This window comes from Ylistrum balloti, unplaced genomic scaffold, assembly GCF_031769215.1.
Source record: "Ylistrum balloti isolate Yb309-2 unplaced genomic scaffold, AGI_CSIRO_Ybal_v1 Utg370026, whole genome shotgun sequence".
In the NCBI taxonomy this organism is placed as follows: Eukaryota; Metazoa; Mollusca; class Bivalvia; order Pectinida; family Pectinidae; genus Ylistrum; species Ylistrum balloti.
The window spans coordinates 30,827-304,988 of NW_026782091.1; the positions used below are offsets into that span (position 1 = coordinate 30,827).

Consider the following 274,162-nt stretch of genomic DNA (forward strand, 5'->3'; position numbering starts at 1 on the left):
TACATCAAACCCTCATTTGCCACAGCAGAACTCATTGGAACCACAGGCTACTTCAGGACTTCATAATACATCAAACCCTCATTTGCCACAGCAGAACTCATTGGAACCACAGGCTACTTCAGGACTTCATAATACATCAAACCCTCATATCCCACAGCAGAACTCATTGGGACCAAGCAATACTTCAGGACTACAAAATACATCAAAGTCTCATATCCCACAGCAGAATAAATCAAACAGTGCTTGTAGACAGCAAGGATCCTCCACAACCATTGGATCTAATGCTAATAACAGTTCGGTGAACTCTGACAAATTCTCGCCCAGTGTACAAGAGAGTTTCTGGAATTCCCTTGGTGACAAGATACAAAATGAAGGAGGTAAGACTGGATCTTTCAAAAGTTTCTGTTTCATATATTTGATTTATGAAACAATTCTGAAGAACTTTTCACTTCATTGAAGCTGAAATGAGAAAAAATCATAATCATGAAGCATTGATTTTGTCAGTATAACAGAACATTTGACTCTTGAATCTATCTTCACTTTATGTTGGTGGTTTCCATGGTACATCATAATGTAATCTATAAGTCATATTTCACAAGTGTGATAAGCAAAAATGTTACACATGTACATTTACTGAATATTAGTCATGATTAATACTACATGCATGAATGACAAATGGTCTCTTTAGACAGTGGCATTGTTTAAACAGTGGCTATGTTTAAACAGTGGCTATGTTTAAACAGTGGCAATGTTTAGACAGTGGCAATGTTTAAACAGTGGCAATGTTTAAACAGTGGCTATGTTTAGACAGTGGCTATGTTTAAACAGTGGCAATGTTTAGACAGTGGCAATGTTTAAACAGTGGCATTGTTTAGACTGGCAATGTTAAAACAGTGGCAATGTTTAAACAGTGGCATTGTTTAGACAGTGGCTGCGTTTAGACAGTGGCCACATTTAGACAGTGGCATTGTTTAGACAGTGGCTATGTTTAGACAGTGGCTATGTTTAGACAGTGGCTATGTTTAGACAGTGGCTATGTTTAGACAGTGGCAATGTTTAAACAGTAGCTATGTTTAGACAGTGGCAATATTTAAACAGTGGCCGTGTTTAAACTGTGGCAATGTTTAGACAGTGGCTATGTTTAGACAGTGACAATGTTTAAACAGTGGCAATGTTTTGATGGTTATGAAATTTTTCTATCTGTATAATCCTTAGAGCAGTTTGACCTTTATTTGTGATTGTGTCAATACATGAAATACTGTTCTTCCTACACTTGATGTGCTAAGTTACCCAAAACAAATCTTAGTGGAGATTCACTTTCTGATAACACAGTAAATTTTATTAAATTAAATAAATTATGTTTTCAGTATTGAGTTTTAATATTTAATTAGACATTAATATAAGCCTATTGCTGGATATCTCTTGGATTGTGTGGTCAGAATATTATAAATTTGACTAAATAATTTACTAAGTGATTGCAAATAGGGTTACTAGACTTTATATACTCTTTACAGAAAGAGAGGCATTGAAAACTTTTAGAAAAGTCCTGTTAAGGCTGATGGCTTAATTGTGTGGTTTGTTGTTTACAGATGCCTATCAGATGTTCATTATGGGACAGATGATGCAGAGGAAGTCTGTGGAATGGCTTCGTGACACCCACCATCAACTCAAACGTAAGTATAAGGTTAGGTTTAGATCAAGAGATGCTCTTGGGCTTACTTTTATGTCAGGTTAAGATAATAGATAATCCCACTCTACACTTATAGTTTGAAAGACCTGATTTTTAGCTAGGGGTCTTCAGGTGATGCACTGTTCAAATTGATTATTTATTTAGTGTCCATCTATAACTTAGTCATTCTTTTTGTAAACATTTGTCTCCTTACTATCCTAGAATTGATGAGACTATGTCATTCTTTTGTGTCTGTTTCAAAAAGGGTTAACGTAAAAAAGAAAATTATTCTGATGTTCTGTCAACTTTTTAATATTGGTACTCCATACTAACACTGATATAAAAAGAGAAGTTGACAGAAAGTCAGGATGATTATGATTAGGCTACCAAATTATTTTGGTTGTTCAAGTCTTAAAAATTAGTGAAGTATAATGAAGTTTAGCATGGTTGATCTCTTTTGTACCTTGTTAAGTCCTCTGTATTGTAGATAAAGTGGAATATAACTCAAAGTCTACATATACAACAAACATTTAAGTGAACATGTAGGAATAGGGTAAGCATTTCCACTGTGACATAAGTATATATATGTTATATTCAATGAGAAGGATAGAGAATAATAACAATACAATTGATTTATCGTTTAAACAGTTGCCATGGAGAAAATGGACAAAGAACATAAAGAGGAGGTACGCAAAAGAAAAGAAAATGAAGAAAATCTCTTTAAAAAATTCAACAATTTGACATCTCTTATTGGTAAGTTCTGTCACCAGCTTTTTTTGTAGTATATCTAAAAGGGGTTGGAACAAACCATCGATTGAAAGAGGGTTGAGTAAAATGCAGCTCAGGTCATTATTTATTTCAATGGCTCCACTAAGATTCAAACCCAGGACTTTTGGCTTACTACTCTTAACCGACCAAGCTCGAGAGAAGTTCTTTTTAAGCCGAACAGTATACTGCAGCTATTATTTTACCAGGGTTACAAAAATGTTATTTAACTGCTTTCTTAGGTGACAATAGAAACATGTGAATGGTAATTGGTGAAACGTAGAATGGGAATGCATTGTCTTATTTTCTCACAAAAGTTTGTACCGACCCTTCCTTAACAATAATAATTATCTAATGAAAGTGATTGTGTTCTCATTATAGTTTGTAAATGCTTGTAGAGGTGGAAAGGTAATTTTGGTGGACCCAGGTATTTCAATTTTCTGTTTAAATTTTTTTTCTTTTTTTTCAGAAACTTATACCAAAAGACGTCATGACAACAGTTGAATCAGATCTGTTGATACTGTCATCCCTCATTTGACTGTGATGTAAACAGATTTTATGGATGGCCATTTATCAGATTTTGTTTCGCAAAGAAAAATAAGAACTCGACAAGAATTGGAAAAGGGATGACATCATTGAGGTATTGGAGGGGATACAAGTGACACTACTGTCATCCCTTACTGCAGCATTAAGCTGTGATGTAAACAGATTTTGGGATGACTGTTTACCTGGTTTTGTTTGTGTAGTTACACAAACAAGAACTTTACAAGAACCTGAGAAGAGATAATATCAATAAAGGTATCATCATGGACACAAGTACAAAATTTACCCGATGTAATGTGGACACACGTTAGTGCTGTATATCTACTTATGTAGTCTGCATTTCCTGTAGTCATATATCAGAACAAACTTTCATTTGTGTTATGCAGACAATTGTTTTCTGTGATTGGATGTGTATGAAGACCAACTTTATTTGGTATGGCATTCATACTTCGGTCTGAAGATGGATACCTGGTGTTGTGTGGAGACGTTGATCAAGGGATGGATATCTGGTGTTGTGTGGAAGCATTCATCTTAGGACAGATGTTTGTTTTGTATTGTATGGAGACATCAAACGGAGGAAATATATTTATTTGTGTTTTGTGGAGACATTGATCAGAGGCTGGATATCTGGTGTTGTGTGGGGTTATTGATCAGGGGATGGATATCTGGTGTTGTGTGGGGTTATTAATCAGAAGATGGATATCTGGTGTTGTGTGGGGACATTGATCAGGGGATAGATATCTGATGTTGTGTGGGGACATTGGTCAGAGGATGGATATCTGGTGGAGACATTGATCAGAGGATGGATATCTGGTGGAGACATTGATCAGAGGATGGATATCTGGTGTTGTGTGGAGACATTGATCAGAGGATGGATATCTGGTGTTGTGTGGAGACATTGATCAGAGGATGGATATCTGGTGTTGTGTGGAGACATTGATCAGTGGATGGATATCTGGTGTTGTGTGGGGACATTGACAGGGGATAGATATCTGGTGTTGTGTGGAGACATTGATCAGAGGATGGATATCTGGTGTTGTGTAGAGACATTGATCAGGGGATGGATATCTGGTGTTGTGTAGAGACATTGATCAGTGGATGGATATCTGGTGTTGTGTGGAGACATTGATCAGGGGATGGATATCTGGTGTTGTGTGGGGACATTTATCAGGGGATGGATATCTGATGTTGTGTTGGGACATTGATCAGTGGATGAATATCTGGTGTTGTGTGGTGACATTGATCAGTGGATGGATATCTGGTGTTGTGTGGTGACATTGATCAGAGGATGGATATCTGGTGGAGATATTGATCAGAGGATGGATATCTGGTGTTCAGACAGCAATCTGAGGACAGATTTTTACCACATTTTTGGGAATTAGATATGAGGATGAATATGGAAAAAAAATAGAGAGAAAGTGAACAGAAAGCGGAATTTTGATCTCAAAAACCTAGTATCATCAGTGCTAGATAATTGTCAGTATATGCCCCTTTGATTTAGAGGAATATCAGCTGATTTTCCTTCTTCAGGCTAATTCTGTGTGGAGTAGAATATTGAAATACAATATAGTGCCATTCATACATTATACTCAATGAATTTGTGCCAAAAGATTTGTTAAAGTGTCACTTATCTCTTTAATATATATCTGTTATAATGTTAAAGTCTGTTCCACTTTATTTTTCAGATTTTGAATTAAACATTCATTTCATCCAAGTATTCTTTACATGATAAAAAAATCATGATATTGATGAATGTGAAATGTGAACAATTATCTATCTAGGTTCCACATGCATTTTCTAGTGAAATCAGCAGTAACGTGGGTGTTGTAAATACAGATTTTTGGATAAAAGTTTTAGTTTTTCAGTTGGGAAATATCAGAATCATATTGCGATCATGCCTATTTAATTTGTCAGTATGCTGCCTCTGAAAAAGAAAGGAAAAAATGATTGATACAAATCTGGTTGGGTATTTTACCTGGAATCTCAAGATATGTGGACAGAATTAATGTCTTTGGATTTTTTTGGATAAATCACCCACTGTGTTAACAATATGTTAGTCCCAAGTCGCTACATGTAGTTAACACCTAAAACAGAATGTGTAGCTTCTCATTGCTAAACAGAATGTGTAGCTTCTCATTGCTATAGCACTTTACCATGCAATTTTTTATATTCTAGTTAATCCAGTCAATTTAATTTGTATTCCAGTCAATTAACTTTGTATTCCAGTCAATTTAATTTGTATTCCAGTCAAAACTTTTAAATGAGATGTGAAATTTGCCCTACCTGTCACTTTTCATTACAAATTGGACACAAACTATTGACATGCAACCCCACTAACAATGTTGATTTACATGTATAAGTGATACATATTGTACTGTTGTATTGTATATCCTTTTTATACACTATTTGGTTGTATATTTTTTTTGTCAATGTTTTACAATGAAAAATACTCTTGAAATGTTACCTCGTCCTATTCAATATAGATACATCTTTTGTTTATTTAAAACTTTGTAGATTTGTGGCTAATCAATTCACTCACCATTTGTTTGGTTTTCCACTGTTTCAGCCATGTTAGAGAAAATTGATCATCTGCCGATATGCACCTGCTTGAATTGTCATTTGTGTTCTATTGAACTAAACTTTTTTGTTAAAAAATATTATGTCCCTGTCAAGAGATAACATATTCTTCAAATTACATTCCATTATTTTTTTAGGCCGGAATTATAACATTGTAATTCACATTATAACATCGTCTTCACCATTTCCTATTTAAAGAATCATTTGGATGCCATTGGTGCTATGTCAGGAAATGTAAATTCAGCATGTTTTCATCCACTGCCAGCGTTCTGATAACAGATAATTTCTGTATTCTAGGTTATATATATTGTTGTACAATGAATAAAGACGATGACACAATTTGGCCGTTATTTTTCCTCGGAATTTTAAGCATTGAGAATTTGACAGAATTTCATCTGTCAGTGACATGATTCAAATATCATGTCATTATGTGTTCATACCAGATCACCTCGCCTTTGGAAATGTGGAATGGTCATCACAGTCAATTCGTACTTCGCAATGTTTGCTTTTGAAGAGAAAGGTCTGGTGAAGCAATTTTTTACTTTAGTCTTTAATGAAACTTACAATTAAAAACTTCTTTATTGTTCCTCAATTCAAAAATCCAGTTATTATATACGAGAACGCACCAACTGCTTTAAATTTTTATTATCTACATTCTCTGTGATAGAAATTACAATTTTACAGTTTTAGTGTGTGATTATAGGATTTCTGAGATGCTGTCCATACATGGATTGTATATGATGATGTAAGACTGGTGATAAGGTCTTATAGCCTTCAAGTATTGTTCAGTTTATTGGTTTTATATATCTTATACAGGGTTTTCCATAAGAGCCAGTCGCCGGCCAATTTGACCGGCTACTTTGATCATTTGGCCGCCTACACCAATCCAGTTTTGTAATAATGTTCCATACATGACTACACGTACACGGCAGGCCAGCCTCCTACTTTCATTACAGAGCCTACTACTAACAAAATTATGGAAAACCCTGCTTATATTCCAAACCAAAAGGTTATATAAAAAAAACAGGTATTTGTTTCTGGTAAAATTATTTGACAAAGTATAAATCTCAAAATTCTGAAGTCTACATAGGCACATTTTAAAAAGTGATATACCAGTTGTATACAAGAACAGTTGTAAATCATTCCATTTGAATCGGTTTGTGAACAAAATGAAAACTTTATCTTAGCTTATCTATGAAATACAGTGAAAGTGTGAAAATAATGGTTTCATCATTTAGATATTTAGAATTTTCTCATGTGAAGCATCGTTATCAAGTTTTTAGTTATCATAGTAATAAATACATAATGACTTTTAAAAAGGATTGTATTTTGTACTTTTATACAAAAAATTAATTTTTGTATATGAAGTGCTTTCATGTGATCAGAGATGAATAAATATTAGTTCTCATTTCAGGAATAAATCCAACCTTAATTGGGAATATATATATATATATATATATATATATATTTTCCAATTAAAATTAAACTATTTCATTGTATTTTTCTCATATATTTTGTTAACTACATACAATAAATCCAAAATAATTGAAATGAAAACAATGTCTCTTGAATTTTTGCTTAATTTTAAACAAATTTAAAGTTCTCTTCAATTTACATTTTGAATTCACTCTGAAGGGGTTGGGGAATCTTGCAGGGGTAATATCTTAGGGTCCAGTATATTTGTTCATCAGGCAGCACCATGTTATTAATATGTACAAGTTATTTTGATGAAAAGTTTTTTGTTTTTTTTTAAAGAATATTGTATTGACTTGTGAAAATATAAGGTGGATTTGATCTGTAATGTAAATGTGTACTTAGTTTATGTGTAAACACACCTTGACATATTGGTTAAAATGTTCAATAAATTTGTAATGATTGACTTATAATGAATGGTTTTTGTGTGAGAACTTGTTCCTGAATTGCAGTGGTTGGACGTCAGATCAAGAATGTTTCTCTTGCAACATTTAGATATTTAAATTTCCAAACACGAAAGTAGTGCCTGTTTGATTGTTCGAAGAGACCAGTAATTCAGCAGAAGAAAACAATTACAGTAACTGCGACCTTTACAGTTAACTTTTTTCAGCAATCCAGCAAGCAATGTGGGTAGAGAAGCACTGTGTAAAGTTTGAGTTTATTTGGTCTAAATAAACTTTATTCGATATAAACCAATTTCTGTTTATAGTAACAGTGACCTTGACCTTTGGCCCAAAAAACAATCCCAAGCAAGCACTCTCGGTTTGATCTGTTCAAAGGAATTAAATCACTTGTGGACGGATAAAATAACTAACATACTGTGACATTACAATACAGTATTCCCTTCTGGTTGGGGGTCTCAAGTAACAGAAGACTCGAGGTACTGATAAGTTGCCAATAGGTACCTGGGACGAAATGCTCCAGAGCCTCTTCAAATAAATGACCTTGAGACTGATGATGGACAGTATGCCAAACCAAAAATAGAAGTGTGGGATTCTTCATAAAAACAATAAAGAATTTTTTTTAATATTGATTGTTTTTATTGTAAAACTATTGATGCGTGACGTGGATGTAAATTAAAATAAACAGACATGTATTTTCATTCATTTTCGATATTTCATCACTCAAAATCACAGTCTTGTCATGTGTATAAAAACTGTTAAAGGAAAATGTATGTTAAAAGATCATAAATATATTGTTTAAAAATTACAAAATGTTCAATTTGAGTATTATGATTGAAGTTAACATAAACATCATACAAATAGATGTAAATATGTAAACTTATGATAAAACTTCATAAATAATGACACTTTACTTAAGATAAATTTGGACTAATTATAACTTATTTTCCAGAGTTATGTTATAGAAATGTCATTATCTTTTCAGTGTTATAACTGAGGGCGTAAAAACTTCCAGAAAACAAGTTTCTGGACAATTGATGTACCTGTAATGAGATTTCAAACAGAAAAAAAGTTGTAACAACACCTTTCATGAAAATAAATTTGAAACAACACATATCTATGAATATGAGGTAAATATCAATCTTGTGAATCTACATAAAGTTAAACATTGAAACAGAATAAATATTATACAAGAGGAAAAATTCATCACAATAATTAACAAATACAGTAATTAAATAAAAAGCAACTGAAATGTCATTCTATCTTTTTCAAGAACAACAATTTTATAAGTACAGTAAAGTTAAAACACTAAGAATATTATATTACACTTATGGTGGATGAATTGGGCAAAAAATTTCCCATAAACAATACATTTGATATGGATCCCTGTCCTTTATTTCATATCAAATGTACACATAAATGGTTATCTATTCATATCTATAAATTTAATTCTATTGAAATATATCACATGTACTTTCGTTCCATAATTCATAACAAATTATCTACCAGTATAAGCGAATCTATTTTGGATTTGACCTTGACATTTGATTTAGAAATTTTGACCTTTAGTCAGGCAATTCTCATTTGAATTCAATATCTGTTTTATAAAGTCTTTTAAAATATTTACCAGAAATAATTTAAGACAATATTATTCCATGTCTGATGTGACAAAAGATTTTAATTATGGTGAATATGTCGCTTTATATGATAACAATATACTTAACTTCAATTCCAACTTGATTAATATGTCTCTCTCAGGTTCATACACCTTCATGTTCACCTCAACAAAAGTTCATAACTAATATATCAGGGATTAATCTAGACAAATTTTACTACCAGAAAAGGTTGTATTCTCCAAGAATGATTTCCTCTCTAAATACAAAATTAACGATTAACAAAATATATCAAAAATATCGGAAAAATTCCCCCCAAACAGAGCTAATTACTATATTTTACGTAAATAGTTTCAAATCATACCATCATAAAAAGAAATATCAATTCAAGCAAACATTTTCATATCTAATGAATGTCATGTATCTTTAACCTATTTCTCTTTTTAATTCTTGCCAAAAGGGCTGTCAGAGATTCTCTATTTCTCAACATAGGCCAAAAACTTCAAAGACAGTATCTCCCATATTCTAGATTAACCCAAGTATATATCTCACATACACACGCTTTCTTAAAAGGAAAGACAACTCATATCCTGACTTGTGATGTACTGTAATTAATGATATCGTTAATATGCTGTGCAGGAAGTTTCATGAAACTCAAAGTATTTACCACCTCTGCTATATTCCTGCTCATATAGGTTAAACATGCATATTCCAATTCTCCTGCAATGAAAAGGAAAAACATATGGTTATTTGTGTGTTGAGTTGTGAACCTTACATAGCTAGCTATTTAGAGAATATATGGTCAGTGTCTTAAGATATAAGCTGTATTTTGACCAAAATTGCAGCCTATATTGTATGTAACACACTGAATAAATTAAGTGCAGAAACATCAGTTGAAAACAAAATATAAAGTAACTTCACTTTACCATGTAGGAGGGTGGGGAGGGAGAGGGGTGGGGGGGGGGGGTGTGTGTGGGGGTTCATTTCAACATTGCTTCACAATACCATGCTACACTGGGACCAAAAAATCTCTCACCTAAAGTAAAGGGGTAGTCGCATTACAGATGAACTAAATAGTACTTGTGGTAATTCTGCTAGATTGTAATAGATATGGGTGGGCTTATTACCAGTCATGGGGTTCTTAATGAGTAAATATGTTAGTAAGATTTCAAGATACTATTTATCATGAAAATGAAATCAGACTTTGATGTTGATCAAAACATTCTTGTATGATATTAGACTCCAGATCAGTCAAGATAGCCTCCAAGTGTTTCGTGGTATTTTAGTCTGTCAGCTCTTTAGAATTCAGAAATGTCAGAAATCAGAAACAATATACATTTGGATTTAATATCATTTGCGATATAAAATACCTGTACCGTATGTGAATTTTACAAAACAGGTTGTCCTTTCATTTTCACATCTTTCAATTTTGACAAAAATAATTTGTATATAATTCTGACAAATCATTTATATATTATTTACTATTATTTCTCTCTGTTTGTAGGTAGCAGCTTACATAAGTGTTAAGAACACTGTCTCTGCTTTGTGTGATGTACATTTTATTAACACAGAAACCTATAGAACAGATTGAAATACTACAAGGAAAGGATCCATTCATAAGAAAATATAAACGAGTCATTAGTTTGACCAGAATGATCTGTCATGTTTAAATTTCATCATCATTGATTGTAGAAGAGTTGACAATCTTATGGGGAGCAAAAGCAGGTCAGTCATTACAACAGAATAGTTACCAGTTATGACAGGTTAAGTAAGATACAGGTGGGCATACGTAGGAAAAATTTATATCACTCAAATAGTCCAGATTTTGTTCAACATAACAGATCATTATGCATGGACTGAAGTACCAGGGGATTGTTATATCGGGGTTAGCAGGTGATCACATGCTCTACACTGAAGTAGAATTTTCCTTTTTCTGTGCACAGAAATTCTAATGCCCTAATCTATCTAGTACAAGGGAGCAAGAGTGATAAGTACAAATATACATGAATTTAAGTAAAGAGTAAATCTTTGCAAATCTCAGTCATATAGAGAAGTGAAGCCCATGTAAAACACAAAGGGCAATAACTCAGTATATGATAAGACACACAATCTACGGTAACTTAAAGACATGACACTGCCATTTATGAGTTCCTCCAAAAAACATTTGGTAGTTGTAGATGGCATTAAATACCAGATTTATCCAGAAAAAGATGTACATGTAAATAAAGGACCACAACTCTGTAAAGCAATTGAAAACAAGATCAAAAAGAGCACAATTCTGCATAACACTAAAATAAGAAACAAAGGGCCACAACTCTGAATAGGAAACAAGACTAAAAGAAGCACAATTTTGCATAACATTAAAAAAAACAAACAAAGGGCCACACCTCTGTGTGAAGCAGAGAAAAACAACATATTGTAATATGGCACACAACAGCAACATGCAAAATTAAGCAGATGTGGATCAAAGAATGCATGTGACAATGAATAGGACTCAATGAAAACTAGATAGTCAATCTCCCAGAAAGAAATGTTTGGGAACTAATTAGCATAAATATATAAATAGATTTAAAAGAAATAATGGTTTCACCTGATTTCATAACAAGAATGTGTTGAGGTCGCCATGTTTGTTTAGATATTCAGTTTTGTGGTCATCATCTGAATAAGTTCAATGACATTCTCCTGATGAAGCGTCATAAAACTTTCTGTTCTTACCACCTCGGTCATATTTCGTCGCATGAAATCTGTACAAACCGTCCTTAAATCATCTAAAAACAAACAGTCTTGTAGTTAAAACACAATCACAGACAGTCGAAATCTGACATCAAAGTAGACTAAAGATTCAAAATAGCCGAAGTTTAAACTGTACATACACCTCAAGAAGTAGAACCGAAGGTATAGATGGCTTGTGACTTCCAACCTCCTAAAGGAAATTACTGATTATCAACTGGAAATTCCATCCAACATGATGCCAAAGTGATGTTATTTTACCATCTTAACATAGTTATGTGTAAAAGAGAGATTTCTGTTTACTACTATCTATTAATCTATTATCTCTAGCTCAAAAAGGAAGATGAAAAAATAAGTGTAATTTCATAATGAGAGAAAACAAATTTTAAAACATCGAAGAGAAAGAATCCATGAAAATGAAATGAATCAAAAATATATTATTAGATATTTTATCATGATCAATTAAATTTTTAATTCTAATTGAATTTCCTGTCTTGAAATGTTATCTGATATGGTACCTATTAAAATCTAAAATCTGACAATGGCTATAATTTTCTAATTAACTAATTAATGTCTCATATAAGAATCATATTTGTAAATATCAGGTTAACCAAACATAACTAGGTAGATTTAAAACTAGTGCAATTTAGTTTGAAGGGAAATATGTTAGTATTGTTACTAAGAACATCTAAAATCTGTTTCTATTGTAGTCAACACAGAGATATTACAAATGTTCTCAGTATATCCTTAACATACAGCTTGAGATGAGGTTGATATAAGGATTCTTAATGCTGTGAAGGTTTCTTTCTTGATGGTTTGCATTTTCATAATATAAAATTTTCATGAAATTTTATATTTATAAATTTTAATGTTTATTGTATATAATCGAGTGATTTCATTAAGTCGAAACAACTTTTTCAGGACTATAAATTATTAAACTCTAAATTTCCCCTTTTACCCCCTGGCAATTAGCCATGCAAAATTGTAAACCTACTACCTCCCCCCTTCCCTCCAACCCCTCTCAACCTCCCCTACCACACACACACACGCACAACCCCCAACCCAACCCCCCAACCCCCTAACACAAAAAAATATTGATAAGGTTTGATGATCTACAGTATATCAACCAAAATTGAATCAGGTCACCAAGTCTTGTTAAATGCACGAAATTTCCCTGATTAACTTACCAATGACAGGCAGTTTGTATATTGCGGCCATGTATATGTCCACTACATTGTTTATGTCTAATTTTGAGGCGATCGCTCGCACTGCTAAGGCTTGTAAACCATCCAACTTAAATCTGTCACCCACTGCAAATGAAAAACAAATTATTCAAATGATATGCCCTTAGAGCACAAGTTTAAAGTTCAACATCTTTTTCCCGCTTTGAAACACCTACCAGGTATATGTTTTATATTTTTGAAATCATGTTCCATACAGATAAGACTGACCAGCAAAAATATAGTAACTTATCACACTATCATAAAATCCTAAAAATTTATTTGTTAAAATTATGCTCTTGAACATATTTTCTGCAAATCAAAATGTAGTGATTTGATTAAAAACAAGGGCCATCAGAGAGGAGGGTTATGATACATCTTATAGTTTTAGTGTAACACTCTGGACAAAATTAAGTATGAAATATAACAAAGGGAAATAACTCCTAAATTTTGCAAAAGAGAGTGATCGTTTTTGTGCACTTCACTTCTCCTTGTTGGGATCAATCTACCTATGAAGTTTTATGTTGATAGGTTTGTGTAATGCTCTGGACAAAATAACGATGGACAGACAAATGGATGGACGGACGAACAAAGAGGCAACTATAAGCTCTCCCTTCTGGGTGCATAAAAAACCCAACTAGGCATAATAGAACTTTTTAGATCCTATGCCACTGTACATAACAAGAGGTCAGTACCGAATCCAAGAATCTTACCTCTCCAAACATCTGTAAGTAAGATACAGGAACAGTTGGCTGGAATTTTGTTTGTGTAGATAAAATATAACATGACTCTGAAGGACTCTGGGCTGACGTCTTGAAAAACAATGGGTTCCTGAAACACGTTAAATCTTCCTCATTTGTTTAAGCTTTGATAGGAATATTTTTAGCTTGACGCTGGTATGAAAGAAAAACTTTTTTCAAACTGAATTAATGAGCGAAGTGCATTCGTGATAAGTTTGCAGAAAGGTTTTTCTTTCATACTAGCACGAAACTTGAAAATATTCCTACAAAAGTTTATAATTAATTTTTTAAACAGGTTTCAAAAACAAAAATAATACATAAATTTGTTAACTTAAAGACAGAGTATTTGATAACAAATCAGGCCCAATATCAGCACTTTTGCTTGTTGGACTTTTGCTTACGGACGGCGCACGGCGGACGACGACGGACGAAGTTGAGATACATAAAGCTGGTGTGCTATTTTTCAGTAATTCAAAATTCAATCATGAGTGAGCCCATTGCATTCCAAACAAAAATGTATAAAAGTACAAAACAACATATTTTTCCATGACAAAACTGTTATTTTTTTGTTGTTTTTTATTTGTGTACATTGTAAGATATCTGAATATTTCATGATGTATTCTGTTTTTTGTTCACATCACTGAATGACAGTGATCCACACACCAGGTGAATTCCCCTTACTTTGGACTGACATATATTCCTCCTGCTCTTAACAAAACGTCTGAGATCTTAAGAGGCCACCAGTGAAAGTCCCATCTGTCAGGCTGTACGTCAGTGTGTAGTGATAAAAGTAGGTACTGTTTTAAGGAATGTTTCATTGGCCTTCTTCCAATTCTTTGTAATTGTTTACCAAATTCAAACTGTTTTCTGTAAACCCTTCTGTTCAAATTACATACATCTGTCAACTGTGTTCTAAATGATAGGAGCTATTTACAAAATATACATGGAAGTCTGATACAGGCATTTGTTCATCATCACACATCCTCATTCATCATCACACATCCTCATTTATCCTCACACATCCTCATTCATCCTCACACATCCTCATTCATCCTCACACATCCTCATTCATCCTCACACATCCTCATTCATCCTGAAACATCCTCATTCATCCTCACACATCCTCATTTATCCTGAAACATCCTCATTTATCCTGAAACATCCTCATTTATCCTGAAACATCCTCATTCATCCTCACACATCCTCATTTATCCTGAAACATCCTCATTTATCCTCACACATCCTCACACATCCTCATTCATCCTGAAACATCCTCATTCATCCTCACACATCCTCATTTATCCTGAAACATCCTCATTCATCCTCACACATCCTCATTTATCCTGAAACATCCTCATTCATCCTCACACATCCTCATTCATCCTGAAACATCCTCATTCATCCTGAAACATCCTCATTTATCCTCTCACATCCTCATTTATCCTGAAACATCCTCATTTATCCTGAAACATCCTCATTTATCCTCACACATCCTCACACATCCTCATTCATCCTGAAACATCCTCATTTATCCTGAAACATCCTCATTTATCCTCACACATCCTCACACATCCTCATTCATCCTGAAACATCCTCATTCATCCTCACACATCCTCATTTATCCTCACACATCCTCATTTATCCTGATCAACACACATCCTCATTTATCCTCACACATCCTCACACATCCTCATTCATCCTCACACATCTCTCATTCATCCTGATTCTCAACATCCTCATTCATCCACACATCCTCATCATTCATCAACACACATCTCTGATCAACAACATCCTCATTCATCCTCACACATCCTCATTCATCCTCACACATCCTCATTCATCCTCACACATCCTCATTTATCCTCAACATCTCATTCTCACAACATCCTCATTTATCCTCACACATCCATTCATCACACATCCTCATTCATCCTCACACATCCTCATTCATCCTCACACATCCTCATTCATCCTCACACATCCTCAACACACATTTATCCAACACACATCCTCATTCATCCTCACACATCCTCATTTATCCTGATCATCCTCACACACATCCTCATTTCATCCTCACACATTCATCCAACACACATCCTCATTCATCCTCACACATCCTCATTCATCACACACATCATTCATCATCACACACATCCTCATTCATATCACACATCTCATCAACACACATCCTCACACATCCTCATTCATCCTCACACATCCTCATTCATCAACACACATCCTCATTCATCCTCAACACAAATTCATCATCACACATCCTCATTCATCATCACACATCCTCATTTATCCTCACACATCCTCATTCATCCTCACAATCTCATTCATCCTCACACATTCTCATTCATCAACACACATCCTCATTCACCAACACACATTCTCATTCATCCTCACACATCCTCATTCACCAACACACATTCTCATTCACCAACACACAATCTCATTCATCCTCACACATTCTCATTCATCAACACACATCCTCATTCACCAACACACATCCTCATTCATTCTTACAATCTCATTCATCAACACACATCCTCATTCATCCTTACACATCCTCATTCATCCTTACACATTCTCATTCATCATCACACAATCTCATTCATCATCACACAATCTCATTCATCATCACACAATCTCATTCATCCTGACACATTCTCATTCACCAACACACATCCTCATTCATTCTCACACATCCTCATTCATCCTCACACATTCTCATTCATCATCACACAATCTCATTCATCGTCACACAATCTCATTCATCCTCACACATTCTCATTCATTCTCACAATCTCATTCATCGTCATGCAATCTCATTCATCCTCACACATTCTCATTCATCATCACACATTCTCATTCAACAACACACATCCTCATTCATTCTCACAATCTCATTCATCATCACACAATCTCATTCATCCTCACACATTCTCATTCAACAACACACATCCTCATTTATCCTGAAACATCCTCATTCATCCTCACACATCCTCATTTATCCTGAAACATCCTCATTTATCCTCACACATTCTCATTCATCAACACACATTCTCATTTATCCTCACAATCTCATTCATCAACACACATTCTCATTCATCATCACACATCCTCATTCATCATCACACATCCTCATTCATCAACATACATTCTCATTTATCCTCACAATCTCATTCATCAACACACATTCTCATTCATCATCACACATCCTCATTCATCAACATACATTCTCATTCATTCTCATTCATCATAACACAATCTCATTCATCAACATACCTTCTGTTTCGTCTACACATATCCTCTCATATCCTTGGTCATCAACACACACCCCTATTTATCAACATACGGTGACATCTATAAACACACATCTTCATTTACTGTTTACTATTTTACCTTTGACCTTTTTTCCTTGAATTCCCTGGTGAGGATAGCATCAAAGAAATCAGAACGCACCACCAAAATAGCCCTGTGAGCATAGAATGTTTCTTTTTCCACTTGAAATTGAACATCACTAAATTTTGAGTTGTTGACCAGGTTCCCTAGAGCATCTGACAGGCCTGTTTCAGGAAGTGGTTTTACTGAAATGTAATTCTTTTTGTTACAATGTATATTCTGTACATTATTCTGATTATTACATATACTTACATTTAATTTTCATCCTTACCACACAGTTGTATATTTTGTTTGTGTGAGAGAGAGGGAGCCAGGGATGCCAGTTTAACAGTGTGTCTTGTTTTTGGGACTGAGTGGGAGGAGAGTGTGTGACACTGTGTGTCTTCCCTGGGTTGAGTGGGAGGGAGAGTGTGTGACAATGTGTGTCTTTCCTCTGTTGAGCGAGAGAGAGAAAGTGTAACAATGTGTGCCTTCCCTGGGGTGAGTAGGAGGGAGACAGTGTGACAATGTGTGTCTTTCCTCGGTTGAGCGAGAGAGAGAAAGTGTAACAATGTGTGCCTTCCCTGGGGTGAGTAGGAGGGAGACAGTGTGACAATGTGTGTCTTTCCTGGGTTGAGTGAGAGAGAGAAAGTGTGACAATGTGTGTCTTCCCTGGGTTGAGTAGGAGGGAGACAGTGTGACAAAGTGTGTCTTTCCTGGGTTGAGTGGGAGGAAGACAGTGTGACAATGTGTGTCTTCCCTGTGTTGACTGGGAGGAGTGTGTGTGACAATGTGTGACTTCCCTGGATTGAGTGGGAGGGATACATTGTGACACTCTGTGCCTTCCCAGGTTTGAATGGAAGGGAGACAGTGTGACACTGTATGTCTTCCCTGGGTTGAGTGGGAGGAAGACAGTGTGACACTATGTATCTTTCCTGGGTTGAGTGAGAGGGAGACAGTGTGACACTCTGTGTCTTCCCTTGGTTGAGTGAGAGGGAGACAGTGTGACACTGTATGTCTTCCCAGGATTGAGTGGGAGGGAGACAGTGTGACACTCTGTGCGTTCCCAGGACTGAGTGGGAGGGAGACAGTGTGACACTGTGTGTCTTTCCTGGGTCAAGTGGGAGGGAGAGAGTGTGACACTATGTGTCTTCCCTGGGTTGAGTGGGAGGGAGACAGTGTGACACTGTGTGTCTTTCCTGGGTCAAGTGGGAGGGAGAGAGTGTGACACTATGTGTCTTCCCTGGGTTGAGTGGGAGGGAGACAGTGTGACACTGTGTGTCTTCCTTGGGTTGAGTGAGAGGGAGACAGTGTGACACTCTGTGTCTTCCCTTGGTTGAGTGAGAGGGAGACAGTGTGACACTGTATGTCTTCCCAGGATTGAGTGGGAGGGAGACAGTGTGACACTCTGTGTGTTCCCAGGACTGAGTGGGAGGGAGACAGTGTGACACTGTGTGTATTTCCTGGGTTGAGTGAGAGGGAGACAGTGTGACACTGTGTGTCTTCCCTGCGTTGAGTGGGAGGGAGACATTGTGACACTGTGTGTATTTCCAGGGTTGAGTGAGAGGGAGACAGTGTGACACTGTGTGTATTTCCTGGGTTGAGTGGGAGGAGACAGTGTGACAATGTGTGACTTCTCTGGGTTGAGTGAGAGGGAGACAGTGTGACACTGTGTGTATTTCCTGGGTTAAGTGGGAGGGAGTTTATGTGTCACCACAGCCGGTCTTTTTCAAAGGGTTTAAAGGAAAAAGGCAATTGAAGGTGATCATCCTGTAAATAACAGGGGTTACAATCACTGATGATGTCTGTAGAGATCGTAAATGATTGTAACTCCTTGAATTTTGAGGAATGAGGGTGACATTTAAAAAGGTAATACGTTACTCACAGAAGTCATATCTTCTTCCCACAATCATTACAGCGTCAATTTCTGCCCAAGATGAACTCGTAGAACAATCTGTTTCTATCCGTAGTTCATCTGTTAGGAATGGTTTTTTCTAAAAAATAAAGACCATTGACTTCATCCATGTGTCATGATACGGTAAGTGTCCCTGTGGGTTTTATCAGGATGAACAATCAAAATCTTTAGTTAACAGCAATCTTTATTTCATATTCATAGATATGAAGATTTTTCAGAATGTTATTGATTAATTTGCAAACACATTCAAGAATGCATATATGAGACAAGACTATGTATTTTTTGATAAAGAAAATTTTGTCAGTCTGTTTTTAAGTTGAACACATAATTCTAAAGCATTTTCATTAAAAACATTTTCATGCATCCTTCATAGTACAAGATTTTATGAGTAAGGATTTAAGCATACTTACAACAATATCTGGTTTAAATATGCGACTTTTTCTAATATTTTGCGTTTGTCCAGTCCAAATGACCACCCATGTATTATCAGGGTTTTTTGCTTTAATACAATGTACAGACCCAGCGTGGTAAGTTTCATAAATGTGGACCTCATCTAAGTACAATTTCTCAGCAAATCCAACCTGTGTGAAAGCAAATTACAAAATTCATAATGTTTATGTCTTAAGTATTGCTGTCATTTCTGTCTTTTATTTGCTAGCCATTTCTCATTGCATACTGTAAATTCATATTCACAAAATGCTTTCTTAACAACTTAAATCAACATAAATTTTATTACTGGTGAATTTTGTGATAATACTAAACAGTCTGTTTTTTTCATTTAAACTTTAATCGCAATGAAAATATCTGACTTTTTCCAATGGGAATCTCATACAATTGTATACTCAAAATTTCAAAATTTTAGACCTTTGAAAAATTATATTTATAAAACTCCTACAGACATATACTTAATCGTGTTCTTTCTAACTGATGAATTGGTTTTTCTATTCATAAATTTGATGTATAAAAGTGTTAAAAGTAAACCATTATTCTTCAAAAGTTCACAAGTAGCTACCCAGTAATTGTGTTAGTTACCATTTTGATAACATCACTTATCTTTAATTTTATGATTTCTAGTCCTCACGAAGAGGTCATAACAGTTTTAAATAGTAAGTTTATCAATATCTACATTTCAGTTTGTAAATAGATGAATCGTCAAAACTCTCAACACAGGTATAATCTTATACAAAAGGCCATTAACAGATATTGAAAAACAAGTTTTTTGGTTTTTTTTTTAATTTCCTGGTGGTACATGCGTTGTTGACAAATTTAAGGTATATTGCCTGCCAATTTGTTACAACAATCTTTCTTTAACGAACTGGGATGTACTTGACAGAATATTGTGTGTCAATTTGTTAAAAATAACATTTGTAAAAAACTGGAATGCTAGAGAGCATGCTCTGGCTATATCTACCTCTAAAAATTGTTGGCTGTCACAAACACCTTGGGCCCATGCTCCGTGGATATCTCCGTATCGTGGGTATACTTTCGGCGTTCCAATCACACAGTTTGCAGCCCAGCTAAAATACCAATTACATATAAAGATCTTGTGACACAGGTAAAATTCCATATACCATATTCATACCAAAAGTGATTTATAGAAAAGAAAAGGCAGGATTTCTACTGATATACAGCAGTAACCAAGCAAACAGTTCCCCAGGTAATAGCCAAATACACCATATTGTTTAAAATACAATTACAATTCGATACTTACAAAATTCAATTTTGATGGGTTTGCAAAAAAAATGTATTTTGTGGATAAATTTATCTACTTGTACTAATTTATAACAGTTAGGGACATATGAATTCATGGATTAAAAGTACAAATAAAATTAATGAAAATAAAGTCCCCCCAAAAATAATGATTTAACAACATATGTATAAAGTTGTCTTCTGAGACTGTTACAAGGGGATGGAGGTATATTTTTCAAGAAAATCCAACACAGTATGTGTACTTTATATACAAACTTACTTAACTGGGTCATACTCGGAGGAGTAATCACATACACGTGAAACCCACAATTCTGTTGTGTTTGCATCTTTGGGATTCTTTTCAGCCATCTTTTTTTTATAATCTGAAGGGAAAAAAAAATCACCATATGGGGTAATTACAGCATCTAAAAGCACAGCAATTCAGAAAATTAACATTTTAGACTGAAGGTATCTCACAAACCAATTAATAAGCAAACTCCTGATTTGGCAGAAAAGCCTGATTTAGAAAAAGAGTTCCTGTATACATTTTTATGTAGATGGTCTGGAGGGGACACATCAAAGTGTAGACAACAGCAAAGCTATGTACTTGATTTCCATATAGTTATATGTTGATTCGGCGACTTTTCGTGTTTTTTTACTGACAGCATAAGCCGTAATTGACAGCAGCACTTAAAAATAAGTAGACTGCAAAGTGAATTAATATTCATTTGAAACAGAAATTTGTCTGAAATCATTAATGAAGCAGTGACTTTGTGCTAATATTGAATACAGAAAGAAAACTAACAGTCTGTCAATATTTTGAGTTCCTGTAGGAAGTCCCCTCTTTTGAAAAAGCTTTCATTTTTGAATAGATGTATACTGTGAAAGGTATAAATGTTTGATATTGTCAGGATACAACCGTCCATATACACAATATATAATCAAGAAAAACTGGCAGTATACTGAAAAATCCTCACTTACTGCCTACTTCAAATTCTCTGTTATGACCAATACCAAATTTATATTGATATTGTAGAATAGGCAAACATTAACGAATGCAGGCTATCGCAAGGTCTACAACACGGCAGTGAACGGAGCTGTGAAAACCTGTGTGCTCACTGACGCGACAAGCTGTAGACTGACCAACAAAGGTTAGTCGGTGGCCGAGTCGCCCAGGGCATTCTGATTTGACAAGACAACTCGCCCTAGCGAATTACTGCATACTACAGGCACACGACAAGGAGATCCACTTCCACCACACTCCCTCCCGTTTACTTTCTTGAAGAGGAACATATCCGTCGTTCCCTCATGGATCCCATCCGGCATCCAGGTGGTAGTCTTCCAGGTACTTAGGTTGTCTCCTCTGCCTACCTGGGGGCTTGATACCTGTTGAACTCTGGGCTTCTTCTTCCTGGAGGCAAGTTTTTGGGGACTGTTCTTGTTGAGAGAACTGCCCATCCTGAGAATACCCAACTGCGAGATTCTTCTCGGGATGAGATTGCCCGGCATTGGATGCGAGTTCGGGGTCAACAGTAAACAGATCAGAGATCTGCACGTTTTCGTTTTCCGAGGAATGTGGCGGCTCATCTTCAACTTTGCTAAGGATTTGGTTCCTGCATCTCTTGAGCCACAGCGGAAACTCGCGATCCTCACACAGCTTGAGGCGGTCATGATGGATAACCTTCTCGGTTTTCCTGTCCTTGATGCGATAAAGGACGGGGGACAATACCTGTGAGATAACATATGGACCTCGCCAGGGACGCCTTAACTTCGGACTATGTCCAACTTTCGATGCTGACTCTATCTTAAGCACGACATCCCCAACATTGAACCGATATTGGTTAAGACGCAGGTCATAGTCCTTCTTTTGATGAAGTTGGGATGCCTGCAAATTACTTCTGGCAATTCGATGGGCCTCTTGGAACGTCTCCTCTAGTTGTCGGACATACTCGGAAGCCCCATCATACTTACGGACTCTGCCGTAAGTTCCGAGCATCAAATCGAGTGGCTGTGTAACTTCCCTTCCCAGCATCATCCGATTTGCAGTGAAGCCAGTCTGACGATGTTGAGTAGAGCGAATGGCCCCGGCAAGTTGTTGTAAGTATTGATCCCACAAATCCTGCTTGGCCTTGAGGAAACAACGTATACACTGTAGGAGGACTCTGTTGTACCTTTCAATTTGGCCATTAGAAGAAGGATGGTAAGGGGTAGTACGTGTTTTTGTTATCTGTAACAGATCACATATAGCACGAACAACTGATCCATCCATGTTTTTACCCTGGTCTGTGTGGAGCTCCAAAGGGCATCCGAAACGGCTGATAAATCCGTCCACCATCATTTTTGCTACAGTCTCAGAATTTTGGTTGGGAATCGGAAAGCACTCAAGCCATTTGGTGAATTGATCAATTAACATCAAGACATACTTATTGCCCTGGTTAGAAATCGGTAGAGGACCAAGTATGTCCATGTGAAGTCGTTCTAGAGGCAACCCTGCATGGTATTGTCCGAGCTCCGCTTTGGCTTTACAGTTGGCTTTTTTGCTCAAGTTGCACGTATTACAGGAAGCCACGTAGTCTTTACATGCCTTGGACAAACCGTACCAAATAGCAATTTTCCTGACCTTCTCCAGGGTTTTCACTTGTCCTAGATGTCCACTGCATGGCAAATCATGGGCTTTTTCCAAAACTTCCTGCTGCATCGTGCGGGGCACCATCACCAAACGTCTCGGGCAGATTGGATCCTCCCAACGATAATGGAGCACTCGCACTCCACTGTGCTGCTCAAGCTGGGATCTACACATCCACCAATGGCGAACAGCCGGACCCACTAGCTGCAACTCGAATGGTGTTGGGTCATGCTCTGTCTCTCTCCAGCTCATAAGTGTTTGTAGATCTTTGTCTTCTAGCTGGCGCTGCCTCAACTCCTCTTGGCTCAGAGCAATAGCCCAGTCACATTTCGGGAACGTTGCCTCAACTTTCCGAACCGCCAGTGGTACGACATAATCCACATCGTCTTCAAAAGTCTGCCATTGCTGTCGCGCCCTCGTGCAGTATTTGCACCCACCACAAGGCAAATTCTCCAGGGCTGTACTCTGTCGATAGTTCTTGCACTCACTAAGGAAATCTGGGACGCGGGATAGGCCATCAGCATTTTGATGTTCTTTCCCCGGGCGGTGTTGTATGATCATGGCATAGGAAGAGAGTTCCTCGATCCACCTAGCTAACTGCCCTTCTACGTTCTTGAAATTGAGGAGCCATGTCAAGCTACTATGATCAGTTCTCACCACAAAAGGCTTGGCTAGCAGGTAATGGCGGAACTGCCTGGTGAAAACTACTATTGCAAGAAGCTCCTTTCTGGTAGTGCAGTACTTCCTTTGGCAGGGAGTGAGGACCTTGCTTGCGAAGCTGATAGTTTGTTCCCTACCGTTCTGTAGCTGGTTAAGTTCTGCCCCGATGGCCCTATCTGAAGCATCTGTGTCCAATATGTATGTATCCTCAGGATTTGGAAAGGCCAGGGTAACCGCCTCTTGCATGGCCGATTTCAATGTTTCAAATGCCTCCTGATGGACATTCACAAAACAGAATTCCTTCTTGCCAGTAAGATCGTGGAGGGGTGCAGCTTTCTTCGCAAAGTCCTTTATGTGCTCCCGATGGTAATTGATAAATCCGAGGAAAGATTCCAATTCTCTCTTATTTGCCGGTAGTGGCCACGCTGCAATGACCTTTACACTGTCTGGATTCACGGAAACACCTTGCGCACTGACTACCTTCCCAAGAAAGACCACTTGTGTCTGTAACAAGTGACACTTCTTAGGTTTCTTCGGGAACGGTTGGCCAAAGTTATCTTGGTGGGCGGAGGATCGGCCTATTTCCTCTGCCCTTGGAAGTTTAAAGGTGAAGATGAACGCTGTTGGGGCGACGGTGACCTATTCCGTCTGACCGAGGTGGAAGCTGACTTGGTCGGGCAGTCCTTGAGGAAGTGGCCTTCTACTCCACAACCGAAACATGCAGAAGACCTCTCCTGAGGTGACGGCGAATGGTTCGACCGAACCCTGGCATTAGGGGACCCAGGCTTATCAATATTCTCAAGTTTCGCAAAGATTCGGCCGAGTGCCTTCTGAACCTCTGCCATATCTTCTTCTGTCTTTTTTATCTTGTCCATTAGGATGTTAGATGGGGGTAGCTCAAATTTTGTTTCCCTAACGCCATATTCCTCGCAATCCAACCCACGAAACGAAACCCGTTTAACATCTGGGCTAAGCCCTTTTGACCCGAGAATGACCCTTTGGTTGGTTATGGAGCTCTTCACAAATTTCACCGCCTCATCAAGTGAACAGGGGTTCATGTCCATGGCTGTTAGAGCAGCATTTTTATTCTTCAGACCTTTCAATAACCCGTCAACGGCTAACATCTCCCTTCCCTTTTCATCAAGGTCTGGGAACCCATCTGCAGCAAGTTCCATGGCCCTTTCTGCGTACTCCTCTATGGACTCCTCGGGAAGTTGTTTTAAATCCTGGAGTTGTCGCCGAACAATGTGTGGAAGGTCCTTCTTCCCAAACCGTTCATTCATTTTCTGACAGAGTGCTATGAAGTTCCCCCGTACTGAGACAGGCTGGGTACTGAAAAATTTCAGAGCTTTCTCCCGCAGGCACTCCACAAACTTGTCAAGCCTTTCATCGTCATCCCAATTATATCGATTGGCTATATGAGAAAACTGTAGATGGTAGGGTCTCCATTCGGACTTGCCATCATAGGTGGGCATCTTAATTTTCTGACCCCGATCATCGTGCTGCAAGAATCTCGGTTTTCTTCTCCCATCTTCCCAATTCCCAGGCGGAACAGTTGACCTTTCTTTCCTCTCAGTTGACACTGGCCGGGATTGGCGCTCTCTTGCACCACCATACACCCCACCAGGGGCCACATCAGCCATTTTACTCATTAAGGTAGCTGCGGGGCTGAATAACGAGGTTTGCTCTTCTTTAACAGTCAACGGAGTTGGCCCAATTTTCAGTTTTTCCTCCAGCATCTGTTCCCTCTTTTCAAAATATTCTCTCTGTTCATCCAATTCCTCTCTATGAGCCTCCCTCATTTCCTCAAGCGTTTGCTTAAAATGCTTGTCTCTCTCAGCCAGTTCCTCCTGCTGAGTACGGATAACTGTCTCAAATTTCCTCAGTTTCTCCGTCAATACAACCAGCTCATATTGGACATTACTGACAGGATTTTCCATAGAATTACCTCCCGGGTTATCGAGAGGCTCAAATGAAACATTGCCCTTTTTCACAAGGGGGTCCCATATTGTGGAAGGAATCTCAGTTAGCATCTTGACATCCTCCAGCGTGAGAGATCCTAATTCAGCACGTTTTGCTATAAGGACTTTAGCTCTCTTCTCCCCTATACCGGGAATATCTCTTAATTCCTCAGCCGAGGCAACATTGATGTTTAATGGGCCCGACATGTCTTATCACCAATACTTATTTATAAAGTTTTGATGTGGTGTTTAGGATTATGTATGCAGGGATAGGAGAGTGAGTGGTGTGCTCTTGGGTAATTGTGTGAAAGTAATGAAGAAATATAACAGTAATGCGGGAAGGGTAATAGAAGGAATAAATTGGGGGTATACAAGAATTGGGAAAGGGGAAGGAAAAAATGGACAAATGTCCTGAAAGGCCGGGATATTCGGAAATATATACGGTGAATTCCCGACTACCAAACAAATACTTCTGACACCGATGTAGAATAGGCAAACATTAACGAATGTAGGCTATCGCAAGGTCTACAACACGGCAGTGAACGGAGCTGTGAAAACCTGTGTGCTCACTGACGCGACAAGCTGTAGACTGACCAACAAAGGTTAGTCGGTGGCCGAGTCGCCCAGGGCATTCTGATTTGACAAGACAACTCGCCCTAGCGAATTACTGCATACTACAGGCACACGACAAGGAGATCCACTTCCACCACAATATAACAGAAATTTTGAGGCACAGTTGTGTATAAATTTTGAAGCTTGAATGTTTCTATAATGCATTGATGGTGTTGAACTATACCATCATAGGACCTCAACTGCAGAGAAATATCCAATCATTGATAGGTATTTTTAGGATCTGGCTAATACTTTTTATGTTACTGTACCCTCATATTGGTCACATATTGTTGTATGTTTGAAGCAACCCCCCCCCCCCCCCCCAACCACGCCCACTCCCTCTCAATGAACAAGTGTATCATGCACATCCATATCTGTCGACCTGTCAGTTCGGCAATTCATAATTGATCTGGATTGGGAAGTGAAAACGACATACGTAATGTTATTAACAAGGAACAAAAGCCACACCAAAATTATATATCAGTCTTTTGAATTATCAAAATGTCGGAAATCAAGGTAGATACAGATGTGTAGTCCACACTCCATCAAATGATACTTACGGCCGTTACTGGACGAGTTTCCCATTCAGTAATGACTGTCAGTATTTGTTGATAAGTGTAACTACAGGTCATTTCTATAAATAGCACACTTGTATGCGTGTACAGTACCTGTGTGGCTACCCGGCGACCTTATATTACACATATGTGTATCGTTGTTTGTTTTGCAAATACCAATAAAAAACACAGATATCTCTGAACTCTTCTACGTTTTCACGCGATAGGCCAATAAAAGCAGTCCAATATTTATATCTATCTATTTCCATGTTGTTGTGAGATTATTTTCAGTATCGGCAATACACAACTGGCTTTGGTAATGTTATATGAAAGCAGAGACATATATACGTCTCTGCTGAAAGCGAATGTGCATCGTCCGTTACTTATTTATTCCGTTCGTCCGTCCATCATTCTTTGACACAGGTGGAACGACTTTAGAATTTGAATTGAGCTCTAAGCTTTATCAATAATACTTATAATATGAATATTAATATTATATTATAAGTATATATAAGTATAAGTCTTAACGGCCCGTCAACACATAAAAGGTCATTAGGGCCATCAACCGGTAAAACACACAGCGATCCAAGAACGGAATAATATAAACAAGCTAAAAGGTAAAAGACAAATGCAAAAAAGTTTTAAATTTTGATATTATCACAAAAGAGTTCAATTGTAAGCCATAGACTATATTATGAATGCAGTGCAAATATTCGTTGCCTTCCAAAGAGACAAAATATTTTAATCGAAGGGTTTGTATATGTAAACCAAAATTGAACCCTTGGTTCCGAATACGGGCAACAAAGAACTTCATACGAACGAACACCTGCTTAATCTTCTCTAGGTCATAAGTCTGTATTTTGACCGAGAAGTCTGCCCTAGGACAACTAACGACAATCTGATTATTCAATAGTTTATGCATAGGCTACTATGCAGAGCACAGCGTGACTTTCTGTACATTGTATAAGTCTTCTCAAATGTATTACGTTTTTATATCATTTGTTATACATTGTATGTGATGGGAATTGGTTAAACGGAATTGCGAAAATACACTTAATTTATTTTTTGCGAAAACTGGAGTATCGTGGTCGAGCAGCTGACCATTTTCCCGCCCGGGGAATTGAATCGGACGTCTAGGTGAAAGTCGGGCGTAATAGAAGTAATATGTTTTATATATCTGTGTTAAATTTTGTCTGGCGTGTTTAAACGGAGAAAGCGTTATGTAAATAAACAAACGTCAGCCAAGATCTGCACAGTTTATTACATTTACAATACTATGTAACAAAACAAAATCCGGTAGAGCGATACCCTCCCACGTAACTTCCTATTCAAAGAGACCTTTATGTAACATTTCGCTGGAAACCTGTGAAGTGCATTAACAAGAATTTGTTGTGTGATATTGCTGTCATGGTTACTTAAAGTAGAAATAAATATGAAAGCACAAAATTCACATACGTTTGCAAATATTGATTAATGCGTCAATAGTGGTGTGCGCTTCGTGCCAAAAAGTGTCCGGACTTGTGTGAAATAAGACGGGACCTTAGCCTGAATTGTCGGGTATTCCGCAGTGTTTTTATCATATTACATCGCCATGTAATAAAAAAATATATCAAAACTTGCTAGCACATTCTGCAACCTTCTCTGGAAAGAGACTCCGTGCCCTGCCAACCGACCACAGATGCTTGTGGACAAGAATGGGACTTTTAAAAGTAAATAAATATGGTAAGCTTGTGGAGAAGAATGGATTATTCAACGTCCAGGTGCTTAATTTCAAAAGCACATAAAATAAAAACACACGTAGTTTCCTTAAAATATAAACATGTGGACGTTACAAAATAGTGTATTCTCCGTTTATTTACCTGGTAAAGTACTAAAGCTTCTACGTTATATAACGTCGTATCGGGTTTCCATGCAATTTATTGGGTCAAGCAGGTGTCTTTACTTTTGTGTTCTCGTGGTCTGTTTGCTAACTCTCATGTTGGATGTAGGTAAAGTCGGGCACTGTGTCAAGGTCGAAAGCCAAGGTAAGTCAGGACCAAATTAGGCCAAGCTGGAGATAAAAAAACAACCTTGTTTACTAGATACACGAATCACGATAAGGATATTTCAGGACCGCTACGTATTGTCCACGGTTTTGTGAACGTTAGTTGCAAGTAGCTTGACAGTTAACATTTGCTGAAAAGAAACAATCGTGACTTCATGGCCTGTTGAAACAATACATTAAAGAAAAACAAGAGGCGTTTATTAAACACCATGCCTCCGGTTGCAACAAAATTAAAATCCCATTACCAAAAAATTGGTATCACCAGAAAGGTCTTGTCACAAGGAACGCGCATGCCAAATATGAAAGCCAGCGCCATACCACGACCCTCTTCTCTAACTGGTATATTTTTTCCCTGCATTTAAAGCCACCTTGCTGTGGTGTTAACATTCTCAATATACCAACAGTGAGTCAAATTTCTGTTACTGTGTCGCCATGTGATCAAGGAAAATTGATGTTACAAAAATTAACTTTTTTCATTTTATCGGTCTCAGTAGTATACACAATATTTTGAAGTATATATACATGTAGACTGATGTATGTATTAACATGACATATCTATACAAACTTGTTGCATATATCAATGTCACACTAGTGTGTTCACATTGCCTGCCTGTTATTTCCAATAAAAAGAATATTCCTGGTGTGACTTAGGAAATTGAAAGTACCACCCAGAATGGATCTTTGTGTCCAACCTTATCTTGTGAGGGTTGGCCACAAATTTCTGATTTTTCTAGTCTAGCTCTACTTTCCTTGAAGATATTTAACCAGTTACCATTCAATGGTAGTTTATTAAGTTACTATTAAGAAAGCTAATTTTCAGTCACTCAAATTCATGTTCATATATGTCTCTGATAAGAAATGGACCAAAGGCTTATTTCAAGTGCAAATTAGTAATTTTCACAATATATATATATAATTTGTGATTTCTGGATTTTCCTTTTCATGTGTCAAAATGCTTATATAAATCAAATTCTGACATTTGATTCTTTCACTGCTTGCATGCATCTTTAAATGTGCCAAGATCCTGTGCTAGGTTAAAGTTGACTGAAGTTCACACTAGCAAAGACACAAAGTCCTGTGGTTCGGAATTGGAACTTCACACTAGCACTGATACTAAGTCTTATGGTTCTGAAGAAGAATTTTAAATGATGACACCAAAAAACCAACGAAAAACAAATATGGACGTGAAGGTGAATTGGCAGAACCAAATACTGAAAATAATATAAAAACTCTTCCCTCTAATTACAAAATTATTAAGTGTCTTTCAAAATTTTAATTTAATACCAAATCATCAACACCACTTTGTAAATAACATTTTTTATTTATCATATAAAACCCTGACAATATAAAACAATCAAAATCAACGCTGTACAATCAATTGATCAACAAAACAATATATACATGTATCAAAAAAATCCTGTCATATCCTGTCAATATTGTCATACAAATGCATACAACCAGTTTTCTCCGATTACATACAATCCAACCTATGCATTTACACCTGAAACAGAATTACATTAACACCAGATTGTAGTATTTAATTCACAGGCAAATTTTCTACAACTTCGTACATCCCCATACAAATAAACTCACAAATTCTGGACAGATATTCCATCACACTTCTGCTTTAGCAATCGTCTCAAAATACATGTATTTATAAACTTCACAGAAGCATACACTACAACTCAGTTATTTTCCTACTCAATTGACTATTGCAAAATCAAAATTCACAAAACAACGGTTGTTAAAAAAAAAAAAAAAATTGTTTTAAATTGAAATAAATTAATGCTGTAATATGATCAAAATTAAATGTTTGGCAAACAGATAATTAATGTGTATTGCTTTGCAATGTCTACAAAGACCTCAAAATGATAGCTTCAGGGTTCCTGACCAATCTCATTCATTTCCCAACCAAAAAAGAACTGCTCCAAGTTTCTTATTCAAGCACATATTTTTTTATTTCTGTCAGTAGCCTCAAAATTTGCTCACTCTTGGATTGAAAAGAACTTCACCTTTCATATTGCGAAATGTCAACGTCACCTGAGAGCATTTAAGATTTATCAACCACTTCCAACAGTTGAAATAGGAGGTTGATAAAAGAATTTGTTTGTGTAAGGACACCTGAAACACACATTTTAAGGTCAGCATTGCCAGTCCCTTTAAATATTGATGATTAATGCTGATTGAAAACTTTCATATGAAGTACCCGTACATATTGAAACTAATTCCCTTCATTATCAATAACTATGTAGTCTTCTTTATACATAATATTGGAATGCCTTACTTATACATTGACTAGTATGTTTAAATTATTTTTCTTTAATTTCCTAAATTAAATACATGATTTGTTTTCAAGATCTGATTATTTTTCATGCACAATTTCATGACAGCAATTTGTCCCCAAAAATTCAAAATTCACGTATTTCTGTCAGAGCAATAGAAAAAAACCAAACCAACATGCTTAACTGCACAAAAAATTGCTATCTTACCACATTGAATTAAAATATTGATTAAGCATACCATAATGTTCCATGAAATTTCACAAAATATCTAAATCCAATCATTTTTCTCACTGAAACATGAAAATCGGAAACACTACAGGCAGAATCCTTTTACATCAAGATTCCACATTATAAAATTAATAGTTATCATAATATCATTAACTTTTATTATATAAGTGTATACCGAAACCTGGTTAGTCTGAAACTCATAGTAACTACCGGTATCTACTGTGATCAGAAAAAAAAAAAATTAATTCATACACATTCATTTAATCAAATAATATATATATATATACTGTAGCACTGAGGTTTGGTATGAATTCTTAACTCTACAATTTATATATTTGTAACGTCAGTATAATACAACACTGACCATAGAGTTAGGAACGTCTGCCAAGTCCCTTTGTTCAAATGCATAATATAATAATGTTATGTAATAGACTTTTCTAGATCAAACAGATTTCTGTTATATAGACAGTTGCCACAAAAAACTAATCACAGAATAAACTCCACCTGAATATTTTTAAGTAACAGGTTCCATTAGATGGAATATTGGTCAATACAGAAAACCTGAAAGACCAATTCCTGATCAAAGAAATAAGATTTGCATTGATCAACCAGTATTTGAAAAGAAACTACAAAAATAGAAAAAAAAAAAAATGCAGCCGTCACAAATTTGAGTAACAAATTTCTATAATGACGTGAAAAATTGTGAATCCTGATAAAGTATCAGCAGCACCCCTGATCTCAATGTAAATTTAATGTGAACATGACATGATTTTAGAATTCCTTGATGAAAGTTTTCATGGAATTTGGTAAAGGTAAGTTGTCTACTTCATCCTCAGAGCTGCACCGAAGACTGTTTTTGATGGCCTGGAAGCACTTCTCCTGCAGAGAGAGGTATCGACATGTTCGTGTACCAAGTCCAAGTTCAGTCTCAGTTGCAGTAGAGCTTACCATTGGGTACAATGGCATGCTTAGATTGTTGAGACCAGTGAAAGCCACACCAAGTTCTCGCCCATCTTGATAATAGGTTAAGGTCCCTTTGTATAGATTTAAGAGGCAGCCGATCACAGCCTGGTGGAATACTGGTGCACAGAATTCATGACACATTCCATCATGCCACAAATCCCCACGATATGAAAGACCCCAGCTTTCCCCATCAATACCTGAAGATATTTACAAGCAATATGCAATCAAATGTGATCTAAACCAATACACCAACTAAAAATTTGTGACAATCAAATAAAATATCTGTTTATACAATACAAATATTCTCATACTTTCCAACATTACTTTTCTTCATGTATAAAGCATGAGGAAATGATACATTTTTTAAACATAAAAAAAAGACAAAAATTCAGAAAGTGGTAATTAAACTTTTAAATCAATTATACAGAATTAATCTGCTATTTCATCGAGATTTCTGAGACCTACTTGAAATAAGATTGACACAATTATGTTTAAAGCAACTATCATACAACATTTAACTGTTTTCACCTTTTTTCAAGTGTTTCGGGTTATATTATCATTAGGACAGACTCAAATTTGCTATGTTACGATCTTGGGGAGACAACCATATCACAGAAAACCTGTCGCCAAACTTAATCCAATAGTTGTAAACCGGTATCAAAATAATCCATGTATTGTTACAACTAAAGAAAACAACTGCAAGAGATATTTATCAGGCAATAATCTCCTACCCATCAGACAATCCATTTCTACTGTTGGTCAGAAGAGATTTATTTGTGTCAATATGTGTTTGTTGGCTCCTTGTGTATATTGCAGGAAAAAGATTGGTATGTTATTATTTCAATAAGTCAAGAGAGGTCAGATAACATTACACCACCATATATTACTTTTGTAAATAAATCTTCATTGAATTGCTATGTTGTAACAATATGAAAGGGGGGTGGGGGGTATTCTCTCAGGTAAAGATTCTTAAATTGAAAAAAACACTAGTTGAGTTTCATGTTTTTCTCATTTGGTTTGCGATCCCCATATCCTTACCGCAAGAGGATGGAAGATTCTTTTTTATTTCTGCAGACTTACCAATTAGATCAACAAATCTGTAGTCATCTGTATGTAGTCCAGCTTTTTCTGTCCCTACACCCACCATAACTGAGGTCCCATTCGGGGGCTCAAGGAATGTCACCTCCCAATAGTGTATACCATCTATAAACCCTTTGGTGCCCCGTACACCTGAAAGTTAGAAGATCAACATTAAATTTTCTGCACAAACCCACTTTTCTCTAAGATTAGAATATCTTCCATTCAAAAATCAAGCTATGGGTTTTTTGTAATACAATCTTCTTGCCGTCACATGGGATGAACTGTTTCATACAGTATTTTGTCCCTATTGGATAAAATGTCATATTAAGACTTGTGATTATATTCTCTTGAAAGTTTCCCAAACACTGTACTCTTTTTTCTCTTTTTAACAGCTCACGAAGTTGTGAAGATACCTTTGCTTCAAACAGATGAAGAAACAAAAAGTTTATTTATGAAAAATATTGTATATAGACAAGAGAAGCATCAAATCAAATCCATAAGTCTAGTTAATTTTTCAAATCGTAACTTCTAAAATATGCAAAAAAAAAAATTTATTTATTTTACAGGGATTTTTTTCTTCAAATTTTCCCAATTAGAACAGCTTTAATCATCACAACTAATTAACATATTTTTCACACTGCAAAAACATTGTAAAAATCACATATGTGTCTGTGTGCAACAGTAATATTCATTTCTGCATTCCATTTCATGTGCACTATAATGGAAAGAAAAATGGTTGTTAAATTAATAAACATTGGTAAAAAAAACATCACCACATACTCATCCTTTTTAATAAACATTACCTCCAAACTACACAATCTATTTATTGTATAATATGTTCCAAAGTATGTGATCAGAACCAGGATTTCGAAGCCTCTCATGGTTGCCTTTCTTTTTGATCAATCACCTGTAATACAAACCATTGCAAGTACAGAGGAAACAGTGCTTCCGGCCACAAGTCATGCCGGTAGTGAAAAAAATCATGAAATGAGCAGTGCTCTATACCTTATGCTATTTATAAGCGTTTATAAAAGTTAAATGAGATTTTAATAAGGCAATGCAAAGCTTTCGAAACATGACATTACATAAAAATTTTGACTGTTCCCTAAATGTGCAAAAAGGACGAAAGTTTTATTTTAAAATGCCATTCATTGTCTACTGATATTTAGCACTGTGATGCCACGAAAGCAAGCTAGGTGTTTAAAATATGAGCTTAAAGAAAAATGTAGCTTTTTAACACAGTTAGCGTTTTAGATTTATGTATGAATTCAAACCAATATATTTTGCTTATTAGGTCTGTTAATGTAAATATAAAAGAACAAAACACAGATGCCACCTTACTCTTAATCATGATTTTTTTGCTTCAAATTCTAAATTAAAAGTCATTTTATCTCAATTATGATTAGGGACAACGATGTAATTTAGCCACACACAGACTTGATGATATTTACAATGTATATTCTCTATATAAGAAGTTGATCCTTCCTAACTTCCCTATTTATTGTTTATCTTTTGAATATTGTTGATCTTCAACATTATCCTAATTAATTTTTCTCACCAAAAATCTGTTTAAAACTTAGATTTGTTATTGATTGCTACACTTTTATTGTATTCTGTCTCTTCCACATTTATTCTCCTTATTTTTTATTTGTATTTTGAAAATTTTTCATATAATTTGAGCAGGTTACAACAAATAACAAAGAAATAGTTTTTGATTATAGACATATTTATCTAAACCTGTTATTTAACTTATCTAAACCCGTTATTTAACAAACGGAAAACGATAAAAAAAAACCCCAACATTTCACAGTTTTACTTTCATAGGACTTTTTTTAATACAATAACTACTGCAACAATGTTATTTTCATTCATATTAGTATTTCATAAGTGGTTTTATTAATAAGAAACAAAATGTAAAATTGAATATATATATATAAAAGTAGTAAAGTGTTAACCTGACATATTCCATTACCTGCTGTGCCGGTACTGTGGTATACCGGATCAATATGGAAGTATGCACTTTCCTGGTCGGGGGAAAGTGTCACTTCGGGTGACTTATGGAACTGATCCCATACCCAGTTCTCTCTATTATGGTTGTCAAAGATTCCTCCTATCTGCTGGCTGAAGAAGTTATCATTCATTCGGTCTGAAATGAAGAGAAGTTAAATGAATATCAACAATAAATTTTTCTTTCTTTCTCTTGCAACTACATGTACGAGTAAAAGAGAAAGAAAATAACACATGCAAATATATGAAGTTACATTTATTTTCAAACATTGACATACATTTTTTTTCAAACGATGACAATTTTCTTACCCATTTATCTAAAACGATAATCGTTGATCAATTTTTCGTGTGATGTATTGGTTTCCAACTGTGGTTTCTTCTTCCTATAATGAATAAATCATCACATTGTATACTGTATACTTAAGAGGGTGCTTGTCATTGCCGTCAATTTTCTGAAATTACATATGTAAATTTGTTATTTAATCAACTATCATATATAAACTGTTTTAAGGTCGAACTAATCACTATAAAATGTGTTTACAAAAATAGATCCTTGTTTCGATTCCTCCTGAGGAAAAATTGAAACTGACCTAATTGCACCCAGATTTAGCGACTTTTTTAACGAGGCCATAGTAGATTAGCGTGCAAAATATCTTTTATCACTCAAGTACTACCGAATGCGGTGTCAATATTTTCTCGGTCATTCACACGAACCGATAGTGATCATTTGTCGGTCATTCACTCTTGGACAAAATAGCTTGGTTGGTCTAAACCAGTTCGAGTCGGTTTGCGATCCAACCTACTGGGAATAAGGCTAACGTTGTTTTTAAATTTTGATACAAAATTCTGCGTGTAAGATCTTCAAAAATAAATGAATTCTAACAGATAGCTCGAAAGAATTGATTGCTAGCATCTAATATTATACTCTTTATATCTAATAAAACACCAACAACATTTGTTTACGATCGATATAAACATTGGAAGCGAGCCAAAATTAATTCTCGTCCATGTTTTGCAGGATTTTTAACATTTCATAAGTTCTGAAGACGATCAAATATTAACAATCTTTGCCAAAACAAATGTTTGATCTTGTTATATGCGTTTTAATAAGAAAACGACAGAATATACTGACCTTAACGATTCAATCTCTCTCCTTCGTTCTGACGACACCGTGATTGCCCCGTGTTTACGTCTAAGGCCTGTGCGTGTTTACGTTATCGTGCAACGTGACTTTGTGCGTGGTGGCTATTCCTTCTATATCGTCAATATTAATAAGAATGTTGTTTTAAATTAATTTCACACGGATGATGATTGAATTAGTTATAATATTGTACTTATCATTCTTATATATAATTGTCATGAGATTGTTTTCTGCATATATGATATTGTTCTATAACTGGTGAAGGAAATTACGCTACAAGAACGGGGAGTAAGTATACTTACGAGGAGTTAAATAAAGATTGCGATTGGTCGAAAAAAGACACACCTCTCAAACCTGACACCCCTATTTGAAGTAAACATGGGGTTGCCCGCTACAGATATTGAATTCCTCAAAACATACAATATGCGCATGCCCTAGATTCTATCTCGTTGTTTCCGGTAATAATAGGGAAACAGGTTCGGGAAAAGGCTGAAAAGTCTGTTATATGCTAATTGAAAGAAAATATGTATTATGACCAGGGCGGAATGGAGTACGAAATGGAAGAAGACAAACTGTATGTTCATAGTTCAGTTATGTAACTCTTAAATTGATCGGCACTGAATTTCGATTGACAGATGCTATTTGTCAGACGGATGCTTTTGGATAAATTGAGACCGTTTATGTCTCGTAATTTTTCTATCTTCCTATCATAATAACCATTTGCACTTTTAAAAGACGTATACCAAAGTTCCTATATATTTACTGGGGTATCGAACGGATGGACCCCTCCACACACACCCCAAAAAATCCCGACCTAAATCTACTTGGTTAAAATGTATAACACTGAAAACACTCGTCATCGATGCATGACAAATTTGCCGGACCCACGTGATTTGTAAATGTAAACATGTTTTTCCCAGTCCTATAGGAATGACGTGGCAAGGGTCACATCTGCACAAAGTCGATACACTGCACATCCTGTGTACGAATACTAGCCTATTTGTTTGCTTCCAAACAATGACATGGTTAGCTTGTAATAATTTCTCAAGTTCACGAACCATGACATGTACAGCTGTTGCACAAACAGTTTATTTCTAGTTATTGTCAGAAAAGAACATTGCCTGTTGTCGGAGTGGTGAAGCCAGTTTCAGAAGTATAATGTGTGATTCTACAAATTATGAATATGATTTAATCCCTACATTTGATCCGGATGAATATGACTCTGATGAAGGTCAATTTCAAATGTTTTATGAAGAAGATCGCATGTGAGTTTCTGTTATATAACCAGGAACTGATATGATAGAAAGGTGTTTTGAAAGTTAATGTTGACCTTATCTTGAATATTTCCATTTAATCACACAGTATCGTGTAAACTACACCTAACTATGCTTTAGTCTCTTTAAAATATTTATTATTACATTACATGGAAGTTTGCCATATAGATCAATTTAGTAATTAATCTAATTTTGTCACTGAGAATGATTCACCTTTCTTTTGCAAACAACATAGATATTTTGTGTTCTACTATTTCTGTTCCTATGATTATAGAGGCATTGAGGCGTCTGTCCCACTTTCATTTAAAACTTAATGTTAAAGATTCTTAGATTTTTTTGCACTGTCACAAAAAATAATAGTCTGTGGCAGCAAATGATTAGTTCTTGTCCCAAAATAATCTGGAAAGAATGCATTTGGACGATTTCCAGAAGTTACGAAATATGAAATGGCAAAATTCCATGAAAAGTATTCAGGTATATCAAGGCAATAGTGGTGTTAAATTACAACAGTGGAATGGTATTTTTGTATGGTCATCTGAGAGAAAGTCTCATGGTGACCTTTTGCGATCACCTTTGTCCAGGGTTGTGTATCTGTAAACTTTATTAACATTTTCAACTTCTACTCAAAAACCCCTGAACCACTTTCAATGAATTTTTTTTAGAATCCTTCCTTGGTTTAAGATGAACCAAAAGGGTACGGTCCTTAGCCGATAGGGGCCTGAGGGGCAGAGCCAAAAGGGTCAAGGGGGGTAAAGTTTACAATAATTTACGTAGGAAAAATAGATTTTTTAATTAATTTCCATTGGAAATATTTCAAACTTCATTAGAATTATGAGCAAAGGATAATGGCCTGATGGTATGCCCATATTGATCCTGGCTGACCCCTAGGGGCCGGTGGGTGGGGCCAAAAGGGGTCAGATTGACCTAGTTTTCAAAAATCATTTTCTCAACACCCAAATATGGTAGTATCAAATGCTTGTCATGGATGGAAGCATCTGAAGGTATTTTACAAAGATTAGTCTCAAATTTCTCCCTGGGAACAAGGTTAACTTTGCTATAATTTTGATATAAATTTCCATTTCCGAGCAAAATGTTTATTTTTCATTAGATGGTATGCATTTATTGATACTGGCTTACTATCATCAATATCACAATTTCTTTTTCATGACACTTGAAAGCTACTTAACCTTTAACCTTTATATTCAATATTGCTTATGTCATGTGACCGTCAAGGCCACTAGACCTCTTGTTTAGCACAGCTATAGTATTCTACAGTCATTGATTTGCCTGGTGAATGAAATACAATTTTTGACCTTTGCTATTCTTCAAGCACAGTGCCATGATAGCTCAGTCAGGTAGAAAATTGGCCTCGGTTGAAGAATCGAGGTGCTTAGTTTGACATTCCCTATTCATGGTCTTTTTTTCTTGCTTAAAAATTACCTGGCTATTCATGGGCTGATAAAACCTATCAAACTAAAAAATACCTGGATTCCAAGATTTCCAGGATGCAAATTGAAAAGAACATATCAGTGTTTGGAAAAATGACCAGAGTATTCATGTACTGAGATTAAGAGAATACATGTATGCTTTGAGATCATTCATATCAGTCAAGAGTTGACATTTTGGAACAAAATTTTATTTAAGACCAGGGACGTCCCTGTTAAGACAAAGAATGCATGACAACAAGTGACTGAGATGATCAGTAATTTTTCTGGTATTAACTGTGTAAAATTACATAAAACATTAATATCAACCTTTTTCATTCTTCAATTCATCTACCAGGTAGCCTTCTTGGTTTGTGTAAAGAATGCAGTTGAACGTGATATTTTGATAACAGTATGCAAGAAATCTAGTTCTTTGTTATCTGAATGATTTTGTTCTTGTGACCTGTACACAAAAAAGAAAATTTTGGTAGAAAACTTTAAAAAGTCTTTACTGAAATTTAGTCTTGTTCTCTATCTTGATTTTAAAGGGGTATGAAAGTGACATCTGGCAGTATAGTGCTGAAAAAGGATGCCCAGAATCTAATCGGAATCAGTATAGGGGGTGGAGCCCCACTTTGTCCTTGCCTCTACGTCGTCCAGATATTCGATAACACTCCTGCTGCCAAGGATGGCACTTTGGCCTCAGGGGATGAGATTACTGGAGTGAATGGACAGTCAGCCAAGGGCAAGAGTAAAGTGGAAGTTGCGAAAATGATACAGTCAATATCAGTAAGTTGAAGATAAATTTGTAGTGAAAGATATATAGTATCCATTTGTCCACATTGTATCATAGCAAACCTGTTTTTCTAAGATGAATTTGATTTCAACTTTATTGTTCATGAAAATAATTTGTGGATATCTAGCTTGAGAATTTCGCTGCAGATTTTCTGTAACATGGGTTAGACTTTGTTTGGTAGTACATTTTTTGTATTTCACAGTACTTCAAGTTTAACTGATTTGTAACATTGGAATATATCTAGAGGAGGATCCCTGGAATTACTGCAGTATACAGTTGTTCTGGGTAATTCTGACCTAATTCTCCTGCTTTACTGACTGCATTTTTGCAGTATTCTGTGTTTAGGTTACAAATTTCTTTCTGTAGATTTTGAATTTAAGTAAAGCTCATGTTTCACAATTATTACAGAAATCATACTCATCAATTTCTCTGGATGTTTAGATGTTTTATTTATGTGGAAAACGTACTTTATATCTACGAGTCTTTTACATTTTCAGGAAGAAGTAACGATTAACTATAATAAATTACATGCCGATCCAAAGCAAGGAAAATCTCTTGATATAGGTATGTGTGGAAAACTCCTACTAGAATAAGTATTCAAGTGTTGTTTTTATTATAACCCCCACTTCCAGTAAATGGAGGTTTATAATAATCACTTATCTCTGATTCCATTGGTGTTTGCTTGCATTTGTGTTCATAATACATAGCTTGTGTACAATATATGTCATGGACCCCGCAAATGATTACCGCAGAATCACATCAAAGTCTACATCTGATAAATATTTTGGCGGTGAAGGTTAAACAGGGTAATGTCACAATTGGTCACATTTGAAATAAACAAATTGTATACCTGATATCTCATGATCCCCTCAACAGATTTACTAGGTAATAAGGTATGTACAAAATATTAAAACTTAAAGTTTGACATTTCATTAATAATTTACCCCTTAAACTGTTTTAAATTTGTTTTTCTTATTCTCTTGCAGTTTTAAAAAAGGTGAAACATCGTGTGGTGGAGACCATGAATACAAATACGGCTGACGCCTTAGGTCTGAGTAGAGCAATCTTATGTAATGGTGAGTACTTGAACCATCTTGTGAAACTATCCAAGTCTTCATTCATTCAGTGTGTTTCCCATGCATTAATCATCAACTTTTCCTAACATAAGTTTTATAATGTCATAATGATGGGAGACAAAGTAATTAGGGCCTTGCATTGAGATGTGGGTACCCTATAGTAATCAGCTTGTCTGTCTGTCCTTGCATTCGTCCATCCATTTTGTTAGTTACTGGACAGTATCTCAAATTCTTTTAGGCCAATTGCACACATACTTAATGCCAAGCCTCCATGAAGGAAGCGCCTACGAGGGATTACTTTTCAGACCCAGAAGTCACAGGTTGGGGTTATTGTTGCTATAATGGAAAATCCATTTTGTGGAATACCTCGAGTTTGCTAAAGCCAATCTAACTCAAACTTGATGCAATGCTTCTTAACCAAAAGCGCTCATTTGGATAGATTGGCATTTAGGTCCAAAGGTGAAAGGTCACTGCAACTATAAGTTAAAATCAGTTTCATTGTGATGAATTGAGTTTTGCTTTGCCCAATCTAAATCAAACTTCATACATTGCTTCCTTACAACACATGCTTGCTGGAGATATCGCTTTTTATATCCCAAGTTCTAAGGTCAAGGTCACTGTTATTATTGATAAAAAAATCACATTGTTGAATGTATTTTTTTGTAACAGTCTTTCTTGACTTTTGTGGCAGAGTGTAAGGTCTTGCTAGTAATCTGCCAGTCTGGGGTGTGTGTGTTTAAGGGTGGGGTGATGAAGAAGGAGGGGAGGAATTTCCAGTCACATAGCGGGACCCTTGCTGACCTGTCAGTATTCTAGTTTCCCTGGACTTTTCAATATCAGATGACAATGTAACGTGTGGTTTGATTTGTACCCAGGGTAATATGTGTTTCTCAGGAAGCTGAGATTAGAGATCATCTTGTTCTGTCATGGTAATGCCCTTGGGCATGACACTTCACTCCATGAAGAAATTTGTCAATGTTTAGTTGGGAAACCATTAGATACTAGAAGGAGATACCACAACAAAATGATTCCTGCTCTTCACAGAGTGATGAGCCCAGCAAATAATCAGTTTTAAGGTACTGCTTTACTTGGCAGAGCTAGGGCTATGACAATGTTTAAATCAATACCTTGACCCACATTCAATATCCAACATGTCCAAAGCTTAAACTGAATTCTGAAGAAACCAGATAATGTCTGTAATGGTAACAGACCATGAAATAAACAATCAATATTTTGAACATTAACAGTAACTTGAACATTATTATCGTTTTTAATATTATCAGTATATTGAAATTTAACAATGTTCATTTTTCAAGTTTATTGTGTTTTTAACTTCTACTTATAGATGGATTAGTTAAGAAGCTTGAAGAACTGGAGAAGACAGCTGACATGTATAAAGGTTTAATTGAACAGACAAAGAAGTTACTCAAGTCCACATTTGAACTGTCGCAGTCCCATAAGTGTAAGTATATCATACAGTGTATTTTACTGTTATGTTTCTTGATCAATATATCACATTTTCTGGTCTCGAGATCAGTAAATGCTTTGAGGTGACTTCCACTTTGGATGTATTTAAAAAGGACACCATATTACTGAAGAAAAAATACCGATTAAATTTCACTTTCATGCTCATAATAAGCAAACAAAAACAACTTTTTTTTCAATTTTTCAGTGTTTGGGGAGGTGTTTTCCAGCATTGGAGTGCGCGAGCCTCAACCTGCAGCGAGTGAAGCCTTCAGCATGTTTGGGGAAGCACATCGTAACATGGAGAAGTTTGCCATCAAGATGTTAAAAACCGCAAAACCAGTAAGATCCTCCCATCAATAAATACACTGCAATCCTTTATTTAAATATTTTGTTTGTGAATATTGTTTTAGTTCTTAAATCCTTTGTAAGTTTTTTAAAGCTTGGTTGTAATCAGATACCTGTCTTTTGTTTCAGATGATAAGTGATCTCAACACATACCTACATAAAGCAGTTCCAGACACAAGACTTACCATAAAGAAATATCTGGATGTTAAGTTTGAGTATCTGGTAAGTGTCAGGATTAACTAAAGCTAAAACTAAAGTAACACTGAAATGCTGTTTTTTGTAGAATGATATAGAAATTGTCATAATGTCACCTTTTTATCACAGACAAGGTACCACATACTAAACATGTACAAGTAAAACATTCAAAATATAAGCAGTAAAGATTTACAGAATATATCTTCCTTGATTTTAATTATCTTTTAAATTCCAATATAAAACAAATTATCTTGCAAGAGTAGCAAATAGAGTAGTGTGGGTGGAGTATAATTTCAAATGACAATAAAAGTGATATAAGGCACAGGCCAAACTGACAGCATGTAACACGTAGGCAAGGATCAGACAGAAATTTAGTTTATACTTAAACAGCTATATTGTATACAGTGTGCTGTATCTACAAAATGGATAATGGGCAAATACTGATGTTTGATAGTCGTACCTTTTCTTTATAAAAAATCAGAGAATGGAGACAGGTTTTTATAGTAATATACAAAATTACATATTGCAGTTACCATTGTAAAGTTTGAGTCATTGTCTTAGAACACAACACGTAGTGGTTAAAATATAAGTTTGGACTGGAGGACGTTATACATTAAGAGCTACATATAGGTGTACATTTTGTTTACTGAGGATGTCCATTGAAATATAACAATTTTGTTTGACAGGCTTATTGTCTTAAGGTGAAGGAAATGGATGATGAGGAATATAGCTATGCAGCATTACAGGAACCACTGTACCGAGTGGAAACGGGGAACTATGAATACAGGTTAGTACTGTGATCTACTGTACCGAGTGGAAACAGGGAACTATGAATACAGGTTAGTACTGTGATCTACTGTACCGAGTGGAAACAGGGAACTATGTATACAGGTTAGTACTGTGATCTACTGTACCGAGTGGAAACAGGGAACTCTGAATACAGGTTAGTACTGTGATCTACTGTACCGAGTGGAAACAGGGAACTATGTATACAGGTTAGTACTGTGATTCACTGTACCGAGTGGAAACAGGGAACTCTGAATACAGGTTAGTACTGTGATCTACTGTACCGAATGGAAACAGGGAACTCTGAATACAGGTTAGTACTGTGATCTACTGTAAGGAGTGAAAACAAGGAGCTGTAAGAACAAATAGTGCACTCAATAAATGCATAATTATGAAGGTATGTGATTGAAACAGTATGTCCCATATATCATGTTGTATTGTCTTAGATGAGACGACCTTTTATCTAAAGCAAAAAATGTTTCAAAATTTCAGGTTAGTGTTGCGCTGTCGACAAGATGCCCGTCAGAGATTCGCCAAAATGAGAGCCGACGTCCTTGTCAAAATGGAACTTCTAGACCAAAAACATGGTAAGTTGTCTAATGTCAATTCTATTCAGGTTTTCATTTTTTAAAGTAAGATATCTTCAAAAACTCTTTTCTTTGATTTTGAGTACTATCAGCATGTTTCGAATTATAAATCTTTCATTTGGTACCACATTCAAAAAGCTCATAGAACACAAAAAAGCAAAGAGTACAAAGAGTTGATTGTATCATATGTTTTACTTTTCCATTTGTAGTGAGTAGTGATTAAAAAATAAAATGAGCTTGAAAAATGTAGAATATGCTTTACTGGTCCCTTCTAGTATTTTAAAAAAACTTGTATCAAAGTTTGATGTTTGTCTTTCGTTCTGTTCCAGTCCAAGACATTGTGTTCCAGCTACAACGGTTTGTGTCAGCAATGGCTAAGTATCACAATGACTGCCATTCAGTCATGAAGAAGGCTGTTGTGTTCCCCATAGAGGTGGATCTGTCTCGCGGCACATTCACATACGACACCACAAACCAGTTCAACGACGAAGAAGAAGAGGAAGAGGAGGATGGGATCGAGGGTACTGTGGAAACAGGGACAGAGGTTGGAGTCACAGAGACAAATGACCTTATCAGTACTGATTAGGGGCCAGTGAAGGGTTGAAGGAAGGTAAAAAGTGAAAAAGGGGAAGTAGGAGAGGGGGAGAGCAAGTGCATGTCCTTATTTCTTACTTAATATGAATGAGTAAGGACTACTTCAAAGTTTTTAAAACCAATATACCAAAAAGAAATTCAGACTTTAACAGTGATTGTTGATCAGGAGTTCTGTTATACTTAAAATGCTTAAGGTTTATAGGAATTCAGCAAAAATAAACAGAAATGAGGAAAGATTTCTCTCGACAACAGGGCAACAACTGGATTGAATGTCTGTTAGTGTCACAAAAAGATGTTAAATTTTATGTATTTTTTTGTGGTTTAACAAACACAGATGACAAATGTGTATTAAATACTTTTTTATTATTAAGATGGGCAAAAGAAAATTGTGTGGTTTTCTGTTTTTTTTTAAAAGTTAATTATCTAAAGATTTTTCTAATTAACTGTTAGTGTTCAAATCATCAATGAAAAATCATATTGTGAATATTGTTCCCAATTAATACCATTATATCCAAATCCTGACTTCTTGAATTTTGTGGATATCCAATTTTATTTGATATATATGGCTCCAATATATAAGGTTTCTGTGTATTTAACCCTGCCACATCTGATAAAATGTGATATCCCACCATCATGTCAGGTTCTTGCGAACCGTATTTCACTTTAGAAAAGATTTTTTCTTATTATTTATTTGAAGTCATCCATTCTATATGTGTAATGTATTTATCTGAAATTTCTACGCATATATGATTGAATAATGATGTGAATGGATTGTGAGAACGACCGTAGACTTACAGTTGATGCGAAGTAAATGAAATGTGATTTCTAATCAGACGCTCTTTTCAGTCTCTGCAATTATGTTCAGCGAGAGAGATGATTTTTGCATCAATTCATTTATGATGAATTTATAACTTTCAGAGAGGTTCAGCATTGAAAAGTGTCATCTTTCAGAACTTTCCTTTGGAAGAAAAAAAATTGACATCGTGTTCATCAATGATAATCTTACTACTCGTACCAAACCATATCTGTACTTGAAGCAATAATCATGAATCAAATGATAGGAATGTTAGTGGGTTTTTTTTAATCACACTTGTGTGTGTACAGTTGTTTTATTATCAGAAATCTAGACAAACGTGTACAATTCCAGCAGCCATTCATCTGTGACAGTTTATGGATATCAGTATTTTCTCTTCCTAGAGCATCATCTTCTTAGTGTGACTATACATGTATCAAAGTCATCAACATTGAGCATGGTTGATTAGTTGGATTAGTGACCTGATTATGTTTGCAAGAAAAAAGGACCTGGTATCCTGAAGTGTGTTTTAATCCAGCATTTGGAGGCCTATTTTTGCCACGAAACAATGTTGGAGACTAGGCATTCTAGTTCTGAAGTAAACCTAAACTACAAAATAAACGTTATGTATGCTAATGGTGCCAGATATAACCAATGTTAGCTTCAGGACAAATCTTAATGAAGTACAAAGGTAATGTGACAATTCATAGGTATGACAATGTGTAGTCTGTTAACTACCTTTTGCTGCTGCACGGTTGAATGTCCATGTACCAAAGTGAATCCACATCAAATATTGTCAGTAGTTGGGCAAGTTACCACTGCCTATGTTCTAGTGACAGCTTACCCTGTGGTAAACATTATATAATGAGGATGATTTCATAAAATATCTGACTACAACTAGTTCTCTATTTGAGTAACAAAGATAAATTCAGTTGATACATTGCATACCGTTATCATTAATAAATCTGTTTCAATGTAATAGTTTCATGCTGACCTTCCATGTTCATCAGTGGTTGTGTTCAATTACATGGACATTTTTAAAACATTTTTTGTACATGTATGTGAAAATTAGAAATCCAAAATATATTGTTTTGTAAATGTCTCCCTATAAAGAATCCAGCATTATGCAGTTTTATATGTATAAAATCTCAATCGTGAGTTTATAACAAATTTTGTTATAAATTTTAACATCGTAAGTCTGTATATCTATTAATGACTTGAAGAATCTCGGTAAAAACTTTTATTTGATAATGCTAACTTAATAGAAATTAAATATTTGGTGTATACCTGTAACAGTCAAAACATTCCATTTACATTCCATCAACATCAATTTTAACTTATAATGCAAGAGCTATGTGCTTTTCTGAAGTAGAAAATATATTTCAATTTTTCTGACTTACATTGATAAACTGTTTATTGCATTCACACAAATACAAGAATGGTTTTAACAGTTAAAGTGAGACAAAGATTTATTTCTAGATATGTTATGACAAGGTTTATAGTGCAATAATACCGATTTAATTATGGAAATCTTGAAGAAATCGTTTGATACGTATGTTGAAACCATTTTCTTTGAACACTACAAAAGGAGAGATTTCATAGTTAGGGAAAGATATGCCTGTAGCAACAGTAGATTTTAGCTGATTGGGACTTGTTAGAAATCCATGAAAGAGTCATTCCAAATAAATTCATACATTATCAATATTTATAAACATTATAAAACGTACCTGTGAAATCTCTTTTAAAGTGCAAATTTTACATTTTGTTTTGTTATTATTTTGTAATGTGTGAATGACATTATTTTCGTTGTGGAAGTATTGACCAAATGTTGTATTGTTTTATATTCTTCACTGTATACTTACCTTATTTATGTTGTGATAGTATGTAAGGAATCTGTCTTTACAAATTGTTATTTTTGAAAGTTTTAAATGATGGCTTTCAATATTAAAAGTCACTGCAGATTATTGGATATTTAAGTCATATTTTTAGTCCACAATCATTAGATTGTAGGTACAAACACACTCTTTGCCTGTAGTCTGTCCGACCGTAAACAAAGCTTTAGAAATTGGAGCTTGGAGCAAAAATGATTGAGAGTAGAATGAACCCAATAATCAGAGAATCTTTACCTAGACCTTATCTTAGTTTCTTCGTCTTGTGGGTAATAGAGTAGCTTTGATTCTAAATCTAGTGGACCATAGATTAGAGTTTAGATAAGGAGATACAACATTGCTAAATTTGTTTTTCAGTTAGCGAGTTTCAAAGGTCATAGTGGATCTTATCCCTGTTTCTAAATCATGTGTTTCAGAAGAGTGGAGCTTATCTCAGTTTCAAGTCTTGTGGATCACAGGAGTGGACTAATCATTTTCTCAGCCTTGTGAATTAGTGTAGAACACTCATGAAAGTTTGAGTCTTGAACATCAATATTTTTACATGTAATAACTAATGTTAGCCATACATCTTCCCATCATTAGCCCTGCAATTGAATTTTGACTTCACCATAATTCTTGAAAGATACTTACTTGGTGTTACCTGTACATAGCCAGGTTTCAGAAGGGAGACAACTGATAAATTTATTATTGCGAAACTTCAAATGGGGGAGCTCAATCCATATCAATTCTTTTCTAAATCAGTAATATTGTCAAACACAAGTGTAATGATATGAAAACTGATGGTGTCGTCACATAGGCATATTAAATCAAGAGAGGTAAATAATCTAATGAGTTGTGCTTGGAACAGGATATAAATTAAAAAGATTTTTTTTTTAAACATTTTTTAGAGGTCATCTTCCTATCCACATTATTTATCACCAAACCTCAAACTGGCATTGGGAACTGGTTCCACCAAACAGAAACTATATCCCAGTAGATATTTCAACAGGATGTTTATGACCTTTGACACCAAAAAGTTCACGATCGACAAGATACAATTAAACTAATGTAGACACAAAAGTCGAAGTCCAAAATTCAACAACAACAACAACAAAAAAAAAAAAAACCCATCAGAAACACAAACCAAATATTAGGAACCTAGTACACTTACAAAGGAGTTGACTGATGCCTTTCAACAACTGCAACCAACCCCAACATCAACGTCGGGATGAAAACATAGTTTCCCCTTTCATCAATGTGCGACTAAAAATGTTTCTGGTGGCAACAGGGTATTTACATTTTTTTATGTTATGGTAAGGTAAGGTAATATGAAAAAGGAGATAAATTAGTGATACTTCATTTCAGTACCAAAACATGAGGGATAATGGGGTACAGCTGAGTAGTAGCAAATGTTTGCATTTTCTGTCTGTCCTGAAGTCAGTCCAGTTCTATGACTGAAAATTTACCATATATAATGTATTACTTTATGGACATCCAAATATGGAACTTAATACAAAACATTTTAATGGATTTGAGATATTTGCTTGCCAACTTCTCTTATATCCATGATTTCTTAAAAAAATAAAGTTACTTTATGTACATTTTAGGTAGGCCACTTTCAGAATGTATAGATATAAAGCACTCGCATATCTGGTTATCTTATTAAACCGTTTGACATCCTGTAATTTGCAGAAAATGTTACCGGTATGAAAAAAAGAAAACACAATTTGATTACAGTCTTGTAAATTTATTTTTGAACCAACAGAAGAATAGATTATGAAATAACAAAAGGATTGCTTTTATAGATAAACAACATGATGAAAATAAATATATTTATCAACATGAATACAATATTGCATAGATGTATATTTTATAGGAATAACAAAAAATTTCTGCAAAAGTGCCTTCCACCATTTTATTTGCACATTAATCACACTTTGCAAGAGAATGTGAAGAACTTGGAAGTAGGACTCACTAGGTAGTATGTTTCATATTGTTTCACATTGTCCGACGACATCCACAAAGTATGAAGCCATCCAGATCATGCAATGATTTGACCCCTGACCTATTACATGTACTTTGACCAGGTTTTGGTCTTCTCCTACATTTTTATACACAGACAAAGCTATCCATATTTCCTTAAAATGGACAAGTGTAAAAAAATAACTTTCATCCTATGATTTTGCTTCAAAGGATAGAAAAAACAAGTTGCATGTTCTATCATGATTGTTCAATGGATTGTGTCGAGAGAAGTAACTTTTTCCAGTTGACTGTCTGAAATGTAATCTTTAACATTGTTTCCTCAGTATCAAAATATTATATCTGCAGCAAATCAATATGCAAGGATAACAGGAATGAATATCATACATTCCATTAAAAAAAGTTTATCCTCCAGAAATACTATCAGATTTTTTAAGTCACCACATTTGGTGCTTAGATACAGGTATGACTACATTCTTACAGCTGCAAGTCCCCGTAACAACTCTGCCAAAATTACACAGTGATTTTCTAAGTGTTTAGGTCACCACATGTTGTGCTTGTCTACAGGTATAGCTTTACATTCTTACAGCGAAAGTCCCATGTAAGAGCTCTGCCAGAATTACACTGGCTTTCTCAGTTCTCAAATCACCACAATTTCTATTATGTTTCAATAAAATCCTCAAGCAGTTTTCAGTCACCACAAGTGGTGCTGTGCCAATTAGATGTTCTTTCTTAAATTCCGACAGCTTAAACTTGGCACAGCAGCTTGTACGAGTCCTCCACTACCTATGAACAGTTTTAAGTCACATCAAGCTGTGCTTTACAAGTTGCACAGATTTCTCACAGTTCATCTCTGTACATTTCAAGTAATACTCCAAAAACTTCCTCACAATGTGTAGTGACTGTGAGCTAATCTTATTGTACTCCAACTCCAGGTTGTAGTCTACATTACCATGGCTATGCTACTAGTATCTCCTCTAGTGCTTTCTTGAAGCTCTCTTTTGCCAGGTTCTTGTGAGTGAATTGACAGTTGACAATATTTACAGCACCATCCACATACTGCAACAACGAAAATTCAACTATTAGCCTGTAGCTTCTATGTCAGGATTTGCATCAAACTGTTTCCAAAATCTTATTATTTCTTTATTCTATCATGCCAATTTTTTATCGGCATTGTCAAATAAACTCGGAAATCCCCAAGACTGTCTTTACTTTTGGGTTTGTTATTGCTGACAGACCTGTTATTTAACAATAACTGAAGTAGTGAGAAAGCATGGTCGTGGTGATTTATACCAATCTGACATCATTATTTATTGACCAAAGAGACCACTAAATCATTAAACACTAAGGACTGACGAGCTTTCAATAATCCAGCCACTTCTTCATCCCGGGACATACAACAAGATTGTAACACAGCTAGTTTACCACAACAATTTCTTTAATGAAAGATATAGACCCCGAAAACTGAATATATAGTTGAACAACTTCACTATGTTCAAGTCAGTGGGTTGAATGGATAGGAAGTTACTGGAGTGAAGATTTCAGTTCCATGTTAATCCAACTTTATAATCTGAAAGGTGAGTACAATCAATGGAGGACTTGCATGCTTTTCAATACCAACCTCTTTTAGCCCATAATCTTGATGTTGCACACAGTAGCTTAGTGATGGTTGTAAAGGCCTCAACAAGGTCACATCACCTTTAATATTTGACCTCCACATCAAGGTCACTGCCAAAGAGGAAAGCATGTGGTAAATTCTGGTTGCCATGGCAATGTCTTCTGTATTCAGCTGAGGCTGAAGAGAGATCAGATTTGATGTCACTTCTTGTACCTTGCTGTCAAAAGAATTCTTCTCCTCAAGTGTCTGAAATTGAAATGGAAAATCATCCACAAATGTTATGATTGATGACGGACACAGTTGAGTATTTTCATGACAATGCAATCTATTCATCCATTAGTAAATAAGATAACAGTCATAGTCCACATTTTTTATCAATTAAAAGTGAAAATCATCTAATAGTTCTCATCATTGTCAGGTATTTCTACAAGGTAAAAAATGTTAGTGAAGAATAATGTGAACTTACTTTTCTGATAGTTGTCTCCCCTGTAAGAGATTCCACAAAGCTCACGAGGATGTTGTTGTCCTGTTCATGCCAGGACAGTTTTTGGAGAGCTTTCAATTCATCTCCATAAAGTTGTGGAATGACCACAGGACTACCATCTACCAACACAAGTTTCCCAATCTTCTTGCTATCCACATGGAACTTCTCAAGTTGTTGTCTCATTTCCATGGCAACAAGACAACCAAATTCCACGCCTACCAGATGATACGGCTGATCTGGTATCAGAGTATCTATCTCCTGAAGAAATAATGTAACCATCACTGATATAATGATCTCTTAACTGAATCTAATCAAAATTTAATCTCTTTAATTTGAAACTATTCAGACTCCTTTCAAATAAATTTCACTGCAGTTTTATAACAAAAACACATGCTAACTAGATTGCCAAGTAATAGTGGAGTCCTATGCCATTCATCGTCTCTACTTAACTATTTACACATCAAGATAAAAAATTGCTTCTCATATCAATCCTTAATGATCATCTGCAATAAAACATAGGACGGATTGTTTTGAGTAACCTAATGTTTGTCACCTGTAAGTAGTGGGCAGCTATTGTATGGATGGAATGCGTAGGTACATCAGTTGTCAGCTGGATTCCATACAATGGTGCAGCCACACTGGAAACCAAGTCAGCTATTTTGGAAATTGTGCCTGTGAATAACAACGCAATCCTGAATGTTTTTCCATTACATTTTAAATCTGGGACTGTGTAGAACATGTTAATTTTCCTTTTGTATCTTTCAATTTTGTTAAATTAAATTCATTGAACAATTAATACTCGTACATCTTACAATCTGAATAATGTGTACCTTTAACTCAAGTTACGATATAATGAATACAATATATCTGTGTACCTTTTCCCAGAGTCATCAGGTAAAGAATACTGTATTCTTGTGTAAGTTCGACACAAGTCATGATTTGATTGAAACAGTTAACTAATCTTGTTACAGTTTTGAATGTCTTTTGAATAAGAGATTCAATAAAAATTAAAAGCTTTGTAAAATAGCATGATAAAAAATAAACATTTTGGTGAAGAAAGTATAAAGTACTCACCTCCTAAAGAATGAACGATGAAAACAGCAGGTCTGTCATTGGCTACATCATTCAGCCTTTTGATGGTTTTCCTGGCAACAAGATCATCCTTAGTAATGGACACTTTTGAGGACAAATTCTCCACTGTCATAGAAGAACCAAATTTTCATTTAGACTTTAATAAAATGCTAAACAGATTCTTGAGCTAGCAAAATATCGAAAATTGTCCTCTTCATAATTTTTAGAAAAAATTGCACAAATTGAAAGGCTACAAAACTGTCATGTACATCATCAGTGCACTAAATGTAACAATAGAAAACCTATACATTCCTGTATCTACATTTAACAACTTATCCTTCATACATGGACATATATCATAAAATAAACAATTTGTTGTAAAAGTGCAAGCATGCCAATAAGTACCTAAATAATTCAAATAGTCTACACACAGCGTATCTCACTATCAGATGCCAATCAGCATTTGTTTAGTATTAAGGTAGACCATACAAACATCAAAACACAATGATCGTCATGTGGCAGGAAATCAGTTACAGCTTCTGGTGTAATAAATTTGCACCCAAAACAGTTAGTGATGAAATTTCCCTCTCATCAGAGTATTTGTTATAGCAAGGATGTGAAGACTGGAGGGTTGAATATGCACTTGTAACCTACTAGGTGCATAGCACTCGGACCTAAGAAGAACTTCAACCAGACAAATCAGGAAATACCTTTCCCCCATCAACACATGGCTCCATGGTGAACCTATTTCCAAATTAAGAAGTTCCAGTGACAAGTAGTGTTAGAGATAAAGTCTGAACAAACTTTTTCTTTGATGTAGGTCAAAGGTCAAAATGTTGATAAGAGTAACCTACTATTCATACATGACACATCACCTCACTAAGGTGAATTTGTACCCCAAATATAAAGTTCCAGAGACATATACAATGGGAGATAGAGTCCTGACAAGATAGCAGAAGAATGAATGGAAGAACGAATGGACACAACACAAAACTATAGTATGCCTATGATGGGGGACTGTTAACCAACCATACATTTGTTTGACCCTGTGAATAACCCACGTCAGGTCACCTTAAAACAGCTGTCAAACAGGTGCACGACTGCAGATCAGTTAGAGTTCTTCAACTTACACAGATCATGGAAGAGAATTGCTGCTTTATGACATTACCCACAAATTTAACAGCTCCTGCTATTGTCTCATGTAAAATAATGTTTTTGGAAACAAATACCACTTGAATGTCAGTTAATCCAAAAAGCCATCCAAACTTACCAGTAACATCTGGCACTGAGTTGTCCAAGTCTTCTTTCAACATCATTCTCAGCTGCCGAATTGTCAATGAACGGATTTCATCAACGGAGATACTAAGGTCAAACTCATGGTCAAGAAGTTGTTTAATTTCAGCAAGCATGAGTGAATCGAGTCCGATTTCTACCAGAGGTTTGTCCAGGCTGGGAGTGTTCCCTGGTTGAATTCCTATTGAAATATAAAATCTATGCTAAAAGTGAACACCACAATAATAATACTTTGACTTTAACTCCATGAAAATCATCACAATGAATTGCATGCCCTATAAAGCAATGGCAAGAAGTTGTTAACAGACTGACAGACTTACAATACTACAATTCTTCAAAGACAGACCAAAGGATGAACAGACAGACATACCACACCACAATTTTTCCACAGAAAAAAGGATGAACAGACATACATACTACACTATAGTTCCTCAAAGACAGACCAAAGTATGAACAGACAGACATACCACACCACAATTCTTCCACAGAAAAAAGGATGAACAGACATACATACTACACTATAGTTCCTCAAAGACAGACCAAAGGATGAACAGACAGACATACCATACTATAATATTTCAATGACTGACAGATGCTGAAAACCATAGGGGCCTGTAACAATGTTTCCGGGGAATGAGGCTTGTATGGTACACCAGAGAGAAATTCACCACCCTAAGATAAGTCGCCGATATTTGGTCAAATAGTGTTCAATTTTTACATCTTTGGTACAAAAATGATAAATAAATTTGTACTAGTTACAGCATACCATACACCCCTCATTCCCAAGAAACATTGTCACAGACCTCTGTGATTGAAAATTAAATAATAAATTGTGGCAGTTCTTCTGATCACCGCAAACTGATCATAAGGTCCATACTCTGGAAGAGATCAGATAAATCAGAATCAATATACCTGTAAATACTTTTAAGCAATGATTTTTTTTTTTATGGTTCAAACTTTCTCTGGTCTACCAAAAGTTGAAGAAAAAAGGATATATTTTTCACAGGAGTCATCAACAGATTATAAATAACTATATTTGTCATTTTCAATGTATATAATTGTTTTATTCCTTCTTCAAAAATATTGAATAATTAATTACAGTAAAAACGTTTACATGCCATCAGATATGGAAGCCGAAAGCTGAAATCTTGTAAACTATCAAGATCTGCAGAGATGCTGTTTGGGTTCCTACAACCCTTACACTTAATTATCAATGGTCTAGAGAAGAGAGTGACAGTGAAATGTCATTTCACACCAGGAACATTATTTGGGCAACCAACCATTCATCTGAAGACCCAGGACAACAACATCCTCATGAGCTTTGTTGAATCTCTTACAGGGGAGACAACTATCAGAGATTACATGTGTCAAGTTTGTTATTTCTGATAGTTCAAATTTGTCATCAAAAGCTTGAAATAAAGTAAATTATTTTTACAGAAGTCATGAAGCATCAAAGTACAGTGTTCTTTAGAAATCAAGGTATCTATTTATAGAAGTTTTATATTCCATTCTTACAAACGGAGAAAAATGTTCTTCATAATATGTTAAGGAAACACCACTGTGTACCCAGGTAGGTTTCAAGCACAGAGCCTATAAACTACCAAATGCTGATTTTTTTTTCAGGTACCAAATTAAAAGCATTTTTTCTAAATGTACCCTACACTATATTCACTGTATTAGCCTGGATGAAATTTTCACATTTATCTACACAAGGTGTCACAAGACTTGCCTTTAAAACATCTTACCAATGATCTGGAGTACAGATGTTGTAATATCTTGTTTCTGTCCCTTAGCCTGGGGACCAAGGTCTTCAGTCTGGGCAGGAACATAACTCGACACTACTGGGTGGGGTTGGTGAAGAAGTGCCTCCAGAACCTCCAAACAGGACACCAGTCTTTGGGGTAGAGTACCACCAACCACAGTCTTATCGCTGGCAACACCCACGTCACCAATAGCACCCCACTGGATTGCCAAGCCTAAATAAAAGGTAAATAGATAAAATTTGTTAAGTATTAAAATACTGTAAAAAAAGTTCATTAATCCTTATAGATGTAGATGTTTTTTTTAAAATAACAATAACAGCAACCTTCATGTTCTGAACTGAAATGCAACCCAATTGAATGCACCTGATGACCCAACACTCTCACCCTACAAGCAGGCTAACATGAAATCCCACTAGCCAGAGCTAATAAGAAACTATTGAACTAAAGTCCAGTAGTAAAAACCCAACCATTCTATCTTGATTAGTTTACATTTGAATATATAAACTCATCCTGATATTCTGTTGACTTCTTAATTTTGGCACCAGTTCAATTTTTAAAAAGTTGTTGGTAGAACATACTAATTCAGACTAACACTTTGAGTGGACTGTGATGTCAGCACCATCTCTGTTAGAGGAAAGGGTACACATGTATTTATTTAAGTCTTTGGAAGGAGTATTAAAAATATCCTTGTACTGCTTTGGTTTGAACCTCATTGTACATGTAGTAACCTTTACCTGTCAAGGCAGATGCCTTACAACGCTTTTCGAGATGGAGGAGGAAGATGGTCACAACAGGTAGGTGCTCACTTTGAGCTACAAAATCACTGGTTTATCAATACAATCTGACTTGGACAAGTACCATGCCCAACTAAGAAACACTTGGAATAATTGTGAGCCCTTCATAAAATTGAGTGAACTGTTGAATTTAGCATCAAGGCGGCAATTGCAAAGAGGTTTTGCTCATATTGAAATATTAATGCAATCTAATGCTTGTTTTAATTCGTACCCTGCTGGTGGAAGCAAAGAGGACTACAGTGTTTGTCGTCTTGTCATCTTGAACAGACCATTCCTTAACAGGTACATATCCATTAATCCCATGCAAGTAATTTTATAATAACTAAACCTGTGGTGTTCAAAGTAGTTGAACAGAAACCTCTTTCCCGATATCAATGACAACATGATACTGTTATGTCAACTTTTCAGGTGACAGATGCATTTGGTTTCCAACTACATCTTACAACTTTAATAATAAATAATATGGAACACCACATTATAATCCCACTAAAATAATCATAATGCACAAAACATGAACGACTGACTTGTAAGATGAAGTTTGCTTATTGCTTCAGATCTATTTAAATTGATTAATAACCATATTCATTCACAACGGCTGTCCGAGACAGGTTATGCTCCTTGAATGTGACAAAATTTAAGTATGAAAAATTAACAAAGTGCAATCACTCCTAAATTATGCAAAAAAAAAATGCCCTTCTTGTTGAGATCTTTTTACCTATGAAGTTTTCTGTTGATACCTCTTACAAGTTTTGTGTTATGCTCCAGACAAAAAGATGACTGAAGGACAAAATAGTGACTACATGCTCTCCTTTTTGGGAATATAATAAACCCAACAAACACATTACCTGTAAGTTAATGTCAGGGGGGCAGGATTAATAAAGGACAATGAAAAAGCACTGATTCATAAATTAACTAAACAGATGTATATAGGGTTGGTCTTATTATCAGGCATGAAATTATTGCTGGATAAATACAATTGTTACCAATTCCTACAACCAAAGCAAAAATGATATCTCACCTGGCAAACCTTGGGCTGACCTTTCTTCACAAACTCTCTCCATCACAGCATTGGCAAAGCCGTAGTTAGTCTGGCCTGCATTTCCAAAGCCACTGCTTACAGAGGAGAACACTACAAACCATTCAAGACTTTCCTTACATCTGGTTCGAGTTTCAAGGTCAAGGTTCAATACAACATCAATTTTGGCTTCACAGACAGCCTTGTAATTCTCCATAGACTGGTTCTCAAACAAGCCATCTTTCAGCACCTGTAACCAAGAACAGAAACTTTGAACGATTACTAAAATTTTCTCCTATGCAATAATGCATAAATTTATGCAATTATGACTGAAGTGTTAACTTTGGGTTTTTAATTCATTAAAAAGTGTAAAGAATCCAATGGCAAATTAAAGAATCAAAACAAGAAATCTCAAAATCATAGGATCTCAATAGGAAAACAAATGTAAAAATAATTAATTTCATCATTAACAAAACCAGATCTTCACTCTTAATTTAACATACCATGGCAAGATGGAAAACTCCAGCTACCTCCCCTAGACTCCTTGCCTTGTCAAATAAATCCTTGGTGCCTGCTGGAGTTTTGATGTCATCATTTGAGATTCTCACGGTCACGCCTTCATCCTTCCATAACAGTAGCTTACGAGCCTGGTAGCTATTTTTAACCCCTGACCTTGACACAAGAATAATATGTTTGGCTCCTTGGTCAATTAGCCACTGAGCCAACTCAATGCCAAAGCCTCCAAGACCGCCTGTGATAATGTAGGACTTGTTTGCAGGACAGAAACACTGCAGTGACACTGGGATGTCTCCTGACAGCGTTTTACTCGATGTACTGGGCACCATCTAGTTTGATATATATCATTTAACATTTAGTGAGAGACATGGTTGATGAATATATTAAGAGGCACTTTAACATGTATATTTAACACATGTAATATCAGACATATATCTAAATACATTTAATACTATACAGCCATCATTACTGATTTTGTATAAAAACATTTTTTGCAACTATGTGGAAAATCTTCCCTAAATATGTGAATTTTTTTTTTCCCAAAGTTTAATTCACAAACCAAAAGTCCATGAAGAAAAAAAATTATTGATCTCTGTAAGATTACCAACTTCCCAACAATATGATATATAATGTGTGAAAAAAGCCCCCCAAAAAACACACAAAAAAAACTTGGTAATCCTATTAATAGGTAAACTTGCAACAAACCTCCACAAGTATTTTGGAAGCAGAACCTTTCTCAGTAGTCATGGCATCAAAAGCCTCCTTGAGTTTGTGGATAGGGTAAGTGGTGAAAGGGAGAGGCTTGATGGTATTGTTACGTATGCCCTGTAGAATTATCTCGGCCACAGAGGGCATGTCCATATCCATGACTGAATCAATCCGGATACCCTGCAGTTCGTAGCTACCCTGGAAAGTTCCTACAAGGGAATCAACGCTTCTCTCACCAGCATTCATTTCTTATAGCTTTTTGATCATTGCTAATTCAGAAATAGTAACTGACCTCAAGATGAAAGGTAACTAACGGACCTCAGGATGTACCGTAGCAACTGACAATGGACTGACCTTGAAAAGTATAATAATTTTCCTTGGACTAACCTTGAGATGTACAGTATCTGACTTGACTGACATTGATATGTATAATAAAAAACCTGGAGATGCACAGTGACTGATCTTGGGCTGACATTGTGATGCATAGACATTAGACTGATCATAAGATGTGCCATAATTGTCTTTGGATCAACCTTGAGATGTACAGTACCTGACCTTGGACTGATCATGTGTTGCAGATATTGACCTTAAGTTTGCCGTACAGGTATATTAATCTTACTGACCTTGAGGTATACGATCTGATGGGAGGTAGGTGTTTAAGTCTAGAAGCTTGCCACCATGTTGTAACAAACGAACATCAGATTGGAGGTTGTCGGCCATCTGTGAGGTCAACACCATACTGACACCTGGAGACACAATAAGTAAATTGAACTTAGTGATTAAATAATAATATTAGGCTTCAATATTTATCTACAAGACAACCTAGCCATCATCCCTAGATTGAAATAGTTCTGCAGGATTTCCATGAATGCTTTAATTAGTCAGTAATGATATTTCAATACAGTAACTCATTTCCTCAAAGGTCCGTTTAGGACAGGAAGGATGTATAAGGTTGAACTAATCAAATAAATTACATCATACAAATTCAATACAGGTGTGAGGTAGGTGACAGGGATATCCTCCTGAGAATGCAGAATTGTGTTTTGGAATAGTTTCCCAAACTGGACAAATACAAGCATTTCTCACCAAATTATTGATCTATTGTTTAAATAAAATAGTCTTCTATGAATAAAATTGTTTTGAACTTCACAATTATAACCAGTGCATGCACTTAAAACCAATCACCTTTGCCTTTAGTTGCTCGGAGGATATCTGCCTCATAGTTGTTGGACTGTTGAGAAAGGTAAATGCGATCTTCAGATAGCTTTGGGAAACGTTGATTCAAAATGTCTTTGTGAGACTGCATCTTCACAGTCACATAAACGTTTGTGGTACAGCCCAAAGCGATTGCCAGGGCAGCCTGACCAATGTCACTTGCTCCATCATGTATGAGCACAGTTGAATTCTTGGTAAGGTTTCCTCTAACTTTAAGGGCATAGATGGCTAGACCATATGCCCATAATACAGAAGCAGCCTCTTTGTAAGACCACGTTTCAGGAATGTCCCAGATCTGACCTTTGTCTACCAATACTACCTTTGACAATGCCTGAAACATACAAATGCAATTATCTAATGAATACTGTCTAGTTCAGTCATTCATTAACTAACATTATCTCAGTTTGTTTCTTCCTTCCACTGAACTTGCTTACACAGGTTATAATATCTAGATATCTTGGTGTACATGTATGCAAAAATATCTAATAAGTATCCAATCACATGTCAATCTAATAAACTACCGATCACGGAATCCTTGGTGTTGATGCTCCATCCTTTATTTAGTGGTGAGTACCTATCGTCTATGGAGCTCTGCTAGAATCCTTCAGAGCCACCGAGGATTCTTCTACCGATACATCTACCAACTAGTACCACTCACAGGACGTTGGTTCTACCGATACATCTACCAACTCGTACCACTCACAGGACGCTGGTTCTACCGATACATCTACCAACTAGTACCACTCACAGGACGCTGGTTCTACCGATACATCTACCAACTAGTACCACTCACAGGACATTGGATTCCTCCACCTCTTTTTATTTCCCCACTAAGTATCCAATCAATTTGATAAATAACAATGCTTCTGATTTGAAACAGGATGAGATATGACTACAGAGGACATGTCACTACAGCAAACACTGACAACACTTTATCCTTTACCCAACTCCCTCACTTCACAATCAATTCAAATAAGATGGCAAGGGCACATAAAAGTAAAATTATCTGTAAGTCTGCAATGCAGTTTGCTTTACACACTAGTACACATTGAAAATGAATAAGAAAATTTGGTGTATGCACATCATATGTGGTTTAAGGAATTATTACCTGCTTAGGAGCCAGCCCCATTACCCGGCGCCCATCATGTGTAATGCCTGAGAACTCTGTACAAAGTGTGCCACCTGCCTCCCCAGTCACTAATTTCCCTGTGGCAATCATTCTGTCTGCAGTATTAAGAGCCACACAGACAACATCACACAAGACCTTTGATCTGTGTGTGGTCACGTCCAGCTTTGAGGGTTCTACACATGACCAACAGAAACTAGACATGTCACCATATTTCTTCATTCTGACCTCCATGTTCTTGTTTCCCTTTTCTTCAGTTTTCATCTCTGAAAGATTCAAAATATGAAATGACATATTAATTATTCATTTCAACAAGTCTACTAGGGATCTAATCACCAATCTCTGGCTTCCTAGTCATACGCTTAACTGATTGAGTTAAAGAGATGTCAATTAACAAGTGCCCTGCATTTACAATTCTGTTCTTAGTGAAAATTGTCAAATGAGCGCCTAGTGGCTAGTGCATTCCAAGTATTAAAATGGGTTTTAAACCCTTGTCACTTGGGACTTGTCATGATGCAAACCAATGCTGAACTTCATTTTTCTCAGATGGTCATGATATTAGCATGACAACATTTTAATACTTTTTCAAATCATTTGTTGCTTAAATTACCACCAGCAGCGGTAAGGTGACAGTAAAATGTTCTGAAAATAGGTTTTCCCTATGCTGTATTACACAACAACTGATTGGCGAATGAAAATAACCACTAATTTAACAGCCAATGAAACATGGCATTTCAAAAGTGAACAGTTCACACTCTGTTGGCTATTTTTGTCAGCAAGAATTAAGTTGCGATCTTCAGAACACATTTTACCGAAGTTTAATGAGATACACACTGTAAATATACCGTCTTTGTGTTGGTGCACCATTATTGAGTCTATAGGATGATGGATAAATGAATTATAAGGCAAAACATCAGCTAATGACACGGTAGTGTCACACATGAATCTGACCCCATGTAAACTGAATCTGACATGAATTGTCAGGATTGCTCACGATAATATATGATACCACTTTAGATATTTCAAAGAATTAACTAACAAAAGTCAAGGAAAATTATTATTCTTATCGGGAAAACAAATCAAATTTCAAATTTATTGTTTTCAAACAATTTCTGTTAGAAACAAGTCAATTTTGCACATCTGAAAATTAACTTATTTAACTTAATTAACTCAACTGTTAATGTCATGTTCGGCTTGTTATCACATTTCCCCTGACAAACAGAACATGAAATTAAGTGGGTTTCATGGTTTTAAAATTTCCTATTAGAGTCATTCTCATGTAAAGTGTAAATAAGTAGAGAGGTCACTTCAGTGACTTCCTGAAGAACAAAAACCAGAAAATTCCAACGATATTTTTCTTTAGATCTAGAATTACCCGACTTGGGAGGGACCTGTCTGTAGGAGCCCCATACTCCTTCCTTGTAAACATTCATCACCAAGTCTTTTTCCATCAGATCTTCCAGGTAGGCAGGCCCAAGTTTGCTGCCCATGTCAACACCATCAGCATGGAATACACACCTGATGTAAGAATCAGTAGAATGTAACCAATTTTAGTTTTCATTTTTATTTATAAGATGCCTACTGTGGGTTTCTTCTCATCAGCTGTTAGCTCCTACAAGCAAAATGGGTACTGTGACTACCATGGCGTACCAAGTTTTGACCAGGCTGAAAAATAAGATATCATCTGTTTCTTTTCCTTAACAAATTTAACTCCAAATATTTCCTCTCAATGGCATGAATGGAATTTAAAAAGCAGTAAACATTGTTAGATTTCGGACCAAACCTAAAGATATCATTTGGCCTGGACAATCTCAGGATCACTATATCATGTTTGACATCATCCCCACTCTGTTATGATACTGAAGACCAGATTTGGATGAAATCCACAAAGGAATTAAGAAGGAGTCATTCATTGAAGCAAAATATTTGCTTAACTTCCCCTTTTGTCCCTATATTTCAGATAAAGTTTGAAAGATATTCAAGCATTAAGGAAGATTAGCATTTTGAAGGAAAGTATTGTCTAACTTTCCATTTTGGGGCCTGCCCCTAAGTTTCTAGGGGGTCAAATCAAATTTATGAATAAAAGAAATGATTCCCCACACCCAATAATGTTTTAGACCAAATTTGGCTGTAATCCATTCAAGCATTCAGGAGGAGTAGCATTTTGAAGCAAATATTGACAAACCTCCCCTGTTCGGGCCCTACCTTCCACCCCAAGGACTCTAGAGCTTAAATCAACTTTCTGAATACAAGAAATGATTCCCAACACAAAAAATTGTTTCAAACCAAATTTGGTTATAATCCATTATTTATTAATGACTAAACCAGGTATTTATCATTTCTGCAAGTCAAGTTTTCTTTCATGTCTTCCTGTTATATCGTGAGTGCTCTAAATTGAGGCCCCAACTCTGCATTGTATGTGACTGATATACGGTGCAAAGAATAAAGACGTGTTTTGTCTTACAAGTAACAGCATTTCACTTAACATTTTGGTAAGATAATTCCGCCAGAACTATCTCTATTGATCATGACAAATAATTGATTACAAGACTCACAGATTTGCTTCTTAAACACCAATGAGACCAATTTTGATAAATTATAAATCTATAGCCCTAAGCCTCAATCCACATAGCACATACTAACATGTCAATGCTAACTTCCACCAAATTTAATTAAAATCCACTCAGTGGTTCATAGCAGTAGCAAATTTTAGAAAAGGTTGACGGATGGATGCTGGACAACAGATGCAAGGCCATGGCCTAAGCTCACTGGTCTTCAGACCAGATCAGCCCAAAAATCTACAAATGATGTAGGCTTTCACAGTATTCATGTTCTACACAAATTCTCAATGAAAATGGTTTGAATTCTTTACAGTTATTCAACAAACTCATTATGGTTTTCACTGGTATACCAAACTTCTTTATTTAACTTGTACTTTCCTGTTTGACTAAACCTACCGCATTCGTTCCCCTCCTGGTTCTCGACGAAGGCATCGTACCAAACCTTGAATTCCGCTTCGCTTCTCCTTGCTGGCTACAACCCAAAGGTTATCTCCCTTGGGTCTTGTCTGCACATCCTTGAACTTGGCCTTGAGATCATCCAACCAGGAGAAATTGAGATCATCGATGTGGACCACAGTTTGCCTTTTTGGATCAGCTTCTGTCTTTTTTTTCAGTAGATACAGGGTGTAAAGAAGATCATCTGTTCGCTCCACAACAATTTCAAAATCTGCCAATCTGAACAGTTCTTGCCACCTGGAGGGACTGCAATACCAACCTAAAGTTCTTTCATCTTTCACATTGAAACTTGGTTTCATCAGGCCATCCAGCATGGCCTGTATGTGAAAGTTGTGGGTGACCTCCAGCAGTATGAGGAAGCCATCTGCTGCAACCAATGCCGAAACTTTCCTGAGAGATTCCATAATGTCAGGTTGCCCATGAAGGAAGTCATCTAGGACAACAAGCTGAAATAGATCCTCTGATTTAGATGGCCCTTCAAGCTTCCAGTCAACCTGCTGAAAACTGACTGCTCCCCTCTGTGTCTGCTGCAGATGACCTCTGACCTTGTCTCCGAAAATATTGCCAAGATCTTTGACCTCTAAAACATGAAGTGTTCTGGATAGCACATTTTCGGAGACAATGTCTAGACATGGATTGAGAACCACCTTGTTTGTCATATGATTCAGTAACTGGTCCCGTTCCATGTCTGACCCAAAGGCCTCCAGTACACTGACAATGTTGTCAGCCAATCCTCTTGTAAGTCTCATAGAAGAAATTTTCATCAAAGTTCTTAACAGACTCCAGTCTACCTGATCCAATTGCTGCGATTTGATCTTCAAGTTGCTGATGTCATCTGCTTTACATGTTTTTGCTACAGCTTCGAACAATTCCTTATTTGGAATGCTGGACTCTCCCAGGTGGGATTCAAATTTGTTGAGGATGGCGGCAGCAACATGACTGCATTGTTCTGTATACTTGACCAATGAAGGGAAAGTGGACATCTTCTGACCAGCTGTATCTCGGTAGGGAACAAAGGTCATCTCACCAAGGGCAACAGTCTGGTCATGGGGTCGAAGGTTAACCTTGGTCAAGGTTACTCCCTCCATAATTGCTCCTCCTGCTGTTGTTGTATCCCCATACTTGTTAACAAATACCTTCACAGCTGCAAGCAAAGTTATACTAAACAAAAACAAGAAAAATGAGACCAGTTACATAAATCCCCTATAAAACTCCTTCAGTCGTGAATGATGCTTATTAAAGTACTTCAACATAGGGTAGAAAAGTCTGTGGAACAGGCTGGCATACACCTTCAAAAATTCTCAGTCATAAACCTGACCCTGGCAGGGAACACTGACATACGCCTACAAAATTAAACGACTAACCCCCTGGTCCAATAAAACAAGTTCAGCCAGGTGGTACATGATTATTTTGTAACAGCAAAGAGAAGGAAAGTGATGTTTAATGTGCGATCAACATAATGAGGTCATTTATAGACAGTGCCAGTCATATAATGGTCGAGGAAACCGGAGTACCACCGAGCGTCAAAGGCAATAACATTCCATGATGATCAATGAAAAATGCTAAATGTTAGTTTTCTATAATTTTACAAAAGCCATTATTCGATAAATTACAAGCAAATAATTTTGGTTACTGAACTTGTCCCACCTAATGAACCTCCCTATGTCATTTTAAGTGTATTCGTTAGAAACTTCAGGAGATATTGAGCAGGCACTATTTAAGTAATTGAAATAAGGGACAATAAATCTGTAAATTATCATTAATAACTTTCTGAACATTTTAACAAACAACTTGTGTAACTAAAATGGTAATGAACTTCCCCGTGACGTTTGAAGCTGATCCATTGAAATCTAATTCAGGAATCGAGCAGAGTGTCCAGAGTGATTAAGGTAATGAACCTTCTTCTTAATGTTAAAGTTAATATGTTGAAAGCTAATTGAGATATTGAGCAGCCACTGTTTTGGTAATTGAATAAAAGGTCATAACTCCCAAAAATTTCCGTTGAAAAATTACAGTTATTCATCTTGTCTGAGCTGTCATAGTAATGAACCTTCTTATGAAATTTGAAGTTGATCAATTGAAAACTACTTGTGATATCAAGCCAACACTGTTTCTGTAATGGAATAAAGGGCCATAACTCCATGAATTTTAGTCCAAAAATTGAAGAACTCAGAGGTAACATGGTAATGAACGTCATTGTGAAGTTTGAAGTTGATCTGTTGAGAACTACTCAAGTTATTGAGTAAACACCATGTGCACCCAACCATTCTCCCTTTCACATTATAACATAATATGAGCTGTCTTTTGACAGGCATACAAGAACCGAACCTAACCAGAAGTCAATATTAATCCATAAAAGCTTGGTGGAGATCTAACATATATATCTGGAGAAAAGTGTTAGAAACCTTTACAGTAGAAGAAGAAATAAGAGTAATGATAATAAGATTATTAAATGCAGTCCAAACAAAAAAGTATTTGTAGAACAATACATCCTGATCTGTATTAAGTTGTAGAACTGGACATGGCATGATGTCTTAAACTGAGAATTCTTTTCAGCAGAAAACAAGGTTCTGGTTTTAGAAATACTCTTCATCAAAGTTATGTGTAGTCTTTTGTACCATCCTTTGAAAAAGCAATTCTAGTCAAGAATATTTCGCAAGAACACAAAAGCATGGTCTTTCTTGAATGGAAGTTAATGTATGGGAGCCATTTGGATTATGTGAGGATCTCCCTAGGAAGACATACACTGATGTACTGAAGTCAGTTTTATATTGGAGCATCTTCTTTCACCTTAGGTATAATAAACACTAACAACCAGCCATACTTCTCTTTCCAGTAATGTGGTCCAGCTGGACTGAACTGTTGTGGAAGACAGGGTCAATGGTCAGTCTCCTTATCCCTGTAGGTAATGCTGACCTGATGTCGGGTTTCACGATCAGATGGATCTGTATCATGGCATCAAGGAGTAATACCCAGTTGTTAGTCCACAGTAAGTCACCTTGTTCACCTGAAAACAGGAGCAACATTAAAAGCGACTCCCTTCAGCTCAGTCTAGAGAAACATGCATCAGATTCTAAATAAACCAGAAAGTGTAAAGAACCAACAGAATTGTCTTTTTTTGACGATTAGTTCTGAACAGTTGAATATAAATTACTACATATTGCTTTAAAGAGGGTAAACTGAATGTAAAGCCTAACCGAAGTAAGACATAAAATACAAGAGCTTCAGTCAAAGATATAGATTAATACAGGTAACTAGGAAGAAGACAAATTGCCAGATAGAAAGGGAACGTACCCTATAATTGATTGAAAGCTCAGTAAAAATGCTAACAAGTGCTTGCTCAGTACCGTGCAAACTCATTCTAAAAGGCTAAATTTGTTTTGACCTTCAAGCTTTTTACAGAATCAATATGGTTAAGTACAAGGGTAAACTATTTTTTCTCCTATAAATAGGTATAAGAACTATGAACTTCTGATTTTGATATCCAGGAAACATAAATAATTAGTACTGTATGGTAAAACTACAATATAATCATTTTATTTGCCACTTTCTTCCCTGTGATTGTATTTCAATATTCCCCATCAATTTTCAGCCCGACATTCATTTACATGTAGGCCTCAGTACATCACTAAATCTAGTGATGATATCAAGCTAAATATTCCAACAAACCATGAAAATAAGAAGAATTCTGCAAAATTTTATGCCTTGATCAACACATTTGGTTAACATGAATTCAGAAATCATAAATAACAAATTCTGACTGAATAGGCTAAACCCATTTGTATGTCAAAATATCTTTGACAACGTTCTATAGAAGAGGTGAAGTCAAAAAAACAACAAGGGTAATTCTTCCCATCAGAAGAAGTTAACAATTTGAATACCTGACAACTTAATTTTTGTGTAATTGAATCTATTTTGCAATTACCTCTACATCTTGTTTTTACTATAGACCTAAACTTTGGTCCGAAGTCATATCCACGTAGCCTCAGTTCTTTGTAGATATCGTCTGTTGTCAGTTCCTGTTCCAAATTTGGACTCTGAGGGACTGGAACATCCTCTGAATCGTGTTTGGGCCCAATCTTTGCAGGTGAAATCACTCCACTTGCCACAAGTCCATTGTCCTGACTGATCTCAAAACAGCCCGTAACTTTTGTGAGATTTACGCGAAAGGTCAGCTTGCCTTAGTAAAACAAAGAATAAGGATAGTACCAATAGATTCATCAAAGGATTTGATCCTAGTGTTTTAAATTGTACTATCAACAGAAGCAAAGGAAAATACAATTATTTCATACATGATATGGTCTATATAAGAGATTTTTATTTTTCTACTGGGATATGTGCTTAAAGATACCGTGGAATGGAAACAATAAAAATATCCCATTTCATCCATATGACTTGATATGTAATGAAAAATTTCTTAAGTGGTCAATTTTTGAGCTAATGACAATAGTTAAAGGCAGTACCAGATTTTGGGAGGATGGTGGCACGGTGGAACACAACGTTTGAAAAAGAGACAGGCATCCTTGTGTAAAGCTGTCCCCAGACCCTTGCCAGGGCTCGCCACGCCAGAGTGAGGTAGCCTGATGCTGGGAACAAGTCTAGACCATTGACTCGATGGTCGATAATGAAGTGGTATTTTGATTCAGGTGACAAGTCAATCTCATAGAGGCATGCCAGGCCCTCTGTGATGAAGTTTTCTGGGTCAGCTACTGCCCAGGTTTGACTGTGGTCCCATCCTATGACTGGACTAATCATGGGGGTGCCCCTGGGTACAGGAAGCTGGATGGCAGGGAACAACCCCAAGGGATTCAGTCTCACACCCTCTAGATAACACCTAAATCAAAACAGACATGACTTTTTCATAAGCAGTTACACAACCACAGACGGTATAGGTGAACTGTTTCATTTAGTCTTTTATTTAAAAACTTTAACCCTTTGACATCAACAATACAATCAATACTATCTATGTTTAAATGATAATTGCCATCAAAAGTTGCATTGAAATGTTACAGGATGTACTGTATCGTTACACTCTGACCTTTGACCTAGGTCTGTCCTTGTATACCTGACCTCAGTTTGGTCAGAAAAAGGTTCATCTGCAATCTACTTACTTGCCAAGGTTGGAGTAGAAAAACTCCTGGTTATTTTCATGTTGCTTCTTCATTACACCAAATATGGAACATGTTTTGGGAAGGGAACGCTTGATCACTGCTTGAAGGAGACAGTGTGGGGCAATCTCAATCACACAGGCATTTTCAGGAATGTGTTGGAGTGCTTCCTGGAAAAGCACAGGACTAACCAAATTGTTGACAACATAATCTGCAGATGACCATTTTGCTTTCTCACTGTCCCATTCTGACTCGGGTACAGAGGAACTGACCCACTTTGAACTTCTTTGCTTTGGTTTTATTACCTGCAAAATGAATGTTTTTCATGAAACCTATTGAAACACAGGTCTACTTTCTTACTTACTTACACTTAATTCTATCCATTTTTAACATCTATATAGATAGGTAACAATTTTATGTCAGGTCAACCGTACTGCCCATATAACAAGCCTGTGAAGAGTATTACCTGGTCTTTTTGTATACTATATAGTTACCTTTGATAGGTGAGACTTGACTTGGAATCCTGCTTTGTACTGTCTTTATTAGGTGTATATATGTTTGACAGGTTAGACTTAACTACATGTCCACTTTGTTCGGTCTTATATCAGGTGTACGTACCTTTGACAGGTTAGACTTAACTAAATGTCCACTTTGTTCGGTCTTATATCAGGTGTACTTACTTCTGACAAGTGAGATTTGAGTAGGGGTGCCACTTTAAGCATGTCTTTTGAGTGAAAGGCAACTCCTGCACTGTTGACCTGTCGAGCAAACACACCACGGTCTTTGAGCTTGGTCACAAAGGTTGATACTGCATCAACTGGACCAGACACTGTGACTGTGTTTGTGGAGTTGTGACAGGCTGGAACAACATCCTCGGGGCATTGGTCAGTAGCTTCCTTCCAGGTTAGCCCTGTCAAGAAATACATAAAACATATTTGGTATGGCGACAGTAACTCACTCCTGGTTTTCAGTATTTCTCCATGCTCACATTGCCAAAGTTTCCACAAAAGACCCTGTATCACCTGGAAGGTATTCAGCTTTAATATTATGATTAAAATCTTAATCAAATATATTGAATCTTCACTTTATGAACCAGACAACCTGGACTTAATCTATTGAGTAGCCACAATACTCAGACTATTGAATATCATTAGAGTCTCATGATGGACAACTCCATATATTGTCAATAATACCCTATTTGATCTACATCAATTCAAAAAATACTCCTAGCTTACCAACTGCTGCCATGCCCCCTGGAGGAAGTTTAGCCTCCTCCACACAGCGACCTCTCCAGTATGCAGCAAGGACAGTTTCCTCAGCAGTCATTGAGCCGTCAGCATAGCCACATCCCAATTCTCCGACAGAGTGGCCAAGAATGCCATCAGGTTTTATATCCATACACAGCAACATATCCGTAAGAGCTACCTGAATCAGTATAACATTAACAGAATGCACAGCTCCTGCAGGATTTGGTGACAGAATAGACTTGTTGTATCACACTGTATGATTGCATGTGGTGAATATCACCTCATAGAAATCTGTGCCATTTTTCTTTTTAGAGCTTAAAAAGTTTCATTACTGGATAGACATACCACTGCCATTAGTTACTAATTCTTACTCGTCTTCATTTATCTTTCCTCTGTTCATTTCAGCAATGTTTCCGTTCCTGCTACTGTTTAATTATTGTGTCATGTCTAGGATGTGCAACTTTAGGAAAACTTTACCACATGAGATGTACTTTGCTGGTGTAAGTGTAATGTTTACAAGGTCAAACTTACCTAAATACCTACTTCAATAAACATTTGTTCTACTCAATGACAATTCATATCATCATCACAAGGTCATGATCAAAGGAATTAGAAAGGTCATGGTCAAGGTCATTGTAACTAAGGAAATATCAAGGTCAACGTAAAACATACTGATGCTGAAGAACTGGCCATTCCATTACTAAAGGTAAGTTAAGACTTCATGAAACAAATCCATATATTCTGTTTACCTGTATTGAGGCCAGTCCTACAAAGGAGTGAAGGACACTCTCGTAAGTATTCTCCTCGCCTTCCATGATCATCTTCTGTAGATGAAGTCCATGTTTCTGTAGGACAGTGTCACATCGTTCAATTGAGCGACGGAAAACTTCGAACCTCATCATTGCACGTCCCATACCAGGCCACTGGGAACCCATCCCAGAATACACCAGCCACAATGGTCGTTCAGGAATACTTGAACTGCAGTCCTGAAAATTATGTGCAAAAAGAAACTGATACCATGGGGTCTTTTATAATGTAAAGCGAAATATTTCACTGTAGCATGATTATTTCTATCTGTATTAGTATACAGTTAAGTCATGATCCAGAAAACATTTAAATATCTGTCAAAACTCAAACTTAACAGTATGAACCATTGCAGTGGAATAGATAGTGAAATATGAACTACGTTACATTTCTAAGGAAACTGAAGATACTATGTTTAAATTCATAACAAATAATAGTTCAGTAGGTCTTCGTTTTATAAAAGTTTTTTTCACCCTCACCTTGATTTCCTGGAGTCCATCAGCAGCATTAACCACTATGTAACCACGTATAGGATGGTATGTGGGTGCCACATGGGCTGTTTCCTGTAGTAAGCAATGGAGGTGTACATTACTGGTATTACTTTGTACCAATCTGAATGCAGATTCTACCCCTTCCTTTGTCCTACCAGAGTATGTGAACAATCGACTTAAGGTTGTTGCCTGGTGGCTATTTGATTTCTGATCTTCGTGTGCTTTAAAGATTCCATGGGCACACAGATTTCCTAGTCCATAAGAGTTTAAGGACACTATACCACTGTTGCCCGGTAGTCGTGTCTTTTCCTGGACTACTTTGATCTGGCCGTTGAATGTGGTAGCTAGGTCTTGATTAGCAGTACAGAGGTGGAGGTTTGGAGGAATGATGTCCTCTTCCATTGTCAGTATCAGTTTAGCAAGTCCCACAAGGTCTATAAAGACAATGTTGTACATAAACAGATTATCAGTTCTGGGAAGACACCTGTAGGATTCTCAAAAAAAGATATCTTCTGTAATGTGTAAAGCTTACCTGATACAGTTTCCATGTGACCAACATTTGATACTACAGAACCAATCAGAAGAGGTGATGATCTTTTACTGCTAATGACCTTGGCAAGAGCTTTCATTTCCCGTGTCTCCGCTTTGGAGACAGAACAACCACTCGTCTCAACATAAGACACTTGCTCTGGCAATACACCAGCTTCCTCATACACCATCTCTAAAAACTCTGACTGCTCTTCTACACTAGGGGGCAGCACTGCAAACACAGAACTTTGTATTATACACAAAACTTTTCAAACGTTGGAGTCCGAATGAAACCAATTTCATAAGCATTTTGTATTTCCAATATAAATACTGTGTAAGACAACATGTATATCAAAGTCTTTGAACAAAAAATGAAAAAGCAGTTTGCAATATTTTTTTATTATCTTTACTTAATTGTGTTTCTCTTAACTTTTAATTCATGATGATGTTGTCTGGCACCGATACTGGCATATCATTCTAATAAACTATTTCTTTACTTAATAATAATTCCATATTTACCTGGGGATTGGGACTTGTAGGAGGCCAGCTTTGTATGTAAAATGGTAGAATAAATTCTCTTAGCAGAAGACTGCTTCTGTAGAAACATGGCTACCACACCTTCACTTCTCACAAGGCCATCCGCTACAACCAGAAACACTTGTTCATATCAAGGATGCAAACTTGAGATCACAGTTAAAAGAATTATATGGGGTAATTTTATCGTGGCCTTAACAATTATTCTAATTTTCAGAATTTCCCAAGCATTTGTTTACCTTTTTCATCAAAGCAGTTACAGTGACCTTGAGATGATAGAAGACCATTCCTGTGCAGCTGGGTGGAAGTTGTGATCTTTAGACAAAGGTTACATCCAGCAACAACTGCTGCCTGACACTGACCAGTTCGAAGGGCCATCAGTCCACGATCCAAAGCCACAAGTCCACTTGCATGACCATTCCTCAAGGCGTAACTAGCACCTACAATATAAAAGATTAAAGTAGATGGAATTTAAGATCGAGTTGTCTAGCCACCCACAGCTATAAACTTTGGTTATGGTCATTTATTTCATCTCCTTTGGTAATGCTTTAGCTCAAAAACCTTTAAAGGTAAAATGTAATAGAACATTTCAAATGATTTAAAGGAAAGTTGATGATGGAAAATTGGCATCACTCGCACCAAACCACCTCAGATGTACATAATGTCAACATCTCTACAAACCAAGGTTTCTGTTTTCAATATATTTTTCTTCTCTGCATCCTTAGAACATGTTATGACAAAACTGAAGAATTAGTATGCAGAAAACTGCCAAGATTATCAGTTTAATAGCCAGGGAACTTTTGGAATCCTGCACACTATCATCTCTTTGATGATTATAAAAGATTTGCAAAATACCATAGCTTATTTATAATCTTAAAGACATAGTGATTGGTCAGGTCTTCCCATCAGAAGCCAATCAAATGTAAGCTTTCTTTTCTGCTGTGGTATATTCCAACTGTGCTGATAAGACATGTTCATGCCAGATGACCAAACATTTTTAGACTGTTTTCCTTACCTTTGAAATCAAACGCAAAAGAAATTCTATTGGCAAACATCGCAGAGGCATTCCCTATTGGATTGTAGGCATAAATATGATCTTGGTTGGTACTGAATGCCTCCATGTTTTCTGACAGTCCACAAGCCACATAAACCCCAGTATCTGAACCCTTCAGCTGGTGAGGATCAACACCTGTTCAAACACAAAGCCAACAGTAACTAGCTGAATATATAAAAGTGATATGGACAGCACACCTCTATAATTTTTATCTTTCTTTAGACCCACTTTTTTATTAGTCTAACATCTAACTGCAAAATTGAAAAATGTTGAGGAACTCAGTACACACCTGCATCCACAATGGCTTCATGAGTTATCTCTAGCAGCATCCGCAGTTGTGGATCCATTACGTCTGCAACTTTAGGATTTACACTGAAAAATTCTGCATCAAATTTTCCCAGGTCACTTAATATTCCCATCTTTTTTGGGGTGCCATCCGGTAATTCTGCAGTCAAAAAGACAAACAAAATTTCTTTGAAAGATTTTTTTAATCACTATCCGGAATTTTTAAACTGACCCTTAAATAATATACTGTTCGTTTCATAGAGAGCCAAAAACAATGTTTGAGAGATATTGATCTATCCTTGTGCAGATAATGCTTCATAGTAAATTAGCATAAGATTGTTTAGCTTACAATGAAAAATTGTTTTGTGTTACTCTTAGGCCTAAAATATTTATCACATATCACATTTCAGCTATTCCTGGTCTAAATATATTCTTAAAGAAAATCCCTTCAACCTATCAAGACAGTGGTATCAGTGAAACTGATGAATGCTCCCCAGAAAGAATGTTATTGGAAACAAAATTTAAACAAAGGGCATTAATTCTGTAATTCAGGGGTTTCAGGCACTGAATTTGGTACAATGCACATCCTTTTATTATGACAAATCCACCAAGTTACATTATCCTTGTTTGAATGCAAGCTCATGATACAAAATTTAAACAAAAAGGCAATGACTCTAATATCATGGGGTTGAAGGCCTTGAATTTGATATACTGTACATTTTCGTGGTATGATCAATGTATAAATCATGTATAAATCATGTTTCATTATCCAAGTTGAAATGCAGGTCAAGTTATGCTGTGAACAAGAAATTTAACCAAGGGCAATGAGTATGTTATTAAGGGGTTATGGGCCTACTGCAACATCTTCTTAGTATGATCAATGTATATATACTAATTTTCATTATTCTAGTTTTAATGCAGGCAAAATTATGCTGTGGGCAAGACACTTTAAGCAAAGAGCAATAACTGTAACTGAAGGATCAAGGGCCCTGAATTTGGCACAATGTATGTATCTTAGTATGATCGATGTATACATCAAGTTTCATTACCCTAGCTAAACTGCAAACATATAAAAGTTCTTCCAGAGGCTTGAAATTTGAACAAAAGGCAACAACCCTGTAATTAAGGAGTTGTGGTCCCTGAATTCTAAGCAGTGCATATTGTCTTAGTGTGATCAATTTATATACCTAGTTTCAATAACCTACTGTAAATACAAGAAAGTCAAAGAAAGAATGACAGACGGACAATTCCGTGGCTAAATGCTCTCCCAAAAATTTTCAGGAAGCATAATTAAAGGAATGGAGGCCTGAAATTTAGTTTTCTGCACATTCTCGTAACATGACCTGTGTATACACCAAGTTTCATTATCCTAATTTTCATGCAAGCAAACCTAATGCCGACGACAAAGCCTTTTTCAAAGGGCACTGAGGAGTCATGGGTCATGACTTTGCTACACTTCACTTTGCTTTTTTATGACAGAATTATACTTCAAGTCTCAATATCCTATTATCTTTGTTTGGTCAATGCTCTGGACATGAAAGGACGGACGAAGGGATGGACAAGGCGGCGACTATATACTCCCTTGAAAACTTTTGGGGAGCCTAACAAGAATACTTTGGAAGGAAACACTACTACTCATAGATAGAAGCACCATGGATATCGCACTTTCTTAGCAGTTTGGGCCAGATATGTTAATAATGGCAAAATTTCAGTACAAGTAACAAAGTGCTTGTGACAACATCATTACCTTTTGTCCACCTTTGGTTTTCCTGTACATTATTTTCTCCCTGCCACAGACTATTTCGAAACTCTGCCATATTGTCAGCTCCAGGAAGGCGACAAGATATGCCACTGATGACAATGGAGTCTCCATTATTCTCAGCTTCAGGACCTTCCATAATGAATTCTTTTTGTCACAGAAGCCAAAATCCAAGTTTCTGTTTCAATTCATTAATGGTTCCTGCCACTGTTAAGAAATAAAAATTTTAATCAAATCCATTTATTTCAATTAATAATAAATGAGTTTAAACAGTTTCCATTCTTCAATACTGACCGAGTTCTAGAATATAATAATTAGAAGGCAGTAAAATCTACAAACAATGTTATATTTTTTTGAAATCTTGTAAATTCTTCATTTTCTTGTTACTCTTTTTATTTCATTTCTACTTGGAAAACAGTTTTTGTTATAAAAACATAGACTATGCAAAGGACAGATAGGAACAAAGCAACTGTTCATAGCTGTTTTCTCTGGGAAAAATAAGAAGTTAAATGGAAGTCTTGAATGGTATAATGGCATACTATATTTCAGGGGTACAGAGAATATATAAGTCAGGGCTCTCGATCTGCCAGATTTATCGGCCCCATTCCCAATGCAAAATAGTATCTTTTTTTCCCAATTTAGACCCGACGTTTTCCCAATTCTAAGGAAAACACCATTATTTTTCCCAATTCTACGAGAGAGCCCTGTAAGTATTTGTCTTCCGAGCAAGACTCACCTCAATACCATGAAGTTGAAAAGTTACCATAGAAAAAGAATAACTAGCATAGATTGAATTTACTTCTAAGTATCTCCATCAGTATTCAAGCAGAGGATAACACATGGAATATAATGAAAAATGAAGTCGTCAATCTCCTCCAGAGTTTAAAAATTCTCTGCTGTTCCTGCAGAGAAGGTTACAACATGTCATATGAATTTGTGTCATCTATATGAGATTTCAAGAGAGATACTTCATGATGTAGTTATGATGCATTAGTTATTAAACAAGGGCAATAACTCTTTAATAAAGACAGAGAGAAGCAAAGTTAATTCATACTTTCACCTGATCATACCATTTACATTGACAAAGTCTTCAGTATATTGAAGGAGGTCGATATGTCATACTTTCACCTGATCTTGTCACAGCTGCCACTCTAAGAGGTTTCAAAACCGACCTCCTAACCTCTGCTTAATGTTTATTTTATTTTATTTTATTTTTCTCTTTCCCTTGTTTATTGCATACACCATTTATATTGACACAATCTTCAGTATATTGGAGGTCGATACGTTGATGAATTCAGATTGGATTCTGCTGTTCTGTTAGGAATATTTCAATAAGTGTCATATGGATTACAATGATATGTTACGACATGGAATTAAGAAATACAATTTAGACAAACTTTTCCTTCATATATCGATGCACTGCAGCTTTGCAATAGCAACGTTATCGTATTGTACTACAAGACTACACCCTCGTTCAAATGAAATGTATTGTTGCCTTTGTTTTATTTTATCTACCATCGGTACTGACCCCGTCTGTCAATACACTCTTTATCAATTCTTTGAGAACAAACCAGATATCTACAAAGTATGGAGCAGGCACACCTTTCGCCAATAGGTATATGCTTTGCTGTTCCATCTTTCACGATAACTTGTTTATCAAGTGTTAGCAAAATACTATTTCTTTGTCTCTGTTGGACACAAGAAAAATTCAGTTTTTTATTCCACATAACCGAAAGACTAACAAGACAAAAGATAAAAGAAAACATGCAAAACTACTCACCTTCTTGTCCCGATTGTTAGCTTGAGAATCCGGTGCATGGCGCACGTGCGTTTCACATCGGTTATTTTCGTTAATTTCCGTCAACGTAAAGCAACGTGTATCGATATGCAGACTGAACATTACCAAAATCCAATCAAAAGTGGACGAAAAGAAATCGGATTTAGGAAATTTAATATGCGATTTTCATAATACTTATCATATACGTTGTGATTTGGCAACTTTTATTTAGACGGGGATTTTCTACTTCGATTGTTTTTTGTAGAGTTTCTTTAACCTTAACGATAGAGTAAACGAAACATATACAAAGATGAGTAAATGCACATATGGATTATTGAGGATGGAGAGAAAACTGACTTCCTCTCCTTTCTTCCATTCTTTCCAAGCCATCCTAAAATTATTATATGCACATCTAGGGACTAAGTAACATACGATGTACATAATAACATGGTATTATTGAATTACATTGAAGTATCTTTCAAGAATTTTTTTTACAAACTTGTACTTATTTGTATATGCCATTTTGTATTCCACATTAATTGCATAATCAAAAATACATTTGAAATTGTGTAGGGTAGGCAAGTTAGCATAATCCACTGGTCTAGGGGACGTAACTCTGTTGTAGCTCCGTTTTCATTTGGAACTCTTCTAAAAAGGAGGAATAAAAAGTTGATTTTTTGGCCTGAGACAAATGATGAAAGTCGTTTCTTTGTATTCCCCAATCCCGACAGATGATTATACCCTCGCACGCAACAGTTCACAGCATCTGTCTCCGACGTGTCGTAGCTCTCAGCATCTGTCTCCGACGTGTCGTAGTTCACAACAGCTGTCTCCGACGTGTTGTACTTCACAGCAGATGTCTCCGACGTGTCGTAGATCTCAGAATGTGTCTCCGACGTGTCATAGTTCTCAGCAAATGTCTCCGACGTGTTGTAGATCTCAGCAGCTGTCTCCGACGTGTCATAGTTCACAGCAGCTGTCTCTGACGTGTCATAGTTCACAGCAGCTGTCTCCGATGTGTCATAGTTCACAGCAGTTGTCTCCGACGTGTTATAGTTCACAGCACGTGTCGACGTGTCGTAGATCTCGGCATCTGTCTCCGACGTGTTGTAGTTCACAGCATCTGCCTCCGACGTGTCGTAGATCTCAGCATCTGTCTCCTACGTGTCGTAGTTCACAGCATCTGTCTCCGACGTGTCGAAGAGATCTCGGCAAATGTCTCCGACGTGTCGTAGTTCACAGCAGCTGTCTCCGACGTGTTGTAGTTCTCAGCAGATGTCTCCGACGTGTTGTAGTTCTCATCAGCAGCCACGCTTACACCGACGCAATTAAAGTACAATTGTTAAAATAACAGAGCTTTTGATCAGAATATGGTACAAATTAGGAAGTGAGGAAGCCAGGAGTGCGGGTTTTCTTGTTTTGACGAAACAGGTCAACCGATGTTTTCTGGTATACAAATATTCGTTGTTTAAATGTAGGATTTCATTTCGATGTTTGTTGCATGTTGTTCTTGCATATCTTGCTGTTTAGCCTGGTCAAGAATAGTTTACCTCGTTTGCGATTAAATTAGTTTAAACATAAAATTAAGAAAGTCAATAAGATTAAAACACATTCAATTTTAGGGACTATAAGTCCAATTTAAAGTTCATAAATCTGTGAACTCTTCTGCGAACTTAAGTTATAAAAGGTTAAATAGTGGAATAAAATTTATCATACAAACAGCTGCTTGGACATTTAAAATGTGGATGGACATTAAATGAAAGTCTGCGTAAGTCTTAAGCCGGTGAAATGTGTTGCACAGTCGTACTTCGCACTAAATCGCAGTGTAGTGAGCCGAAACAAACTTTTATCATATTGCACGTTCTCCTTTCTCAGTGCGAACATGGCGTCAATAACTGTGTTCCTGTTTTTAATGGTTGCAATAGTGTCAACTTCTATGGCTAAACGACGTCGCTGTCAACAAGAGTGAGTATTGTTTATAAATCATCATCGTTGTCGACGTCGTCTCGTCGTTTTGAATGAATTTTTTATGATTTATAATACTTTCATTAACTAATTGATGAGTAAGATACCGACATGTTGGCAAATTAGTAATTCAAACTCAAAACTAGCATGCAAAATGAACAAAGGAAACATTAATTTACACGGAGGCCATTGGCAAGGTGCACGGAGAATAATATCGGGTGTTTCGGAAGTTAAGCGTCTTATGCATCATCGACGACACTTTTCGATTTGTGGGTTTACGCGCCACTCTTGAACTCCAGAAATTGAAGACATTGGCTGTATTGCATTCTCATGTTAGTGACCTGTATTGTGACGTCATAAAACATATATGATACGGTGACGTTTCATAAGAGACAATTTGTACAACATACAATAAGGCACTTAACTCAAACTCCACAAACAGTTGCTTTCTTAGGGCTGTGGCAAACTTACTCCAGCCTCGAACAACACGTGGACATTATCCGAAACAATACTGGCGACCTAACGCTCTTTCAGATATATAGTTTTGAAACTGTTATAGAGAAGCATAAGTTATTTTGGAATTCCATAGTTTAAAAAATTGAGAGCTGTGAATTTAGAACGTAAATATGCAATATGGATATAAAAAGATGTAACCTATAGGCGTTCACATAATGAAATGTTTAAAACAGTTCTATACATATTCCACATAGTGCTATATCGATACAAAATACCTAATTCCTCGTATGACATAAATTACATCATGGTTACCATTTCATGTACTAACATATTGATAAGTATGATTTTACTTTTAGAAATCAGATTAACAAGTGGGATACAGTGTAGTTCATTAATGTCGTCTCGTAGGTGTTTCTTATCTCCCTTTGTTATATGTGAAGACACGATAACAGATACTATCTTTATAATGTTTCTAGATCGTTGATCTATAGTTTCGATTAAACGTGATTATCGATATCATGATTGTAAATGATTAATCTATGTGATATATTTGATCAGCTGTGATTGTCGGATGTCAAAAGGACACAGATGTGTGTACAGACAGGAACGTAACGGGCTATTTCACTGCTCTCTGAAACCCGGATCTGAAAAAGATGGTTGTTTTTGCTTGAGAAGTAAGTAACGTGTAAAATATAACTAAAACTTCGATAACTCGAAGTCGTCGATGTCGTGAAAAACTTCGATTTATTCGAGTAATCAAGTTTAACGAGTTTCAACGTTTGATATAAGATTTTTATATCATATGTAGACTTCGGAAAAAAACTAATGCTATTTGGATTATTGGACTGATAATGTTGTAGGTTGTGTTATGACGGACTGATAATGTTGTAGGTTGTGTTATGACGGACTGATAATGTTGTAGGTTGTGTTATACCGGACTGATAATGTTGTAGGTTGTGTTATACCGGACTGATAATGTTGTAGGATGTGTTATACCGGACTGATAATGTTGTAGGATGTGTTATACCGGACTGATAATGTTGTAGGTTGTGTTATAACGGACTGATCATGTTGTAGGTTGTGATATGATGGACTGATAATGTTGTAGGTTGTGTTATACCGGACTGATAATGTTGTAGGTTGTGGACTGATAATGTTGTAGGTTGTGTTATGATGGACTGATAATGTTGTAGATTGTGTTATACCGGACTGATAATGTTGTAGTTTGTGTTATACCGGACTGATAATGTTGTAAGTTGTGTTATGACTGATTGTAAATGTTGTAGGTTGTGTTATGATGGACTGATAATGTTTTTGTGTTATAACGGACTGATAAGATGTTTTGTTATAAGTTGTGTTATGATAATGTTGTAGGTTGTGTTATGATGGACTGATAATTAGATTGTGTTGTAGATTGTGTTATACCGGACTGATAATGTTGTAGGTTGTGTTATACCGGACTGATAATGTTGTAGATTGTGTTATACCGGACTGATAATGTTGTAGGTTGTGTTATACCGGACTGATAATGTTGTAGGTTGTGTTATACCGGACTGATAATGTTGTAGGTTGTGTTATACCGGACTGATAATGTTGTAAGTTGTGTTATGACTGATTGTAAATGTTGTAGGTTGTGTTATGATGGACTGATAATGTTGTAGGTTGTGTTATACTGGACTGATAATGTTGTAGGTTGTGTTATACCGGACTGATAATGTTGTAGGTTGTGTTATACCGGACTGATAATGTTGTAGGATGTGTTATACCGGACTGATAATGTTTTACGTTGTGTTATACCGGACTGGTAATGTTGTAGATTGTGTTATACCGGACTGATAATGTTGTAGGTTGTGTTATACCGGACTGATAATGTTGTAAGTTGTGTTATGACTGATTGTAAATGTTGTAGGTTGTGTTATGATGGACTGATAATGTTGTAGATTGTGTTATACCGGACTGATAATGTTGTAGGATGTGTTATACCGGACTGATAATGTTGTAAGTTGTGTTATGACTGATTGTAAATGTTGTAGGTTGTGTTATGATGGACTGATAATGTTGTAGATTGTGTTATACCGGACTGGTAATGTTGTAGGTTGTGTTATACCGGACTGATAATGTTGTAAGTTGTGTTATGACTGATTGTAAATGTTGTAGGTTGTGTTATGATGGACTGATAATGTTGTAGATTGTGTTATACCGGACTGATAATGTTGTAGGATGTGTTATACCGGACTGATAATGTTGTAAGTTGTGTTATGACTGATTGTAAATGTTGTAGGTTGTGTTATGATGGACTGATAACGTTGTAGATTGTGTTATAACGGACTCATTATGATGTAGGTTGTGTTATGATGGACTGATAATGTTGTAGATTGTGTTATACCGGACTGATAATGTTGTGTTGTAAGTTGTGTTATGACTGATTGTAAATGTTGTAGGTTGTGTTATGATGGACTGATAATGTTGTAGATTGTGTTATAACGGACTGATAATGTTGTAGGATGTGTTATACCGGACTGATAATGTTGTAGGTTGTGTTATACCGGACTGATAATGTTGTAAGTTGTGTTATGACTGATTGTAAATGTTGTAGGTTGTGTTATGATGGACTGATAATGTTGTAGATTGTGTTATACCGGACTGATAATGTTGTAAGTTGTGTTATGACTGATTGTAAATGTTGTAGGTTGTGTTATGATGGACTGATAATGTTGTAGATTGTGTTATACCGGACTGGTAATGTTGTAGGTTGTGTTATACCGGACTGATAATGTTGTAAGTTGTGTTATGACTGATTGTAAATGTTGTAGGTTGTGTTATGATGGACTGATAATGTTGTAGATTGTGTTATACCGGACTGATAATGTTGTAGGATGTGTTATACCGGACTGATAATGTTGTAAGTTGTGTTATGACTGATTGTAAATGTTGTAGGTTGTGTTATGATGGACTGATAATGTTGTAGATTGTGTTATACCGGACTGATAATGTTGTAGGTTGTGTTATACCGGACTGATAATGTTGTAGATTGTGTTATAACGGACTCATTATGATGTAGGTTGTGTTATGATGGACTGATAATGTTGTAGATTGTGTTATGATGGACTGATAATGTTGTAGGTTGTGTTATACCGGACTCATTATGATGTAGGTTGTGTTATACCGGACCGATAATGTTGTAGATTGTGTTATAACGGACTATTTATGTTGTAGGTTGTGTTATGATGGACGGGACTATGATCAGAAAAGGGAAAACCGTCAGTAGGCCCTGTAATAACTGCACCTGTGTCATTCCGAAACATAACAAAGTAAGTATTGTAGGAGTAGGGAGTGTAAGTAGAATCTATTATAATTACATACACGTACCTAAAGATAGGTAGTTACTTAGAAACCTCATTAGTATGTATCTAAAAAACGTTTTGCATGCTTAATACTATATTAGCACTTATTTTTTATATTCCTTTCTCGCATATATAAATCACGGACCTAGATTTAAATATTAATTCCTTGGCAAAACCGTATTATTTTATCCTATTCGAGACATAACCAGAATTTACGTATCCAACAAACAGGTTTACATAAAATGCTTTTTTCTAGCGTATCACATGGTATTATGGTGAACTGTTTCAGACTTGTAACCATGAGCAGTATATTATTCCACGTTCTTTTCTCTTCCAGGCTACATGTTACAAAGTGTCAGAGTGCCAGACCAGCACAACTTAGTGGCGATCGGAGAAAGGTTTTTGACAAATGTATTAAAAGTGCTTGCACACAATAAATTTTGTCTCTATTTATTAATGAGGGAGGCTTGTACAAACACTATGGCGCGTATAGCAGACATTCATGTATTGTGTTGTTGTGGCATAGTATTGTTTAGAATTTACTGCTCATTATCAGTGATGAACGTCGTTTGAAAATATGAAAATAAAAAGGAATGGGTCCGACTATATCAGATGGGCTACCAACCGATGCCTATTCACGGGCGCGATCCCACTACTGCTCGACACGGGGACTTTTGCCTGCTGTGTTTCCACCCTGGGCCGATTCGCCCCTCCTCAGACAACCTGGTGACACTGGGGTCCCCCGATGTCACCATATTGATACCGAGCTTAGCGCGGACGCCCGATCGACATAGTGCACTGACAAGCAGTGACCCCACCTTCAAATCATCCACCACACCAAGCCTCCAGGTAGCTGGATTACAGGAGCACGCCACAACTCCCAGCGATGGATTGATTAACAAATTAGGTATAAGTAGACGGTTTTGCAAAAGTCTCTGAAATATAGCATACTGAAAATAATTAGTCTATTTCTAATCACAATATCTTAGTGTGACACTGTTTTTCACACAGGCCTACAGGTTGGATAACAGACATGACCCTGTTAACTTTAACTTGGTCGATGCACGACACTTCTGATACAGTTAGTAATATTCAGGTTATAAAGCTCTCATCAGCTAAAGGGGAGCAACTCTTATTCCAGATATGAGAAATCAAATTAAAACTTAAACCACACCAACTCACGAACTTGAGATCCACGTTATTGATGGTACAGTTGAATGTTAATCAATAAATTCAGCGATGTTAATTCACATCACAAGAACGTGTATCATGGCGGTGATCTGTTTGAAGGAGGCGCATTTATCCCGACAGTCTATCTGCATGCGTGGGAGATCTGTACAAGGTACATGCCAGTTTTTTTTTCCTGATTGCATAAATATCTACATTATTAAGAAAAAATATATTTCCATAAATACTTACACCATCCGTTATTAGTTCTAATAACCCTGATCGTTTTTTTACCACAGGACATTCATAATAAATTAATGTTCGTTATTAATTATCCACAAATCATTGTTAAATATTCATAACTTGATATTCGAATATCAATAATATATTTGTAAATACATATAATTAATTTAGGGATGTGTGTGGCCTTTCATAGGCTTTGCTTGTTGCCCAATCCTCTTTGTTTTGAAGGTAATTACAATAAGCTTTTCTGAAAGGAAACATATCCGTAATTGAGCTATGAATATTCAAATCCATACACGGCGACTTTTTTCACACATTGGCTTGCATTATGATGTAATATGTGAAAGCGCACCGATATTTGCTGAATATTGCTATAGTTTTCATAGATGATGCATTAACAAACTCAATTCAACGTATTACGCCGAAATATCGTATAGCAGAACGCGGAAAAGGTTTTATATTTGTGTTATTTCATATTTGACTCAAAACAATCGACATTTCGAATTTAACCATGCTAGATTGTGATTTTTACAAGTTGAAAAATTACAAACGACTTTTCATTCGTTTTCCACAAGAATACCGACAGCTCCTCTCAATGTAGATTAAAATTGATATGTTTGTTTCGCATATTTCTATTTTTCATGGCGACTGAAAGCTGTGTTACCTACAAGTTGGTATAAAAAAACTACATCGAAATTTTTGGAGAGAATTTTCTTTTAATTAAACTATATAAATGTAGAAACTTTATTGGAGCACATGCCAATAATTAACTCATAAAAGACACCCACTTCATCTATACATTTTCTGTGTTTGTATACAGTAATTCTTGAATCAATGAAGACAGCATTAAACAAGGGTGGGACACTCAACCTAACAATGCTGAACGTATCAACATCGTATATTGTACGTAAGACATGTTATAGATATGTTTCTGAAAGCTTACATTAAACACAGATAATATCCACTTCCGGTAATTAAAATAATTTAAATCTTTTCGCACACTCCAATACATTGCCCCTCTATCGTCACGTATATTGACCTTTGGTGTATTTTCGGTTTGCAGTGTAAAATCACGTGCAATGTGACGCTACAAACGAAGATCCGTAACGTGTTCCATTCATATATCGTGTACGATTTCTGCTGTAAACGGTGAGTTTTCTACAAATTTCTCTTTAGAATACGAGTATCCGAGCAGGTTATCAATTCGCTAACGAAGAAAGCTGTGGTAAATTACCGGTAGATAATACACGTACTGCTGTTTACTTCAGTATATACAAGTGAAAGTTGAAACACAAAAACCTGTAGCTGGTCACAGTATTACATACACGAGACCACAGAGAAACCATATAACGTATATATTTACATTATACGTATAAGAAATGTTTTGTTGTTGTTTTAATATTACAATGTCGGTCATGTACATTCAACTTCCTGTTTCATTATTGTTGAGCCAAAGAAGAATTCTGATTGGTTCGAAGTTACAGACAGGAACGCGAATATTTCTATTTATAAAAAAATCGTCAAATATTTTTATCATTCAAGCGATATGAAAATTGATAAACTATTAATAACACAGATAAACAATAATGATAATAAACCCTTTACATATCATCTGTGTATAATTACGGACTTGGATTTCTAACTTAGACCGTAGTATAACATTATAAAAGAAAGAAATTCGTTCTTCAGGTACTGACTGGGACGTGGGTAGGTAACCTTTTGTTGACAAAACTCTTGTAACGAAATATATCTGAATTTCTAAATATAATGTAATTAATGAATGCAAGTGATATAGTGGAATAGAGATGTAATATTGTCATCGGAATTTACAGGTTTCGCTTTTATAACTCTGTCTTATCGACCACCTTTATTTAACATACACCCATCTGTAAATGCAATGCCTATATGACACGCACTTTTCTATAAGGAACTTCTTTAAACTTGTCTATAAAGGCCTCCTATATATGACAAAACCCCGTTTTTTAAGGTCACCTGATACAGCAAAAATTGGTCTATAGAGGTCATCTTTATAACAAAGCCTGCTTATAAAGGTAATAACAAAACACCAGTCTATAAAGACCACCTCTATAGAAGAAACACCTGTCTGTAAAGACCATCTCTATAGAACAAACACCTGTCTATAAAGACCACCTCTATAGAAGAAACACCTGTCTATAAAGACCACCTCTATAGAACAAACATCTGTCTATAAAGACCATCTATAGAACAAACATCTGTCTATACAGACCACATCTATAAAGCAAACACCTGTCAATAAAGACAACATCTATAGAACAAACATCTGTCTATAAAGACCACATCTTTAGAACAAACATCTGTGTATAAAGACCACATCTACAAAGCAAACACCTGTCAATAAAGACATCTATAGAACAAACATCTGTCTATAAAGACCACATCTATAGAACAAACACCTGTCTGTAAAGACCACCTCTATAGAACAAACACCTGTCAATAAAGACCACATCTATAGAACAAACACCTATCAATAAAGACCACATCTATAGAACAAACACCTGTCTATACAGACCACCTCTATAGAACAAGCACCTGTATATAAAGACCTCATCTATAGAACAAACACCTGTCTATAAAGACCACATCTATAGAACAAACACCTGTCTATAAATGCCATCTCTACACGACATTCAGTTCTCAATGTAATGCAATTAATAGAACTTGAACCTCTATATGAAAGTCAACTGCCTATAGAGGACGCCTAAATGGGCTTTGTAGACAGGATTGACTTTTATTTTCGAAGATGCTGAAAAGTGTGGTTTGATTTCATAATGCCATTTCAAATACGGTTAATTTAAGTTAATATTCTCATTTTTGCGCACATCAAAAATTGACAACACATAGTGTGCTGATGTCCGTTCACTCGTTTGCAGTTAAAGTCCATGTATCACAGTTGGTTGATTTCCCATCACAGTATTCAACCGACCTATTTCAAACTCGGAAGGTTTAATTCCCATGGCACGGAGTTGTAGTTTCTTAAAGCATCGATACCACTCTCAGTTTTCAACGATCTCCTTCAGACTTGGAAGGACATGTTGCTCTGAAATGGAACTCTGTTTTCCTGAGCTGCATTAATTTTCAACGATTTTTGAAAAAAGTTGTTGCCCTTTATTAATATCAGCATTTTAATCTTGTCCAACGATTTATAATTGCATGTAAAATAACAATTTAACTTGACACAAGGTTTGGGAAGTTATTGTCCTTCATTCTCTTAAAACCAAGACGAAGAATACCGTAAACACCTGTCTGTTCACAGATTCTTCATCATGGGAGGAACAACTGTAGGTGCCGACTCGTCAGATACACAAGACAGTGTAGGGTTCCTTCAAACCATCAATGATTATCTCAATCTGCAAGGGAAGATGGCAACCATTCAACAATGTATTTCAGATCACCCAATCATCACTCTGTTCCTGGTGGTTACCATGGTGATGTGCAGTGTGCCGTTGTTTTGCTTCTTAGTTTTTGTATTTGCTGCTACCACGTTTGGTTTCACTGGATTCGTTATATTTGAAGGTAAAGTCAGAGGTCAAACGTTCTATAATAAACATAATATTAATTAAAAAGTATTTCCGGCCACCCATCATCTTTAACAAAACTCTTAGACTCTTTTACATAACCTACTGACTGTCATGGCAAAATTGAAGGTTCCGCGTGCGACACCTTGTGGACCAGACAAGAAGACTAGTTTGATCCTTTAATGTACATCAATCGAATCGCGAGGTCGCATAATGGTACATTTAATGGCTTTGAAGTTGGGTGTCGCTCCCTTGTAATTTTCAAAAAGAGCGTATTAGCTTGTGATTGGTCAGTTTTTTCCATGGAGCCAATCAAATTACTTCGCTTGTGCCTTTAATTTTGCCATAACATGTCCTAGGGTTGCACACAGGCACTCGAGGCCAGGATATTATTTTTTAAACATTGATTTTTGTTTTAGCACTTATGACTGACGTTATTTAAACGAAATATCAGCAGAATTCAAGTTTATGTGCCGGTTGACAAATCCGAGGTCCACGGTCATTAAAAATACACAAGGCAAGCAACTCCAGATTTTAAAAAATCGACCCCTCGCTTGGAAACTGGCTCAAAAAAAGTAGTTATGATAAGTTCCTTGTAAAACAATATGTATCCGTAGGTAGTGTGTATATTTACCTTTTATTTGGTGCATAACATTACAGGCAACGAGAAATTCACAATACGTACATGAGATTAACATCTCAATAATCGGAGATTTTATCGTCCATGTAATTATCTTTGACGGAAGTAACATGCCATTTCAAGGGCGGTCACTCCGACTTTTTGGGAGAGGAGTTCCGGATAGCACTATACCAGTGAACAGGTAAGAAAGGTTCCGATGTCATTACGCGCGTAACTTCAAAATAAAAAAAAATAGAAAAAAAATCATTTAATTTCCAATTTCTAAGTTAATATATTTCCCCCACGATATTTTTCATAAATTGCGCCTTTTTTTCATTATCTGCATGATTTTTTTTCTATTTTTTTTTTGAAAAAAAATTCTCATTACGGCCAGCTTGATTGAAAGTTGATGCATTCTGTATAATCCCTTACCATGATATTGTATCCGAGTTGGCAACTGTGGACTTTCTTTGCCCAGCCATTATTTTTCCATCCCCGCAATTGTATTTGTAGAAATAAAAATATCTATTTTGAAGTTACGCGCGAAATGACATCGGAACCTTTCTTACCTGTTCACTGGTATAGTGCTATCTGGAACTCCTCTCCCAAAAAGTCGGAGTGACCGCCCTTGAAATGGCATGTTACTTCCGTCAAAGATAATTACATGGACGATAAAATCTCCGATTATTGAGATGTTAATCTCATGTACGTATTGTGAATTTCTCGTTGCCTGTAATGTTATGCACCAAATAAAAGGTAAATATACACACTACCTACGGATATATATTGTTTTACAAGGAACTTATCATAACTACTTTTTTTGAGCCAGTTTCCAAGCGAGGGGTCGATTTTTTAAAATCTGGAGTTGCTTGCCTTGTGTATTTTTAATGACCGTGGACCTCGGATTTGTCAACCGGCACATAAACTTGAATTCTGCTGATATTTCGTTTAAATAACGTCAGTCATGAGTGCTAAAACAAAAATCAATGTTTAAAAAATAATATCCTGGCCTCGAGTGCCTGTGGGGTTGCAGAGAGCGAAAGTGATCGTTATCCCTGGAATATCGATGATGAGTTTAACTGCGTTGAATGTGATTTTGTTCTCTATTTTCAGAAATATAGATAGCTGGTGTTTTTAAAGATTTTGTGAAACATTACCGCATTGTACAATACTTCTTGGCGATGAATGATTGAAGCAGTGCCAATATTGCCGGCGTACAAAATAAACGCAATTTGTATATGTTATGATTATTATGGGCTGTGGCATTACTAGGCCTGTTTTGTATTTGAAGGAGTGGTCCTGATGCTATCCTCTCTCGTATTGGTTGGATCCCTTATCCTGGTGGGTTTCCTCTCGGTCGGACTCTCCAGCTTCATTGTTATCGGATACTACTCCATTCGGTTTTCCTGGGACATGGCTAATCACGTCTCAACGAGAGTCCCTCTTCCGGAATTCGTTTCATCCAGACTACCAGACGGGACCAGATCGGATAAAGACATGTGAAGGGCGTGTTCGGAATATTCCAACACATAGTGCGGGTCGTCATCACTTTCACAGGACACTAAAATTGGTAACAGTATTTCTATCAATGATGTACAACATATGAAATTATGAGGGATTTTAATGACCCATTTTAAATACACTTACCACAATTGTGGTTCAGAATACATAGTTATTATATAAGTGTACCCATAGGTTGTATTGCTTAAGTCCCAAACCTGATGGACTATTCATAAATTGCGAAGTCCCAGTTCCATGGGTCATACATATGATATACATAGAATGCACAAGTTCTCAAACACACGAGTCGTTTTATATATAATAAAAATACATGTATGTGCATGTATACAACCCTGTTTATCAACATTGTATGAAGCGTGGCCTCAGTTGCTTAAATGTTTATCATTTGTTGGTGAAAAATTCAAATTGCTGACTATGAACAATCTGCCAAATGCGAAATTAACACCCAAAATATATTAATCCGACCTGTCCCAACAAGCATGCAGTTGTGAGATGAAAAAAATGTGTTTCCAATTTTGTTTAATTCATTTTTGAAAATTTTCACTGATCACTAGTTATCTTTAAACAGCCTTTAAACAACAGAGAAGACCAGATAGTCACTTCCGATTTGTATTGGTCAAATATACATAAATATTTTATGTTCAAATAAGTTGCTTTTGGCAACACCTGTGTATACTTTGACAAGATCACCTGGTATGTTGTTTATCTTGCTTATGAATCTCCCATATTTATGCCAGACACATTACTTACTATATAGATGATCTTGTGAATTAGTTTTAACAATAATTCAAGGTACCACTTGTGCATGTATATTTATCAAAGAATTTTAGAATAATTGGAGATTATGAGATCAAAGGTTCATACTATAATTTCAGTTCAATGTTCATGTATTTATTGTATCATGTAATAATTTGTCTTTGTCAATATAACATAAAATGTTTTAACCGTGTTGAAGTTTGAAGAATAAATATTCCAAATGGATTTCTTGTTGCCTAATATTTAACTCATCTGGCCGACCAGTTTGTTGCGGCGTCCGTCGTTCACCAAAGAGCATAAATATAATATATTTATATAATATAAAATATAGTAAAAAATAAAAGGGTGGTCGGGTGGTGCAGTGGTAACGCACTCACCTTTCACCTAGCCGTCCAGGGTTCGATTCCCGGAATGGATGTGAAAAAGTATGGGGGTCACCTGCCCTACTACTTGGGTTTTCCCCGGGTACTCCGGTTTCCTCCCACACTAAGACCCCTCGCGCGCTTCCATTCGAGCCAACAAGAGTGATTCATATAAGTTGGAAAAAGTTGCTTCGCAATTGTTGTAAAATAAATAAAGTTTATTATTATTATAAGAAAGAGGCACGTGATCATGATATGGGGGCCAATAGCATCCTGGCATAAAGTTTGTTCAGATGAAATATCTCGACTAACTTTCAAGGTCTACAAGGTCAAATGTTTTAAAGTATTTAAATGACTTTCAATCATGGACAATAAACATTTTTCATCAAATGACATGATCAAATGATAACACTTTCTGACAGTCAAAATTGGTGCTTATTAAGTTGCTGGCACCGCCTTCAAGAACAATGGAGTTAACTCATTTGAACAAAGTGTAAAAAAAAACACAATTCGTGGAATCAGGGTGATACATTGGTTTATTGATCTGATTTAATTCTCGTCGCCGACGCTAGCGTCTATACATCTAAGCCTATATCATCATTGTGCTTTGATAGGTCTATTTATACACGAGGTATCATAACGCAGCCACACTATATACCAGGCACAAATCATTCTTACACTCACTCATTCACAAAAAAAAACTAAAAAAAAAAAAAAAAAAAAATTAGAATTTGCTTCAAAATACTTAATAAAATTTAGATTCCAGACAAAAGCAAATTGAAAACAAATATATATTTATTCCTCTTTAAATTTTTTGCCTGTATGTACAAATGAAAATAGAATTATATATTGTTTAAAATGAGTATTTGGTTTCAGTCCATATATTTAGAACTTAAAAAGAAAAATGTGTCGTACAGATGTATTATTAATGCCACTTGAACGTTCACCGTCATGATATTGAAAAAAGTGTGAAAAATGGCATATTGATGTCAGGCAGCAAAAAACATTACGTTATTTTGATATCATAATAAGATTAAACAATCGACCATTATATATAGTTTTATAACCAGGACACTCTTTTCCGTGTCTGCGGTTATAAAAATGAAAAAATAATAAAAACTGAATTAGATCCCATAATCATTAACATAACAGTGAATCAAAAAACTGATTGGTGATTTACACTTGACAACAATCATGAAATTTTTATCATGGAGATGACACTCCCAAAAAAAAAGCATCCCTTTTCCATATTGGTACAGAAGTGACCTTTGTGCATTTTTTGTAACATTAGGTTTGTGCATATTTTATGGTAAGAATCCTTTCTGTTGATCTGTGTATTATTTTGTGTCGGCTGATTTCAAAATGCTTAAAAATCTAATATTCATGCCTGCAGTCAACAATTGGCTTAAAACCCATGGAAATTTCAACGCTGCATTGAATCATTTAACCTGTTTGATCCATCAACCTTGGAGATAGGACATTAATTAGACTCACTTTAATCACACACTGATAGATTCTCACAGATGAGGTTTATAAAATAATTGCAATGAACAGATAGGTTAGTTATTATAAACAAAATCTCTTAGTATTGTTAAGATATTTAGAATGTACTTACTTTTAGTAGTATAAAACAAATGTCAACGAGTTAATAATGCTTACTTTGAGTTCCCCTCCAATCTACTTTGTACTCGTATATCATAGCTGACCAAGATTTTGATCAACACAAAAATTCCTTTTGTAGTAAAGAGTGCCACATTCAATCAGATAAAATACACATTTTTCCTAAAATGTAGTAAAAACAATAGAAGCACTGGATATAACATCCGATTTAAAAAAAATGCATTTTGAGTACAATCACATCCCTCATTATGAAAATAGAAAAAAAAAAAATATAGACTACTTTCTACCTCAAGAGGATCGACTGATTTTACACCATGATTTTGAACAGTTTTTGTATTTGAGACACAACCTTGTTACAAACATACCCAAAAATAAGTAAGTGAATTTTGTATTTTTCTCAACTTCTGATATTACACTGTTTTTCAAGTTTTATTATACCACATGCATAATACAATAATAGATAGAAACATGACATCACATCGAAGTTTATAATATGGAAGATGTATTGCACCAAAATATGATCTGAACCTCATACATATCTGTTCATAGATACATGAAGCATCCAGTATTACTGGTAATAACATAGATTGTGTAGTTATATTTTAGTGTGGTGGATATGTATATAGAATAAGTATATTACTGGCAGATGGGGAAATAAGATATTAAACAACACTATATATATATATAGTATATACATGTATTAACATACATATTTTTATTAAGCAACTCTGGTCGTGAAAAAACCAGATTGAATACAATAAGAATTCCACAATTACTTCAATTCAATATAGAGATAAATGTACATGAAAACAATGAATGCTTCATGAACATTTTTTCATCTAGCTGAAAATTTGATAATCTTCTTTTCCAGACGAAGCGCAAGGAAATTACACACCAGAAATAGAAACATCTTTCAAGCTGAACTCTGATGGTAAAAAAAATAATTAAAAAAAAAAAAAAAAGAGATTAAATTTAACAAAAATTCACCAGTTAATCCAATATAAAGACGAATGAACATTATAAGTTTCATGAACATTTAATCTAACTGAAAATTTGATTTCAGGATAATCTAATTTTCCTTTCCAGTTGAAAATCAGAAACAATTTTTTTGGGGATTAGTAAGAAATATGAAAGCAGTTCTACATAGCATGCATTTTTTTTTTTCCTTTTTGCAATCACTCCTTTTATCAACACAAAAATGTTTATCAATACCAATAAACCTCAGCATAAACCTTCTATTTACTGTAAACATACTTATTTTGGCGCAATTTCATTTATAAGCAATAAAAGCTTTGAACAAATAAGCATAATGGTGAATTGTTGCATTTGTAGGAATTGCTATATCAATGACATACAGATACTGCTATTAGTGTAATCCTATTGTAGTGCAATATCTTTAGAACAAAAAGTATTGAAATAAGATAACCTCTTAAACATATACATTTACAGTACCTGATGTTGATAGTGCTATTGCAGCAAGCTTTATTGACTAAAAAGGTTTCTCTGTACAACATTCCAGGTATGTTGACGTTAATACAGAGATAATATTGTGTCCTTGGGTTATATATATATATACAACAGCTTCCATTTCATATGCGGTGCATAAATTAAGCGATCCTAAGGCAGGCAGAAGTGAAAAAATTGTTAAAAAAATGAAAACAAAATTAACATCCATTTTATCACATGATCACTTTTTTGTTGTTGATACCATTATGTCATTCTTGAAATCGTTTTTGCGAGACTTTATATATTTATCTTTGATCTCCAGTGTGAGGTCATAATATACTTATCATTGTATGACGTCACGTTAGGTCTTCCTTCACTAGTCATACTAAAACATATGACTTAAGTATATTCACTGTGTGACGTGGCAAACGTGTGATAAAGTTTAATGCTGAAGATACATGACAAATGAAATACCAAACAATTTCTAAATTCATTATTCTGAGAAATATACCATTGCCATACAATATTTTCAAAATTTACAGGATGGGTCTTTCAAGTACAGAAGCATATTCTGATTTGTAATTACTGCAGAATTTTATAAACAGAATTTGAATCTAATCATATGACAAATATTGAAGAACTAGTTTTATATTTATCATTTTTCAACAATAAAAACCAGTATTTTTATGTTACAAACAGCAGGATAAGACATCTAGCCATTATTGAATGTATAATGCAATCATCATAAGTAAACATGTACCAGGTACATCTCCAATGTACAAGATTGAAATGGCACTCTATCATAGAAACATAGTATGATACAAACATTTAAAACCTAAGGTTTAAAAAAATAAAAACTGGTCTTATTTTATCATCACAAACAAGTTGGACAAATTTTAATGGGTAAATCACATCTATCATGTATGTTCTGTGAATAAGGAAACTTAATTTGACCACACAAAATATTTTTGTCGCCAATGAAATGATGTGTATGGGTTGAGGTTTTTTATGCTTGTAAACAACCTGCTCCTATATTCCATATAACAATCATTGAATACCCTGTAATAAGCCTCAATTCCTTCTATTGCTGTTTAGTAAAATAACAAATAGTATTCCATCAGCTTGTAATAAGCCCACCCTCTGATTTCTGTCTAAGTAATGTACTGGCCTCCTGGGCTTACTGCAGGATATCAAGGTAAATTGAAACACTAAAGCACAAAATCAAAAACCCATGCTTGGCTTTATTAAACTTACACAAATGTTGCTTTACTAGGCAGTTTTAGTATAGCACATACATCACAGTTAACAGGCTACTCCAGACAAACAGTATACATTGATAATGCATGTCAAATTAATTCATTTAATAGATATAGCAATGAAAATCTATCAACACTGATACACTTGTCACGTCCTGAAGGTGTTTCCAGATGTTCTATCTTTGAAAAATGTAAATTTATTAGATTTATAATGTAGAAATTTGAATTAAAGCACATTAAGCGAAAAGTATTATGATAGCTAAATCACATCACTTCAATATTTTGAATACCATTTAACACATATATAAAAATGATTTCTCAATTTTCTAACGAGATGGAATGTAAGCAGTTTTGATGCTAAATATAGGGAAGGACTCTACCTCACAATGAATATTATGACTGAAATTAATGTGACACAAGCTTTGTGAAGGAGTGGGGGTATTGGGGAGGAGCAGTATCAAACACATATTGCAACTTTCTAAGCACTGATCCTGGAGAACAGGTGTTGTGTGAAGCTTTGGTGGGATTTGTGGTATGGAGTGTTGACATTGGATGGATATTTGTGGTGTGCAGTGTTGACATTGGATGGATATTTGTGGTATGGAGTGTTGACATTGGATGGATATTTGTGGTATGGAGTGTTGACATTGGATGAATATTTGTGGTGTGCTGTGTTGACATTGGATGAATATTTGTGGTGTGCTGTGTTGACATTGGATGAATATTCGTGGTGTGCAGTGTTGACCTAGAATGTATGTTGATTTTGAATTGGATTTATGGTTTGGAATATTGACCTTGTTTGAATGAAATTTATTATATGGAGTGTTGACTTTCAGTTGAATATAAGGCATGTAGTGTTGACCTGAGATGGAATTTGTGAGCATTTGAAGTTGAGTGTTGACCTTGGATGGAACTTTTGAGTCTGTGGTGTGGAGTGTTGACTTTGGATGAAATCTGTGGTGTGTTAACCTGGACCGGAATAAATGGTATGGCATATTTGAGGCTTGGTGTGAAGTGTTAAAAACTAAGTGCAGGTAGGAGATTTGATTTTCATTTTCCATGGCATTGAAAACTTTACAGGCAGATACACTTGAGTGTTTGTTTTAAGACAACATACAGGAAACTTAAAACTATGATCGATCATCAGTCATCTCCAGAAACTGGGCGTAAACATCACGAGTACATTCCCCTTTGGGGTTGAAGACAAACTTGTAGTAACTGCCATCTGCACAAACCACTGGAAATGGAAGGAAAATACAATGAAGTTACAGTGACGATAAAAACTATTGAAAAAAAGACAGAGCAATGACACTGTCTATGAAAATTTGCACGAAAACACAATTCTTTTAAGTACAGGTGTAATACTACATGGACAGTTATGCTGTAGCCATGGCAACAAATTGATGCAGTTTGAGAAACATAATTAAATATATCTAGATCCTTTGTGGCCTCCAGTAAATAGGAGCCCTTAACAATAAATAATTTTGGTGGAGTTTTTAATGAATTTGAAGTTTAATATTGTCCATTTCACATTTTAGGTAAACAATTGCATCTGTCATACTGGTATTAGTTTTATTTAATGTCTGTAATCACCATGTTCACACAGACATTAAGGGATGGTGGTTACAATAATGTTGACAAGTTGGAATTGGGGTTGGGGGGTTGGGGGGGGGGGGTCGTTGTTGTAAATTTATATAGTAATTTTGGCAATATCGCAGGTTAAAAGGTAAGTTTTTGTATGGACACACAAGGGTTTTAAAACTTTTGATATGTGTATGGATTGTGATGAGACTAGAACTTTTTAGACAAGTAGCTATCTTAATCCAAAATATTACAGCTTTTCAGACACTTGAACAGTTCTGAAAATGTGTGTGTGCTATAATGTAACTTCTGGAGGCTTATGATGTTGACAGTAACACATATATTTTGTAGATTAGAAATTTGTCAATCCTATGCTGTAAAACTTGATGACAACTGTGTGTTTTTATAGGTATTCATCACCGGATTTAAATCTTCAAATCAGTCATCATCATCACATATTTATCATGAAAGGAACTCTAATTCATTCAATCACTTGCTTGAGCTGGTTTTAAATTTAAATGGTGGTTTCAATCAATCCAAAGTACAAATGTATATAAATTCCATTTAATTTCCCGTGTGCATACTTGTATTCCACTTTTTTTATCAACATAACACTTTGTAACTCTTTTTTCTGCTTTATGCTGGAAAATGTTTAGTTAACCATTTTTTAACAAAAATTATGATTTTTGCACGGATTTTCAGAAAGAAATAATTGGTTTACCATGTTTAAAATTTTAATTTGTGCGAAAATGCTAAATGTTATCAAAATGCGAACTATGGAAACTTTAATCAGAGTAAGGTAAATCGCTTCAGGAAGTTGAAGTAACAAGTCACCTGTCATAAGTTTCTCGCCATGTAAACCTCTAGAACATTGTTGGAAAAATTCTGCTAAGTTACCTGAAAGTATTTTGACATTTGACATCCGATTCTGAAAATCAGCAGGATTCATCTTGTGCATTTAAGAGTCTCGAGAAAATACCAGAAATCAGCAAAATAAAAAAACATTCAGTAAATGACATCTTATGAAATCAAGTGATGCCTATAAGAGTTCATCTTTTGAATTTGTTGTTTTTACAGTGTCAATGCAACAACCTACCGATCACAGAGTTGGAGTCTGCACCAAAGGCACACAGACATCTAGCACCACCGGGTACCTGGAACTTGGAAAAACTCCAGGTAGAGCTGAAGTATTTGGGCAAGAAACTGGCCGACCCAATGCTGTAAATGATAGAACAAGAATACAGCTATGTTACAGTACGAGAGACTGGCTCTACAAATGCTGTAATTTATAAAACATGTTTACATCCATGTTACAGTACCAGGAACAGGTCCATCCAATGTTGTAAATCATAGAACAAGAATACAGCCATGTTACAGTACCAGAAACTGGCTCTATCAATGCTGTAAATTATAAAACATGTTTACATCCATGTTACAGTACCAGAAACAGGTCCATCCAATGTTGTAAATCATAGAACAAGAATACAGCCATGTTACAGTACCAGAAACTGGCTCTATCAATGCTGTAAATTATAAAACATGTTTACATCCATGTTACAGTACCAGAAACTGGCCCGTCCAATGTTGTAAATCATAGAACAAGAATACAGCCTGTTACAGTACCAGAAACAGGTCCGTATGTTGTAAATCATAGAACAAGAATACAGCCATGTTACAGTACCAGAAACTGTACAATGATATTATTTGCTAAAGTCTCTCTCAAAAAAATGATATGGTTTTTGGAGATGAGAATACCATATAGGAGCAATACCTGTACAAGGAAGAATATTTAGCATTTCAACTTGCTGTAACGTTCTTTATTATCATTTTTGAAACATATTTATTCAGTGTGAAAAGTAATTGGGGAAAAAACACTCCAGTGTCATATGGTTGTCCTAAATTACCTTAACTGTCTGTTTTTCTTGGAATCCTCCGTTGAGAAAATGTGTACAGTTCCATGGTCACTGGCTACACACAGAAACGTTGAGTCTTGATTAAAATTAATGCTGTAAAAATACAATGGAAAGTCAATTTCTTTCTAGGTGAATATATAAGCATGTTATTAACATTATACTCTTGGCTTAACAAATAATGCACTAAGTAAAAATCAACCAAATGGTTTATTTTGTTCACAAAGAAAAATTCTTTGTAATCACTCTTTTAAGTGTGCAGCCGATCAGTATATGTCATTACATGATTAAATAAGTTGGTTATTATTATGGTTAATGAAACACCTTCCCATCCATACATGATTTGATGCACCTATCATCACAATTTTTTCCCCTTAAATTCTGATAAAAAATTTTTAAAATTGAAGATTTTCTTCTTCTTGACAATTTAATTTGAAAATTACTTCAAATGTTATTACTTTAGTGTCACTTCATAAAACAAGAAATATTTTTCTATAACTGGACAACTTGAAACCATCAGAAAATGCATTAAATTCTTGAGGTGTGTAAATCAGTACATTGTATAAAAGCACAAATATATTTTAAAGCAAATAATTTTTTATTCAAACCACAACAAATTTTAATGAGTTTATCCTAAGACATGGAATAATTGTTGGTACTGAAGACATATTAGTTACAAACCAGTAAATGTGTGCGTTGTTAGCTCCTCTTCGTAATTCATGAAGTTGTAAGCCTGATATAGTGTCAAACACTCGGATCAGAGTACCCTGAATTAAATGATAGAAAAAGTCAATAATATAGTGTCAAACACTCGGATCAGAGTACCCTGGATTAAATGATAGACACAGTCAATGATAAAGTGTCAAACACTCGGATCAGAGTACCCTGAATTAAATGATAGACGCAGTCATTGATAAAGTGTCAAACACTTGGATCAGAGTACCTTGAATTAAATGATAGACACAGTCAATGATATAGTGTCAAACACTCGGATCAGAGTACCCTGAATTACAAGATAAGTAGACAAAGTCAATGAAAATTAATTTCATCTGCTGAACTTTAATTTCAAATCTTCATTTTTCTGCAAATTTCAACATTTATAATTAGACTTGTGACACTCAATATTTAAATCAAATGAGGGTGAATATTTTCAGATGTTATGGATAATTATTTTCAAGAGTCTGGTAATTTGATGTAAGAGAAAGACAGAATGCACCTTTTCAGATGACGTAGCTAATCTGGTGCCCTGTAAATTAAGTGCTAGAGAACTGAGTGCAGCCTCGTGAGCTGCAATATCTAAAGGTGATTTTTCAGTGTTGGCCAGGTCTACTATCTGGACATGTCCAGTTTTACGTCCCGGAAAGGTGAGCAGAGAATTGTTGCTGTTCGGGCACATCACACACAAACCTTCAAATGATAAAGCAGAGTGTATTTTTAGACTCAAAAGCAAGTACCAAGGTATTTGTAAATCCTGTTTGAAAAACAATGTGTCCTTATATTACAAGAACTTTGAATTAGTGAAGACAGCATATATCAGAATATAATGATTGATTCTAGTCCAGTTTGGAATTACATTCAAATGTGTTTAGTACTTTCCATGGAAAGACAACTCAGTCTAAATTGATTATACATGTAAAAAATTAATATGCATCTGGGTTAAGGTCCATGGTTTTTCATAATCTAATTTAAAATAATTTGGAAGCTGCATATAAGTATAAAGAAGAGAATATTTACATTATCAAGAACACCATTAGACAATGAAAACCTTGTGTATTTATAATTACAAAATTTTTGTCAGAAAAATAATTTTTATTCCACATATAAGCATCATTATACCTTTAGGATTGGAGCAAGTCTCGAACACATGAAGCTGTTGTGGATTTTGTGTAAATGTGTAAACTTTGATCATAGTATCAAGCACTACCACAATCCTGTCAACAAAAGATACAGGGATATCAGCTGTAACATACATGTATCATATTTATCCTGTAAACAAAACATACATGTATCATATTTGTTGTATCATACTTATCATGTGATACCGAAAGAAAAAAGGCAAAACCTTAAAAGAGCTTTATAATTACTGAAACAGAAAAATCAGAATAAACTAGGCTTTTAGTATATTGTACCTAATCATTGATAGGGTGTAGCTATTGTAATTCCATTTGTGAATTAAATAAATAAAAAGTAAAAGTCATGCCATATTGAAAAAAAATTTATATCGACTTTCATATTGATTGGTGGAGTTCCATATTGCATTGTGTCTGCATTACTGTGTTGTAGTGTCCATGTACATCTGTTATAAAGTTATATCATAGTCAAAATATCTTATTCCAAACTAAAATATATTCCGCAATTCATATCTAGTTTTAATGTGAACTGGATACCCGGAAGTATGCAGGGTGACTGAGCAGTGGAGAAAATCTGGTAAGTATATCAATCACCACCGCATCAGAGTCGGTTCTTCAACTTAATCAATGTTGGTCAACAGAACATTGGTCTCCTAATTACCTAAGTAAAAGTGGGATACAGCAATGTTTTTGGTACAGTAACTCTAGTCTTGGTCATCCAGCAGTTTCATCTATTTACGAAATTTTTCAGAGGTGGTGCATCGTTTCTGGTTGAAGACCATGCATAATTATCATTGCTGTCACATGTGGGAAGGGAGGCAACTAAATCTGAAAATCTGGTAATTCGACTGGAGAGCAATACATATGGGCTAGCTTATCACAAAACAAATATGCATATGAGTAAATGTGTATTGTATCGGCTGAATATAATGTAGGTATTTAAAATACATACAGTGATATGTAATATACCACTAGATTTTTTTCTGTGATTTTTGAGTATCTCTTGCCTTTATACACAATAACAACATGTACAAAATCTTACCTGTCTCGTCGCAGTCTCACACTTCTCACCTCCGTGGAAAATTCCAATTCTATAACATTTTTTTTCTTCAGGTCATCCCAAACCATAACTGTCCAATAACAATAAAGTCCATCATTCTTTTCGCCACAGTTATATAATGTGTTTGACATTTTCTTTAGATGTTCATTTTTTTTTGTTCCACGTATATTTCTATCTAACTAAAACTATCTCTTGAACAAATGCATTGCTCTGTTCATTCTTTTTTGAAAACCTGACCACATACTTTTTTTAAGACATAATGTTAATTATTACTTTCAATTTTTCAAATGATTTACCTGTATAAACAAAAGGATTAGGTGGATCGATACCCTGACATTACATTGTGCATATTGGTCACCGTTACGGCTGACCGATCACACTCGTTACCGACAAGGAAATTTTACCTGAAACAACGTGGCGTCTGAATGTTCGACACAAATTTTTTGTACAATTTAGAAGGGACGGACCACAAAATATATTCGACACAACCACAGTATTTGATTCAACAGTGTTCGATTCATCTGTGTTTAATTTACTGAGATAAAGAGGAGAAAAAATCAGGACCTTACGAAACATTCGACTCATCCGATGTGTTCGACTCATGCGTGTTCGACACAAGTGAGTTTTACTGTACTGATCATTCTTATAACTTTGCTGACAGTAGATATTGGTACTTTGAACATTGACACAAAACTTTAGAAGAACAGCAGCATGTGCTGACCACAAACCTTTATTAGGAGGGTACTTTGGGTTTTTCCCTCCACCAACTAATGCTAGGTAATTACATCGGAACAGCATTTCAATGTGAGTGATTCCTCCATCAGCAAAATCTTTAAAAAAAAATAAGCAATAACACCTCTTGGTAATGTATTTATATCTTTAAGAACAGCTCACATAAATTTTTTTCATGTTCACTTACATTCTTCAAAAGACAATTTCATATTCTATTGAGGTCTGTTGACCAGCTCGCGAATTAGGTCATACATGAATTTAACCCAAATTGTTTTGTTTCTCATAATAACTAATGATGTGAAACTTGATTAATCTTGAGCTTGAATAGAAATTTACATAAAATGTAATCATCCAAAATAAATCTACATTATAACTTTATCATATCAAAATTTCAATATACAAACATGTTACTATAGATATGTATGTCTTTGGACTGATTTTGTTGTTTATTTATTTAATTTTGTTTACAATTATAATATAGAACAAATAGAAGTGTGTCATACCTTGTCTTTCTTTTTCTTTCAAAGGATCTGAATTATACACCCGAAAACCTGTTTCCATTCCACAAGCAAAACAACCTTGGGGGAAAAAAGAAAGAAACATCAGCATTTAATCAAAGATCACATGGTCTGAAAAGTAAATACTATGAGGGATAAATTTCCACACAAAAATCTTAATTAAACATATCATTTCAGTTTTCTTGAGTAACTACTTTTTAATTTTCCAAAACATGTGGGTTCTGATACCAGATATGCAGAAAGGATATGAAGTTATATTAATTATTGTATGGTCGAGGTTGAAATGTATTGTTTGATTGCTTAGTTTATTGGCCAATGAACACCATGCAGAAGGCCCACTACATGTTGTCAAAAGCAATTCTGGTACAAGCATGAAGGAGGATGGCCTATAATCCCATGCATGAATTAACTCAGTTGGTACGGAGCAAACAGTTCAGATCTTCAACTCGGTTCATCTGCAAAGTCTGATGCTGTACATGCAACTGTATTTGTGTTACTGACAAAAAAGAGTGTGGAGTGATATCAATGTGAACCAGGTCAGAAGAGACTAAATACAGCCTAATATTTCATTACTCATATAACATAGCAATACATTGTATTACTGATTGCATGTATACTCCGATGATATTGATGAATTTTAAATTTTAACTGTGAGCCGAAATTTCAGTTTATAGTTAATTTGGTTTTCATTCTGATAATTAAATATGTCAGACCTCAAAGTGACATTGTTCATCATTAAATTTGGACAATCTTTATTTTATACAAGAACTAAATGGGCTTACATGGATATATATATATCTATATACAGTAAACTATGATTATATAACTTACTAATCATACACAAAGGCTTGAATTAAATATAAAATCTTTGTTGTGAAATAACTTTACACAAGCAGGAAGTAAAATGGATGGTCACTTATTGACTATATGTGTGGAATGTCTAGATCTCTCCTATATAACTAACAACACATGAACATTAGCACACCAATGTCACAATCCACACATGTACAACATGGACAGAAATTGTTGCGCTGACTCTATGTATATATTATTACTGATTATTGATTTTGGTCACTGTGACATGTGATGCTTCCGGAAAGAAGCAAAAACTTATATTATAAACATTTTTCATAAATCATGAGTGTTCTTTTAAATGGCAAATTTGGGTACTTTTTCTTAACACACATTTTCACATGCCAAACATCCCCTAAGATATCATAAAATAGGTCAGTAATCCATCTTCGGATGCTGGTATTTTGTTGTCGTCTGTTAAGTTAATCAAAATCGGTCATGAATAATAATAATAATCGTTGTAATTTGTTTTTCGATAAACATTCAAACATGCACAACTTAAATTGGAAAAATAATGATTTTAAAATCAACAAGTGAGTTGCTGACTAGCACATGAGAAAGTAACCTTATTTGAAAAGTTTGTGGTATGAAAGAAAGTTAAGAAATGTGGCTCATTTGAAAAACGAAGATAAAAGAGTAAAAACTTTAAATTTAACCATTAGAGAAGATGTACATGTAGACAAAAACAAGACATGTAGACATCGACCATTTTCTGGAAATGTCTTTATTTGGATTTTCATTTTATTGACTTGTCATTACTGTTCTAAATAATGATGTTTTGTAAATTTTGTGCACTTTTGGGCCACTGTTAGGCTAACTCAAATGTCTCTGTGATTTAGTGATATATATGTCTGTATTCAGGTGACATTTGAGGTCGTATTTGTGGATATCTTAAAGAAAAGAAAAAAACAGTGTTTCACTGATCACTTTATTGAATAGATTTCATATTATGAACACATTTTAATACATTCATGTATTGTTTCGTTTGCAACTCATTGATGTAGCATTGCTTCTGAAATATGATTATCATGGGGTCCGAAACTAATGTGGCAAGGAGATAGAAAATGCATTTTCATGTTTGGAAACATGGGCAAGAACATAGTTATTTCATGCATAAATGTTTATAAATGGTTAAGTGACCATGATAGTTGTATGTTAGCTCCAACCCATACATATCAATGGACTGAGTCCTCCTTGTAGGCCTGGTATGTGGTTTGTATTTTTATGAATCTGTATTAATTTCTTTTTATATTTATTTTTCCATATTACCAGAGACGTACTAGATATCATCGAACTATTTAATTTCTTAAACGATAGAATGACTCGACATCTCCACGAAAACTTAGATAAAGTGTGCTCATGAAATGACAATCAAGGAATCTTTAAAACATCTAATAACCAAAATCCAATCTGTCTGGTCCCATTTTAGCAGGCCCAGATATAACCCATTGACTATATGTGGAAAATCATACAAACCTTGGTCTTGGTTCCATCCAGCATAGAGCAACCCATTGCCATACTGGTTATCTCCAACCAGATTCATTGTGAATGCTTAGAATTTACGACAACATTGATAAAAGGTTTAAGTTATGCCAAGTCCTATTTATAATTTACGGAAATGAAATTCGTCAACAAATCACACACCCCCAACGCAAGGCTTCAGAGTGCATTATCAGTCAAACGCAAAAATGACCAAGACCATTCTTGGGGTTGAAGGCCGAATCATTACTCTCTAATCAAAGCAAGATAAAATGTTAAGACATTTCTCTGTGAATGTTTCATCAATGATTCAACTAGTCACTAACACCTTTAATAATTATATACATCTTAACTAAATTAGACCAGTTCTAAAAAACAAATCACTGGACAGCGTTTTCATTTACAGATTACTGCAGCAAAGATGGCAGCTTTCAGGACGATCGCATCTCTTTCGAAGAGGGTGCTGTTTACAAATGCACTTAATACAGCACAACCTGTCGCATGGCAACCCCTAAGATGCATGTCATCAGGTATAGCAAATCTCATATTCGCGCAAATAGTTGTCATTTTTGCTCTATTGATTTCCAATTTACAATTGTCCTCACAAGGTCGATAAGATAAACGAAAGGGAGGTAAGTCTCGTGTTATGTCGAGCAGGTGCTCGTAGTTGTTGGTAGCTTTAATTTCTAATGCTTCGTGTGGAATTTCTATGTTGCATCAAGATGTTCTATTTAGAGAAGCACAGTTTTTTTTTTCATAAGTTCATGAAACAGAAACATTCCTCATTTTTTGCTGACTAATGCATATTACGTTGTGATGAGAGTACATAGAACAAATTGTCATGAATTGTAAATTTTTGCATAAACATTTTGAGAAATAATCACAGGCGTTTCAAATTCTGGCGGTATTTTATGAAATGTTTTAGATCAAATGTTTTTTTATAGTGAGACCCTTATTTTTTAAAAAGATAAACATTCGAGTCGCATATTAAAATTCAGTTACTGTGACAGTTACTTCCTGCCTTTGTTATGTGACTTGATATTGACAAACTAAAATTAATTTAAATGCATGAAAATCAAGCTGTGTATGCAAGTAGATAAGCCATCAGATTCTGAAGACTCTGAGATGTCACATGTGCCTAAAGAAACTCGGAGAAACATGTATTTTAAATAGAAGTTGAAGGACCAAAATAAAGGTTTACACAGCACAACTTGGAAACTTCCATTTTCACATACACAATCCACGACACTCTAGGTACAGCGTTGTTTTGTTAATTGAAGAGACAATGATGAACATTGATATGGTATATATTTTAAAAAAGTATGGAACTAGCCAAGTTGAAATTGGTTCCTTTCTGAAACAATGAAATGAAAGTGAGGAAGTCAATATTAAGGTAATTATTAACTTATGTCCGTTGCCAAAAGTTAGTTCTTACTTACATTGGAAATCCTGTGAAGACATTAGATATGCCAAAAAGGGGAATATTTCAGTCTTGAAAGTATGTTGTATGGTGACAACAAGTTTTATTTCAATGGTAACAACAAAGTCTCAAGAAAGACAATGTTTTATTTCCATGCAGTTTGTTGCTATGAATAGATCGAGACAGATATACCATATTTACATATAACATCATAATTAATTTGTGAATGAAAATCAACAGGTAAGCAGTAAATGATTTCATTTCTTTTATGAATTTTAACATGTAAAACAACATACCATGGCATAGCTTGCTTAAATATCCTATAATTGACATGATTGCGCCACTTACTGATACATTGCTAGGAAACTGACATTCCTTTAGACGTGATACCCCCTCCCTTAAATATAACTGGCCATGCAATGAAAAGAAGTTAATGATCAATATGAAAAATTGTGCATGTCCATCTGGTCTCAGTTTCAGTAGTTTAAAATGTAGAAAAAATGATTGTAAACAAAATATACAGCCACAAATTACATGTATTAGATTTAAATCATGGAAAGGCACTACACAATGAAAAATACCCATGTTGGGGACATCACTTCACTATTTGACCTTTGAACTTGATTACAAAATTTCAGGTGTCTGGGCTAAGATTTATGCTGTATGCATATACTTAATGATGAAGAGGAGTGTTGCATACAAAGGATAGGGTCATAGCAACCTTTATTGAGAAATTCCAGGTACAGTTATGTACTTGGATTCCTGTTAAGTTATGTTGACTAACAGCAACATCATTTAACATTTCACTAAGATCTATTCGGTGAAAAAAAGTGCGGACATTACATGGGTTTTTACGGTATATCTATTTTCAGGCCAATATCAACATATTTTGGTGGAAAAGCGTGGTGAGAATAAGAATGTTGGATTTATTCAGTTGAACCGGCCAAAAGCTCTGAATGCTTTGTGTGATGCCTTGATGATTGAAACTAATGATGCCATTGAAAACTTTGATGTAGATGACAGTGTTGGCTGCATTGTCCTTACAGGGTCGGACAGAGCATTCGCTGGTAAATACATTGATTCTGCTTTTAAATGACAGTATTTAACTTAACATAACGTTTAGATATGAATCATTTCTGGGTCAGAGGAATGTATTTTTGTTTGTTAAATTAAAGTCATTTCAAAATTATGCCTGAACTTTTGTAAATGTGTATAGCTTTAATGATATAATTTTAAGTTTGCAGAAAATGTTTTTTATGAACCAACAATGTCTTCTTTGTAAGCTGTAAGTTAAGCAGTCTTTTCAGGTCAATTTGGCCTCTTATTTATATGGTCTTTATAGTCAGATGACCGTTAAAGCCTGTGGGTCTATTGTTATATGAGAACTGATGGTTTTTTTCCTGTCCCAGCTGGAGCAGATATCAAGGAAATGTCAACTCAGGAATTCTCAAATGTTTGGAGGAAAAACTTTCTTGCTCATTGGTCAAAGCTTGAAAAGTGTTCCAAACCTATCATTGCTGCTGTGAATGGCTATGCAGTAAGTAGATTAAACTTGTTGATAAATGAAGGGTCACACTTCTCAAATATGTAAATTATTGATGCTACCTAATATAGGACTTGGTATAGGTGATTAATTCAGTTTATATTACTGGCAGTGTATATCTTAATTCATGTAGAATGGGCATAGTTTCCAATCTCTAAAATCTTTAAATACTGTAGCTTCTCTGCAACCTTAAATGGTAGTAACATGGTGGGGGAGGGGGCTCCAGAATGAAATAATGTTAATTGAGAAAACTCCTAGCTTAATCAAAAACATAAGGAGATTAAAAGTTTCCAGAAGCACAGAAAACCTTTATGGCTCTGTAACTGTTTCATATTGATTATTGCATGGCAGCTTGGTATTTAATGTTAATAATTTTCAGCTTGGAGGAGGTTGTGAGCTGGCCATGATGTGTGACATGATCTATGCTGGAGAGAAGGCACAGTTTGGACAGCCAGAGATTACACTGGGCACCATACCAGGTAAGTTGGATAGAAGATGCTGTTTGGACAGTCAGAAATTACACTGGGCACCATACCTGGTACGCTGGAGTTTGGACAGCCAGATATTAAGCTGGGCACCATATTAGGTAAGTTGGTGAAAAGACACTGTTTGGACAGCTAGAGGTTACACTCATCATGCCAAACAAGCTGAAGTTAAGGCATTCTTTGTCAGCTAAAGATTGCAAGAAATTATGAAGTCCCAAAAATTTGGATGTGTAGCACAAAACTTGTGATGATGATGATGTACAATAGAAAATAAAGGATGAATAGTTTAGGCCACCATGAAAAGTACCTTGGTTTGTTGTAACCTGACTAAGGGGTGCTCAGTGTGGGTAGGTAGCATTTACAATGAATATATAGAATTAAATGCATGAAGTATTGCTGTCAGGAGTCTAAAACACTCAGTAGAATAATTTCTGAGAGTTTTCCTTGTGTCACTTAATCATTCATAAATATACTGGTGTCACTACAGCACACTTTTGTGGAAGTTTCCATTCAGCAATGAAGGTGGAGGTTTTATTTACAAATTTGTAAAATTCTGAGAAATCAGGAAAAACTTGGGATAGGTTTTGGAATAAATTGTAAGCTGAGTGAGTTTGGTCACAGCTGGAGGAGGCTAACAAATTGACTAGCCAATACATTGGCCAGGCAAAATCTAATTTAATTTATAGTGAACCTTTTTACCTGAGAAAGTATTACCTATGGCAATTCTGATCTAACTTTTGAGTGGCTCGCCAATTTGTGAAAGGTTGGCAGTATTTCTAAATGCTCAGTCATTTCTTTATGTGTGCATGTATCAGGGAATGCTTTTGTTACCATAATTTCACAGTCCAGGGAATTGTGAAGTCGTTCTTATTTACAATCAGTTCATTGTTTTTATTTAAAGTTTAAACCAATATTCATTCTAACCACCGTACTAATTCAATTTGAATTTGAGGTTTATTTCTATCAAATTTCTGTACTTTAGAAACAAATTTGAAATAACTAATATGATTTTTTCCCATTTTATATACTTGTCAATCATGGTTCATGGACATCTCTATCCACTTTGACATAAGAATTTTAAAATAATGTTTCCGTGTTTTAACACCAAATCTTGTTCACTTCTATCAATGGACCATGTTCCAGATTGTCCAGTTTACTAATGAGTCAATAGTTGCTTAGAAAATCTGGATGAAAAATTTCCTCCTCTCAACTATGACTTAGTTTTTTTCCACAGTACATAGTATGCATCCACAAGTATTGTTCTATACTTTGGAATAAGACAAAAAAACAAAGAAAAATTAGAATGACTGTGCTAAGTTACTATTTGTTTTATCTTAGAGTTGTCATTTATGGATACAGACAGGCACAGATTCATCAGTTCAGTCATATTCCTTATGTATGTAGCTTATGAGACCAACACGTATCTGCCGTCAGAACAATATAATTCAGAAAGGCACTTGAATCTTTCACAATTAAATCTCATGTGAGAGATCGATAGATGTACTTTTCAAATCAGTTCAGCAGCTTCCAGAAAGAAATAACCTGAACAACTAATATTTTATTGTTCAAATGAATATAATTTTCATTTTCACAATTTTTCTGGTTTAGGCACGTTATGCCAAACCAACTGTATTTTGATCTTGGTCCTATGCAATATGACAGTGGCTTAGTGATTGAGATAGATATGGGTTTTCTGCTTCATTTGAATAAATAATGTGTCTTTATATCCAATGGCTGTGCAGGGGCTGGAGGAACCCAGAGGTTATGTAAAGCTGTAGGGAAATCAAAGGCCATGGAGATTATCCTCACTGGAAACTTCATGTCTGCAGCTGATGCTGAGAAGGCAGGTTGGTCACATTTTTCAATGAAGAAAACTGTCTAGTATTAATTTATTTATTTAAAGTAAAAGTAAGCTGGTCAATTAAGATAGCTCATGCTTGCTGATTTTGATCCTTCTTTAAACATATGATAAGTATAGGTAAAGTTATTTGCCATACAGGGAAAATATGTAAACAGGTAACCATATTTATAGAAATTGCTCAAAGAAAAAAATCTCCTTGATATTACAGTCTTATTGACAAGCTCATGTTTATGTAGAAAAAAAATTATTTTAAGATTACTAGTATAGCTACCATCATATGTCTGTATTACTACAAACAAAATCTAAGGAACATTTATCATATTTTTATAACGTTTATTTTTTTTCAACATGTTTTACAGTATTTTCCTACTGTAAAATTACTTTATAAATCAATAAATAAAATTTTCTGTTGTGCTGACTTGTTTATTATTGTTTATTTTTAGTCTCAAAGAGAACAAAATAGGAAGACATGTCATTTGTTTAAAAATCTTAATAGATTTAATATATAAAAATAATTTACTTGTACATTAACTTTCCCCTGATATTTTATTCAGGTTTAGTCAGTAAAGTTTTACCTGTAGACCAGTTAGTTGATGAGGCTGTGAAGACGGCAGAGAAAATAAGCAGCTTCTCCAAGATCACTGTAGGCATGTGCAAGGAAGCAGTCAATTCTGGTAAGCTGGCATAGAACGGGAATTAATGTACCGGGTACATTGTATTGCTGAACATGTGTTCTGAGAAAGTCAAGTCTGTTGACCTTTGACCTATATCAATGAAAAGGTTTTTCCAGGCTCTCTCTCCTACAATACTTATCACTAGAAGTTTATACTTGGGGTATGGGTTCTCCTTGGTGAGGCAGTGTGTCTGTAGATCACTGTAATTCGCTGAATGGTCTTTTTATTGTATATAAGAGATTTGCTTTTGAGTGTTAGAAATTGGGTTTTCTACATATGATTATATTTGAAATTCAACCTCAGCACTATTTGAAGCTTGCTTTCCTCTTTGTATTCCAGCATATGAACTTTCTTTAGCTGAGGGTCTTCATTTTGAGAAGAGACTTTTCCACGCTACATTTGCAACTGTAAGTATGATTTTACAGATGGTTTGTAATTTAAGTTTTTTACCGAAGTATTTTTCTGTGGTTAAAGAATTGTGAATTTTACACTTTTTTTACAATTTGTAGTTTTGAAAGTGGTAAAGATTCTTTCAATTTTTGGTTGTTCATTGCAATTTAATACTATGGCTTGAAAAATTGTGAATTCATGTGACAATACTTTTGATACTAGAGTTAAAACAAGAACAGAGTTATATCTATATTTATCCTAAACTGGTACTGCCATTGTCAGGATACACCTGCTACACCTGATATGATGTGGATATAATGTACAATATTTATATCTCATTACATTCAATAAAGAATAGCAGGTATATGAAACTTTCATTTTACATATTTAATATAATTAATTAGCACATGATTTCCTTATAGGTAATTAGTGCAATTATCAATAATGATTGCTGTATAAACAGTATACAGAAGTAATAATTAGTTCAATCATATTTTAGCAAAATACTTTCTGTGTGAAAAATGCAAAAATAAGATTACCATTAAATTATGTGTACATTGCATAGATTTACAAAATACATTGCCTGTTAAATGGAAAGGAAATGTAATTGCACCATAACGGTGATATCTCAAATATTCAATTATTCATTCATTACTTTTGTTAGTTGTATTTAATATTTTGAAAATATTTTTTATGTTTGATGATTATATATTATACAGAACGACAGGAAAGAAGGAATGGACGCATTTGTTGAGAAGAGGAAAGCAAAATTCACTGACAGCTGAATTGAATGAATTTGCACAATATGGGGGACTTAAGTAATTGGGAAAGATGATTAAATAAACAAGTTGCTCTTAACTTTGTCGTACAATCAAATGCTAATCAGATTCTAATTATCACCAGGAGAAAGGCCATGTGGTGAATCAAAGCTTGATACAGATTGTAAACTAACAAAATATAGCTAGGCATGGTTCTACTGTGTTACTCTGTAGATGCTCCTTCCCTTGATCTCATACACTGGAACTTTTAGAAAATACTATTGGGCAGATTACAACTAAGTGCTTTTGTAAACCACTCTTTGAGACACTGATAACTTATTAAGCTGCTCTTTCTGGTGGAATGATTTGAATTTAGAAAACTGTATTGATAGTTGAAGTCGGACATTGGGGCTGAAATTAAGGAGTCAGTTTCTCTTCTAAATATGGAGCGTTCGCAAATATGTGCCATTGAAATACAGGGTAATACTAACTGGGCTGTTATTAGTGACTTGAGTTGTCAAAGGAACTTGAGATTGAAGTAAGAGTTGTTGAAGTGTGGCTTATTGTATAACGATGAAATAACTTTTGAAGTTTAAATTGGAATAATATTTTTCATTGACACATTTAAAATGGAGATTCTAATGAACTTGTATTTAGTGAATTCAAATTGACTGTTAATTGGTTGAGACTTGTGATAATTTTCCTTGTGTTTCGGTTTTGACAGTAGAATATGTACAGATGTAATGTAAATGTGGTCATCATGTCGTGTCTCCACATAAAAAAATTCCTTCTCAGGTTTTGAGTCGGAATATTTAGTTTTCTCAGGACTTTTTTCTTTTATAATCAGATTGAAATAAATTGAATAAACCATAGTAAGCAGATATTCGAATGTAAAGTGTGATTGTGAAAATATTCATGTTGATTTAATAGATGAATACGAATGTGTCCTGTTGATTACTGAATTGGTGTTTAAAACCCAATTTTACTAAAGTCTGTGATTGTATTCATATTAATTTCATAGAATTTTATTGAATGTGGGGCTTTCTAAGGCTCAGACTGCTTCGTAGTGCTCACACATATATTATACACATTATGTGATACTGAGATGATGGTATGCCATATTACATTGAAAGAATGAGAAAAATCAATAAAAAATCATGCATTTTCATACAGTAAAAGGTCGTTTGTTTTAGCTACCCTTGTCGTAAGGGCAGGTGAGTTTATACAGTAAGTTTCTACTTTTTGTGTGCAGGTTCAATGTCTACTTATCTCAATTACCTTGAGGCCAAGAATCCTAACATTTGGACATGCACATGCCTGGATTAGCAATCATCAGGGATATATGTAACACATATGTCTCTGCTATCATACAGAATTGTTAAAACAAATGTCTTTGATACAATTTTAAAGTTGTAAGGGTTGAAAATATTAGATATGTAATGATTGTACAATAACCAATAAGTCTATTTTGATTTTTGACCAGTCGTATTGCAGGGATGAAAAATCATTAATTTTGTTGGTATAGATTTATTTTTACTATTTTTCAATGTCACAGAGATTAAACATTAAACAAGAGTCCTTAACTAACACTAAACATGTATAAGAATCTGGGTACTTTACTCATAGGCTAAATAACACTATATAAGAATCTGGGTACTTCTACACAGACACTAAACTAACACTATATAAGAATTTTGGTACTTTTACTCAAAGACTAAATAACATGTAGAAGAATCTAGGTACTATTACTCAGAGACCTTAACTAACACTATATTGGAATCTGGGTACTTAACCCAGACACTTACCTAGAGTCTCGGCTTCATTCATACCCTATACTTAAACCAGTGACAAAACCCTCAAGACTTCCCTCCCTGAGATCATGTACAAGTGTCAACATGATAAAGATAATTTAGTTTAAATGTATATGTGTAAAGAAGCAGTACAGACTAAGGTGTCCATCAATTTTAAAATTCAGTTATTGTTTAAAGATAAATGTTTTTGACCTTGACCATCAGCTTCAATATCAGTACTAAATAGCCAGAATTTCAATACTGAAGAACACCCAAACCAGGTTTCCCATCATGATGTGAACAAGAGATCCTAGAGGGTCCTTAATGTCCATCTTTGTGTAGTCTTACTCATCATGGTTTTTTCGGTTTTTTTTTTCATTTTGCTTATTTTATCTCCGGTATGTTATACTGACATGCAAACTAATCCTATAAAAAGAACAAGGGACACGTACATAACAACTGAAAAATAAAATGAATTTTGATAACAATCTATCAAAGACTGCGATAGAAAAAATAGGTCAAAGACCAATTTAAAAATGGCCACTTTGTCTTTCTGAAAATTTAAAGGCTTCAAATAAGGACCAAGGGGAATCTAACAATGAGGTCTGAATGACATCCGTTCAGTCCTGAAGAAACCTAGTTTCACAGTCCTATATAGTACCTCTAGGCCATTCATTACCCACGGTCACCCATTTGTTTCTGAAATCAGTCCCAAAACTGAAAATGTACAACAAGGGACTGAAGAGAGTCTTAATATGAGCACTGATCTAGTGCTATTAAAGAAATTTTATTTAGGAAGAACCTGTTCAAAGGGCGATTTGAATAGCCCACCAGATGAAAAAAATCAGACAAGAAATTTCGGACAATGTCTTATTTTCTTCTCATTTGTGTGAAAACATTCTACGGTTAAGTTAAAAAGACATTGGCCTTAGATTTGCCCCTGAACAAGATGTCGAACGAGCACAAATTATAAATATAATATCAGGGTTGTTTGTTTTGTGACATCACCTAAACGTACTGATATCTAATAGTATCCAATAAGTTGTAAAAACTTACAGAATAAAATTGAATTGAATATCACCTATTCAGTTTAAATGGTGATATTGCCACAGTCTTCAGCATTCATCTTATTGAGCATTCATTGAGAGTCATTGAAAAGTTGAATAAAACGCCTAAAACAATGTTATATTGTGATATCACCAATTCACCTTAAATTAATGATATCGCGTGTTTAATGATACCCCCTCCATCAAGTGGTGGTTATCACCTTGTAGTTGTAAGGTGATGAAGAGAAATGGTTCGGACAAATGTACAGACGGACAAACAAGTCATCAAATCGATGTACACTGAACTTAATTTGGTCATACGAGTTTATTGTACACTGTACTGGAGTTACCTCCCCCTGAAATCGGACTGAACTTGTACGCTTAATGGTGACACCAAGCATTGTTTGTAAATATTTTAAATGTTGACTAATATGTAATACTATTCCTATTTAAATGAGTATGTATTTGTTAGTTGAATCATGCACCTATTAAACTATGTCTTTTAACTATAACACACTTAAAAATACCATAAAACAATTTCACAAAGCCAGGAATAGGCGTACTTATACATTGCCTAACAGCAAGCAGTCGTGATGTGTGGCAGAAAACCCCGATCTAAGTTGCATGGAACTTGACCAATCATCTATTACAACCAGCAACACGTCATCAAATAGTACATGATTTTATCCAATAAAATCGATTCTATTTTGAAACTGGTTTCACCCGTATTTTAGGAGTTTCCTAAGGTAGTTTTCTAACCGGTGTAAACGGAATTAAGCGCCAACCAAATTAGACTTGCTTGAAAAAAATGAACATGCATTACTTTCATTTCATTGCATTTAATACTGATAAAATGAATACCTTTCTGGCATTTCAACAAATAAAATGAAAATAATAAATAATTAAAAAACATACATATAACAAATGAAAAATAAAAAGTAAAAAATACAGACATTTGTAAGTTAGATATAAGTAAACTGAGAACTTTTTCAAGCTCTTGCACAGACATGTTTTGTGCATATAATCTGTAATACATCTAGATTTCAAACATTTTTTTCAAAATACCTTAAGCTTTCAGAGTTATAATGCTTGAGGAAAGCAAAAGCACAAATGTGTTTCACCATTTTATAATTTCATGTAACGAGAGAAAAGGTGTCTTTTCTAAATAAATGATCGCAATATTATGTACCATATAGTGTATACTGGTAAATAATCATCTATTGGATATATAATGCTTTTTGGCACTGAACAAAAAAACAATTAAAATAAATTTGAATCACAAAACATGTAATGAAATACCATTTTGAATGGATATTTCAATTACATGTATACAACATTTAAATGTATATTAAACAATTAATGCAATTTAAATTGGATTACCTTATCGATATCTAGAAATCAATACCATTTGAATGGATATCTATATCTATGTAAAATACTATTATGAACGGAGATGCACCATGCAAATTACCCGCCTAGAACCAGATTCACAATGCAATAAAAAATTTGATCTTCTGACAACAAACGTTTTGTATAAATTCCATATTCATTTGGCATGACAGCTTTTGGAGTTATGGTCAGTGGTCATACATTCTGTTACTCTCTTTTTATGTGAGAGAATTGTGAGTCTGTTTTGCTTTTCTAATACTTGTTTAAGCAAATATGTACCTTTGTGAGAAGTGCCTCTGAAAACTGCTTTGTTACAATGTCGTTGAGCTTTTCTAAACCCTGCTGGCTGTATTAGACAATAGCACCTACATGATACCTAAGCATATCGGGGTGACATCTTTGGCTTGATAACAACTTATGTACAAGTCACACCACAACTTTGCTTTGTATTCTATGTCATCAGCATCTGGGGTGTCAGATTTAATACGCATGTTCAGCTCTCTAACCCAATCCCACAACTGCTGAATCTGAACAGCTTTATTTCGTTCATGAAAAAACTCAGCTGCATCAAAACATTCAAGCAGCAAAAGTTTCTCTGGACCAGTGAGCTCCCGATACTCTAACATTTTACTATTAACGTTTACACCAAGTTCAAAATGTATTCCCAACATTTGCAATACATTTTCAAGCTTCAAGCTTCATTCTTTAACTAATCTTTATCTTGCACCGTAGCGTTGAATTTTCTGTTATGTTTTCCATGCACCTAAGATCAGCAGCAAGAAGATTAAATAATTTGCCAGCAATGCGTAAAAGCATATGAAGGTGATCAATCACAACACAGTAGGGTGAAATTGTAGGGAATAAAGGTTAATAAATTATTGGCATTTTTTCTCGTTTTTCCCTGGGACATATTTTGCCCTGTACCTCAATGTACTTGTATTCAAGCCAAGCCCCTTGTGCAGTATCATCCATAGAACAATTTTTTGACAGATCTTATTTCTCAGTTTTGCTACATTTGCAGTAAAGGCAACAATATTGGCAAGCAATTGAAGGTATTCCACAAACTACCAAAAAAAATTTGTAATCACCCCCCAAACATTATTTCAACTTTGAAATTTCTTTCATTGACTGTCAGTGTAGTTTCCTGTAACCGGCCTACTTCTTTTCTGAGGTCATCTAGACCAATTTCAAGGTCTTGATATTTCTCTAATGTTCTAATAATAGCTAATGGGTAGTTACCCTGTGCAGAAGCACTCTTGTTCTCATTGATAATGGTAAAAGTCACATTTACAACATGAACTCTCTTTCCCACATTAGTGCCATCCCCAGAAATTTAAATTCTGATGTCTCCATCTGGTGCAAAGTTTTTGTTCATATCTAATATATTAGACAACACATTTACCAAGTGTTTTTTCAGAGATTGTTGAACACCAAGGCCATCTGGAGTAATTTCAAAATTGAACTTAGAATTTAATTCAGCCACAATCTTACTAATAGCATAATTTCTTGGAAGTGCTTTAAATATATTCATACTCAATTCATGGTATGCTTCATTACTAATACCGAAAGTATCCAAGATGTATATGAGGGTATTTATGTCATCTACATTTTGATTCAACTCTGAATTTTCTTTAGACTCATAATCAAAAAGTTTCAAAACCTCCTCTTTGTTATTTCTCATAACTGTTACTGAAATAGGAGTAACCCAATTTTCTGACAGAAAACTCTGCTGTTCTACACTTATCTGTGTCTCGTTTCATAAGTTTTGATTGATACCTAGGTGTACATTCTGTGAATGGTTTGTGCTTCAATGTTTTTTCATTTCTTGAGTTTCTGTTGCTAAACTAAACTTACATCTTACATAACTTTTTTCTTAAGTCATTGTTTTCTTTTTTTCCTTTTCTTCTAACTGCTTCTGACTGACTGCTTTTATTGTTTCAACCATTAACTGTGTATCTTACTTGTCAACCATGACATCCTAACTATATTTTGAAAACCAGAGTCCCTCCTTAAACTTCTTGATCTGATTCCCACCCTGTATATTAGCTTTCAAAGACCTTGTCTTTAATCTGAAAAGCTCCGCTCTTAAATATTTAAGACAAAGGTCATTTGGCAAAAGTTTAAGTGTACAATGCTCTTGCACAGCTAAAGAAATTTGTTCAACTGTTTTTAGATCTAAAGCTTTCTTCCAAAACTGATCTGATGATAAAATCTCATACAAAATTTCTCTAGAAATAACAACCATTTTCTATGATAGTATAACTAAGATTTCTAACCAACAAAGTCATGAAAACAGAAGTCTTTTGATTATTTAAAGCAAGGGGTCATTACTACACACGGTAGTCCCAAGTTTTCCCGAAAATTTTGGTCAACATAAATAGTATATGTAGTACCAACAGTAAGGTGTTCTTTGATAAGGACACCTAGATCCTCCAGAGCCTGAGGGTTTTTTTCAGTTTCAATGAATGGTTCCAATTTATCTTCTTCTATCAGTCGATCATATTTTTTACTCCAACCTGTAACAGAAATGGAATTTTATAGTATACAAAAATAGTTGTATGATATAGAACTATAAAAATGTCTCTGCTACCTTATGATCAGTGGATCGCTATATATAGTGATTTGCGACAGGGCACAACATGGCGGACAGATGGACATGGGTGCAATGCTTGATCCCCCTCCTTTCCTTCCCCCTTCCCCCCTATTTAATGGCGAAGGCATCATAAAATCAAAATAAAACTAGCAAAATATAAATATGTGCTTATATATTTATATTGTATATATGATTTAGGGGGAATTTCCAAGTTCTGTCTACAGATCTCAAAAGCAGTATGATTGAAAGTAGAAAGTTATAATGGTGCAGTGAAAAACACTTTTAAATATTTCATTGATATACACATCATATTTACCCAATGTTATTCTCAAGGCTTTATATAGATATTGTTAATTCTGATTTAACTCTGACTTTTTCTTTTTTTTTTCAACTGGAATTGATAAACTGAAAACAGTTAATTTGACAGTTACCTATGAAATGAATTTTCACATAGCCATCGTTAGTTTCTGTGTCGTCCGGGCAGGATATAATCCAGGAGTCCAGGTAGGCCTATCATCTGCCCCGGGACACTTTCCTCTTGCAGGACCAATATGAACAGAATTCAGTTCTCCAAAATCATAATAAATTAATGAATAGGTCTGTGAACTGCACATATGTTGGTAAGAGAGCTGAGAACATATTATTACTATCTGATATAGGACAGCCAGTCTAATATTCACTGTAAACGCGATAATACTTAATCCAAACAAACATTTTCGAAGTGCGAAGAAACATGTGGATGAAGAATAAGAAACTCAAAATATTGTGCGGAAGTCGATTGTCTGTTCAAAGTGATTTTCACCTTTGACCTCTGGCGGGACCGTAAAACAAACCTAAGTAAGCACATTTTCTGCCAATAAGCAATGGAAAATCTCTGGCGGAATCAAACAAAACTTCAGACATTGTACTAACAATGACCTTGATCTTTGACCTTAAAAACACAACCCAGACAAGCACTTGTTTTAAGGAAGCAATGTGTAACATCCGAGAGTAATCAGCCAATCGGAACTTGAGATATAAGTGTGCGAAAATAGAAGTGGGACGGAGACGGACGGACGGACGACGGCGATTAAACATACAGAGAGTTGTCCGCCAGTCTTTCTTTCACACACGTTGTTGTCGACATCCTGCAGATAATTTTCACCTGACGATTCTGTGACCCATACTTGATGTAGAGATCGAGAGTAATCGTAACCCCTTAAGTATCAAGGATGTCTGTAACCAGGATGTAACGTTCCTAGAATTGAACGCGAGCTTGTGTTTGTACACTACCGACTCTGATTTGAAACAAAAAAAAATGTTCATGACCAGTAAATTGCGAACACCCATTCTTATTATTTTGTTACTGGTCATGCACGTTTATGAATTAATTTCTTTCCTTTCCGATTTTACTTTCACGTGATAAGACACGTGACACGTCAGCATTAAACCATTTTCACGTAAAACGTGAATAGTCGTTGTTACTAAAATATTGTACAAAAACGTGTTTTACGATGTGCAGGTATGTGTTTGTATGCACTATAAGCAAATACCTGTTGTCCTTCATGAGAATATAATTGTCACCAATAGTGTTATCGTATGCAACAGGTGCACGGGTGACACGTTTACACTTTGCCAGGGAGTTAAAATTGGTCAGTGATACTACACAACTGTGCTTAAAAACAGTCATACGTATAACAAACAAAAAATAAAAGGTTAAAAATACAGACATTTGTAAGTTTGATATATGTAAATTGAGAACTTTTTCAAGCTCATATCTAACGGACATTTTTGTGCTAATAATCTATTTAATACATCTAGATTTCAAACATTATTTTCCCAAATACCTTAAGCTTTCAGAGTTATGTTGCTTGAGGAAAGCAAAAGCAAAAATGTGTTTCAGCTTTTTATAATTTCATGTAGCCTATAGTGTTACTGTATGCAACAGGTGTACGGGTGACACGTTTACACTTTGCCAGGGAGTTATAATTGGTCAGTGACACTATACAACTGTGCTTTAAAACAGTCAAAAAATGTAATAAAGTGACGGCTTCGGGTAATTATCATTGTATATACGCGTGCCTCCCACCACAGAGATAGAAAGAGATCATGTTTTTTTCCCTTCTGTTCTTGCGATGACGTGGATGATATTATACCGATAGTCACTATGTAAACGTCAGGGCTCGTTGACGAATCAGTGAGAACCACGAACATTGGTATTAAGCACCCCGAGGCTGGACTATCTAGTACTAAATACATATGATTGCTTTTAGTCATTACTTTAACATGCGAGCTATATTTAAAATTGCTGTTTTAAATACTCGACATCAGATATCACATATCCGTCAAATGTGACAAATATGCTGTTTTTATGACAACAACACCAATTGTAAATATTTTAAACTTAAGATCAACAATTCCTCTGTATATATTAAAAACTTCGGCACTCATCAGAGTGACCCACGTTTATGAAGTACATGTAAACATAATCCCCTTGGACTGTAGTTGTAAGTCTAGAGCCAGATATTTCACTTCATGTGGTTTAATCCTACAGGCTATTTTCCACCAGCTGTTAAGTTCCACATAGACTTGCACGTATTATATAGCACTAGTACAGCTTATGATTCATATCTGTATGAGTTGTCTGTTTTATTAGGTCTATAATGTACAGACAACTCATAGCTAGGGAAATATATAATATAATATGAAAAAAAAAAAAAAAATAGTGACCGATACCTGTGTTACGGATGCCGTTAGCTTCGTAAAGAATTTGGAAATAGAGATATACATTGTATATATATCTGACCTCTTTGCCCCAGTTTCCTCTGATCCCTACATCTTTGTCCTAAAGATGCTCGCTTTATGTTTTACAAAGTACACGTTTTAAGATATTTCTGATATAGGATCATTTGATTCCACACTACTCGTATAGCTCATGAGAGATATATACACGTTTGTTTTAGTTGTCCGGACATAAATTTATGCGTATGCTACAAGTCCGTAGATCTATGGTTCATATATTTTGCTTAATACCCCGAAGTTCCCGAGTATTTTTTCCCAGTCAGAATTTGACCTGAAGTTGGTCTAGTTTTAGTTCACAATGGTTTACATTTTCCTTAATCAAGAATTCTTATTTCAATAAAGTTGAACGTTTTATTCCTATATACAGAGAAAACTTTCACTAGAGAGATTTAATAACTGTTATAGCCGCTAACCACCTCATATTTACAGTTCGGTAACACGCCCTATAAGGAATTACAATATGTTGCAGGTAACAGGTGCGTTAGGTACGGTTAGGCTTGCACTGACTGGTAGCCCAGTTACATCTTGTGTACTTGCTTTCTAACTTACGTGTATAGAGAAAAGGGTAGAAAAAACAACATTCTTTATTGGATAACATGATTATATCTCGATCTTTTACAGAAAAGTGACGCATTAAAACACACTAAGAAATGTATGCTCAGTACTGACAGTGCATTTAGTGATGTATACGTGTACAAGTTTGATTCACCGTCTAAAACACAAACCGCATAAACAACACACTAATAGAATTATCTAAGTTGTAATCGGGAGATGTACATCGCCAATTAATCATGGTAATGTACATACAAGTGCTTTAAATGTGATACCACGTCACTATGAAGTGATTTCATTAAGACATCACATTGATGGCCTGTCAAATTGTCAAGTCACCCACCACGATATGTACTGTCATTGAATGAAAAGAAAATATTGGTTCACTTCATGGACATAGATATAGATATATATTTAAACTAAACAAACTATTTATAAAAAAAACAACAACAACAACAAAAATACGGCGAAAATAAGGTAGACATTTTAATGAAAAACTTAAAGATAAGTGTTACATCTAAGAGCAAGTTTAAGAGTGAAAATGAAACGAGCATTGCCTTTCGTGACGTCACCACAGCAGTTGGTTGTTTACGTCATGATGATTAACAGTATATATCATCTACATAACACTCTATATTTGAAAAAAAAAGAATTTCATTGTAACGTATACACTTAAATATACTAATGTTACTTTTCAAAGTAATATTTAAGAAAGTGATATGAGTTGTCATAGACATTTAATAATCATACGTCCATGTTGTAGTTAATATGTACCGCGTGGAAATACCTTTGTGCATGTTGTCAATTTTCAACACCTACATGTATGGCAGGTATGTGTGAGTATGATCCCAGGCTTAGACGGAAATCAGTGGTTCTGTGATTTAATAACTGTAAATTCTATTAGTAGATTATCTATATATTTTCTTATTTAACTTACATATGTGTTGTATATAATATTGTATGAATTCAGCGGTATATATATATATTTGTGATCGGATTATATATATATATATATATATGGAGATTATTACTAAAAAGATCCTATCGACAGGGACCTAAATAATGTTTTCAAAGGTAATTTCACACTTGTAAGAATTAAGATGAGATGGTCGATGAATAGATTAATAACGTACTGTTTTAATTTACATTTTTTTTATGTAGATAAATTTTGGAACAAATCTAGTAAATTACAGAAAGTAGGTCTACTGTGTCAAATATCGTTACAGAGTGTGTGACATCCTTCGATGCCATTCAAGCAATATTTCTTTTTTGAATGTTTAGCATCTTATGCCTGAGGAGATTAAATGAAAATACAAGATTAATAGGATACACTATCCATAAGGAGTATTTTTGGATCGGGGGAAAATTTGTCAAATCACGTGATCTCATTTTCAGCCAATCGCATTACAACACGCCTTAAGTCCGACTGTATACTGGCATGCGCACAGAAAACCGGTCTCTATTGCCACGTTTACCTATTGACAGAAGACGTATTGAAGGATCTCTCCCCAAAAACTGGGTGACTTTTCGTCATGTTTGTTAAAATAATATCGTTGCTTTTGTTAAGCTCTTTTATATTAGCTGAAGACATAAAAGAAGAGGAAGGAGTCCTTGTTCTAACGACAACAAACTTTGAGCAGGCCATCGCAGATAATGAACATATTCTCGTAGAATTCTGTAAGTATGAGCCGGTGTCGGCTACTTTCGACATATGCTAACCTGTTGATTTTGATGTAAGCATTTATGCCTGTGATGAATGCGTAAACAATTAATGAACTAAATATGCACGTGTGGTTGCTTATTGATGTTGACTGATGTGCGTTGATAATGATGCACTGTAGTCGTCTGCTAGTTACACCAGCTGCACGCGTCCACATTTTGATTCACTCGTGCAAATGATAGGCCTATCTAAGCTAACATTTTTTATGCAACCGTATTAAAGATATAAACTGAAAGATTGTGCTAGTGGGCTTATCCTGTGCAAGTACGAGCAAATCACATTGGTAGTTTTATCGCGATACCGTACTGTTGACTGGTAATTGGTCCCAGTAGTGTTTACACGAATGCACATTGTGTGATGTAGGATTTTTTTGACACGTGTGCACTCGCAAGTCAGTAGGTTTATGACACTAACCCATTTCCCTCACAGGTTAGCATATGTCGAAGAGTGACATTTTATATTTGTGTATTCAGAGTTAAGAATGTTGTACTATAATCATGCATATTCCACTTAATTATGAAACTGGTCACTTGCATTATGCTCAGCTTCCGGTTTTAAAATCAGGGTTACACAAGTTATTGAAAACGATGTTTACATTGCTAACATGTTTCATTTAGTAATTTGGGCATTGATCTGTTTTCTGTATTGGCAATATTAATGGAGAGAAATTGTATAAACTAGTAGCTGATGACACATAAAAATATCCATCGCCATCAAATGTTTTCAGCAGATTAGAATCAGTGTCCATAGGTTTTTGACAGTTAACTTTTATTTTCAAAGAACTATTAGCAGTAATATTAGACCTTAAGTCTTTTGACATGCTGATCTGTGATTAGTCAACAAAAATAAAAGGAAAAAAAGCAATGCTGTCAGATGAGTAGAGAGATGTGAAATTTTGTAATATTTGATTTTCACTTTAACCTCGCATTTTATGATGACATAAATTCTTAGATACTATATAATCATCTCACTTCCATAATGATGAGACTATCCATCTCTACGTTTTGAGATTTCCAGGGAACGTCTAGAATAAAACCTCCAATAATCATATCTGCAACAAGAATAATATCAAATTAGTTTTGATGGCCAATTCTTTGTTGAAATGTTTTTTACTTGTACTAAAATTTGTCTGTAAAATTGTTGAATTCTCCATTTTAGAGCAAAATGTTTCATTCAATGAACTTAAAAAAATGATCCACCAGACCTTTTAGTTGAAAGTTAAAGCAAAATGTCTAAATTATTTTATTTTAACACTTGGATTGTATTAAATGCATGCCTGTTTGTATTTACAGATGCACCTTGGTGTGGTCATTGCAAAGCTTTGGCTCCAGAATATGCCAAAGCAGCTCAACTTTTAAAGGATTCTGATTCCAGTATTAAACTAGCCAAAGTTGATGCCACTGTTGAAAGTAGCTTGGGTGAGAAATTCGGAGTAAGAGGATACCCAACACTGAAGTTTTTCATAGGTGGCAAACCCAGCGAATACCAAGGTATTGTATTTTTAGTCAGATAAGAGAATCTACATAGTAGGGATGACATAATGAATTACAACTACATTATAATAAATCAGGTTGTTTTCATATTTCTTCCAGGGTTAAAGAAAGTCTTGGTGAAACAGTTGTAAAAAATCCCTTGGTTGAGAAACAAGTTTTCATATATCTTTGGCATATACTATCACACAAGGGAATTATAATTTCCAAGTTTTCCTTTATCTATGGCTCTGCCTAAAATCAGTGGATTTTTAACAGAAAATTAACTTATTTGAAATGTAATGGAAAACATCGACAGAATTATACAAGTTTATCTTTTAAGAGTTATTTGTATGTTACATAAAATTTTATTTGGGTAGGTGGCAGACAGGCCAATGAAATTGTTAACTGGTTAAAGAAGAAGACTGGTCCCCCATGTACAAGCCTTGATGATGTTGCTGCTGGCAAGAAATTTGCTGAATCTGATGACGTGGTTGTTATTGGATTCTTCAAGGTAATACATCATGATACTAGGTAAAGAGGTGATGAATTTATAATTAATTGGTGGTGTTTTAAGTTTTCTTTGAACACATGTTCTGGAAAAAACCTGTATTTGATGATGTGATTAAAGAAATTAAATTTTCAACAAAAGTCTACTATTGTAGACAATATCTGGCAATAATATGGACAAATTTTATATGAAATTGGATAAAATTCATGTATATCATTGAACTAGTGAATCTCGGTTACAAATCAAAAACATGTTTCATACAGATATGTTTCAAGCAAATATGTTTTGCTTGTGATTTTTTAAGAAATGAGCTCACATTGAAAAACAGATAGAGATTCATGTTCAATATGCTCTTTATACATGTACTAGTATCTGACATTATCCTTTTAGGATCTTGAATCTGTTGAAGCCAAAGCCTATGAAAATGCAGCCAGAGAAATTGATGATGTTCCTCTTGGAATCACATCCAATGCTGATTTGTTTGCAGAGTACAAAGTAGAAAAAGACGGAGTTGTCTTACTTAAGAAGGTATTTTTCAGCAGTCTGTTAAGAACCACAATAGTGTATATCATATTTAGACAACTATCCTGCTGCTTTTAAACTGTAAATAATTATTCAAGTTGTAGAGAATAGTAATGAATTTATTGATGATAGTGATTGTTCATGGAATAATCATTTACAGATAAAAAAGATAAAGGAAAGTCACTCAGTTCCTTACAAAAAAATATTGGGATATGTAGCATGTATTAGTAAAGTGTTGATTGCAAAAGTTCTGCTTTTATGATTATTTTCAGTTCTTGTTTTACAAAATTTGTTTGCAATTTTATCATCAGTTTTGTCTCTTTGTATAAGATTGAACAATTATCTTTCAGTTTGATGAAGGACGAAATGATCTTGAAGGAGATGTTACTTCTGATGCTGTCAAAACATTTGTTGCTGGCAACCGTCTCCCATTGGTTGTAGAATTCACTCAGGAGGTACATTTGCATTTTGTTATGATCTTGTACTAATAATGTTCACTCTGATTTGAAAGATATTTTAGTTACTGTATGTAACTGTTTACAAATACCTGTTTCTAAAGTCATTTACTTTCCTGGGTTAGTTTATACTGTTCTCAATATATGTAGGTTGGAAAAGAAACATAAATTGTGGTGTTTTAAATCAACATTTTTGTTTGAAGGATATGATTTGAGAATTTTTCATGCAATGTTAAATTTGTATTGTAGTTAGTATGGTAATGAATATATTCATGTTTTCTTATTCTTGTTTGTTAAATACTTTTCTGTTTATTTGATCAGAGCGCCCAGAAAATATTTGGAGGAGAGATCAAGAATCACATTCTGTTGTTCATCAAAAAATCTGCAGATAACTTTGACAGTGTCATTGAAGGATTCAAAGCATCTGCAAAGGAATTCAAAGGAAAGGTGAGGTACTCTAATACCAATAGTAATACATGATACTTTGTGGGGGAATAGTTTTGATTTTCATCTTAAGAATATATTATACTTTTGAAGTAAAAAAAATTGGTTGAATCACTTGAAAATATTCTATATTTGTGTCCTTCAAATTAAAATTGCAAAAATTGTAAAAATTTTGTCTTAACTTTCCTGGTGTTTGACTGCAGGTTCTTTTCATCTATCTTGATATTGGAGATGAAGAAAACGGCAGAATCCTGGAATTCTTTGGACTGAAGATTGATGAATGCCCATCTGTTCGTCTTATCAACCTTGGAGAAGACATGAGCAAATTCAAGCCAGAAACTGATGATCTTGGCACAGAAGCAATTAGTAAATTTGTAAATTCATTTTTGGATGGTAAGATGAAACCCCATCTGATGTCTGAGGAAGTTCCAAGTGACTGGGATGCAGAAGAAGTGAAAGTCCTTGTAGGAAAGAACTTTGATGAAGTAGCCCGCGACAAATCCAAGGATGTATTTGTTGAATTTTGTAAGTGATACTTTCCAACCACATCTTAGTATGAAGAAAAGAATAAATAAAAAAATGGGTATTGTTTTTCAAGGACATTTGAATGTCATTAGAATGAGAACTTGAATCTGAATACATAGTCTCCTGATCTGGACTATCTTAATCTGTGGTAAAATTCCATCATATGATTTTTAGTTCAGTAATGGTTTGTTCGGCTTCTTATTTCAGTTTATTTTAAAAAATTCTCATTTATGTTTTGATACACTGCTCTCTTTGAACAAAATGTGTATGATATACACTGCCAAAAGGAAACATCACATTGTTTCATTGGAAAAAGGAGCACTAAACAAGACATAACAGAAATAAGTTGAATTTTAAATATTTGTGAAAAAAATAAAAATAGAATGTTAAGAACTTGGGAATAATTTGAGTACAGTCTAGGGGCTTTTTTTGAGTTAGGGTATCTAGGTTTTGGACTTGAATAATTCTACCTATAATCAAGGAGTTTATAAAATAACCACCAGATTCTCTTAAATAGAAACTGAGCACAGTAGACATTAGCTACATGTTCTCTGATGAAGTGTATAAACTTTCATAAGAGGATGATTTTTTTTTGGTACCTGACCAATTTGCATTTTCAAAATTAGCTTAGGGGCAAGTATTGCGATATGAAAAAATTGTAAAATAGAATCTTGTGTAAGCTCTTTGAAATGCTTCACTAAACCAAGATACACAATTTTAGAAATTTATCATGTGAAGCTAAACTATCATTATTTTTCCAGAAAATGTTTGAATTGTTCTAAATTGTTTACAGATGCTCCTTGGTGTGGACATTGCAAGCAGCTTGTTCCCATTTGGAATGAACTGGGAGAAAAGTTCAAGGATAATGCCGATGTTGTTATTGCGAAAATGGATGCCACAGCCAACGAAATTGCTGATGTGAAAGTTCAGAGCTTCCCCACCCTCAAATACTTTCCAAAAAATAGTGAGGAGGTAAGAATGATGTTGTGAAATGCAGTGTTCAATGCTGCACTGGTGAGTTAGTAGCCTTTCACCTAGGCCTAATAGATGTGACTATTTGATTGGATATGAACACATATCAGGAAACCTGTCTGACTAGAGAGATTTCCGTGTATTCCAGTTTCTTACTGTAGAAAACTAGACGTGCTTCTATCAAGGCACTTGAGTGATTTATTTCAGTAGTGTAAAATATGGTTGATAAGATTTAATATGTTGTAAAATGTTTGAAACTGAAGTGTTGCTTTGATTTTGTAACACTTCCAATACAACCTTCCTAATAAGTGGTTCAGCAGATGTGTTCTGGCGAGAAAATTCTTCATTATGGCCGATTTTCATCAATATTTAGCGGAATTGTATCTTGATTTTGAAACATTCTATATTATAGATTATCGACTACAACGGCGAGAGAACATTAGAAAGTCTGGTCAATTTTGTGACGAGCGGTGGAAAAGAAGGTAATGGTGAAGCTGATGACGATGACGATGAAGAGGATGAGGAAGAAGAAGAGGAGGAGGAAGAGGACGATGAAGTGCCCAGGGACGAGTTGTAGATCATCCTTTTAAATTGCATTTGTCTTCATTAAACCTCTTCTATTTTTTTTTAAAGTGAATATCCAGGTACCTTTAATTGTGATTTTTGCTGGAGGCAGCTGGATAAAAATATTTTTACTGAGCCTCAATATTGCTGATAATGGGGGTTGGATGGGAAGGAAAAGTTGTATTCTATGGGGAGGAAGTGAAATTATCATTTTATTTGAACATTTGTTACTTTTGTTTTTTTTCTTCTTTTTTTTTCTCCTTTTAAAATGGTGAAAAAAGTTATCTTCAGTAAGGGGAGAGATCACTCCAATACTCTTCAGTTTTAGTTGAAATCATGTCTTCTTTCATCTTCAATATTATGAAGTTGTAATGGGGAAAAGGTAGAATGTGTGTGAACGTGGATATGCATGTGTTTTGAAAAAAGAACAGTGAGATGTGTACATTTTCAAAATATCAAAATTCCATTTGAATTTGAATGATGAATACTAGATTTGAATGGATTGTTTGTGATGAACTGTTGGTGTATGATGGTGCAAACTTACAAATATGTGCTTTAACTAAATACTAATGTGAGATGTATGTTACCAACAAACATTTATAAACCTCAAGATACTTATTAGATATATTTATGAATTCGAGAAGGATGAGCTTTCTGTTTTTGTTGAATGTGCTAAAAGAAATTGCCATACAATTTTTATAAACAAGGTAGTCAACTAAGATTGAAAAAAATAAAATATACATCTTGAACTGGATTTGTTTTATGTTTTTAAAGGACAATCACATGGGCAGCAGACACTTAGGTACATTTGGAGCTTTTCAAAAGTTTGGGAGGTCACCTAATGATTTTTGTGTCTGGAAATGATGAATGATACCTTTACTGTCAGCATAATCAGTTGATAATTATGTAGCCTGGGTAAATACTAGCTGCAATATACCATTCGGATAGAGAGAACCTCTCTTCAGCTCGATTGGTTGAGCGGCCGACTAGTTAAGTCTGTGTCAAAGTTCTGACAGGGGCATTGAAATAAATAATGTTACATGGCTGCAATGTTGGGACTCTGAAATAATTTGTGTCTACTTTCACAAGCATTGCTGTAACCCTGGAAACTCCAGGATGGGTTCTTTCATGGAGGGGATTGAAGAACATAATAACAGCTTGCAATTAGAAGGACAAAAATTGTGAGAAACATAATATTGGATTTTTCTTACACTGGACAACATGTAAATAAAAGAATTATGTTTGATGGCTGTAATTTCATTAATTGCCAATGTAGGTACAGTATTATGATAAGAAGTAAAGTACAATAAAACAAAGTGCAAAGAAGGCGATGCACAGGAGAACAGTAACTTTCAATCCAAATGTTATATGACTAATTGCATCTTGCTGCCATTTTCTTTAAGGATTTGTTGGGTGAGTGATTAAACCAAAGAATATCAAAACTGGTCAAAAGAACTCAAAATTGAGATGGAGAAGTGCATTAGCCCCCTGATTCAATAAATTTCCTAATTTGAAAATGAAAAATATTAGACTGACAAAACAGAAGTGAATAAAACATTCTGTCTAGAAGCTGACAACAGAAGTTGTTGCCTAAAAAGGTCTGCTAAATGATGGTCAAGCTAAATGTACATGGAACATAGGATATATGCGAGTATGTCTGATGTAAAAATTTCCAGTCTTCAACTAATTTTCAAACTTTGTAGGCCATTTGCCACAACATAGACTTGTGTTTTTCGGAGAAGCAGTTTGATAACACATTGTTCTCCTTTCAGCGTTTCAATGTTGTGTGGAGACTTGATCAATATCATTGAAACTTATCAAATATTATAACCCTGACATTAATAAGTTGTGTTTTCATGAATGGCAGTATAATTCATCAATTTCAGAAAGAGTTACTGCCCTTTGTTTTTTTCAGCATTTTAACATCTTGTCACAAGACCAACTCCTTCAGATTTTAACCAATATCATTGAAATTTTGATTTTCATGGCAAGTCGTGTTTTCCTGAACGGCACTTCAATTCCACAATCTTAGTAAGATTTCCTGCTATTTGTTTTCTTCCATCATTTTATTCTGGTTCAGAGATTTCTTATCTCAGTTTTTGACCAATCTCACTGTATCATCTCTAAACACATTGTTGCGTTTTTCCTATTGGCCTTTTTACACCATCAAAGAGAGTTATTGCCCTTTGTTCTTTTTCAATTTTTTGATCTTGTCTAGAGATCAATCATCCTCTCTATCTTTAATCAGTTTCTTGCAAACATTGCTATAATGATATAGAAATGTGCTATCACTCCTGTATTTTGATAAGGCAATTATTGTTTTATTGCCTTTTATTTTTCATTGGCATGGGATGGATGTTTATTGTTCTGCCATGTGGTAGTTTTGTTCTTAAGAATTTCATAATTTCCATTGTTAACTTCATTATCTTGCCTCAGGTAAATATCAGTACAATTGTATCCTAGTTGTGCAATGTTCCCTAAATCACCAAAGATTTGGTTCACTAGATTAGATTGGTTACTGGTCTCGCATTGAGATCTCCTGAGTAATTAATTTTTATTCTTTGAAAAGTACTCTCTATGCCTTTTCCACAACTAAGGACTTAAGGGTACTTACATATGAAAGTTGAAATTCAACCATACAGTATTTCTTTGAATGTAGCAACAAAAAACTTTAAATGCCATAATCCAAGATGGCCACCTGTCTGCCATTTTTTTTGCTGATCTATCCAAATTGGAAACCTAAATATGAGATTTGAGAATGATCCTTCCAGCACTTCTTATGAAGTATAGATAAAGTTTTTCAATCAGTCCTTATGTAGACTATTCTGAATGAGGAACCAATGGAGACTTAGATTGATTAGACGGTAATTCTCGAGAAATAGTGTAAACAAGTATTGATTGTCAAAATGTAGGTCACAATGACATGATGACAAGATTGTGGAAAGACAGACAGAAGGACTTCTCAGACACAAAACAAAACTAAAATCTCTGGTTCTTGGTTGGGGACCAATAGGGTACCAATAAAATCAACACAGGTACCATCTGATGGAAGGTCAAAGACAACCTGCAAGTACTCTGGAAACCTTCACCTTTAAATATGTGAATTGTTGACAGCCATTTGCAATTGTCTTCCTTGAATAAAAAAATTATTCACCAACTGGTACAGGTTTCATCGCAAGAACTTCCAACCATATATCAGGATTAAAATTTCTAGGCTTATCAAAACAAGTTCTTTGAATTTTCTTTGGTAAATTTGACCTTTATGACTTTGAAAAAAGGTCTGTCTTTGCTTTTCACAAACTTTTTCAGACTTCATCCCAGGGAACTTTCAGTCACATATGATTCTTGGCCTTTCGGTTCATAAAATGTCATTTGGAAGTTTTTGAAAACAAATCTGACCTCAGTGACTTTGAATATGGCCCAACTGTCTGATTTGCCAAAATGGTTGGACTGGAAAGAACCAGTCAAACATCATGACTCTTGGCATCTTGGTTAATGGGAAGTTGTTTAAAGGGAAAAAATAATGCAAAAATGATGGGTGCTGCACCATGACATCAGCCTTTGAGCCAGGTGTGCTATGTGACATTGGAAAGAAATTAATGTCAATTTTGACAATGATGTTTCCTTTGAAATAACTATTCACTCTCTATCACACATAACTGATCATTAGTACACCTTCATATTGATTCAACAACTGAAAAAGACATTTTTTGTGTTTATTTTTATGTCATATCGACAGTAATATTCAACAGTCTTTACAAAATTAAACTTAACACAAAAAAATACATATTGCACAGAGACAATTTTTGTTTGGGTAAACATAGTTTTAGTACAATTGGACCAACATATTTGATGACTGGACAACACCCTGATAAACCTGTGATCTGCTCTGTATACAAGGAAGCTGAGGACACTGAATTACAAATTTACTTGTATACAGAATGAATTAGATAATAGTTGACCAGAACAACACATTGAACTTTAAAACATGATATCTCCATATTATACCGTCTTATTCATAATAAAAATGGCCTATTGCAATATTTAAGATTTCTGTTTGTAGTATATTTAAATTCACAAATCCATAAAGAAAACTTCAAGCATATAAGTACAAAAATTGAATATTTTTTGATGTTAAAATGAATTTTCCATCTATCAACTGGCACTATATTAACATTAATATAGTGTTAGCCACAAACATTAATTGCAAACATAAGATTATGGTATCCATTCAACTACAATCATATTTGATAAAATAAGAAAGCAATTTCCTGAACAATTCCTCAGAATAAGGATCTCCTGATGTCCACAGATAACTTGTGAGGCTTGACTATACTTTTTTTTCAAAACTAGGATCTCACGATATCACCAGCCAACATGTGATCCTTGACTACAGTTTATCATAACTAGGATCTCACGATATCACCAGCCAACATGTGATGCTTGACTACAGTTCATCATAACTAGGATCTCATGATATCACCAACCAACATGTGATGCTTGACTACAGTTCATCATAACTAGGAGCTCATGATATCACCAACCAACATGTGATGCTTGACTACAGTTCATCATAACTAGGAGCTCATGATATCACCAACCAACATGTGATGCTTGACTACAGTTCATCATAACTAGGATCTCACAATATCACCAACCAACATGTGATGCTTGACTACAGTTCATCATAACTAGGATCTCACGATATCACCAACCAACATGTGATCCTTGACTACAGTTCATCATAACTAGGATCTCACGATATCACCAGCCAACATGTGATCCTTGACTACAGTTCATCATAACTAGGATCTCACGATATCACCAGCCAACATGTGATCCTTGACTACAGTTCATCATAACTAGGATCTCACGATATCACCAGCCAACATGTGATCCTTGACTACAGTTCATCATAACTAGGATCTCACGATATCACCAACCAACATGTGATCCTTGACTACAGTTCATCATAACTAGGATCTCACGATATCACCAGCCAACATGTGATGCTTGACTACAGTTCATCATAACTAGGATCTCATGATATCACCAACCAACATGTGATCCTTGACTACAGTTCATCATAACTAGGATCTCACGATATCACCAGCCAACATGTGATCTTTGACTACAGTTCATCATAACTAGGATCTCACGATATCACCAGCCAACATCTGATCCTTGACTACAGTTCATCATGTCTAGGATATCACGATATCACCAGCCAACATGTGATGCTTGACTACAGTTCATCATAACTAGGATCTCATGATATCACCAACCAACATGTGATCCTTGACTACAGTTCATCATAACTAGGATCTCACGATATCACCAGCCAACATGTGATCTTTGACTACAGTTCATCATGTCTAGGATATCACGATATCACCAGCCAACATGTGATCCTTGACTACAGTTCATCATAACTAGGATCTCACGATATCACCAGCCAACATGTGATCCTTGACTACAGTTCATCATCTAGGATCTCACGATATCACCAGGATATGACGATATCACCAGCCAACATGTGATCCTTGACTACAGTTCATCATAACTAGGATCTCACGATATCACCAGCCAACATGTGATCCTTGACTACAGTTCATCATAACTAGGATCTCACGATATCACCAGCCAACATGTGATGCTTGACTACAGTTCATCATAACTAGGATCTCACGATATCACCAGCCAACATGTGATGCTTGACTACAGTTCATCATAACTAGGATCTCACGATATCACCAGCCAACATGTGATGCTTGACTACAGTTCATCATAACTAGGATCTCATGATATCATCAGCCAACATGTGATGCTTGACTACAGTTCATCATGTCTAGGATATCACGATATCACCAGCCAACATGTGATGCTTGACTACAGTTCATCATAACTAGGATCTCACGATATCACCAGCCAACATGTGATGCTTGACTACAGTTCATCATAACTAGGATCTCACGATATCACCAGACTTGATGCTTGACTGCAACAACAAAATGAAGATCTCTTGATGTCAGCGGTTAACATGTGATCTGTGACTACAGCTCATCATTACTTGGATCTTTCAATATCATCGGCCTACATGTGATCCTTGACTAGACTTGACAACTACTGGATTAGACAATCTAAAGATGGTAGTAAGAAGATTACTAATGCTGGCAAACATTTCCTCAGACAATCCCTGAAAAGAAAAATGCACAAGTATAAGTGTAGACAAAATGGAAGGGAGATAACCTATCCCATTTACTGAACAATAAGCTTTACATGAAACATTTGGAATGAAAATTGTTGGAATTTAATAAATGTACGTTAATTGAAATAATATTTTGATCAATGAAGTAATAGTGAAGTAAATTGATTGTCAACTTCTCAAAGCCATATGTCATTTTATGGAGAAAAAAATGATATACAAGTTACATTATAAACACAGAAAATGAAAGGAAGGAGATAAAATCACAATCTATAGCTGAAAATCACATACAATGTTCTAAACAAGAAGTTTTATGGAAATACATACACGAGGAACAAGGAACTGGATGGTGCGAGAATTCTGACCACCATATGTAACCATTTCCATCATGAATCCCTTGACACATTTGAACATCAGTTCGGCTCGTCTCTGACACCACTGTATAGTCATTTCCTGCAACAGTCATTCATCCTAATTTAATTACTTCTAATAATCCTTGAGAATTTTGATACCATTTCTGTCAACTCCCAACAATCTTGATAAAGTAAAATGCAGCATACTTTTAATTTTAAATTTCAGACAAATTGATACTGATGAACAAACCTACACTCAAGAGTTTTTATTGTTCATAAAAATATAATATTTTTGACTTGCACTAGCCAATAATGCATTTTGATTTTCAGAAAAATTGTCAGAACAATAATTAAAACAGGATATTCATTCACTCTCAAATTTGATGAAGTTAAGATAAAATATGAATACATAGACACCAAAAATAGTACAAGTAACAGATGTTCCAAAAGGATAAGCATCTTGTGTTTCATAGATGACGCATGCAAGGTAAATCTTGGTCAATCCACATTGATCATGTAGAATATATAACAATTACATACTGGTACATGTAAAATATTACTTTCTTTTATAATCGCTGACCTTCATATGTCAAATAATACAATTATTCAAATTACTGATAAGTTGGTACAATATTTTCTCACCTCTGACATCTCGTGACTTAGCAGAAGTGGGATAGTAAGAGTGGTGATATCAGAACGGAAACAAAGCTTGATGATGTTACGGATGCTGAGGATGACTGGGTGTCGCGATGAGATGTCAATGGACCGAATACTGTCATCAATGACAAGATGAAACACTGTATGTACTTCTGATAAATTGGAATGTTTCGTGATGTAAAAATCTCCGACCTGGATGCGATTCCCTTTGTCCTGCTGCCAAGAAAAAACCGAGTCAAATATTGATATGGATATGATGATTGAGCCAGGGTCATTTTGAGTCAGGGTATCCTTTTAGTAGCTGATGGCTACCTCAATGAACAACATGGAAGAGGCCAGTAGCATCCTGTCACATATACAACTTGTTAATAACTTTTACTTAACTATTGTTCATAGGGAAAGTAACCTTAATAGTTGGTACTGATATACGCCACTAGTATGAACTGTATAAGATGGACATTTGTTTTGATACAGATGTACAGATATACTATTGTCATGGTTTAACATCATGTGAGTCAGGCACAAATAACAAACTGTGGCAAGTTTTGTTTCTTTCTCTCTTTTCTTTATGTTTTGCTGGTATTTTTTAATTGGTGCCAGTTAATTTTTCACGCTGATCAATCAAATTTTCGGTGCTTTCTAATCGTGTGTGACTATTGTTAATCGTATGTTAGATCTATATCATGTTTTTGGTATTATATCATTATATTTCCATTCTACAACCAGTCTCCTGTTTAGTTCCAAGTAAACCAGATGGGAGTATATCAGGCTATGAACTCCCATTTGGTCAAGTTTATAAATACACATTCGCTGGTCAAGGTGAGAGGACCACCAAAAAGTAATCCTGGTAGATATAAATGTAATATTTACATTCTGTGTTGCATTTCCATATCTACCATCACTACACCAAAAATTGTAGTGTATGAGACAGTATACTATAATTCACAGTGATTTAGTCACTGAGGAAATTAATAAATCTAGATGTCTCTTAAGTACACAAAACTGGCCGCTGGTCACTTTCACTTTGCTATCAATATACATTGTACTGACATATCCAAAGTTGTTGAACTTCAGTAAGGCCTTCACAAAAAAAGTAACTTTATAAAGCTATCAAGTTATAACAGAACAAATTTATTGTAAAACATAATTTCATTCTAATAATCTTTCACCCAGATTGGCTTCATATCAACTATATACCATAACTGATAACAATTCATTGTTTGAATAATCTCATATTTCCTAGTCATGATTTTGTATTTAGATTCTATGAACAAACGTATTGTTGTTTGTAGATTTATTTTAGTTTTTATATTCTATGGAAGCCCTTAGCTAATGCTATGGTGTTGGCTGTAGGGTGTTCGTGCACAGAGCAAAAAAAAGTATGGAAACCATTAGATGCCGGTTATAAGAAGTTGTGCTAGTCATGTTTCTAGTAGCTATTTGGAGTTGCACACTAGGTTGTCTATATATATGATATTTTAATTACCTATAATGTATAATTTACAGTATAATTAACAAATATTTGTCAATTTGATGAGTAATCATTATTTTGATAGAGTGTTAGTTAAGAGTGGATGTCAGTGACTGAAGCACATATTTTTGATTACATACTATTGTAGCTTCGCATGACAGAACAGTAAAGTAATCTACATCTAGACTGTCAGGACTGGTATCAACTCTACCCCCTTGAGCATCAGGACAGATTCGTCCGATATGAGGAATGCAAGGTCTAGGTCAGCTACGGAAGAGGCACAGACTAAGGTCAATGTCTGAGGTGGAGGGAGATCTATGTCTAGTGATTTGTGACCTCCGAGGCTGATGTTTGCCTAGTGTTAGCTTGTGTGATAACACCAACAATGAGTCATTTAAGCATGGAACTGCTTGTTATTCAGGATTGAGTATGGTTGTAAGTTAGTGACTTCATATGCTTTAAGAACACTTCATCTATGTTCCAGGATGTGTTAACTATTCTTCGCCTGACATCCTTTGATGCTCCCAGTAATACCATATCTGTTGTGTACAAGTTTGGTATGTGTATGTTGTACAATATCTGTTAACCAGTGTGGTATCTACAAGTTGTACAATATTTGTTTACCAGTTTGGTATCTGTGTGTTGTACAATATCTATTAACCAGTGTGGTATCTATAAGTTGTTCAATATCTGTTTACCAGTTTGGTATCTGTATGTTGTACAAAATCTGTTTAACAGTTTGGTATCTGTATGTTGTACAATATCTGTTTACCAGTTTGGTATCTGTATGTTGCACCAAATCTGTTTACCAGTTTGGTATCTGTATGTTGTACAATATCTGTTTACCAGTTTGGTATCTGTATGTTGTACAATATCTGTTTACCAGTTTGGTATCTGTATGTTGTACAATATCTGTGTACCAGTTTGGTATCTATAAGTTGTACAATATATATTTACCAGTATGACATCTGTATGTTGTACAATATATATTTACCAGTTTGGTATCTGTATGTTGTACAATATCTGTGACCAGTTTGGTATCTGTATGTTGTACAATATCTGTTTACCAGTTTGGTATCTGTATGTTGTACAATATCTGTTTACCAGTTTGGTATCTGTGTGTTGTACAATATCTGTTTACCAGTGTGGTATCTGTATGTTGTACAAAATCTGTTTACCAGTTTGGTATCTGTATGTTGTACAATATCTGTTTACCAGTTTGGTATCTGTATGTTGTACAATATCTGTTTACCAGTTTGGTATCTGTATGTTGTACAATATCTGTTTACCAGTTTGGTATCTATAAGTTGTACAATATCTGTTTACCAGTTTGGTATCTGTATGTTGTACAATATCTGTTTACCAGTGTGGTATCTGTATGTTGTACAATATCTGTTTACCAGTTTGGTATCTGTATGTTGTACAATATCTGTTTACCAGTTTGGTATCTGTATGTTACAATATCTGTTTACCAGTTTGGTATCTGTATGTTGTATATTTACCAGTTTGGTATCTGTATGTTGTACAATATCTGTTTACCAGTTTGGTATCTGTATGTTGTACAATATCTGTTTACCAGTTTGGTATCTGTATGTTGTACAATATCTATTTACCAGTTTGGTATCTGTATGTTGTACAATATGTGTTTACCAGTTTGGTATCTGTATGTTGTACAATATCTGTTTACCAGTTTGGTATCTGTATGTTGTACAATATCTGTTTACCAGTTTGGTATCTGTATGTTGTACAATATCTGTTTACCAGTTTGGTATCTGTATGTTGTACAATATCTGTTTACCAGTGTGGTATCTGTATGTTGTACAATATCTGTTTACCAGTGTGGTATCTGTGTGTTGTACAATATCTGTTTACCAGTGTGGTATCTGTATGTTGTACAATATCTGTATGTTGTACAATATCTGTTTATCAGTTTGATGTTTGATATATATACGTACCAGCTGATTATCTCCACTAGAACTGCTACTACTACTTTTAATGCTGATTTTATCACTGTCTTCCGATACTTTCTTCTGGGCTTTAAGTTCGTTGAATTTTGCTATCTCTTTATCAACATTACTAAACTGTTGGTCCAGACTAGGAAAATGGAAATCTGTTGACTGCTCACAGACTTTGGCAAAATCTGAAAAGTTTAGATGTATATCCCGATTAATTGAGTTAACAATGTTATCTTCAATTTTCATATACTGCTGCACTAAGGGGCACTGTAGCTTTTTTTTTTTACAGATCTAACATTTCTTAAGCAATACAATAAATGGACTTTTTCATACTGATGACCTTTAATCAAAACATAGTCTACATATTTGACTATATTAAATACTTGTTTTATTCTAAATTCTTGGAAGCCACAGGTCAGATATTGTTATTCCAGATCTCATCATTACTTAGAAAATTAACATTGGAGTCTATAAGACGTCAAAATTTAGACCTTTACCATCAATGACAAGTCCTTGAAGGACGAAACAGCTGTTTGATGCAGTGTAATACTTTAGCTCTGCTGTATCTAAATCTAAATTGGCATTTCAAAGTGCTATTCGTTTGTGTGTCTTTTATATCATCTTTGAGATGTTTGCTGAAAACTGCAGTACATTAAAAAAAATTGACATTGAAAGCAGGTCAATGTTGCAATAAACATTGGTCTTGACGAGGTTCACACAAATTGCCATTTTCTCTAAGTATCATTAATTATCAAAAAAGATTTTGTTTAACAAATTGATTCATATATGTATCATGACATAATCGCTTTAAACAATTTGAATACTGTATATGAGGAATCATTTGCTTGGGGTTATTTTCATTCATTGAAATATTTGCTTCATCCAGCAAAAACACATTATTATAAACAATATATTTTAGTTGGAACTTAAGCCATTGCTGTATTTTCACCATGTTAAAGAAAGGGCAAAAACAGGCAAAAGTTGTTTCCCTGTATAGAGTATGTTGTCATCCAAACAATCGTCAAACAAATTCTCATTACTCTAGGTCTTTTGGTTCTTTAGAAGAAGTTATTATCATGAAACTGACATCTATTGTTGTCTCTGTATGAGGTGATATTAATTGTTGTATTAGATGTCTTACCTCTTTTTATGCCAGTGTAGGAGTTGAGACGATTGTCCACCATGAGGATGAGACCACACAAGTTATTGGAGTATAGTGACATGGCTGTTTGTAGTCTCTGGGGTTGAGGTATTACCAGGCCACTGTTATAACACAAACAATAAAACAATTTGGTGAGTACCAGGCTCTAACTGACACACAGCTCACCAAGGTGAACTCATTAACAAAGTATGGCATTCCAGTGACAAGAACTGTAGGAAATGGAGCCCAACTTTTTTTTTTTTAAGATGTAGGTCAAATGTCAAATTATAGGTCAGAGTGACCTACAAGTAATACATAACACACTGTCTCACTAAAGTGAACCCATGCCCCAAGAATATAGACTTAGTGTCAAGTAGTGTAGGAGATAGAGTCTTGACAAGATAAAGGATGGAAGGGTGGAAAAACAGATAGACACAAAGTAAACTATAGTCAATCTGGTGGAGGAGACCTTAAAGAGACACAAGCTATTTGAGTACAAAAATATGACTGTCTGAAGTCTCTGGGGCTGAGGTATCACAAGACCATTGTGATTCTGCATAATAATTAACAGAGGCCACACAAGTCATTGGAGTACAGGAACATAAATATCTGTAGTCTCTGGGGCTGAGGTATCATAAGACCTTTATAATATCATAATCAACAGAGGCCACACATGTGATTGGAGTACATGGACATACATATCTGTAGTCTCTGGGGCTGAAGTATCATAAGCAAATTGTAATGTCATAATCAATAGAGGCCACACAAGTGATTAGAGTACAGGGACAAAAATATCTGCAGCCTCTGGGTGTGAGGTATCATAAGACCATTGTAATATCATAGGGCCACACAAGTTATTCGAGAACAGGGACATTGCCATCTGTAACCACACAAGTTACTGGAGAACAGGGACATAGCCATCTGTAACCACACAAGTTACTGGAGAACAGGGACATTGCCATCTGTAACCACACAAGTTACTTGAGAACAGGGACATTGCCATCTGTAACCACACAAGTTACTGGAGAACAGGGACATTGCCATCTGTAACCACACAAGTTACTTGAGAACAGGGACATTGCCATCTGTAACCACACAAGTTATTGGAGAACAGGGACATTGCCATCTGTAACCACACAAGTTACTGGAGAACAGGGACATTGCCATCTGTAACCACACAAGTTACTGGAGAACAGGGACATAGCCATCTGTAACCACACAAGTTACTGGAGAACAGGGACATAGCCATCTGTAACCACACAAGTTACTGGAGAACAGGGACATTGCCATCTGTAACCACACAAGTTATTGGAGAACAGGGACATTGCCATCTGTAACCACACAAGTTATCACAAAACCACTGTAAATGTTAGGTGGGCCTGATGTTTGGAGCATTTACCAAAGATTGATTTATGGTGTGCTGACAGGAGCTAGTTCAATGTTTAAGTAACTTTGTGAGATCTGGGTGAGATCTTGGCTTTAAAGTATAGTAACTGTTTCATTATCCTTCTTGAAATATATCAAATTGTCTGTATAAAATATAGAGTTACATGCTTTCAAGTGAAATATAACATCACAAGTACTGTAAATTCATTAATTTTTGTGGGGGAATTATTTTCCTTTTATTCATGGGTATTCTCAATCCACAGATTTATATGTTCACAATAGAAAAAATTAACATTGAAATGGATTATAGTATTAGTGGATTTTGTGAGCAAGATTTACCTACAAAATCAAGTGCCAATGAAATTGTATAATTTGGGAAACCATGAAATTTGAGCTCCATGGAAATATATGATTTTATAATAGTTAGGGAGCATTACAATTAATTCTGTTTATGATAATCATTCAATAAGACAGACAAAAAACTAGCCTTGCCGAGTTTAGCCTAATTTCAGTCGTGCTTTTGCTGTTCTAAATATAGCACTTCCAATTAACCTTGTTTTGCAAATGAAAAATTACCTATACGGCTCTCATCAATGAAAATGGACATCAGGTAATTAAATATTTAATAAAAAATAATCTGAGAGATCAAAAAGATTATACATTTCCAAATCTTAAGAAAACGTTTCATTTCCTCAGATTATGATTAGAATTGCTTTAAAATCATGAACACAAATAGTAACAGTGAGGCCCCTATGACCTGTCATCTACTCGTTTATATTTACTTTGGTAGGTAGCAGTCATTAATAAAGAATACAGGTCAAGAAGCCTTTCTAACCTCTGTTTTCAACACAATAGGTAGCATATACTTACCTAAAATAAGATTAATATAAATTTTGAATGAATCTTATTTTTCCATTAATGAATTGAAAGTACAACGACAGTAAAATGTCATTTATCAATTTTGTGGAATAAATTGGCTTTTTAACATTTTTAAAGCCATTATTTTTGGCTCAATCTAAGTTTGGGATATTTTTATACAGGACGTTCGAAAACTATGCTTAGCAACAAAAATAAGGAGACCAGATGGGTGTGCAAAATTATGTTCCCTCTCGTCTTCAAACCAGGAAGTAATCACTGGTTGATAACAACACCCATGCACATACCCAAGGAAATATTCATATATGTAAATTTTTATGAAGACATTCGATAAACCATTGTGTCCCTACAAGCTGTAATACCATACAGTATTCTAGTATTCTGTGATTTTTATGACATCAAAACAGGAATCTGTTTTATATCAGATGTTATATAACCTACCCAACTGTGTGTGTTTTATGTCGACAAAGATCCAGCACATCTGTACATAAAAGACGGAGGTTATGGGTAGTTTTCATCTGTGCACCTGAAATGCAAGTAATTGAAAAGACTTAATTCATTTACAGAATTTTTGTAAAAAATGACTGATACTGTCTACCCTACCATGTCATTGATTTTTTCGACTCAGATATTTGAGTCTCTGAATCATATATTTTATATGGGACTAAACCAAATTTTAAGACCCCACTGTATCTGTGTGTAAAGGTATTCATCATAAACACTGAAAAAATATTCTGGACTCGTCTGAACATTACTGCATGCCTTATTACTGAACAGTGACTTTCACATTTAAAACAATGAGTGTTAGTCCTGTAAATGTTGGGTTTTTTTCCTCTGATATTTGAAGTTTTGAGGGTTTTACCAAAAGTTTAGATAAAAAAAGAAATAGTTATTCTATTCAATACTTGAAAACAGCGAAAAATGAAATCCCTTGAAAATAATATGTGATTTTATATAACCTGTATGTCCTGTAATATCATGTGATATAACAGCTTATTTTTACATAGGACAGTCAACCTCAGAACTTAACATTGTTAGATAACAATATATTACCTAGAGGTACAATGTGTATTACCTACATGTACAGTGTGTATTTCCTATATGCACAGTGTGTATTACCTAGATTTACAGTGTTTTACCTAGATGTACAGTGTGTAGAACCTAGATGTACAGTGTGTATTACCTAGATGTACAGTGTGTATTACCTAGATTTACAGTGTGTATTACCTAGATGTACAGTGTGTAGAACCTAGATGTACAGTGTGTTTTACCTAGATGTACAGTGTGTACTACCTAGATGTACAGTGTGTTTTACCTAGATGTACAGTGTGTATTACCTAGATGTACAGTGTGTATTACCTAGAGGTACAGTGTGTTTTACCTAGATTTACAGTGTGTATTGTATAGATGTACAGTGTGTATTGTATAGAGGTACAGTGTGTATTGTATAGAGGTACAGTGTGTATTACCTAGATGTACAGTGTGTTTTACCTAGATTTACAGTGTGTATTTCCTAGATGTACAGTGTGTATTACCTAGATTTACAGTGTTTTACCTAGATGTACAGTGTGTAGAACCTAGATGTACCGTGTGTATTACTTAGATGTACAGTGTGTATTGTATAGATGTACAGTGTGTATTGTATAGAGGTACAGTGTGTATTGTATAGAGGTACAGTGTGTATTACCTAGATGTACAGTGTGTTTTACCTAGATTTACAGTTTGTACTACCTAGAGGTACAGTGTGTTTTATCTAGATGTACAGTGTGTATTGTATAGATGTACAGTGTGTATTGTATAGATGTACAGTGTGTATTGTATAGATGTACAGTGTGTATTGTATAGAGGTACAGTGTGTATTACATAGATGTACAGTGTGTATTGTATAGATGTACAGTGTGTATTGTATAGATGTACAGTGTGTATTACCTAGATGTACAGTGTGTATTGTATAGATGTACAGTGTGTATTACCTAGATGTACAGTGTGTATTACCTAGATGTACAGTGTGTATTGTATAGATGTACAGTGTGTATTACCTAGATGTACAGTGTGTATTGTATAGATGTACAGTGTGTATTACCTAGATGTACAGTGTGTATTACCTAGATGTACAGTGTTTTACCTAGATGTACAGTGTGTATTACCTAGATGCACAGTGTGTATTACCTAGAGGTACAGTGTGTTTTACCTAGATGTACCGTGTGTATTACCTAGATGTACAGTGTGTTTTACTTAGATGTACAGTGTGTTTTACCTAGATGTACAGTGTGTATTACCTAGATGTACAGTAAAGCTTTCCTCTAGTCGACTTGTGGCTGACGTCCTTTCCTCCTCCTCAGCCTCAGGCAGAGTGTTACTCATTGCCCTGACTCGTCCTCTGTAAAACAGAAGATGGTAGGATGTAGAGATGTTATTGGCAACTAGAGGATGAAATAAATATACACATTCTCTTATAGAAGTGCACTTTTAGTTTTTGATTCCAAAACCTTAAAGTTCGAAGTTTGTCAGAAATTCAAAATAATAAGAAAAATGTTCACATTATTTAAAAGATGTCAGGGCTCTGAGGGCCTGCATCACTCACTCAATATTTCTGCTATTTAACATCTTCCAGTTATTCAATTTACAGTCAAATGAATACAACTTTTGGTAAAATCTTCCAACTTCAACATCAGGCAATCATTTCCATTTCATCAAATCATTTTGATAAAATTGTATAATGGATTTGATTGAATAACAGAAAAAGCCTATATAAACCAAATCCATAAACTCACCAAAGTAGGATAAAAAATGTTCTTAATGAGAGATTGATGGGTAATTTATTGTGTGAAATATTTACTGACAATTTTGTCTAGAAAATTCAATACAGAAAACTAAGATCAAACAAGGCTAAGGGGAAGTAACTCATGACTTGTACACTTCATACACATTTACACACATACAGGTACATGTCCTAATACATTATTATTAACATCACGGACAAATATTGGTAGACTTGGACCATAAGTCCTTGTGTGTTATCACACAGGTCACTGCTACCAACAACTGTTTTTTACACTTAAGATAATTTATTCATTAAATACATACACTGGTGAGACCATTTAGAATGTCAAGAAAAATATGTATAAAGGCTAGCAGTTGTGCTCAACTAGAATCTCTCCTGTAACTTTACACCAACTTGTTTTTAGTATTATACATCCTGAATTTTTTAAAACTCAGTTATAAACAAGTTAAAACAAGATCTGTTTTCCCAATAAAACAATGCACATCCTCAAACATTTATTTGTTGGGTCCATCACAATCAGGAAGAATTTGGTAGCTATGAATTCTTTCCCCTTATTAAGCATTTAACCCTCACAGAAGAGGGGACTATCCATCTGGTTTAAACAACATTCAGTAATAGTGAAATTCACTTGGAGCCTTTAAAAAAATTGACAGATGACAACAGAGAGATGACAGACACTTTGCTCTAAACAAGGTGAACTAAAAACCAGCATTCTGAAACCATTGGTGACTGAAACTTACCAAATATTCAAAATAAAAAAAAAAAAAAAAAATAAATAAATAAATAAATAAATAAATAAATAAAAGGGTAAAGTGGAAGGATGGCAGCAAAAACTAAATTCTGTATGTCTTCAGTAATTTGTGTCTGGCATAACTAACAAAATCTTTGCAGCATTTAGCCTTTTGATCTATTGATATATTATCCTATAAATTGGGGAAATCTGACAGGAAATTTTTAGTGTTGTACTTACAGGTAAGATGGGGATTTAGCTGGACTCTGTGTGTCTTCATGTACCTTGATGACCCACTCTCGAAATTCACGCTTCTGGATTTCTTTCAGATTGTTGAGTTCACTTGTCCATTTGTTTTCTATCAACTGTAATTGAATTGCATTCATTATAAGAGTAAAAATGTTTACCTAAGATTGATTTTTTTGCCTTTTAGCTTTTTTGATATTACAATTGATCATGTAGGCAAATGAATAAAGATTTAACTTTACAAGGGTATACAAAAGTTTAAAAAAAATTACGAGAAAATTGCAGACACTGAGTTTAAACTGTAATGATATACTCATTCTAAGTCAGGACACAATGAAATAACAGAAATTACTTTACCACTTAAAGATTTAAGACAAATATTTGCCCACCTGAGCATTATCAAAATGTCTCTGAGCTAGGCTGCTGATTTGCTCATCAGTATAAGACTTTCCTACTTCCTTCAGTGCTTGCTCCATGTTTTTTCTCTGTCTGATAAATAGATAAATAGATAGAAAGATAAATAAATAAATAAATAAATAACATTGCCATGAAAGAACATAACCAAAAAAATAAAACAGTACATTATGTAAGTGTGAAATATGAAGGCAGAGTTTTTTTTACTTTCCCTCCAGGTACTTCTAGACTATATCCCTTAAGTATATAAAGCCTATAAAATAATGTGTTTTTAATTACAAAAATATGGCAGGTCATTACTTTTACAAAGGCTATATAGAGAAGTATTTTCTCTTATGCCAAATATCCTAAAAGATTGTTATGTATGGAGGTTACTGTATGATTTGAATGTGGAGTTGTCTACCTTCCCTCAATCATCCAGAGCAAGATTGTAGAATGTATGTGTGTGTGTGGGAGGGAGGTAAGTGTCTGATGGGAAGCACGTCCACCATTCCTCACTATGCTCCAGTGCATGATCCTAGAACTTGTGTGTGGATGGGAAAGTTAAGTGTATGATATAATTTTTGAGTTGTCTACCTTTCCTCAAGATGCTCCAGGTCCTTGTCCCTCTGATGTATCAGGTCTTCCACAGTTAGGGAGTAGGTATGCTCTAGATTAAGAAGGGTGTCCAAGGCTGGGGAATGAATCAAGTTGTGGTAAACCTCAGAGAACCGCTGCTCCTGGCTCACTTCATCAGATTTCGCAAAAGTCTTGACTTCCTGTGATAGTAAATTACAGTACATAATGGCAAGAAGACTCAGGAGACAACCAAACATCATACTAGATTTGAAGTCTGATTCATAATTATAAATCAACCTGAGTGTAGGTACCAATGTAACTACCCTTGACCATGACCTCAGCTGTTACCCAGGATTTTATTCAAGTTTGAATCTGTGTCACCCCCGACCATTACTCAAGTGTGGACCTGTGTGTTACCTCAGACCATTACTTCAGTGTGGATCTGTGTGTCACCCCAGACCATTACTCAAGTGTGGACCTGTGTGTTACCTCAGACCATTACTTCAGTGTGGATCTGTGTGTCACCCCAGACCATTACTCAAGTGTGGACTTGTGTGTCACCCCAGACCATTACTTAAGTGTGGATCTGTGTGTCACCCCAGACCATTACTTAAGTGTGGATCTGTGTGTCATCCCAGACCATTACTTAAGTGTGGACCTGTGTGTCACCCCAGACCATTACTTAAGTGTGGACCTGTGTGTCACCCCAGACCATTACTTATGTGTGGACCTGTGTGACATCCCAGACCATTATCTGAATGAAGACCTGGATGTCACCCTAGATCATTACTGATGTATAGATCTGGCTTTTACCACAGACTATGGTCTAAGTGTAAACCTGGGTGATACGCCAGATTATAATTTGTGTGTTGACCTGGGTGAAACCCCAGATCATAATCTGTGTGTTGACCTGGATGTTGTTTCCATTATTAACTGGATTTTGTCATGGATCCTTACCTGTGTATAAGCCTTGGTCCATTTTACTACCAAGTCATCAACCTGTTTAGGATCCTTCCTCACTTTGGTCATAACCTCTTCAGCATGCTCATCATATAATCTGTTGGACTCCTTTGTTACAAATGCTTGTAACTGCTTCAGTAAATCTGTACCATAAGTTATAAATATCAACATATTATTGGATATTGTCCAATTTAGACATCATCAATGTTAGTTACAATCCACATAACCAGTATGTAAAGCAACATCTCATTAGGTAACAAATATTGCAACAGCCAACTGAATTTTACCAAGATAAAAAACAAGAGATTCTAGACGAATGTTCACACTCACCATCATATAATATCTATCAGTTGTATGGAAGTTGGATATTTTTTCTCTCTTTTTTCTCTTCCTTTCCCTTACTTGTTCATAATCTTTAGTTGTTTTAACTGATAGGTAAGTTATAACTGATAAGTAACATCATTACACAAGAGAAGCTAACAAACAGAGAAAGAGAGATGTCTTTTCAATCAATCCTAAAATTCATAGTACAAAACTAAAGATCAGATTGAACTTCTATATGAAATTCAAGACTGATCCGTCCAGTAACAAGAGATACAAGAGGAATCAAAATCAAATATACAAACTACACAAGGACTAAGGGGAACCTATGTATGAAATTTAAGAATGACCCACTTGATGCTTATAAGTAAAATAGTGAAAACAAACTTTCAAAACCCAATATGGCCATATGTTCGCCATTTTAAATTCCCCATTCGTTCAAGATATAACCACACACATCTAGGGACCAAGGGAAATATACATATGAAATCTGAGAATGATCCATGAAATAGTTAATAAGTAATGGTAATAAATAACTTCCAGGGCTCTCAATCTGCTAGATTTATCGGCCCCATTCCCAATGCAAAATAGTATCACACACATTCTAAAGAAAACACAGGAAGGGCCTCGGGCCCCAGTTCCAAAATGGGATGTGAGAGCCCTGACTTCAAATGTCAAAACCTTCGATGGCTGCCTAATAGCCAGTTATTTTTCTGAACCATTCCCAACCAGGGACGAAGACGATTGAAAAGGATTGATCCATTAGTTCATTATTATCTAATATTTCATTGCTGAAAGAATCTATAGCAGTAAAATGATATAGGATGTTCTTGATTTTGATTCATTTACATGTGTATCGTAATTTTTAATATTACCTACATGTGACCTACCTTTGATCGGTTGAAACTAGATGCATATGCTTCACACCAAAGAATTTCCAAGTATTATAAAATACAATTTTGTTGTTCATTACTGATTGTTTAAAATAGGTGTTATCATGTCAGTGGACAACTTACTCAATTCTTTGAATCTCTTTGAAAAAACAACTTAGACGGTAAATTTGAAATAATGGACTCCAATTGCATGTTAAACTAAAGGAAACACCTGATTGAATATTATAATCATCTTGCTTTTTTTCATTTACAAGAGTAAATCTGTTTATATCTCTATATATAGAAACTTGTCCAGTCAAAATCGGACAAAAAAAAAAAAAAAAAAAGATATGATAAAGTTGAGATAATTACTAAACCAGTGGTTTGATAGTTGCCACCATGTTTGAATGTTTACAGAATTGTCCCAGTGACATGTCTTGAAGTACCTTCATTTCAAAAGAGTTCCAAATCACAATATCTACTATTCAAACAAACCTTCTTCAACATAGCACGGTAAGTCATGTGCAGTAACGAGTCGCGCCACAAACTCCCTAATGCTAATCTGACTCAAAGGTATTAGGACAGGAATGGTCAATTTGGACTTCTGCTCCTTACTGCTGAATACAAATTCGAAGTCTTTCTTCACCGTTGCTGTCATGGTGTTGTGTTTTCTTTAACATCAGCAAGAATTAACCATCTAAATAAAAAACAAAGAATTTTGTCTAAAATCATCAAAGAAAAATAACAAAATGAATTGCTTGAATGTCAGAAAGTCTGCAATATATATACTATTCTAAAATCCATTTTTGGCTGATGGTCTACTAAAGCATAGTACAGTTATTATCAAATAATCTGAATGCGTTAAGACAGATGTTAGGGCCACTGTAGCAGTGCTGTGTTAAATTGCTATGGTGCCTGGCTAGAGTTACATGGGTCCAGAGATTAAACCCAGGTCTAACCATACATATTTTTAGTTGTAAATAGTCATGTTTTAACAAGGTGAAGAGAAAATGAGCGAGGAATAAAGCGAAGCTGAATTTGGTTGTTAGTCACATGACATCACATCGCAGGCAGAAAGCATGTGTAAAACCATTGGCAGGCTCGCAGTGTAGTCTCAATAGGGCACATTTATGTTTATACAAGTCGACACAGATGCATTTTTACAATTATGTAATTATGTGATTATCCATAACTTTTATATAAATAACAATGCACAATATCGTCTAGAGTATATTTCAGATGAATATAACTAGAATAAATTTTCTTTTCACTTTTATTGTGAAATTTGGGCACATGTATGTATATTGGGGCTATAAGCAAAATATTCTTGTTACTTGTGTGTTAAAGATCGTAATCTTTGCATTCTATCGACATAGATTGTTAAAAGTATTGAGCTCAAGTGCAACAATTTACAGTATCCCATGCATCTGAACAATCTATTGATCAAGAATGAAGCATACGTTAATTAGGTCTACTTTCATTTTGTATTTTCATGGATAAAATCGAAATAAGTTGAAATAATCTTATGCCTAATTGTAACTATAGATACCATAGTTTGATGTACAACCACATTGTTAAAGAATATGTTTAAACTTACCATAAATCGTTGTACGTAATCATTTCCATATCAAACAGGTAAGAGAATAATACGCCTCCCACATAGAACCCGGAAGCAAATCCATGGACGCTGACATTTTAATAGTGCATTATGGGAAAGGTGGAAAAGGTAAATAGGTCAAGTTGCTGTGGAAAGACCCAAAACTCGGTCATAGATGGACGTGAAGACAGCAGTCCCAAACGGTAAGGAGACATTTTTCTCATTATAACCATTTCATATCTGTATTTTGAGGTAGGTGTTGAAATAATGTCATTGAACGAAGCCCAGATTTTTCGAAGAATTTTCGTGACGTGTTTGTCTGGTGTGATCATTCGCGTGCAGACATGACCGGTGGTGTCGTGCTTTGTTCCATAAAAATAGGTCAAGTTCCTGTCTGCTATTTCCCATCATATACACACTTGTGTTAGACTGAAGGCAAATGAAGCGCCAGTTGTATTCGTTCACCGGTCACTTATGGAGTCGAGACGAGGGTCAGATACAGTGGACATTGAATGTTGTGACCATTCTGTGTATTGGAAACATACGAGGGGTTGTATGAGAAGAAATAGGTCACTTGCTATGAGTCAAGGTGTGTTTCCTAAGATATCTGGATCTTGTGTACATACCATGTCTGTGTCACGTAGTTCACTTGTACTTCTGCCATTAACGGTCAGGTTGACCTGATGACATCCATCAAAACACGTTATGTGTTATATTCCTCAATACCGGGTGTATATTTAGATCCCATGCAATTTCAAAACGGCATTTTGAAACTCAGACGTCCTGCTTATTGACTTCAAAAAGTTTTTTTATTGTCCGTAGATTTCTGTTATGGTTACCCAGAAACATATTATGGAATGACACATATCAAATTCTCTACATACTATACCTCTTATGGTTTCGAGTATGAGAAGACTTGGAGATTTTAAGCAGAGTATTGTGCTAGACAGAATGTAGATATTTAGGAAGTGGGACATTTTAAACTAGAGTTATGGGCTTTGAAATCTGATAATTAAGACAGTCATAGCAGTAAACAGTATTAATAACAGATCAAAACATACATTTGTAAATAATAAACAAATTCTATTAGACAAAACATGTTTGTATGAAACTTGTTTGTCAATTGTAAAATATCTGATAATTCATATTATTTATAGTGTACATTTTTTTCCTTTCAATGTATGATAACCAATTTTTTAAAGTAAATAATAGTGATTGATACCATACATTCTTTGAAAGTTGAAGAATATAATGTTATCAAATATATTTCAATTTATATATTTTTATAGACCAGGATAAACTTAATCATAAATAATGATTTATCCCTTTATCTGTTGTGATGTAGATTAAAATGACTTTTTTCTCTCATTTCTGAATCTTGCAGCGATACAAAATGTAAACACAGGTAAAGCATTCAGACACAAGTACATGTACTAGATATTTATGTTAATAAATTCCATAATATAGATTGAAATAGAATTCTGAAAGTGAATTATTGTTACCAACATGAACAAATTATTGAAATTCAATCAGTCTCGGATAAATGTTATACAAGTGCCTTCTTGTCTGAAAGATTTAGGTTGATGTTGTTTCGTAATAAATTGTCTGAAGTTCTCATTAATCACAAGTTATTCGTGGATTAAAAGCAAGATAGAGTTAAAAGTACATGTAGGACATGTATATAGCATAAGTGTGATTTTGTAACAGGTAACATTTTGTTCTAATTTAAAGACATACATATAGAACAAGACAGGCAATTATCATTGGGTGATAAATTTGATAAAAGTCCTGGCATTTGAATATTGTGTGCAGTTTTTCATCAGAATTGTATACATACTGCTGTTTCCCTTAAAAACATGTCATCAGAACAGAGTATAGAATAACAGAAAATCTGGTCATTGGGAAAAGTGTTACACATTACTGGTTTATAACTGATCCCAATGATATCTTTTTAAGGGGTAGGGATTTATTTATACTTGATTTTTCTAGTTCCTCATACGAATTACCAATGAGGTGAATATATTTCACTTTAAATGTTATAGATTTCAAAATTGACTTGTTTACCCATCGAATTGTACTGAATATATTTATTGCAAAGCAAGAAGAGAGACTATTGATTTGTTGAAAGTTTCTTCTCAAGTTTGGCACATCACATTCGTTATCATCTACTGTGAACTATCAAGAGATAAGGAAACAAAATCAAGAATATATTGAAAAGAAAGTGGTAAGACTCCAGAATATTCCAAGATCTGGTGTTGATATGGTATTTATACTATAGCGGATATGTGGTAGCTGTAATCGCTACTGCAGTCTCGACTTTCATAGAGAATTGAATGCGGGTAATTTTTCTTTATGTACATGTGGATATAGATCAATTTTAATTTGGTTGCTGTTTCTACTGTTGGAGGGTTTTATCATTACTCAAAGTATTTAATATACTGTTACACCAGCATTTATGGTTAGTGTACAAATGGATCTGGTAAATGTGTGACAATGTGTTACCAACTGATTACATTGGAAGCTTACATATTTATGTATTGTCTGAATCCCCTATATATATGATATGGTTGGTTTATTTCCTTAAAAGGCAATTTGGAAGGCTATATCGGTATATATTGTGAAATTTTAACAACTTATTGGCAGATATTGATGAAATATTGATGGATGAACTTTCAACTTATGTTTTGGTTAAGCCAATCCTTTGATAACAGATTTTTAACACATCGCGTGATCCTATTAGTATATTATTCTTTTACCTCCAAGAATGTGGCTTATATTTGACAAAATCAGTTGTTGTAATTGTAATGAATTTAAAGTGAAAGATTTTATAAAAAAAAGTAGATATAAACAAATTAATGGCATAACTAAAGAGGTTTATTTCCTTGTAATATTCTAATTAAAAATGATAATTTATTTCAATCAAAAAACTTGTAAATGGGAAAGTTATAATAGGTACTTAATACGGAGTTAAATATGATATTTTAGTTCATATTTTTTTTTTGTACCAATGTTTTTAAATTGTATATAGAAACAGTATTTCAGGAAAACTGAAAAAATGTTTTTGAAAATACATATAGAGACTTTATTTCAGGAAAATTGAAATATGTTTTGAGAATGCATATAGAAACTTCATTTCAGGAAAATTAAAAAAAAGTTTTGAAAATACATATAGAAACTTTATTTCAGGAAAATTGATTGAGACATCTTATTAGGTTTATATAGGGCCTATTAAAACACTGCCTATACTTTGATATGCGTGTGTTGAATATGAGCTTATAGATAATTATCTCTTATAAGTGAAACATTCATACTAGTAATGACTAATACATTCTAAACAAACATCATTTATATGCAGTTTGTATTATCATTGCAGCCAGCAGTGAAATGTTGCTATTTATTCATACAGATATAATGAAAACCATCACAAGCGTATAATGATATAAAAAATTTGTAAACAGGATCTAACACTGCATAAATTAAGTCTCGTATGCTGTATGAAATGTAGGAGGTAAGAATTATGGTAGATGTATTTATAAATGCATTGTGGAAATTAGATACATATCAAAATTGAGACCATATACAACAAATTCCTTTCAACATTATTTTCATAGGCTTTCATAGAAAATGTTTTCGAATACAAATAAGTATTAGGATGCATTTCACACTGCATATGGACATTTTTGAGACTGTAAAGTGCAAGAGATCTTACTGCTTATTTTTGATAAATCATATAGGTAAACAACATGTATTGTGCTGTTCAAATTCATGATTTATTTTCTTTCCATAATTCAAAAGCTGAATTTAATGACACAATTGAAATCAAATTTTTACTTCAATTTTTTTTTTGTTTTTTTTTTTTTGTTTCAATAGAAACTAGATTCTAGAAATACTAAAAACTGGTAAAACCAGAATGAGGTTAAATGTAAGCTAGAAATATAGATTTAGGCTTAGCTGTTATCATGTTCCTTATGTGAATTTTTACCTGCTCAATATGTAAATGACCTGTCTGATGTAACAATTGGTGAGGTCAGACTTTGATGTTTTTCATTGACTATCAAATAGTTTGTCAGTATGATAGAAATTGCTATTCAAATATTCATTGCATTTTTAATATCAGTTTTCCTGTAAAGTTTACATGGATTTGAGATTTCAAAAGATACCTGTATACTCAGAGCCTGAAATTAACAATTTTTGTATGCATGATGCAGTATTTGAATTTTGCAATATATGTGAATGCTACATACTCTAAATGAAAAGCAACATATGTAGTTGTAAGAAAATTATCTTGCCAATCAGTAAGTCTGCTTCTTCTCTATTGCTGATTAATTCCTTTTAAAAATGGAAAAATGAAATGAAGATATTGTACCTATCATTGTTTCTTGCATTTTTTTCTTTTCTTTTTTTGATCCATTTCATGCTTCATGTTATAGTTTTAGGTTGAGAAGTGGCTATACTTTGAATGTGATTATCTCCTCACTACATTGTAGCTTTTCCTAGAAGTAATCAACTGACCTAAGTGAATTTCATATACAGGTGATCAACTCATTATCAACTGTGGAAACTTTCATTACGAGTATATTCATAAATCGACGATTAATATAACCTTTATCAGTACAGTTTAGTATTACTTGTAGTATGAAAATGTTGATCAAAACTAGAAAAAATTAAATGTGAAAAAAAGGAGTTGATTAAGATAGTTATCAGGTTTTGGTAAACAAAAATTTATATATATTTCATAAAAACTTGAAATATGGACAGATTACTTGATTAATGGTAAGGTGTCTTGGACCATACAGCCAGTCATTCAAGGTTTTATTATTTATCTGTCTACGGTCGACCTGACTAACAGACATCTCGCTTTATTTAGGCTAAAATCAATGTCTGGACTTCAACATTAGCGGTTGGAGGAAATATCCTTGGAAAACTCCTCTAATCACATATTATTTTACACTGCCTATATGTTTTACAGGGAATGTTGCCTTCATTTAAAAAAAAAATTGCCTCCTTTTCACACATTAGTTCAACTGTTTTGTTCACTTGTGGTTAAGCTTTGGCTCCTTGCTATATATTCTGTTTTGTCAATAAAGGTCAAATCTGTCGGTCAGTCTGTCTGTCCATCCTAAGACAAATCATGGATCATTCTCAAATTACATATGTAGGGTTCCCTTAGGTCCTTGGTAGTGCAATGTCTATTTTGGGTTGATCAAGAAAATAAAATGGCTGACAGTTGGATATCTAAATAACTCATTATTTTGAAAATATCTTCTTGATTAAGTTGTGCCCTTAAACTACCTGGTATTTCAAAGTTCGTTTTCTGATGTCAAACAAACAGTAGAAAATAGGTTTGTTTTACTCGAATATTATCCAATGTTTTTTATGGGTTTTGCCTTCAGTTGGTTAGCTGAAAATATATACCGTCACTCTTATTGTTCAATGCAATACTTAAAAACTTTTCTTTAAAAACTTTGTATTATGTCTATCTCCTAGTATGAACTCTTGACTCGGTAGACACTTGTCAAGTTTAGTTACCTGTTCCAAATATATTTTACATTTAAACCACACACTACTGAAACATAATAGGTCTAGTTTGTTGTAAGGTAACATGTGTCTAACTGCACATGATCATATTGATGGATGCAAGATAAAAGTGCATTATTACATATACACAAACATCAATGTTACGTAATATCACAAACCCCCAAGTCATGCAGAAATATTGCGTAATTCTTTATAGTTTATGCAATAGGTTTCACAGATAGACTGATGGGATGGGTAGATTGTCAAGTCTATATTTAAAATAATATACCTTAGGACTGTTGGTATAGTTTTACCTTCGACACATCTGTGAAGATTGGTATCAGCTGTGTGTGCCTGTAGTATTCATCTGTCGCCAGGGAAATATTAACATGTTCATTTTTTTTAAATGTCTGTTGTCAATTCTAACTTTGTTGAATTAAGGACATTTGCTACATATACTTGAAAGTTCTATATTGTCATCTGCTTGTACAATGTGGTGAAGGTCGTATAAATTAGTAAAAGGTCAAATAATTTTATAAAGTTTCGAACTGTAACTTCTGAATATCTCAATTTTTTTTCAACAAGACTACAGGTAGATTGTGTATAATGTGCCACTCCTGGGTCCATACCGACATGATTATGGTCCTAGAAATCAATCTTAACATTGTCCTGAATTAGATGGCAGTGTTTTGGGTGAACATAATCTTAGATGCAAGATGAAAGTAGATTTTGTCATGGCAACATCACATTGTTACATAAGCATTGCAATATAGATAATAGTGATGAGGAGACTCCTAGGTGATCACTCTTGTAAAAATTATATTTTTACATACAGGATACCCTGGTAGCATATAAGACTTAAGTGATGAGTAGATGGGAAATTTGGTGACAGTTTGTTACAATGGTTGCCCTAGCTACCTGAAATGTACAAGTTCAAATGGAAAAATTTGTTAAAAAACTGTAAATGGGTCACATTAATAGTCAAGATTACTTAAAACTACATGTTCAGGTTGGCATAACACATTTTGGTAACTTTTCCCTTGTAAAATCATTTTATTTTCTCACATAAACCTCAAATGTAATGAACTGTAAAGTGCTCTTGACTAGTTGTTTTCTTTTAGTGGCAGTTTCTCAGAAAACACTTGAATGTACCGTGTCTTGTTCTTTTGTTTTAACTTTCCAGGAAATATTTAATATTGACTTTGATTTTTCCAAATCTGTACTTGTAAAACTTTCTGTAAATTAAGATACATTATGTATAAATATTTCTTTAAGTGGTTGAAGATGTTTTTACTTGAAAGAGATGTAACATGTCATCATCATACATTTCTGTATGGCTTTGCAACACAATGAGAGCAATCAATGGGGCCTGACTTATGAAATTACTTCATTTTATATTAATGCGTAATTACCCAGAATATCCAAATGTCAAGTATATGTGACATAGCTGAAAAAAAGCCAGATCTGTCAAGGAAATATCAATATTCTCTTCTTGGTTATAATTTTGATGTCCACGGTAAGTCTTTCTGCTGTTTTTATCTCGCTGTGGTAATGATGAGTTTCAACTCCTGGCTTTTGATGTTGTAAGTTGTAATTTTGAGGTTAAAGAAATTCTGGTATAGTTTCGTGATAGAAGGACTTTTGCACTTGATTATCATTTTGTGTACAATTTTTTTATTGTGAGGACTATATTTCCCAATGAAATTTTCTGATACAAGAGCTGTCTCTTCTAGCATTATTTTGTGATCCAAGGACTTAGATTTTGAAAGTGGCTCACAAAATTACCATAGACAGGTCAAAGGATTAAAAGTGTACAATACATTGAAATATTTGACAAAAGGAGATCTTGCTGACAAGCTACCATAACAGAAGTACTGGTGTTGCAGCAACTTATATATGTTGGCTCATAAGGTATGTATTCCATATGTGGGGGAAAAACAATAAGAAAATTACTGTTGAATATGACCTATATGTGTATAACTATCAGATCAATATTTCATTTGAATGGTATATTTTGTAAGTGAACCAGCATTTCTGTTGCAAGGCATATATCAACCATCAACTTACATTTTGAGTACAAGTTTGTGCAGCAGAAAAGCAGTTCTGCAGTACAAGGTAGTAAATTATTCATTGTAAATGTTGTGAAGGATGCTTGTATATGCCATAAACATGGCCTTTAGTCTAGTGCATGTAGGTATAGAGGATATGGTAAATCTACCCTAAATAGGAGCAGAAATTTCCTAAGCTTCAGACCAAAATTTCTACAGGGAATTAAGTAGTTGATGAGGGTGTTAGATACGAGACGTTAAAGAGGGATTTTGTCAAATATTTCCTTTTTTCCATCAATTCATAAAAATTTAAACACTATTCCTGTATTCAATCTTTGATGAGGCATGGTCTTAAAGCTTAAGTGATCAACTTCGAAATTTGTGGGTTAAAGATGGCTGCCTTAGAGTATAGAAGTTCTAATATTGAATGATTTTAAGGAATAATATGTAGAATAAGCTCTATTTTACCATATTGTCTGGTCAAATTTTAACATTCTGATTTAAGATGACTGTCATGGTGCTTTCTAGCTTGACTGAGGAATACTGCAGTTCTATCTTTGATTTGAATTATTGTATCATCAATTATTTTTACTAATTGTTATACATTAGTTGTAGTTCGTTTTAATGTTCAACAAGAACATGAATATTTGAAAAAGGATTTTAGTCTTACTGTTCAAATTTTGCTTTAAAAAAAATCCACACCAATTCTGCAAAGACTGGTGATAAAAGAAGCGAGTAGAGGTGGTACATCACACTGCTGCTGTCTGAAGCCTGGAGACAGTGACACAATTAGTCGTGATGCCACCCAATAACCTCACACAGGACAGAGACCCAGACACAATATCCTCTACCCCTCCTTAACATCATTTTACTGGAAATGTATCTAAAAGCTATGTCCAGAATATATAGCAATAAATTGAACTCTGCTGACAAAATGAAGGCAAGCAGCTATAAGAGTATTAACCTAACCTTTGTTCTAGACATTCTGTCACAAGATGTTGTTATTTAAAACGCAGTGATCTGCTACACTAATTTACTTACTAAAACCTTCAAAGAGAGAGATTTGGAATTTTCATATGTATATTTGAATATGCTGTAATCAGTTGCTTTGGTAACTATGATTATCTAGAAATATTTTTTGCCCAGAAAGTTGGATGTGAAAATTGACCTGTCCCCATTTCATGATTGTAAGGAACAATGAGTTCTTGCGAGGACACAAACAATCCAAATAAACAAATCAAATTTTTTTTCACTTGGATCAGGTGAAGAATGTGGCATTATGTGTCAACATATTTAATTTCCTAACGGTTAATTCATTTATGTCAAATACAATTTACAAAAGATATCTACTGTATGTAGACTGAATGTTGAGCTGTTTATTGATTGCATTACAACTCTGTTTCAACCAAGTTTGTTATGGATTTTTTTGTCTTAGTAACAGCCATTGTCATAAGAAAACAGTATCCACGGATGATGGAACCTCTGATGGATGTTAAGACGGAAAAGGTCTTGAGGAAAGAGAGAAAGGCCAAAAAAACTGAATTTTTTTTTATCTTTGTTACCATGCAATAGTTCAGGGCAGTAAGTACAGTTCTCATGCCAAATAAGGTATGATGATGGTCTGGCCCTACTGAAGTGTTAAAACATGTCCATACATTTCAAAATGGCGACAGAACTACACACTTGATGTTATAAAACCAACATTTTACATCCAGCAGCTGCATATCCAACATGACTTATACATGTAACACCTCTCTTTATTCAGGAACATTTGGTCACAATTTCCCACATAAATAATACTATGCCCTATTTGTCTAGTAATCTGCCTGGTAATAAGCCCACCATATTTCATTGCTTTGTAATAATACAACCTGCTGACCTGGAGTCAGATGTGATATGTTGGTCCCCAACTGTAGGGTAGATACTGTTTTATTTTCCATCGTTTATTCTGGGGCGAAATGATCATGAAACAGATGCCATGTTTTATTGACTATGGTTATTTATGATATGGATTGTGATTAGAATAAATTTGTGATCACACAATTTTCAACAATTATCAACAATTTTTTTATTAAAAATTCTCATTTAAGAAAAATATTTTTTTGATGTTTTGGCTTTCAAAATCGCTGATTTTCAAAAGATTTAAAAAAAAAAAAACACATTTTGAAAGGAAATCTGATTAAAAAAAATTGGTTATGAATATTAAAGATGTATGAAGATCAATAACATAGACTTTAATTCTGAAATTTTGGTGTTTTATAAAGGTCACACTTGGTCATAAAAATAAAAAAAAAAATTAAAAGTTTCACCAAATCAAGACAGTTTTGACTTCCTGAGGATATCCGGGACCTGTCGGATACATATACTTTCATAACAAAGCAGTTCTGAGTGGTAAAAAATGTACAATATATGAGAAAGTTTAACACAGGATATTCAGTATTTTTCTCCTGTGGTGGACGGATACTTTATCTTCACACTTGACATTAAATCATATTTTGTTGTGTTTTCATGTCTTTTTCAGAATAATGACCACAAAAATGTATTATTTTTTGTTTATGAGGACATATCTTGTATAAAGCATACGTGTACCACCAATGGTGTCAGTGTCCCGGTAATAAAGTTAATATGTAGTGGTCATTTTATCACATGTTCTGACCATTGATTTATGTATGTAATACCTATAGTGGTCACAACAGGTCAACTTCCTAATGTGGGGTTCATATGTACTGACCATGCACTCTTGTTCGTCCATCTGGAATAAAGTTTTTGTCAGGAATAGTCTTGTACATGCTAAATATAAGATTTATAATAATATTTGTTTAGTTGTATCGTGATACACGTCTGATTTATATGCACAGTATAAACCTATTCATGAAATGTCCAGTCAAGGTCAGTTTGAGTGTACTAGTTGTACTTATAGACATTTTAAGTAGTAAAGGCTATTACCAAGGTTAGATTTTAAATATCAGGGCCCGTATTCATGAAACCGTTCTCAAGCTCAAGCCTGAATTTTGTGCTTAAGCCTTTTGTCTTTTTAAGTTAAAAATTAATAAGTAAGGCTGATTTTGCCATTTTTTGAAAGGACTTCAAGTCAAAGTTATATTCAATGTTCATATTTGACATTTGTATCATTTTATATGATTTAGGCGAATTATAAAAAAATTCCTTGAGCACAAAATCTATTCTTGAGCATGAGAATGGTTTCATGAATACGAACCCAGATCTTTACTTAAAATTTCTGTTTCTTCCACCACTAACAGGCATGGAATGTTGGGGGAAAAAATGATTAATTTCAGTGATTTTTATTGTCCTCGTGAGCAAGAAGTAGCCCACTATATAAAGGATATCAGATGTTCATTTCCATTCAAAGATCTGTCCAAGCATGATGCAAAGAAAATCATGCTATGAAGGAAAGTTGAACTTGGCAAACCATTTATTTTTCATGGATTTAAGGCTGAACTCCATTGATTTTCAGAGTCAAAAGTCAAAATCTCTGTCGGACATATTATAAAATAATTGCTTTTTTTTATTAAACAGTGTACATGAAGATGATCTGCAGTTCTGATAGGTAAAGAATTGCAGCCCAGCCACAGGCTACTGATTGTTATGATCACCTGTGAGATGTTTGATGGGTACTTGGACTCTTGTATTTGCATTGCGTGCACAGATTCTGCCAGTTCAGTGTGACATTGCAATAGGTTTAGTCTTACCAGAGGTGTTTTGACCAATCAGCATGTAGGAAAAATGACAGTTATATAATAATACAAACTAGTTCAAATGTGTTTTGATGGGGTTATGATCCGCTTTGCTTTTGTGTGTCTTCTCAAATGACTTTTTCTTAAAATGATATTTTCTAAATAAAAAGGAAAGGAAAATTAATTATCTGGGGGAAAAAAGTTATTGACTAAGACAATCAAGGGATTAAGCTTGATGTAAAATGCTTGTTAAATGAACTGTATTAAAATTAAAACTAACATGACAGAAAGACAGAAATAGACACCTGTATAAATGCATACGTAGAGCTTCATTACTGGTCTATATTTAGTCAGAAATATGGCTTTTTCATTTTGTTAGTTCATTAAGTCCACATGTGGTATATAACTGACATATTATGTTTTATAAGTGCTAATTCTCTTTATCCCAGAATGGATCTTGCTGTTATCATCCGATTTCCTTATGCAGCCTATATACCAGGAAAGGGCTTAGGTTACTTATCAACATGCACTAGCAGTACTATAATGTCACTAAAGGTCTGGGTTCATTCAGGTACACCAGCCAACATTGTCGATACATAAGGCACACATGACATTGGTATAGACACAGATCATAATTTCAAGTATGCAAGTAAGTCGGGGCCCCAGGGACAAATGCTATCAAAACTTGTTTCTAAATGTTCTGTAAGTAGCTGTGTTAGGGAATATGTTTGTTTATGTTGTGTTAGAAATATCTTGTATTTAAACCTATCTAGGTAGTATATGTTACAGAATCTTTTATTTAGCATGGTGACCAAGGTATTTTGTTTAAATAATACAAGTAGTTATGTGAATACCTGAGTTCTCTGGGTCTTTTCTACAGAAGAGCAAAATGAAAAAGGAAAAGCCTTATTGATATAGATTTCAAGTATTAAAAAAAAAATGAAAAAGAAATAATTAAAAAAATGTGATTGAATTTATCACTGATCAGAAAGAAATTTTGAAATATTATCCTTGTTCTGGAAAGGAAAATGTAGTTTTACGTAGTTGATATATACATATGACAAATGATTTGAATTATGTTTTATTCCCTGGTCTGGAAGTATGCACTGAAATTCAATATTTTTTACTATGTGAGTCATACGAGTCATGATTTTCATTTAAGAGAAGGAATGATGTGTTTGTAAGAGATTGATTATTATTCAGTAAACTCTATTATCCTGATGGATGGTAGGCTTCAGGTAAACAATGCCCGCCCTTGGTCTACATACGTATGGTGCAACAAAGCATGTTGTGACCTGGTAGCTAGACTAGAACATTTACAACCAAGCAGTTCAATTGCTGTGCATAAGTATGACAAAAAAATATTAATCGCTTGCGTTGCAGTCTGGGTGCACTTATTCTCCATAGAGGAAGAACCCTGCATGTCGAGGTGGAGTCTGCACGAATTTCACAGTTTTATGTATGTTGGTATAGACTGTAAGAGGGTAGGGGGAGAGGGGAAGACGACGGGCAGTGTGCATACTTAAGCATGTGTCTAGTGATGTGCTTGGCTGCACATATACAGTGCCCATCTTCACATGTGCACCATGCATGTGCAGCAGTGAGTCAAATTCTTATCTGAAGTGCATAGAGTTCAGTATACATGTATGTTATTATGCATGTCTCATGTTCTGATTAACCAGAAGTGGTTTTCAGTTCAGCGAAATTCAATTTGGTATGAGAATGGTAAGTTTCTACGAAAGTCGTATAGTTGTATAAATATTCTAAATTGGAAAATCATACTATCTACTATTAATATATGTGTTGAAACGCCAGCGTTGATTAGTTAACTAACATCCTCTGCCCTTGAAACATGTTTTCCTGCTTCCGTTTGTATGTCTAACCAGTCTTCCTATCTACCTCATCCTCATGGTGGCTTATATAATAAATTCATGTACATGTCTCCATTTCATTGGCTTGTAAACAAGAAGTGAATATTTTGACCTAGATATCAATATGCAATATCTCATACGAAGCCACTTCTGTTCTGTGGTGGTATTTAAATCATTGAATCAAAGGAAGGATTGATTAGGTAGAATTCTTGACCAGTGAAACATATTCTGTATATGTCAAACAAGGATTAAGCCAATCCCTGGTAATACGCATATCCATATATATAATATTTCTGTTCAGTGAAATAACTAACTGATGCACTAGGTATTTTATTCTTTTCCAATGCCAGTGTCACATTGGGTCACAACTAAATGATATATCATGGCAGGACATGTATCACAACTTGACAAAGTATCCTGGCAGGACATGTATCACAACTTGACGAAGTATCATGGCAGGACATGTATCACAACTTGACGAAGTATCATGGCAGGACATGTATCACAACTTGACGAAGTATCATGGCAGGACATGTATCACAACTTGACGAAGTATCATGGCAGGACATGTATCACAACTTGACGAAGTATCATGGCAGGACATGTATCACAACTTGACGAAGTATCATGGCAGGACATGTATCACAACTTGACGAAGTATCATGGCAGGACATGTATCACAACTTGACGAAGTATCATGGCAGGACATGTATCACAACTTGACGAAGTATCATGGCAGGACATGTATCACAACTTGACGAAGTATCATGGCAGGACATGTATCACAACTTGACATTATATCATGGCAGGATATGTATCACAACTTGACGAAGTATCATGGCAGGACATGTATCACAACTTGACGAAGTATCATGGCAGGACATGTATCACAACTTGACGAAGTATCATGGCAGGACATGTATCACAACTTGATGAAGTATCATGGCAGGACATGTATCACAACTTGACGAAGTATCATGGCAGGACATGTATCACAACTTGAGGAAGTATCATGGCAGGACATGTATCACAACTTGACGAAGTATCATGGCAGGACATGTATCACAACTTGACGAAGTATCATGGCAGGACATGTATCACAACTTGACAATGTATCATGGCAGGACATGTATCACAACTTGGTGATGTGTCAAGACAGAGGACATCACTTTCCAATGTTTCATTAGAAGGTACATACTTGTATAACTGGACAGTGTGTCATGGTGAGGGCCATAACTAGATGATGTGACAATGAATGTGCAGGGTATGTTTGTTGTCAAGACAATGTGCAGGATATATGTATTGTCTTTGTGTCTCAGAAGGTGGCATGTATTGTCTACTTGTCCCTTTAGAGGACATGTATTGTCTGTATGTCTCTGTAGAGGACCTGTAGAGGACATGTATTGTCTATGTGTCTCTGTAGAGGACATGTATTGTCTATATGTCTCTGAAGAGGACCTGTAGAGAGGACATGTATTGTCTATGTGTCTCTGTAGAGGACATGTATTGTCTATATGTCTCTGAAGAGGACCTGTAGAGAGGACATGTATTGCCTATGTGTCTCTGTAGAGGACATGTATTGTCTATATGTCTCTGTAGAGGACCTGTAGAGAGGACATGTATTGTCTATGTGTCTCTGTAGAGGACATGTGTTGTTTATGTGTCTCTGTAGAGGACATGTATTGTCTGTGTCTCTGTAGAGGACAACAGGTATTGTCTATGTGTCTCTGTAGAGGACATGTATTGTCTATGTGTCTCTGTAGAGGACATGTGTAGTCTATGTATCTCTGTAGAGGACATGTATAGTCTATATGTCTCTGTAGAGGACATGTATTGTCTATGTGTCTCTGTAGAGGACATAAATTGTCTATGTGTCTCTGTAGACAACATGTGTAGTCTATATGTCTCTGTAGAGGACATGTATAGTCTATATGTCTCTGTAGAGGACCTGTAGAGAGGACATGTATTGTCTATGTGTCTCTGTAGAGGACATGTGTTGTCTATGTGTCTCTGTAGAGGACATGTATTGTCTGTGTCTCTGTAGAGGACATGTATTGTCTATGTGTCTCTGTAGAGGACATGTATTGTCTATGTGTCTCTGTAGAGGACATGTGTAGTCTATGTGTCTCTGTAGAGGACATGTATAGTCTATATGTCTCTGTAGAGGACATGTATTGTCTATGTGTCTCTGTAGAGGACATGTGTTGTCTATGTGTCTCTTTAGAGGACATGTATTGTCTGTGTCTCTGTAGAGGACATGTATTGTCTATGTGTCTCTGTAGAGGACATGTATTGTCTATGTGTCTCTGTAGAGGACATGTGTAGTCTATGTATCTCTGTAGAGGACATGTATAGTCTATATGTCTCTGTAGAGGACATGTATTGTCTATGTGTCTCTGTAGAGGACACAAATTGTCTATGTGTCTCTGTAGAGGACATGTGTAGTCTATATGTCTCTGTAGAGGACATGTATAGTCTATATGTCTCTGTAGAGGACCTGTAGAGAGGACATGTATTGTCTATGTGTCTCTGTAGAGGACATGTATAGTCTATATGTCTCTGTAGAGGACATGTATTGTCTATGTGTTTCTGTAGAGGACATGTGTTGTCTATGTGTCTCTTTAGAGGACATGTATTGTCTGTGTCTCTGTAGAGGACATGTATTGTCTATGTGTCTCTGTAGAGGACATGTATTGTCTATGTGTCTCTGTAGAGGACATGTGTAGTCTATGTATCTCTGTAGAGGACATGTATAGTCTATATGTCTCTGTAGAGGACATGTATTGTCTATGTGTCTCTGTAGAGGACACAAATTGTCTATGTGTCTCTGTAGACAACATGTGTAGCCTATATGTCTCTGTAGAGGACATGTATAGTCTATATGTCTCTGTAGAGGACCTGTAGAGAGGACATGTATTGTCTATGTGTCTCTGTAGAGGACATGTGTTGTCTATGTGTCTCTGTAGAGGACATGTATTGTCTGTGTCTCTGTAGAGGACATGTATTGTCTATGTGTCTCTGTAGAGGACATGTATTGTCTATGTGTCTCTGTAGAGGACATGTATTGTCTATGTGTCTCTGTAGAGGACATGTGTAGTCCATGTGTCTCTGTAGAGGACATGTATTGTCTATGTGTCTCTGTAGAGGACCTGTATTGTCTATGTGTTTCTGTAGAGGACATGTATTGTCTATGTGTCTCTGTAGAGGACATGTGTAGTCTATATGTCTCTGTAGAGGACAACAGGTATTGTTTATGTGTCCATGTAGAGACATGAATTGTCCATATGTGCTTGAGTCCATGAATTAAATGTTTGAGTCCCAAAAATTACTGGAACATATATTGTCAGTGTACCTTGATGGGAAATAATCTTGTTACATTTGACCTTTTAAGATTGAAAATCAAAATGAAAGAAGAAACGTTTAATTCGTCAAAAGTGATAATGTGTTAAAACCTTGTTTGACCCTGACTATTGTTTCTTAGTATAAAAATCCAAGTTGCTTTATCTAATAAGATCAATACATATGAAAGGAAAGTTTTACAGTCACATACAATTATAATTGATAGATTTTGCAGTAAGAAAAGTTTAATGTGATGTTGTTTTTCAATGTATTGATAAATATAGTTATGTTATGATATTCTTATCTTAAGTAAGAACTTATCATTCATATATGAAAAAAACCATCATTATCCATTTAAATCTTAATTGTAGATTGACCGAATTTGATGAGGCCTTAATGGGATTTAAATGACTTAGATTGAATTTGCATACCTTGATAGTTTTTACAGTATTGTATATCCTGGACAAAAAAGATCGGCTCACTGCCATGTTTATGATTCTAGTCCATGCACTGAAGAACAATTGTTGTGCAACAGGATCTTTACATTCCTGGGATCACAACTAGATTTCATGGATGATTCAGAAGGGCAAGAATGTAATCGGTGACATATGAAGTGTTTCTTGGAATTGTGACAAGAAAATAAAACCTGAGCCTATTCTACCAATTGAAACTGGTCTTCCCTAAGCTGTTTTAATTCTTCACTAAATGATGTCATTTCTGCTGCAATTTGACAGTCTTTTTGCATTTTGGTTGCTGTATTTATTACACAGGGTTTTCCATAATTTTGTTAGTAGTAGGCTGTGTAGTGAAAGTAGGAGGTGGCCTGTGGTGTACGTGTAGTCGTGTACGGAACATTATTACGGAACTGGATTGGTGTAGGCGGCCAAATGATCAAAGTAACCGGTCAAATTGGCCGACGACCGGCTCTTATGGAAAACCCTGATTACACTTCTGTATCTGAACGTCACCTCTTTCCAGATTTTAGATTCCTGATAATGATCTCACACCTATATTTCCGTGTTAAAATCAAGTGGACCCTTATACTTGTTATTAGTATATATTTTTCACTCTTTACACCATGGCTTCATTGGCATGTGTTTTTCCATCAAAAGCTATTCCTCTAAAATGGCAGAGCAGATTTTGACTAAATTTCCCTTGCCGCGTTGGTGCAGACCATTAAAGTCTAACAGGGCATCGCATTTGTTCATTATCAGAGAAACCTGGCTATACAAGTCTGTATTGGTACCACCTTTATCTTTCAGTAACCCCAGGGGCCCAACTAACAAATTCTTACCCAGCAGATGGACTTATAGCAGGAAAATGAAATAGCATTGATTTGTACTCTTTTGGACAGGAATGTATATGGTTCAACTCATTACCAGGCATGAGGTTATCACCAGATAAGGTTTTACAAGTAATCAAGATATCTAATATTTAACGAATATATAAATGTATAGACTTTCAGAAAATGACAATTACAAAAAGATTTGGTAATTTAATTATTTTTAATTCAATGATAATGATAATTTACGAAACTTTCTATACTAAGCCGTACATTATGAATTAAAAATCACCGCCCCTATAACATTGTATGTCACATGATAAGGGTACCACTTTTAGGGTACTTTTGGGGCTGAAAATGTTAGTTACTTTGCCCTGACAAGCCGTAACAGGCAAAACTGGTAGGCAAATAATGAAAGTTTCATACCTACTTATTTCATGAAGCAGCTTAATGTTGAGCACACTCTTTTCTGATGTCCCTGTTATTAGTAACATATTTGAGGGATGTGAATAATTGATATGTGGCTACGTGGATACAGTGAAAATTGGCCTCCAAAGTCACTGGCATTGAATATTGAAACAATGTTGAGATAAATTTTGTAGTATCTTGAAATTGTGATTAATTTGAAAATAGAGATTTGCATTTGAGTTCATATTACACTGTAATTAGGGGTGGCAGGTTCCTTGATTGGGTTTTGCCTTTTATCATTATTTACTATCAGATAGTCAGGCTTAGAACGATTGCAAATTATTTTTTAGAAAACTCTGGCCCACAATTGGTTATCACACTAACAAGTTACAAGTATAGAGTTTTAGTAATCTCATGAAATAGCAATATTTATTATTTAAAAAGTCCCATATGTATATATGGATGCATGACATTGAAAATGCAAATATGTTAATTAGTCTATGAACATATCCCTAAATTGCTTCATTTGTTTTGCAACATCTTTCATCAGCAGAATTTTTGTAATACATTCATGTACACGCTTTCATGATACTGATGAATGCACACACATATATATATATATATTATCTAGCAAGTAACATCAACAATATAACCACACACACACACATATATATATATATATATGTAGATGTTCACTCATGATATAAATGATACCTAGCAACATTTTCATGGGATTTGAAGTCTGACTGATTTTTCATGCTCCAAGGTCATGCTGATAGCAGAACAAGTACTTGCGTACTTTGTTGCTGGTGCAGGTGTTGGAAAAATTCCTTTTTACTTTGAAATTTTAGTTTTATTTATAAAAAGCATTTCACATGTTCATCAAATGCCATTTGAATTTTAAGTAGATGATATGTTTTTATTTTTCAACAGGTGAAATATTCATGTAAAAATATACTGTGGGCCCGTTTGATGGAAGCTGTTTGTATGTGTGACACGATACAACCTTGTATGACATAGAAATTGATGTCAGTCGGTGCAGTGTTACACTTACAAATCGTTACATTCCTGATTTTATCCTATATAGGAATATAGTTAACAACTTGTATTCAATCAGTTTGTATAGTACAAAGATTTGTAATTTAGACTATATTTAATTTTTGGTAAAAGTAGATGAAATGTGCAGGTGTCATTTACATTCACCCGATTGTCAGCCAGGTCACTCTGCCCTCGACTACCTGGATAGTCATTTAGTGGGACATGAATGTTTATAAATACATTTCTAAAACAGCAACATTTATCTTGTATCAAAATCAAACTAGTGCTGAAGGTAACAGGTTCTAAACATCAAAAATCAAAGGAATAATGCAGGCAAAGTGTCTGTGAGCCATTTCTATTAACCAGAAATTACCTACATGGATGTCTACAGTGCCAAGTATGGGTCTGCTTTTAAGTAGAAACAACTATCCCTCCACTTTAAAAGATTCCACTATGAATATATAGAGGATATTCGTTGTATTTAATGAGTAATAGTTATATTTCATTGAGTAGGGGAGAAATTTCAACATCAGGAGATGAACTATTTATTAAGAATCAAGGACTATTCTATTGATAAATATTTTTTCTCATCATTCATTAATATCGATTAGAAATTAGTGCTATGGTTTTTTTTGTATGCTCTGAGATTTATTATCATAGCTCTGCCAGATAACATATAAGTAGTTTAACATCTAGGACTAATTTTTTTAAAATTAATCTTTATTTGTGACAAGTGAATACAACCATGCATCAGTCAGATTCAGATTGACTGAGATCATGGCAAGAAAAGGACACTGATGCAGTTGTGTTTAGAACCTTATATCATTTATCAGGAATAACTACAAAATATGGCATTTTTTTTATTTTTCTTGAATTTTTCATTCATTTATATTTCCACCCATAGATTTTCTGAAGATAGAGACACTAAAGACTGACCAAATTATAGTTAAATTGGTATGTATAATGACAACAGAGGGCTGGAAAAAGTTTTATGTGGAAAAAACATATCTAATTGTTAGTGGTGTTCTGATAGGTCAACTTATCAATGTGTTGCGATAGCTTTGCTCTCAATAGCAATAGGTCAACAGCATATTCTCAAATTGTTAATTATCGGTAATATGAGTTTACCGACACACCTCTGCAAGGGCTGTATGACATATGCCAGACTTAGTGTCAAAACCAAATAATTATATGATCGTTGAATTTGTTAATCACCTTTTAAAAATTAAAACAAGTTTAGAAAGTGGAAATTATGCTAAATTTATTGTAAACCTAAGACATGTACAGTCTCGAGTCTAGCTTTGTATGAGTCACACAACGATTATCACGGAATAGCGTGTTTATGTATAAAATGAATAACATGGAAACGTAACGGTGTAACGAATATCACTATGTAATGTATTTGATTGGATATAATTGTAAATATTTTTTTAGCTATAACATTCAGTAAATTGTGCATTTATTTCTGGGATAGAAAACATATGTTAAAGGTGAAAACTATTGTGATATTATCGCAATAGTAGCTTGACTATCACAAAAATATTGCAGTAGTAATTGTACTATCACGGCTTCAAAAGCAATCGTGATAGTATTTTTGGCCTCAATAGTCCCCTACTTATTGTTACACTTGAGCTTGATGTTCTCCTTCTTTGTCTTATATTCTAGGCACCTCTGGTTAGCCAGTTGTAAAAGCTGTGGGACAAACTGGTTCACTGTCACTGTAAATGTAATGTTTCAGCTGTGAATCAGAACGAACTTGCAGATATAAATACGAGCCTCGAAAGGCTCATCAGGAAGCAAGTTAAGATCACTAGGTCTTGTCCTTATTTCATAATAATCAAACCGAAAATAGAAAATGGTCTTTATATGTTAGTTATTTTTCCATTTATTTTAATATACTTCCCTGTGCCTGTCATCTGAGAAGCCATTGTAATTTGACTTAGTTTTTAGCTAAGGGCCAATTGAGTTCATGGCTAATCACAGCTCCGGTTGTTTGTCCATCTGTCTGTCAACTTTTTCATACAAATGTTTATTAGCCATAAACTACTCACAGGATTTAGACCAGATTTAGTCAGGAGGATCTCTAGGGAAAGAGGGAACAAATTTTTGTATAAATGGTGGGTCTCAGCCCCTTAGGACACTGCATGGCTTGGCCCAAATAGGGGAAATTTTAAAGTCCTATTCCTCCTATAGGAATGATTTGATTTTAGTCAAATTTGGTCAGAAGCATTGTTTGATGAAGGGAAATCCTAAAGCATTGCTGGGCGAAGAAGAATAAATTTTGTATAATTGGTGGGTCTCAGGCCTCTGGGGCGGAAGGGGCAGGGCCAAATTGAATTGGGAAAAAACAGCAAATTCCTTGAAATCCTACTACTTTATTAGGAATGACTGGATCCCGCCCCAAATTTGCTCAGAAGTATTCTTTGGTGAAGAGAAACAAAGTTTATGTAATGGTTGGTTTCATTTCCTCTGTTTCTTAAGTCTGTGTCCAAAAGGGAAATTTTGCAAGTTTTTTTAAAATCTTGCTCCTTTAAGAATAAATGGATGTTGCCAAAATTTGGTCAGAAGTATTTTTGGGTGAAGGAATTCTGTATAGTGTGCATGCCAGCCCCCTGGGCAGAAGGGATAGGGCCAATTGGGGAATGTAAGTTCTTAACAGCCTTTTTTCCATGCAAGGATATTGTCCAAGTTTGGTCTGAAGCAATTTTCCTGAATAGTGAATCTGACCTCAATTTCACCACAAGGGATGAACCCGATAGGGAAACTATATCAGATATTGATTGTCGTATTTGAAATTCTTTATCAAATCGCTGAATGGTTTAATTAGCCAGGTGAGCAATCAATGCAGGTCTCTTGGCCCTCTTGTTTGAGAATAAATTTTAGCAAAAAGCATTCTGTAAGTGATGGAATGATTGAATACAGACCATTGATTGACATAGAAAAAACCCTCCAGTCCTATTTTAGATATGGTAGAAATTTGTTGTCAAGAAGGTTTGGTTTTAAAAGGAAAACTTTATATATAAACTGATGACATTGAAAAGATGTCTTACCAATTTTTTCTGTGCATGATAAACTGAAGAAAATCAATGATATCGAAATGCCTTCCTTCTTTCGTAAAGGCGTATAAATAAAACCATTGCCTATAAAACCAGACAAATAGAGCAGTGGTTTTCATGATGTGCGACATGTCGCTGTTGGGTGCTGTTTTGGGACTTGCTAATGTGCAGCAAACAGCCCCGATATCACTTGAGTTTATTGACCTGGTACATATAGTGAACTCAGGCAGGCCACACCTGGAGAGCGGAGGTCGCAAGCGCAGACAATGCATGTGAACATTAACAGGACCTAATGGACTACTGCGTCCTTGAGCACACCAGTTTTGGCACAAGAAAGCATCCAACAAATGTAGAAGACCATATACATCAAACATTAGTTGAGTGATGCTGAAAACTTGTTACATAGCTATTTTTTGATGTCTTCACTCTCTGATTTTTGCAATATTCATCTTATCATTTACAGTTTTCAAATCTCACAGCCTGTAATACAGTCATTTTAGGATTTGTTGAAAGTTGTTTAAAATCAATATCATTAGTTCAAAGGTACTATAATGTTGTTATGTCTAATGTGTTATAGGTGTGGCTTTGTTGTTAAAATATACTACATTCAGCATTCTCAATACTTTTTGTTTCTGTTTGTATCATGTATTCTGATCATAACACCTTCGACAATGTGATTATAGACAATGTCTGATGCTCTCACTAGTCCATTGTTTAATCAATAAGATATATTTGAAAGGATGAAGAGAATAAATCCCAGACACATTTGAAGATCTCCAATCAAGAACTTAGTCTACATATACTTTCTTACTGTTTCATCATTAGAAATAAAAACCAGAAATGATAATTCAATAGTGATATTAAAGTATTTGGTTAATGCAGGGATTTGTTAAAGTATTTTCTTTCCTCTTTCATCTTTTGAAATTTAATTTCAAGATTTTGATGAAATTTTAATTACCCCCAGAGGTCGCATAACAGTTTGTGTTATGTAAGATTGTGGCATGCACCGACTTCCAAAGGTCATTGATATCTGTTGTGTTATGGTATGTGACATTTACTAGCCTCGTTGGGTTGATTTGATTCGGAATAGATTCATGTAATGACATTAAAATAGTAGGAGATGTGGCAATACAGCTTTCTGAAGCTTTCCTTAATGAGTGGGAAGTAACACAATATTGTAGTGTTGCCACCTTATCTGGTATTTTGCAGATTTCGTCTAGAGTTTTCCCTTGGAGGTGATTTGCTAGAGAAAACTTATTAAATTTGGGGGTAAAAGCTGAAAGAGCGGGTAAGTGGTGTCAGAATAGTACTTAATGTCCAGATGCAGGGCCACCATCCTGTCTGCCACCCAGCCGTAGAGCCTTTCAGTTTGGTCCCAGTCTAACGTTTAGCTGCTCAGACGCTCCACATGAAAAATTGTAGATTTTGCAGAAAATTTTTTGTAGGGTAATCAATATGATGATAAAACTATGTCTAGACAGGAAACGTGGTTAAAGATCCACGGGGTCAGTCTTCTCTGGACGTTGGGATGTAGCTAATAGGTCATATATACTCCCATTTTAACCGTCTCAGCAAGAGTCCAGACGCACAACACACTAAAGCAAAGTCACCTCGTCAAACCTATGGAGATATACTCTGGGCAAAGGAAAAGCCTACAGAGATCCTACAAACAGAGAGAATAAAAAACATTGAGGGCATGAAATAATTATTTATATACCTATGCAGCCAGATTAATGCATTTCTGTCTGCAATGGCAGTCTAAGTACATTACGTAACACCTAGGCCAGCTCTATGATGTAATATTTGCTCAATTTGGGGCCATTTTCTGTCCAGACTGTTTTTCATTAAAAAAGGATTTCCACCCCTAACATTACCACATAAACAAATTCTGAGTGTTCTAACATATAATCAGAGTTAGCCCAGACAGGCTGGACAGATAATAATACACACAATCTGCATTTGTACAGGATGACCTTTTGCCTTGTCCAGGCTCTGTTGTTTCCTTGTCCTTCTGTAGCCTATGTGCTTCCTTCTTCCCGGTTCTGTAGTGCTTGAGGCAAGAGATGTTTTATCTTATATTGCAACCCATATTGTGTTCATCTGCGTGATTAAATAAGATGATGGCACAAAAATAGAACATGACTTCACTTCCTTTTTTGGAGATTTTCTGGTATATAAAAAAATAGATAATTAAGACATTGGTTTATTTTTACAATATAGTGACATATTAGCTTTGTGTGAAAGAAATAATTTAAGTAAGCATTAATTTAATCTTTTATTGATATATATACAAGTTTTTATGTAGAATTATCATTACACAGGGATAGTTTTACATCGTTATCAGGGAATTTTTTCTGGACTAGTCAGAAAAGGTGTAATACTCAGGTCTTACTTCTACCAGGTGCTTAGATAAAAATGTTGTTTGTTTTGCATTGACGACCAACCCAAAAATATACCCCAGACTGAAATCATGATTGATTTCATTTTTTTTTTTTTTTTTAATTTTTGTGAATGTTGTTTCCAGAATCTTAACTCTTCAGAATTTTGTCTGCTAAATCATCAAGGTATTATTATTGTTCTAAGTTTGACACCTGTACCATGTATTCTAACACTAATTAGCCAACCGCTGGAGGCTTGAGGTCGCTACTATCCAGATATGTTTTGCATCTCATGTGCTTGAAACAACAAAGATGAAACCCATACCTGTAATGTTGTCTTGAACATGTGTTTTACAATATTGTTGGTCACTTTAATCATCATTCACTTAGGACAGTAATTACAAAATACAGGTAACATAAATATCCTATAAAATCTCTCCGTAAACATTTTAATTGCTGCATTGGTGATGATGAGAACTTTGTGTTTCGTGATGAACCTGTTGACTCGTTACGAAAGAAACTCTCTGCCGATTTCAATAAGAATCATTAACTAATCATTTCAGTGTTATAATTTTATTTTCAGAGTTTTGAAATATGAGAGGATATGTTTGTGCCTTCATATCTCACCATTTCCATGGTCATATTTCCATGCTATATTCTCAGTTTTTTTAAAAACCAAATTCAAAGGCCTAGAAATTGATCATATTTCTTACAACTAACTTTTTCAGTATAACTAGTTATGAGTTACATTCATCATATTGAAAATGTCAAGTGACTGTAGGTACCATTCTGATCCATATTGATAAATTGTTACTGGTATAATACAGTAGGCCTAATGTGTAATGACTGCCCACAATAAATATGAGTTGCTACCACATGCAATTGGTATCCCTAGTATAAACACTTACTCTCCCACCACTAAAACAAATGAATAACATGATTTGTGAGCTGGACCAAACAAAATGTAAAATTTACAATATGTTTTTTTACCCTCCAATAAAATCAGGTATTTTCTCTTTCTACCGACCCAAGTTCTCCTAGGTTGGGTCATTCAGTGCTAAACAGAAAATACTTTAAGGAATGTCTGGGTACGTTTGGTAATATGAGGTTTGTATTTATACTGACACTGTAGTATATATTTACATGTCGATACATGGTTTTCTGATTGTCTGATATCCATTGCAAACAACTGACCTAACCAAAATAGAATTCTTTGTCAAAAAAGTATTGGAAAAATTAGCAGATTCTTCAACATGATGCTTGACAAGAAGACAGCATCATTTTGAATGGGCTGGTAAACAACTGTTTTATGTTGTTCTCTGTTAATACTCTCTTATGAAGCCATCAGCAAATTTGATTTTTAAAGGAAATCTGTAGTAAACACAGCAAACAGAAAATATTAGACAAACCCTTTTATTCAACCTTCACTTTTGACAGAAAATTGCTGAATTCAATGCAGTAAATAAAAGGCATTGTTGTGATTGGCCAAAACTGATATTGTTAACATATCAACACTAGAGTGAAAATGATAAGTTTTCATTTTATTGATGATTTCTTTAAGTTTAATGACAAAATTGAAAAAAGGTACTTTAAACAATTATTTAATTATTGTCAAATAAAATAAAAGTTGAAAAATGATGTGGTTACCAAGAAATTCCCAATATAGATGAATATTTATAGAAATGTGATGCCTGTGATGACTGTTTTGAAAATGTAAAGTGGTGTGGAATATACCAGGAAATTCTTCGAAAATTTTGTAATGTGTTTATACCATATGTTGTCATGAAATACCTTATATGTTACACCAGGATGTGTGTTATACATCCTGTTGTGTAGTGCTGGCTTCGAACGGAACCAACAGCTGTTTAGTATTTTTCTCATGCATTTGATTTTTTAAGATGGACATTAAGTGATATAATTGATGAACATTAAGGGATGAAATTCAGGAATTTTTATAACATCAAATATATCTAGAATTATACACAATTAAATTGTAATATTTTTTAATGTTTGAGGCTTGCATAATTATGTATATGATACTGAATACTTTGTTGGGCTGATATTAACAGATTTTAGATATTAAACCAGTTAAGGTGATTATTTTCCTCAAAGTGTTACATCTGTTACATTCTTGTGAAGACAGATGTAGCCTGTAGGCCTATATAGAAAGTTCAGACATTTTGAAATTTAATGTCTAACTGTTGAAGAAAAGATTATCCTGATCAGCCATGGGCACATTGTTTTGTAATCAAAAGGTCCAGGGATCCCTTATCCCATATAGTCGAGCTATTAATGATTATATTTATTTCATAAGTGTGCAAGTTCTAAACACTTTGATTCCTAAGAACTCTTCTTTATTGGAGGTACACTCCTTCAGGTTGGAAATTGATTCAGGAACACCTACATACCTACAGCGTTGTAACATATATCAAATATAGTAACAGTGTACATATTTGTGGATTTGTATCTGTATCTGGAGAGATTCTCTACTTGGAGGAGGCATGGAAGCCACTAAAATAAGTCTGTAGCAGTATATAGTAAGGGTTCTTTGTTCTTGCTGTAGGGTTTGTAAATTAAGCATCAGTATAAATAAAGGCGAGTATTGGTAATGCCCCCTTATCAAGACAAATACGTCCAAGTCTAAAATTGATAAAGTTAACAGTAGCTGGGTTTATTGCCCTGTGAGCAGCCAGCTGTGTCATTTTGAGATGGGGTCTCTTTGTAGTAGCTGGTGGCTAACTCACTCAACAACATGCAGGAGGCCCCTCACATTTTATCCAAAGTAATTAGGGCAAAGTGTCTTGCCCAAGGATGCAACCAAAAGAACACAGACCATGTGTTTCTTGGCCTCTTTTGAAACACAAACTGCCCTAAAAAGAGAGCACCGAACTACACACACTAGATTCTTACCTGAGGTTGACAAGGCCAGTTTCCTGCCAGCTGAGGTATCATGATCACCTCAAGCTCCCTGCTTGGCATTTAGGTTGAAGGAGTGGGTAGAATAAAGAAGTGGCCAGTCTGATGATCATTTTAATGCCATGTTGACATTTAATTCTTATAGACATTTCAAAATGGCCCCCTGAGTAGCCCCATCTGTGAATGTGATATATACTGCAAGATCAAAACTCTTAAAAAAAGATAAGATACAACATAGGGCACAGAGACTTTCTACATTAATGACAAATCTTTATGACAAAATTATGTAATTGGTTTTGTCAGTATTTTCGGGGATATCTGAGAATAACAAGACAACAATCACAAGGCATAACAGACAATGTTTAATCAGGACTCCAATTCACCAGCTGTACTACTGCTGTTTTTCTCTTATGCAGAGAAAAATCACAGAGAATGACATCATCCTTACATATACATGTATCTAAGATTGATTAAATTGGTGACAAGAGAGATTTAGTGTGACAATATTGATATAACTAATATCTTAATGACTAATGTCAACAATATGTTCTTGCAAAAAGTACCATATTTAACATAATGAATGTCGCTCTTAAATACTTTTTTAACTTGCTTAGATTTTGTGATTTTGTATTTGTATAAACCATTCCTATCACTGAAGTGATACTCAAAGTATTGGTTCAGATGTTGTCTGGTAATACAGCAGGTAGGGTGAAATGATGCTGAGTTTATTTTGTGAATAGGATAAAAAGAATCATGTTGTGAGAAAGTGTCTGAAAAAGGGTCTCGGTGTATCATGTACTTGTGCCCAGTACATTGCATGTACCATATATTTCATATCGTGCGTTAAGCCCAGGTATTAATATTGCTTCCGAATCAAAAGTTAGAGAGGGTGGGCTTATTACAAGATAGACAAGATAATAAGAAAACATGTTGATATCTATCTGAATAACAGTTATGACTGGTTTAATTTTGGGCATGGCCTTCATGTCTGTAGGTGACAGATGATACAAACTGCCATTGATTACCCCTATTAGTAAAGGCATTTTTTTTTTTTTGCTATTAATATCGCATCATAACCACACGAAATTTTTGCTGGCGTGTTATGGGAATTCTCTCATGTGATTTTTTTTTCGTATGTGTCACTTATGTAATATACCCTGAATCATTTTTCATTGGCCGCACCTATCAGAAATTGATTGTGATGTTGTAATATGGACAATGATGTTATGTCTTGAATTGCAAATGGAGCAACAAGTGGCTGCCTCTGTTTGATTTTGTCCTCAATGTTTTCACTTTAAAACCTGTCAAAATCTCATTTTTCTTAGTCACGTGATAAAAATATCTTTTTATATATTTATTATTAATTTCACATAAGATTTTACAAAGCTTGTCTCAAAGTTTTACTTTTGGGTCACCAGGTTTGTAAAAGCAACAGCATCAAAGACTCCTTTCCACATATAATCTCATATGAAATGAAAACCCGTTTAAGATATTATCTGAATAAAATTGTTTGAGGTTAGTAATTAATGAAGTAAAAAGTTCTTGGGTATTTTTTTTCATGATTTTCTTTTTTCTAAATTTTCACTTTGTGTTATAAGTAAGTAAAATGAACCTAGATACATCTGTCTTTATTCCATAATTTTACTTATAATATTAAAAAAAAAAAAATTGTTGTTTAATAAGTGGCATTGCTGGATGCGAGATTGCATGTAAGATAATCAGAATCCATCATATATCAAACACTGTTAGCTGATTGAGATGTTTTATTGGTGCATGATAATTGACCCCAAACATCAATAATATAACAATGCAATTCACAAACAATAATAGCAAAAGATAAATTAACCAACATACATAAGACGTGGTCAGGTAGAATGAAAATGATGTATTTTTTCCATCAAAATCAGAAAGAATGAAGTCTGACATTGAATATTTTGCATAAATGGAATAGATAATGTGTAGTCAGAAAAGTGTTTAATGAGAGAGTAGTTAGATGGGACTGTGATTGGGTCAATACAAAACTAATACTACTGACTGTTCATTCTTCCTTTACTCACATCACCTCTGCACCTACTCACCTAATACATTATATGATTTCAGACAAAATTCTTGTCCCATTTATCATGTGACAGCTTGATAAATTTATTGTAAATCTCCAGATAACACATAATGTTAAATTGAGAAATGCAGTGCTTTTTAAGACTGTTGAATATTGAGGTCTCTGAAATATGCCTTACCTGTCGCCTAATTTCTATTGTATAAAGTCTATATCTGAAATGAAAGTCTGGCATTGATTTCATAATTTGATTGTACAAATGACAGGTGTTATTGCTGTATAGAAAGGCTTGTTATTTCTACACTAGGTAAATGTGTACTGTCACAAACACAAGTACAAGTGGTATTGTATGAACACAGGTGATAGTGTCACAAAACCCAGGTGTTATCTCAACAAAAAACCTTTAAATCTCCGAGAAATGAAAAATAGTGTCATTGTCTCCCAAGAACTATAGGAAATAGAGGTGTTGTTTCCAAGAACTATAGGAAATAGAGGTGTTGTCTCCAAGAACCATAGGAAATAGAGGTGTTGTGTCCAAGAACCATAGGAAATAGAGGTGTTGTCTCCAAGAACTATAGGAAATAGAGGTGTTGTCTCCAAGAACCATAGGAAATAGAGGTGTTGTCTCCAAGAACTATAGGAAATAGAGGTGTTGTGTCCAAGAACTATAGGAAATAGAGGTGTTGTTTCCAAGAACTATAGGAAATAGAGGTGTTGTTTCCATGACCCATAGGCAAGTGGGGTGTTGTCTCCAAGAACCATGAAAATTAGACTTGTTGTTTCCAACAACCATAGGAAACAGAGGTGTTGTCTCCAAGAACTATGGGAAATGGAGGTGTTGTCTCCAAGAACTATGGGAAATGGAGGTATTGTCTCCAAGAACTATGGGAAATGGAGGTGTTGTCTCCAATGACCGTAGGCAAGAGAGGTGTTTTCTCCAACAACTATAAGAAAATAAGGTGTTGTTACCAAGAGCCAAAGAAAATGGAGGGGCTGCAGATATCACCAAAAGTTAGCAATGGGATATCGGGACCTAAAGTTAGCAATGGGATATCGGGACCAAAAGTTAGCAATGGGATATCGGGACCAAAAGTTAGCAATGGGATATCGGGACCAAAAGTTAGCAATGGGATATCGGGACCAAAAGTTAGCAATGGGATATCGGGTGCAGACATAATCAATCAATATGTTTGAATTGGTTTATCCTTTTGATGTGATTTTGCCGATCCTAATCTGTTCAATGATTTTCTATTATATAATTACACTTTAAAGTACAAATGTTTAAAAAAAACAAAAAAACAAAAATAGGTGTCATGGTCACAAAGTGCAGACTTTATTTAGAGTGTCTGATGGAAATTTTATGAGATTTTATACCACACTACCTCAAATGTGACAGTAACTGTTTTGTGTGCTGGGTTTATCACCTTTGAACGGATTGTCATTTTTCAGTGGTAATGAATACCTTATTGAACAATATATGGGAGGTCTACTATATCTTATCCAAAGCAATATACATGTAATAAGCTCATACATGCTGATAACTAGGTTATATATAGTTCTCTATGTTCTAGATAACTGTGGTAAAATTCAAAATTTGTTTAAAGTCTTACTTATTGTGTATATATGTACTACAACCCATTGCATTGAACACCTGTGAAAATCTTTTGACTGTTTTTAGGCATTTGAGGAATGAGTTAAAACACTCTCATGATGACTTGGATAGGTTTAAGTAGTTTTGTATTGGATGGTAGACAGGTTGTTTGTCTGGCTGACAGAAAACTAATTAGAGTGGGGTCAACCAGGCAAACATAGTGCAACTTCTCTTCAGTGATAGATCCATGTCTCACTTGCCTGACATCACAACCTGGTGTAGCCAGGGTCAGCTATAAATAACTCCAGACATCAGGTGTTGACAAATTGATACTGTTACATAATCTGAATCAAGCTTCTTTTTGACTCCCATCTGAATCAAGCTTCTTTTTCACTTCCATGTTACTGTTGGTGTATGATTTAAATCAAGCTTCTGTTTGACTCATATCTGAATCAAGCTTCTTTTTGACTCCCATCTGAATCAAGCTTCTTTTTCACTTCCATGTTACTGTTGGTGTATGATTTAAATCAAGCTTCTGTTTGACTCATATCTGAATTAAGCTTCTTTTTGACTCATATCTGAATCAAGCTTCTTTTTGACTTTCATTTCACAAAATTTGAATCAAGCTTCTGTTTGACTCATATCTGAATTAAGCTTCTTTTTGACTCATATCTGAATCAAGCTTCTTTTTGACTTTCATTTCACAAAATTTGAATCAAACTTCTTTTTGGCTCATATCTGAATCAAGCTTCTTTTTGGCTCACATCTGAATTTAGCTTAATGATTTTGACTTCCATGTTGCGTAATTTGAGTCAATCTTCTTTTTAACTTCCATATTATATAATTTAGATCAAGCTTCTTTTTAACTCACATCTGAACCTAGCTTCTTTTTCACTTGCATCTGAATCAAGCTTCTTTTTGACTTTCATTTATGATTTGAATCCAGCATCTTTTTTACTTCCAGTATAATCAAACAATTTTATGACTTCCATGATAGAAAATGTGTGAAACCAGGAAAGATACAAGCATAAAGGTAATAAACTTTATCACTTTGAAATGGGAAATATGTTTAAAACTCATCATTAATAGTCCTTATTAAACAGTACACATATGAATCATTCACATGATGCCTGGGTTTATCCTCGTGAATTAACAGAATATCTAGCTGTATTATATATCATTTAACAGGATTTGTGAATGAACATAAAGATGTGCCTTTATAGAATTTCTGGTTGGAAAGGAATCGACAAATTTCAGAGTGTATTTGTTCTTTCTAGATGTGTATTTGTATTATCAGGACCTACAAGTAAGTAGACATGTTGAGTACCGTGTTAGATTATATCAGTATGGAATTACAGTAACTTTGGTGTAATCCATACTGCTATGTTTTGCAGCAGTCATAGTTTATTATATGACTGGAGGTGTAGCAGTAACATGCATGATCAGGTACATGTGCAGAGGATATTTTCAATTATTTAATGAGCAGAAATAATTGTGCTTTAGGCATGACTATTGGAATATAGCAGCTATTCTTATGTAAGTCTCTCCAGGGCCACCTAGCTGTGTTTCCATCCATGTCAGAATTTTACAAAGGTAACACTTTGCAATGATTTCATTTCTGTTCTTTTTCTGGAGCTGCAGTTTTAGATTTAGCATGGTAAAACCAGCTAAATGCTTGTCAACGGCTACATTTCTAACATCATAATGTCATTTAAAATCCTCTTAAATCTTGTCAACAGTTTTGAAATTGCTGGAAATCTCTCCAATGTAGTTTTTAAATTTTCCTCAAATTTCAGTGCAGTACCTGAAGATGGTAAAGTAATTGCACAAAAAACTATAAGAAGATTTATGAAACTGTGTAAAAATAAGGATATAAGCCTTGCAGACAATTGAATACTGCTACACACCCTCATGCAGTGTGTTATGGTAAAAACCTCCTGGTTTCAGCTGGTGGAGTTTTCTTGTATTATTGAAAAAAAAAAAAAAATCTACCCATAGTAGGCAATAGTGACATTCTAATAGAAGTTTGATGAGGCTGGCTAGGATCTCCTTAAAGTAGGTTGTTGTGTTACCACTTCTGACAAGGGAAGTAATAGCTATAGAGAGAGACAGGTCTATGTGATTGTACATTCATTGTTCATACATCACAACGTTTGAACAAACATTATTTTCATAAATTTAAACATAAAAATGCCTAAAAATATTGGTTATCTTTAGCCCTGTTCATATTCTGATGGCATTTGAAGGTTGTGTTTTGCTCTCAGAATTAGGAAAATTATTACTTAGATTTCTGCCTGAAGGAGAGATTTCTTGTCGAAAGATAAGGCAACTCATGTGTACATTCTGAGGCAGTTTTTTGATGGCTCATTGTTTTTATATGTATTTGGTTTCAAACCAGGATGTGCTTTTTTGAAATAGTTGTACCGCCTTAGCTGGAACAAAACCTTATTGTATTGTAAAGTATTATGCTCAGAATGCTTATTTTTTATGGTTATTGCATTATGTAAAAGATTTGACAAGCATGTAAGAGTTTTTCGTCTGAATTTTAATGCTCTATATATTAGTCAGTTGTCAGGCCATTTGACAATATAAAATATAATCTGATAAAAGCAGCACAATGGGATTACAAGGATGAACTAGTTTTAGTTCAGCCGATTAGAGATAATCTAGAGGTCAATGGTCATGGGTTAGAATCCGGCTCTGTCTGTTGTATGGTTTCCTGTTACATTTCTGAATGATGGTTCAGGAACTTGCCTGACTTTATCAAACAGTCATGATTTGGTGATAATTACATGCTCAAAATATATGACTTTTTGTCTCATGGATTGTGTACTCAAAGGTTTTGCACATTTGAAAAAAGTACAAGAGACAACACGTAACATATTTCTTAACTACAGTTTGATGGTTAGCAGAAAGAATTTTATTAGGCTCCAGGTATTGTTGCTGTCAGGACCAAATCCTTTGACCATGTACCAGTTTAGTCAAAATCAACCCTGGTCATCATATTTGGTGATGACTGATTACATTAAACAATATTTCAGTCTTTCTGATTGGACAAAATATTTGAATATGAAGTTCAGTTATTTAGCTATACTATACAATTATTGACTTGAAAAGGAACAGGGTCACCTGACCGACCACTTAGGTTTTCCCAGGATACTCCGGTTTCCTCCCACAGTAAGAACCCTCACATGCTTCCAGCTAACAAGAGTGATTAATTGATACTGATAGTCTGTTTCACAATTGTCGCAGAAAAAATAAAGTTTATATATTATAATTATTAACTAATTTCATAATTCTGGCCTGGGGAAGTATCACCTTTATGGGTTAATAAATCCTTGTATTCACCTGAAAGAAGGTTAATAATTGTTTTATTTTATGATGACAGATCATGCTTTTGATTGGTTGAAAATTGCAGTACAGATCACAGGATTGTCATATTGAAGAAGCGTGACAGATTTTTTCCCTGATATGTTCACCAGATATTCACAGATTCTGTGTGTTTCAGTATAACATTGCTATATATTTAGACCTAAGACAGATGTTTTGACCAATCAGGGTGTGGGGAAAATGACAGTCATATGTAATAAAGCCGGTTTTGACCCAATTTGAGCCATTTCAGCTAGCTCATGTTGCAGCTTTGCATATTTCATTAAGGGATGTATTTGTTATTGTTCATAAATACATTTGGGTTACATATGTTTAAAATCTAATATCACATTAAATTGTAAAAAGGCTGATTCGAAACTCTATTTTCAGCCTGCATTATAAATTGAGACTCATTTCAGATCCTTAATATGGTACATTCACTGTACTAGCAAAATGCCAAGAGCTGTATACATAAGCCTTTACGTAATGTTACATAATATCTCCTGCAATCAATATGTGCATGTGTGGGTATGTCTAGTTTTATAAAGAATTGTTGCATTTTAAAACAGAAATATATCTGAAAAGCCGGAAGTCATGAAGATGACGATAAGTCTCCTGTATCCTTGGGTATTGAAGTATGTGAGATTCGCTGCAGTTGTATGTATGCAGATACATTGATCAGGATCTTTTGGATATTGTCTTTGAATCAAGCGCAGTATTTATATCATATATTTCTAGGTCAAGTTCCGTTGCAGCATTTCCCATCAATGTGTGTGTGACATTTGTACTGCAGAGCACTTAAAAGCCGTTCATTAACCAATTTTGTCCCCTGCCCAGACATATATGGTTCCCAATCAATACACAATGAACAGAATGTGATGGATTACTTGAGAATTGTATACAATCTAGGTCATGTTGACTTCCCAAATCCTGTCAATAATTTATCATGTTCTGTAAACTGCTAAACCTTACCAGGTGAAAATGATAGAATATTGTAATTCATTTTAAAAGCCAGACGTGCATGTCTGGATTTTTTTATTTTTGTCAATTTGACAAATGACTGTGCCTTTATATATAAGCTATTGTCATCAATACAAGCATTCTGGTGTACAATACAGTTTTAGTATTGCCTCTATGTCTATACATGACCTGAAGGTATCACCTAATTTAGACTGCCTTTTGTTTATTTGGCTTTGTATAGCCTATGTAACTTGTAGACCTAAGAAAGCAAGATGTCACATGATCTCTATTGTCTCGAGGCAGCGTTTCTAGGAACAGGATTAGAAATTAATTTTGGGTAACTTCCCACAGACTGAAGCTCAATCAAGGATAAAATCAGAGGCAGGGGTTGCAGACATGCTTATTTACTATGTCATTAGAATGTATACATAACCCATTTTCTCCAACACATTCTTTGTTTACGGAGCACTTTGTTTGGGGATAAATCCATTGAAATACAATCAGTAGTGTTTGATTTGTGCTTGCAACTTGTATTTGGAAAGGAAAAGCAAAAAAATGTTGTCCAATCTGTGACAGTTAAAAGGGTAGATTGATGTTATAGTAGCCAAGTTTTAGGTAAGTCATACATTACCACGGATATTGGGTTTATTTGAATTCCTTCTCTCCTGGCAGGCCATATGTTACCACAGGACACGAAGTTAATCTGGTTTATCAACCTTTCTCCCTTCCTTCCCCCCTCCCACCACCACCAAAAAATGGGAGAGTGAGGTTAGGCAACACTATGCATTATGATGGTTCTTTCCTCCTTGTTAACATACCAAAGCATATATGCATTGATTTAGATGTCAAATTTTTGATATGCTTTTAGTCTTCATTGAAGCTGAAAGTCTTGTCATATAGGCAGTTAAACATTTTTAGAAACACTGCACAAATAATTCTACAATTGTAACATAAAGTGGCTGTGTCAAATTTTAGCATATGATCACTTTTTGGCAAATCAGCACAATGACAAATTTGCTCATTATCACAGGACAATGACATAGCATTGGTTGATATTATGAAGATAGCTTTTAATTAGACATAGGCTTAAGCTTGTTTTGTGATAAATACGGTAAGTCTGTTGTGGGATAAATACGGTAAGCCTGTTGTGTGATAAATACGGTAAGCCTGTTGTGTGATAAATACGGTAAGCCTGTTGTGTGATAAATACTGTAAGCCTGTTGTGGGATAAATATGGTAAGCCTGTTGTGTGATAAATACGGTAAGCCTGTTGTGTGATAAATACGGTAAGCCTGTTGTGGGATAAATACGGTAAGCCTGTTGTGTGATAAATACGGTAAGCCTGTTGTGTGATAAATATGGTGAGTCTGTTGTGGGATAAATACGGTAAGTCTGTTGTGGGATAAATACGGTAAGCCTGTTGTGTGATAAATACGGTAAGCCTGTTGTGTGATAAATACTGTAAGCCTGTTGTGGGATAAATATGGTAAGCCTGTTGTGTGATAAATACGGTAAGCCTGTTGTGTGATAAATACGGTAAGCCTGTTGTGGGATAAATACGGTAAGCCTGTTGTGTGATAAATACGGTAAGCCTGTTGTGTGATAAATACGGTGAGCCTGTTGTGTGATAAATATGGTGAGTCTGTTGTGGGATAAATACGGTAAGTCTGTTGTGGGATAAATTCGGTAAGTCTGTTGTGGGATTCGGTAAGTCTGTTGTGGGATAAATAGGTAAGCCTGTTGTGTGATAAATACGGTATCATGGACAGTGTAACAATCTATGGTAATTTCTGACTCGAGTTTAGATTAGCATATAGAATGAACTTTATTTCAGTTCTAGTTTTGTTTTCCCATTCATATTCAAAATCAAAGGTCACTCTGTCATATGTAGATGTCTATCAATGCCTTTTAATGAACTGGGTTAATAGGTGAAGGAGTCCATCTGTACCAAACTGCTATTAACATTAGACTGGAAAGAATCCATGAGGGAAAATCCAGTGTATATATGATGTATAATATAATGACTTGACCACTGACAATGACTACACATACAATAGATGATATCAACCTGTGTTTTGCAATAAGCCTACTCATTCATTTCAGTTGTGCAGAAATAAGAAAAAGTGGTCTTTCCATTAAATCTGTAACAAGCTGTCATTTTCACTTTGATCTAAGGTTATGTTTATAGCCTTGCTGTAGGATATATATGATAACAATGAAAAAAAAGAAAATTACAGAAACTTTTCCTTGATTTTCAACAGCTAAAAATAAGATGTTAAAATGTCCTTCATTATTGCAGTTTGTAGACAATGGCTGCTGGATTAGGTCATACAAAGTGTTCGGTTTTTTTGTCCTTTGGCCTATAATAACAAATTAAATATTAGCACTGCCATAGTAACCTTGAAATGTATTGCAATATGTTGACCACAACATTTAATTGGGGGAGAGGCTGGGGGGTTGGGGGGGACTATTGAGTAATCTAACCTGGTAACTGCAACTGATATTATTTAGTTGACAAATGGATATAAAAAACTCAAAGGCTGTTAAAAAAATACCCTTGCACTACCAATTTGAATACATGCTTTATTTTGCAATGCGTGGTATTTATTCAAGTTAATATAGACATTTGAAACATATTGGTTAATACCTGTTACTTACAAACACTCAAGTGACACAGATGTAGGGTATTCTGGGAAGCGACAACGGAAGTAGGATATCACGCTTGTTTCTATTTGCTTGGAGAAGGAAACCGAAACTTCTTGAATGTTCTTTACTTCATGAAAAAAGAGCAAATAATAGGTTTTACTGCAATTTTTTTAGTTGTATTGACAAAAACCAATATAGCTAAGCTGTATCGTGCATGGCATAGTATTTTTTAAAAGTGCACAGAAATAAACCAGTAAACTGCACAACTTGTATATATTATCAACTGTTGATAAACCATTTTAAAATGATTTTAAAAAAATCTGTTTTAACTACATCTTGATGGTATCTTGTAAAACTTCTGCCATATATAACCAAATCCCCTGTTTTCTGTTTTAGGCTAATTACAACTTGCTTAATTACAAATTCATTTACAAAGTTTAGATAACTGTTTGTACTACTGACATAATATCTTTAAACCTGGCATTGCTGTTGTGTTGTTTTAAGAATGAATGTCTTTCCTGTGTCATTGTCATTTGACTTTGATGTTATCAACAAGTAGGGCAGAAAAAAACTTGTGTGACACTTAAACACGTGCCAGAGATATGCTAATGTTCTAATTATGACAAAGATAAGAAAACACGCATAGTTTTCCTGTCTACTGTTTATGTAAATCAACTGACAAATATGAATACCACATTTTTTTTAAAAATCAGTTGATATCATGGTCTTCAAGCGGAGCTTGGTAAATACATCAAATTAATAATAGAACCTATTCTAGCATGACTTGTATAAAAATAGCTGTATGTAACCGGGTCAGTCCATTTGTTACTTTGATATACATATAGATGTAAGCCATATATCTAAGATTACCTTACTTTAGCATCTGGCTGTGAAATTATCAGGTGTATATATATAGGACATGCTCTACCAAAATAGATCCATTATCCAGCAGACATTCTAAGGGCCTCTCAGCAGCTAACTGTTGTTAGGTTTAAACAATTCCAATGATTCACAGAAAACAGCAAAAATGAAATATTGAATGGACTGTATTGCTGCTGTTGTAAACATTTAGAGGTAAATAGAAAAACATGGAATAGCTCATGTGTGTTTTTATATCAAAATCAGCACAATACTTTTGTCATAAAACTAACCAGTCATACAGCAAATGGTCTTTGTGTGATGTTAGTAGGGGTTGCCTCCCTTGCACTAGCAAAGCAGGATCATAGCTTTTAAAAAAGATTCTTTTTATTAGATTTTTGTAAAGATATTTTTAACCTTTTTAAATGTATTGAAAGGAGACAAGTTATTTTGAATAGCAATGTGGTTAAAAAGGTCTGCAAGCTAAGTGATAATAAAAGAAAGATGTAAATGAATGCTGGGCTTTGAGAATGAGCTGTGTACATAAATATACATGGTGTAGATTCTAGAGAAGTTTATTGTGCAAGTTCTGATTATGTAATTGTGGAGTATATATAGGTTAAATTTGTTTCAGCTTAACGTGGATGTGTACAGGGTCCACCCACTGATGGTGTGTGGTTGTTTCACCCCAAGCGGCATCTCCGAGATTGTCGGCTGTCACAAGGTTTACCTCTTACATTGTTATGGTTGGGGGAAAATTTGTGTGAATCTTCCCGGCCACAATTGGTATAGCTCTACCCAGACATTGATGAAAGGTCAATAACCAGTCTAGGGACCAGACTAACTAAAGACGAAAAAAAATCCCACCATATATACATATATGGGCAGACTGTTACTGATAAACTGTCGATCTAAGTTCATATACAGATACATTTCTTCGTGTGAATATGAAGGCAGCATTTTCACTGATGTAAACTGACACAATACAAAATCTGAAGTCCACTTTCTACATATGTTGGAGTTTTAAAGAGATATTTGTTTGGAGTAACGAAGTTTATCACCTGGCCACGGACATTGGTTGCAGCCATGATGTATTCATTCTATAACACAACAGGATACAACTACTATCGGGACTCGTTTCATTTAACGGAGCGTGAAATTGCTATTTTTAAAAGCCTGAAAGGTTGGTTTCTTTCCAGATTGTTGATCAATAGTTGTACGGATACCAAATTTAATAAGAAAGTCGAAAGTTTTTTAAAACTGATAATAGATCATAATTTGAAAACTTTACTTTAAAAGATTGGCTTTGACACGCGGTAGATAAAAGGACATGTAGGAGAGAATCGCAAATATTGATTACTTTTTCAGTTCTCTTTTTGGTGGATAATTTTGTTGATTTTTTAAAAGTTTGATCATAGTTATCTAAAATAAAAATCAAAGTACTGTTAATGAAGATGTTTAATTAATTGGTTGTCACTCATTTTTATTGTAAATCTGTCGCAACACAAGTTTAACTTACTTTACAATGTGATGTCATATTTTATCTAACTTATTAAAATGGATTGGTTACGAAAAAATGTTGAGTAACTGGTGATGTTATCCTGATTTTAAACAACATGGATGCAACAGACTTGGTATACACATGTTTGTTCACCTTTATTTTTTAAAATAATAATATTTATTATTCAAATGTTTAATACTGGTTTTTAATATGAAGAATCATCAAACAGTTAAAAAGATATATGAAAATATACAAGATATCATCATTCCATTAAATATTTCATCAGTCTGTCACAAATAAACAGGTGATATATTGATGCACATATTTTTAAATGCTAAAATGTATTTATATGTTAATTTTCTTTTTTTGAACAGAACTTACAATTTCATGGTTAAGTAAAATTTGAGCACATATCTATTTTTGCTTGTGATAACGTTTTAATTTAAATAAAATCATAGTCACGTGTAGATATTTATTATTTTAAGTCCACAAATAATTTTTTTGGTTATGTCTGTATGAAGTAGCAGAAGTCCTTTGACTATACTTTGTGTTGAATTATGATAATAATATGGTGAAGGAAAGCCCTATAGAGAAGTATTTTTATCGGCTTTAGAGGGAATAGAATGAAACAAAATTTATAATGATGCTGATGGTAAGTGCACATAATAATATCTTTGATAGACTCCATATATGGACATATCTGCTTTGTTCGGACAGGATAGGATGGTCAGGTCCAAAATAAAATAATTGATAATTACAGAAAAGCGGGACCTGAATTAAGCACAGTTTTGTTGCTTTGGAGATTTATAGCTCTAAGACAGAAATAATCTGTCTTTATGTTACGGAAGCAATAAAGAATACAGGTTGGTTGAAAGGAGCTCCGAGTAAAGAACATGATAAAATACAGGCCAGACGTGAAACAGTCCAAAGGGGCTCAGACTTACAGAAATATAGAGGCATGCAGGTTAGGTGTGGAACAGTCCAAAGGGGTCCTGAGTTAGGAGGGATTCCCTGTGGAGGGAGAATGATATTGATGACAAGGGTGCAGTACGATATAGTCCTGAAATGCTCTGATTAAGGACAGCATGACACACGGGTACAGTGTCTGATCCAAAGGGACCCTTATCAAAGCTAAGGGATGGGTACAGATGATTGGCCTTAGAGTGCTATCTAATGAACGAGATATGACCTAGTACAGAAGTATATGGTCCTGATTAGGGGCTACCAAATAAAGGAGATTATGAAAGGTGACAAAAGTATATGGTCCTGGTTAGGGACTACCAGATAAGGGAGGTAATGACGGGGGGACTGAAGAATATGCTCCTGATAAAGGATACCAAATAAAGGAGATAATAAAAGGGGACATGGTCCTCATTAGTGGCTTAATTAATATGGGAGACAATAACAGGGGACAGATGTATATGGTTCTCGTAAGGAAGCTTCCCAATAAGGGAAATGATAACATGGGACAGATGTATATGGTCTTGATTAGGGGCATATAAACAAGGGAGATAAAGACAGGCGACTCAAGTATATGGTCCTGATTAGGGGCTTCCAAACAAGGGAGATAATGACAGGGGACTTAAATATGTGTCGTCCTAATAAGTGACTTCCAAACAAGGAAGGTAATGACAGGGGACAAATGTATCTGGTCTTTATTAGTGACTTCCAAACAAGGGAAATTATGACAGGGGACAAATGTATCTGATCTTTACTAGTGACTTCCAAACAAGGGAGATAATGACAGGGGATAGACGTATATTTTCCTGATTTGGGGTTACCAAAAAAGATAATGACCGAGGAAATCATTAACTCTATTATTTTTTATCATTTCCCTAATTTGGTTGTACAGAAGATATGAATGAACAAAATGATTGGACAAAATACAAGACGCAGTGTAGCCTGATTAGGTCAAATAAAGAATACATGTTACCAATGTAAGGGACTAAAGGCTCTAAAAGAATCACAGGACAGAGTATCGCAATATACAGTTGTGAAAATGAAAGTGTAGTACTAATCTATACATATTTTGAATGCATGTAAAAAATGAAAGCCAATTACTATGTAATGGTTTGTAGCAAGAAATGACACAATTGGCATTTCTATGAATTTTTTATCCTTTCAGGGTTTTCTCCAGGCCCGTACAATTGTAATGAGCCAGCAATTGACATGAGAACACATAATGGCCGTCGTACCAGCCCAACCAACTCAACAAGCTCTTCACATATAAAGGAGGAACACATCTCAGATTCGGAGGACAAGAACTCAATAGATGGGGACAGGCTCATCTCCAATGCTGTCGGTATGTATCTATGGAATATAACCATCCCCTCTCTGGTGTTCTCAAGAATTTGGTCTGAAGCATTCTTGGGGAAAGGCCTCAATTTTGTGTGAATGGTGGGTCTGGCAACCCCGGGAGCATGAGGGGCAGGGCCTAATAAGAAAAATCAATTTATTTCTTTAATTTCTTGTTATTTAGGAATTGCATGATATTTTCCAAATTTGGTCTGAAGCATGTTTAGAAGAAGGAGAATATGTTTTGTATAAATGGTGGGTCTTGGCCACCCTGGGGCCTGAGTGGTAGGGCACCATCAGGAAAATTTGTCAGTTTCTTTAAAATCTATCTTGTTCTTTAGGAATAGCAGGATATTTTCTAAATTTGATCTGAAATATGCTTGTGTAAAGAAAAATTAGTTTTATACAAAGTGTGGGTTTCAGAGATTAACATCTGATCTCTGTCCCCACCCCTAGGGGATTTGAAGCTGTATCTGTGGAGTGAGGCTTATCAAAGGAAATATTTTCCTTCTAAAGAAATGTAAAGTTTTGCATTATCAACTTAATTATTCATGTGAGCGATACAGACCCTCTGGGCCTCTTGTTTTTCTCTTTTTTATGACCCGAGGGGTCAGGATGACCTTTAGCCACCATGTTTTGTTTAGCGTCAGTGGAATTCAAGTGAAACTTGCCTTCAGCAAAGCTGAGATGGTTCTGACCAAGTGTTGTTATTTTTCGGGCCATTCCAAAATCGAGTATGGCCAACATGGCTACCTCCTTCATAAATACATTTTAAAGTTCATCTCGACTTCTACTGGTGTTATTCACCTGAAAATTGGTGGGGATGTTAAGGAAAGGAAGCTGACAAAGTTTTGTCTTTTTTTGGCCTCTTCAAACGTTCAATATGGCAGCCATGGTGGCCATTTTGTGACATGATAGTGCAGTCATGGTTTCTTTGAACAATACAAGTGCAGTCATGGTTTCTTTGAACAATACATATGTTAAACTTCAAGTACTATTGGTTTGATTGAGCTGAAACTTGCCAGTATTCATGCTTACTGATAACGATCATTTTCTACCTAACTTAATTATTTTCTGTCATTGGTATATCTATTCATGTCTCTCCTAGTCTATTGTTATCATTATGTCACAAGGTGGTGTGTTATGCCACTGTGTCCAGGTTAACTATAACATTTCAGTGACCTTTAAATGATCCCATTTTCTGTAAACATAACAATCTTCCATTTTAATGGTGTTGTTTGAAGCTTAGAATTTGTTGTTGCTGCTGCTTTGTGCTGTAATGCCAGAAGAATTCAAATGTGTGATTGCATTCTTATGTAACTGTTATTTGGATGTGTATTTAGACTGGTATGCATTGTAGTAAAAAAACATGTATAACAACATCCATAACCATACCTCGTACAATGAGATGACTATCAGAAATTCACAGCAGGGACAAAACTGGTTTTGTGTTTTTTGTTTTTTTCAGTCTTAGTAATCATAAGATGTGAAATTTAACACAATTCATTGAGTGTATGATAAAGAATCACAAGGTTGTTTGTTTCCAATTGGCATTCGTTATATATCAAATTTACATGGGAGAACCAACACTCTTAAAGTTAACAATGTTAAAGTTAAAAATTTACGCGATATAAAAAACAACAATTAGAATGCCTCTGAGACCTCCCCTCTGTGCTGACAATATCTTCCGGCCATTGTATCTAAGGAAGTGGCAGACATTTTAGTCCAGGCCTTGCTTGGAAACGTATACTGGCATCCAAGGGTATAAAGGGTCTGTGGCCTGTCAAACCATTTATCATTATTTCAATGTAGGCGCAACGTGACTAATAGGTACATTGCATGAGAGCATTTACTTGCTTCAATTTTTTTTTCTTCTGAGTGACTGAATAACCTGGAAATGAAGATTTTACATGTATTTATGACAAACAGATATAATTTAGCCATATAACGGAAATACACATTTGTTTATGTTACGATTTACACAGCTTGAACAGTGCATTCTGGAAAATATACATAAGATGTCATCAAATGAATAAGTTCGGCAAAACCTGCCGTGTTTTTATCTTGAGTTTTAGCATAAATTCCTCTGTAATAAGCTTTACTATTTCCAGTTATTTCCATGAGAGACAGACTTTACTAGTAAAATTTTAGACAATCTATGACGGGTCGTATCTTTGCGCAGGTTTTACTTCTCAAGCATTTACATAACCAAGATTGAGAAAACAAAATAATAGTGGTCATATGTTACACAGCATTTTTCGAGCACTTCAGTGATATAGTAAAAATTGGTCATGTCCAAATTTTGGTGCCCATGCGCATGTTTCCGGATATATGCGATGGATTGAAGGGAATTTCCTCTGTTCCTTCAGTTTTATTATATCTTTTTAATAAATTTTTGGATAGCTGAGAAGAACTGATCATCTTCATGCAAGTTCAAAGTTCTCGAGTGAGTGCAATGTTTTTGGTTACGCTTACGTGTAATCATGTAATATACAGGTGAGTTTCACTTTGGGCTGTCAGTGTTGAAATGAAAACTGGTTTGACAGGTTGCAAAGCTTTTATACCCTGGGATGCCCGTACTCATTTCCAAGCAAGGCTTGGACTAAAATGTTGACCACTTACGCTGACCGGAAGATATCGTTATCATAGGGAGCCTCTCCGAAGCATTTGGGAAACGGAAACTTTTTTTTATATCTCAAAATAAATTCTTTTTAAGTTGCATTTAAAGTGTGAGATTGTGGCTGTGTTCCTGGATGGATACCATTTAGTAATCACTAGAGGTCCTTCCTATGTGGTAAACATGTAAATATGATAAAGAATTCTAAACATCCACGAGTGATTTTGTTAATTGTAATGATACTGGTATCGTCCACTTGTTTCAATGTCACATTGTTTATCTAACAACTGTGACCTTCTTGAGCTGCAAAATTGTACTTCAGAACATACGAAAGTCAAAAAAGTTGTCCTGATGATGGCCGAATAGAGATCGAAAAATGTCACAAAACTGCTCTCAGATGTTGAGAATGCTGTATTATATTTACATATAATTTACATGGACCTTTAAGATAAGAACTTAAAACAAATAACTTTTCCCAGAAGGACTGACGAAAGGAATAATTTAGAAATTGTTTTTACTGTCATCATGTCACAGATGGTGACAACATGTATGGTGTAATATATGACGTGTTAAGCCCAATAATAAAAAGTAGATATTTGTTAGGGAGTGCACATATTGGTTAGGGAGTGCATATATTGATTTCCTTTAAGCACTTTCACAGATATTTAAGAAGTATCTTAACAGAATTATGATATGGATTGAGATATTTCAAGATTTGTTTTCTTTTTGTATTGCACACAATATGAGGTCCAGTCTCTTCCTCCTCTTTATACAGATTTCAAAAATTTCTGCAGGGGTACTATTTCATAATGCTGTAAAAACTTTGAGAAACTCATTACACAAACTGGTCAAAGTTTTGTTTCGCTATCTCCTGTATCTTATTCTCCTACATTAGTTCTAGGCATGTGGTTTCACCTTGGTAAGGGGATGTGTCTTGTAGTATTAGGGGATGTGTCTTGTTGTATCAGGTGATGTGTCTTGTATCAGGGGATGTGTCTTGTTGTATCAGGGGATGTGTCTTATAGTATCAGTAGATGTCTTGTAGTATCAAGGGATGTGTCTTGTAGTATCAGGGATGTGTCTTGTAGTATCAAGGGATGTCTTGTAGTATTGATGTGTCTTATTGTATCAGGGGATGTGTCTTATAGTATCCGTGGATGTGTCTTGTAGTATCAGGGATGTGTCTTGTAGTATCAGGGTTGTGTCTTGTAGTATCAAGGATTGTCTTGTAGTATCAAGGGATGTCTTATAGTATCAGGGGAGGTGTCTTATTGTATCAATTGATGTGTCTTATAGTATCCGTGGATGTGTCTTGTAGTATCAGGGATGCGTCTTGTAGTATCAGGGATGTGTCTTGTAGTATCAAGGATTGTCTTGTAGTATCAGGGGATGTGTCTTGTAGTATCAGTGGATGTGTCTTGTAGTATCAGGGATGTGTCTTGTAGTATCAGTAGATGTGTCTTATAGTATCAGGGATGTGTCTTGTAGTATCAGGGTTGTGTCTTGTAGTATCAGGGATGTGTCTTGCAGTATCAGGGATGTGTCTTGTAGTATCAGTGGATGTGTCTTGTAATATCAGGGATGTGTCTTGTAGTAACAGGGATGTGTCTTGTCTCAGGAGATGTGTCTTGTTGTATCAAGGGATGTGTCTTGTAGTATCAGTGGATGTGTCTTATAGTATCAAAAGTTGGTCAATCTGACCTATTTTTGACCTTTGACTTGCTTCAAAGAAAAAGTTTGTCTTCTCTTACACTACTTTTCAGTGGACCTCGTACTTGGGATATGGTATCACCTTGGTGTTGATAAATAGGGGACTGTAATTTGAAGATGTCTTGTTTCAGATATATTTTTAGATGCATTCCTTCAAACTTCTTTTAACTTTTTTGATAAATCTGTAATGGGTGAAATGCATGTTGGAAGTGAACTCAAACACACAGATTTACTGGTGCATTTGAATTGTGTTGTATTGAAAGAATTGTACACAGTGTGATGTTTGTGACACAAAATCTGACAGTTAAGAGTGAGTTATCAAGTACAAAATCAAGTCTGAATATGGAACTGCCACTAAAGATTTTATGTTGTTCTTATCAGGAGTGTTCACAATTACAGTATTTATCCAACAATAAGTGAAAATTGAAATGTAATGCTGTTTCATGAATGTTCTGTAATAAGCCCACCCCTTGATTTTGGGTCAAGGGTAATGTGCTGGCTCCCTGGGCTTATTGCCGGATAAACATTGGGTTATTTGAATGACGTTGATCTGGGATAGCATTTACTGGAAATGCTTTCTATTATTAGGTTGAACCACTAACCCTTTACTGATATCTAGACTGAATGCTTACCTTGATTGGGTTGAGCCAGTTTATTGGGTCATCAGACCCGACGTGTCAAGAAGACCTATCACTATCGTGCACTGTCTGTCGTCGTGCGTCGTCTGTAAACTTTTCCTTTTCAGTGCTACTCTAGCTTAACGCCTTGGCTGATTTCAACCAAATTTGATAGGGCCCGAAAAGGGGAAGTTAGACAATATTTTGGTTCAGAACACTACTCCTTCTTAATACCTGTGTAGATTTCAACCCAATTTGGTCTGAAACAATTCAGAAAAATTGTTTCAACCCCTACAGACCTGGAGGTGGATGGGAGTTTCTGATACTTTCAAGGAATGTTCAAAATTTGAATTTATCAGATTCTTCAGACCACCATCAGCAAATTCTGTGGTTTGTCCATCCATCTGTCGATTCTCAGAAGACAGTTAACGGCCATGGCCATCTTGTTTGTCCCAACAATTATCAGGAATGCTTTCCATTATTTGGTTAAACAAGTCTAATTTATTTAGTGATAACCTCAGGTAGGAAGATGTAGTTTAATTGGTAATGAAATGATAAGTGATGAATTTTTAGGAAGATCTTTCTGAAATTTTACATATGTGTTCCCCTTGGATGGATATTAGCCAAGTCAAAATGTAACAGAGGTCATTATATATTTGATGCCTCCACTAAGGATCAAATTTGGTATCTGTGCTGTACCAATGTAATTCTCTATGAGAAACTCCCCCTAGTTGAGTTGGTAGGAAGGGTTAAAAATAGTTTTGTTTGTTGGTAGGAAAGAAAGATATGGCCACCAAAAAGCTGTCATTTAATTCAGACTCAAACTTTTGATGGGTACACTACAAAAGAAATTCTATTCAATGGTTCCACTTGGGTCTTGCTTGTGATGTCAATTTGCATTTGGTGTGTGGTCAAGTCTAAACAGATGTCAGCTGTTGTATCTTATCTCTTCATAGTGATCATTGCATCATAAGATAAGCCCATCTTATGGCATGTGTTTCTTGGTATTTGTGGTCAAGGTCACATAAAATCCAACATCAAGGTCATGAAGGAAAGTGTTACATAACATCAAGGGTTGATATTATTGAGGCTGATGTGAAGTTAATCAGGATACAGGACACCAATCCCTGCCTGCCATATATGCCAGCATTGTTCAGTCACATGACCTTGAGATAATCCCCAGTCATGTGACTGATCATGACTAAGCCTATCTCTTGCCTGTCCCATACCACTGAGACTGAAGAAGTCTGCTCGATAGAAGGCAAAATCTACCTGAATGTTAGTTTTTTGTTGAGTATCTATGTTTAAAATCATTATTTGGAATGATGTGAAGTTTATGTGAAAAAGAACTTCAAGGTCACAAAAATGAAATATGTTGTCATTTACATAAAGTGATTTTGTGGAGATTTACTGTTTTCTCATTAATGTAAGGTTAAGGCCAAAGAAATCTTCTTCAAGTTAAATAAAATTTGTATTTTATTGTATTTGCCTCTGCAAGGAATCAAACCTGGAACCATTGGTTTATTTGTCAATACTCAATTGATAGAGCTTAGTAGTATGTTACAGCTTATTTTTAGGAAATGACATATTCCCCTCTTCTCAATATTCCAGGTATAATTAGTAATGGTTGTGGCACAAGGCTTAGGATTTTGTCATGATTTCCCCAAGTCCTTACATGGCGCCAGTGAAACAGAGGTCATTATCTATTTCAATGTATCTGCTAAGGATAAAAACCAGGTCGTCTTGCTTCCTTGTCTTTAATTCCACTTAATACATGAAAGAGAACTTTGAATTTTCTTTTACTGACCTGTATATTGTGGCTAGTATTAACAAGAGTGTCTTTCAAAACGGTTTGACAGAGACTTTAACCAGATGTTACATGATGAAATTTCAAAAGTCATTGGCTATATTAATTAAGGCTACACTCAGGTATCTTGGTTATAAACAATGCATGATTTCATAATGAAGTTATTTTTTTTAATTAATACCCAGGTGAGCTGTTGGTGTATAATGAATGTGTAACAATCTACTAATGGTGAAATTATATCTACACATAATACAGATATGCATTGTGAAACGGCAATGGTGAACAGTGTTGTAGGAAGGTCAAAGTTGAGAAAAGTAAAATTCCTTTCTGATATAGATCTACATTTGATAATAAAGAAATAATTGAAATCCTGCAGAAAAATCTCTTAATTGGAAAATTATATTCCATTTAAATGTTATTTCTGTAATACACAATGATATGTGTGGGTTTTTTATATATAATTCATGACTTTCTGCTTATTAAAAACTCAAAAAAAAGAAAGGCGTGCTGAAATATCTCCCTTCCATATCTTTATGAACATGACCGGACTATTTTAGTTCTGTGGGTCATTGATCTATTAGAGTTAAATGGTGTCTTGCTATGTTTCCCAATATCTCTTAAAGATATCCTGGTCATGGCACCTTGATGGGCAGACACCAGTTGAGTGATGTGTCAAAACCAAGGCCAGTCATGTCTAGTGTTTTCTTGGGCTATTTTCTGAAAGGCTCTTGTACGTAGAATCTAACGAATTTTGCGTGATATTTTCGTACGAGGAACATTAGCATTACTGGGAGACAACATTGTCAGGTATTGTATCTAGTGATGTGGAGTTATGTGTCTTTTATGTGTGCTTCAATGATGCTTTTTGGTAATATAATTGTTTAATGTCTCTCTGTGATTTCTTTATTATAAATCAGAAAGAAAAACTGGTGCCGATTTAATGCTAATTTTTAAAGCAACCTTTTTGTCCAATACACGAACCAGAAGTTTTATAGCCACAAATATTTTCTGATCTGTCTGCAGGGAAATCCATGTGTCATTTTAGTTTGAAGATTAGCAAATTCAAGGTCACATCATGGAAGCAGATTGTTCTCTTAAGACTGTCATGAAAGTTTTACATGATACCAGCATAGATGTTTTCCGTCTGTATCTCCTAGGAGTTTTGTAAGGATATATATTAGGCACTTTACCCAAACATAACTAAATCAATCAGACAGTGTCTCACATACTATAAAGTTATGCACTTCTGGCTAACAATGTGAAAACAAAGTTATCTGAAACATTGTTGACTAATAAATAGTGACTTTTCACTACAAAATGTGTTTTTCTTATGAATTTTTGTATAAAAGTGTATGTTTTAAGTAGAAATAAGACAAAAGAGGAAAGGTATTGCATTTTGTTATTTCTGGAGAAGGTTGAAACATCATTGTGAATATGATTCGTGGTAAATACCACTTCAGTAATGTCTGTGATCAGACTTGACATTAAGGGGCAAGTTTGTTTTGATGTAGTTAAACTACAGCAAAACCCAAATTCCTGTAATCACAGCTTGAATGCCTTTTATTTGTCAAACTTATCTTTGAGTTCCAATTTTATAATTATTAAGTGGTTTCTAGGTAATCTATTCACTTCATTCCTGGCCAAAAAATTCAGATAGCGAGTTTTCACAGTTTATAAGTAACCCTGATATTTTATATCCTGTAACAAATTTTAGGTAATTGATTATGTAATCATTTTGATTTGCAAATAATGCTGAACCTTACTCAAAAACATAAACAGAAAAAGATATATTTCATCAAATTATCAGTAACAGTAGTGGTTATAACCGAGCCAAGGACACTAAGTGGCGCGATGCATGATTGTTTTTCTTTAAACCACTGGGTGTGGGGGATGATGTCACACTTTGTGTTGTCTGGTTGACAATTAACACTTGTTTAAAGTTATAGTAACAGAACTTGAATTTGTTGCCTGAATTCCATGCCCTGTATTTACAGGCACTTATGTATAATGCATAGTGTATACTAGTTTGACCTGTTCTGTAAGGAGCTGGTTTATAAATTAAAGTTATGCCTCTCTACCAGTTCTGAAATGTTTGGTCAGCTTGAAGAGTCATGCTTATTTTGAAAATTAGTGTTTTGAGCAGATTTTAATTTTTTTTTTTTTCAAATGTTGTTTCCATTTTTTTATTCAGGTGAATGTTTTAAATCGGTGCAATCATTCAACTTTGAATTTTTAAAAATTTTGAATATATACAAAAGATTTAATTTTTTGGTTGTTTGTCATTAAGTAATTAAGTCTTTGACCGAGATCTGTATTAAATTATAGGCAAAAGAGGATGAATATGATTGAACAACTTTGTATTACATGTGTGTCATTTACACCTAGCGACCTCGTTTGTTGCCCTGTAGTGAATTCAACATAGTCAAAATACAGAACAAGGTAATACTGACGTCACTGTGGTTTTGTTAAAATGGGTTAAATACTTCAGTGGGTTTGGTTTAAAATCTATTCACTATTAACTACCCTAGAACATACTATTAAAGTGCTGATTAACTGGACTTGAAATTCTACTCAGTGTAGATAATGCAAAATGCTAAAAATTACAAATACAGTTTATAAATGCCATGATTAAGAATGAGGGAGAAACTATAACACTTGTGAAGAACTGTAACATAGCTATATATTTATAATAGTCCATCCCTGTATTACGAAATGTGTACACCTTTAGTCAACATGTTTTGGGAAATCCCAAATACAGATCTGAATCATATGTGTCGATGAAATTACAAGGTAGGTCACCTTGACTATGTGGCATGATATTACCATGGGTCGATCATTGTTATATGATGTTTGATCATCAATGAATATTTTGTGATTGTGTGCCTTTTGTGATTTGATAATGTGAAAAACATTGTAAAAGTTCTTCTATAAGTCAATCTGATCAAATTTCTCTAAAAACAAATATACTGAAAAGATGTAAATTTTATAGACTCATTTTAGCTAGAATTAAGCTTATCAGTGAACAACTTGTTTCTAGAAAATTTCAATCTAAAAACTTGATCATACCTGGAATTTGATAACAGATTTAAATGATATGCATATTTAAGTTTTTATTTACATATATTGACCTTATATACATACAAAGTGAGTCATTTAGTTTTGTTACAGTACATGCTGTCTCGGATCTCGTTCAGATTAAAATCACTTTAATTGAAAGTACAACAAGAATGTTAATGTACATTTGATTTAATGATTAGAGTAGGTGTTCAGTACCTCCAGCAGTGTCTTTCTGTAGATGATTCTGTGTCTGTTTCACACATCATCAAACATTTCGTACATTACTCTGTCAGTGTTTGTTTCACATATCACCTGACATTCTGTAGATGATTTGAACTATGTATGTTTCACATATCACCTGACATTCTATAGATGACTCTAACAGTGCCTGTTTCACATATCACCTGACATTCTGTAGATGACTCCAGCAGTGCCTGTTTCACATATCACCTGACATTCTGGAGATAACACTAACAGTGCCTGTTTCACATATCACCTGACATTCTGTAGATGATTTGAACTATGTATGTTTCACATATCACCTGACATTCTGTAGATGACTCCAGCAGTGCCTGTTTCATATATCACCTGATATTCTGTAGATGATTCTAACAGTGCCTGTTTCACATATCACCTGACATTCTGTAGATGACTCTAACAGTGCCTGTTTCACATATCACCTGACATTCTGGAGATAACACTAACAGTGCCTGTTTCACATATCACCTGACATTCTGTAGATGACTCCAGCAGTGCTTGTTTCACATATCACCTGACATTCTGTAGATGACTCCAGCAGTGCCTGTTTCACATATCACCTGACATTCTGTAGATGACTCCAGCAGTGCCTGTTTCACATATCACCTGACATTCTGTAGATAACACTAACAGTGTATGTTTCACATATCACCTGACATTTTGTAGATGACTCCAGCAGTGCCTGTTTCACATATCACCTGACATTCTGGAGATAACACTTACAGTGCCTGTTTCATATATCACCTGATATTCTGTAGATGATTCTAACAGTGCCTGTTTCACATATCACCTGACATTCTGTAGATGACTCTAACAGTGCCTGTTTCACATATCACCTGACATTCTGGAGATAACACTAACAGTGCCTGTTTCACATATCACCTGACATTCTGTAGATGACTCCAGCAGTGCCTGTTTCACATATCACCTGACATTCTGTAGATGACTCTAACAGTGCCTGTTTCACATATCACCTGACATTCTGTAGATAATTTGAACTATGTATGTTTCACATATCACCTGACATTCTGTAGATAATTTGAACTATATATGTTTCACATGTCATGTAGGATTTTACCATTTTTACTGTATTTATCTTGCAATAAGCCACTGGTATCAACACATTACCTATTACTCAAAGCCAAAGACTGGGCTTATTACAGGACACAAAGATAGCGATGGTTGATAGTTCTACTGAGTAACATGTTACATTAGTGACAGGGGCTTATTATAAGGCAAGGATATAATATTTATTGGTAATTTTACTGAAAGTCATTAACTGTAGACAAGTTTATTGGCAGGCATGTGGTTATTTTCAGATAAATACTGTAAATTGTTACTAAATGTTGATGAAAGACTACTCTATACAGAAATAGATATAACAATTGTATATTACAGAATGAGATCAAATCTTTTTTTAATTTCAGGTTTACAAATAAAGTGGACAGCAGAGGGGCTAAAAATGATTGATGTACGACAGAGTCCAGACACAGTAGATCGAGGTCTGGGTAGTGAGCCCTCACTGCCCAGTCCCCACAGCAGTGAAGGTGACCCCCACACAAATGTCTCCACAACCACCACCAACAAGTCTCCGCCACTGCCACACTTGGAGCTTTCCCACCATCATCATCACCCCTCTTTAGAGACTTCGTCACTCTTAGCCATGTCTAGTCAGGAGCCAACATCTTCAGGTATATATGATAAGACATAATTTCTGTATTTAAGCTTCAACAGCTCCCCTCCTCATCTTCCCTCCACCACATCACCCTTTTAAAGACACTTAAGTACCCTTGACTATGTACTGTTTAGAGACCACACCTTCAAGCAGCCCCAAAATTTATTCTATCCCCATACATATATTCTTAGTTCAAGTGACCTTTCATATGTCACAGATGTAAAATAAAGATGAAATTATAAAGTGTGTGGTCAATGAGTGGGTGTAAGATTTGTTTTTCTTTTATGAAATGATATGTATATATTGCTTGTCTGACCTCCCCTTCCACCTCCACAATACAAGTGTTGTACCCTGATTAAGTATGTCTCTGTCAAATATTTCCTCCTGCAATACTGTTTGACTAATAGCACACTTGAATTAAAATTTTGTGTTCATCATACTCATCAAACAATTTGTGCATGCATGGCAGCAGTGTCCATTATGATGATATTGAGATTTTTGTTGTCACTGGTAGACATAGCGACTCAGCTGTTCCCATGAAAAGAATATCTCATCCAGTACTTGTTTTAACGTTTAAAAATTTTTCTGCAGACTCGGTGTTTTCAAAAGTTCAGAACCAATTTTGATAAAACTTTGAAGATACAGTTGAAACTTTTTGTCTCGAAAATCTCTTGAGTCTAATTTCCATTTGAGTTGAAATAATTTTCAAGGCTCAATTTTTTGTCATCTTCATCACATCGGTCATTTTAGTTCAGATGACTTGAATTTCATTGAGTCAAAATTTTTTTCGAGTCAAAATTATTTTTCAGTCCCTTTCATTGTAAAGCAAGAGAAAAGTTAATTGTATTGAAAGTAATTTTGTCAAGACATCGGCTGAAGAATTCAGTAGATACATACACAGGGGCCAAAATCTGTTTTATTTTGCCCTTTCCAGCCTACCATTCCTTTATTAGATTGGCACTTTATCATGTTAATATATATAACTTTATGGATTTCACATTTTTTCTGATGATCAATGGCTCTTGATCTTAATTAATTTATTAGTACACTTTTTTTTTTTAAAAAGATATGCCTCATTTAAATTTAAATATTGCATATATTTAAATGGAATTTTATACATTTCATACCTGTCTTGGGTATTTGTGCATGATTAAAGGGGTAATATCTCGCCCTGGATCAGAAACATTGATGTTTTTTCTTATCCCTAGCAAACTTCAGAATGTTAATTTATGTATAACTGTTAAGGTTTAAGTTAAGAAATGTCATAGCATTATCTAGCTTGATATTTGTATTTAAAACATTCTAAAACTTTTATTATCAATTTTGCAGTTATTGCTATTTTGCTTGTCTTTCTGTGTAAACTGTGACCTTTCATATCATATGTCTCCTTGGAGTTAAAAGATATAACTCTCTATTCCAAACTCAGGTAATCCAGGAATATTCTATTTCCTCAATTAATGCAGTGAAGAGTGATTTTTATCAGTTTTGCATGTCCAGCAAGTTTTGGCAATATTTTTTTCACTTTTAGAACAGATGCTTTCTTAATAACAATGAGGAGGTAATCTTGTAAGACATTGGTGTTTTGGGCCTGTTTGATGGTAGATGGTTGGGTGGCAATGATAACCATTGTTTTCAGTTTCATCTGATGTAGCAGCCCTCAATATATCACAGTCTGATGTTTTTATCCCGGAATACCAGTAAAGGACTTCTCCATCAGTTCATAGCTATAGTTAAGGTTTACCTAGCCTCATTACAGGAAACTTAATTATTGTGTGTTTGAGTGCATGTGTACTGCTTTCCCCAAATGATTGTAGAATTGATTCAGATTAAAGTGGATAGTTGATGTCTGAGCACTGTTTAGTTCTCCAAAAGTACATTTACATCGTTAACCTATATTGTCCAGGAAATGTTTTTTCTCATTATCTTTAAAAAAATATAAAGGATAAAAAAAAGAAAAAAAAAAGAAAAATATATGAAGGGGGGGTGGAGGGAGGGAGAGGGAGGGGGGGACCTGACATGCACATATGAAGCTTTTATTAAATGAATACACATGCTGCTTTGGTGATTTTAGAAAGATACTAAGAACTAACCTCCCAAATCGTTTAGAATTAATAAGTTAAGTAGAAAAGATTAGTGTAAATACTTGTTTTAATATGATCAGTATACATAGAGGGAGTTATATTGCTAGTGTAGGATAGATTTCAAAGACTGACAGTTGTGATTGTTTTTATACCATGTGGGTAATACAATCAACATTTCCATAGAAACTCAATCATATAGTCATCACAATAGATCTGGAGTGATGATTAATGTCTTTATGTTGTAGGATTCCGCATCATTAGTATGTAAAATGAATCTGGTGATGGGAAAAACATACCCTGGTTTGCATCATCGTGATTTTTCTTCTTATTTTGAAAGAAAGAAACTAAACAAAAAAATAAACAAACAAATGAAAATAAATATATGAATAAAAAAAAAGAAAATGAATTTTAGCAAAAGTGTAACCAACAAAAAGTTTATAAATAACGTACCTTATTTGTCAGATTATTAGCCGCACCTTTTCCCTCGTGAGTCGGGCGTGCGGTTTATATACTTATGCGGCTGATATGTGGAAGAAAAAAGAATTGGCAGGATGAAAAAAAACAGGAAGTGTACCAATATGAGATGGTACTGAGTATTTTTTACACGAACCTGTACATAACGTGTTTGTGACTGAAATAGATCATCTAGAGCCGTCATTTGCAATCCTTTAACGGATGATTTGAAGATTGAGATGAAAATTACATTCTTATGGGTTTGATTAATGATACCTGTTCATATGAATCACAATAATATCTTCTAGACTTCTGCGGTTATTTTGAAGCCATAGTGGGAGTTTACAATAGCCTGTTGCATCCTGGGATCATTAGGTCATTGGGTTAAAGGTCAAATTCTAGAATGACAGCCAGTTTTGTAACTTACAAGAAGAAATAATATGGGACTGAAAGAATTTGGTCAGCATACAAGGGCCATCTTTCATATTTTACAATAAATACACTGATGGAGAGATTCTGTTGTAAACCGTACATAGTGTCAGGCCCTATATCTGTGCGTAGACAATCTGTGAAGGTACCCAAGCCAAATGAGTTTGATATCTTCTATTTTACATTTTTTGAAATAGATCAATAAAACAAATGATGAAATGTGTATAATTCATTCGCTTGATAATAATAATAATAATAATAAAACTTTATTACAATGATCACATCGATAAAATATCTTACAGCAAATAAATTGCCCTCTGTGGTCAGTTATATCAACATCCTATGGTCAACCTAACAGATACCACATTGTAAGAAAGGATGCGGCTTATATTCCAGTGTTCCTTTATATGTGGATAAAATCGAAAAATTCGGCAAAAAGTGGCTCAGCCGCTTATATACTGGTGCGACTTCTAACCCAGAAATACAGTACTTTTTTCACAAACATTTTAATACTTTAAGCAGATCAGTGCTTTATGTGATATTAGAATTAAGAATTTACACATTGAATGATATTTACTTTCTTTATTATGAAAACTTTGACATTCTGTTGTGATAAATATCTGATAGAAATATTTTTCTAGAAATGGATGTTTAGATCAAAGGTACAATATGCTACCAATTAGACACTGATTTTTGCACAAATTTTAAGTTTGAAGTACAGTGGCAAAGGTCTTTGTTTCTATGATAGAAAATAGGGCTTTGCACAATATTCTAATACATTGCTTCCCTTTGTGAAAAAAATTGCTTGTGGATGATGTTGAAGCTCCAAGGTCAAGGTCATTGATTTGCATGAAACAAATTCTTATCGTCTTTAAAGTTCATATGATGACAAAAGTGATTGTTTGTGAGTAGTATTTCTTCAACAATTAAAACAAAAATGTTTCTGACTTGTCCATGGGATGTTACAATGCTAGAAGTTTGTTCTAAGGTCCATTGGTATATGTCAATTTATCAAGGAAATGGAAGCCCAGTTGACATTTTCTTCATTGGACTAAAGACATACAGTTTATAGAACTCATATATATATGATGACAAATATGTGTATTTATCATCCTAAAAAGGTTTCCAACATTTTACAGAATCTTGTTTATTTCTCATATATCTAATCCTTCCCTCCCTGGTCATATCCAAACAAAGCCAATACATGATACAAAAGAGACAATAATTTCTGTTTCAGAACGCAAGACTCCAACCCCTTATCTCCTCAGCATCCAAAGAGAATGCCTTAAAAGTTTCTCGTCATGTTCAGAGTAACTTCCCTCCACACCCCTGACACAGCCCCTCCAATCCCATAACCAAGGTCAAAATAACTCAACCCAACCCCATTCCCCTTAATTTCCCAAGTGACAATAATGTCTGAACACTGCCTCATCCTCAGACTTTCTGAAAGAAAAGGAAAATAGCTATTATTATCATTATTATTATTAGTTTTTTGCAGGAAGGTGAAGGGAAGAAATTTCCTTAGCCCCTTCCCCGTCTCCTGCACCCAGAACAGCTATAATTTAGCCCTGACTTTAAGGCCCTTGCATCCAAAGCGACAATATAAGATCTATAGATGTAGTAACATTCATATAAAAAAGACATGTGATGTTGCGGTTTAATCAATCAGCAGGGCTATAGGGATATTGTGTCTAGACACAAGGAAAACCTCAATATTCCATTTCATGACATATTCGTAAAACAACATTATAAATATCAGTTCATCCGTCACCGGCTTTAGATTGTCCCTTATGCGGCAAAATATCACACATTTATGAGGTATTGCTTTTTTAGTTAGATTTAACATTATGTTTTGTTAAAAATGTAGCTTTAAGGAGATTCTGTAGACATCTGTGTTTGTTTATAATAATTTTACCAGTTGCATAATATCTTTGGTGCAGAAATTGTTCGGAAATATCTGATTAACAAATTTGTTTAATGATAAATAGAGCTGATAGATTGATTAATAATATACGAGACTCCACAGGGAAACAACAATAGTGTTTGTGTATTACTTGATATATATGTGGGTGTTTATCTGAAGATTGATATAAGTTTGTACACAAAAGCTTTGTAGGATTATGGTAAATCTGATTGGCTTAAATCAAACAGTCAGATATTCTAAAATATATACCGGCTGTGTAGTGAACATGAATAGATCAAGTATTAATGTGCCTGCCTATGAAAAAAAATGATGTACTATTATCTGTTTATAGGTCACATGAACTTGAGGAAAGTGATTAAGGTGTCTAGGTGTACTTTTAAAGTACAGGCGACACCGGGGTATATCTCGCACGCTAAATTACACTGTAATGTTGTTGGTTTGTTGGAAAAAATCGGGTAAATAATCTCTTTAAGCCATGCTAGGCATGCATATTGGTGCTTTTTATCTCTGTGAAAAAAAAAAAGATGAAAAACCAGATTTCATCTAACGGTGATGATAGTCTGGTGAAGCAACTTCAACATGCATCAATCAACTGTAATTGTCTTCCTTTTATAGCACTTTCATTATCATTGCAGTGGGCGCTGACTTGTGTTTTTATTGGATGAGACAACTGCGATTAGCCAATCAAATGATAGATGTATATGTATAGTAAAACGCTGTCATGTGCACTTCCTTAATATGAACGATTACCCAGAAATATCAGAGTTATTGTTGTGTAACTTGAAACACAAATACATGACTACATAATATTCATTTGTTATTTAATACCTGTATACAGGAGATCTCTTTTGTCTAGGTTTTTTGTGGTGGCACTGCCGATGACTGGTGTTAAGGTAACGCCCGCAGAAATATGAACTCTTGCAGAGAAAGACTTAATGTATATGCACTGCCACTTTTTATCTAGAAGCCTAATGTTGTTGGCAGTGCAGTCTTTGCAGAATAATTTGCAAAAAGTATTATTTTTGCTGTCATTAATTCAGGTTTTGCAAATGCTTCTTTGTAAATTGTTTTTTTGCCCAGTTAATCATTTTGTGAATAGCCGGGTTCATTTTGAGGCAGGGTTCTCTTGTAGTATCTGGTGACTGCCTTTCTGAACATGATGCAAATGACCCACCTCATACTATTCAGAGCAGTTTGGGTCAGTAATTTTACCAAGGTATTTTACAATGCCAGCATAGGACAGACACCCCATGATCTCAGCTGAGAAACACAAACTGTCCTGTGTAGGGATCAAACCACACACCTCAGATCTTCACCTGAGAAACACAAACTGTCCTGTGTAGGGATCAAACCACACACCTCAGATCTTCACCTGAGAAACACAAACTGTCCTGTGTAGGGATCAAACCACACACCTCAGATCTTCACCTGAGAAACACAAACTGTCCTGTGTGGGGATCAAACCACACACCTCAGATCTTCACCTGAGAAACACAAACTGTCCTGTGTGGGGATCAAACCACACACCTCAGATCTTCACCTGAGAAACACAAACTGTCCTGTGTAGGGATCAAACCACACACCTCAGATCTTCACCTGAGAAACAAAAACTGTCCTGTGTAGGGATCAAACCACACACTCAGATTTTCACCTGAGAAACACAAAGTGTCCTGTGTAGGGATCAAACCACACACTCAGATCTTTACCTGAGAAACACAAAGTGTCCTGTGTAGGGATCAAACCACACACTCAGATCTTCACTTGAGGTTGTAGCCCAATGCTTGATTTAGCCATCAATGCTCCTTTTCATACAATTTATTCTGAAGACTTTATCAATTGGAAGGATCATAATTAATTATAATTGGTTAATTGATGTTTGATTATCATCTGCCAAGATCAAGTAATACTGAACGAAATAAACGTTTCGCTGAAGTAAGTTAGGGCTACAGATGTTATAAATGGAGGCTACTTATGCAGACCAGGAAAGCTGCAAATTTGCATCTAATTTGCATGAGTTTACGGAATACCTTATTTGCAAAGGTAGTTTGGTGTGTGTAGTCAGTGCTGACTTGGTTTGTCAATAAGCAAATCGGCTGATGTGTTTCTTCTCAAATCATCTCACATATTATATAACCTGTGTCATCTTTTCACTTTATCAAAATAGCTTTAACTCTAAAAGTTTCTTTCTGCATCCAGTTACAAGAACAAGGGCAGTTTAAAGGTTCAAAGCGAATGTAAGGCATCAATTAATTGATTTTAATGTACTGTACAGAACGGAATCACATCCAGACAAGTAAACCTCACTCACCTCCTCTAACCAAATCTTCCATAAACCAGCCCAATGTTCATGTCCAATGCATGGCCATTTTGGAGAAGTTCTGCTGTATCCAAAAACATGTTATTTGTTTTCACCTCTGTAACTAATGGTTAAGTGAGTGGTACAAAATGCTCTTATCTGGTTCGTAACAGTCCCAAACAGACTTTGTTCTCTTCATGTAAATTTGTAAAGTTGGCAGAATGGATTTGATCGTACCTACTTTGTGTCTTGGCTAAGGGCATACAGATATCGTGAAGCGTTTGAATATTTACTTGCTTCTGTGTGAATGATGCTACCAAGTCTGAGTGACAGATGATATCAGTTGGTCTTTGGAATAATTGTGACTCAAAATGATATGAAATGCAGTTCAGTGTAAATCAAAGATTTTAAGTATTCTGTTACATCATTGGCTGTTTGTTGGTTTATCGCCTGCCCTAACAAGAGCCAGCGTCAATTTGGGACTCCTTGTGGTAGTGGTAGCTAAATCACAATAAACCCAGTCCACGAGAGACCAGTCGCATGCCGCCAGACCAATCAGGGTTAAATATCTTTGCCGAAAGACACGAACAAGACAACACAAAACTGGTTTGTCTCTCAACTTTGTGATAGATACAGACTTCAAAAGAAGCATCCAACCACATTCATTGAAACTCCACCAGTGGTTGTATAGACCAATGCTCTATAAACTGAGCTACTGAATTTACAGTTGTTTCTGTTTCTATGCTGCCTCTGTGGTATATAGTGCTGGTGCGAAACTGTAATCTGTGATGTAACATATTTATTTTGATATTAAATATTCAAAATTGTGATAAACACACCAATAATTTTTTATGATATATTATATCATAATGTCATCCTGTAACGTTCAGATTGTGATTAAAAATTGTCGTATTGAATGCGTAATACCAAATGTGTGAATATTTGATATGATACATTTGCCTTATAGCCTTAAAATTCTGGAAAAAATCAGAATACATTTTTTTTTTTTTTGTACATTGGATTATATCATGTGTATAAATCAGCTTGTTGATATCAGAAAGCAATGTTAAATTTCTAAACTAATCCCTGGTAAATTTTATCGTTGATCATTTTAAGCAATCTTATGTCATGCACCAGTGAAGGCAAGAAGGGATATTTAGGCATCACTCAATAGGCATCAATATCATAATCATTTCTTTGTGAAAATTACTGCACAAGAATGGCAGTGTGCTTGAAAGCCAGTCCATATCCTATGTGTTTTTGTTACAAATCACAGACGTGAGACCTGTAGAATCTGGAAACATTGTGTACAGTGACAAATGGCGAATTTTGAGACGAGATATTTCTTCAATGGCTTGAAATGACAACGTTGTAAACACATTTAGCTAGACGATAGTTGTCAGTTTCAGGAAAAGTTATCCCAGTGTGGTTTACCCACACATTTTAAAACATGACACAAACACCGTCTTTGTTTTGTTGGTTTTTTCCTTTTTCTTGAGTTTGTGTTAAACGTCTCACAAATTGAATATTGAAATTGGGAGGTATAATGATACAGAAAGGAATGATAGGATCTGCACTTTATGTAACGGTGGTGACTTACAAGATGATTATCATAGTTAAATGTGAAAGATATGTAAATTTAAGGAAATTTCTCATTAAGAAATATTATTGTAATATACCCATTATGTTTAGATTTATCCAACTTTTGAAATCTGAACTGGAAAGAATGATCAAATTTATCAAAATATATCACAATGAGTAAATTGAATACCCTCAACACTATGCTAATTGATGGTGTGTTTGTGTTGGATGAGAAAGTTTGTGTATTATTGTAATAATGATTGTAAGGTAATAAAGAATTTGATAAAATTGTTAATCTGGAAGAAGAACAAAGTTAATTTATTTCCAATTTTGAAGGGGAGGGGGAGTGGAAAAGGGAGGGTGGTGGGGTCTTAATTGCAAGCAACAACCTACCCACCATTCCTGTTCCCTGTAGATATACAGAAGTCATTATGTGGTCATTTTGATACCTGGTAATAGTTTTCGCTGGATTTGATATTTATTAAAATAGCCAGTAGCCATCTTGATTTTTAAGCATGGGATTGTCCATCCATTTCAACAGTTGCCATTAAAATCATAAAGGTATTACTTTAATTATATGAAAACTTTTACAAAATACGTCTAGTGTCAGTTATATGTTCTAGATCAGGGTTGTTTTAATTTAGTATAGCTTTCAGGGACCATATAGTATTTTTGTATCCTAAATACTTCAGGTCTAAAGTTTGTTATGAGTGCTTCTCAGGGTCTAGAATGACCTAGGGTTTGAAGTTGATAAATTAAATACAGATGTCAAACTCATGTTGCATGTCTCTTAATAGTGATTGTTAAATAAAAACTTTGTTGAAGTTATTGCATATGTCAAAAATTGAGAACTATGTTTGTAATTTCCGTCCATTGTTACATGCTGTGATCAACACGTCCACTTAAATGGAACCATTGTTTTCTTCCTCTTTTTTTTCCCCTCTCAATGGTATGTCTTTGTGAGAAATGTGTCTGATGATAATGCACTTGACCTTTGACCTATTAAAATTTGATTGCTTCAGCGCATGTAGGGAATTAGTGTTTAAAGCCTGGCTGTGTCATTAAGTTCAGTGTAATTAACTGTTCAGTAACAGATTGTGTATGTCACCTTAATTAGGAGGAAGTAAAAATCAGACTTAGGTCATGACCTTTGTCCTTGCATGTAATTGTTGTTGTGTTATTTTTTGTGTACTTTACTATCAGGTGCTTATATATAAGTATATATATATATATATATTACCTCTCTGAGTACTAAATGTGAAAGAATAATGGTTGCTATTCTGTTTTATAAAATGGTCTTGGAATCCAGTCTGGGAAAAGGATGGAACTTCTATTAATAAAAATCAAGATGAGAATGTGAATGGTTTGATAGTAATGAATAAGTTTTTTTTTGTAATAACTTGTAATGTAGAAGATATAATTCTGTGTAAAGTAAGAATGGTCTGAAATGACATATGAAATAACTTAAATAAAGTTTTTGATAATAATCACTATCAAGAGACAGGTAACATGAGTTTGACCTCTGAGGATCTGTTGCCAAATGTCTTTTGAAACATTGAAGTTTTACTTCTTACTTAAGATGGAAGTTTTTCTTTAATTGTTTGTTTCTTGAAATGCAGACAATTTGAAAGTTGTAGATGTACCAGTAAATCTGAAATATTTTGTTATATCATATTGCAATACTCTTCTAGTCTTGTTAACGTGAGATCTAGAGTGTGAAACACAAATTTCCTGAAATCTTGAACTGTAACAGTGCATCTGACATGAAGGAAATTATTTCTGTGGTATGTATTAGGTCTTCAGAGGCATAGAAAACATATGGAGTGTTCTGTATTGTTGCACCATTAATAATAATCGTTATCACCTGATAAGATAAGTCAAAAGCTAAAGCTGCAAATTCTGTGCAAGAGTGCATGGAAATTTTTCTTGTGGAAACCTGAGATGGTAACTACTGCAATGTAGTAGCAAAATATTATGCAATATCAACACACATTTTCTAACTTGAAGTTACACTTTGTTATTCAATGCGGTGAGGCTTTGTATGCTTTTTTTGGATTAAAGCGGACTTTGTGCAATTAAACTGTTGTTAACAAATGATGTCAGATACGCTGTGATGATGTATTACTCTCTTTTTTTGTTGAGAAAAGGTTGCAAATTAATCCAAACAAAACATATAGTGTTTGATGGCTTATCATCATGCTTAAACCTAATGAGGCATGCAGAATTTATAAAAGTGCATACTGGAGTAGCTTGTAACGTTTGAGTAGGATGAGTGGCTACACCTATGGTTGGTGCTTGGCTGGTTGGTTAACAGTTCGACATCATTTCCATATAGGACATTGATCTGTAATGGTACTGTGTAGGTAAATCCCAGACACATCCTCATCAGTATGACAGTATTTTTTTTGTGTGAGTTTGTGGTTTGTCCGGCTGTAGGAGGTGCTGTGATGTAGTGATGATGCCCCAGTCTCTCCACGAACTCTGATGTAATTGATGTCTAGGAAGTATTCAAGCAAGTCTTATATTGTTGGCCGGCAGCCGTCTGCCTCTCCTTAGTCCCCAGTACTGTCAGCTTTACCTGGGGAAATTTGCAGCAATTCAAATATAGAACATGATTCTGTAAAACTATGATATTGATAAAATGATCTACATATGCTTTCGAGTAAAAAGCACCTTGCATGAAAAGGTATTTTAACTTGTTTTTTCATATAAGTTTGAACATAAAGAAGCCAACGATGGAAATGCTGTGAAATTGACCAGCTATTGAATGGCCATTTTCCTGTTGTGTCTGAGAGTTAGATAAAGGTCCAACATATATACATACAAATGTTTAGGATCCCTGGCCATTTGTGGCATTTCCGATTATCAGGCTAACTTGGCTGATGAATTGAAAGGTGAAGAAGTATATATATATGTGGGATGATGGAAGTTTTTAGGGCGCCATATTGATCCGTTTCTACTTCCATAGATTTGCATTTCAAAGCAACTTGGACTAAAATTGAACTGTCAGCATGTATATTTGATGCGACAAATATTTAGTTTGATGATTTGTCTGGCTAGCCGCCTCAATATCACATATGCTACTATTTTTTAACACTTGATGTACAGCAGTACAGATTATTGTATATCAATACTGTCTATACACAAAGCACCTGCAAACTCTTACCTGAGTCATAACATCAGTTTTTTTCTACTTCCTTATACCAAAATACAAATGTAGTGATATAAAATGCATGCTACATACCTAAATCTGATAGTTATGTGACTTCAAATAAAAAAAAGTGTTGTTTACTTAATTAAGTTGTTAAGAAAAATGAATTCACAAACAAAACAGACATACATTTACGCAATTTTGTTAGTCAGATTTTTCCTGTTTCAAAATTGATGAATTATCCAACACTATTTCTTAGCTGTTGAGGAAGTAAGGTAACTACAGGTGGTTGTTAAATGGTTGTAGCTGACTTCATCTCAAATTGTACATTTAGACAGCTAGCTCACTTTTCCTAGTCAGTATACACACCACCATTGTGTACATAATATATACAGGTTATGTAAGTCAGTGGTGTGGTCTGTCATCCTTGATTAACATTGATCAATACTTGTCTGAATGTGCCTTTCTTTGTGTAATTAGAGAATATATTTATGGTTGTATTACATGTATAACTATACCACAGTCTTATCTGAGTCAGTTTGTGTAGGTGTCACTGTTAAGTGTACAATAGTCTAAACTTAGTTTGTGCATGTGTTACTATTAAGTCTATAATAGTCTTTTTTTAGTTTGTGTAGGTGTCACTATTAAGTGTACACCAGTCTTAACTGGGTCAGTTTGTGTAGGTGTCACTAATAAGTGTATCACAATCTTAACTGGGTCAGTTTGTGTAGGTGTCACTAATAAGTGTATCACAATCTTAACTGGGTCAGTTTGTGTAGGTGTCACTAATAAGTGTATCACAATCTTAACTGGGTCAGTTTGTGTAGGTGTCACTAATAAGTGTATCACAATCTTAACTGGGTCAGTTTGTGTAGGTGTCACTATTAAGTGTACAACAGTCTTAACTGAGTCAATTTGTGTAGGTGTCACTATTAAATGTATCACAGTCTTAACTGAGTCAATTTGTGTAGGTGTCACTATTAAATGTACACCAGTCTTAACTGGGTCAGTTTGTGTAGGTGTCACTATTAAGTGTACACCAGTCTTAACTGGGTCAGTTTGTGTAACTGGGTCAGTTTGTGTAGGTGTCACTATTAAGTATACTTTAATGTTAACTGTATCTGACTGTAAAGGTGTCACAGTCTTTGTCAGCTTTGTCACTTTTACAGGTGTCACTGTAATACAGCCTTATCCATGACTATATCAGCAAGTTTCTTTTCAGCAAGTGTCCTTGTACGGTATGAAACAGTACTGCTGTACGATAATTAACTGAGTTTCATCAGGAGATTACAATACAACAATATTATGCAATAAACCAACATTTTCACAGATCTGATAACTCCAGGCATTATGATGGAGAAACCAATTGATATTATGATATCAATCTCACTGTGTATGAATATCCCAGTAATTAGAAATTTTCAGAAGGTGCTTGTGTGTAATCAATCATAAGTAAGATTATAGCTCTTTTTGAGAAATAAAAAGTATGTTATGGTAACAAATTCTGGTCTCCATCTAAACAGCCATACAATCACAAATCAGAATTAATTACCTGCAAAAAAAAGATACATTTGTGGTGCCATGAAAAACAAGGTAGTGAAGCTTGTGTGAAAATCATTGCACATATATGTAATAATACCAATTCAAACTTCATTTCAATTTTCTTAGCACATGTTGTTTTAGTTATAATAGCAGTTTGTTTGGTAAACACACATAAAAACAAACATCGTGTAAAAAAAATCTGTCTGGTGGTATTACTGAATGATGTTGTTTGCTTTGTCACTTCGGTCTCTGGGTAGCTAGCTGCTGACATAGGACAGGCATGCAGGGTATGTATTGTTAACGTAACACCAGACAGGAATGGGATTCCCACAAGTATACACACATGCTGGTCCAAGACATTTAATGGCCAGATCTCTTTGCACTCTGTGACTTTTGGAGACTTGTCTGATAAAGGTTGTTATGTGTTAGGAGAATGCACTGCATCACACGTCTCAGCATCTGAATCCACCACAGTTACGTACATACATACCCACTATAATCACACCACAATTAACCACAAGAAACCCAACCCTGGGGCATATCATCCTCTCTCAACCCCGACCCCTGGGGTACATCCTCGTCAGTCAAATCAGCTGGCACTTGCCAAAGTTAAGAGAATAGTATAGTAATGTTGGATATATTTGTTAATGCTTAAATTTCTCCCCATTACACCTCTAATATCTTAAGTCAGACTAAGGACAATGACAGTTTCTTGGGATTATTTTTTGGCATTTTGGAATGAGTGTCAGGATTCCAACAGACTTGGAATTTGGTGGTTTGTAATAATGATTATAATAAACCAAGGAGTGTATAAGGCAGGGGCGTGTCGTTGATAGGTCCAGACTGACACCTGTCTGGATCAACAAGGAAGCTGATAAGGAGAAATGGCTTTAGATTCTTATTCAACAGCATAAAAATTATCATTATGAGATTTATGCAAAGGAGAAATGTACGTCTGTGGTCTGTTTATTACTCTGCCATCAATGCAAACGACAGCTGCTTCACCCTGCTAACCACCAATTTGGTGGGTTTTACATCTTCTCTTGGGAACAGCTTGGGTCCTGGAAGGTGTTGGGTGATTGTAACATGTTGTATTTCTGTCAACATTAGTAAACACATTAGATGTATGTGATGCATCTTGAACCTGAATTCACATGATCACAGGATATAAAGTCAATGTTTCAATTACAGTCAGTGAAGTAGTTCATTTTTATGCTAGACCAGGCATTACAGAAATAATTGCAGACTGGACAGAACTCGTATGTAAATAGGGATCTTGACATTACTTCAAAACACACAGCTTATCAAAACTGACAGCTCACTCTGACAATTAACTGGGTAGAAATAAACAAGTCACAACACACAGGTGATAACTGATAGCTCACTCTAACAATTAACTGGGTAGAAATAAATAAGTCACAACACACAGGTGATAACTGATAGCTCACTCTGACAATTAACTGGGTAGAAATAAATAAGTCACAACACACAGGTGATAACTGATAGCTCACTCTGACAATTAACTGGGTAGAAATAAATAAGTCACAACACACAGGTGATAACTGATAGCTCACTCTGACAATTAACTGGGTAGAAATAAATAAGTCACAACACACAGGTGATAACTGATAGCTCACTCTGACAATTAACTGGGTAGAAATAAGTCACAACACACAGGTGATAACTGATAGCTCACTCTGACAATTAACTGGGTAGAAATAAACACAACATAACACACAAGTGATAACTGATAACTCACTCTGACAATTAACTGGGTAGAAATAAGTCACAACACACAGGTGATAACTGATAGCTCACTCTGACAATTAACTGGGTAGAAATAAACACAATGTAACACACAGGTGATAACTGATAGCTCACTCTGACAATTAACTGGGTAGAAATAAACACAATGTAACACACAGGTGATAACTGATAGCTCACTCTGACAATTAACTGGGTAGAAATAAGTCACAACATAACACACAGGTGATAACTGATAGCTCACTCTGACAATTAACTGGGTAGAAAAAAACACAACGTAACACACAGGTGATAACTGATAGCTCACTCTGACAATTAACTGGGTAGAAAAAAACACAACGTAACACACAGGTGATAACTGATAGCTCACTCTGACAATTAACTGGGTAGAAATAAACACAATGTAACACACAGGTAATAACTGATAGCTCACTCTGACAATTAACTGGGTAGAAAAAAACACAACGTAACACACAGGTGATAACTGATAGCTCACTCTGACAATTAACTGGGTAGAAATAAACACAATGTAACACACAGGTAATAACTGATAGCTCACTCTGACAATTAACTGGGTAGAAATAAACACAATGTAACACACAGGTGATAACTGATAGCTCACTCTGACAATTAACTGGGTAGAAATAAACAAGTCACAACACACAGGTGATAACTGATAGCTCACTCTGACAATTAACTGGGTAGAAATAAACAAGTCACAACACACAGGTGATAACTGATAGCTCACTCTGACAATTAACTGGGTAGAAATAAACACAACGTAACACACAAGTGATAACTGATAGCTCACTCTAACAATTAACTGGGTAGAAATAAACAAGTCACAACACACAGGTGATAACTGATAGCTCACTCTGACAATTAACTGGGTAGAAATAAACACAACATAACACACACTGATACACTCTGACAATTAACTGGGTAGAAATAAACACAACACACACTGATAGTGACAATTAACTGAAACAAGTCACAACACACAGGTGATAACTGATAGCTCACTCTGACAATTAACTGGGTAGAAATAAACACATCGTAACACAGGTGTTAACTGGTGTATCACTATGTCCTGATGAGACACTGGGTCTTTGTGTATCACCAGGTTCTGGCATATCTCTATTGCTATTCAATTACAGAGTAATTAACTTTTTCTGTTATCAAAGGCACCACATAGGCAATACTTATTGTCTATTTGGGAATCGTTTTAATTTCAAAGCCTTTCACTACAGGACATGAATATTTACCTGTACAGGTTTAGTTAATCTGCAAAGCTGTTGTTATAGTACTAATCAAGAACATTTTCTGTTAGTATTTTATCTGCCTCTCATATCTCGCCATGGAGAATGTGTTGAATCATGAAGAATTGATGCTAGTGCAGTTTTAAAATATCATATAATTGTTGCTACCATAAAAAAATGTGCAAAAAGCTAACATCAAGAAATGAAATCAACCTTTATATGATATGATAAATAGAATCTTATAATAGTGCCTGTGTTATACTATATTTATTGAACTGAACAAATAATTATTGAATATGACATTGGCCTAACATAGGTATGTTCCTCTTTAACTTTTCTCACCTTAAGGGTAAAGTAAGCTTGTGGCAAACCATGGCATCATTCGTCCATCTGTATGTGAACTTTTCTTACAAATCACTAGCAGTCATGAATGATTTCAGCAGATTTTGGCCCTTTTGGTCTTAGGGTCCTAGGGTAAAGTGGAACCATTTTTGTTTCAACAGCAGCTCTCAGTCCCCTGTGACAGGTGAGGCCCAATATGTGAGATAGATCAAATTCTTTGAAATCCTTCTTTTTTTATAGGAATGGCTGGATTCTGTCCCAATTTGGTCTGAAACATCCTTAGGTGAATGAGATTAGTTTATTTCAATAATACCTCACCACCATATGGACAATAGCGTATTCCCACCGGCAGCCCATAATTTACATAACAAAGAAAATAACTATCCCGTGAGAGGACCCTTAATGCTTAGTACGAACGCACCGCGCATGACCCAAAACCTCACTTCCGCTTATGGCAGCCATCACCGACTGAGGAGCGACATTTCTTCTACGGTTTTCGGGCATTTCTTAGTGTTTCACGTGTTATTTGTGTTGTACAGTATCTGTATTTGGTTCTTACATTTATTGTTGACAGGTCTTTCATCGTGGTTTGTGTTGTCAGTCCCTGTTTTTGCCGTTTTCGGCCTTTCTGTGTTGGTTGGTTACCGCACACGTGGACTGTTTTACGCTACGATACCGCTGTGTAGAAGGCCCTCTTGGTGTCTCCTACTGTTTGTTTTGTTACCATTTACTGCTGTCAACTATTCGGTGTTTTTCACTCGATATTTCTTTTTCTCGTGCGTTGCTGGTCGCTGCCCGCCGAGCAGTATGACAGGTAAGAAGGGGCAGAGTGCTTCTAAAACTCGTCAGGGAGATTGCGGTCATGTCATCCTCGATGGGGATGACCATGACTTCTGTCTTTCCTGTCGAGACTGCTCCCGGGATAGACCTTGTTCCGTGTGTTTGGCTTGGCCAGATAGGACAAGGTACTATCCCATAAGTCTGTCACCCGAAAAAAGGGTATTAAGGCTGGGGCAGACAGTAAGCGTCCAAAAGCACAGAGTGGAGCTGTAGTCAGCCTTCCACCTGGCAGTGAGGCCATTTTACCCCTGGAGGGGGAAGTAATTTTGCTTCCTAGTGGTAGGTCCTCTTTGGCTACAGAGGAGCCTACTCACGATCATATTTCTGGCACGGTAGGGTCCTTAGGGTTTCCTATCATGCTCCAGAAGGGCACTCACCCGGGAATTTCCGTGGAGGTCGAAGGGAGCGAGTGTCCGGGTACCATCTCCGTTAGCGGAATGGCTACCGAACAGGCCAGTCATGCGACCCGGGCCCCATTGAGGGGTGCCGGCGTACCCACTGACAGTTGGCCGGCTGGCACTGCCAGTTATGACGGTGTTACTGGAGAGGCTGCACTGGGAGCAGGGAGTGACTCGGTTTCACTTCCTGGTGTTGGGGTTGACTACCCACTATCTGGGTTTGGGTCCAGGGTATTGCACCCTTCGGTTCCTCAGTCTTCCTTACCTCGATCTGGTCCTCCACCAGTTCGAGCTCCTGGCTCAGTGGGGTTCTTGGGAGCGCCTGTGCACCCCCCACCTTACCCCTTTCCTCAGTCTGCACCCAGGTTTGGTGGTTATATGCAGTCTCCTGACGGTGTTGGCCATTATCGGCCATACTTGACAGGCATGTCTCCAGTAGGGAGCAATTCATTTCCCGGTCCTGTGGGTTCCGGTATGTTGCCTCCCCCCCAGTATTCTGGCTATGGCCAATGCTGGGGCCCTTCCCAGCCTTTGGGATTTCCATACTCTGGGTATGGTCAGACCCCTTTTGGTTACCCAGGCCAACCTTGGGGTACCTCAGCCTTCTGTCACCAGCCTGGTGTTGAGTTGGGTCCCCCCCCTTCTCGCTCTCGCCAACACAAATCTAAGAGGCTTAACCGTCCCTCAAAGATTTCGGCTGACACCCATAAGACCTCGCTTTCCCATAGGTCTAAGCGTAAGGTCAACTTTGCTAATCTTAGTGCTGGCCTTTCTTCTACCTCTAAGGTTAGAAGATTGGAGACTCCGGACCAGTCTGTGACTAGGTCTGTCTCCAGTTTAGGCCAGTGCCCTCAGTCTGATCATGATGAGTCTGAGGACATGGATTGTGAGGAGTCAGAGGCTGAGGTTGTGGGTCAGCAGGCCTTACCTGATGATGGGGGCACTCTGTCACTGGATGCTGGGTCTGATGTTGAATCGGAGACCTGCTCTTGGCTCCCAGCAGTCCAAGTTGAGGGTTCCTGTTAGGAGTCTTCAGACTCCGAGGTGGACTCTCCTGACACCGAGTCAGTCCTTGCAGTCTCCCAGGCTGAAAGGAATCTGGATTCCTTCCGCAGCCTGTGTTTGGAGGTTGCTTCACTCCTCAGCGTGGAGTTTTGCCCTCCTCCCTCGGCTTCGGGTCTTCCAGAGAGGACTTCTACTTTAAGTGCCTTTCTTCCCTCAGAGCCTGAGGTTAGGGCATCAGGTAGGTCATTGGCGGAGGGTACTATGGTTTCCTCAGCATTGGCCCAGATTCAGAAGGTTCTTCAAGCCAAAGGTTCTGCTAATAGGAAGCAGGATCTTTCCGGTTTGCTTTTGGGGGTGAATGATATTGAGGGGTTCAATCCTTCTCGATATGCAGTTCACGACCCCTCAATAGAATCTAATCCAGCTAAGGTGGACCTTCTTTTGGACCACTGCTGGCCTGGAAGATCAAATGACATGATTCATTTGTCTCCCAAAGAGCATAGTCGGATAGAAAGACTGCTTCGCCTTGCCATTCACGTGCTGGCTTATGCAGATTCTTTTTCATCTGCTTTGTTTGTAGCTTCTTCTCGTTCGGAGGAGAGCCTACCTGACAAGACTAAGCTCTTGGCTGAACTCAGCAAGGCTATGAACCGGGCCCACATGGACGGGACTGCGCTCATTCTGGCAGTTTTGACTGATTTCATTCTGGCTCGTCGTGCTTCAGTCTTGAAGCCAAGACTAACTATTGGAGAGCCTTTTATATCGGATCTCATGACTGCTCCCCTGTCAGGCTCTGAAATGTTTGGAGGGGTTCTCTCCTCTGTCATGGACAGAGTCAACAATGACAAGTCAGCTTCAGCTCGGTTGGAGAAACTTAGGGCTAAGCCTAAGCCTGGACGGGTGCAGCGCCCAGGCAAGCCTAAGAAGGACCCTAAGACGGCTCAGCCTCAGGCTCAGTCGTCTGTTACCTCGACTTCTCGAGGGGGGCACTCTTCTCGGGGACGGGGTGGTCGGGGTCACAAGGGAGGAAGGGGAGGCAAGCAGAATGCAGGTAAGAAGGGGCAGAGTTCCTGACTCTTTCAGTCCCTCGGTTCCACCCTGCCCCTTGTCCTGTCGTATGGACGATCCATGGGAAGGTCTCGAGCTCCCAAGGCCAGATCTTCCCGTTGGGGGTCGCCTTTCTCATTTTCTGCCCGATTGGCAGCAGCTTACCGAGGACAAGTGGGCAATTTCGGTGGTGTCCGAGGGTCTGGGTATCCCCCTTCTGAAGGATCCCCCTCTATCGGCAGATCCTGTTTTCTTTCCCCCTCCCGGCGATGCAGGAAAGGCTCAGGCCCTCCTAGACGAGGTCCACTGCATGTTGGCAAAGGGTGCCATAGAGGAGCTCCCGAGGTCTCTCTGGACACCAGGCTTTTACTCCTGTTTGTTTCTTGTCAAGAAGAAATCCGGGGCCTGGCGTCCAATCATAGACCTCAGTGCCTTCAACAAGTATGTGGACTCTCCACATTTCAAAATGGAGACTCCTCGAGGCATTCTGGCGTCAGTTGCACCAGGCATGTGGGTAACCTCTATAGACCTCAAGGACGCTTATTTCCACATTCCGATAAAGAAATCGGCCAGGAAATTCCTGAGATTTACATCCCAGGGTAGAGTGTTCCAGTTCAGGGCCATGCCCTTTGGTCTTACCACAGCCCCCTTGGTTTTTACCAAGCTGCTTCAGGTGGTTGTTGGCTATTTACACAGTCGCGGAGTAGATATCCATATTTATTTTGACAACTCCCTGATGCTGCATCTAGATCCAGAGTCTCTGAGTCGCAGCACCAGGTCAGTCTTGAGAAATCCGAGGTTTTCCCCTCACAGGACTTTGTGTTCCTGGGAAACCGTTTCCTTACGGATCTCTGCCTCGTTGTTCCACCTCCGTCCAAGTTCCAGAAAGCCAAGGAATTGGTTCTTCTGCTCAACAGTTTGGACTCTATTCAGGTCAGGTGGTTTCTGAGGCTTCTCGGATTTCTCAACTCCCTTTCGGATGTTGTCCCTCTGGGTCGGCTCCATATTCGACCTCTTCAGATGTACCTACTGTCCAAATGGAAACCGGCCTCTCATCATGGGAGGTTCACATTTCCTTGGACAATTCAGTGAAGGCGTCGGCTATGTGGTGGGCATTGGAGAGCAATGTCCTGAAGGGCGTCTCTCTTCGGAGATCATCCCCTACAGCTACCCTGTATACGGACGCATCTATGACGGGTTGGGGGGCCTATCTCGACGGTCATTGTCGTTCGGGTGTCTGGCAGGGAGATCAACTCCAGGAGCATATCAATGTGCTGGAGATGAGGGCAGTTCTGCTGGCTATTCAGTCTCTGCGTCTGTTGCTTCAGGATCAGTCCATCTGCCTGGCTACAGACAATGCCACAGTAGTAGCTTATCTGGAGAATCAGGGAGGGACAAGGTCTCACAAACTTTGTGCTCTCGCTTGTCAGGTCCTGCTCCTGTGTCGTTCCATGGGGCTTTCCCTAACAGTGAGACATCTTCCAGGCCATCTCAATGTGTTAGCAGACACCCTCTCCAGGTCTCGGAGTCCAATTATCACAGAATGGACTTTGGACAGGTCAGTTTTCAGAGCCATCTGTATGGTGTGGGAGACTCCCCTTGTGGATCTGTTTGCCACAGCTCTGAATTTTCAAATTCAGACGTTTGTGTCGCCTGTCCAAGATCCTATGGCATGGGCAGTAGATGCTCTGTCCCTAAGCTGGGACGGTCTTCTGGCCTATGCTTTTCCTCCCTTCAATCTGTTGGGCAGAGTGCTGCAGAAGGTCAGGGAGCACGACTGCTCAGTTCTTCTGATAGCACCTCTGTGGCCCAGACAGCCCTGGTTTCCTGCTCTTCTGGACTTATTGATAGACCTTCCATTGGCTATCCCTCCCAAATGGAATCTTCTCAGTCAACCCAAATCCAGACAGTTCCATCGGAACCCAGAGCGCCTCCACCTTCACGCGTGGAGGCTATCTCGGTCTCCCTCCTCTAGGCAGGCTTTTCTGAAGAGGTTACAGATTGCATCACCAGATCAATACGATCTTCCTCATCTGCTGTCTACCAATCAAGATGGTCAGCCTTCTGTGATTGGTGTCACAGCAGGAAGATTGATCCACTCTGTTCCTCTATTCAATCGATAGCTGAGTTTTTCCTTTATCTTTTTAAGGTTAAGAAATTAACTCCAGGCACTATACGTGGCTATCGTTTTGCCTTTGCCAATGTTTTTTCCTACCGAGGGCGTTCAGATATCGGAAATTGTTCCTCCTTGTCCAATCTTCTCAGATCCTTCTCTTTGGAGAAGCCTCGGGTTAGACTGCTGATGCCACAGTGGGATTTGGCTTTGGTCTTAGATTCTCTTACTAAGCCTCCTTATGAGCCCTTGGCTTCTGCTCCTTCCAAGTTTCTCTCTTGGAAGACAGTTTTTTTGATAGCGTTGGCTTCTGGGAGACGGAGAAGTGAAATCCATGCTCTATCCTCCTCTTCTTCTTGTCTCAGGTGGTCTCAGGACTTTTCCTCGGTTACCCTTCTTACTGATCCTTCTTTTTTGGCAAAGAATCAGGTTCCTAATTTTTCACCAGAGCCTATCAAGATTCCTGCCTTAAAGGAGGTCTCTGGTGCTGAGAATCAGAATTTGTTACTCTGTCCTTGTAGGGCTTTGAGGTTTTATCTCGATAAAACCAAGGGGGGGCGGCGGGAGTCTAGATCCCGTCTGTTCTTGCCCATTAAATCAAGGCAGACTGATATCTCTGCTCAGACTATTTCCAGGTGGATTTGTGACACCATCAGGACTGCTTATGAGGGGTCTAGTGCTGACACTTCTGACAGGGTTAGAGTGAGGGCACATGAGGTTAGAGCTCTTTCAGCATCTTGGGCCCTTTTCAATGGTGCCTCATTCGAGGATATCATGGCGTCAGCCTTCTGGCGAGGCCGTAACACCTTTGCGGATTTTTATCTTCGGTCGCTTTCCTCCCATGCAGATGGGTTGTACTCTCTGGGTCCTCTTGTCACTGCTCAGACAGTCTCATGTCCCCCAGTCAATTCTTAGGAAGGCTACCTTGCGGCTCAGAAGGATTTTTAGAGTTTTAATTGTTAATATCCTTTACCCTTATGGGTTTTTAATGCTGTTTTTTGCTACGATTAGTGATTGTCTGCGAAGACTCCTCTACGGTAAGACAAATTCGCTATTGTCTATATGGTGGTGAGGTATTATTGAAATAAACTTGAGGTTTTTGTAGTAAAACCAATGTTTATGATATAATACTCACCACCATATATTGGAGGTCCCTCCCTCCTCCCCTTGTCTTCGCATCCAATTTGTTTGGGTGCGGAAGTGAGGTTTTGGGTCATGCGCGGTGCGTTCGTACCAAGCATTAAGGGTCCTCTCACGGGATATTTATTTTCTTTGTTATGTAAATTATGGGCTGCCGGTGGGAATATGCTATTGTCTATATGGTGGTGAGTATTATATCATAAACATTGGTTTTACTACAAAAACCTCAATTTTATAAATGGTCTGGCTGACCCCTTGGGGCAGATCTGTGGGGCCCAATAGGGAAATACATATAAACCTTTAGAATTCCTTTTCCTTTAGTTTGATGTAAGAAATATTTGCAAAACTAATCCAGGTGAGCATTACAGACAATATGGACCTCATGCTTTCCTACTTAATTAATTGTTTTTTGCAAGTTGTATATTCATGGAATGCAGTGATGAAATGTACAAGTCATGAGAAAAATGGCTGACCTGCAAATGGTACATGTTACCTTTCGTAAATTGTGAATCTGGACATAGCAGTATGTATTATCTGTAGAATGACTCCTGAAACTGGGCACTGAACAGTTCCAAAGAGACTCTAAGGAGCACTAATACAATCAAATAGGGCTTATGGGGCTATCAATAAGAGTCATTTCCTTTCTAGTGATCATACAAAAAATCTGCAGGCCCATTGACTTTTAACAGAATTGCTCCAAATATCAATAACCTTTTGGTGGCATTTCAACTGTTTTTGGTTATTTGCATTAAATTTGATGATTTAAAACAGATTGTATTTGGCTTTCGGAGAAAAGACCAATCTTGTTGGACTGAAACCCCCATCAGATATAGGGTCAACCCTGCCTACTATGTAAAGAGCACATATGATGGTGATGGTGGTTTGGTGTAGGATGAGATATACGTACCTATGAACATATACAAGTACATTCCTTTCTCTACAGGTCAGATGGTCTCCACTATTTTCTGTCTGGAGTAAACTGTGAATTGTTCATTGGTGTGCCATTTAACTGTAATCAGACGTGGGTACACCAAAGTACAGTGTTAACGATGGTCTCCAGGTAGTACTAAATACTCTTCATTAGGTGAAAAAAAATCCGAACATAGCCAGGCGTAATTTGATAGTGCTCCCTAGCTATTGCTAGTGGTGAGGTGGTTATGTCAAAGCGTTTACTGTCCAGGTTTACCACTGTCTACTTATCAGTCAGTATTTACAACATTTTCATGTGTCTGCCATTTACCAGACATTAAACAAAATCCCAGTATGATATTATTTACTTTCAAAAAACTTGTAATTATTAAGCATTAAGCTATAGCAAGCCCATCAGCCCATCTTTTGAATTATTGTAAAAGCAGGCATTTTCTTAAATTGATAAAAAAACCCATTTATTTACTCAATATTCATCAAAGTAACTGCTTGCAGGTATTTTGGATTGTACTTCACCCTTCAAACTTTTTACTGTCTGGCTAACATTCTCAACTGAAATGTCTGTTCAATGATTCCTGTGAAGTAAGAACCCCTGTTCAATGATACCTGTGAAGTAAGAACCCCTGTACAATGATTCCTGTGAAGTAAGAACCCTTGTACAATGATACCTGTGAAGTAAGAACCCCTGTTCAATGATTCCTGTGAAGTAAGAACCCCTGTTCAATGATACCTGTGAAGTAAGAACCCCTGTACAATGATTCCTGTGAAGTAAGAACCCTTGTACAATGATTCCTGTGAAGTAGGAACCCCTGTTCAATGATTCCTGTGAAGTAAGAACCCCTGTACAGTGATTCCTGTGAAGTAAGAACCCTTGTACAGTGATTCCTGTGAAGTAAGAACCCTGCACAATTATACCTGTGAAGTAAGAACCCCTGTACCTGTGAAGTAAGAACCCCTGTACAATGATACCTGTGAAGTAAGAACCCTTGTACAATGATACCTGTGAAGTAAGAACCCTTGTACAGTGATTCCTGTGAAGTAAGAACCCCTGTACAGTGATTCCTGTGAAGTAAGAACCCCTGTTCAATGATTCCTGTGAAGTAAGTACCCCTGTACAGTGATACCTGTGAAGTAAGAACCCCTGTACAGTGATACCTGTGAAGTAAGAACCCCTGTACAATGATTCCTGTGAAGTAAGAACCCTTGTACAGTGATACCTGTGAAGTAAGTACCCCTGTTCAATGATTCCTGTGAAGTAAGAACCCCTGTTCAACGATTCCTGTGAAGTAAGAACCCCTGCACAATGATACCTGTGAAGTAAGAACCCCTGTACAATGATTCCTGTGAAGTAAGAACCCCTGTTCAATGATTCCTGTGAAGTAAGAACCCCTGCACAATGATACCTGTGAAGTAAGAACCCTTGTACAGTGATACCTGTGAAGTAAGAACCCCTGTTCAATGATTCCTGTGAAGTAAGAACCCCTGTTCAATGATACCTGTGAAGTAAGAACCCTTGTACAATGATACCTGTGAAGTAAGAACCCTTGTACAATGATACCTGTGAAGTAAGAACCCTTGTACAGTGAAGTGAAGTAAGAAGTACAATGATACCTGTGAAGTAAGAACCCCTGTACAGTGATACCTGTGAAGTAAGAACCCCTGTTCAATGATTCCTGTGAAGTAAGAACCCTTGTACAATGATACCTGTGAAGTAAGAACCCCTGTACAGTGATACCTGTGAAGTAAGAAGAACCCCTGTACAGTGATACCTGTGAAGTAAGAACCCCTGTTCAATGATACCTGTGAAGTAAGAACCCTTGTACAGTGATTCCTGTGAAGTAAGAACCCTGCACAATTATACCTGTGAAGTAAGAACCCCTGTACAATGATTCCTGTGAAGTAAGAACCCCTGTTCAATGATTCCTGTGAAGTAAGAACCCCTGTACAGTGATACCTGTGAAGTAAGAACCCCTGTTCAATGATTCCTGTGAAGTAAGAACCCCTGTACAGTGATACCTGTGAAGTAAGAACCCCTGTTCAATGATTCCTGTGAAGTAAGAACCCCTGTACAGTGATACCTGTGAAGTAAGAACCCCTGTTCAGTGATACCTGTGAAGTAAGAACCCCTGTTCAATGATACCTGTGAAGTAAGAACCCTTGTTCAATGATTCCTGTGAAGTAAGAACCCCTGTACAGTGATTCCTGTGAAGTAAGAACCCCTGTACAGTGATACCTGTGAAGTAAGAACCCCTGTTCAATGATACCTGTGAAGTAAGAACCCTTGTACAATGATACCTGTGAAGTAAGAACCCTTGTACAATGATACCTGTGAAGTAAGACCTTATATACTATGACATCTGTTAAATAAAAACCTTTGTTATTTTACAGTGTGAAGTAAGAATCATTTGAAATAACAACTTAAGAATAACAAGCTGTTTAGAACTGATTGGTGAAATCATCAGTGAAGTAATAATACTCAAAGTGTTCTTACTGAAATAAAATATGTAAAATAAGATTAATGAAGTGAAAACCTCTCAGAAATAAAAGAGGTTAAGAACCTATGGAAGGTGACACTAAAAATCTAGATATGATAATGACATCTCTGCAATTAATTTACTCTTGTGTGAAAGAATATGTCTGTAAAGTTTTAACATCTATAGATTGATGGTCACAGAAGTATGTTTCTTTAAAACCTGTTTAAAAGAGCTTGGAGAAAAAAAAACTGGAAAAATCCTAGAATAAGGACTTCGATGACAGGGTATCTTAATAGTAAAATGATATTGTAGTTTATTTCTAAGGTGAGGTAGTGGGCCACACAAAGGTGAGAGGATACCACAGGTGTATTAATGAGAGCTCTGATTGATGACCGGTCATGTCGGCCATAATTTGTTTTTCTATAATCTGTTGTCATAATAGTACAAGCATTGATGGATATCTTCCGTGTATCTTTCAGGAATAATTAAAAATATGATTACACCAATTTATGGCCTGTTTGATACGACCAGCGTTGACACTGTGTAAATAATTTTTTTTAGGATTCACTTCTGTCCATATATAGATACGTGAATAAAGTGAGTATTTGATGTTTCACCTGCGGTTATGAACCTAATATATCTCAACTGTATACGGATACAGATTTTTGGGAAATAGCCCTGAGCTGCTTTAGTTATTGACACATTCACAGTAGCTGTCTAAATGGACACCAATGCCTCCTGGTAGGTCCCTCTTATCTCAGTGTACCCTGCCCAGCCTTAACATGAGAGATTTGGAAGTGTAAAAACTGAAAACGTGATTAGACCTCTACATTATGATGTGTGAGCTAAGAGTACATCTGATACAGTTAGATCAAGGTTGGTGATTAGCTCATTTTTGATGACATTGGAATGTTGATATTTTTGTTTTCTTTCATCCTCTAAAAGTACAATATACCTAAATGTACTGTTGGTACATGTTTGAAAATAGGATATTTCATTATGGTTTTAATGAGCTCGAGTGATCATCTTTGAATGGGCAACGGAAAGAGCAGGGGTGATCCAGAGTATGAGTCCATTAAGATGGCGTCACCTCCGACAGGCATCCATCATCTTCAGATTAGGCAATTCAGACACTGGTGTTCTCTGCAGGCCAGACAGGGTCTTGTCAGAATCTACCTCTTTAATATCCATAATCATATATTCACTATGGATCAGAGGCTAATGACATAACTTTCAGTATGGCTTTAATTTTTACAGTCATTATGCTGTTGATTCGAGCCAACAGCAATATTACATTTAAGGAAGAGAAAATATTTTTTTAAAACATTTGACTATCTGGCATATTATCGTAACAGTAGATGGATACCATCTTGTATGAATATGTGATTGTAGATTATGTACATTAGTACATGTGTATATCATATATATGGTGGCAAGTTTGTTTGTCCGTAGTGATTTCAACTTTTGTTTCAACTTGAGAGGTGCATGCATACATGTTATGCCAACAGCAAATGTGAACTATCATTTAATTCATACCTTGAGGGTCCAAGAAGTGATTTCGGTCCAGTGTAAATCATACATGTTGTGTCATTCTGGAGAACTTGCTTTAGAGGCATAAGAAAAGTCTGTCGAGCAGACACCTCGGGGACTAGGAGACGTCTAACCATTGCTGTACGCTAGCATGGAGGAGTGGTATGCATTATACAGAAGTCAGTACTACTGCCGGCTACAGCAACACATGGCTCTGGCCTACAGGGGTCACCACAAGTGGCCCAGCCAGATGTATGACATGTGGCGTACTGGACAGGACAGTCTCCCATGGCATTTGTCCCCAACGGCTGAAATAGACCCGAGCAGCAAGGAGTACAACGCCCTCAACTACCAGTACCACCTCCATCAAGGTACTTTCTTAAGTATCTACACCAGGGTGTCATAAGGGGCTGGGGCTGTCACCCATGTTTAGCATGGTCTTGTGGGATGGGGCTAACATTTTGTTAAGGTGGGTCTCCTGGGGTGGCAATATCAGTATATATCTATGCTGCATGTGGTCTAGTGGGGGCAGGGATAGCAATGGATACCTGTGTCAAGCTTTAGCCTTGTGGGGTGAGGCAAGCATTGTGTACTTAATTTAATGTACTTGTATGGGCAGTGAGGGGTAGAAATATTAATTAATGCACTGTCTAGGGATTGGGAATAGAATTTGACACCATCTTAGATGAAACTACCTTCATTAACACCATGTCTTGTGGATTAGGTATAAATGAATTAGTAGTATTTTTTGTGTGTGTGGGGACAAAGTCTCCAAGACCATGCTGAGTAATTTGATATGTTCTATATGTTAATACTAAAGGGAAACCGGCAAATAATGTAGAAATGATTATCGGTTAATTATATTTGGTAGATGATGATGCTCTGTTTGCATGTCTGGAAAGCTCCTTTAATTGATGTCATTCGGTACTAGCTTGTATGAGATATAAAACAGCATTATTGCATCTTCATGATATCCTATTATTAATAAACAGTTTTCATTTACTGTTAAAATGGGCCATATTTGTAGATATTTGTCTGGAATCTGCAGATTTTTTTCCCTGTTTAGCATGTCTGATGATGAATAATAAAATACGGGAAATATCTTATAAGACTTGCAGAAATTCAAGATAGGTATTTTATGTCTTGGTTCTGTAGAAATTTTTACATTATTCTATTCAAATTGCAAGTATCTAGTGTTTTATTATGTAAACTCTGTACTTATTGTTTTTCTTCTATTTGAATGGCTTACCATAATTGGTCTACCAGTAATATTGTACTGTCTGGTCAAATCTCATTATGAATCTACATTGAACATAATTGTCCATTGGTGGATTGAGCTTATCTAAAAATTTCACAGAATAAAATAAAAAAGAGAAATTCTAAATTGTTCCCTTGCATCAGCAATACTTCCTCTCATCACATGTAACAGATTTCGCTTTGGTGTTTTGTGAACAAAATTTGTCAAAGAACTAGGGATCCTTTACAGTAGTAGTTTTAAATCTGTAATATTCACGGAGAAATGTTATTGTATATCATAGTTCATGTAGTACTCATATTTTTCTTATTTTCCAAATTAACAGGAAGTTACATAATGCTCTGTTATGTGATATGATACAAAGTGTATCAGATCCAATATCCATCATCATAAACAACTGTTTCAACGGATTCTTATGGATCCAGTTGTAAGGTTTAAGGTTAATTAAATGTAGATAGGATATGTTTGGTATAGAATATATGATTCATATGAATTCATAAAAGTTTTAGAAAATGAATTATTTTATAGGTTTGACATATCAATATATTTGACTAATGCTGGATATCTTCATATGTCAAATATATACAAAATTATTTAGTTACTAAAACTATTGAAAATTCAGGAATTACCTCAAATTGTCACTTTCTACAAAAGTTATTGTACAAGAATACAGATATCAATTAAGTAGAGGTTTCATTTACTTACATTTTTATTTGAAATATTCATTTGAAACCAAATAATCTATCTTACAAAGGTTTAGACTTGCTTGTAGCTACCTAAAGTCTTCAAAGTTTATAATCTAACACTATGCATGTTATTTTTATTATTTTTCCCCCTTCTTTTTGCCTTTTTCATTGAAAGAATATACGTTTCCTGTCATTAATTCATTAATGCATGTATTTTATTCTTTTCATCATTACTATCTGTTATTATTACAAATGTCTTATTTTAAGATATCAAAGGAAAGTAGCGATTATACCTAATCTTTTATTTCAAGTTATTTTTTTTTTCATTTTGATGCTCAACGCAAATTTTTGAGAGAACATATGGTCACAGCTTCATCTATCCATTCATCTGTCTGTCTTTCCATCTGTCTTTTCATATCCATAGCATTTCTTTGCCCACAGTTAAGCAAGGATCATGAAACTTGGTGTAAGCATTGGTCATTCTAAGATGAAGTGCAGTGTACTTAATTCAGGGCCCACAACCCCTTAATTACAGAGTTATTGGCCTTTCTGAAATTTTTATATCCAGAGCTCAACTTCAAATTGCTTGCATTTAAACTAGAATAATGAAACTTGGTGTACACATTGGTCATCCTAAGATGATGTGCAGTGTACCAAATTTAGGCCCTGTAACCCCTTAATTAAAGAGTTATTGCCCTTTGTTGAAATTTTATGTCTATATCATCACTTTGCTTTTATTTAAACTAGGATAATAAAACTTGGTGTATACATTTTTTATTCAAAGAAAATGTTTTACCAAATTCAGTGCCTGAAACCCTTTAATTACAGAATTATTGTCCTCTGTTGAAAGTTTGTGGCCAATTTAGTTGTTTTCTCGCAGCATTCTTCAGTGTCACTGATACTCTTGTATTTTCCACGTTTAATCAGATACGTATCAAAATCAACAATTTTGCCATCATACTTTAAGAAAAAAATTTACTGTAAATTAGAAATCTTTCACTGGCCTTGTCTATTGTCTTATGATTCCGTGATCTATTGGTGCTTAGTTTTATATGATTTGTACCTTTACAAATTTCAAAAGGATAAAAGGAAGACAGTAGGAAGAAATATTATTATTGGATTTTTTTTAAATCAAGAAAGGATGCATAAATGATATATGTGATAAATATGATTAAAAAAAAAAAAAATTCAGATATTTAGATAAATGTGTAATCTAACTTGGATTAGTTTTAATTTTTGTACAAAAAGACATATTGTGTTATATTGGTCTAATGAAGTTGATGAAGGAATTTCTATCGCTATTGATTTGTGAGTTAATGTTGAAAAGAGGAAAAAAGATAATTTCTTGTGTGTATTGTAACTTTTGAAAAACTATTCACTCTATATATATACTTAAAAACTGTTCACAATATAATGTCAGTGTAATGTACATAACTAGGTGCTGTGTAGATATTATCTTACTTAAAATGCTATAAGCACTGAGGACATAACACTTCCTACTCAATATCAAGTCATGGATGATAAGCTTCCATTGAAATGTGGGTGGGCTTATTACCAAACATAGGCATATTGCTGGGATTACAGGTACGGTACAGGTATCTTTCTAATGACATTGAGAGATATATTCACTTTTTGTATGAATCTGTCATGTTAAGCTTTAGTATAGTAAGGTATATTTCTGTTTTGTCTTTGTGATAAATACTGTGATTAAATATATCATCACACCTGACTATAATGGCCATTCAAGGGATCATAGAAAAATAACCTTTATGTACAACTGGCCTTTATATAGAGGTTCACTTAATATCAATTTTAGTATAGTAAGATTCAAAGTTAATGACCTTTATAGACAGGTATTTGTTATCTGTAGGTGGCTTTTCAGGCAGGTTTGAATTAAAGGTCCCGATTTTACACACTAAAATGATGTCTTGTGGATGTTTACTAGAAATACTATTTAAAACTATCGTCGTTCAGGATGTATCTCACTGACTGTTCTCTTGCTTCCTTATATAATGGTGTTACAGTAAGACCTGACATTTACAAGCACGTGAATGTACATTTGCATGAGTCAATATGAAAAGGATGTGAAAGTCTGAAACACGTAAATGCGTGAATGCTTGACTTCAATGACTTGACACTTATTGATAGGATCCTGTTGTGAAAAACAAACCAAACCTAACAAAGTGAAGATTTTGTATTGAATCATCAATACGTCTGTACATCGAAACTGTTAAGCGATAACAATTTGATTATAAAACGTTAATGGTTTTGTTCAACATATATTCAAACTCATATGTTGTTTTGGTACATAAGTCACTTTGAATTTTCTATAAAATTGAATGTTTGTTTTTATGAAGTTAATATACACATTTGTTTTTTTTGTTTTGATATTTCATATGAGAATCTTTTGAACTGTTGCTGAGACCAGAAACTCTTAATGTCATTTTAAAGTTGACATGAGTTTGAATGAAATCTCCAACCAATTGTTGGAACATTTGCATGACAATGTTTAACTCACCATTAGTCAAAAAAAAAGAAAAAAGCAAATTTTGGAAGATTAATCTGTTCAAATGTGTTTAAAAAAGAATTCTTGTATCTCAGTTTTCGTTGAGAAAAAATTCAATCTGAGCCTGTAGATGTGGAAAAGTCATGACATTGGTAAACTTAGTTCTTGAAAAGAATGTTCGCTTATTTAGCATGTCTGTGTCGCAAAATATGGGATCTCCTAGGAGACTTCAGCGAGACAAATTGTCCAGAAATGTGATATTTATTTGTTACTGTGTGCCACCAATGAGACCCATACAAAAGGACTTTATAAAAAGCAACAGCATTATATGTTGCTGGCTTTTTGTTGTTCATATCATTTAGTTTGTAATTCGTTTTGGTTGCTAGGTTTGCTGGTTATATATATTGTGTCAACTGACACCGAAAATCATTGTTCAGTCAATTTTGGAGATGGCCTGAATCTGGGCCCTGGTAAGGTATACCCTGTCTGTCCAGCACAATCAAAGGGCTGGGCATCTCTTAATATAGACATTATATGAGTCAGATAGTGGGTGGAAGGACCTGTGATGACATTTGAAGTCCCCTGACAAATTACCAATTGACTTCCTCTCAATTTGGCCTGGATTTATAGAGAGTAACAGTGATATTGCATATACAGTGGTGAAATTGTTGTGGAAATACTGGGTATTAAGGTGTGCTTGCTGTTATTTTGAGACGGTAAATGTAATGTTGTTTGACTGTAGGCTTTGCTATCGATCACTGAATTCAGCATATTTATAGCACATGTCATTTGTCACAGAGATGTCTGGAACACTTACCTTGAATATCTGACCTAAAATTTGTGATTTTAAAAACTTACATTTACTAAGATTGAAAGAAATGCTATCGCATTAAATACTTGTCAATTTTGTTAAAGCTGAGCTTTGCATTTACTTGTATCTTGAGATCTAATTTTAAAGTATAAAGATTTGCTAAAAATATGGAAGACTTGAATTGTAGAGTGTATGTTTCTTAAGCTGTTGTTATATCATAAAAGTTGCCACACTATCTATGGATATTTTCATAAAAGTTGCCACACTATCTATGGATATTTTCATATAAGTTGCCACACTATCTTTGGATATTTTCAAATAAGTTGCCACACTATCTATGGATATTTTCATATAAGTTGCCACACTATCTTTGGATATTTTCAAATAAGTTGCCACACTATCTATGGATATTTTCATATAAGTTGCCACACTATCTTTGGATATTTTCAAATAAGTTGCCACACTATCTATGGATATTTTCATATAAGTTGCCACACAAACTATGAATTTTGTCATAAAAGGGGCCACACTATCAACAGATTTTGTTTTATATATATGGCCACACTATCAAAAGACTACATTATACAAGTGTTCACACCATCAGTAAATGTCATGTAAGTAGCTTAACTATTAGAAGATATCAACGAGATTTGTAGATATCATTTAAGTAGCCCCACTTTGAGTAGATACATCAGTAGATGATATTTACATAGCCTGAACATCAATTGATGTCATTCAATTGTCAATTGCACTACCTGGAGATACATCAGAAGATAGCATTTAAGTAGGCTGAACATCAATTGATGTCATTTAATTGTCCATCGCACTACCTGGAGATACATCTGTAGATGACATTTAAGTAGGCTGAACATCTGTAGATACATCTGTAGATGTCATTTAAGTGTTCACATTATCAATAAATGTCATTTAAGTATCCACACCATCGGTAGATGTCATTTAAGTATCCACACCATCAGTAGATGTCGCTAATGTGTCTACACCATTATTAGATGTCGCTGAATTATCCACACCATCAGTAGATGTCGCTAACATGTCTACACCATCATTAGATGTCCCTGAAGTGTCCAAACCATCATTAGATGTCGCTAAAGTGTCCACACCATCAGTAAATGTCGCTAAAGTATCCACACCATCAGTAGATGTCGCTAATGTATCCACACCATCAGTAGATGTCATTGAAGTGTCCACACCATCATTAGATGTCGCTAAAGTGTCGACACCATCAGTAGATGTCATTTAAATGTCCACACCATCAGTAGATGTCGCTAAAGTATCCACACCATCAGTAGATGTCATTGAAGTGTCCACACCATCATTAAATGTCGCTGAAGTGTCCACACCATCAGTAGATGTCGCTGAAGTGTCCACACCATCAGTAGATGTCATTTAAATGTCCACACCATCAGTAGATGTCATTTAAATGTCCACACCATCGGTAGATGTCATTTAAATGTCCACACCATCAGTAGATGTCATTTAAATGTCCACACCATCAGTAGATGTCGCTAACGTGTCCACACCATCAGTAGATGTCATTTAAATGTCCACACCATCGGTTGATGTCATTTAAATGTCCACACCATCGGTAGATGTCATTTAAATGTCCACACCATCAGTAGATGTCGCTAACGTGTCCACACCATCAGTAGATGTCATTTAAATGTCCACAACATCGGTTGATGTCATTTAAATGTCCACACCATCGGTAGATGTCATTTAAATGTCCACACCATCGGTAGATGTCATTTAAATGTCCACACCATCGGTAGATGTCATTTAAATGTCCACACCATCAGTAGATGTCATTTAAATGTCCACACCATCATTAGATGTCGCTAACATGTCTACACCATCGGTAGATGTCGCTAACGTGTCTACACCATCATTAGATGTCGCTAACGTATCTACACCATCATTAGATGTCGCTGAAGTGTCCACACCATCAGTAGATGTCGCTGAAGTGTCCACACCATCGGTAGATGTCATTTAAATGTCCACACCATCGGTAGATGTCATTTAAATGTCCACACCATCGGAAGATGTCATTTAAATGTCCACACCTTCGGTCGATGTCATTTAAATGTCCACACCATCGGTAGATGTCATTTAAATGTCCACACCATCGGTAGATGTCATTTAAATGTCCACACCATCAGTAGATGTCATTTAAACGTCCACACCATCAGTAGATGTCATTTAAATGTCCACACCATCAGTAGATGTCATTTAAATGTCCACACCATCAGTAGACATATTCATATAACTTGTATGTATATTCCTTTTCTGTTTATTGCAATAAAATACAAAATTGATAATTACTAACATTTCAAAATTATCTGACATGAATTTGATATGAGTACATGTGATCTCTGACCGATAAGTAAGTGATTGAATTGTGCATTAAGGTAGACAGTCTGTTCCGTCTAAATGTCACCATTGCAGTTGTGTGTGATGTATCAAGTATTTGTTTTCTGTCAATTTCATCAGAAGTTTGAAGTGATCTTTTCTGTTATTAAAGTTAATTGCATGTAGATGACAGCTCCAAAATGCTGTTAGATTTTTTTGCCAGAAGAAATATTACTTGTATACATAATGATTTTCAGATAAAAGGTCATTATGATGTCAAGTCTGTCTGCATTTGAGATTTTGTGTTTTTTATTAATCAGACTTCTTTCCTGTACATATAGTGATGAAATAGATAGCTAATTGGCATCTTTTTGATAGAGAAAATAATAATAAATTTTTTAAATATGGATTTGATAATCATGACTGAAAAAAATTATACAGGGGTATGATGTAGATGTTTATTTTCACTTTGACTTCCAGCAAGAAGCCGAGGATTGGGAATAAGCCAATTAAATTCGTTGGAAGTTTCAGCTTATTCTCTTCATTGTCCTGTAATAAGCCCATACTTCTACTTTGAATCAGAGAATATATATATGTTTTATGAGTTGTTTAATGCATTTTCACACTGAAGAAGGGATAGTCTAGTGACGGGAAATCAGGTAAAATCCATAATTGATTATTGGTAATGATTGGAGAGGCTTTCTGATGTAGTTAATCGAATACATAATTGGCTGATTTTTGTTTGATATTCACAGAAAGTGAATGCCTTCTCTGTTACTTTGATCTGAAATTCCTCACTTACCTAGAACTTGCATAGGATTGAATGTTATTGGCAATAGGCATCTTTATAATGTATACGTAAATGCGTGGGAACAGGGGCGTTCATATATTACCGATATTTTCTGGTTTTAGTTATGCAGAGCTGTAAATCGAGCCCAAATAAAAAAAATCTGGTTGATCAGTGTTGATAGACTGTATAGGTACAAATGTAGGTGTTGTGATGATTCATTGACTGACATACATCTTACGTGGTATATCTTACCTGTGTTTACCTGTCAGGCCTATTGCACAGGTACCACCTGCTACATTTCAAGGAAGTTAACAAACCAGACATGCACCATATGGTAGAATTTACCAGCCATCTCTGTGCACAATATTATATTTCATGTCCCCATGCACACATACACATATATTTTTATATATCAAATTTTTATGAATGTTTAGAACATCATCTTCCATACAGGATAAATTACATTTATAGTTAAATTTTCAAATATGGAGCAAAAATTGTCTACTGTTAACAGACCATTCCTTTGATCAATGTGAAAACGAAATAAAGTTTCACTTTTTGATTGACATAATTGAGTTTACTTTATCGGACTGTTCTTTGTAATTTTTTTACGATAGCAAAGGACCCTGACCTTTCTATTAGTTATAGATTTGATGGATAGGTTTTAAGAATTGATATATGGATGAAAGATCATCTATGCATGAGGTTGTTATCCTTAAGCTTTCACTGACAAAGGGAGGAAACTGACCCAGGTCTATAGACTCCTGGATATACTGCCGCATGCTACACACTCCTGGGTATATCTAATTCACACTACACACTCCTGGGTATATCTAATTCACACTTCACACTCCTGGGTACATGTACCTCACACTACACACTCCTGGGTACATCTACATCACACTACACACTCCTGGGTATATCTAATTCACACTACACACTCCTGGGTATATCTACATCACACTACACACTCCTGGGTATATCTACATCACACTACACACTCCTGGGTATATCTAATTCACACTACACACTCCTGGGTATATCTACCTCACACTACACACTCCTGGGTATATCTACCTCACATTACACACTCCTGGGTATATCTAATTCACACTTCACACTCCTGGGTACATGTACCTCACACTACACACTCCTGGGTATATCTACCTCACACTTCACACTCCTGGGTATATCTACCTCACACTACACACTCCTGGGTATATCTAATTCACACTTCACACTCCTGGGTATATCTACACACTCACACTACACACTCCTGGGTCACACTACACATCTGGGTACATCTACCTCACACTACACACTCCTGGGTATATCACACTACACTCTGGGTATACTTCACACACACTCCTGGGTATATCTACACACTCACACTACACACTCCTGGGTACATCTACCTCACACTACACACTCCTGGGTATATCTACCTCACACTACACACTCCTGGGTCATACTCTACACTCCTGGGTATATCTAACACACTACACACTCCTGGGTATATCTAAATCACACTACACACTCCTGGGTACATCTACCTCACACTACACACTCCTGGGTATATCTGACTCACACTACACACTCCTGGGTATATCTACCTCACACTAACTTCACACTCCTGGGTATCACACTTCACATCTACCTACACACTACACTTCACACTCCTGGGTACATCTACCTCACACTACACACTCCTGGATATATCTACATCACACTTCACACTCCTGGGTACATGTACCTCACACTACACACTCCTGGGTATATCAACATCACACTTCACACTCCTGGGTATATCTACCTCACACTACACACTCCTGGGTACATGTACCTCACACTACACACTCCTGGGTACATCTACATCACACTACACACTCCTGGGTATATCTAATTCACACTACACACTCCTGGGTATATCTACCTCACACTACACACTCCTGGGTATATCTACCTCACACTACACACTCCTGGGTATATCTACCTCACACTACACACTCCTGGGTATATCTACCTCACACTACACACTCCTGGGTATATCTACCTCACGTTACACACTCCTGGGTATATCTACCTCACACTTCACACTCCTGGGTATATCTACCTCACACTACACACTCCTGGGTATATCTAATTCACACTTCACACTCCTGGGTATATCTACCTCACACTACACACTCCTGGGTATATCTAATTCACACTGCACACTCCTGGGTATATCTACCTCATACTTCACACTCCTGGGTATATCTACCTCACACTACACACTCCTGGGTACATCTACCTCACACTACACACTCCTGGGTACATCTACCTCACACTACACACTCCTGGGTATATCTGTCTCACACTACACACTCCTGGGTATATCTACCTCACACTACACCCTCCTGGGTACATCTACCTCACACTACACACTCCTGGGTACATCTACCTCACACTACACACTCCTGGGTACATCTACCTCACACTAAACACTCCTGGGTATATCTACCTCACACTAAACACTCCTGGGTACATCTACCTCACACTACACACTCCTGGGTATATCTACCTCATACTTCACACTCCTGGGTATATCTACCTCACACTACACACTCCTGGGTACATCTACCTCACACTACACACTCCTGGGTACATCTACCTCACACTACACACTCCTGGGTATATCTGTCTCACACTACACACTCCTGGGTATATCTGTCTCACACTACACACTCCTGGGTATATCTACCTCTGCCCAAACACTGCTGTGCTTAGGTACATCAGTCCACACATTCCTGTGTTTAGCTATTGCAGTCCACATGCTCCAGAGTATATCTACCAAAGACTACAGACTCGTGGGTACACTAGTAACCTTTCTCCTCTCTAGGGTTGGTATTTCCTAGACTTTTTCCGAAATTAGTCTGATACCACAGAAAAAAGTGTAGAAGATGTTATTTGTACTAGTAAGTGGGAGTAATATTCGAAAATTTTCGAAACAGGGTAAAAAATCCACAATTTACGGTGCAGATTTTGATTATCTTTGAAGGTTATTGCTTATAGTGTTCCCTTGGATGCTGAAAAGGCAAGAATGTTTATATGGACAGTACAGTTTAAATCAGAAATGATCCCCCAAATTACACCTTCGTTCCTACTCTTGAGGGGTGTTCTTTTCCGTCATTGTATTTACATCGTAGAAGATCAGATATATCATCACCAATAAAAATAATAGTTCTTGACATAAGCATAAAATCTTAAAAAAGAATTTCAAAATGATAATCTACTTGCAGACATTTAAAGGTTAATTTTGTACTATAAACCAGATCAGATAAAATGTCCCTGAGGATGAAAATGTTGATAATGTCTGGATGAATCTTTTACAGCTATTGGGAGGTTTGTGTTACAAAGAAATGATTAGGGAAACGTTTGTTTTGTATGATATCCTGTATGGTAGCTACAGTTGCCGGCTTACCTGATAGACCTATAAGGGCTTGTCTACCACATCCTGATTATTTTATTCTTAAGCATTCATATAAGTCAGTTTCTATGACTCCCACCTTTATCACTGTAAAGTATCATGTATAGATTACCCAGCAATAAGTCCATGCCGGGTAACAAGCCCTCCCACCTCTATCACTGTTAAGTATCATGTATAGCTTACCCAGCAATAAGCCCATGCCGGGTAACAAGCCCTCCCACCTCTATCACTGTTAAGTATCATGTATAGCTTACCCAGCAATAAGCCCATGCCAGGTAACAAGCCCTCCCACCTCTATCACTGTTAAGTATCATGTATAGCTTACCCAGCAATAAGCCCATGCCGGGTAACAAGCCCTCCCACCTCTATCACTGTTAAGTATCATGTATAGCTTACCCAGCAATAAGCCCATGCCAGGTAACAAGCCCTCCCACCTCTATCACCGTGTATAGCTTACAGAGTTATTTTCTTTCAGAAATAGTTCAAACTTGACTAGATTTTATTATTTATTAGTATAAGACTTTTTGATGAGATGCACATATTGACCTTGACTGACCCCAATGGGCTGATGGGTAGGGCCAAAAGTGGGTAAAATTGACTGAAATTTCATAGGTTTTCTATTGGTCCTGGATGGCAGATTTCATATAGGAAAATTCAAATCTTGAGTGAAATTTCTTTAATTCAAACTTGGTTAGAAGCCAAAGCATGGGACAATAGCTTAGGTATACAATTTACATTTGTATTATGTGTACAATAAATAGTTAAAGTTATATCAATTTTTTTAACAAAATCATTTCTATGACATATGATACAGGAATCATTGTGGCTCAGGTGACAGTTCAGGCCCTTGGGCTCTCTTATTGTAGGATATAATATAATTCTAAATTTTTATTAAACACAAAGAGTTGAAAATATAGATATATGGTCGATATTAATGTCTTGTTGTTCATAGGAGAATACCCCGACGCCATCTGAAGGACATGCACAATTTTAAGGACTATTTTGGAGACCTGAATTAAATTTCAAAACAGAATCAGATGATTTCTTCACATCAAAAAGGAATCAACTTCATCAGTGTTGTTTCTTGTTTCCTCTACTGCTACATTGCAAATTCTTGTCTGAGTTACGAATGTCGCACATATCCTAATTTTCAGTTATACAAGGAGACACTATTATACCATGGTCATGGTTTGATTTCGGAACTGAGGCATGATAGTGTATGCTCATATCAAAATTGATTTTTCAAGGGACAATAATACAACTTTATTTAGCCCATGGTGATTCTTTTCAAATTATCACAGTACAGACTGGTATGTAGCCTATTCCTGTCATCAAACCCAGGGGTATAAAGATTTGTAATTACAGGATATAAAATATATAGCACAGAGGGTATAAGACTACTGTTTCTGCTTTGTCTGGGTGTCAGAAACACCACACTCATATTGGTTTGCCCACAAGTCATCCTGCGTCCCTGTTCTGGAAAAAAAAACTTGCAAGACATGTCTGACTTGCAGTAAATATATGTTCCCAAAGGTCCATATTATGTGATGTTTCAGGTAGAAATAATGGTGCGTGTCTCAAAGGTATACCCATATTGTCAAGATGATAATGAAACAGTTTGTTTTCTCCACTGCGAGACTGCTATTATTTTTGTCTTGTAACAAAAATGATTACAATTTCTCTGTGCAGTGTTAAATGTCACCAGAAACATCTTGAGTTCAAATAATGCTACTGATGTTATCTTGAACATGTATTTAAACAGCTGCCACTGTTCCATAATATTCCCTTTATTTTCCAATTTGGTAGATGAAAGTAAAAAATATTTTGTCTTCTGTCTGCATTGATAGAATGTCAGCTTTAAGGATTTCAGTAAGTTAAGGGTACTGCCATTTCAGTCTGACATAATAGTTTTCTGTATGGTATTTCTGTCAGTCAATTATTAGTTTTGGTTCAAGTGAGGTCTCTCTTTAAATGAACCATTGGGTTTCTTTCCTTGGGATATTGGCTACGGCTTGTAATGAGGTATTCTTTTGAGCTGGATATTGGTTTGGCTTAGAGTGAGGTATTCCTTTGAGCTGGATATTGGTTTGACTTAGAGTGAGATATTCCTTTGAGCTGGATATTGGTTTGGCTTAGAGTGAGGTATTCCTTTGAGCTGGATATTGGTTTGGCTTAGAGTGAGATATTCTTTTGAGCTGGATATTGGTTTGGCTTAGAGTGAGGTATTCCTTTGAGCTGGATATTGGTTTGGCTTAGAGTGAGATATTCTTTTGAGCTGGATATTGGTTTGGCTTAGAGTGAGGTATTCCTTTGAGCTGGATATTGGTTTGGCTTAGAGTGAGGTATTCTTTTGAGCTGGATATTGGTTTTGGCTTAGTGTGAGATATTCTTTTGAGCTGGATATTGGTTTTGGCTTAGAGTGAGGTATTCCTTTGAGCTGGATATTGGTTTGGCTTAGAGTGAGGTATTCCTTTGAGCTGGATATTGGTTTTGACTTTGAGTGAGATATTCTTTTGAGCTGGATATTGGTTTGGCTTAGAGTGAGGTATTCCTTTGAGCTGGATATTGGTTTTGGCTTAGAGTGAGATATTCCTTTGAGCTGGATATTGGTTTTGACTTTGAGCTGGGTACCTGTATTTGGCTATTGTCTTTCAGACCTTTTGATTCGGTACTGTTTGTGAGTTTTAGTTATTGATACCTGTCTTCACTGTCATGAAGATTTAAGGAATACGGTATATGCTTTCTCATTTTCAGTTTATTAGGTAATAGCCTAAATTAAAAAAAGCATCAAACAATATATGTACCTTGTTCTGTATTTTTCCTATATTTCTCTATTGCAGTCTGTCTTTCAGCAATGTGTGTACCCAAACCCAGCTCCACGGCACCAACCACCAACTTGAAATGTCTAGTGTGTGGGGACCGATCATCTGGGATACACTACGGAGTGCTGGCCTGTGAGGGGTGCAAGGTAAGATTCCAGTATACTGATGTAGGCTGAAAGTATAGTGTAGAATATATCCCTGGGTGCTGGTGTTGAATTGGATTTGCATGGGTACAAAATTCAGATACAGTCTAGAAAACTGGTCTGTAAGGTCCATGGTACTTGTGACTGAAATCTAATGGTGTGTGACATGTTGCCAAGGATTTTTAGCCCACCATAATTTGATAGTTGGATGCTCAATTTCTGTTGTCAGTCCTTAAACAATTCTTTTTAATGCTGTTTCTTGAGAAGTACTAGGTGGCTATGCTTTAAATCATATATTAGTGATCCCCTTGGCTCCTAGTTATGCTCTTTTGATATTAGGAATGAGCAGAAAAAGTGAAACAGCAACCAGGTGGCCATGTTGGATTTTGACAATGAAAGATTGTTATTTGTGTTTCTTGAGATCTTTCTCAAATTTGATCTTTAGATTCCCGTGGTTGTTGTGCTCTTTTTCATTTTAAGACTGGTCAGAACAAAAGGCTTACAGGCAGCCATCTTGAATATTGACAATGAAAGTTTGTTATCCCTATATCTTGAGAAGGTCTGGAGGGATCTTTCTCAAACATCATTTATAGGCACCCTTGGTCTTTAGTTGTGCTCTTATGGTTTTGGGACTACTCAGAAAGTATAATTACATCTGTACTGACAGGTGGCCATCTTTGATCTGACAATAAAAGTTTATCATGATTTCTTGATAAGGACCAGATGGGTCTTTCTCAAATATCATGTGTAGGTTTGTGGTTTTCCTTGGCCCCTAGTTGTGCCCTTTTGGTCTACTTTTGGACAGATGTGACCATCTTTGATGGCAAGGAAAGGCTGTATTTGCTATTGCTGAGGTCTCTTGCTTGGGGTTGGTTTGTGATATACTTGTGATATATTAATTTGTTAATAGGGATTTTTCCGACGAGCCCTGCAGGATATTGGTGACCCTGCTAGGAAGAGGTGCTACTACAACAAGAACTGTGAGATCACTGTACTGACTCGCAACAGGTGTCAGTACTGTCGTCTCCAAAAATGTTTGGCACTAGGAATGTCAAGATCAGGTAATCTATATATACTATCATTAATATGGCAATAAATATATTATAATATATTAATATGGGGTGGGGGTGGGGGGGGGGGGGGGGTTGTATGTTAGTACATAAATATCAAAACGTTGTGTAAAGTAAGAACAGACATTTACTCACATATGTTTTTTTTTTAGTGTGAAGCCCCAAGACCAATTATCACCTCTTCAAGGTGATCCAACCCAATAACCTTAATCTGGTTAGGGGTTAGTCTTAAGTATTTCATCACGTTAATTCACACATTACAATATTACCAGTCCATGTAGAAATGAGAGAGTAAAGTCGGTTTTTCTATCTTTCTACACCTTTTGTTCTTCACAAATTCCTGCTTGAATATATGAAATCTTTAACTTTTACTGGAAACTGCACATCTTATTACTGTATATAAACCAGTTATGAATATTTCTCAGTTTAAATTGAAGTATTATGCAATGCATGTATAATTTAAAGTATGTCTGATATCTGCTAAAGGCAGAGGAAATGTAGACAAATTTTGAAGTCTAGACATAAACTGCATTTAAATATCAGAGTTTATTGAAGTCTGAAATTACCTTAGGCTTGATGTTTTTTTAGAAATGGGAATGCTACTATCAGGCGTTAGATCAGGTGTAACAATTGCTGCTATCGCAGTAAAAGTTTCGATAACCTTTAGCAATTTGAAAATATTGTTCAAATTTTTTTTGCCAAATTCACCACTGGAATGTGAGTAATCTCATAAAAATTGCTGACTTAAAATAAGACTCACTTGGGATCTAGCCTCACTTGCCTGTATAATCAGACCCATTGCTATCCCATCATATTAATATAGTGTTAATCTTAGATGTTTGAAGATAGGTCGTTGATGGTACTTTTTCATTCCCTTCATATTCAGAGCTAACATGTGTTGTGTATAAAAATAAATGTGTAAGAATTTATTCAAAGATTTTCATTTTCTGTTTAACAGAGTTATTCCCCTTGAACTGTTGTACATTGCTTGTTCTGGTAAAATTGAGGTCATTTGCAGTAGGATTACAGAAGTGAATTATCTAATTTTGGAAACATGTAAATGTAACTGATAGCAGGTGAAATGATCAGTATGAAGATAATTTCAGAAGAGGTGTGTAGTAGATTCATTGTAATCCTGAGGAAATACAACTGTTAAAACATGTAACATTTGTCTTGTTTGATTCCAGCTGCAAAGCTTGGAAGACGTTCTCGGAAAATGCGAGAAATGATCCGCAGTATGGAGGATACACAAACAGAGCAGGCCCTTCATGGTCTCCTCAGTCTCAACTCTGACATAGAACGACAGATCGCTGCCTCTACTGAAGCAGCAGTTGCTGCATCCATGAGTAATGGCATCAATCAGTCCGGACCAAGTCAGACATCAATGGCTGCCCTGTCCATGCTTCTCAAACAGCGTGCCCAGTCTGGCTTCTTAGTAGATCGTGATAGGGGCTCTATAGAGACCAACTGTTCTACTGAGGACAGTAGTGAGAGTCTGCCTCTCATCAAACAAGAACACCATGATTCCATCGAGAACCGGAAAGAGATCCATGACAGATGTCAGTCTCTGTCACCTGATGCTGAATCACCCCAAGTTCACCCTGCCCACTCTGGGATGACAGATTCAGCAACGCGGTCGTCAATTGTCAACTCACTTCTCACACTCCCACAACACATAGCGTTCCGCTTTCCCCACCCCCACCTGTTGATGCCTGGGACTATAGAACCTGGCAAGTCATATGAAAATAATGTCCCACCTTTTGTATCATCGGCCTCAGTCAGCCAGCCTATTGATGCCACGATGAATGGCCTTTCTGCACACAGCCAGTCACCACTTAGTCAACAGTCAGTTATCGTACAAAACACCACACTTGATCTCAGAAAACACAACCGTGGTGACGAGAAAATACGAAGTCCCATCAAAAAACGTCCTTACAATCCATCTTACAACACGGACAAGGAAATAGAGGAGGAAGAAGAAGTCTACCGCAAAATCCAACGCAGAGATTCAGTATCCAACGACGTTGGCTCACCTGATCCCTACCCATCCAAAAAATTGGTCATCGAGACGACAGAGAGACCTTTTCCTTCATATATTCCAATGCGGGACAAACAGTCAACAATGGACCACACTGCTGTGGTAGCCCCAATCGTAAAGAATGTGAGTCGAATGGAGGAGGACATCAAGCTCACAGTCCCAATGTTAATCTACAAAATCCATGACTCGTTCCTACAGACCTTTACCTTCATGAAGTCCAAGTTACAGGAGATGGAGGAGAAGCTGGTGGAAATGAAGGAGCATATTGCCCAGGGCCTAATGAAGAAAGAACCCAACATACAGGATCTCCAGCGCCTTGAATTCATCATGAGGGTAACCACTTTGGTTCAGTAGTAAAATTTCTACTTTGAGTCTCAAAGCATTGTTAAAATCGTATAAATACATTTTACATTCATTTAACATTAAATCTCCTATAGAATGGATATGACATGAACCACTTGGTTGCTATCCACAATTAACTTTTACAGTTCACAATGAATCCATGCTCTTATCTGAACTTGAAATATTTTGTCCCTCTGTTTTTAACTCTAAATCACTTTAAAATTGATGAACTGGTAAACAATATGAAAGCAAAGCAAAAATGATCATAGTTCACTCAAGGTGGTAGATTAAAGTTTTATGATTTACTCACATTTGTAGGGCCAAAATGGTAAAATGATAAAACCAGGAGAGCTGTGCTGGGAGGGCTTCCAGAGCTTACTGAACAAAACCATACAGGACACGGTGACCTTCGCCAAGAAGATCCCTGGATTTCCTCACCTGGACCAAGACGACCAGATCAGTCTCATCAAGGGAGGCTGTTTTGAGGTTAGCTTATGAAATATGAATGAGCCAGGAAAAAGCTGTATAAAGATATGTAATAATTAGTCTGTCACTGGAATCAAGATCACTTGTATTCATTGAGGTTTAAAAACTATTTCCAACCATTTTTCTTTCAAAACATATGTCCGGAAAAAAGGTAAAATTTCAGCACATTGTCAAATAAAGGTTTTACGATTTTTTTCTAAATTTACATATTTCGGTTGCTTTGAATATTTTAAACAGGTGTCAAATCAAATTCAAGTGAACATTTTGTGATCATGATTTGTGTATTATCCCAGTGTCATTTTATTGCTTTTTAATGGAAAAAAAGTTGCTGAAAGTCTGCCTTGAAAATAACCCAAGAATTCTTGTTATTCTGAAAATAATGAAGAAAAATAAGTGAAAGTGAATATTTCCTATTTCACTTATGCTGATGCCTATAGTGGTAAAAGTATAGCAACAACATGATTTGTTTATTTATATTTTTAGCTTTAAAATCACATTCTGCCATCTAAAGTTTCAAAAAAATTATCACTAGAACAAAATTTAAATTTTCAGAATTTTTGGCATCTGAGTTCATATATTCTTAAATAGAAAAAGTATATTGTGAAAATAGTCCTAACTGCTGTATATACGTCAGGATTTTACTACAAGTGTAATATTTAAGATTGCATTGCAGTTGTAACATTTAGGATTCAACTATAAATGTACTGCTCAGGACGGGACTATAAGTTTAATGCGTAGGACTGAACTACAAGTGCTTAGGATTGAACCAGAAGAATCCTTAGAAAGAAATACAACTTTGAAGCAATTTTGATCTTTATTTTGTAGGTAGCGTGTGTAGTGTACTCACAGCTAATAGACTCGGAAACAAATATGATGTTTGTTCTGGGTAAAAACATACTCATCAAACGGGAGGAGATGAAGATGGGGTTCCCATTGGGGGAGCACTTTGTGGAGCTTCTCTTCAACCTTTGTATGAGGTTCAATGCCTATACCCTGTGTGATGCAGAGAAGGCCCTCTTTAGTGCTCTCGTCCTTATTTCACCAGGTAAGAACTAGTGGTGACCAGGTATTGGTTGCCTTAAAAACCTTTGTATTGTGTGTACCTACGTAATGTGTGCAGGTCCTTTTTGTGTTCAAAATACTGATACTTGCGTAATGTGCACACCCATTGGTCAAAAATGATCTCCAGGAGCAAAGAAGTCAATCTCAGAATGTTCAGCTAAGATGTCAGACCAATGATAGAAAGTTTAAAACTTGAAAGCTTTCTCTTTAAAACTTGTTTTTATCTCATTTATTGACTTTTAATTACCTTCTATTTAATTACAGAAACAATGCAATGTAACAGTATACACTTACCGATCCAATTAACCTCCATTTATTTATCTTACATACACATACACAAACACTTCACATTAGACCTGATCAGCAATGTTCAGTGTTGAAATCACAGGTACCAGTCATTGTCTACCTATTAATGACAAAACCAGGTAATCACATTCTTCACATGTCATGTTGTCTTTTAAGGGTGGGTAGTTTGTTGTGTATTAATTTTGCGATATGTAAATGACTTTACCTGAAATTTCAAGAAATGTCAGATATGATATGTGATGCTCTGAAGATAACTTACATAAATATAAGATGCCTGACAATCAGCTTGGGAGGTGGGTTTTACCATTTTTCTCTGCACAGAAATGTAATTTTCTCTACTTTTCTTGTTACCATGGAAACAAAAAATCAAAATCAATATTTCAGTTTTACTCGAAGCATATCTCAGAAAGTATTCATGGCAACTTCATTGATCTTATACTGTACATTATGAGTACGTTACATTATTCTTTATATTGTTATTCGAACCTAACACATCATTTCCATGGTGATAACTTCAGTACATACCACACACCTACTACATAAATAATTTGTTCTTATTCGTTATATTTTTATGTGGTTTGTCTACAGCTATGAAACAAACGAAGTTTCTACACATCAAATATTTTATGTTATGCAGAATGCATACCATCCTTGTTCTTTAATAGTTCAAATCATTATTTGCTCTAGGTTTACGAACCTTTCAAATGTAACTTCTTTTTCTTTCAAATATGCCCTATGTGGGCGTCTGAATTCAGTGTCTGCGTACAATTTAAAACTTGGCTTAGGGTGAGTTTTCTGCCCCTTAAGAAGTTATCAAATTTAATTTCATGTTCTATTGTAAGGTCAACTTTCATAAGGAAATATTTACTATAATTATGAAGTTCCACCCTCCTTCCATATCCTACTTGTCATTTGTGTCTTAGTGCCAACATATTTATAATGACAATAGGCTCATGCCTGGTAATAAGCCCACTTTTGTATATTACTGTTCAACAGAGTAACAATAAGCCATGTCCAGGATTGTGAGTCAGGATTTCTATGTAATAATGGCCTGTGGACTAATTGTGGCCAGATATCATCCCCTAGGAGATTTATGCAGAATACATTTATAAATATGGAATTGTTATGTCACAGATCGACAAGGCTTAAACAACAGGGAGAAGGTGAGCAAGCTTCAGGAGCTGCTGATACAAGCTCTTCAGGCCCAGATTACAGCCAGTCACCCTGACGAGGCAGGACTGTTCCCACGCCTACTGATGAGCATCTCCAGTCTGCGTGAACTTGGCGTGGAGCACCGGCGCATGCTTGAGAATCTAAAGCATCAAATGAGTTTTTCACACGACCTTTATGCAGAGACCTTTGACCTTCTAACCTGAGTTGCACAGACTTTCTTGCCACACAGATATCAATCTGACTATTGTAATGTACTGAAAGCTTCCAGATTATATGTGATATTTTTTCTTTGGAATTATTTGAGAAAGAAAGTGCTGATTAACCCCAATTCACCCGAGAGCAGAAGACACTTGTTTCACTGATCTTTTTTTTTTTTTTGGTCCTATGTAACCATAGTAACATTTGTATTTATTACTTTTTCTGTTTTCATTTTTAAGGCTTTTTTTGCGTTTTCATCTTATATTTCATGCTGCTGATAAACTCATAGCTTCCCATACTTTACAAGGAGATTTGTTTTCATTCCATTGGAGAATTAAATGTTAACTAGGGTTTTATTTAAGTTAATTGCATTCCTTCCACAACATAGGTCACCAACCCCTCAAAGGGGAAACCATCGGGACCCTCGCGTACTGAAATAGATTACCAAGGGTCCAAATCATTTAGATTTCAGTTTAATTATGTCACCAGCATAGATTGATGTTATATGCCGATCACACAGTGTTCTATTCAAGTTCATGCTAAATGTTGCCAAAACCATGTTGTATACTGTACATATAAACTTTTTTTTTTTTGTTATTTTAGTCATTATTAATGAATTGATGCTAGTCTAGTAGGCATTTCCCTTCTGACCAGGGACTCAAGTCTACTGCACCAGGGCTGCATGAGCTCAGTGTTCCCAAAATGACAGTATTTTATCGGTTCCATCTGATTTAAGCAATGCCATCAATACGCCATCATTTATGTATATTACTTCAGTTACATTTTTACATTCTTAACGCAAAATGGAATTAACATCCTTTTCTTATGCTTAAAATCTTCACATTTGTAATCGAGTCTTATTTGTCATTTTTGCACCATGTATTTGTCTCATGTTGAGAATTGGTTGACTCCTAATTGGTATGCCATTTTCTGTAAGGTCATGTATAAAATATCAAGTCATTGATGCTATCAATGGCATTATCTGACCGTACACTGATGGTGCCTTCAGTCAGTAAAGCATGGTATAACCTGACCATACACTGGTGCTTCCCTTTGTGGGGTAAAGCATGGCATTAGCTGACCATACACTGGTGCTGCCCTCTGTAGGTATAAGATGATAGCACTTAACACGTTACCAGTGCTGCCCTCTGTCAGTAAAGCATGGTATTACCTGACCATACACTGGTGCTGCCCTCTGTGGGTAAAGCATGGCATTAGCTGACCATACACTGATACTGCCCTTTGTGGGTAAAGCATGGCATAAGCTGACCATACACTGGTGCTGCCCTCTGTAGGTATAATATGATAGCACTTAACACGTTACCAGTGCTGCCCTCTGTCAGTAAAGCATGGTATTACCTGACCATACACTGGTGCTGCCCTCTGTGGGTAAAGCATGGCATTAGCTGACCATACACTGATACTGCCCTTTGTGGGTAAAGCATGGCATAAGCTGACCATACACTGGTGCTGCCCTCTGTAGGTATAAGATGATAGCACTTAACAAGTCACCAGTGCTGCCCTCTGTCAGTAAAGCATGGTATTATCTGACCATACACTGATGCTGCCCTCTGTAAATGAAGCATGGTAGAATTTAAGCATGCAATGGTGCTGCCCTCTGTAGGCAAAGCTAGACACCATCTGACAATTCACTGGTGCTGCCCTCTGTAGGAGTAGCATAATTTATCTATTCAGACACTAGTGGTGCTCTGTTTAGGTATTTTGCGTGGTACAATCTGAACTCTTATGGTCTCTGTTTTAAGATAATAGCAGAGGTAATGAAGTAAGGGAGCTAACTTCTGAATTATGACGTGTTTATTCCCCCAAAATACAGAAGATGTCACATCAAAAACAATGGAGTCCAATTACATATCATCTGAAGATGTAAAACTATATCCCTTTTCACATTTGATTTTCTTGTGTGCTTCAAACTTAGTGATGTTGGCATTGTATATGTCATTTCATGACTTTTCTAATATTGTAATGATATGCAATAGATAATTGTTGCTATGCATTAAAGCTGCATATACTACTCTGTATTCCGGATACTTTTATATCAATAATGTTTTCTGGCCTCTTTTTTTTCAATAACTTAAACACTTTCCTTCCTCTTCATGATATAAAGTTAGGCCTTCAAGGAATGAAGTTGTGATGAATTAACAACATTTGTATTATTTATTTTCATTTTTTTTTTCTAATTCAGGCTTTGTTCTAGCTTGTTGTAAGATACATATCATATTTTTACACTTGGAATGTGAAACAGAGTGAAAATGTTTGTAATATAATTAATAATAATTAAGGAGATAACCAGTGAAATTTGTTCTGTGAATGTATTTTTTTTTTTTTTTTTGGGGATATATGAATACTTATTTAAGTGAAATTTTAGCTCTTCTTTACGAGTCCTGGTTAAGCTTAAAATCATTGATTATCTGACAGTAATTATTTTTTATTTTAAGTTTTCAAAGTTGATCTCTTCAGATTTATAAATCTCAACAGAGAAATTTAAGTAGAGAGATGTGGAATAGCTGCATAGAAAACATATCTTTCCTCGCCTGTTTCGTGAGAAATAGAGATGGAAAGATATCTCACTGATGAAGAATCAGACGAACAATGAGAATTATTTATAATTAAGGAAACATAATCCTTTTTCTTTCTTTTTTTTTTTTTTTTTAGATTATTTTAAAGTGGTACACCGGTGATAGACAAGTGTTGATAACTTTTATGGTGCCTTTCCATAAGTATTACTGAAATCATTATACCTACTCTATGGTTTTTAATTATACTTATACATTTTAAGTTGAAATGTATATATATAGAAAAAAAAAACAAAACAAACAAAAAAATCAAAATGCTGTTACACATGATATTTATTATATATCAATTATCCTTGTAAAATTTTCTGTTTGATACATAGATAAAATCTCAAATCCTCTTCAATATTTCTCTTTCTTTTTTCTTTTTTTTTTCATTTTAATCCTTCTCTCATGTGGTTTTTCTAACATGATTATTTCAAAAGGTGTTGCTATGTTGACTGTGTTGTTCTTTTCTTTGTAAAAAAGCTGTCTTCTGCCTCGGTGAAGCTCTTGGTGCTGGTAATATTATGATGATGTTATTGTAACGGAAACTTTTTGGTATGAAATTAATCTGTATATATATCACACTTTGTATGCTATGATATATGTGGGGGGGAAATCGGCTTTTTATGTTTACAATGTATGTAAATTTGTTTGATTTTTATTTATTATTAAAAAGTCCATGTACTGGGGCAGCCCCGCAAGTCCATTTGTCTATAAATATTTAAGTAAGTACAATTGTAGTTAGCTTTTTTGAAATTTTGAGCATCCATTATTTATTCATTCGTTCGATTCCATGATTTGTATTTTTATACATTTTTTGTTTATATGTATAGACTGCGGAATGTTTGTTACTGAGTGGTTTTGACGTAGGGAGATAATTATTAGTGACTGTGGAGTTATCATAGTGTTATTCTGATGGGAGGATCAAGGGTTTAGTGACATATCAAATGTTTTATGGTCTGATAGTGATGGTGTAGTCTCAATACATTTGTATCACTATAGTTTCTATGACTGCCAAATTTTACCTGTGATAAAGTTTTAAACTGGAAGATTATCTGTTTTGAACCATCATAAATATTTCAATGCAATTCCCCAAATCCTGTTATAAACTATATATATTTCACAACTATTCCAAAACAAGTAATAGATTATATGAATCACCCTTGTTGACCTGAATGGTCAAGCAGGTGACCTCAAATCCTTTCACCGCAATTTGAAATAATTAGCCACATATAACCTCTATTACCACTTCACCAGACTTTCTGATTGGAAATAACTGATCTTTGTCACAGGATATACTAGATATATCAAAGAAATGGTTAATTTTCATCTTCAGATTTTCATTACGTTGAAGCAATTTTTAGAGCAACAAAGTTTATCACTGGTAAAATTCAGTTACTCCTGGACAGTCAATGTGTGATACTGTATACAGTCACTTTGATCAAACACAATTGTTCTGTTGGTTTTTTTTCTTTTGTAATTATTTTTGGGTGGGGTGTCTAGTTTCTCTACATTGGTACTTTCCTTATAAGGTTGGTAAATGTTTCCGATTAATTCCAAAGACACAAAGAAAATATAAAAGTTTAATATATTAAATTTTAAAAACCTAGAAAATTGGCTGTCTAGAATAGCAGGTTGGAGTTATCAATGAGTTTGAACAGATATACAACAGGTAATTAGAATGATTGACCTGATACACAACAGGTAATTAGAATGATTGACCTGATAAACAACAGGTAATTAGAATGATTGACCTGATAAACAGCAGGTAATTAGAATGATAGACCTGATACACAACAGGTAATTAGAATGATAGACCTGATACACAACAGGTAATTAGAATGATTGACCTGATAAACAACAGGTAATTAGAATGATAGACCTGATACACAACAGGTAATTAGAATGATTGACCTGATACACAACAGGTAATTAGAATGATTGACCTGATACACAACAGGTAATTAGAATGATTGACCTGATACACAACAGGTAATTGGAATGATTGACCTGATACACAACAGGTAATTGGAATGATTGACCTGATACACAACAGGTAATTGGAATGATTGACCTGATAAACAGCAGGTAATTGGAATGATTGACCTGATACACAACAGGTAATTAGAATGATTGACCTGATACACAACAGGTAATTAGAATGATTGACCTGATAAACAACAGGTAATTGGAATGATTGACCTGATAAACAGCAGGTAATTGGATTGATGAAGCTATGGAGTGAAAATGTGATATTATTGTAACCATATGACGGATGGTTGACTGACCATTACAGGTAGCTACCAGGCTTCAAAGCAGCGAGCCGTCTCAAGTGGATATTCATACTGAATCATTAGCTGGTCATTTTACATCATGTGTGGATTGTTTTAATCGTTTCTCATTAAGAGCCTTGTGTTTTATGAAACACGTGTTAATCATCATAATATTAAACAGTTGATTATACTGTCACTTATTTATTTTCACATTTTCAAAGAATGAAAAAATGTCTTTAAAATACAAGCATTGATATAATTTTTGCTTTTAACCAGTTTTTTTTTTCATTTTGCATGAGTTTCAGATAACATAAATTTATCATTACAGAAGAATCGAATGAAGATTTTATATCAATCATCTAGTTAAAAGTTTGCAACAATTTTTTAAGCAGTATTTTGTATCATGAAGTGTTTAGATGACCGTCTTCATTTTTAGCATGATAAGTTATGGTACATTCCTGTCAAGTTCCATCATTTAGAGGAAGGCATAGTTTACATTCTTAACCAAATTTTAAGCGAAATTCAACTTTTTGTTTTAAAGTCATGTCCAGCCACCTGTAGCAAGCTTTATATTAGATTGTTCTTTTATATTACGAATGAATGTGTTTGATTTTTGTGTTACATTTTGATTTCACTCAGACACTTCTTCAGTTCCTTGTAAATACAATACTTTCTGTACAAATGTTTCAGAAAAAAAGAAATTGTCAGACAAATTGAAAACACTTCATGATGATAATGTTGTAAAGAAAAATCCTGATTTTATCAGCGGTGTTAACTCTGGTGCTTAAGAGGAGCAGAGACAGTGTTTGTTTTTCATCAGATTACGATACATTTCTAGCATATCTTTAGGTTTAAAATAGATGTTCATTTTGGGCAAGCTTGCCAAACTCATTAAATAACATTGTATATATGTCAATAGTAGAGATACATGTACTAATTTATTTCTATACATTCGAGGAGATGAAGATTTGTTTTATTTTGGCTAATCTTTATTTTTTTTATGTGCAATAGCTTCTACTATTTAAGAAAACCTAGCATATTTATCATTTAAAAGGAAAATTCATTAAACATATATTGTTTGCTCATTTTTCTCCTGCAAATAATTTCAAAACACTATTACAGTAAAATCTCTCTAATCTGACCTCTGTGTACTCTGACACCGGTTGTTTCCGACCTGATTGTGTTATCCTTTTCTAATAGAAACTACCAAAATCTGTTTGTGTTCTGACAACCTGTCTGTAAATACTTGCCCTTTGTCTAATCTGACCAATACATTGTGCCCTGTAGGATGTTGGATTATACAGGTTTTCTGTATATACTGACACCCTGCCTCATCTGATTAATACATAGTGCCCTGTAGGATGTCAGATTATTAGGTTTTACTGTATACACTGACACCCTCTCTTATCTGTTCTTCAGATTGTGCCCTGTAGGGTGTCAGATTATATAGGTTTTACTGTACATTCTGACCAATATATTGTGCTTTGCCAGATTTTCTTGTACAGGGAATCCTGGCGTGTTGCAACAAAACACCTTGTATCCCATCAAACCACAGCATTGCTTGAATATTGAGCTTCGTGTTAATAAATGTCATTGTACTGCTTTATAAACAATCTTTTACAGACAGTAAACTGAGGTATGGTATGTGTTAAAAAGTCTTTATCTTGCAAGAATAGCAAATTGCTTGCTTGGTTAAATGTATACAGGGTACTTAAATTTTTTTTTTTTTTTTTTTTCATCATGTTGACAAAGGACTATTGATAAATTGATAAAATTTGAAATACAATGTAAAGGAGAAAAAAGGTTTTTTTTCTGTTGTTTCCTTGTCAAAAATGGATGTTATGCTTTAATAGATTAATTATCAGCATTAGAATATATATGAACAGTGTCCCACTTGTTCTGAGCCTGTAAATTTGATTACTTCATGCTGGTTTGGTAATGATACACCATTTCGTTAAACTTGACCGGGCTACATTGCAGTCACTGGTGCTAAAATGACTAGGATTTATAACTTTGCATGCTTAATTTTGAGTCATCAACATTATGGGTGTTAATTAATTGTAAATATTTACCTTCAAAAAAATTTTCATTTAAATGTTTTTGTGAAACTACAGGTTTCGGTTATAAAATCATTCTTTTTCTTTATTTATTACAAAGTCTATATGCTTTCAACATTTGGCAAGTGAAATTTCAAATGATGTGGTATAAATACATGTACTTGCAGTTTTAGCCCCTACAAAATATAAACACTAAGCACAGGTCTGATTGAATATGTTTTAGATGTTGTGTGCACATTGAAGATTAATGGTGATAGAAAGGTTGAAATGTGTGATAATACTTACAGGTTCTTTAGGCCTATTGCTTCAACATGTGATCACTGATGATAAATTGCTTGTTTTCTTTTGAAAATTATTTAAATGTGTAATAAAAAAAGTGGTTCAGTTATATATGTGGCTTCATGGAGTTTGAAATTTTGAAGTATATGTATATGACAGTTTAGGGAGTGTAATGATATTTCTGATTTTAAATTGTTTTGTTATCTTGATTTAGATTGAAACTACATCCAAGAGCTACTTACTTCACTTCAAATCATTTCATTCCATGATATCAAAATTTTGTCTGGAGGTGTCAGATTCTTGTACTCTTACTAGGGTCTGCATCATGACAAGTTTTGGATGGAAAAAAATTGTACCAAGTATTTGGTTCATCAATAGTATGATTTTTTTTTTTTTTTTTTAAATTACATTCGATTATCAAATTTTTTTTCTTTAACTGTAACCTCATAAGTTTCAAATTACAAATTTCATTGTTCTTTTTAAGCATATCAATAAAGATTTTTTTCTTATAAATGAAGGTCTGAGAGAGACATAATTTCAAAATTATTTACGCACTTGCACAAAATGTAAAAAGAGTAAAAAAGATATTTCACATCAACTGTCACAAGGGTTTATCATAAATTCCAATAAATATATATGAAACATTTAAACAACAACTTCATTTTTGTAAAAATATTTTCAGACAAATCATGTTGACGAGAAGTGGTGATTACAGCTTTTTAGAACAAAAAAAAAAAAAAATTTTGTATGGTGGGACATTTCATGTTTATTTAATACATTTCACTTCTAAGAAATAAATCTGAAATTCTTTTTTGAAAATTGAAGATGATAAGTTACTGAAGAAAATGTCCTTTTTAGATTTGTGGTTTGATTAAGAAGAACTTTTTGAGAGATGTACATTCTTGTAACTGTAGCTGAATGCTTTCCTTGTGTACTTGTATTTGGAAAAGCTTTTTGTAATGTTGGTTTTTACAACCGTGTCTATTGGTGCTAGTCATGTGCTCCCATTGTCAGCTATTCCATGTTCTCTGAATGGTATCAGCTAGCTAAGGTATCGCTGTATTTATCCAGCGATAAGCCCAGGGGAGAGATTTGGGGTGGGGGGGTAGGGGGGTGGGGCGCAACACATTATTTACTGAAAGTCATAGGTGGACTTATTACAAGACAATGAAACATCAGATTTTGTAATTTTACGATATGGATGTATATATGGATGGGTTTATTAGCAGACATGGGCTTATTGTTGGATAACTATAATATTTACTTTTAAAGGTTTTTGCATCAAAAAGCTCCATGTGCTTTGACGTAATCTCTTCGCAATTGTAAAATGCAATAATCTATTTATGGTTTAAATTATTTTGCTTTTAATTGATAACCTTAATGTGGTCATTGATATTACTTTCATTTATCAGTTGTTGTTCTTAGACACTAAACACGATGTATCATTCCTTACGGGCCATGTTGTATTTGACTCACAGTATGTGCACTTGTGCCTATATAGAAGCTCCAGCTAACCCCTCACATGTGTAGTATTGTGTAGTGAACCTTTCCTAGTGAAGGTCGCTGGGGGTCGCAAACCCGTCCCTATTTCTAGCATTGATTAAATATATACTGTATATATCTAAATATATATATATATATATATATGTGTTTGTGTTTGTGTAATCCAGTAAACAAAACTTGCAGAAAAAAATTAACAAGTTTTACAATTACATAAGAACTGTTTGCGTTAAAGAGAATATTTTGACATCCAGTCTTTAAATGGATTTCTTTTCTTATTTTCCCTCGTTTTATTAAAAAACGATGGAAACTGTTATGAAATCTTCAAATTTCAGAGATCAGTGGCCTCAATAAACCTTTAGTCAGATTTTTTTTTTTTTCTAATGCTAAATGTCTGATGCAACTCTTTCTCTAGATATTTATTTTGATTATAAGCTTGAAATACTGCTGATGCCCAAAAGCTCTATGCAAATATGTTTTCCTACAAACCAAGCTTACAGCACATTTTTGTCGGGACAGTCAATTGTGGAGCAAGTAAGCGAGAGAATGAAAACTAACACCGTTCCAAGAAAACAATGTGTGTACAGATCAAAAAAAAAAAAGAAAAAAAACACATTTATCATTTAAACTATTTTCTTAACCTGATTCTTCTAATATGGTTCTAATGATCTCGGCCCCAAAATCTTACACATAAATCCCTTATTCTAGCCACCAGTACAATACCGCCCTGATATTCCAAAACAGTGATATAACCCTTGTCTCCCAGATTTTACTCGAGATATGTTGGTTTATATTTGTGATACGAGATAGACTGGCATTCTGTTTCTCTGTGACTGGTGTAATGGTTTGCGAATTGAACCTGTAGAATTTGAAATCTGACTTTCCCAAAAATGAAACGTTAATTCCAGTCTGGTTTTGACCAGCTTTGCGTGAATATTCATGACTTGGCTGACCACTTTCTTTTGTAAATGTGTCACACAACAAATTAACCTGATGACGTAGAAACAGGAAGTAAGTACATCGTTACACGTAACATTTCTGTGTGAATGATATTGGTGATAATTTATTGTTACACTTGTCCTGTGAATTTCTCTGTTGGTGATTACATCAGATATTCAACAGAAGTTCTAATATTGTACTGTATTTCCACTACTTTTATCACATCATTCAAAAAAAAAAAAATCTCTATACACTTAGTATGTTCCAGCACAAAATTTTTCTCTAATTTCAGTTTTTTTTTTTTTTTTTTTAAAGAAGAAAAAAAACTTGATCAGTTCTGTTACTAAATTTTTTTATTTCGTTTAAAAGAAAATAAATTAAATGCCTTGAGATTAACATATGATTCAGTAGGATATCTTTGTATGTACCACTGTATGAGGCATGTTGTGTCTGTTGGATATTTTAAGGACGTCAATGCTTGAGAACCATGTACAAACAAACTGGGTGGAGTGTAGTGGTAATAAGACAGACATAGGTATATTTGTTAGCAGAATTTATTCTCAAAGGATGAATACGACATCAGACACCAAGTGACATTTGTCACTTGAGGTCTCAATATTACATAATTTTCAAATGTTTTTCTGACATATAACAGTCTAGCGAAGTAATCTTATCAATAAGGTGAATTTTGAAATGTAACTAACTGCGAAAAGTTTTATTAAGTTTTTTGAAAAAATCATTATGTTCAAGGTTGATTATCTTGGTTGAGGGCAAACATCCTGTAACATTTCGTTTTAGAAACACATACTTATATCTTAATACACCTGGAAATAAACTAGACCATTCTATTGAGAACCATAAATACTTTATAATTTCTATGTTAATTTCCAATACAGATGAATTTTTAACTTCTCAGTATTGTATATACTGTACCATAGCACTGCAGCAAGATGTGGTTACCCAAAAAATTTAGAGGAAAAAATGGACACTAAATCCTCTTTCCTTCACTTAATATCAAAAGACAGGTTTCTTGTTAAACATACCAATGAAATTCATCAACTGAAATTGTGAACCAGTCTTTTGTGTCATATATGAACTTTTTCATTTGATGTTATGAAATGCAATACATATATATGAATTGCTCTATTGATAAATATATTTGGTGTTCATATTGTATTTGAGGCTGTGGTGTACTTTTCAGACTTTTATATTAGAGGATTTGTTGAGAGAAAAGAATGGTTTGGTGACTCTGACTTCAGAATTGTTGGTCGTTACAATTAGATATGTGTAGAACTAGAAATAGTAGATTGGTTATTTTTGTAAAAGACAATTTTTTATAAAGTGTTTGATTTGAGTGATTTAATAAGGCATAATGTTTTTATTTATATAAATTGAAATCTTGGAAGCGAAATTTATTTGCCCAGATTCCCAGGTGCTTGTTTTTATACTAGTAAGTGTATAATGTAGATATTCTTGTTCAGCATCAGTGTTTGGGTGTGTCCTACTACACAGTGATACAACTATGGTATTTTGAAGTACTGAGTGATGTATCCTTACTAAAGTTTTTTATTCAATATTTATATACAAATTTGAGATTGTTGGAAAATTTGTAAATTATTTGTCAGTTTTTGATGTAAAGTTCACTAAAAATTTGTGTTTTTCAATTTTGAATGCAACCTGCATGATGCGAGGTAGGTTGACGAGGTCTTGATGAACAGAAACAGAAAAAATGATACACTAACATTATCATAACCAGAGACTAATGTTTCAACTATATGTGAATGTAAAATCTTGTACAATCTTACATTACAGAAAGTATTTCAGTCAGATTCTTCTTCACAGTGTATAAATTACTAAGACATTTAAATCTGGAAGACAACTTTAATTTTATTTCCGATAGATAAAAACCAAATGCCGGTGTTATTCTAAAACATTCAACATCTTTCAAAAAATCTAAAACTGAAATTTAAAATTTGTTCCACAAAAAGATATTTTAATTCAATTGTTATATAAGAAAATTTGACTGAAGATTTTGAATCAGATTTGTGGTTTCAACTTTGCATCAGTTGGATTCCAAGTTGCACAAACATCTAAAACTACAACACCAGACAGGAAAAGACAACATGAATCAATGGTCAAGATCTTTGTGTAAATTCTGTACGTCTTTTATCAGTTATCGTGTGTCACAAATACAAAACACCCAGAGTTTAGAGTTTTCCTGGAGTCAGTAGGAATAGGTAAATAAATGCTTCTTTTAAGTAATCTCTAATATTAAGACACATCTCTTAGAATTTGTTCACTTAACTTTCAGATATGTTTTAAATCATAAATGAAAAAATTAATCTGAGATTTTTCTTTTTCTTTTTTATTCAAACCTTTTTTTTCATCGAGAGTGCTCTGTTTTGTTTTTTATTTATTTGTTTGATTTTTTCTGTATCTTAAGGTGTTTTTTCTTGAAGGTCTTTAAGATTTAAGAAAAAGGCAGGAAAGATAAGAAGTACATGTATGCATTATGATTGATAAACAAAAATCATTTTTGAAGATATTGATTATACATTACTCTCTAATTGTTAAAACGAGTGATTGTCTACTAGTTGTAATTTGGTCAACTATATCAGAGTAATATATCAACATATATATTGTACTGGGATTTTATGGTTATTGAATATTGTTTCTAGACATTTCTATTTGGAATCATGAAATCTTTTTCTTAGATAAAGTTGGAGATCAATTCTCTATAGCATGTTATTTATTGAACATTCTCTTGATAAGATATAGATCTAAAACATGCAGATCAAACTCATACAAAATCTCTGATTTGCTCAGTTAGATAACTCTGTAACTGAAAGAATTGTGTACCTTCCCCAGCCATCAAGAATAGCCTATCTTACCATTGCTATGCTACCAAAATAGGAATTTTACTTTTCTGTATCAAATATTCCCATTGGAAATTTTTAATACTAAATAATTTATCTTAAGCCTTAATTACCTAACAAATAAATCAGAAAATGGTACTGCTTCATATGTCACTTTCTGGAATTTCTGTGATCCCTATATCTATGCATTGCGATCAAAACTTTCTCTCACTGTACCAGGACAGCTTTAGTGTTTGCTGTTTTAGGATGTTCTTTGAAGAGTGTTATCAAGGGGGACCACCCACCCCTTCTGACAGTGACCATGTGGCAATTTGTGCTAGAGTGTTAGGTGAATGTATTTGCATGTTTTAGATAGATACATTCCAGATCTCTCACAACCTTTGTGTTATGTGCGTTTCATACATTTAGTAATATGTAGTGATAAACGTTTTGTTTGTTTTTTGTTATAGATGTCTGTAGTTTATATACATGAAACATGTATACATAATTGTCAATGTTCTTTAAAAAAAAGCTTTGTTGTTTAAGACGTTTATTTTTCTCTATAAAAGTAAACCATGTCTGCCCGCTGCAGCATTCACTGTCTGACCACTTCTGTCTGTGTGTTGTGTAGATTTGCATTGCAGCAAATTTTTAGAATCTCAATTAAATTATTGTCATACTGTAGCAGAGATTGACAATAAATTATTGATGAGGTTAAAATTATTTGTCTTGTGTTATTTATTTTCTATTAAAATTTCATTTGCTGTTGGTAGAAACAAGATGCACTGGTCTTCAGTCCAATAAGCACAAAGGGCCAACACATTACTTCTTACTTGAAGTCAGGGGGCGGGCTTATTACACAACAATGAAATGCTGCACATGATGTAATAAGTTGGGCTAATCACTAGGTGCAGGCTAATCACATTTTTTTTGTTTTATCACAACCAGTTTTGTAATTACCAGAAAGGGGAGATAATCTACATACATACTACACTGTACCTATATTTACAATTATTTCAATGATCCCACCAATCCTGTTTTAACAGGGATTTACCAAAAATTTTAGCAGAACTGCTTGTCTTCAAGAAATGTGAAAAGGAGGTCATCACAAATCAGAAAGTGAGATCCAGTGGATCCTTATCTTTAAAAGACTTTCTTTGTTATCATATTCAAACCTGCATTTGACACAGAATATCAATGTATGATACAAATATTACACAGCATATTGTAAACTGTGGAAGAATTGGCTGCATATAACACTATGCAATAAGAATTGTGATGTGATGAAGTTAAGATTGTCACAAAATGCAAGGATCTCTGATTTTACTCTATTTTCCATACTTCATTCTGTCACAAAGACTTCTTAGTTATAAGAAAGATCTGATTTTCATCAGAATGCAGATATATCAAAAGTAACATTCGAGTTCATGGTCAGATGTTTTTTTTCATTCACAGAAACTTGAAAAAAAATTGAAGGAAAACACTGACATCATGCCAAACTCAAACCTAACCACTTGATGGCAACATGAGTCTGTATTGTTTACTAGTTCAACTGTGAGGTCAATTCTGGCAAACTTGGTTGTCTTTCACCTACCCATACAAATATGGCACTTGTGGATTTTAAAAATAAGTAGAAAATTTCAAAAAACTTGAAAACAGTGAGATTAAATGTGGATCAAGGTCATCAGTACCAAGAATATTAATAGTCCTTTACCCCGATATGCTACTGACCAAATCTCAAGACATTTTGGCCTTCCAATTCCTTGAAGATTTTTAACACATAGACTCCTGTGACTGAAAGTGGGTCAAGTTCATTATTCTTGGGATAGACCTGCACCAGTGCATGCTACTGTCCAATATCATGATCTGAGGCCCCTTTGGTCATTGAGTAAAAAATTATGAAGATTTAACCCTGTGTAAAAAGGGCCAATATTCATTTGAATGCCCATTATCCCAGCTTGCTTCTGACTAAATGTAACCCAGTGGCTTTTAATTAATAAGAAGTTTTTTTTAATTTTAGATTTTAATTATGAACATATTTGATATTTAAAGCAAGTCAAGTTCATTAATTTGAATTGAATGACCTTTAAACCCAGCATTCCATCTTGCATCCTCAATACTCCAGGGGTTACGATAACTTTCACTCTCTGCAGAATGGGATAGTAAGCCCAAACCCTGAAGTATCAAGGATGTCTACCTTGGTCATTTTGAATACGAAAAGTTTTTTGAATATTTAAACACATTTGGTCACGTGTGACCTTGAAAATGGATCAAGGTTATTCCTTTTAATAACCTTTACAATCTCTCCCAGTACAACGCCGTACCTTTGTACAAAGGAGTTAAAGGAACAGCTCTAGATGTGATTGGAAACTTGAAAACCTTCTATTCATCTCAACATGCTTCTAGTCCTTTGGAATATTGAAAATAAATCGTTTAAAAATAATTTTAACACTTGTGACCTTGAACGATCATTAATAACGTCCATTTAAAGAGAAAAACACAACAAAGCCAATTGCTCGAACGTACTATGGGCCAGGTATGAAGCTGTGTCTTTTGGTTATTGACAAGAAGTTATCCAAGATTTTAGCACATTAAACTCCTGTGACCATTAAATTGCATCAAGATCATTCTTGTCAGTAAAGTCAAATTTCAACAAAGTCTCATTCTATCACAATATATGACAATGAGCCTTTCGGTTAATGAAAACAAGTCGAGAGATTTCAAAAACATTTAACCCTTGCGAACTTGCATATGCGTCAAGGTCATTCATTTGAAGAATATTTAGCCTTCTACCCTTGCATGCTACTGGCCAAATGACAGGACACCTGGCCTTCTTGATTACTGAGAAGACGTCGTTCAACGGGAAACGTGAAGTAATATAAAAATGGAAAGATTTACAAGGGGGTCCTTTAAACAGTAGAAGGGTAATATTTTAATGAGTCGCGAAAAAAGGCGGTTTTTTTTTTTTTTTTTTACTTCATCGGTGACACCCACTATGCTTTCTCGTTTTCGTCTGGTTTTAATAGTGGACACTGTAGAATGGCCATCCAGTTGCTACATAACGGTGAACAATGTTTATGTATCAATAGTTGCCTTGTGATATTTCAGCTATGATAAACCTTTGCTGTGATTATTTTGTTTCGTCTTAATGTTAAGATGGCCACCTTGTTCTGTAACTCATTGCTAATTTATCGGGGTTTTTTTTATTATACAATGTAATTAAGTTCATTTCAAAGTAGTCTCTGTGTGTTATTGATTCGTTCGGTACTTACGAAAGTGGGGAAAAAACAACTTGGAATGTATGTGATCGGATTCTATTCCTCTGCCTAATATCATCTTTTTTTACACGAAGTTGTACCTGCTGGCAGGATTATCTGTCATTTTGTCGGGCTGTTCTCAAAATTTTACATTTGATCTGCTTGACAGCAACTGTCCCTGTTTTCGTGCACAAAGACAGTTCCACCCACGGGACTTGACACCATTTTTTTTTTTACATTTGGACCGCAGGATACTGAAGTCGTACTAGAGGTTCTTATGGTTACTCCACTTCCGGCGATTCAACGTGTTCCCTACTCGTGTAGCTGACGAAAAGTATTGCAACAAAACTTTAACTTGTGATTTAATATCAGGAAAGGGAAAATTATTTAAAGCAATATTGACAATGGCGAAGTATAGAGAATGAAGCGTGGTGGTTGTTACACTAGATAAATTTATCAAATTGGCTTTGTAATTGTGGCTCAG

At 35.3% G+C, this 274,162-nt stretch overlaps 12 protein-coding genes across 13 annotated transcripts in view; 6 read left to right on the forward strand and 6 right to left on the reverse strand.

Moving 5' to 3' along the window:
• Positions 1-2,938, forward strand: part of LOC132548783 (uncharacterized) — a 10,560-nt gene extending 7,622 nt beyond the window's left edge. Inside the window, exons 2-5 of the mRNA XM_060212678.1 lie at positions 1-377; positions 1,590-1,673; positions 2,318-2,422; positions 2,904-2,938. The exon at positions 1-377 is cut by the window's left edge and continues 2,022 nt beyond it. Coding sequence (XP_060068661.1) covers positions 1-377; positions 1,590-1,673; positions 2,318-2,422; positions 2,904-2,938 — 601 coding nt within the window. The remainder of the gene's footprint in view (positions 378-1,589; positions 1,674-2,317; positions 2,423-2,903) is intronic.
• An 8,734-nt stretch (positions 2,939-11,672) lies between these two features.
• Positions 11,673-21,091, reverse strand: LOC132548738 (speckle-type POZ protein-like). Its single transcript, XM_060212620.1, has 8 exons — positions 21,003-21,091; positions 20,445-20,550; positions 19,444-19,614; positions 19,004-19,112; positions 17,140-17,324; positions 13,705-13,822; positions 12,959-13,081; positions 11,673-11,809 (listed from the first exon to the last, which is right to left on the reverse strand). Exons 1-8 carry the CDS (start codon positions 21,089-21,091, stop codon positions 11,673-11,675), a joined length of 1,038 nt encoding a protein of 345 aa, XP_060068603.1.
• A 9,389-nt stretch (positions 21,092-30,480) lies between these two features.
• On the reverse strand, positions 30,481-36,949 carry LOC132548724 (SPRY domain-containing SOCS box protein 3-like). 2 transcript variants are annotated; one of them, XM_060212604.1, is made up of 5 exons: positions 36,872-36,949; positions 36,049-36,122; positions 35,705-35,878; positions 33,733-33,882; positions 30,481-32,849 (listed from the first exon to the last, which is right to left on the reverse strand). In XM_060212604.1, exons 2-5 carry the CDS (start codon positions 36,050-36,052, stop codon positions 32,461-32,463), a joined length of 717 nt encoding a protein of 238 aa, XP_060068587.1. In that variant the 5' UTR covers positions 36,053-36,122; positions 36,872-36,949; the 3' UTR covers positions 30,481-32,460. The 2 variants fall into 2 exon arrangements, with proteins under 2 accessions (XP_060068587.1, XP_060068586.1); XM_060212603.1 differs by lacking the exon at positions 36,872-36,949 and adding an exon at positions 36,330-36,529.
• A 416-nt stretch (positions 36,950-37,365) lies between these two features.
• On the forward strand, positions 37,366-48,100 carry LOC132548758 (PRKCA-binding protein-like). The gene is made up of 10 exons (XM_060212638.1): positions 37,366-37,454; positions 40,127-40,367; positions 40,872-40,938; positions 41,361-41,450; positions 42,796-42,912; positions 43,123-43,256; positions 43,392-43,484; positions 44,144-44,244; positions 44,736-44,830; positions 45,160-48,100. The coding sequence occupies exons 1-10, from the start codon at positions 37,405-37,407 to the stop codon at positions 45,414-45,416; spliced, it is 1,245 nt and encodes a 414-aa protein (XP_060068621.1). The 5' UTR covers positions 37,366-37,404; the 3' UTR covers positions 45,417-48,100.
• A 2,922-nt stretch (positions 48,101-51,022) lies between these two features.
• LOC132548739 (fatty acid synthase-like) lies at positions 51,023-71,996 on the reverse strand. The gene is made up of 22 exons (XM_060212622.1): positions 71,790-71,996; positions 71,029-71,218; positions 70,474-70,703; positions 69,797-70,098; positions 69,149-69,519; positions 68,611-68,865; positions 67,510-67,692; positions 64,626-65,829; positions 63,044-63,186; positions 61,651-61,934; positions 60,513-60,873; positions 59,951-60,073; positions 59,325-59,536; positions 58,607-58,948; positions 58,107-58,353; positions 56,277-56,507; positions 54,509-54,712; positions 53,242-53,364; positions 52,721-52,839; positions 52,150-52,425; positions 51,687-51,929; positions 51,023-51,124 (listed from the first exon to the last, which is right to left on the reverse strand). Exons 1-22 carry the CDS (start codon positions 71,973-71,975, stop codon positions 51,023-51,025), a joined length of 5,931 nt encoding a protein of 1,976 aa, XP_060068605.1. The 5' UTR covers positions 71,976-71,996.
• Positions 71,997-72,090: 94 nt separating this feature from the next.
• Positions 72,091-76,634, reverse strand: LOC132548740 (fatty acid synthase-like). The gene is made up of 8 exons (XM_060212623.1): positions 76,484-76,634; positions 74,741-74,896; positions 74,413-74,586; positions 73,637-73,837; positions 73,383-73,505; positions 72,868-73,095; positions 72,324-72,769; positions 72,091-72,114 (listed from the first exon to the last, which is right to left on the reverse strand). The coding sequence occupies exons 1-8, from the start codon at positions 76,632-76,634 to the stop codon at positions 72,091-72,093; spliced, it is 1,503 nt and encodes a 500-aa protein (XP_060068606.1).
• A 9,904-nt stretch (positions 76,635-86,538) lies between these two features.
• Positions 86,539-91,954, forward strand: LOC132548780 (uncharacterized). The gene is made up of 3 exons (XM_060212675.1): positions 86,539-86,596; positions 88,743-89,002; positions 90,915-91,954. The coding sequence occupies exons 2-3, from the start codon at positions 88,753-88,755 to the stop codon at positions 91,124-91,126; spliced, it is 462 nt and encodes a 153-aa protein (XP_060068658.1). The 5' UTR covers positions 86,539-86,596; positions 88,743-88,752; the 3' UTR covers positions 91,127-91,954.
• A 2,918-nt stretch (positions 91,955-94,872) lies between these two features.
• LOC132548774 (WD repeat domain phosphoinositide-interacting protein 3-like) lies at positions 94,873-106,632 on the reverse strand. Its single transcript, XM_060212668.1, has 10 exons — positions 106,564-106,632; positions 104,221-104,295; positions 103,714-103,815; positions 102,968-103,055; positions 101,912-102,006; positions 101,292-101,482; positions 100,757-100,842; positions 100,070-100,171; positions 99,262-99,383; positions 94,873-97,821 (listed from the first exon to the last, which is right to left on the reverse strand). Exons 1-10 carry the CDS (start codon positions 106,628-106,630, stop codon positions 97,715-97,717), a joined length of 1,035 nt encoding a protein of 344 aa, XP_060068651.1. The 5' UTR covers positions 106,631-106,632; the 3' UTR covers positions 94,873-97,714.
• A 355-nt stretch (positions 106,633-106,987) lies between these two features.
• LOC132548728 (enoyl-CoA hydratase, mitochondrial-like) lies at positions 106,988-114,865 on the forward strand. The gene is made up of 8 exons (XM_060212607.1): positions 106,988-107,096; positions 108,859-109,053; positions 109,396-109,523; positions 109,909-110,008; positions 111,757-111,861; positions 112,430-112,549; positions 112,889-112,956; positions 113,659-114,865. Exons 1-8 carry the CDS (start codon positions 106,988-106,990, stop codon positions 113,722-113,724), a joined length of 891 nt encoding a protein of 296 aa, XP_060068590.1. The 3' UTR covers positions 113,725-114,865.
• A 10,441-nt stretch (positions 114,866-125,306) lies between these two features.
• Positions 125,307-131,779, forward strand: LOC132548789 (protein disulfide-isomerase-like). The gene is made up of 9 exons (XM_060212684.1): positions 125,307-125,525; positions 126,861-127,058; positions 127,418-127,551; positions 127,939-128,076; positions 128,421-128,525; positions 128,847-128,972; positions 129,173-129,494; positions 130,288-130,466; positions 130,879-131,779. Exons 1-9 carry the CDS (start codon positions 125,381-125,383, stop codon positions 131,041-131,043), a joined length of 1,512 nt encoding a protein of 503 aa, XP_060068667.1. The 5' UTR covers positions 125,307-125,380; the 3' UTR covers positions 131,044-131,779.
• Positions 131,780-136,559: 4,780 nt separating this feature from the next.
• On the reverse strand, positions 136,560-153,625 carry LOC132548775 (protein C12orf4 homolog). Its single transcript, XM_060212669.1, has 13 exons — positions 153,558-153,625; positions 152,456-152,657; positions 150,765-150,910; positions 149,826-150,007; positions 149,225-149,324; positions 148,830-148,954; positions 147,354-147,454; positions 145,516-145,600; positions 142,813-142,934; positions 141,672-141,856; positions 138,231-138,461; positions 137,563-137,688; positions 136,560-137,226 (listed from the first exon to the last, which is right to left on the reverse strand). Exons 2-13 carry the CDS (start codon positions 152,616-152,618, stop codon positions 137,116-137,118), a joined length of 1,677 nt encoding a protein of 558 aa, XP_060068652.1. The 5' UTR covers positions 152,619-152,657; positions 153,558-153,625; the 3' UTR covers positions 136,560-137,115.
• Positions 153,626-193,671: 40,046 nt separating this feature from the next.
• Positions 193,672-257,947, forward strand: LOC132548787 (probable nuclear hormone receptor HR3). The gene is made up of 9 exons (XM_060212680.1): positions 193,672-193,768; positions 196,212-196,388; positions 207,875-208,138; positions 251,143-251,270; positions 252,178-252,328; positions 253,525-254,708; positions 255,036-255,203; positions 256,029-256,248; positions 257,706-257,947. The coding sequence occupies exons 1-9, from the start codon at positions 193,672-193,674 to the stop codon at positions 257,945-257,947; spliced, it is 2,631 nt and encodes an 876-aa protein (XP_060068663.1).
• Positions 257,948-274,162: the final 16,215 nt, after the last annotated feature.

Bases quoted from the DNA above. Each gene is read 5' to 3' on its own strand.
- LOC132548774 (XM_060212668.1), bottom strand. From the start codon at position 106,630: ATGAATCTGGTTGGAGATAACCAGTATGGCAATGGGTTGCTCTATGCT. The intron at 103,056-103,713 runs GTTTGTGGTCAG...GTTATTGGACAG, and splicing joins AAAGTACCCTCCTAATAAAG to TTATGGTTTGGGATGACCTG. The intron at 101,483-101,911 runs GTATAATGATGC...TATCATTTGAAG, and splicing joins GACTTGCTCCAATCCTAAAG to GTTTGTGTGTGATGTGCCCG.
- LOC132548775 (XM_060212669.1), bottom strand. From the start codon at position 152,618: ATGACAGCAACGGTGAAGAAAGACTTCGAATTTGTATTCAGCAGTAAG. The intron at 145,601-147,353 runs GTAATACACACT...CTTGCATTTCAG, and splicing joins AAGCTTTACTGTACATCTAG to GTGCACAGATGAAAACTACC. The intron at 138,462-141,671 runs GTACGTATATAT...TTTTCTTGGCAG, and splicing joins CTAGTGGAGATAATCAGCTG to CAGGACAAAGGGAATCGCAT.
- LOC132548787 (XM_060212680.1), top strand. From the start codon at position 193,672: ATGATGTATTCATTCTATAACACAACAGGATACAACTACTATCGGGAC. The intron at 254,709-255,035 runs GTAACCACTTTG...TCACATTTGTAG, and splicing joins GCCTTGAATTCATCATGAGG to GGCCAAAATGGTAAAATGAT. The intron at 255,204-256,028 runs GTTAGCTTATGA...TTTATTTTGTAG, and splicing joins TCAAGGGAGGCTGTTTTGAG to GTAGCGTGTGTAGTGTACTC.
- LOC132548739 (XM_060212622.1), bottom strand. From the start codon at position 71,975: ATGGGTTCCCAGTGGCCTGGTATGGGACGTGCAATGATGAGGTTCGAA. The intron at 58,354-58,606 runs GTATGTTAAATT...TCTTGGTTACAG, and splicing joins GAGTTTTCCATCTTGCCATG to GTGCTGAAAGATGGCTTGTT. The intron at 52,426-52,720 runs GTGACAAACATT...TTATTTCTTCAG, and splicing joins TAGCTGCCCACTACTTACAG to GAGATAGATACTCTGATACC.
- LOC132548724 (XM_060212604.1), bottom strand. The intron at 33,883-35,704 runs GTAATGGAATAT...TCTAACTTTCAG, and splicing joins CCACAGTACCGGCACAGCAG to GTGTACGGGGCACCAAAGGG. The intron at 32,850-33,732 runs GTAAGTCTGCAG...AAATATCTTCAG, and splicing joins CAGATTTGTTGATCTAATTG to GTATTGATGGGGAAAGCTGG.
- LOC132548738 (XM_060212620.1), bottom strand. From the start codon at position 21,091: ATGGCTGAAAAGAATCCCAAAGATGCAAACACAACAGAATTGTGGGTT. The intron at 19,113-19,443 runs GTAAGTATGCTT...TTTATTTTTTAG, and splicing joins TATTTAAACCAGATATTGTT to AAAAAACCATTCCTAACAGA. The intron at 17,325-19,003 runs GTGAGTAACGTA...ATTACATTTCAG, and splicing joins GGGAAGAAGATATGACTTCT to TAAAACCACTTCCTGAAACA.
- LOC132548789 (XM_060212684.1), top strand. From the start codon at position 125,381: ATGTTTGTTAAAATAATATCGTTGCTTTTGTTAAGCTCTTTTATATTA. The intron at 125,526-126,860 runs GTAAGTATGAGC...TTGTATTTACAG, and splicing joins ACATATTCTCGTAGAATTCT to ATGCACCTTGGTGTGGTCAT. The intron at 128,077-128,420 runs GTATTTTTCAGC...ATTATCTTTCAG, and splicing joins GAGTTGTCTTACTTAAGAAG to TTTGATGAAGGACGAAATGA.
- LOC132548740 (XM_060212623.1), bottom strand. From the start codon at position 76,634: ATGGAAGGTCCTGAAGCTGAGAATAATGGAGACTCCATTGTCATCAGT. The intron at 74,587-74,740 runs GTGTGTACTGAG...GTGTTTGAACAG, and splicing joins TGAAGCCATTGTGGATGCAG to GTGTTGATCCTCACCAGCTG. The intron at 73,096-73,382 runs GTAAATATGGAA...CTGTGTTTGCAG, and splicing joins CTACAAGTCCCAATCCCCAG to TGCTGCCCCCTAGTGTAGAA.
- LOC132548758 (XM_060212638.1), top strand. From the start codon at position 37,405: ATGTATTATGACCAGGGCGGAATGGAGTACGAAATGGAAGAAGACAAA. The intron at 37,455-40,126 runs GTATGTTCATAG...TTGATTTTAAAG, and splicing joins GAAATGGAAGAAGACAAACT to GGGTATGAAAGTGACATCTG. The intron at 44,831-45,159 runs GTAAGTTGTCTA...GTTCTGTTCCAG, and splicing joins ACTTCTAGACCAAAAACATG to TCCAAGACATTGTGTTCCAG.
- LOC132548780 (XM_060212675.1), top strand. From the start codon at position 88,753: ATGGGAGGAACAACTGTAGGTGCCGACTCGTCAGATACACAAGACAGT. The intron at 89,003-90,914 runs GTAAAGTCAGAG...TTGTATTTGAAG, and splicing joins TGGATTCGTTATATTTGAAG to GAGTGGTCCTGATGCTATCC.
- LOC132548728 (XM_060212607.1), top strand. From the start codon at position 106,988: ATGGCAGCTTTCAGGACGATCGCATCTCTTTCGAAGAGGGTGCTGTTT. The intron at 109,524-109,908 runs GTAAGTAGATTA...AATAATTTTCAG, and splicing joins CTGCTGTGAATGGCTATGCA to CTTGGAGGAGGTTGTGAGCT. The intron at 112,957-113,658 runs GTAAGTATGATT...TATATTATACAG, and splicing joins TCCACGCTACATTTGCAACT to AACGACAGGAAAGAAGGAAT.